Source organism: Euleptes europaea, chromosome 6 (assembly GCF_029931775.1).
Source record: "Euleptes europaea isolate rEulEur1 chromosome 6, rEulEur1.hap1, whole genome shotgun sequence".
Lineage (NCBI taxonomy): Eukaryota > Metazoa > Chordata > Lepidosauria > Squamata > Sphaerodactylidae > Euleptes > Euleptes europaea.
The window spans coordinates 38,954,601-39,242,958 of NC_079317.1; the positions used below are offsets into that span (position 1 = coordinate 38,954,601).

The 288,358-nt window shown below is 41.6% G+C and overlaps 3 protein-coding genes across 6 annotated transcripts; 1 reads left to right on the plus strand and 2 right to left on the minus strand.

Annotated features, from left to right (window-relative positions):
• Window positions 1–44,907: 44,907 nt before the first annotated feature.
• Window positions 44,908–67,452, minus strand: BRMS1L (BRMS1 like transcriptional repressor). The gene is made up of 10 exons (XM_056851786.1): window positions 67,284–67,452; window positions 59,720–59,810; window positions 57,656–57,783; window positions 53,380–53,459; window positions 52,294–52,390; window positions 51,398–51,481; window positions 49,626–49,690; window positions 47,969–48,008; window positions 47,017–47,143; window positions 44,908–45,276 (listed from the first exon to the last, which is right to left on the minus strand). Exons 1-10 carry the CDS (start codon window positions 67,417–67,419, stop codon window positions 45,153–45,155), a joined length of 972 nt encoding a protein of 323 aa, XP_056707764.1. The 5' UTR covers window positions 67,420–67,452; the 3' UTR covers window positions 44,908–45,152.
• Window positions 67,453–72,585: 5,133 nt separating this feature from the next.
• RALGAPA1 (Ral GTPase activating protein catalytic subunit alpha 1) lies at window positions 72,586–222,601 on the plus strand. Of its 4 annotated transcripts, XM_056851781.1 has the most exons (42): window positions 72,586–72,706; window positions 83,076–83,186; window positions 84,106–84,155; window positions 85,910–85,967; window positions 87,281–87,324; window positions 88,576–88,753; window positions 90,039–90,154; window positions 91,483–91,621; window positions 93,662–93,870; window positions 95,162–95,401; window positions 98,272–98,463; window positions 99,627–99,764; window positions 102,553–102,701; window positions 103,567–103,696; window positions 105,211–105,448; window positions 107,214–107,375; window positions 117,401–117,541; window positions 124,563–126,101; window positions 127,856–127,980; window positions 132,293–132,509; window positions 140,601–140,777; window positions 144,479–144,631; window positions 146,158–146,351; window positions 146,471–146,569; window positions 146,665–146,820; window positions 149,879–150,007; window positions 150,518–150,643; window positions 151,006–151,064; window positions 151,266–151,374; window positions 158,603–158,713; window positions 161,868–161,936; window positions 164,431–164,565; window positions 165,308–165,491; window positions 171,520–172,381; window positions 173,925–173,996; window positions 174,963–175,086; window positions 178,234–178,389; window positions 192,148–192,306; window positions 194,695–194,822; window positions 209,721–209,845; window positions 220,178–220,292; window positions 222,444–222,601. In XM_056851781.1, the coding sequence occupies exons 1-42, from the start codon at window positions 72,601–72,603 to the stop codon at window positions 222,532–222,534; spliced, it is 7,815 nt and encodes a 2,604-aa protein (XP_056707759.1). In that variant the 5' UTR covers window positions 72,586–72,600; the 3' UTR covers window positions 222,535–222,601. The 4 variants fall into 4 exon arrangements, with proteins under 4 accessions (XP_056707759.1, XP_056707760.1, XP_056707761.1 ...); XM_056851782.1 differs by lacking the exon at window positions 220,178–220,292; XM_056851783.1 differs by lacking the exon at window positions 220,178–220,292 and having other exon boundaries at window positions 124,563–124,730.
• A 3,331-nt stretch (window positions 222,602–225,932) lies between these two features.
• On the minus strand, window positions 225,933–233,113 carry INSM2 (INSM transcriptional repressor 2). Its single transcript, XM_056851860.1, has 2 exons — window positions 233,023–233,113; window positions 225,933–227,146 (listed from the first exon to the last, which is right to left on the minus strand). The coding sequence occupies exons 1-2, from the start codon at window positions 233,111–233,113 to the stop codon at window positions 225,933–225,935; spliced, it is 1,305 nt and encodes a 434-aa protein (XP_056707838.1).
• Window positions 233,114–288,358: the final 55,245 nt, after the last annotated feature.

The following is a 288,358-nucleotide window of genomic DNA, read 5'->3' on the forward strand; positions in this document are numbered from 1 at the left end:
ATTGACTCACTCTGGGTAATCCACCTTGAGTTCCAGTGAGAAAGGCAGACTATAAATAACATAAATAAATAATTTTGGATTTAGCCAGAAAAGTTGTTCCTATGGTTCTTTTGTTCTTTTTTCTTTTTAGCTTCTCTTTTGTGGCCCAAAACACACAAAGCCCCAGAGACCAATTTAAACCTGAGATTATACAAAGTTGTTGATTGCACTGTAGATGAAGACATTTCTTTATTGAAAATTAAATACTTTGTTTAGGAAATCATGTTAGAACATGCAAAGATGAAAGCTGAAATAAAAACAGTATTCATTTCTTTTCAGTGATGTACCAATGCCAGCTCAGTGTAAACAAAATACTGGCTTTAATTTTTTTTTCAAATAAAAATCAATGCAAGGGATATATTACAGAGGGCAATTCTGTGAGCATGCAGGTAAACGCTGCAGTATGGCAGGCAGCACTACAAAGGGATGTAGCCATAGCTCTCCCCATATTCATAGGTGTCCCACTTTTTCATTCAGTAATCAAATAGCTGTGACTGGTTTAATGTCTGCCTTTGTCCAGTTGTGACCTACATGTTCCTGTGAGGGACATCTTTGTCTCACTTTTCTTTGGTCACCGAGTTCATGTACATCAATAGGCTGAGACTCGCAGTCCATTAATAAGAGATTTCCCCCCCCTCCCCAGTTCAGCCCTAGGCCACCCAGAAGCCCTGGAGCATATTCTCACTGAATGGCTTCACTGGTGGCCCATTCAAATGTGCTAATGTCAGGGGGGAGGAAGGCTTGAATGGAGGAGCCAATGTACACCATTGCTTCAGCAAAGTGACTGCAGCTCCCGACAAAGCCTCCCCTATGGTGATGTTAAGCAGAGTTACCAATAGTGCTGAGGCCAAGCTAGAACTAATGCTCCAATCATGCCGTCAACAGGTGGCCCAGATGCAGCCATTTCAATGCAGAAACCACAGGGCAACATTGACTGGTAATTCTATCCTCTTTCCAGTTCCAGTGTGAAGATAAATGTGCAGATGTCATTTCTCTCTCTCTCTCTCTCCCCCGCCACCCCTCCCCCTTTGCCTTGCACTAAGTCAGACCTCCTTGAACTGAGTCCTTAAAGACTTTTTGTTTGTCTTGCTATTCACGTAGAGTGTTGAGAAAGTCTCCTCTAGTATAAGGCAAGGCAAGGTTTTTGTTTTTTAAGGAAGAAGGAAGATGACATTTAAAACCATTAAAAATTCAAGTTTTCAGATATCCTTCTGGTATTTGAAGGAGCTGAGCAATTTTTTTTTGGGGGGGGGTTAATTCCAGAGGTTGGTTCTGTTCCTGTGTTGGTCTGCTGCAGCAAAATAACACAGAATTCCAGCAGCCTTTAAAGCATGGGGTCTCAACAAGGGGGGAATTCCCCCGGGGGGGGGAATTTTAGGGTTCCAGGGGGGGAATCGGGACCACTATTCAGCAAAGTGTGATGTGCTGTAGATTATGTACAATCTGTAAAATTGTAGTTTGTTTTTAATTTAATCTACGACATGCAATAAAGTGTATGACTATCTTGGGAAGGGGGGAATTATATTCTGAACAATGGTGAAAGGGGGGGAATGGGGCAAAAAAGTTTGAGAACCACTGGTTTAAAGACTAACAACATTTTATTCCCACATATACTTTCCCGAGTCAGTGCTCACGTCATCAGGTGCATAGGAGAGTTAATCCAATCCCGCTAAATTTATATTTAGAGCTACAAGTATTGGTTATTGTTTCAAACTGGCTTCTCTTTCTAACATTTTGCCTCACCCATCCATCTGCTGCCAGTAGTTTTAAGTATAAATTTAGCTGACTTGGATGGACATTCTATGCATCTGATGAAGAGAGCTTTGAAATTTTGTTAGTCTTTAAGCTGCCACTGGAATTCTGCTTTACTTGGTTACACAAAATAAGAGTTGCCACAACAACATTTTAAAAACAATGTCTGGATTTGTGGGTTTCTGAAAAAAGACTGAGATTTGGAAAACAGACAACATCTTTTCGCATCATTCAGAAACTTCTGGGTATTTTTCGCTGGAAGAACATACTTATAAGGGATGGGAACATGAAAGTAAGCAAGGGTGAAATGCCTGTTATATTGTATCAATCCCAATGACAATAAAACAGGAGGTTGAAGATTTCAAAGCAGTTTGTTTATTGGCCCAATACACAAATGGGTGAAAATTGCCCCAAGGCGCAGGACAATTCACACAGATATCAAAGGATTGCAAGCACGATTATAGTCTTTGGTAATGGGTGGTACAAAGACACAATACATAAGGTAGAGACCCAAATACCCAATACTAGGGACCCCAGGATTAGCATATCCTATTAGAGAATCGGAGGCGTTGCAGAGAAAGTGGTGATCTAATGCTCTCTAATGAGCAGAGAAGACCCACCAGTGTCAGGTGCTTCTCTGTTTGATCATAAATCATGGCTCTCCTTATCTTGGACCTTGGTGCCTGCCAAGGCTAACTAACGAGGTCTCTAGCTGGTTCTTATCTCTGGAAAACCAGCTTATGCAAGCATACTAAGACCATCTATGAATTCTTTAATTAGCTTCTAACTAAGGAGCAACAGTGGGCCTCTTATACTTGAGACCTGTAACATATGCAAGTGCTTGGTGTAACTATACAAGCCACCTCTAATATGCTGAGTGTGGCATGTTCATGAGTGCAGATATACTTTATTGAGTACAAAGAATATATTTCAAATCAAAGAATACATTTCCAATACATTTCCCATAGCATATAATAATTTCAGGTATTACAAGGGGAGTTCTTATAGAATTTTCCATGAATATAGCAGCGCAGATGAACCTGTAAGCACAATCTTGGCCTTCAGGCATTTCAGTTTCCTGAATCTGATTCCCATAATTTCAAAACAATGAGGAAGAAAAGGCTTCTTTACACTGCCTTTATTTATTTATTTCTCATGTATGCGTCCTACCCTTTCTGCAAAAATGTCAAAGCCAATGTCAGCCTCACAAGAGTTCTGCGAGGAAGGTTGTTGAGGGACACGCATGATTCCCACCTTCCTGTGGAGCAGGGCCTAGTGGGGTCATGAGCCAGATTAGCTACCTTGTACAGCTCAGCTCATCAGAGTAGCAACTGGAGGAGGCTATTTAAGTCTGTCCTGCTTCTTGATACCAGCCATTTGCCAGCAAAGTTGCCTGTCCTACTCCCCTTTCATTGATCAGTGTGAGATTAGGTTGGGTTGCCAAGTGCCTGGTGGTGGCGGGTAAAATCCTGCCAATCCACTGGGCTGCCCACCGGTGATGTGGACACTCTGGGAATCTCTGAGAAAACTCTATGGAAACCATAGAGTTTTGCCCGAGATCGCTAAATGACGTGGGTGCGCGCACACCGCACGCTACAGCCACGACCCCAGAAAGCTCCCGCCGGTGGAGCTACAGGGCCTGGCAAGCCTAGATTATGCAGCTGTGGTGGGGCCAAGCAGATACTGTTTGAATTTCTTCTAAAATAACCCAGACAATTCACTGTTTACTTGTTTAACATTGTTCTTGTGGGATGTGGTAATTAAATAGGTTTGATGCAAGGAGGACTGGTTAGGCCCTAACTAAGGTGTCTGCATAGGGTTGCCAACCTCTACGTACTAGCTGGAGATCTCTGGCTATTACAAGTGATCTCCAGCCGATAGAGATCAGTTCCCCTGGAGGAAATGGCTGCTTTGGCAATTGGACTCCATGGCATTGAAGTCCCTCATCTCCCCAAACCCCACCCTCCTCAGGCTCTGCCCCAAAAATCTCCAGGTATTTCCCAACCCAGAGCTGGCAACCCTGTCACCCATCTGGCTTCATGCGTAGGAGTGGGGAAACCAACCCAGTTAGGCTAATCTCCCTCTGGTGGCGAAGAGGGACCTGGCATCCCTACGTCTGCAGGATTAGTGCGGGCTATGTTTGATGGTAGGGATGCCACGGACTTCATGATGACAGGCGAATATATACTATATTCAACAGCCAAGACCACTCATGATCACCTCAGTCTTCTGATCAGCCTGCCATCCTTGGCAACCCTAGCCATCCTCCTTGAGTGGCTGTTGAATAGTAGCTGTGGTGGTGAAGTTTCATTTCCCCGCCTTGCAGGGCTTTTCCATCTGTGCAGAAGGTGAGATTGATTCTACCAAGAGTCATGAATGGTCAGGTTGGGTAATTAAACAATGTAAGAGGGAAGTTGTGCATTCCATAAGGCTGTGCCATAATGTACATGTGCAAAATAACATCAATAGCACAGACTTGAACATCAGAGGGTAAGACATTTTTAAAAATGCAGCTGGCTGACTGATCTATTGACTGTTTACTTATACAACTGACTGCCTAGCAGTGCACAGTGGCAACAGATCTGTGGCGGAGGGGGGAAATAAAGACTCCCATTGGACTGAGAACGTGCGATCAGCAGTGTTTCACACATGCACTCTACTGTAGTGTACTGTTTGAATGCATGAAAAGTAACCATCCAAAAGGTGAGGCTGAACTGTTTGCAAACAGCAAAGAGACAGTGAGTCAAACCTGCAGATGTTCTAGCATCCCTAGTTTAAGGTAGATTGGTGAGCACCCTGAGACACATAAAGATGGGGAAGAGTACCCAATCCTGCTTGGTCGACCGGAACCAGGGGGGTTGGGAAAGGAGCTTCTTCAGTGTTGGAAATCATCATTTAAGCCCTTCTGCTGACCAGCATGAAGAGAAGGTGATGATCAGCATCTCTTGGCACTGGTTTGTGTGCTGGCAATTAAAAGCACAGCCAGCCACCATGGGTATGCCAGGTCTGGAGCCAGAGTGGGATTGTCCAGATGTTGGCAACCCTTTGAGAAAGCCTTATAGGGAACCCACACTGACGGGATAGTAAGATTTCATTTGCACACTTCAGTTATTAATTAATAAGCCCTAGGTTAACCAATTGACAAAGGCAGGTGTTTTCATTTCATGTTGTCAAGAGCAATGACTTGTCCAAGGCAACTCAGCAATTTGTTTATTTAAACAATTCTAGGTTACTTTCCTCAGTACAAAACGAGGACTTGGTTTACAAATATACTGCAAAACCTCTCAGCAAAAACCAATATATACTTATCTGAAGTATCTGAATAAGTGAAATGTGACTCATGAAATTTCATACCCTGCCATAAATTTTATTAGTCTTTAAGGTGTTACTGGACTCTGGCTCTTTTCTACTGCTACAGACAGACTAACACGGCTACCCATTGCAATATATATTTCGATACCTATATTCGAGTGACAACAACTTAAAAGGAGGACATAAATAACTGGGCCTAATATCCTATTCCAAGGAGTTTAGAAGAAGAGTTGGTTTTTATATGCTGACTTTCTCCACCACTTAAGGAAGAATCAAACCGGCTTACAATCACCTTCCCTTCCCCTCCCCACAACAGACACCCTGTGAGGTAGTTGGGTAGGGTTTCCAGCTCTGGGTTGGGAAATATTTGGATATTTTTGGAGTGGAGCCTGAGGTGGGTGAGGTTTAGGGAGGGGAGGGACTTCAGTGGGGTGTAATGCCATAGAGTCCACCTTCCAAAGTGGCCATTTGCTCCAGATGATCTCATCTTTGTCTCCTGGAGATCAATGGTAACAGCAGGCGATCTCCAGCCACCACCTGGAGGTTGGCAACCATATAGGTGGGGCTGAGAGAGCAATAAGAGAGCTGTGACTAGCCCAAGGTCACTCAGTAGGGTTGCCAACCTCCAGGTACTAGCTGGAGATCTCCTGCTGTTACAACTTATCTCCAGCCAATCGAGATCAGTTCACCTAGAGAAAATGGCCACTTTGGCCATTGGACTCTATGGCATTGAAGTCCCACCCCTCCCCAAACCCCGCCCTCCTCAGGCTCTGCCCAAAAAATCTCCAGGTATTTCCCAACCCAGAGCTGGCAACCCTGTCACCCAGCTGGTTTCATGTGTAGGAGTGGGGAAACCAACCCAGTTCACCAGATTAGAGTCCACTGCTCCTAACCACTGCTCTTAACAGATGGCCCTTCTAAATAAAACAGTTTTACGCAGCCTGCTTATGGGCATTCGGGCACAAAAGATGACTTATAATAAGTACACGTAACTGAAATGAATGTGTATTCATCACCTATTTATCCGCAGCTCAAGCTCCTTCCCTCATTGGATGACTTCCTAAGGTCAGATTTTAGATGGTGAACACTTTGGAGCAGAAGCCTCTGCCATCTTGTATTCTGTAACGCACAGTGTACACTGATAATGTTACATAAATAATTAATTAAAGGGACTGTTTTTATAACTAATTGAAGGGAAGGTAACCACTGGAAAATCCTAGAGTTAACTTCTAGTCCTTTACCCTTTACCTGCCAGAACAACATGAAATATTGTTTTTGTTTTGTTTTAATTTAACGTTATTTATTTACAGAATTCGATTTTTATTTATTGGAAGTCCTAACTGAGATTTTAAATTGTGGTCTTTTAGGTGTTTTCTTATCATTGTTGTTTTATTTACATTGTAAGCTGCCTTGCGTTCCACAAGGTAGAAAGGCGGCTAATAAATATTTTAAATTACATTAATAAATGAATGAATGAATAAAATGGGAAGCTGAAACTTTTCATGGCATGGAAGTAAATAACACCACCTGACAAATAATATTCCGTTAACCCTCTAAGAAAGGAACAGGTTCAGACGGTTGACGGCCCTACATACAGATAAATTATGGGTCTATGCGAGATAAATTATGAGGTCTCTATCACAAATTAATTTGGTTTCCTAGGGTAATTCTTCTGTTGGGATGGTTACCCTGGGTCTTTTGTCATCCTTGGTTTCCCTGTGCAATACCCAGAGGGTCACCGTTCATACTTAATTACTGCAAACAACTGTAGAATCAAACTGCACTGCAAACAAGCTGTCTTGCAGACTGGATTAGACTTCCTTCAGGAAACAACTAGTAATTTACAGTGCAATCCAAAATAGAGTTAAACGCCTCTAAAGCCATTGAAGTCAATGGGTTTATAAGAATGCTCTTCTCTTTAGGATTGCACTGTTAAATACTGCTGACAATATATCAAAAATGTATCCTATGCTGAACAGTTGGGGATGTGAAAGGGGAGAGGACAGATGCTTGCATTTGGATATGCTTTGATCTGTGTGGCTCTGCAAACATAGGCTACTTATGTGTGTGTTTAAAGTGCCATCAGGTCGCAGCCAGCAACCCCAACAGGGGGCTTTCATGCCAAGTGAAAAGCAGAAGAAGTTTGCCACTGCAGAGTCTTCTTTGATGGTCTCCCTTCCAAGAACTACCCTGCTTAGCTTCCGAGATCTGGTGAAATGGGGCTATAGGATTAAGCAGTAGTAGGGTTAATTTGACATGATTATATTTTTTACTGTCTTACATAATAAAGAGAAGGATTTCTTTTCTCAATAAAAGATAAGTCTCTACAGGTTTTCCGTCTGGTTTGCTAGTTATAATTCAAAGAACTCAACACACTCCTTACTCATTTGTATTATCAGATTTAAAGGTTGATAATCATCCTTTAATAGATAAATCCTGGAGAACTCTGCTGTTTAACGGTTTGCATAGGCAAAGGCTTTTTAAATTGTTTAGTCCAGATTCTCTAATTGCATGCAGGAGGGGAACCTTTCATTACAAGCACAACTACTTGGAACCATCCCCTGTTGGGTTAATCACATGTCTTCATTTTGTTAATCCATAGCTCAATTTTTTTTTTTAAAGCAGCATAATGAAAGCTATAATTTGACCTTTGTGGGTTATTTTTTCTTCAGGAATATCTTTTTTTTTTACATATGTATGATAGCCTTACTGTATCTAGTCAGAGGGGAACAACACAGTTAATTGTCTGCGTGGCATGGTACCATTGGTTTGTTTCTTGTGGAGCTTAAAAATGTACCTTCTATGCCTGTGTTAAGCTCTAGCACTGGCACTTTCAGAGATGTGATTTGAAGGGCGAAAATGCATGGTCGCTTTAGCTTCCTTTATTCCCTGATTCAGCCAGGATCAAACACACGTTCGGCGAAACGCATGCGTTTGATCCTGGCTGAATCCTGGCTGAAACAGGGAATAAAGGAGGCTAAAGCGACCATGCGTTTTCGCCCGAAGTTAGCCTTTGTGATATCACCTCTGTCCTCATCTTATGTTGATCACCATGACCTGCTTTATTCCTTTCATGTCTTAGACCACCATGATTCTGTCCTTAGCTGGGGATATTTTTTTAACTAATTGATGGTTGGAAGTGCTGTCCAGTTGCAGCTGACTTACAGCAACCACATAGGGTTTTCAAGGCAAGAGACGAACAGAGATGGGTTGCCATTGCCTGCCTCTGCGTAGCAGCCCTGGACTTCCTTGGTGGTTTCCCATCCAGGTACCAAGCATGGCCAACCCAGCTTAGCTTCTTAGATCTGACAAGATTGGGCAAATCTGGGCCATTCAGGTCAGGGTAAGGAGAGAAGAAATAGTGCAGCAGATCCTAGAAGGGCATCACTTGGAGGTGCTTGAGGATGCCTAGAGTTGATGTTGATCAGGGTTATGTAATAGTACTGCAGACCCAGGAACCAGAGAAGTGGTACTAGAGGACGAATTTAAAATCTAGAGGATGAAGAGGAACTAGAGGATGAATTTAAAATCTCCATATTACCTTTTCTTCATCAGGTGTTGTAAGAATGTTTCATGTTGCAAGTAATATATAAATGCAAAGTTGTTGTTTTTTTCATTTTGAGTTTCCATTTCAGAAAGACTGGGTCTTTAGAAAGCTACTTATTATTTCTAAGGCCCATTGAAATTGCATTTGTGACATCAAAATGGATTTATTTTTAAAGGGGGGAAAAGTAGTACAGTGGATTGACAGCTGCACTGCAACAAATGAGAGTGAAAATTAATAAGGGACCAAGGCAAAAGAAAGACTATTGGTTTTACACAACCACAGCAAATTGGCTGGATTTAGAAGAGCACACTTTGATCTTTCCTCAACTAATTACTGCTCCATGATGGAAGGTTTTGTGCATTCATTGCCCTTCATAGAAAAATGAAACTACTCTAAAGCACGGCTGCAATACAAATGAAAAGGTGACACGCAACAAATAAAGTGTGGCAGAGGTCACCCAGCACAATAGCTGGATAATGCAACTTTAAAATACCCTTTATATACAAACAATGGCATATTTGCAGCACTTTTCAATAAGAAATTGACATTCAATGATGTGAGAGTGTTCCAAGATAATGCACATAAGGCAGCTGAATGAAGAACTGGGAGCCAAATATTTCAAAGACAACATTGGTAAGACAAATTTCTAAAAATGTATGATTTTTTTAAAGACTTTTTATGTCCCCTGTAGGTACAGAGTACTTTATCCTGCTTTAATTTACAAAGAGGAAGTCCTTTGGAGAAAATCCAAACTTGCTACAAGCAAACTGTGAATAGCTGTTTACATGCCTGATAAAAGGTTTTCCACCTCCCCATATCTCTGGAAGAGAGACTGTTTAACTCTTTCTTCCCATGCCTCTTCCCCAATGGCTCTTGCAGGAAAATGTGCAGATTCAGGTATCAAAACCCATATTTCACCCTACAAAAGCCTGCTGCAGCTTCAGAGAAGCATTTAAAATAATGAAATAGACATGGAAGGAAAGGGCTAAACACCCACTCTCCCAGTTACTCTTCCTTGTTCATCAAGCCACTTCCTGGAGCTACAGACACATGAGTCTTCTGCATCAAGTGTAGCTTGGTGCTTAATGAATGGGTATGCTGCCTTTCTAAACACGGCTCACTCAAAATGCTGCTGATAGACCAAAAGGCTCCCCTGGTTGGAGAGCACACTTTAGGGTTGCCAACCTCCAGGTACTTTAATTATCACAAAATTCCCCTTATGGTGCTGGTATAGTTATTTAGGAGATAATACAGCACACTTGCTCAATTCTTATTCTAAAAATAAAATAAAATTTTTTAACCACAACCTTTGTCTGTTAGTTATCAAAAAGTTCAAAACGCAGCAGTGTTCATATTATACTTCCAATAATATATATATATGTAGACCAAACAAAGCAAAACATAACACACACAAAAACCTTTTTGGTTGCTCTGTTATTTTTCAATGAGTTCAAAATGAGTTCAATGAGTTCAGTGTTAATGTCACACTTCCAATAACATATACATGTAAACCAAACAAGCAAAATATAACCCAAAATAAACTTTTTGTTGTTCCAATCTGTCCATTATAATTCTTATGGTTAAAGTTCCAGTCTGGAGATTCCACAACAATAATGACTTGTCAGTTTCATTCATTCATGAATTGCAAGCAGAGTGTGTCAATTTCCTTTGTGAATTGAAAACAATGTGTACCAGTGCTAAGGGCACTTTATACCCCCAAGCACAAGGATGCAACAAGGTTGCTAACTCTTGACTAATTCCTCAAAATGATGAAAAAAAATAAACCTTAACCCGAAGGATACCAGGTGCGATAAGGACGTGTCCTCCGGATATCGAACACGTTTCATTTTGCTTTCCTCAGCTTATTACCCGGTAGTAGAATTCTATAAATATAAATTATAACAATGTTAGGACAGAATTTTCCTTCCATGCATTATGCCATTTATACATACAATACAAAAATATAGTAGTTATTTAAGCTCATATCTTATTTTTAAGGTGTAAAAACACCTCTCCTTAAGACCTCACCCAGACTCTACCCTCACTACTTCAGACCTCTACAACTATGTTGAGTTTTCTGGATCAGGCATCATCTCAAACTCTCTGGTTTTTAAAATCTGCTCTACCTTCTTTCCTAACCTCCTTTCCTGTCACTAGTCTTCCCTGCTTCCCACATAGGGTTGCCAGCTCTGGGTTGGGAAATACTTGGGTTGGGAGATTTTGGGGGTGGAGTCTGAGGAGGGCATTGTTTGGAGAGGGGAGGGACTTCAATGCCATAGAGTCCAATTGCCAAAGCGGCCATTTTCTCCAGGGAAACTGATCTCTGTCGCCTGGAAATCCGTTGTAATAGCAGGAGATCTCTAGCCACCACCTGGAGATTGGCAACCCTATCCCCACACCTATCCTTTCCCTCCACTCCAAGCCCCAATCAAAGAGAATCATCAATCTTTGCACCTCAATCTCCCCCCCTCAGGATACTGTACTTTGATAACAACACAGAGGGGGTGTTCCAGTTTGCTGGACTACTCTGAGGGATGACACATTTACATTAAGTAGGCAGGTTTCCACCAGGAAGTGTTAGATTTGCTGGTTGAAAGCTTATTCCCCAAGTGTTCATGTGACTTTATATTTCATCTAATTAGTTGTGTTCCCCAAATTCTGTATATTGCATTGCCTTTTTCAATCTGCATATTTTTCCACCCTTACTGTTATTTTTATATGCTCAATAAAGATTAAAGAAACAGTACTGTCTCCTCTATCTCCTACCTCAAGTCTTTCCCAAGATATTGCCCCAGGTTTGCACCCATGTAAGGTTTACACCCATGTAAACACAGACTCAAAGGCCTCCTTATCCTAGGCCTTGTGAAAGAACGCACATGTGAAGCCCTTTCAGTTCCCCTACTAACAGTGCCTCACAAACAATACTACAAGAAAATTGCAAAAATTGCTAAAAAACAAACTCTAAAACCATAAAAGCTAACAAACAACCAGTAAAACAATAATCAACAGAGCATAGCCAAAGGATAACGCCTCCCTAAATAACTAGGTTTTCAGTTGTCTCTGGAAGGTCTGTGCCAGCTAGGGGGGAGACCTGCTGGCAACCCTGTTTTTCCACCACCACTTGTAGCAGTGGTGGGAGAAAAATGAACCAAAATATCACTGTCAGGCTGACAGTACGTCATTACCAGGGGAAATGTGGGTGTGAAATCAGTCTTCAGTTGGAATCACTAGAAACTCCATGGTTTTACCACAGAGTTTCCAGTGATTCCTAGAGTGGCATAATGTCACTTTCAGATTCTCCCTGGAAGTGATGTCACACTGTTGCTGATAGTACCGCCCATGTTCCTGACCCCCTGTATTCCTACTGATGTCCAGGCTATGCCTGGCTACCCAAGTGCTGGAGGGAGTTCTAAAGCTTAGTTGTGACAACCAAAAGAAGCACTTTGCATGGAAAGAAGTGCAATCTCCTCTAGAAGAGGCTGAACACTTATTACCATGTCGGTTTTAAACCAGTCCATAGTACTTCTGTTTGTCCAGATTAAGTGTTATGAAATAAACGTATTGCCAACCTCCCGGACTGGTCATGGCAACCCTAACAGAGCAGTGCAGCCGCTGTTCCAAGGCGGACGCCTAGCCCCAAGCCACACGGGGAAGGCTCCCATGCCCCGCCAGTGAAACTGACATGCATCCGCGAGACAGGGAGACGAGGACCGAGGTCAGGTCAACCCCTCCAGTGAGCCAGAGAGACTGCATTTCCTGAGCACATCGTTCCTGCAAACACCATCTCGTAGCAAGCGGCAGCACACGTAGCATCCATCAGCATTCCCCCACCCACCCCTCGCTTCATCAGCATGAATGATAGGATCGGAAGAGTTTGAGATAGCACCAGAGAACTGCTCCCTCCAGCTATGCAGAGTGTGGCGCTCCTAACGCAGCAATTAGCGCCTTTACGCAAGATCGTTAATCCAATCTTCCAGAGATTCTCGGCCATCCCAAAGTTGCACAATTCCATGGCAATAGTCTAGTTTTACTAAATTGACCATTGCCCAACCCCGGTAGCCAGTCATTAATCCTTTTGTCACCTTTTGTCTTAGCTTGGGAACCACCGGGGTTATCTCATCACCCCGCCCCTCAGAAACAGTATATCTGGGGTCCCCACAGCCCATAATGTTACCTTAGGTCTTTCCATGGCATATTTGCCATCACTCTGTTGGTCTGGGTTTTGCGCAGCCTAGCCACGATCCCTCCCGCCTCGCTGGTCGAGCCCACGGGAACCCCTGTCCCTCGACCCTCTCTATATTTCTCTGTATCTTAGTCTACCGGAACTCAGGACAACTCCTCTACAGGAAAGGTATCATATAGCCCGTCAACGAACTCCTGCCACATTGGCAAATGTTCCTATCTCTCCTCCCTTTTTATTCTTAGATTCTCTGTGTATGAATGTGTTGCACCAGTCGAATGCTTGAACAACATAAACTCTCTTAATTTGGAATCCTTTTGCCTCTGTCATTATTCTAAGGTCACTGAAATGGGCTGTGGTATACATTGGCTGCACCTCGCTATTTAATAAATATTGTAATTGGCCACTTGCTTGCTAATTTCCCCTTTTAAAGAGCATTTTGGCTAACGTAAGTTTCAGTTGATTTACCTTCATTCAGTTCTTTACTGCCTCTACTTATTAAGCACATTTACTGGAGATACAGAGGGAGGGAGGGAGGGAGGGAGGGAGGGCCATGTATCATCCACATATAGGTAACAATTCACTGAGATATCTTCTGTTTCATATTGATGTTATAGATGTTAAAAACAAACAAACTCTAAAACCATAAACGCTAACAAACAGGGGACAAAATAGAATCTTGTGGCAGCTCTTAGGCCCAACAGGCAAAGCTGAACTCTCCAGAACCACTTTCTAGGACCTATCTTCAGGAAAGACTGGAGCCATTGGAGAGCAATTTTGCCAAGGTCCATCACCTCCAGGCCTGCCAGAAAGATAGCATGGTTGATGAAATCAAAAGCCACTGAGACATCCAGAGAAACAACAGCAACACACTACTTGTGTCAGAAGACTAGCTTGGATCATTGTCATTCAGGGTGACCACGGCAGTTTCAGTGCCTCCAGGAGGGCAGCAGCCAGATTGAAAAGGATCTCAATAATCAGACTCATTAAAGAATTGAGAAACCTTTCAAGAATCCTACTTTGTAATTTTGATATGGGTTAGAAATTGTTCTGGTCAGCTCTTTCCAAAGGTGGCTTTTTCAAGAGTGATCTTATCCTGCCTCTTTCAAAGCCAGAAGAATATACATTCCCTGTAAACATAATAATCACTATCCATTGGGATTACCCTCTTCGGGCAGATTTTATTAGCCCAATTGGACATGGATCCAGTTAAGAAGAGGTGGGCCTCAGATCTCTGTCCACATTGTCAGGTTGCTTTAACTGAAATCCATAGAAACGTGACTAATGGAAGCCTCAGAAACACTCAGAGTCTCTGTAATTAATGTGGAGCTTGTTGAATCTGATATAACTGATTTTATCTGCAAAGGAGTCGAGGCAGCTTCCAATAAAAGTCATACTAAACAGATATAGCAGAACTATAACAAATCTCTCATGTAACATCACCGGTGGGATAGGTCACAGTCCTTTCCGCCATGCAGTGATTCCTCTGGTACCTCAGGTAAAGAGGAGGGTGGGGCTGAGAAGATGGCCTTCCTCCACTCTGGCTGGAACTCTCTGTCCTCTGGCAGTGGACAGTGATTGTTCTGTTGCTGTCAGATAGGGTTGCCAGCTCTGGCTTGGGAAATGCCTGGAGATTGAGGGGGGGTGGTACCTGCGTTTGGGGAGGAATCTCAATGAAGATGCGATGCCACAGAATCTGCCCTCTAAAGCTGCCTTTATTTCCTTTATTCCAGTTCTTCATGCTCGCAAAACAAATTCAATAAATTCAGTAATATAGAAATAACTAAATACACAGAAATACAAAATCTAAGCTGAAGCTGCCATTTCCTCCAGGGGAACTGTAGTGTAATTCCTGGAAAACTCCAAGCCCCACCCGAAGATTAACAATGCTACTCCCAGAAGATCAGAGGCATACAGGCAAAGTTATATTTATTCTTGGAGCAATGTCTATAAGACTATTCACAATTTCAAAAAGCACATTTACAGCCACGGCAACCCCCCCCCCCCCCGCTACAATCCCAATCTGGGATGGGAAGCCCACTGCGAGCTCACCAGCTGAGGCAGCCACCCTCCCAGTCCTGATCTGGGCTCATGAGCCTGCTGCAAGCTCGCCAGCTGAGGTAGCCCCCCCCCCCAGCTCCTGATCTGGGCTCGCGAAGCATGGTCCAGCCTGACCAAGGGATATTTATGTCATATCTGGCCCAAACCAATTAGTTTAATACCCCTGGTCTAATGAGTGCTCACCAAGAAGAGCAAAACTCAAGAACAATGAACTTGAAGGAATTCTTTAGATAATCCGCTCCAGCTCATTAACGTTAGCAAGTTTTTCTTTGGCTGCAACATGGGGGAAAGTAGCCACATAAGTGTGTGTGGAAACTTCCTGCTAGTCCCAGTGGCAGGCACTAGTTTGGGATTTCCTGGCACAGAAACAGATTTAGCCAGCCTTCTCATGATGGAGGAAAGTCAACACTGGCACTTTTCCAACCACACAGTTTCTCTAACTGAAGGACATTTCTATACATGGACAAGTTGTGGCACTTTTTGCCAATTCCCTTCTCCCACTGCAGACTCCCACTTTGCTCTCAATGCTGTCCTTGAGAGGCTACTGACTCTCAGCAACAAAATATCAGGGCGGGGGGGGGGAGCTATGTAGGCTGCAGCACAATGGGAAAGCAGGATAGTCACTCTCTGTCAAGCTCTCTCAAGTCTGCAGATTCTGAGGTACCTGCCACTATATACAAGTGAGGTCACCAGTTCTGAACTGGTGATGGTTGCAGCCAAAGTCCATCTCCTGGCCTCATACACTGCCATGACTGCTGGCAAGGGCTATAGATCCATCAAGCTAGAAGTGTCACTAAAGGGGGATGGGGCCCTTTGGGGATATACCAAAGTCCTTCTGTGAATTCTCCGCTTTCCTGAAGCAGATCCAGGCCAGCGGAAGATGGTGCGCGAGCACTACCCGTGTGCGACAAAATCTCCGAAGTTGGCAACCTTACTTGGAGGAAGAGTGGGTTAAAATTTACTGGATAGGCTAATTAGTCTAATTTATTTGCTAGAGGGTTTGCACAGCCAATGAAAAGTATATCAAAGGAATGTATTATTGCCGCATTTGATATGTGAATTTGTCTACCACTATCATTTTCTTTAAAACGATGCCTATTAGGAGCCAGGACTTTTGATAAAAGATGGTTAACATGCTTTAACGGCTGTGCATGTTTTCTCAATAGGAGCTAATTGTTAGGAAATGGTCTCCTGAAAGCTCTTTTCTTGACTGAGAGTTTAGAGAAGGTGACCTCTCCAGCTAAGGTGAGAAAGAAAGTGGGTTTTTAAAAAAGAAAAGAAAAGAAAAGAAATAGCAGTTATCTAGTTGGAACAGAGAGAGCGAGAAAGAGAGAGAATGTTACCATTGGGCTTAAAGTGAAGCATCTTGAGGCAAAGGCTTTCTCTCTCCTCTCTGGATTTGATCTACTGCCTTACAGGGGTCTCTTTGCCTCCACCTGTGCTTTTATTTGTACAATGATTTTTTTTTAAAACAGATATCACAAGGCCCTCTTCCATCAGTGATTTCAAATCCAAAGAAAGCACAGTGTGGGAAGTTCTGCCCCTGGAACCTCTCACCACTTGGGAAAGTGGAGTACTGATAACTGTGCTAACTTGCATTTTCATTGTACCATTAAATTTAGCATCCTGAACATTGAACAGTACAAATAAATATCACAACATAAATCTCCAGTCAAAATCTTCAAAGGTTCACAGTCTAACCTCTTGCTAGATAACATAAACTGCAACCAAAAAGCCTATTGGAACACAGTCCAACTGCTGTATCTTCTCCAAAATAAGCACAACTTGAAGGCTGCAGGTAGAAGCCTGTAGCCCAATCCGGCGCTGTGAGAGTTGCAACCTTGATTGGGTACCAACTTTGGGACGGGACTCCAGATATCTTTTTCACTGTTTCGTCTATACTTCATCAGCCCGTACTTCAGCCAACAATATATCTTTATCGCATAGCTTATGTCCACACTTCATTTGATTTAATGCTTGTATGATAACAGGAGACACAGATCAGTTCACCTGGAGAAAATGGCTTCTTTGGACGGTGGACTCTATGGTATTATACCCCATTGAAGTCCCTCTCCTTCCCAAACCCTGCTCTCCTCAGGCTCCACCCACAAAATATCCAGGTATTTGCCAACCCAGAGCTGGCAACCCTACATATATGTGATGAGGAGAAGTGTGTGGCAAAAATAGGGGAAACAGGAGGGACAGTGAGGTCCCCAGGTCAAGGGGGAAGGAAATATGCAGAGTTCAGGGGAGGGGGGAGACAACAGAGGGAAAGGGGGGAAGAAAACATTTAGGCTATTTATGCATGGCAATTTGCTGCGCGGTCCATGCTGAAGTACCCCGCAGTTTTTTTAGAGTTTTGCATGGGAAATCAATGAATCAGACGCCACTGCGCAGCCAGTGCTCTCAAACCGCACATTCTGGAAAAGCACTTCTAACACGACTTTTTGGGACTGCCCCTCTGTGACTGCGAAGAATCCGAGCTAGGTTGCATGAATAATTAAAGCCGCGAATGATCTTGTCCCCGCCTCTCCTCCGCCCACCCAGGTCTTCCCCCGCCTTTGTACCGCCTACCTGCTCTTCCCAACCCCATCCCCTTACCAAACCTGCCAACAAGGGAGGAAGCCATTTCCCTGTTCATTTTTTGCACGCAGAGTGCGGCGTGAATGCAAGCAACTCGCCGTTATTTTTTAAAAATTATTTCATTTCCTTTATTGATATATCACTATTTTGCTATCTTGCCACTGCCATGCAGCATATTCTTCTCCTGTTTCACTCTTTCTCAGATCCTGGTAACTTTTTTCCGCCGTCTCATAACACACACATCCCTTCTATCTGTAGATGCATCTTCCCCGCGTGAGTTCTCAAAGCAAGTAAGGGTGCTTGTTTTTTACTTCTGAACATTCTTTGGATAAAATGTGCACCTAGAGAGCGGCAAATCCATGGCAAAACCTCCCATGTTCCTCTTCATGACATCTGAGGTTTGACTTAAATTAGCAGCTTTATAAATGCATATTTTCTCGTGAATTTTCTAAGCAGGCAGGGGTGCTTGTTTTTGAGAGTTCAACATTCTGTTGGGATAAATGTGCACCCGGAGAGCGGCAAATCCAAGGCAAGACCTCCCATGAGTGAGGTACTACTTTATTGGAATATCACTATTTTAGGAGGGAGAAAAAAACCTGAACGACATAGTCCTTAGCAAGATCTCCACCGACGGAAAACAGGTTTATTCGAGGGGGCCCACTGCAACACAGCATATTCCCCTCATGCTTCACTCCTCTGACCCTGGCAACTTTTTTCCATGGTTCCATGACCCCCCCCCAAAAAAAAATCCTATAGGCCAGGAGCCTTCTGCATTTTCGCAACCAGTCTTTCCTGTCGAATTTCTGTGATTTTCTTGGGAATCAAGATACTTCTTCATGGGAGGTTTTGACTTGAATTTGCCGCTCTGTAGATTCCATTGCCGTGAATGCTGAGACCTCTTGTTTTTCAGTTTTGAGAATTCGGGTGGGGAAGATGTGCATCCGTAGAGCGGCAAATCCAAGGCAAGACCTCCCATATGGAAGGTACCAATTTATTGGTATATCGCTATTTTATCGGGGAGAATTTTTTTTTAAAAAGGATGACATAGTCCTTAGTGAGAGCTCCACCAACGGAAAACAGGCATTTTCTAGGGTGGCTGCCGCGCTGCGCGCATGTGTGGGATGACAGAGGGCGGGGAAAGAGGTGGGTAAATAGCTGTGAGAGGAACACCATTGAGATAACCCAGCCCTATTGGAGAAAAGTTCTGCACGTTGGGATACCATTGCATAATTCGCGGCTCCAATCAACATTGGACTTTCTCATTTGATTCAGTGCCATGAATAAGCGTTTTAAAAGGTGGATTTAAAAAAAGAGCTTTGAGGAAGCAGCAAATTCATCTGTGCATAAATGGCCTTAGAGAGGTGACAAAGGGGGAACACAGTTAAAGCAAGTCTCAGTTGCTGCCTAACCATTCTATACTGCAGCTGACATCTAGGCTGAATTAAAGGAGAAGCAAGCTAAAAACAATCTGAAACATTTTGTTTTGGGTCCCCACTTGTAAAACCGAACTGCAGTGTTAATAATTACAATCCTAACTCTTAGTTATTACAATCCTTAATTATTCACATGGACACCCACACACATTAAAAGAAAAACCCACACCTATCATGCCTTATTCTAAGCAAGCTCATCCTTAATTAAGACAATGATGCTATTGTAGGCAAAATCCTGGTAAAACGAGGAAATCATATGCATAGCTGTTTAGAGTGAATCCAGTGCATTAGAGTACATTGGTATAAATTACATAGTGGCAACACAACATAATTGCCAGAAGAACCAGGCTCTTACTAGAACATATATATTTAACCTTGGCATTATAAACCATTCAAATCCTGAACACAAAGGCAACAGACTTATGTTTGAATTTTCATTGTTGGAGTATCTTAAACCTCTTCATTTTACAACTGACAGTGAAAACATCAAGCTGCAGCCCTTTTACCATTAACTCATTCATATGACTTTGCATACTCTGCCGAGCTGAAATTCTACATTTGTGATTCAAATTTCCTACATGGTGTATAATTGGCAATGCCACTTGATCCTTCTGGCACTGCCTTGCATTTCGTTCATCAGGCAATTAATTTCAAACAATTTTAGAAACAGACTTTGAACAGAGAAGTCATTCTTTTACACACACAAAACCCCCACACAACTGCAAAAAGGCTGGCATTTAAAAATAACTACTGTTAGAAACAAGATTTTTTAAAAAACACCTAAATTTCACTATAATTTCCAGTGAAATCACAAAGAAGAATATAGCACCTGAAATACAAAACTAGTATGGAAGATTGAAACACTTCTGCTTAGCAGTTGACACTTTTTGGGGGTGGGGAGGGAGAAAACATGGACATATTTTAAAAGTAGTTTGGGGAAAGTGAACTGGGGTGTATGGTTTTTTGCATAATACTGGAACTTTAAAGGACTCTGCCCCACCATATGTGGGCTATTGCCATAATATCCAGTTACTGATGGAGGAAGTAGATGTTAGAGACCAAGCTCAAAATAATCTACAACACTTTCTTTCAGAGGCAATTCCACGTCTCCTCCTCCCCTCTCCCTGGGTAAAAAGGTAAAGGTAAAGGTCCCCTGTGCAAGCACCAGGTCATTCCTGACCCATGGGGTGACGTCACATCCCGGCGTTTCCTAGGCAAACTTTGTTTTACGGGGTGGTTTGCCAGTGCCTTCCCCAGTCATCTTCCCTTTACCCCCAGCAAGCTGGGTACTCATTTTTCCGACCTCGGAAGGATGGAAGGCTGAGTCAACCTTGAGCCGGCTACCTGAAACTGACTTCCATTGGGATCGAACTCAGGTCGTGAGCAGAGCTTGGACTGCAGTACTGCAGCTTACCACTCTGTGCCACGGGGCTCTTTCTCCCTGGGTAGCATCTAGTAAAAGAATGATGTGATGTCATATACAGTTTCCTTGCCCCCTCCTTCTGCTTCATTGGCTGAATGCACTGGGAAGTATGGGAGGGACATAAGAAACCAAAGACATGGGGAAGTAAAGGTCCTAGTCCTGCATTTTGTTTCCCATAGCAGCAACTAGGGTTGCCAACCTCCAGGTAGTAGCTGGAGATTTCCTGCTATTACAACTGATCTCCAGCCAATAGAGATCAGTTCACCTGGAGAAAATGACCCCTTTGGCAATCAGACTCTATGGCATTGAAGTCGTTCCTCGGGCTCCACCCCAAAAACCTCCCACCAGTGGCAAAAAGGGACCTGGCAATCCTAGCAATAACTCAGGAGCCCTAGAAGGCCTAGAACCTACCTGGACCAGTGGAAGCTCCCATGTGGGCATTGCAGGCCCTGCCGATAGCTGGAACAACTACAGGAACCCGCCCCCAGTGGAAGCACTGCCCTATTGAGGGTTAGGAAGGGCTGGGCGGGTCACAACATAGAAAGGCTTGGATGGGAGCCTCCTGGGCCAGCCACTGCACCTGCAGGTGATCCCACGGATGAGGCCGCCAGCATCACTGTTACCCAAACGGCCCAAATGAGCATATACCATGACCCAAGGAGCATCCTCCCTCTAAGGGGTCAGAAGCCTATACGCACCTGTATCAAGGGCAAATATTATTGGGGCCCTATTGCCTGATGTATACCATGGTCCCCCCTATCAAATCTATTCCAGCTCTTTGCAACTTCAATTGCAATCTAGTTAAAACTAAGTATCCCTTTTAGAAACAGAATATAGAAGTTAAGAGAAATGCAAGCAATCCAAGACTGAATTGTTTGTCTGGCATAAAGTTTAAAGGCATGACAGAAAGAGAAAATATAGATTTTCATTTCTTTGCAGATGAGAAAATGCCTTTCTGTTGAAGTAGATAACCAGTTTGCCTGAAAGACTACAGTTTCTTTTTAAAATTATCTGGAAAGTTTGATTGTTTTAAGCCTAAAATCTTCTTTCTCCCCTTCTACCATACACATGAGAAAATCAAGCAGCTTCTCCCTCATTTTCTGAAATCTTCAAGCAGGAGCTTCAAGGTGTTAACCTTTCCTTCCTTTAATGGTACAGCTCCTAGCCAATAGGCTGTGATCTAACCACACTAAACTGCTGGGTAGAATTTTTTTTAATTATTTTATTTTATATAATTTTAAAATTGTATACATGTTATTTAAATTATCTTTGTGTCTCTTAAATTCAAATAAACCCAAAATAAATTTCACTACTGGGATAGCTGGTTCACAATCACCAAGCAGAATTGTAGCTTATTAGCTACAGGCATGTCTATATCAGGAATTAATGGATTGATCAGCTGTGTTCTTAAGTGCTTATATCTTCTACACTAAAATAAGACATGCTCCATGGTTTCGATAGAACCAGTTCCACATCCACATAAATGCTCAGAGTAGGGCTTTTTAGAATAGCACCCACTCAAAACAGCCACGGGTAATACACTGACTCTTGCTAAAAAGAAAGCTCTTCTGTAAACTGGGATGGTTAAGAAATCAATATACAGACAATGAGAATTTGAATATGTAAACCCCCCAAAAGCAGGAGAACACACAGCGTGCACGGAGATTCAGGGTGTTAAAAAAATGGAACACGCAGGCTCTACCTGAGTTCCTGCCTCTCCCCAGGCTCTGCCTTCCCCAGGTGCCATTCACAAATCTCCAGATATATGCCAAGCCAGAGTTGGCAACCCTAGCACCATGGCCTTTATCATAGCAGACAACATATAAAATGATGGATCTGATCTCCTGCATATGAATGTTGGTGCTCCCAATTTCCACTACAAGCATTTCTGTAATTATTAATGTCAGAGAATGTTTCTCTTTAGATTACAGCTACAGCAGTCTAGTAATTGGTGGGGGAGATTGTTTGCATATCTCTGAACATCATGTCACTTGTTCTTTTAAATCACAAGATGATTTATAGCTTGTATACTCTACAGTGTAATCTATCAAATGCAGTGCCTAAAAGGGCAAAGCCATAACAATATTTTTTTAAACCATGTACTTATGAGAAGACCATGTACTTAAGAGCAGAGCCATAACAATATTAAAAAGACTATGTACTTAAGAGAGGAGCTATAACAATATGTCATTTCTTTTTTTCACACTAAGACTTCTTACAAACTCCTATGTAACCTACCATGCACCCTTCCCCCACTCTCTTCCCCATCATAGATCATCAACAAGAGAAGAGGATAAGAGAAAAGGAGAAAGAGAAAGAATACTGCACATACAGGCAGTTTAAAGTAGAGGTTTTTTAAAAGGAGAGTGAGAATGTCATTTCTGATTTAGCAGGTACCAGACATCAAAAATTCTACCATAGTATGCCCCTTTTCAGTTTTTTCGTTTCACCCATTTTTGTTTCTAGTGTTCCTGATTTGTTAATGGAATCTAACAGCATTTAATGCCATTTACGTGTTATATACCATGTTACACCATTAGCATTCAATTAAACTGAAAACAGGTGTCAGTTTTACCAGTATATTTGCTATCAAGTTTCATCAGTATCATCAGTAGGGTTGCCAGGTCCCTCTTCGTCACTGGCGGGAGGTTTTTGGGGAGGAGCCTGAGGAGGGTGGAGTTTGGAGAGGGGAGGGAGTTCCATGCCATAGAGTCCAATTGCCAAAACAGCCAGTTTCTCCAGGTGAACTGATCTCTATTGGCTGGAGATTGTAATAGCAGGAGATCGCCAGCTAGTACCTAATGATCAGGAAAAGAAATGACTACAGTGTCATCCCAGAAGAAAGTGGCATTTTTGAGCTGAAATACTATGGCTACAAAATTTAGTTGCATCCCTAATTATTTCTTAATAGAGACATTTGCTGTTGTATCATCTCTCCTCCCTGCCCTCATTGTATTCCCAATGCCCAGATGGCAGATTATGCTTAAGGACAATAATCACACCCCATGCATGTAGCAGAGTAAGAGAATTCCTATGGATGGCCCTTCTTAAAGGGGCCATAGCTCTTTATAGCCCTTTACAGAAGTAAAAGAAAAGTCACATCTATTGTGCTTGACACACAACACAAAAGCAGTTGCATGCATGTGCAGTATTCTTTTTCTCCCATCCCTGAATTCATAGGGAGCACATGAAGGGCAGCATCCATAAAATATTCCCCTGGACTACTCCTTCAAGCTTTATTTGCAATATTAAGAACAGTCTGCACATGAAATTTCCTGTACATTAGGAACAAGCACAACAATTATGGATGTAGATAGCAAGCGTTAAAAAAGCACACACTGTTCCAGCCAGTTAAACTGTCTTTATGAATGGGAGGCAAAGGCTGGAACATTCCCCATGAATAAAACATGAATTATAACTGTGAAGGCTAGCCTAATGGGCTGTGTAAACCCCTGATTGTTTTTTATTAGGGTTTAGATGGAATTAGCGTCCAAGGAGGGCACGGGCAACAGAGATATGGGAAGCTGAGAGAGTGGGTCAAACCTCCCTGCCTCCCTGGACTTCCCCAGCATGCCGCCCCTGCACTCACCGAGCGTGAAGCCGTGGCACAAAGGGCTTCTGGGAAGGCTGGAGCGGCAGAGGGAAAAGGTAGAGCCGCAGAAGCCATCAAAAGCTGCCATCAAAAGCTGCCCCCAAAGCTACCCCGCCACCACCCGGGAGAGGAACAGGCTGCCCAGGACCCAGGGAAGCCTTGGAGCTGGGCCCTGGTCCCGGGCCAGCAGAGGCACCAACACCTGAACCAGCAGGAGATGTGGCTTGGTCAATGTGGTTTGAGGAAGCTGCTGGATGGGCCTCCTCGCTGGCAACAACGTCAGAAGAGAGGGGGAGAAAGGGGTGGGACCTGGCCCCAGGGAAAGGGGGAAGGGCAAGAGAAAGGGAAAAGGGGTGGTGGGGAAGATACGGGGGGGGGGGCTTGATTGACTGGGCTTGGGGCCAGTGAGGAGCCTGCAGAGCCGCATGCAATATTGATCCACCATCTCCTCTGCTGATGCCCCCTCTTTTCCCTCACCCGGGGCAGGTGCTCCTGCCAGACCACCACCCCCCACACAATATCAGGCCCTGCAGAATTGCACATTAGGTTTGTGCAAAGTAACTCTAGTGATATAATTGTTTGCCCTTTTATTCCTTTTTCATATGGATTCCTCATTTTCTAGTCTATGTCTTGTTTAGGGTAATAAAGCTACTTGCCGGTAATGTGCTTGTCTACCTTCCTTCTTTACTTTATTTGAGATGTATTCTGTCAAACTGGGAGTTGTGTATGCAGCAGACTAAAAGATTCTTTTTCACTCCTTATACATGTACATGTATAGGGGACATTCTTGCATGAGAGGCCTAACACAGGGACTGATCTGGATAACAGCTGTCTTGGGGGGGAGGAAAGACATCATCAGTATATAACATGACCATATTTCTATTTCATGCTATTTTAACATTGTTTATAAGACCTCTCCATAAAAGCCAATATCTCTGTGAAAACTGGTACTGTATTTCCTATAGAGGAATGCTAAATTAATGACCTGGCCAAGAAAGTTCAAAACACTGGCATTGAAAAAGTGAATGCTTTCATCTTTTCAGCAAGATGAATCAATGCTGAGTTCTCCCCAGCTTCTTGAATGTATGAGAAGAATAGGTTCTATTGAAACTTTTTCTTGCAGCATAAAGATGTATGTGAGTACAGAAATGGAAACACGGGAATATATGTAGCTAAACAGCATGAAACATTAACTTCTTTTTGTTATTAACCTTTTAGTCCCAATGAATGCATTTGTGGTATTTGAAGCATGTATTTTAAAGCAACTTACAATACTGCACAGGTTCAAAACCATGTCCTTTGATAAGTGCACAGGCCCATACGGTTTTTTTTATTCTTATATAGGTTGGATCCATGAGCAAAGGTCTGCTCGTGGAATAGGGCTCTCCTGCCCTCTCCTCCCTCTGAAACCCTCTATGCGCCCCAAAAACTGCCCCTGACAGGTTGTAGCAAAACAAATGGGACTGAATGTATTCAATTGTACTCATGTTAGCGTATGGTTGTTTGAGTGTCGTGGGCACCTATTGGACAATGTACACAATGGATAATTGTGACAGTGTAATCCTCTAAGTGCTGTTACTCTATTCTAAGACAATTGATGTCAATGGGACTTAGAAGGGTGTGACTCTGGCTAGCATTACTCTGTGAGTGACCCCACCAACACTCTTGCCCAGTCAGTGTTATTGGGAAGCTTTATAGCAGTTGCATTTTATTTTTTGCAATGCTTTAGAGCCCTGACCTGGATGGCCCAGGCTAGCCTGATCTCATCAGATCTCAGAAGCTAAGCAGAGTCGGCCCTGGTTAGTATTTGGATGGGAGACCACCAAGGAATACCAGGGTTGCTATGCAGAGGAAGACACTGGCAAACCACCTCTGTTAGTCTCCTGCCATGAAAACCCCAAAAGGGGTCGCCATAAGTCAGCTGCGACTTGAAGGCACTTTACACACACACACACAATGCTTTAGAAGCTGAGCATTTCCATGTGTACCAGTTCAGTGCAAGAATGTAATCAACAGCAACTGTGGTAGCTTCATGATATAGGAAACTATAGAAAGTTTCCATCATGCATTCCATTATATGAAAGGTGGGGGGAAAAGACATCGAATAATGACTTAGGGATATGCAGGTAGATATTTACACATTGTGATCTGACCTCACATTATAGCTTGGAGACAACTGCTAAAAATCATGGGAGGTTAGGTCACCTTGCCTGCGTGCTCCATTTTTTAAATCACAACAAGTAAAAATAACAGGCAGACCGCCATAGAATCTACCCTCTGATGATGCCATTTCCTCCAGGGGATCTGATCTCTGTACTGGAGAGCAGTTATGATTCTGGAAGAACTCCAGGCACCACCTGGATAGGGTTGCCAAGCTGCACCTACATTTGCCTAGGAACTTTATTATGTTCTGGGATGGTTCTGGGCCATTCACAATTTTGCTGGTCTCAATAGAGGCTAGCACGCTACGTGGCATCTCACGGAGCAATATATGCAGAGTTGCTCCAGTTTAAGCCCATTGATTGCACTATTAAAAGATTCTGAAAATATTAATGAAAGTACTGGGAGAGGGAGGAATGGTGGTGGGACTCAGAATTAATCCAATTGAACAGGAGCTGTTAGAAAATAATTAGGCATTTAGACAATAGGGTAGAAATAAGATGGATATGTAAAGCAAAGTGGAAGGATAGAAACATTAAATACATAGAGGCTGAATTCTCTATAGAAATTAAAGGCTTGAAGGCTGACATCCGCCTAACTAATAAATAAAACGAAGCAAAATGCACGAGTGATTCAACTTAGAGCTGTAGAGGATGGGCATGATCGCTAGAGCAAAAATAAATGTTTGCCCAAATTAAATTCTCTTTTACCATAGTGACAAAGATACCTTAGAAAAAAGCATAATTTGGTCCAGTCTGTTAAAAATTTTATATGTGGAATGACAACAGAACGCTAAAGAAATGATGGGAAAGAGGGAATTATACCTGAAAAATTCTCAAAGCATTATTCTGTGGCCTTTTTTAGTTTTTTAAATCAGTGATGGGAATCAAATGATATCAATTTTATGTCTGAAATCAAGCATTTGGTTTCTCCTGTCTTTTAAAGAATAGATGATGACAAAAAATGAGAGTGTAAACCATCCAGCATTTCACAAGTAAAAATTCAGGACACTCCTGTGTATGACTGATAGACAACAGTGGGGCCAACACAAGCTAGACCAAAATGTGCTGCAACCAGAAAGTGCAAGATAAACATAGGTAGTAGGTAAAGGTCCCCTGTGCAAGCACTGGGTCATTCCTGACCCATGGTCGTCATCCTGACGTTTATTAGGCAGACTTTTGTTTACGGGGTGGTTTGCCAGTGCCTTCCCCAGTCATCTTCCCTTTACCCCCAGCAAGCTGGGTACTCATTTTACCGACCTCGGAAGGATGGAAGACTGAGTCAACCTTGAGCCGGCTACCTGAAACCAACTTCAGTTGGGATTGAACTCAGGTCATGAGCAGAGCTTGGACTGCAGTACTGCAGCTTACCACTCTGTGCCACGGGGCTCTAAGATAAACATACTGCCAAGCAAATTATTGAGAGGGGTGGTGGCAAGGTATAGCTCGATGTCATCAGATCTTGGAAGCTAAGCAGGGTTGGTTCTTGGAAGGGAGACCTCCAAGGAAGACTCTGCAGAGGAAGGCAATGGCAAACCACTCCTCACTTGCCTTGAAAGCCCCCTAATGGGGTCATAATCAGCCAGTTGTAACTTGAAGGCACATATGTAAGCAGATGATTGCACAAAAGCAAGTGTGGCAAGTCACAGAATACCAGGCAATACCTCTACTTTCTCTGATACTGTGCATTCATAAGATTTACACTTGAAGAATACTAGGACCCAGCAGAAAGCAGTTAGTTCAACATCCATCAGTGAACAGAATTCTTAGGTGAAAATAACAGGTAAATAACAATGAAGGCCGTGCTTCTGAGCACATGCAGAGTGCTTTCTCCTGCCCACTGACCAACTGCAGCCTTCTGCCACCACACACTTTTAAAATGAAGAAGCAGAGAGAAAGTAGCCTGGCATATCTCCCACACAAATTGAAACTGAAGACCTTGCACCTATCACTTCAGCAATTAAACACTGACACACACACACCCTTCAACTGCCAGAGATCTACCACCAAAGAACACATCCATTTTGCCCTTTTCTTCACAGAAGCTGGTTCTGTTTTCCACAACTCTCTCTTCCCCAACCTTCTGGAAAGTTCTCTACCCTTCCCACCCTCCAATAATTTAATGTAAGCCCAAACTCACCAGGGTTCAGCCCAGGAAGCAGTGTGTAAAGTATATAGTGTGTAAAGAATATAGGAAGCAGTGTGTAAAGTATCATGAAGAGGCCACCAAATACACACACACACACACACACACACACACACACAACCACCATGTAACTTTACTGTAAGCAAATTGGTGACTCAAGTCAGCCCCATTACCATATGCAGAAACATCACACGTACGAATCAGTGGCTTTTGGGCAGCGATCATATTGATCATAATTGATCAATACACTCTCAGATGCCAACAGGTGCTGCACAGCACCAAAAGCTTTTTATCGTGTTGGGCTATCCTCTGCCAAGTAAATCTTCAGTCTACCTGTTTTGTTTTCCTACTTGCTAAACATGCAGGTTTAAATTATTCAAGATTACTACAGTGACCTGAAGTGCTCTTATTTTTGTGAAATCCAGGACATTTCTTAGAGAAGCCAGTGTGATGTTGTGATTAGAGTGTTGGACTAGGATATGGGAGAGCCAGGTTCTAATCCCCACTCTGCCAAGAAAGCTTGCTGGATGACTTTGGGTCAGTCACATTCTCTCAGCCTGTGAGGATAAAATGGAGGTAAGGAGGAAGAAAAAGAATAGTTGGTTTTTATCTCTAACTTTAAGCCATCTCAAACTGGCTTACAATCAACTGCCCTTCCTCTCCCCACAACAGACAACTTGTGATGTCGGTGGGGCTGAGAGAGTTTGGAGAGAACTGTGACTAGCCCAAGGTCACCCAGCAGGCGTAATGTGTAGGAGTGGGGAATCAAACCCGGTTCTCCAGATTAGTGTCCATCACTCTTAACCACTACACCATGCAAGGCACGGGAAATGATGTAAGCTACTCTGGGGCCCCATTGGGGAGAAAGGTGAGGTATAAATGACGTGAAACAATTAGCGTTTTATGCTGCTTTGGGTATCCATCAGAGAGAAGAGTACAAATATCTAAATAAATTTTTAAATCCCTTTTGCTAGTCCACAAAGAATCTTGCTGTGTGCCTCAGAAGAATCCCATCTTCCTCTCCAGACTTGAAAAGGAGGCCACACAGAGCATACAAAACCCAGTGACAACCTTATTGTTGCTACCGAAAGAGAATACTGGCTCATCGCAAGAACCAAAGTAGAAGTGTAAAGTGAAACTTCTCTTTCTAAGAAGTTGAAATCCAGCACTTCCTAGTATGGAATGCCAGCAGGGCCAATAAGAGTTCCTCTAAGCATGCCTTCCTTCAACACCGCACAACTGTCTTCTCCCACCACCAAACACACTTTCAACTACTTGCCTTAGTCCAGCATTTTCAATGCTGTAAGACCTAATTCCACCATCCTTTTCCTTTACAACATCTTTTCACTTTCCTTTACAACTGTCTTCTCACAGCCCAGTTCATAAGACAACTCTTCACAGTTCCACTTCTAAAAAAACTAAATTTATCAGCATAGTGGAAGAATACGCTTTCCCCATTTTTAGTGTTATAATCACTGATTGATGTAGTTCACCATTAAACTAAAGGGGTGAACTGTACCAAGCCTTTCCTTTGGTCAAGTACATTTCATCTGCAGTCCCCCAACCCAAGAGAAAGTGACATGAGCAGGGCCGAAAATAAAGTACTTCTCCCCTGGGGGATGCTACTACCCTACAGGGAAAGCTGCCTGTGCTGTAAATGTTTTGAAAGTAGTTAAAATATAAACTCTCCAGAATATGGGGGAACTGGGAAATCCCTTGTGGAAAGAAAAGGGACAGTGATATGAGCAACAGCCTCTGTTGCTGGATTGGGAAAAGGGAGATGGCCCTATCTTCTTTTCTTTTAAATCTAAGTTGGGAAGGACATCAGATGAAATACAGACAAGGAAAGGGTCTGTGGTTCAGTGGCAGAATATCGGCTTTGCATTCAGAAGATTCCAGTTTCAATCTGCAGGATCTCCAGATAAAAGTATCAGAAAGCAGGTCATATGAAGGACCTCTATCTGAACCCTGGAGTCAGAGTAGACAATACTGACCTTGATAGATCAATGACCTGACTCAGTAAAGTAGCTTCATGTATTCACTACCCACTTTGCAATAACAACGTGGCACCATTCTCCCCTGAATATCGGGGTTAAAGGGGGTCAAACTGCATTGTAGTCAGCCCTGAAAGTACATTTCATCTGCAGTCCCCCAACCCAAGAGAAAGTGACATGAGCAGGGCCAAAAATAAAGTATGGGCAGAGAGGGCTATTTGATAGCCACCTGATGCTTGGTCGAACATAGATCTCAGAAGACTTATGCATGACAGCCTGGAATAAGACTGGGAAATTAGCAAGGTCGCCATCTTTATATGATCCTGGACTCAGTAACTTTCTCTTTTTAGAAGCAAGAGTCATTGAAGAAGACCTCTGCTATGGTATCAGCAAGGATACCAGCATGGCTGTTCTTCCCATCATTTGGAAAGAGAAGAAACCTTCACTTCTCCATTCTGCAAGTTCATAAGCAAGCAAAGTTGTAAACACTGCCACTGCCACTGGTGTAATTAAAATCTCCTAATTAATATATCTTCAGGACTAGCTATTATCATAGCTATCTTCAATTATTTACATTGTTAAATGATATTATTTACATTTCCATGCATTACTTGTTGATCTAAATAATGGTAGTAGTATTCAAGTATTATTTTAACATTATATTGTTTAGTAGTATTATTCAGGCATTATTTTAAATGTGCATGAGGTATCAGGTGCTGACCTGGATAGCCCAGGCTAGCCTGATCTCGTTAGAACTCAGAAGCTAAGCAGCGTCAACCCTGGCAAATATTTGGATGGGAGACCTCCACGGAATACCAGGCAGCAATGGCAAACCACCTCTGAATGTCTCTTGCCTTGAAAACCGCACCAGAGGTCACCCTAAGTCAGATGCAACTTGACGGCCAAAAAAACAAAACAAAACCACAATGAGGTATACTAGTGAAAATGAGGTATACTAGTGAAAATTCCTATGAGGTATACTAGTGAAAATTCCTATGGAGATGAAGCAACTGAATTTAACAATGAAACACAATGATCATGTATGTATGTATTTCATTTATACCCCATCTTTCTTGCCAAGGGGGACCCAAAGTGACTCACATAATTCTCCTCTCCTCCATTTTATCCTTACAACAACTCTAAGAGGAAGCTTAAGCTGAGTGTAACTGGCCCCAAGGTCACCCAGCAAGCTTCCATGGTGGTATGGAGACTTGAACCTAGGACTCACAGATCCTACTCTGACACCCTAACCTCTACACCACACTGACTTTCATAGCATTTAGAGTAACATAATTAGTTCCATGTATTTTCATTCAGGCATTTCACTGGAGTGGAAGGTGCTTCCCAGGGGCACCATCTTTGTGTATCAGAGAGCACTCATTTGGGAACCATGGCCTCCACCATATCATGGAACCTCTTAATAGTTGATTATTGGCCCCACCCCATGGCAGCCATTTTGTTGTGGTGCTCACTACCTGTTCTCAAAAATCCAAAGGTGCCCACAGATTCAGCAAGGTTAAGGACCCTGGGTATAGTGGTTAGAATGTTAAACTTCAAACTGGGAGACTCACATTCCAAGACATACTCAACCATGCAAACTTGCTAGGTGACCTTGAGCCAGTCTCTCTCTTACTTAACAGTAACCTACCTCACAGGGTTGTTGTGAAAATAAATCGAGGATGTGGGAACTATGTGCTGCCGTATCTTGAAGGATGGGTGAAATTTTTAAAAATGATATATAATTGCTTTATTAGAGTAATTGTTCTATATTGCTCTATTCCAAATCAAGTGATGGCTGTCTTGAGTGACATAGGCAAGCTTCTGAAATAATGCTTATGGGTTTTGGCATCAGCTCTGTGATGTTCTCTGATGCTCTGATTCAAGAACTGCCAAGATTGCTGTCCAATTGCATATCCATGTTTCAATAACCTTGGTTACCAAAACCCATAGATCTACATATATATATTCATACTGTTGTGTGTGTAGAATTTATCAGAAAAAAACATTTTAAAAAGCACAAAAAAACCTATAAAAATATATGCCCAAGAATATCCACACTTTTACCTCTGCATAATGTAAGTTGCTATCCATCTGCTTCTCAAATTTTTGTCAAAGCAAAGGTTTAATTTTTAATGTTCTAATTCCCTTTGGGTAGTTTGAAAAGTGGGTGGTATTTTTTTTAATTATCTCTGTACATTAAGGGGAAATGTAAGCTGAGGAGGAGACAGAAACTAAAGCAGTCAAAAACATTTTAAGTGAATTGGTACTTGGCTAGATGGAAAACTCAAAGCGCCCTCTTCTGGCAGCTGATCATAATTACTGCCAGTAAATATGATTTCATTGTTAAAATCTGAACCTGGTTTAAATGTATGAATGGAAATCTCTACCCCATTCCATCACATATGGGTCTGAACTTCTTCTTTGCTTAAGCAATGGCTGCTATCATAAGGCAGACCATCATCAAGGCTCTTAAGTGAAAAATTCAATTGTCCCATTTTCAATATTTTAAAAAAACCATTATAATCTTGGGAAACTTGTGTTCCAAATTTTAGTTTTCTACTTGAAACAATGTCTTTAAAACAAGTTAGTGATACACACACAAAACATACAAGAAAGGGGGCATCAAAATGTATATATCTTTCTCTTTTTTCAAATAACACAGGCACTTAAAACTTAATTGCAAAAAACCAAACATCAAAGATTAGAATAATAAAACAATATTTCACATCTACAAAATTAAATCATCAATAGGATTGACTTTGTATCAATTCTATTTTGGTATTACTGTAATTAGGATTCCACATTTTTAATACATTTTAGATTACTCCCCCCTCCCATAATAACCATAAAATATTTAGTTTCATTACACTCCAAGATCATCTTCAGAATGTCTTACTACTCTTGATGCTTTTAAAATATAAATTCCAGAAAATAAAACTGCAATTTTTCTTATCCAAAAACCAAAATGTCATTTTATTTTAATTAAAGTTTGCGATTGCCTATTGAATCTCAGAGAGCCGCCACAGGGGTTCTATGGATTGGGGAGAAAGTATCTCAAATCTAAAAGAAATGTGCTGTGTACTCTTTTCTTAGTTCATCAATATAACCATTGCACTATGTTTCTTTTAATTACATGCTTGTTGCTATAGCAACTAAAAACATAATCATTTTCAGTTCTTAAGTCTTGGGCTTAGTGATTTTCTTTCAGCAAAGTAGTAAAAATAATCCTCCTTTAGAACTCTGGACTTCCCCCCATAAATATCCCTTAATTAGTATGCTATAGGATTAAATCCAGTTATAAACCTACTGCAACTCCAAGAAACTGAATAACTAATGTTGTATACAAATGAAGGGGGGGGGGAAGAATGAACAAGATATCCAAATATGCTGCTCCACCAGGTCAGCAGGAATTTACTGCCATCTTCAGGCTTTCAACAAAATGCATCCTTGATACTGTACCAGATTCTTCTCAATTCCTTTAAAGATGATGGTAAAATTTAAGTTTTGTGTATATATGTTTTGAAGCCACAATAAAAAGATGTTATCCTACAAGAAGAAAGAGCATACTAATGGGTCTCATTTCCCATACTGCAAAAATAATTTATTTCCTCATATATTGGCAGTTTTCTTTTTCAGACATTTTAATTTGCCAAGTACTTCTGCGGTATAACTTCCATTGAAGCCTAGAAGCCTCATTTGGTGGATCAAGACCATTGATGGTGTTGAAATTATTACTTGTTTAATGAATACTGGCTTTAAGAGATCTAATGTAGACCTAGCAGGAACAATTCTTATACGCACATCGAACAGAAAATATAACACCCATTAAAGCAAGAGACACCTTCCTCAGTCTTCAGTTCAAGGAACATTAATGGAATCTGAATCAGCACAAAACTCAGTTGATTATTCATTTCACTTTCCAAATTGTTCATATAAGTCTCTCTCTCACACACACACACACTTGAATATGTCCTCGTTTTTACAGGTGTTTTTGAAAGTATTTTGAAGGGCCACCTTTGACAACATCAGCCTGATATAGCAAGGCTCCGTGGTCACATCATCAAAAATTCAAGGGGTGATGACACACAACGAGGCTGTCTTGGTGGTTCACCAAGACTATAAAATTCTTCTCATGATTGTTTGGGAGGACACTTGAACAACAGGCATTTGATGTAGTTTACTAATTATAGATTGGATCCAAGCCTAGCTTTCTGCTGGTGGTGGTGGTGAGAAATTGTTACCAATCCCCCACTCCCACTGAAAACCCACATATCACGCCCAGCAGTGCCGGATTTATGTATAAGCTAAACAAGCTATCCAAAAAAATTTAAAAGAAAAAAAACCTGGATGTACATTTCCAAAATATAAGATAAAAAACAAATAAAATAAAACCTACATACAGCAACAGTGTTTTGTGTTGTGTAGGCTCCTATGATGTAAGTAATGGGCCCCGCTTAATAATTATTTCACTATTAATTTACTTCTTCTTAATTGTATTTCAGTTCAACAATTACTTTGATAAAATACATATTCTGTTATGTGCAAATGGCTTTAGAGGCCTATTAGGTCCATAAATTACCATATAGCATATATTCAACACAAAAAACAGCAACAATTTGTTGTTGACAAAGGACAGCTGGACACATAAAGGGCCCCCTTACCTTCAATAGCTTAGGGCCTCATCAAACCTAAATCCGTCCCTGCCCAGCTCCTGAGGGGAAGGCTAGGGTTGCCAGGTCCCTCTTTGCCACCAGGGGGAGGTTATTGGGGTGAAAACTGAGGAGGGACTTCAAAGCCATAGAGTCCAATTGCCAAAGCGGCCATTTTCTCCAGGGGAACTGATCTCTATTGGCTGGAGATCAGTTGTAATAGCAGGAGATCTCCAGCTAGTACCTGGAGGTTGACAACCCTAGGGAAGGCTGTCCCACAGAGGGCAGTGTTTGGGGCAAAGGGGCTGCAGCAGAAAGGGGGAGATGGGAAAGTCCCATTCTGCAAGTTCCACTCCATTCACACTACTTACAATTTTAGTAAATGTATAGTTTAATATTTTCACTGTTTTGTAACTAGATTTTATAATAATATAAGTCACTTCAAGGTATTTTATTCCAAAACGTAAGGTAAAAAAAATACTGTAAACAAATAAAGATGCATGTCTACATGGAAAACAAATTTGTTAAGACAATTTATAAAAAAAATGTAATGGTACAACTTCACTAAATAGTGCCATCTGGTATTTCTGCATATGTATGCACAGCAAGCAGTACCAGCTGAGACTATTTAGTGAAGTTTTGTACATATACAGACACTACCAGCATATTCAATTAATGGCTAAACTAACTCATTGCTTTAGGGGCGCATCTCCTAATTAAAAATCGATATCCACAGTGAATAATTGAGTTTTTTTAAAAAAATATTTATTAATGCTTATATTTATAGTCTGCCCCTCCCCCTGCACAGTAGGGCTCAGGGCAGGAAACAGCAATTTAGAATACACTAAATAAATACATAGCTTAAAAACTAAATTTAAAACAGTACAATATAGATCATAATTGTACCAGCTTCGTCCATTGAAAGGTCTTTAAGTCAGTGCTTTTTAAATTTTTCTTCACATATGAATAGGGTTGCCAACCTCCAGGTACTAGCTGGGGATCTTCTGCTATTACAACTGATCTCCAGCCGATAGAAATCAGTTCACCTGGAGAAAATGGCCGCTTTGGCAATTGGACTCTATGGCATTGAAGTCTCTCCCCTCCCCAAACCCCACCCTCCTCAGGCTCTGCTCCAGAAACATCTCGCCGATAGTGAAGAGGGACCTGGCAACCCTACATATGAACTCATACTGAACTTCCAACATGTGCCCGCATCACATGCTCATCATAGCCACCATCCTCTAGGAGCCCCCCCAGGTTGCCTCTTAGATAGGGTTGCCAGGTCCCTCTTTGCCACCGGCGGGAGGTTTTTGGGGCGGAGCCTGAGGAGGGCGGGGTTTGGGGAGGGGAGGGACTTCAATACCATAGATTCCAATTGCCAAAGCGGTCCTTTTCTCCAAGTGAACCGATCTGTACCGGCTGGAGATCTGTTGTAATAGCAGGAGATCTCCTGCTACCACCTGGAGGTTGGCAACCCTACTCTTAGAGGGCACCGGAAGCGGGAACAAAGGGAGCTCATGCTGGAAGCCACTCTGCAGCCATTTGATTGAAGAGCTGAGGCAGGAACTTCCATGAAAAGAAGGTTTCAGCCAATCACTGGTGGCTCAATTCCCTACAACCACATTCCTTTCTCTCACCTTCTTGTCACACTTGGCCCAGAGAAAAGGGCGGCTGGCTCAACTTTAGAATACAACACAGAAGGAAACACAAAGGAGGCTGGTCTGAAGGCAAGAGCCCCCAAATTAATGAGCTGGAGGCTAATATTTCCCTTTTGATTTTCAACATGTTTAAGTATTCAGCAACTGCGTAATCATGACTCTCTCTGCAGGAACGAAGTATCATAACTGGACAATGAAGTCAATGAGTCTTTCGACTCAAGTGCATCTTTCAAGTAGACAGCTACATTTAATGAAATACAGAATCACAGCCTGCGTGCAGAAACCCAGAGTTTGGGTAGACCTCCTTTCTAACAGCAGCTCAAAGCTTGTGTATTTAGGTTAGCTGCAGCTGACCAGACAGCAGTTATCATAGTGGGGGGGGGGGGATAACCCCTTCTTATCAACCAGGCAGGCTATCCTCCTCTGATCATTTGGCTGCTAATATGCTGTGAGCAGTACTGTTAATAGCTGTGACTCCCTCTCCACCACGGTTGCTGCAGCACACGCATCTGTATGCAACACCAAAGCAGGCACCTGGGAGCTTTGGCAGCTTAGCAACGCAGATGGCTGCTGCTGTGTAGATACCCTAGTTGTGACCAGCTCCCACTGTTACTGCAACAACACAAATTGCGGTATTGCCACAGTTTAGGAGGCTAGCACATCATTCGAAGCAATGCTATGCTAATCCCGCAATATATATTATATTAAAAAGCCCATGAAATACTTTAATGCAGTATTTTAATGCAAAGTTATCACAATTATCCCATTTTAGAACAGCAGAAGCCAACAAATGTGGTAGCAGAAGCAGGTTCTGCATGTATTCATCTGTTTCAGGTCTTCCTAGGATTGCCATTATCCATGTGGGGCCTGGAAATCTCCTGGCATTACAAGTGATCTCCAGATTACAGAGATCAGTTCCCTTGGAGAAAATGGCTGCTTGGGAGGGTGGACTGTATGTCTCTCCCTCTCAAATCCCACCATCCCCAAGCTCCACCCCTAGATGCAAATATACTAATTTGCAATGAATATTCTCTATTAATGTCAAGAAATGCTCTGCTTAGTATTGGGAACTTGGAGCTGGGGTCGGTGGGGGAAGATTCAGTTTCAGGTAGTTTGTCTTTTTAAGAACCTGAGACTCTGGTTCTTTAATATCAGAACTAAAACTAGGCCTGTGAAGAAATTCTCAGGACCTGCACCTCTCACCTTAAGGGTCCCCCCTGCCAAATTTCAGGCAGCTGGGAGAAAGCATTCCTATTCTATGGACAACTGACATTCCCACTTACACTAATACATATTTCTCAGCACCTGCTATGCAGGAATGAGCTTCTTCCTCCTTTCCTAGGATCTTGCAGCAGCAGGAGAAGGAGGAGGAGGAGAGTTGGTTTTTATATGCCGACTTTCTCTACCACTTAAGGAAGAATCAAAGCGGCTTACAAGCATCTTCCCTTCCCCTCCCCACAACAGACACCCTGTGAATTAGGTGGGGCTGAGAGTGTGTGACTGTCCCAAGGTCACCCAGCTGGCTTCAGGTGTAGGAGTAGGGAATCAAATCAAGTTCACCAGATTAGCCTCCGCCGCTCATGTGGAGTGGGGAATCAAACCCGGTTCTCCAGATCAGACTCCACCACTCCAGAGGAAGTCTTCTCCCCCACTCCTCCTTGTTTTACAAAATGAAGCACACAAGTAAGGATGTAGCCCTATGTGACAATCCCAGCCTTAAAATGGGAGTGGCATCTTCATGACGGACTGGGGACTACATCGTAGCTAGTTGCTCTGAGTCTGGGCAGAAGCGAGCAGAGTGCATAATACATGATGTGCATGTATTCTGAGATTTGGTTTCAATGTTTTTATATCTATTGTTTTTAATGTTTGATTACCAAAATTGTTTTTACCCTGCTGTTACCTGCCTAGGGTCCTGGGATGCTCAGAAGGCAGGCATATAAATATTTTAAATAAATAAATGTGTATGTAAAGCCATGCTATTTTGTATAATTTAAACCAAAAAAACCAACAACCCCTCATCTCTACTGAGAACAGACTTCAATGCTTCTCAGAAACTACAGCTCCATATTTCAGTTTTTAGATCCCTAGAACAACAGGCAAAGTTGCCCCTTTGTCGTGATAGCTGTCCACTATCATGTTAAGATGTGTAAATATTATAATGTAGATGTTCAGTTGGTTTCAGACTTCCACTATGTTTTTAATATTGATTTAAGGCAAATGTTATGGGGGCTAAGAAAAGGAATACTGTAGGATTTTATAAGCAACCCCTATAAGAATCAAACCAAAGCCCATCCAAAGTAGTTTTTAACTTGACACATACCACTTATCTTTCTTGCCTGTGATGTGCATGTAAGGTAATTCTTCAGTTTCTGCAGTTAACTTTATGGAACCCATTCCCTCATGATGTTATAGCTAATTATAGCAACATTTTAGGAGTGCTAGATACTGGGGGGCGGTGTGCTAACCATGGCAGACAAATGCAAACTTCTACACTCAGAGTATACGTTTGATTGCTATACAATGTATAGAAGATACCTATCGATAAGCTTGTTTAATCATTCAGAGACACTACCGGTATACCTACAAGTACCCTTATGCCCTGCTTGTGACCTTTCAGAGGCTTCTGGTTAGCCACTGCTGCCAAACAAACACTAGAAAGGAACTTGGTTTTATCCGGTCAGGAAGTCCTCTCCTTACTAGATCCCTGAGATTTACAGAAGAGGCAAAAATCATTAGACCTTCCAGCATCTCTGCTCACTGTGTACGGCCCATATTGAAAAAGCTCAGGTTGGATCCCACCAACTTTCTGCTGGTGGAAGATGATCAGTTCACACTCTCACCTCATCCCAACAGCACTCTGTGACATTTTTTTAAAAGGATGCTGGGAGAGGGGGTGTTGCAGGACCCATTTGGAGAGAACAGCCACAGATGTCGGAAGCTGCAGTGGAGATTCAGGAGGCATCAAACCTCCCACCTCTTCCAAGATCAGCTGGATCAACACATTCCATTTTTACTCAACATGTCAAATCTTAAGATGGCTTTAGGAACATGTAACTTCTTCTGTACCTTTTTAATACCTGCAGATTCTCTATCCTCCCCTCACTGTAGGACAACAGAATATCTGAATTAATAGAGTTCAAAGACAAGTAGCTTCTTACCCCTTGCCAAGTTGTTTTCTAGTAGAAGCCAGAGCAATCCTGGCAGTGTGTGTTAGCAATATCACAGAACATTTTTTCAAAATGCTTCCCCCCCTCAAAGAGTCCATTTTTCAAGAGACTCCATTTAAAAAAAAATAATAATGCAGAAGAGATATAAAGAACATAATTCCAGAAAAAATGAAACACTTAGGCAATGTGTTAGACAATACATGACATGAATTCCTAGTCCTACTTACATTTCTTGTCCCAAGGGAAAAGGAGAGTTTGTTGCACCTCCACAACTGACTTCGAAAAACACCATTTTTCTTTTAAGGTGTTTCAGAAAAAAGAGAGGGAGACAGGCTAAACCAACTGACAGAGGGTGAAACGGGATTTGCCCTTGGTGTGCTGGAGCAGTAAGAAAAGCTCTAAACTTATCAGGACCAACAATATTCTGGTTAGACCTTCTGTCACCCACTAAGATTGCGTGAAGAAAGGCAGGACATCTCCCCAGGCTCCATGCAACGAGTGAGCTGAGCAGGGCAAGTTTTTGGCCTCTTACACTGCTTTCCTAAGCACAGCTGGTGTTCATGGGCTTGGAAAGGTGTAAATCTTAGCATAGTGCTGTGAGGCCAACAAACCAGAAGTAAAACAAGGGGAGCAACAGCTTGCATCATCCCTCAGCAATGTATACTAGCTGAACTAATCTGAATGTTGTGGCCAATATGCTTTATCACTGGTCAATGGTATACACATCCGTAAAACGTTAGAAATACATTACAAGGTATGTTTTGAATTGGATTTTAAAATATTGGCCTCAGAAAAATTGTTTTCTGTGGGGGGATAAGTTTATATCTTTGGAATTTCAATTGAAAACTTACTCATGGACATTTTTGGTATTCAGACTTCTGTGTGAGCCAATCCCAATGGTAAAATATCCATGGTATACAACAATAAGGGACAATGGGCCACACAATAGATAAGGTAAAAAAAAACATTTTGGGTATAAAGTGGTGGATTGAAAACCTTTCTAATTATAGTAATAACAAAGGTGATATGAATACGTTTTATATTTTCTTTTTTCTTCTTCCCCCCCGCCGTGCCCCCACTTAGGTTACTGTATTACAGCTCACCTTGTATATGTATTTCTGGATGTGTTTTTATAATATTTGTAATTGTATATATGACCACTGAAGAAGGCCATGCAGGCTGAAACACGTCTGGTTAATTACTGGTCATTAACAATGGTTTTTATCATCAACAATGTTGGAAAGTTAGTGACTGTACATATCTATTCTTTTTAATGATTAGGCTTTATATAAGGCCATATGTTTTTATTTCTGTGTACACCATATAATAAATACTATAATTTTGTTATGATTTTTAGCTCAACTTTTAAGGTTTTTAGTTTATGCTTATAGCAAAGCAAGGTTTAGGCACATATCCAGAAATTAGTCAGTTTAATGTTTAAAAGGGCAATGTATAGGCAAAACATCACAGCACTTCTGTAATTGAAAAAGACGCACTGATCATCGGCCAACCAAGTGATAGTTCCCTCACTACTGAGCCTGTCTTAAAGCATTCACATGGCTATAGCAGCAGCCCGTGGTGTTTTGCTGTGTAAATATTTTGTTTTATCTCTGCGAATTAATGTGGGATTTTATATGTACGTTTGCGGTGCTTCAAAATGCAGGCCTCTAAGGTAAAAAAGAGCGGGGCTGGATGGGTGAGTGAAGTGTGTTGTGATTGGATGGTAGCTATACCATAGTGGGGTGGAGTTGACTGGCTTTGTTCAGACGGTTGTGAGAGAAAGGAGAGAAGGGAGAGTCTGAGAGATTGAGTGAGGTGCTGCGAACTGAAAGAAGTCTGTTTTCTGTGTGGAAGGTATTAGCCGAAGTGGTAAATGGTAAAAATAAGTATTTGTGACTGTTTCTATTTAGGGACTTGAAGAAAGGAAGAAGACCTGCACCTATCTTGTAACCAAGAAGCTAGTACTATAAAGGAAACCATTACACTTTTTAACCACACTGAAACCATTAAGCATTTATACTTCTTAATAATCTACATTTCTGTTTAAGTAAAAACAGCTGTTTTATTTAGGATAATGGATCTCACATATGAACACATGAAGCTGCCTTATACCAAATCAGACACTGGGTCCATCAAAGTCAGTATTGTCTACTCAGACCAGCAGCGGCTCTCCAGGGTCTCAGGCAGGGGTAAGGAGGTGAATAGGCATGTTGCAGCAGCCAGCCAGGGTTACAAGGCAATCTTATGCGGAGTTACCCCAGTCTGAACCCATTTCATTGGCTTGCACTGTTAGATCTGACGTTTGCTACGTTCTAACAGCTGCTATAGCCTGCCCAGGCCAGGCCGATTCACAACCTCTTGCAGAGGCCAGCTCTAACATGATATAGAAACCAATGATTTGACAGCGACAACTGCTCCATTTTATTTTGGTATTGGAGATGTATTTTTGTATTGGAGCAGGACTACAACTGAACATCAAGAAGACAAAAGTAATGACCAGGAGAATTACACAACTTTAAGGTTGACGATGAGGAAATTGAAATTGCTGAAGACTTTTTATTCCTTGGCTCCATCAGCAACCAAAAGGGAGACTGAGGCTGGGAAGGGCAGCCATGAAGGAGCTAGAAAAGATTCTGAAGTGTAAGGATGTGTCACCGGCCACCAAGATTAAGTTAATTCATGCCATTGCATTCCCTATTACTTTGTATGGGTGTGAAAGCTGGACATTGAGGAAGCTGATAGGAAGAAAGTAGATTCCTTTGAAATGTGGTTTCGGAGGAGAGTGTTACGGATACCGTGGAAGGCCAAAAAAAACAAATTGGTTATAGATCAAATCAAGCATGAACTGACCCTAGAAGCTAAAATGACTAAACTGAAGCTATCGTATTTTGGTCACGTTATGAGAAGACAAGAGTCACTGGAAAAGACAGTCATGCTAGGAAAAGTTGAGGGCAGCAGGAAAAGAGGATGACCCAACAAGAGATGGATTGACTCAATAAAGGAAGCCACAGCCCTCAATTTGCAAGATCTGAACAAGACTGCTAAGGACAGGACATTTTGGAGGACATTGATTCATAGGGTTGCCATGAGTTGGAAGCGACTTGACAGCACTTAACACACACATTGGAGATGTTGAGGCCTATTACTTGCACTTTTGGAGCCACCAAATAAGGTTTAATTTAAAGATTGTGCCACAGAAACCACAAACACTACACACAGCTGTTTAGATTCTCCATGACAGGTCATTTATTTATACACTAGGTTAAAAAATACAAATATTTCATTACAAAAAAAGGCTTTATCAAACTGTATACATACAATAGGTTTTGTCAAAAGCCCACCTGTCAGGATTACTTTATGTACAATTTGGCTATTGTGAGTGACATGCAGAGTAACAAGAAAGAGTGCTGCTCTAGATGGATTATAGACTTGGGCAATGGTTACTTGGTTTTCCCCATACCAGCAAATACGGTCACACAAACATAAATGCAGTATATTGGGTTGGATAGATTTTATCCTGAGCGACAATAACTGGGATCAGTGACTTTGGCTAAAAAGACACCACAGTTCCTTGACGCACAGATCTGTCATGTTCGCCACCACTCTGAAGTGGGGTAACACAAGCGTGTAAATTGTTCTAGAGGAGTGGGCTGCTACTTAATGGCAGCAACACTGCTCTTGTGCCCATCTCTGCACTTCAATGCAGAACATGCGCAGCACATACGGACAGTACAGGTCAGCTGCACATCTGTGCAAGGCCAAACACCTTGAAATCCTTCATTCAAAAATCCCAATGCATTACAAAGCCTTCTCTGAGCTCCTGCCGCTAAGCACTGGTGAAAAGGTTCAAGCTTGCAAAGAACAAGACAGAAAATTGTTAGGATCAAATCCCTTTTTAATGCTGCTCACCTTCAATATGATTTTAAACTCAGCTTGAAGATGAGCCAATAAACCGCATCGCCTGCGGGTGGAGCAGCATATCCCGATACACCTCTACTGTATCTAAACCAAACTGAACTGTTCCAAAGAGAGCCACGTTCAAATGCAACCGTCTTCTTTACAATGGACCCATTTCCACCCACTGCAGTAGTTTGCTGAGTATGGGATTAGGATTAACACACTGAGATTCCAATCCAAAATTTGTGACAGCATGAGGATGCACGCTGGGATTCCAGACTTAGCACCAATCCAATCTAGAACGTAAACACTCTTTTGGCAGTCTGTTCCATCAGGTGCAGGCTTTCTTCAAAGATGCATCTTAATGGATAGTAAAGTGCACGTAAACCTCTAAGTAATGTTCCCCCCCGCCCCCAAATCCTTTCTACACAACTCAAATATGTAAGGAAAAACCAGAGGTCCTTCTCCTGAAGCTTAGCTTTTGAACTGCAACACTGTTGGGGTAGCAGAGGCAAAAGATTTTGGGGTATGTAGTGAATACCATTATTTCTTCCCTATACATAATTTCAAAGAATTACACTTCTTTTGGCTACGGAGTGTATAGAACGTCTAGCAACACTTTTGGTTATTGTTTTGCCAGTTACAGAACAGGCACAACTGGGGATGAGGAGGGAGGAGGCTTAATATTAGTTGAAAGAACATCATCTACTTTCCATCAATTTGCAAACTCCTAGCTTAAAGCTAGAAAAGGAGGAAGTAGACACAATGGTCTTATCAGGTGCCAGCCTAGGTAAGAACCATCCCTACACATTAAATGATGGCCTTTTTGTTATTAACCAATATTAGCAATGGTTTACTTAGGCAATAGCGCTACAACAACTGTTTTGGGACTATTTTTTTTAGTTGTGCACCTAAGAACACCCATTAGACTACATTAAAGTAACATTTGTGCAATCTAACACGTTTACAAGACAAGCATGGCGAGTTCTATAAAATACAAGATGAGTTTTTAACATGTAGTGATAAACCTCATATTCACTACATCATTTTAAAAAATGATATAACATCACTTTTTTCATGGTATACAAATACTTATAGCCAGCAGTCCTAGAAACCAGTGTGTATATGCAATGAAGAACTACAACACACATCTGGGAGAAGACTTTCTACTGAAGCTTTCCATTCAGCCCAACAAGAAAGTTTAAAATTAGCTCTCCCATTCAACTGTGTGAACAGCTACAGGAGAAGTGTCAAAGACACCCACAGCTGTGCATATCCCCCACCCCAATCCCACATGTGCAGCATAACTTGTAAGGACTGCAGCCACCGATATTCTCAGACTTTCCCAAGGTTAACGTTTCCTATCTCAGGCACTGGACCCAAATGACAGATCAACATGATTATATGTCACTTATTTCAAGACATCTGTATGAAGATTACTTACACTACTACAAATACACAGATACTGCCACAAAAAATAGATGAGAACATACAGTAAATACATCTGTCATCTCATGGCACATCAAGCAGGATAACACTGTCTGGTTTGTTTAATGGTCAGTTGTGATTATGTTTGATTGAATATTTTCCTTTCTGTAGCTGAGAAATATACAGTTTGGATTTGCTTCCATCAGGCCTCTTAAACCACACTTCATCATGGTTAATTGTTGTAATTATGGCACTGAAAAGAGTAGGGATAAAAATCAGGAGCACATTAGTGTCCATATGAAACTAAAGGATCACCCTAAACCGCATTGCCATTTCTAAACAGTACAGTAATTATTGGTAATAGAACACACTAACATTATAACAAGTACCTCATTAAATTAAGGATAGTTAATAGAATACTGGAACACTGATACTGGGAAATGTCCTAAACATTACTGCAGTTGTTTACAAAGCATTCACATCTCTTAACAGCTCCCTTTTTGTTAAGGAAATAAAAAAAGACTTGTATTTGCACTGGTTCAGCAACAGAGCGAGTGGCTGGCAACGAGGTAACCACAGCAGTATTCTTAGAGGAAAGTTTAGCCTCTAATAAAAACTAAATTACTAACTATTTCAATCTCATGGGGTTTTACACACATCGCAATTAACTCCATGTTAACTGAAACTGTCCACACGACACTCGGGGAAGCTCCCCCAACCTTGTTTGGACTTTCCAATCTCTTCAGTGTTCTTTTTAAGTCATTTATATTCAAAGATTTCATAAAAATATGTATTACGTGCTTTTCTACTTCACTTGCAACTGAATAGTTCTCATCGTATTAATACCCAGACTCTACTGAATCATTGTATCATTTCATCGGCTTAAATTAAATGCAAATACATGCTCTTGTCATCTTGACCCAAGTCCATTATGCTCTTATAATTGTCAACTGGAGTTTCAGGGAAGCTGTCCGTCCTTTTTTCTAGATCAGAGTATTTCTATGCCGTTAGTTTTGGCACTTTAAGGATCTCCCTCATACCTTGCTGAAGCACTCGTGCTTACTGGGAAGAGTCCTTGGCTTCCAGCATCTTGCATATACAATCCTTGTCATTACTAAAAAATTCAACACTGTCAGCATCTTATTGCTGACATACATTCCCTTACCTCATCAACTGACAAATTAATGGAACACAATCAATTTTCAGCTATGAAATGGCTGAGCGCAGGCCTGCTATACAGCTTAGGGGAGGGCAGCAACTGCAGGAGCTGCAACATCAGCCCACACTGCTGCACTGAAGCAACACCTTTCTATAACCTTCCTATGCACCTTGTCAACAGTACACATCCAAATTGTATCTATAACAGTTTAAGCACTTTCAGGGTAATCCTAAGAGAGTTTAACCCTTCTAAGTCCATGGACCTTAGGAGGGTGTAACTTCGCTTAGGATGTTAAGTGAAAATAATTCCTGGAGGAAGAGACATGGAGTCTGCACGAAAAAGATTGAAACATGAAGAATGACTACTTGAGAAATGTGTGTCTGTGTAGGCATCCCATGATCCTACACCAGCCTAGACATAAAAATGAGGACTGCTGTTTAAAGATGTTTTTAGAAAGGGGTCAGAGAGATCTTCGAATGCCAGCATTGCATAGATTCTTCAATGAACAGCAAGTGGCCATGCCGTAGCCCTGACTTACATGCAGCTATACATGAGGTTATCACTCAGTGCTCAAAACAGGCGGTGATGCTGGGTGTGCATAAGAAGGAGCCCTTCTTCCCCCAGTTCAAGAAGCTTGAGATACAGTGATGTACCACCAACAACTAGAGGGAACAGTGAGAACATCGGACACAACCCCTGTGGCTTCTCAACCCTTTTCTCACCAACAGTCCTCATGCACAAGTCTGGTACAATCATTACCTACACATATAAGAGTCAGAATCTAGTTTAAATTATATCCTACTAGTCAAGAAACCCATACATGCTAACCTTTACCTTGTAGGGCATTCATCTTTCCTATCAATACATATAGTTTGTCCACGCCCATACCACTCCCCATTATAATAGAGTCTTCCTTCTTCAGATCTTGCACTGTAGAGGTGTTTTTCCAGCTTGACAGGAGCTGAATTAGTATAAATAATGCCGACAAAGAAGAAAATAATTTAAGATTTCAATACTGGCCTCCCTCAAGTAGCAAAGAGTTCATCTTTTTCAAGATATTCATATTTATCAATACGGAACTGACCTTAGTTCTGGCCTGAGAACTATTGGCAATGATGCTTCTATAATTTCTTTAACGTATTTATCACACTTTTCAGCCAGACTGACTCCCAAAATGACTTCAAATTAAAGTCTATCACTTTTCAAAATTCAATGTTGCGAAAAAGCCCAGTTCCACTAGGATTTCTCCCTAAACACTAAACACAGCTTCATGAAATAGTGCAGCATCTGTAGGGACCTGGCAGAATACTCCGACTATTAGTTAGTAGAGATAATAGTGGTGGGAGCATCCCAGATGTTAGACTTCCACCTTCAGCTTCTAGATGCTGTGGCTCAAAGCTGGAACCTATTGTGCCCTTGCTCAGTGGTAAAGGCTTCTCTCTAGGAAGAATATTCCAACAGAAGCAACACAGGTAAAACAGTAGCTGTTAAGGCCAGGTAGAACACTAAAGTTTCTACCTTGTAAGTGCCAGTTCGTGATCTAAATAGCACATATTCTGAGATTTTATTGAATTTGTTATAGTTAATTTAAAGCTTGCTTGTTAAGTATCCCTCCATTTCTATAAGATCTCCTGTGAGGCTCTCCAAAGTGGGAAAAATTATTTCTAAACTACAGAGGGCAAAAAATAGTGCCTCATCACCCACTGGAATGTGCATAGTTAAGAACTTCCCAGGGCTGTCATATGCAGCACATGAGTAAATCAAGTGTTCAGAAAGTTGCCCTTACGTTCTGTTTTCACTCTGTGTGGTCCCAAGGTAGCCATTGCCTGAAAGGCAAAGAAGAAAAGTTATCCTTCGAGCAAATCAACTAGCTTTGTTCAAAAGAACAGCTTCATGATAACTCCTGTTCCAGCACAAATGGAAGTTCACATGTGTATAGATAAGGTCTTATCGACACATTGTGAAGTCCTCATGTTCATTGGGGAAGAACATGATGACTTTGCATCAGACATGCATTGGGAATTTTTTGTCTCCCACATACACGCCGGCTCTTTTCTACTTGCGACCGAAACAGGCAGGTGGAAAGCAGCTGTCACCTCCCCACTTCCCTTACCATTTTTGCATTTGCAAACCATCCAATGGAGCTGCTACTGGATCAACTGTGAAACGTATGCATAGCCACGTAGGTAACATGATTTTAACAGTGGAGCCAACAACAGTTCCACCAGGTGGTTTGTAAGCCGCCTTGGGGGCCTTGATGAGGGTAGAAAGGCAGGGTATAAATTCTGTAAATAAAATAAAAATAAATATGAAAACCACAGGAGGGGATGTCTGCAGCAGCTTTATTCTCGCCTGTTTCCAACACAAGCAGAAAAGAGTTGGGGTGTGGGAGAGGGGAAGGCATAAAACTCCCAACGCACTTCTGATGCAAAGTCCTTATGTTTTTCCTAGGACTTTGTAATATAGGTAAGGCTAACACACTGACGTGTTAATCCACTGCTGAAAAACGAAATGGAAGTCCACTGGCACCTTAAAGATGATTGGCAAAGATTATTCCAGCATAAGCTTTCATGGGTCAAGACTCAAAGATCATGCGACAAAGTGAGCTCTGACTCCGGAAAGCTTTTGGAATAAACTTTGTTAGTCTCTCAGGTGCCACAGGACTTCTGTTTCATTTTCTCCAAGGTATTGGCAAGTAGCTCAACAAATAGACATTGCCCACTTCAAACTTTGAGTTTGAAAACCGGAAAAATGTTGCCCAGAGAATTTTGAATCAGGTTTTGTCTCTGCAGAGTTCTGAGCAAACCAAAAATTAACTACGGAGTTCTAATTAAGCCCAATACCAGCACCCAGAAGATTTTAAATAGTCTTCAGATATATGCTTTGAGACAACATTCTATATTAAGCTGTCTCTTATTCATAATCCTTTGTTGAGTTTATGCCTGCATGTACCTGATTGTCTCTACTACTCCAGGTAAAGTTTTCCTATCAGCCAAGGATATATTCACTGAGAATGTGGGAAACAGTTTAGACCTAGCCAGAGTAAGAAGGTAAGGAAACAACTGAACCACCAGAACTGTCCATTCTCACTGTATTTTACACCACTTTGATGCCGTGCATTGTTACAAATTGCTGCTTTTTCCATGCAACTAAGTATGTTGAACAGGCTCGTTAAAAATTAAGCTATGAATCACATTGCAAACAATTTAATCTGTATTCTTATGTGCTGTATACAACTATGGCATCAGTTGCTCCATCCAGCTAGCCCCCAGCATCAATGGTATATTCTAGCTCACACCCTCCCATCATCCAATAAAGCCACCTGGCTACCATCCCTGTTCAATGCATACTGCCACACCCAGACTAGTCTTCTCCCTAACAACAAACAGCTTAAACCCTAAATCACCCACATGCACATCAGAGATAAGGACATTCAATCATACCTTTCTTATTGTTGTCCAGTCTTCAAGTATGTCAAGATCTTGTAGCATATACACTATATAGGGTCGTTCATATGTTAAAGAACTTGTATTCTGACCAGATGTAGAACTTGCATATTTCTAGCAGACCACGGTGATGCATGCTTGGTATAAAACAACCAAGTCTAAAGTTATGCTAAGTCAGTTCCCAAATACATTTGCAAATGTAAGGGATTCCTTTGAAGCACTGATGCATATGTTTATTTATTGAAGTAATGTCTAAGCCACCTTTTTAGAGAAAGTTACCCAAAGCTGCTTAATGAATCCTGTAATTATTTAATAACCCCATCCAAATTAAATTACTAGGAGGACAAACATTATGGGGAAAGGGTACCTTCTGAATCAGCGTGCCATAGGCGTGGATAAGGGTCATAAGCATGGATTTTGTATGTTTAATATATGTTATCCCACTTTTGACATAAGAGCCATTAAAGCAGGTTTGAGCCATGAAACATTAAAAAAGCATTCGTTCACACATGGTAAAAAACAAACAAATTGGTGACTCCAGAACAAAAATAAAACAGAATAGTGAGATTAGCATTGAAGATGGTGAATTCTCAGGCTGCAAACACCCTTCCAGAGGACAGGAAAGTCTGTTTTCACATTTCATTGAGCCCTGCAAAATTAACATTGAAGTTCCAAGAAGAGTTGTGCCACTGGGTCTTAGAAGGGTGTCACTCTGCTTAGGATTGCATTATAAGAGCAACATTACAGGACAAGAGCATAAATTATCACTTCAGTCAGTCATTAATTCACCCGAGGTGCTGTTCAAACTCAAGCTCAACCACAGGAGCCAATTTTTTTCTGAGTTTCAGTATTTTTTATCAATGAGTTAATATAGATGGGGCTGAAAAAGAAAAGGCTGAATTAAAATAGAAATAAAAATATTTTCCCCTCAATTTTTTTAAAGAAGCTAAATACAGGGAAGGGAAAGCATAATTCTACACATAAAACAAACTGGAGTTTTCTTCCAAAACCAAATCGGCATGCAGTTACAACTACAGCCAACAGAGACAGAAACAGGTATATCTTAGGAAGGAAGGAAGGAAGGAAGGAAGGAAGGAAGGAAGGAAGGAAGGAAGGAAGGAAGGAAGGAAGGAAGGAAGGAAGGAAGGAAGGAAGGAAGGAAGGAAGGAAGGAAGGAAGGAAGGAAGGAAGGAAGGAAGGAAGGAAGACCACTGATCAAGAAGACAGAACACCAGGTCCAAGTTCTCTTCCTTGCAGTACTATCCCACATGACAATCCTGCAAGATTATAATGACAGTCATCCCAGCAGTTAAGCACACTAGTTGGGTTGCAAGCTCTGGGTTGGGAAGTACCTGGAGATTTTGGGGGTGCAGCCTGGGGAAGGCAGGGTTTGAGAAGGGGAGAGACTTCAATGGGGTATAATGCCATAGAGTCCACCTTCCAAGCAGCCATTTTCTCCAGAACTGATCTCTATCACCTGGAGATCAGTTGTAGCGGGAGATCTCCAGCCACCACCTGGAGGCTGGCAACGCTACACACCAGACATCAGTTAAAAATCTTCACCAGATAATCACAGCAAGTAAACTACCTCTAAGGTCCCAGTAAAAAGGCTGCTAACGATTCTCAGACATTGTCTTCAGATTCATTCTGTTTCAAACCACCCCTTTAGTTACTTAATTCATGTTTTTATGGAGAGCCATTGAGCAGCTACATTGTTTAATTCAATGACTATCACAACCAGTTAGCAACAGACAAAAAGAAAAGGATATCTGATACAACAACAGGTTTTTTCTTGTCTGGACTAAATGGATCCTTCCTTTTCTTCCTAGACTGAAGTTCATCATTCCATAACTCTGTGAAAACATAAGAATGCTGCAGTTAAACTATTTTCCTGTACAAAATCCAAATAAGTAAGTTCTGCCCTGTCGGGAGAAACAAGCTGTACATTTTATGCAAACTATTTATGCCATATGCTCATTTAGGAACAGTAATGGCTGTTGGCAGGTGTTATTAATTTTTAGAGATGTTATGTGATTTTGCCAGCAGTCTACTGACTTCCTGAATTTGATGGCTATAAATTATGCTTCTGATATTAATAAAATAATGAGAATTCCTTTGAATATGTTAGAAGCAGGAAACCAACTGGAGAGACAGGTGGGGGACTTTGACAACAAAGAGGTGAAAGGATTACTAAAGAAAGAAAGGGAGATTGCACAGAAACAGAATTAATTCTTTGTGAGTTTCCATTGTGGAAAATGCTGGATAGTTGACCATGCTGGATAGTTGACCATGCTATCTTCAGAAAGGGTGGCTGAAGAACTGGGTCAAACAGAATTTATGAGAGATGTTCTAAGGCTAATTGACAAATTATAAACAAAACAAGTTGCTGGGTTTGGGTACACACAGCCAAGGATTCCTAAGGAATTTAACTTGGAAATTGTTGATCTATAAAATATTCACCTTGTCACTAATTGTCCAGCAAACACAATATTGTCAAATATTGGCCACAATCACATTATTTTTTGGTTTGATCATCTTGTGTTGAAAAGAAGGATCTCAAATAAGATCAACAGCATGCTGCTGTTCATTAAAACATTTTACAAACACCCCACCTACAGGTAATTTATTCACCAGACAGCTGACTGGCTCTTCAGCTTTAAGTTACCTGAGGTAATGTCAATGCTATGCCTGTCTTCTTCAAGTCGTCTGATTTTTTCTTCCAGTTCACTTTGAACTGTGTCATACAGCAAGAGCTTTTCACTCTGAAAGGAAAAGCTGCTAGAGATAAGTTAATAATGTAGTCAAACATTAGCCACTAAAAGCACACAATACATCTCCTACTGAATCAGACACTCAAGATCAATGTAAGGCAACAATAGCTTTCTACATGGAGACTTGACTTATAAGCTACATTCCTTCACTGGGTTCAAAGTAGAAGAGGCAAGCTGGAAAAAGAAAACGGTCATGCTTTCAGATACTTGAAGATGATACAACATGTGCAAATAAAGGGTTTGTTTCTTTGTAAGGTTTATGTCTTTCAAGTAGGTGTATGGTTTACAAGAGAGCTGGATCAAAAGTGGCTTTATTCCCCCTTCCAAGAAGATTTTTCAATCTGCATCAACCAGCCTGATTAATAAGATTTGGCCAATCCCAACAATTTCGGAAGACTGGAAAGGTATACAGTACAAGAAGCAACACTGCATATGTCATTGCCACACACTTCTTAATCCTACAATCTTGCAGCATGCCTAAAATAACTCTGGTATTTTGTATGCATCCTGAGTAATTGTATTAAAGATGATTGCACATCTACTTTGCTACATTCTTCAGATCACTGACCTGCTACATGCTCTGCCATTAGAAATGTGTCTAAAGGGTGGCATCATAACAGTGAATCACATCACATAGAAGTGACCTAACCTACCACAACTTGTATAAGCTTCATGCAGATGGTGCTAGCTCTAGTTAACTTAGCAGTTATCCAGCTGCGAGTTATTCAGCTCATTATGTGTTTCCACTCTAGGCAAAAAAAGGTGCCAAATTTTTCTTCATCTTAAAATCTTTACAAGGCTTCATCTTAAAAACTTTACAAGGCTGTAAAGCATGTCTACATTTTAAAAAATAAACAATTGCTGTGTTATTTTTGTGGGTATTCTGTGTCCACAAATACTCGTCAGAACTATGCATGCTTCCCAACAGTAAATCCCATTGGTTACAGGTAGATGAAAACTCTCCGAAACTAAAACAGTACCTCACAATGTTGACGGGAAGCTTGAATTTCACATTCATATTTGTTTTTCACAGACTCTAAACAGAGCTCTCTGTAGATACCTACAAACAAACAGTTTTGTGTAACTTTTTAAAGGATAGGTACCATATGGCATACCAACCACATGTCAACACACCACAGCATTCCCCATTTATTTTTATTTAAAATCTTAATATCCCACAATTTTTAAAAAAGCAATTCTGAAACGGAAAAAAAAAAAATTCTGAGGCAGTTTATGCCATCCATTAAATAAAACAAGGAAGCTAAAAATAAACTAACAGCAGTGAGATAATCTAAACTAAAGCCAACAGTAACAATAACAAATGAACCAGCAAGAATAAAACTGGGCAGAGATTTGTATCCGATCAACTACAAGCATAGTGGCACTCATGGTTCTTTTTCCTGCCTCCCCCCTGACCCAGCAGTGCCCTGAGAGCTTTCAAAAACTGGTTGTGGGACCCACAAAAGCCTCATAGACAAAATGACATGGGGCAGGGGCGGATGCAGTGAGGAAGCGCAAGTGGGCAACACAGCCCCTCCTCACTCATCCACCAGTGAAATTTCTACTGGCCCAGAGGGGGGAAGTGAGGGTGATATCACTCAAATCACTCTGGTCACTACACTCCCCACCCCCACCCCCACCAATGCTTCATGCTGTTCTGCCAACAAAGCTCTTGCAAGTCTCAGCAACAGTTTTTCAGACCTCCCAGAGGGCTGCTGAGGAAAGCAGGAGGCGGGAAAGAGCATCCTTCTGCTGCTTGCATTGCATAGCATATAGCCCAAAATGAGTTAAGTCAGCAAAAGGCTTAGAAAGTGTGATTTTTTGCTTGAGGCATAGAAGGAATTTGGCCCAGCACTAGCATCTGATCATCCACAACTTACTAAAAACGGAAAAGAATAATGATTCTGAAAAGTCACCAAAAACTGGTTTTAAAAAAATTATAATAAAATTTGCCTCCCATTTTCCTTTGTGCAATGCCTTAACAAGTTTTCATCCAAACTCAATGAAAGGGCTCCACTAGTTTTAACAGGCACTGTACCTTGTTTGAGAACTGCTTACCGTATATACTCGCGTATAAGCCGAGTTTTTCAGCCCCAAAAATGGGCTGAAAAAGCCGGCCTCGGCTTATACGCGAGTCAATACGGGGGAGGGAGGGAGGAGGGAGGAAGGAGGGGGGAAACTTACCGCCGCCGCCGGGCCCGTGCCGCTTTCTGCCGCCGGGTGCGGCCTGGGGCAGCCTTCCTGCAGCTGCAGGATGGCTGCCCCGGCCCCCCCGGCCCCCGCCGCCATTTTTCCCGGGCGGGAGGGGCCATGGGCAGCCATCCTGCGGCTGCAGGAAGGCTGCCCCGGCCCTTCCCGCCCCCCCCGCCGCCATTTTTCCCGGGCGGGAGGGGCCTTGGGCAGCCTCCTGCAGCCGCAGGAAGGCTGCTCCGGGTTCCCCTGGGCCTCGCCGCCGCTTCCTCCCGCCGGGAGCGGCCTGGGCAGACTCCTGCAGCCGCAGGAAGGCTGCCCCGGCCCTTCCCGCCCCCCCCCCCGCCATTTTTTTCGGGCGGGAGGGGCCTTGGGCAGCCATCCTGTGGCTGCAGGAAGGCTGCCCCGGCCCTTCCCGCCCCCCCCCCGCCATTTTTTTCGGGCGGGAGGGGCCTTGGGCAGCCATCCTGTGGCTGCAGGAAGGCTGCCCCGGCCCTTCCCGCCCCCCCCCGCCATTTTTTTCGGGCAGGAGGGGCCTTGGGCAGCCATCCTGCGGCTGCAGGAAGGCTGCCCCGGCCCTTCCCGCCCCCCCGCCGCCATTTTTCCCGGGCGGGAGGGGCCTTGGGCAGCCTCCTGCAGCCGCAGGAAGGCTGCTCCGGGTCCCCCTGGGCCTCGCCGCCGCTTCCTCCCGCCGGGAGCGGCCTGGCCAGACTCCTGCAGCCGCAGGAAGGCTGCCCAGGCCCCCCCGGGCCGCGCCGCCGCCGGACCCTCGCCGCTGGAGAGCCCTGTCAGGTAAGCCTGCGGGGGGGGGGGAGGGGTTATAAGCCGACCCTCGGCTTATACGCGGGTGCCTAATTTTTCCCCATTTTGGGGGAGAAATTAGGCACCTCGGCTTATACGCGGGTCGGCTTATACATGGGGATATACGGTACATTGCTATAGATGCTACCAATAAAATGTATGAAAAGTGCTTGCTATCTTTACAAATTTGGCAAAGTCAAATTCTTATACAACCCCAGAACTGGAAACATTCAAAACAATGTAATTTCCAATAATGCCACATGCCAACATGCAGTAGGCTAAAGGAATATAAGACTTGGTCCACCAAAGAGCTGCATTCATTAAGATTATTTTAAGGATTACTGCTTTATAGCCATAGTCCACATGGATATGAGACACGGGATCACACAGTTTGCTACTTATCTTCAAATCCCCTCTCAAAAGCAGCCCCTTGCCTTGTCTGTACCCAAAGTTGTAAACGTCCAGCTTTCCTGTGACGAACGGGAGGCTGCAGTGCCTCTGAGGGGAAGAAATGCCACTAAGGTGAGCCCATAGGAGGGCCGCTCCAGCATCAAATCACCTTTGGGAAGAGGGATGGAATGATGGAGGGAACACAGGAGAAGGGGGAGTTGAGATCTGCCTCAGGGAGAAAGCAGGAACAGCTCAGGTCTGCTTGCATTGCAGACAGAGAGCAGACAGAGTGAAGGGTAGCTCTGCCCGGTAGCGTGGCAGAGTGGTTTAGCTCTATCTCTGGGAGAGAATACTCAGTTGCCAGGCTTGTCTCTGGGGATGAGAAGACCTTGTACCATTTAGTCTGATTCTTGGGAAAGGGCAGGCTGGTGTGAGTGGAATCCTATGTGAGAGGATCCAACCTGGTGGCTAGTCAGTAAAAGTCTGTTTGTGTCTGAAAGCATTACAGAAAAGTCTAACTACTCTCTGAAATCATAACCAGTTTAAATTTATGTGCCTCAGCCAGGTTTCTCATTGTCTACCTGGAGACCTGTGCTGCTGGTTTGTTCCTTTAACCTGTAAATAAATATATCTTCTTAGTTATTTACATATTCAAATCCTGCCTCAGTGATCTCCTTGTGCACCACAAATCTTACCTCACGGCAACAAACCCAAAGCCTACACACTTGCTACCTTTAGAACACCTGCTAACTGAGGGGAAGGTTTATAGTTCAAAACTAACCTAGATCCCAAAAATCTTAGGAGGCTGTGTGCATCCCCTCAGTAGGGAAAAAAGGCTTGTCACAGTAAATCATAAAGCCAAGAAAGAAAGAACTACCGGGGGTGGGGGGAGGGGTGAACATACACAAGTTGCTGCAGTTGTCATGCTTGTTGGCTTCGTAGAGGGTTGGCCACTATGTGAACAGACTGCTGGACCTAATGGGACTTGGTCTGATCCAGCATGGATTTTCTTATGTTCTAAGCAAGACATCTGCCTTGAGAGAAACTATGAGCTGCAGTCCCACACCCTGGGCACAGTCCAGTACTGGCATTTACAGTCCATTTCCCCTTCAAAGGTTCCTCCTCCCCCTGGCCTCTGGAACTTGTATGTTTTTTTTAAAGGGGTTGGGAAAATATTGATGAATATTGATGGAAACGAACCTACATGGAACAGTACACAAGTTATCTTACTAGGTAGATTGACTGCGACAGTTATGGAGCAGTGGTTAGAATAGTGGGTTGGAGACCCAAGTTTGAATCCCTACTCTGTTATGGAAGCTCACCAGGTGACCTTGGACCAGTTACTCACTTTCAGCTCAGTCATGCCTCACATTGTTATTGTTCTAAGGATAAAATGGAGGAGGGGAGAAAAATGGGTAGAAATGCCTAAATAAATAAATGTTTTTATTTAAAAAGCTAATCTCAGTCAAGACTGAAGACAAAGTCGATTTCAGTTGTCCACAGACGATCACAAGTTATTTTCTAGTAATACTGGATACAGGCATATTCTATAAAACTCCTCCCAACTTTAGTAACAAAATTGCTTATTGCATCAGGACTGAGGCTGCTGCAAGACTAAGAGGGGTGGTGTAGTGGCTTTATGGGGAACAGGAAAGATTCACACTATATTAGGCAAATAACAAGGCTCCGGGGCCCCATTGCAGGGCTCCAAACATTACTGCCATCCAGCTATAGGGCTGAGAACTCCTTATTGGGAGTTAAACATTCAAGAGTTAAAGACAAGCATATTTCAGTATTTTCCTTAACATTTTACTTTTACCCAGACCCTGCAGGATATATCTAAATGAGTCAACAGCAACCACTTCATGCTCTTACCTGCCACTTTTGTTCGGATTTGCATGTTTTCTTGCAGAGCTGCCAGCGGTTCTAAGTACTCCGGTGCCTTTCCTGCTATGACCTCCTGCAGTTTTGCATCCACTTGGCTTAATCTCTCTTTGTAAAGCCTTAACATAATGAAGACGGAGTGCATTATATTAAAAACATGCAGAGAACATTGTATATTAACATTTCTAAGAATCCTTTCACCCAGTCATCAGTGGTCACAACCCAACAAACCATTAAGCCTGTCAACTCCAATGAAACAAGACTTAAAACATATTAACCTGTATACCAAATTATGGCCAATTTGTCATTTAAATGTTATTTGTCTTCTCTGCATGCTTCCCAATTTTAGCTTTTACAGCTGACGACGCAGGATTCATCTAGGAGTTTCCTCTAATAGCCAAAAGTGTTGTGTGACACAAATCTACTTAATAACAATTCATTTACATGATTTATTACAGGCATGGTAGTTGTAGAATTGGCAATTTGGAACAGAACAGGGGCAACAGTAACTCTATCAGGGGATGTGTAAGACTCAGATGGACAGCAAAGGAGCAGCAGAGAAACGCAAGAGTCCGGTCTTCTGACCTTAAACTTATCCAATTGATCCTTTAAATATTTCTCTGTCAGCAAAACTAAGCACTTCAGACTTTGCACTGGAATGTATGTTGTGCCATGTATAGTTGAAGTTCTTGTCTCCACCATTCCTGCCTCTACCATACCCAAATGTCAAACTGGTGTTCTCCTCAACCTCCAGCCCTTAGCTTAGTGACAGAGTACATGCTTTGCATGAATATGGGTTCTAGTTTCAATCTCCAGCATCTCCCACTAAAGGATCTGAAATAGCTGGTGATAGGAAAGATCATTCTTTGCCCAAGAACCTGGAGAGCCACAGCTTGTCACAGCAACCAACACTGAAGTGGATGTAGTATATGGAAGTTTCATATGTCCACCCTAGGCCCAAGTAACCACACTGTCAAGGAAAGGCCTGCTTTTTCTGTACAGTTTTAAAAGACAGCAAGGAATTAATAAGTTTCATATCTGTTTCCATGGAATTTTATACCTACAATCTTGGAGAAGTTAAGAAATACCTAAAGATGCTTCCATAACTGAGCTTTGTATGAGCTTTACTATATACCCATTTGTCTCAAGACAATTAAAACACTGAGGACTGGAATGGCATCGTGGTTAGTATCAGACTAGCTCCTGGGAGAACAGGGTACAAATCCCTGCTGTAATATGGAAGCCCATCAGGTGACCTTGGGCCTGTCACAGTCTCTCAGCCTATCCCACCCTCACAAGGTTGTGGTTGTGAAGATTAAGTTTGAGGAGGAATGAACAGAGAGAATGCTTTGGGTCCTGATCAGGGAGAAAAGTGGGGCATAACTAAATAAGCATTGTTTTCAGAGTTCTTTAGATGGTGCAAATGCCTAGAATTACCTAAAACTGGACCTCAAATGTAATTCTGTAGGTAAATTTACATATGAATTTCATTCAGAGGCTTCACATGGCGCCTCTACAATGTAACTACCAGAAACAAAGGGACTTTTCTGTGATGGCATTCCAATTATAGAACTCCCTCCACAGTTAAATGTGACTGGTGCCATCTTCACCACCTTTCAGGTGCCAGGCAAAGTTCATCACGTAAGCCTGTGCTTTTAATAATATCAAATTCTTGATATAATCTGCTTCTTATAATTATTTATTGTGCTTTTACTGTTGGGCATATTTATAGTTTCTTACTTGGTTGTTGTTGGTATTTTTGCCTTGACCTGGAATGCTCAGGCTAGCCCAATTTCATCAGACCTCAGAAGCTGAGCAGGGTCAGCCCTGGCTACCAAGGAAGTCCAGGGTCATGACGCAGAGGCAAGCAACAGCAAACCACCTGTGAATGTTTCTTGCCTTGAAAACCCTACAAGGTTGCCATAAATCAGCTGCAATTTGATGGCACTTTCTACTACCACTGGATTTTTTTACTATTTTACACACTTTTATAAGTTGCCTTGAGAGCTATTTCAGTGGAAAGATGTGATAAAAGAGGCCTAAATAAATACTTACTGATCTCTGAGGTCTGTAAACTGTTTTTCAAGATTGGACATCTCATCTAAACACTCCATTCTTCTCCTTTCGCAGTCTTCATCATCCATTTCTGATAAGAGAATTAAGAATGTATCAGAACTGGTTCTTCTCATCCAGTCTGTTTCACAGAACTTAGCATCAAGAGAAGGAAATTGTTCATCAAAATGAAGCCATGTTAGTGCTCTGAATGCAGAAGTTTAATCACTATTTTTAAGCTGCTGGAAACCATACACAACCAAAATGAAAGCTTTCTTTTTATTCCACCTTTGGCTTGGATCCATTATGAGATTGCTCAAATTTATTCTGCATCAGACAATTGTGTTAATATTTTAAGGTATTGTCCAACAAGGATTACAAGTGTGGTATAGGGGTTAAAGTGTTGGGCCAAAGACCTGGGAGCACAGATTCAAGTCTCCACTCAGCCCTGAAGTTCATGGGGTAGCCTTGGGCTAGTCATTTTTTCTCAGCCTAAAACCTGCCTCATAGATTTGCTGTGAGGACGAGAATTGTGTATGCTATTCTGAACTCACTAAAGGAAAAGTGGGATAAAAAAAATGAGCTTGATACAAGATCTGAAACAATAAACATAAAGCTGAAAACACAACACAACTTTCATTTACTAGAATAGCCTCTTCTTGAAACTTGGCAAACAGCTTAGTTAGCATGCTAGAGGTCTGTAACCCCTATGCACCGTATTCTGTCCCTTTCTCTACTTTGGTGCACAGTACATCCACACATGGAATATTCAGTTTTAAAAGGGGCCTGATACTTAAATCATTTGGAGACAAGCTATTACTCAGTCCATCAGCTTTGTATGCAGAAGTCCCAGCATCTCAAGTTAAAATGATCAACTAGTCGGCCATATGAAAAGTCTCTAAAACCCTGGAGAGCCACTGCTCTTCTGAGTAGACAATGCTGACCTTGATGGACCAATGATCTAATTCACTCCACATAAGGCAACTCATTTATATAGTACTGTTTTGGCAGTTAACTCATAGCATCTCTGTAATCTTCGCAACATTCAAATATACATTTCTATTATTCCCCCCATGGGGCATGCGGGCCTGAGAATGACAGATGGTAGCCTTGGGCAACATTTTCAGTGCACTTACTGACTGGTACAAACCTCATGTCAGTTTAAGACTTTCTGTCTCACGACTCACACTCTTAGCCACTCAACTATGCTCGCACTTGTGAAATACCCACCCCACCATGAAGCACATTCCAGAAAACCCTCCAGAATCTACTTTGAAAGTTAGCAACGTCTTTCGTGTTTGGGAACTAGCAATTGAGCACTGACTTGCAAGAACGCATTCCCAGGAGTCAATGAACTGCTGTCAAAACTTATCCGTTAACACATATTAGGGATGAACAAAAGCTTAACTGTTTACTTAGTTCAGAAACAAAAAAAAGCCATTTAGTGGGAAAAGAAGAGAATTTGAACAGTGCCAGGAAAGTACTCTAGAACTCTGAAATGAAAGCTTCTCCCCACAAGTACCGTTTACCTTGTTATTTGAAAACTCGACCAGTTCTATGCTTCTTTAAAATCCCATATGAACTAGACAGAAAAAACATCTCCACATACACTCGTTTTGCACTCTTGCTTGTCATAGTAATGAAAGAACACAGGTATGAGTGTGTAATAAAAGTACCCTCTTTAAGTACTGAATAGGCCTAAAAAAGAATAGCTTTGAACAAGGTAACTGAAGAAGCCATTCCTCAGCTTTCAACTCACAGAGATAGTAGCACCATTACCCGGCCCAAAGGCAACAACAGACCAAGTTTGGATTTAAAAAAACCAGGTCAGAACTGTGCCACAAGTCAGACAGGCTTCTGGTATTAGAGGCTTCTGGCTTGGCTACACCTTAATCAAGACTGCCAGTGATGCCCTCGCTGCGCTGTTGCCTTGAGTTATTTAAAGTAATCATGCCCCCATCCTTCAACCAAAAAGTTCTTGGGGCAGCTTACATTTAAATCCATATCAAAAAGGCTATCAAAAAAATCAACAAGCCAAACAAACTATAAAAGCAGCATAGGTTAAAATATGTGCAGGGTCAGCTGAAAGAAGCACTTATAGCAGGGGTGTTACAACTCAATTAATTACAGGAGCCATAATGGATCCTGACTGGAGCTAAGTGGGGTGCCCTGTTGTATCTCCCAGCTTCATTAAAGCTCACATAACTGTTGAGGCAAGGTCAGAATGCTGCCTTTCAGCTGTTCTTTGGGCTGCTCTGGGATAAATTTCAGCTGAGAAGTGGCATTCTGACCTCTCCCGGAGTCTTCTATACTGCATGCCAGAACAGCAGCACATCAGGAAGCTGAGGGGCATACAACATGGGTCTGTTGGATGGTAAGAAAATATAACAGCAGACATTTCTTAAAGTAATCTGGTTACAAGATGTCTAAAGCTTAAAAGGTAATAACCAGCACTTTGAATTGGGCCCAAGTTTAGAAATGTGAAGGCACTGAAAGCAACCAGAAAATTATGGGGGGAGAACCGTCCCCCTGCCTGCCTGAGGATTTTTTAAAAATATGCCAATTTATTTTTTATTCTAATTGGAAAACTAGAAATTTGAGGAGCACGGAAAAGAACCCCCCCCCTTCTCCATTTTATTCTCACAATAACCACCCTGTGATATAGGTTAGGCTGAAAGAGTGACTGGCCCCACGTCACCTCTAAGCTTTTATAGAAGAGTAGGGCTTGAAACTTAGGTCTCCATGACCCTAGTCCAACACTCTAACCACTAAGTTATAAAACAATGAATTTTATGTTGTTAAGACTATAACGTAAGTTTAGGTTTGATAAAGTAAGTAGTGTGCATATCTAAGTTCTTCCCTAGAAATTCTGTTTTGGTTTTTTGAAGTGGAAAAGAGTTCAGAAATGGGAACAGTATAAATTGGCAGTCAGTGCTTTTTACACCACAGAAATATGCTCTGTGCAGCAAACACCAACTGGCAATACCATTAGCATGTTCTGGACCAGCTGAGGTTTCTCAGCAGTTTTCAGAGTCAGCCCCAAGTAAAGTGCATTTCAGTAATTTAACCTAGATATGCAGCTTCATTTAATCAGATATGCAGCTTCAGGTTTAATTGCAACCCCAAAGTGTGAAGCTTCACTTTTAGAGGGCATTCAAAACCATCCAGAATAAACTGACTCCCCAGTTCCCAATTAGCTTTATTACTGACCAACAGCATCTCCATCTTATCCCAGACTAAACTTCGGGGGGGGGGTTTGCCCCATATTCAGTCTACTGACAGCTGCAAATAATAGCTCAGAACTTCTATCACCTCACCTGAATCTGATGAAAAGAAAACAGAAGAGAGCGTCAGTCACCATAAGTAGGAAGCGACTTGACTTAACACACAATCTTTAAGGTGCCACTAGATTCCAGTACATATATTATTATCCTTAGACATTCAGATAAGGAAGAATCATTTTGAAAAGTAGGGAAGAACATATTCCTCCCTGTCCCCAAAAAACACAACCCTGACCCAAAGTTCTTCTAATTCAGAAATAGCATTTCATTCTGCATAGGCAAACACTGCCTCCTTCATATTTCTGCCAGGCTCTAGCTTGATCTTCAAATTTCATCAGCCAAGAGCACAGCTAATAAGAGCCAGTGCTTAGTTAATGAGTGATTCTCCAAAGAAAGCACCAGGCCAAAAAATCAAAACTGCAAAGCAGACTTCAGAGCTGTATGTTTGCCCTAGCACTAGGACAGTGTTCATCATTTAGCACTTTTAACAAATGGCAAGTGTTCTTCTCAAGAATTCACTCCTTGGATAAAAGGGAAAGAAACTCTCTTTATTGCTTTTGTAACAGTCAGGGAAGAGAGGGACGAGACACAGACAAATACTCCACATCATAGGAGGTAAAACGGCACTTATGGCAGAGGATACAAATTCTACTCCATCGGGGAAAGTGTCTAAGTGGATGCAGAAGCGCAAATATTCTGCTTCGGAGTTTACTGACCAATTCAGAGCTGGTCACATGGCTCTCAAAAATATTTTATTTTATTCTGTGCTTCCTACCTTCTTTAAACTTAAATTCAGTTGGGTAGAAGAACCAGACATTATCAGAAAGAGGTGCTTCACTCACTCGTCTATCAAACACTAAAGCCATTTCAGACAAGACCATTATTATTCATTGCTTCATAACTGAAGAATGGTACACCCTCCAAAGTTACTTTTTTCAGCTAGAGAAGTTCTATCATAAGACATTAAAGATGAATAGTTAAGAGACAATTCAGCAATGCACAGTATTAGCGCAGTACATTGAACAAAATGAGAAAGCTGGAGAGTTCAATGTAGAACAAGACAACTTTTAGACTTTAGCTGAACATCAGCACTAGATTAGCTGAGTAAGATATGGCAGACAGAAATGCAGCTGTTCACAGCAGTGGAATATCATAATTAGTAAAATCCAGTAGGGAATACACGTGGGGGGAGGTTTCTATGAACTTTGAATGGAAAGGGTAAACTGCATTCCCTTAGGACCAAAAGCAGGTCCAGGATATCCCCCCCAAAAAAGGAATTCTAAAAGGGCGACTATGTTAGCCTGTTGCAGCAAAAACAGGGAGACTTGTGGCACTTTGAAGACTAATAAATGTTATTTCAGCACAACCTTTCATGAACTGGAGCCCACTTCTTCAGATGCAATAATAAGATCCTCACCAGGCAGATCTTTTTATGGACTGATATGGAAGAAGCAAATAATAGGGTCAAGAGGTCACAAAACGCAGGAAGCACAGAATAAAATGTAACTATCTAAAATTCAAATCTAATCAAGAAAAATACTGAGACCATCCCGTAAAGTATCTGGTGACAGCGGTATACCTGGAGGGAGACATAAACCCCAAGTCCCTGTGGAACTTGGGACACTGGAAGATAGTGTGCAACTTCTTAATAAATTCCAGCTCAGACGTTTCACACTGGAGTCATCCTCTGAAGTTCCTTTGCAGGAAAACTGTAACTTTTTAGATCAGCAATAAAAAATGTCCAGGAAGGCTGAAATGTTTTCCCACTGGTTTATGAATATTGCCAATTTTGTCAGATTTCTGTCCATTTATTCTTTTGCATAGAGACCGAGCAGTTTGTCCTGTGAAGAGAGAAGGGTGCTGCTCACCCACAATGGCATATATCACATTGCAGAATGAGCAAGAGGATATATTTGACGTTACCAGGTACTACCTAGTGAGGATCCATTCATTGCATCTGAAGAAGTGGACTCTAGTGGTTCTCAACCAGTGGGACTCATACCACCAATGGAAGACAGGGTTTTTATAACAATTAAGAACTCACTAGCTCTCAATCCCCACATCTACCCGCAATGATAAATACAATGTCAGAATGCCTATTTAACATATCAATGTCCTTCTTGGAAAAAGCGGGCTTTTTGTTTCTATCATGGTGTGACTCTGGTTCTTGGACAGAGTTATTCATGGGACATACGATACTAGAAGCTGAGAACCACTGCTCTCATCCATGGAACTTTACAATGGAAATCTGGTAAATCCTTAAGGCGCCACAAGACTCCTAGCGAAAAGCAATGTTCATACAAATGTAAATATCCTATAGAATTCATTGTCACAAAATGGGGTAATGCCCACTAATTTGTGTGTGTTAAGTGCCGTCAAGTTGCTTCCGACTCATGGCGACCCTATGAATGAAAATCCTCCAAAATGTCCTATCTTTGACAGCCTTGCTCAGATCTTGCAAATTGAAGGCTGTGGCTTCCTTTATTGAGTCAATCCATCTCTTGTTGGGTCTTCCTCTTTTCCTGCTGCCCTCAACTTTTCCTAGCATGACTGTCTTTTCCAGCCCACTAATTTAGATGGCTCTTAAAAAGCATTAGACTTGCTTCTATGATTTTTGCCTATATTAACCAAGATAGTTAAAAAATGGAACCTCTGTGTTCAAATGCAGTATACCAGTTATTGGATGATGAGAGGAACCAACAGCAGATGGCCATCATGCTCTGCTTTTGTGTTTCCCAGAGGCATCTGATCAGCCACAACTAGAGAAAGAGCACTGGGGTAGATGGATCATTAATCTGATCCAACTTGTCAACTCTTTATGTCCTCGCTCACTTCACCTATGATACCGGCAAGAGATAATCTGATACAATACTATGTTGCATGTTTGCTAACAGGGCAATCCACACAAACCATAGGTTAAAGTCATTGCTCGAGATATACACCGGCTTATCTTCTTTGCAATTTGCATAGTAAGGCAAATGAAAGTTTTAAGCTATTACTCTGGACAGCTACTCCAACTGCAAGACTGCCATTTCTACTGCAATTGACTAATTTTTTATATAAGGAATGGGACATGTCAGCAATTTGTCAGGGAGGGCAGAGGGTAGGAACATGACAGACAGATACATGGAAGAAGAGCAAATGTAGAACACTCCCTATATCTGGGGCTGGAAGAAGAAAAAGTAAAACAAACTGTGCCAAGTAGATACGGAAGAAAATACAAGGCAAACCTTGCACAGTTATGGGAGAAAACCATGGTACTGTCTACTAATCTACAAGAGGAAGGGATTACATGCACCAACACACTGGCAGCCCAACTTTCTTGCACTTACAAGATTCTCCGCCTGCAGGCAATATTTACCACAGTTGACCAAGTATATAGTCCCTCATAATCCCACCCTATTGAGGACAAACGTATGGGGAGAGAAGTTATTATGCCTGCACTCCATTAAAAGCTCTGGCAAAGTAGCCCTGCAGTGCCTCCTAAAAGCATCTAAGGATAGCAGCCCCCTCAGGGAGCCCATTCCAAGCATGAGTGGCAATGGTCATTAAAACCAGGATCACATCCCTACGCTCCATAGAACTAGAGGGCAACAAGCCACCGAAATCTACTTCATGGGCAATGAAAAGGGGGGGGGGTCCCATACTGACAAGATAAGAGTTCTTAAGGCAACAATTTTTTATTAAGTAACCTCAGGTAGCTACCTGGAGATAACAGAGCAAGTCCCAGAGGAGGGGAGCTGATCTGCCTTCCCCTCTACCCATGATATTCTCAGTGCAATCCTATGCAGTCACTCCAGTCTAAACCCGTTGAAATGACTGACTTAACTCAGCAAAGGGTTGAGGACCCTAGGACAACTCTGTGAAGGATTGCACATTCTGCCTCCTTGGCCCAGAAGTGACTCTATTCCAGGCTGGACAGAGGAAGAAAAGCTTCTGCGCCCTACTTTCCTGGTAAGCATGCAAGCAAGGGGGCGGGGACCTCGGCGGCGAGAAGAGGGCGGGGAAGCTGTGCGGGCAGGAGGAGCTTCCTCAGCAGCCCCTGTGACCATATTTTAGGATGGGTTTGGAAAGGCGCTCTCGTGCTTCTCTCTCCCCCCCCCTTTTCTTGTCATGGTCACTCACCCCCAAGGTGGGAGTAAATGCTGAAAGGGGGGGGGGAAGCAGAAAGGGACGAGCAGGGCTGGCAGGAAGGAGCAGGGCAGGGCTGGTCCGCGTGCGCCTTTCTCCCCACGCGACCCACCCCGGACCCCGCTTCGCCCGCCTCTGCCCCGCCCGAGCAGCACCTGAGCTGTCCCCCTCCTCGGACACGGACGAGCTCTCGGACTCCTCTTCCTCGGAGCTGCTGCCCTCGTTCTCCCCGTAGTCCACCTCCATCTCATCGTGGTGGTTCTCTTTCTTCTCCCGGGAATGGACCGGCATGGCTCCCTCGCGGACGCCGGCCACAGCCGCTGGGGACCAGGACGGCCACCGACGCGAGCCAACACGCCCAAGGCTCCGCCTCAACGGAACCCCGCCATCCTCCCGAACCCCGCACAACCTAACCCCCCCCCCTCTTGGCCGCTCATTGGTGGAGGCCACGCCGACTGGGTGGGCTCACCAGCCGGGGCTCTGCGCGGCGGGACTCTCTGCCGCGCGAAGCGTCTCGGGACATGTAGTTTTTTAGGACGAGGGCGGCATGAAGTGGGCGAAGGGAAACTGGGAGGGGACCGGAAAGAAGAAGCTATTGACTCTTATCGAATGGCGGGAACCTCTCCTTACCAAGACTTATAATAAAATCTTTTTTTAATAAATTTTTTGTTCATTTAATACAAAAAAGGGAAAAAAGATATAATTGAAAAATATTACGACTTCCCCCTACGTCTCTTCCATCCAATAATTAATTGTATATACTTTTGATTACACATTTTAATCCCTAAAGTATTATAATTAATATAATTGATATGATTATCTTATCTTAACTATGAATAATGCTTTTAAAACTTTAAGCAATCACTCTACCAAATCTATAATAGAGATTAAATCAAAGAATATCCCTTAAACGATCCCATTAAGAAATAATCTTCACAGTAAATTCTCCACGCCTCCCATTCCCCCCAAAATTGGACTTACAATAAAATCTTGAGTACAATCTCCTCACATTCTAAGGCTGGCTTCTAATGGTAACCATTGAAATGATTTTAAGAAAAGACCAAGGGTCCATTTAGACTGTTTTCAACTGCTGCAAGCCAGATGCTTCAATAGGCAGGGACGGCGGCAACAGTATTTCCTCTATGCTTGCCATCATCCCACCCCCAGCAATTAGTATTCAGCACAATACTGCCTGTGAACATAGGAGATTCCATTAAGCTATCATGGTTGATAGCCACTGATAACCTTAATGACTCTGTTAAATCCTCCTTTAAAGCCTTCTAAGCCACGGGCCATTAGCACATCTTATGGCAACAAATCCCATGTGAAAATTATGTTTTGTGTTAAGTACTTTCCTTTTGCTTTTCCTGATTCTACTGCCAGTTTAATTGGGTCACCACCACTCCCCACCAACATTACAAACTTGGGAGAAAAAGGTTCTAGTAGGTCCTTATCAAACAAAGGAATACCCCCTTAATCATCTTATTTCTAAATTATAAATCCCCAAGGGCTTTAGCCTTTCTTCATAGGGAAGGTGCTCCAACCCTTTGATCATTGTGTCTGCCCTTTTCAGCACTTGCCATTTTGCAATATCATTTTTCTGGTAAGACAGCTAGAACTGTGCACAGTGTACCAAATGCAGCCTTGCACAAATAAAAGCTCTACAATGCTGTCAGTTTTGTTCTTAGCCCTAATATTCCCAGACACAGAATTTGCCTTTTTTTGTTGCTGCTGCATATTGAATCAACATTTTCATTAACCTGTTCATCATGACCTTTTTTCTAGTTAATCCCCATCACTTTAGTTTCCATCAGTGTATGTGTGGGAACCAGTGTGGTATAGTGGTTAAGAGCGGTGGTTTGGAGCAGTGGAGTCTCATCTGGAGAATCGGGTTTGATTCCCCACTCCTCCACATGAGTGGTGGAGGCTAATCTGGTGAAACTGGATTTGTTTCCCCTCTCCTACACATGAAGCCAGCTGGGCAAGTTACAGCTCTGTTAGAGCTCTCTCAGCCCCACCTACCTCACAGGGTGTCTATTGAGGGGAAGGGAAGGTGATTGTAAGCCGGTTTGAGTCTCCCTTAAGGGGTAGAGAAAGTCGGCATATAAAACCAACTCTTCTTCTTCTGGAGGGGGGGCAATGTAAATCGCATTACATTTTTTACACTGAAAACTATTTGCCTTTATGTTGCCCATTCACCTAGTTTAGACAGGCATATTTGCTACTTTAATATACCACAATATTTCCATCATAGAACTCAAGGCTGTTTAGAAGAAAGGGCCAAAGCTTGGTGATACAGCACATGCTTTGCATGCAGAAGTTTCTGTCCCAGGCATCTCCATTAAAGAATGAAGTAAGACTAAGCTATGACTCAGTGGTAAAGCACCTGCTTTTCATGCAGAAGTTACCCAGGCTCAATCCCTGCATGTCCAGTTAAAAGGGTCAGGAAGTAGGTTACGTGAAAGACCTCCACCTGAAGAGCTGCTGCCAGTCTGAGTAGACAATACTGACTTTGTTGGACCACTGGTCTGATTTAGTTTAAGGCATCTTCATGTGAGGAAGAACTCAGTCTGAGACTCTGGAGAATCCCTACCAGTTAGAGCATGCTAGCCTAGAGCTGACTAGGGCAGTTTTCTATGTTCAGATTGCTCACAGGAGATCTCCCTTTAAGCTACTGACCAGATCCACATTTCTTCCAAAAGGCTGCTGAACCATATGCCTTCCAATCATACCCTGGGACAATTAATTTTAAAAATATCACATTTAAACCTTTTGCACTCTACTTGGGTTTTCACCATCTTAAATCATTTACAGTGATTCACCATCTATAATAATGTATTTCTATGTTGTGCTCTTTGTTAAACTTTGTTTTAAATAATAATTTTATTCGTTTTTGTAAGGGGTACAGAAAGAAAAAAAGGAAGGAGAAAGACAGATAGGGAAATTTGACATTTCATTTTGTGTCCGTGCCCAGAATAACCCATCTACGTTTCCATACCCCACTCACTGCCAGTTATTACCATAGTCATTCTAATATTTTGCCACATGGGTTTCTCTTGCAGCAGGGGCCTGGGCTTCATTGGCGAGTGTAGCTTCTTTGTGCATCTACACTTGGGGTGCCATAGCATGATGTTTTGGGCCATGAAATCTGGGAGCACCTCAGCCTAGCAATATGGGATGTGGGAGTTCCTCACCCTTCAGCTGCTCCAATACTTCTCCTCCAAAAAACACCTTCACCCTCACCACCACCCATTGGTTGAAGTACTGATGGATATATACAATGCTCGTAATGTGGACAACAGGCACCTCAACTGCTACTAACTGTGTACATACTGTGCTGCCAGAATCTAACATAGCTGTCAACTGCTGCTATCTCAACAGAGCCTGAGGTGTCATTGGGAATGGATGAGCCCCTTGAGATCCACTCAACTGGACACACATAGGAAGAATGGGCAATGCTGCTGAAAAGCGAAGTCCTGCCTCACCAGTCTTTCAGAATTCTTTGAGAGTATCAGCAAACATGTAGACAGGAGTGATCTAATATTATATTTTTGGACTTTCCAAAATCCCTCACAAAAGACTCCTGAATAAACTTAGCAGATATGGGATAAGCAGATGGTTGTTTTTATAAATCAAAAACGGCTTAACAATCAGGGTTGTTATTTTAAACAGGTGGGATTATTACTGAAGAAAAAGAAGCATACAACACCAGATCAGGGATTCCATGCCTCCAGTGGTTTCTTTGGTGAGAGAACAGTTGACAGATCACCAGGCTCACTAGACAAAACCCTCCTAACAGAATTCCAGTTACTGTTCTCAAAGTGTCCAGGGAAGACTACCCTAATACAATGTAACATAAAGACACCTGCTGGGGTCATGATCTGGGAAGCATGGCGTCCTATGCCCCGGAAGCAGTGGAACACAGTAGAAAGGGAAAGGCATGAGATGCTGGGTGTGGTGCAGACCAATTGTATTTGCATGGGAGGGGCTGCCATTTTGTAGAGCATCTACTTGGCATGCAGAAAGTCCCAGGTTCAATGCTTGGCATCTCCAGTTAAAGGGTCTAGGCAAGTAGGTGATGTGAAAAGGAAACAAAAAGTGGAATTTGGCAGTGTGCTATCTATTATTCCATTCAGGGCTCATGGCAGGAGAGGACAAAGATTCCCTGCCTCCCTAGGAAGTCTCACTTAACATTTTGACGATTTTTGACAGGCAGCGTAGAGATTCAAATTTGAAGCAAAATAAAACAGGATCCAGTGGCCCATTAAAGACTTACAACAATTATTGAAACATTAGCTTTCAAGAGTTAGAGTTCATCTGATTCATGAAGTTGCCGTGGTAGAAGCCGTCTATGCTGCATTTGGGGTTGTATTCCTTACTTTACCCTCTGTACTTTATACTGTATAATCTTAAGAACTATATTATGTACATTTAGACCTCTGCAGAGTATTCAGGTAGAAAGCAGTAGTAAGAAGGAATTCAGGGACAGAAAGAAGCAAAGGGGACAACAAACTATAAAAAGAGAACAAGTGAAGATTGTACTGCTGGTCAGCTGTAAAAAGGCATAAGAGGTTAGAAAAGAAATGTACCTACAGACATATTTTATTGTAAACCTGCCTGCAGTTTTAGATCATCTGGGGTTGTCCTACTTTGTGTGCCTGCTACAAGCAAGATGAGACTGGGAGGCATGTGAGAGACACTCTGACATCCTTTGTGCACTCAGGTCTGAAATTTCTTCCCAAAATCTTTATAGCTCTAATTGTTGTAGGATTCTATCATTATTCACAATTATCTTATTTGCACGGCTGCCAGAGGCTGCGTTTTTAAGACAGCTTGCACACTTCTAAATCCGAGTAGTAAAACAGACTCTTTCGTCACGCTCGCTACTCAATGAATATCACAGATTAAATAAAACCAGGAAAGGGAAACAAAAACAAAAAATCATTCCTTGCGACGTCCCTCCTCCTTCAAAGAGGCCACGCAGAGCGAGCATAACACAACCGGCGCCAGAGCCCCTCTTTCCTTCTCAAGCCGTAAAGTTTTGCGCCCAAAAGGCCCTCCCTCCGTCTCCCTTTTGCGTCCCCGGGCTATGACGTCAGAGCGCAGGCGGTTGCCCCGGCGACGATGGAGTTCGCACCTGACGGCTGTCGTGAAGCAGTGGGAAGCGAGTAGGGAAGAGGAGGAGTGAGACGGTGTCGCGCGGGAGGAGGACGGGGGGGGAAAGCCCAAAGCCAGCCCTGCCTCCCCACCCTCTCTCCCCCAGCCTGAGAGCGCGCTGGCCGCACCCGTGGTTTCGGAGCGGCACCGTTTGCTATGTAGGAGGCTTTAGGTGGGGGGCGCGGATCCAGAGGCCGCTGCGCGCCTCCTCCCGAGTTCGGGGGGGGTGGTGGTGGTAGTGGTGGTCCCGGAGGCTGTAGCTGCGGAGGGAGGACCTAGCCCGAGCCACCGACGGGGGGCCCCCTCGCGGGCGGGATGTTCTCCAAGAAGCCGCACGGCGATGTGCGGAAATCTACGCAGAAGGTGCTGGACACCCGCAAGGACCCGCTCACCCGCCTCAAGCACCTGCGCGTCGTTATCGGTGAGGAGTGGGGGGGAAGTGGCCCGAGGCCCACCTGGGGCGGAGGGGGAAAGGAAGGCTCGGCTTCCGCGGCGGCCGAAGGGGTAGCTTCCGTCTGCAGGGAGTCTTCTGTAAACATGTCCCTTTCCTCCCAGCTGCCCACCTCACGGGGGGGGGGAGGGGAGGAGGGAGGTGTCGGTCGATCGGTGTGTGGTGAGAGGAGCTGCGTTTCTAGAGAGAATGGAAGAAGCTGCATCCCAACTCTCCGTTGGCATGACAACCAGGACACTGAAGGCCGTGTGGGGATGAGCGGCAAGGGGTCTCTGGGGGAGCGTCAAAATATCTCCCCTTTTAAAATGCGCATCCTCTCCACTTCGAGCTGGTATCTCGAGGCCTGTTTGCATAGCACCACGTTGTTGTAAAGTTTTTAGGAGTTGTTGACTCTTGGATGAAATTGACCTACGGTTTTATAGGCATGATCGGTCAGGTGGCCCTCCTTGGGTTTGTGGGTGACCAGAAGATCCTAATTTTGAGGACCACTCTAGTAGCCATTAGCCAGGGGGTATTTGTTCCAGTGCTGTTCTCCAGCAGGCTGTAGGACTGCACTGTCTGGCTTCCTGTGGAAAGCCCATAGGGCGTTTCAGGAGAAAATCTTTCCCTGGAAAACTTCTTGCATATTCCAATACCCACCCAAGAGTGTAGCAATTTGCTCCCCCATTGTCATTATATTGAGTTTTGTGCCTTCTTCCCCTTTGTGGTCCAGTTTGATGATGCAAGCATGTGCCAGGATTCATATTTCTCACTTGTGACACTTGTTTGAATAAGCACTGCATGGAGTGAAGTTACAGAGTTTGTTCATGTGCCATCCAGTTCTATTTAGATTTTGTGCCTAAGGCATCCCCAGTAGATATTACAAGCAGGAACCCGCAAGAACTTGTGGGAGTCATCTCATTTCCCTCTCCATCACTCTTTCCCTTTCTGGAAAGCCCCCATAGCTTCTCTCCTTTCCTTGCTTCCTTCTCTCCTTTTAGCATTGACGATTTCCAGGTGGAGCCTGGAGATCTCCTGGAATCACAACAGATTTCCCAATGCCCTTAGGGTTGCCATCTCCGGGTTGGGAAATACCTGGAAATTTGGGGGTGGAGCCTTGGGAGGGTGAGGTTTGGCGAGGGAAGCAACCTCAGCAGGATATAATGCCACAGAGTCCACCCTGCAAAGCAGCCATTTTCTCTAGAGGAACTGATCTATGTCACCTGAACAGCAGTTGAAATTCTGGATGATCTCCAGACCAGACCTGGAGGTTGAGGTTGGCAACCCTAATTTCCCTTGAGGAAATGACTACTTTGGAGGGTGGGGGTCTATGGCATTATATCCCCTCCTCAAACCTCACCCTGCCCAGGCTCTACCCCACCCCCCCAATCTCCAGGTATTTCCTAACCTGGAGCTGGCAACACTATCTCCTTCCCATCCAACAGCCAGCCTACCTTTATCTGCCCTTCTGTCTTCAGCTTTCCCTCTTCCCCCCTCCCCCGGCAGCCTCTACCTAGGAAAACTATCCCAGTTGTGTAGTGCCAGCTAATGGGCCAGGCCCACCTGCATAGTAGAGACCCCTCAAGGACTTGTGGGGTGGCACCTCACTTTCCCATGTATTCCTTTCCCCACACTATTTCCTCTTTCTGTCCTCTTAGCAACGCCACCCCATATCTGCTCCCCTTTCCCTGCCTCATTCTCTCCTCAGCCATTCACCAACCTACCTTTAATCTGCCTCCTATCTTCAGCTATATTTATGATTTACTTCATCTATACCCCACCTTTCTTCACAGTTGGGACTAAATCAGCTTACAATATTTCCCTCTCCTCCTTTTTATCCGCACAAGAACTCTGTGAGATAGGTTAGACTGAAAGTATGTGACTATCTCAAAATACCCAGTGATTTTCCAAAGTAAAATGGGGATTTGAAACCTGGGGATTTGAACCCTCTGAAGCTCTAACTGCTACACCACACTGATTTTCATAGGGTAGCTGCTGTTGAACAGTAGCAAGCAGGCGGACAAAACAGAGGGGGAAAATGACCCAACCTAAAAGCAAAGTTGGGTACCCAAAAGGTTGGGTGAAATAAAATTCAATTAAACAATGAAATATGTTTATTACAAAGCCCTTGTGCATATATTAAAACAAGTTTCTGCTTGGTTGTTACTGGTACACGCACTTTGAATGTAATGTCAGCCGATTCCAGAAAGAAATATTTAGACTGCATTCCTCGGATGTGTGCTTTTATAATTCAAAACATATTTTAGTAACAATTTGATATAGGCATGAAGTCCATTTGGAATACATCTTAAAATACATACAAAATTGTTCTGTTTGTTTACATTTATGTGTACATGATATGTTTTACTAGACCACTGAAGAAGGCCTAGGGGCCGAAACGCATTTGGCATGTGGCTTTAGATTATCAACCCTGTATTTGCTACCATAAGGGGTTTTTAATATATGCATGAGCTCTTTGTAATAACTATATTTCATTGTTTAATTGAATTTCATTTCACCCAACCTTTTGGGAACTGAACAGTAGCAAGCAGCCAGGCCTAATTGAGTCATGCAAGTCGAATGGTATCAAGTCACCCAGACGTTGCTTCCAGACCTAAGGTTGCCAAACTCCAGGTGGGACCTGCAGATCCCCCAGAATTACAACTGAATTCCAGATGACAGAGATCTGTCCCCTGGAGAAAATAATTGCTTTGTAGTTTGGACTCTATAGCATTATATCTGGCTGAGGCCTCTCCTCTCCCCTCCCCAAACTCTGCCCTTCTCAGGCTCCACCATAAAATCTCCATGAATTTCCCAACCAGGAGCTAGCAACCCTGGTCAGGCCTTGCCCAAGGTGCCCTCCCTGAAAGGCCTCCCCCTTGCTTTTACTTACAGAACCAGTGGAATGCTGTGGTTGCCTAAAACATCCACTGAGGGAATCCATTGCTTAAAGTTACAGGCCCTCCTTTTATTATTTCCAGGTTTTTTAACCCCCCCCCCCCAATGTATTCTTTTAAGATTTCAGATTTTTCTGCAAACCTGGGGCCCTTTCAGATATGTTGAAAGATCTGTCTTGCCTGTTCCCAGTGCCATTCACTGCATTTAAGTATTCTTAGATTTGGCCGACTTGGAGATTAGTAGATAGATATTTTCTTTAAAATCTTTATAAAAGGCATCTTTGCTCTGTTGGCAGCTTTGCTCATACTATGTGGTTAAAAATGAGGTATTTCTAAACCCGCTTCCCTAAAACATCGCTGCTTGCCCTGTCCTTGGTAAAGAGAGTGAAATGTGGTCTTCCATTATTTTGAGGACTTAATATTTAAAGTCTTTCAGCATATTCTTCCCCGTTCCTTAAACTAGCTTTAATGGACATCTGGATCCCCATTTCTTGTACTTTGTGATAAAATTGCTAAAGTCTCACATAAACATTTATTTGAGAACACACTTGTGTTTTTTCAGTGGCTTCTGAGTTTCCTAAAATGCTTTGATTAGAAGTACTGAGTTAGAGAACAAAATATGCCAAGATGTTTTGTTTGACAGCTAGTTAGTCTGAGCTTGTGTCATTGAAATCAGTGGTAATTTTATGATTATTTACAAGTGAACCTGGATTAAAGGCTGAAAAAACTGTCTGGCCTGAATTGTTTAGTTCTTAGATTTGATCATAAAAGCATACCTGTTTTGACTGTAAGAGCCAAAGGACTGATAACATCTAGCTGCCTTTTTCTGCAGCCTTGGTAATCACTCATTCTTGATTGAAGTGCATTCTTCCACATGTTTGCATGCTGAGTTTAATGTGCTATATCTGTGAATGTCAGCTTCCATTAGATGAGTATTTTATGACAAGTGTATGATAAAAGGCAAAATCCAATATATCACAAATACTCCGCTCTTCCTTACAGTGAAATCAGTCGTGTGGGGGAAATCAAGTTGAGTGCATAAACTAGTTTACAGTGAGAAATGTGTACTTTGTTTCCTTCATGCAATTTTCAATGATATATGTAATTTTTAAAAATTGAGTATCTGTTGGAAAGAACCATGAATTAATGAAAAAATCCTTTGGATGAGTCAGTGGACATTATTTCTGCATGGTAGATGAACAAATGAGTTGGAGAGCCATTCAGTGATTCTTGGGCTGATATGGAATCCAGCCTTCCTGCACTCTGTGCACTCGGTATTTCTGCCATGTAAATACTAAGAAAGGACTAGTTGTCTACCCTTTCCCCATATGCTCTATACCAGGGGTGGGGAACTTTTTCCCCGCCAAGGGCCATTTGGATATTTATAACATCATTTGCGGGCCATACAAAATTATGAACTTAAAAATTAGCCAACCAAGTCCCAAGCAGGCAGCTTCCCCAGATGACCAACCCCAGATTCCCCAAACTCACATCCGCCTTGAATAGAGGCTATTCCTGTCCGTGGGAGGGGGCGGATCGCCAGTCTTAGATCCTTCTGAGCTAGAGATCTGCCAGGACCCACGAAGGGCCAGACCAAATGATTTTGAGGGCCTTAAATGCCCCCCGGGCCTGACGTTCCCCACCCCTGCTCTAAATTCTGAGCATGTTTATTAACCTTATTATTGTTCCCTTTTTCTCCTTGGAATGCATTTTTAATTTTTTTTCCATCAGGAGGTGAATAAGGGAGGGTATCACAATCAGCTGTGTGTAGTCTCCATGGCTAAATTCTGTTTTAGTAAATGCAAAGGTGGCTGCAGATATTCATGTTCTCACTAGCCTTAGTGTAAATACAAGATTGGGTGGGGGGAGAGTCCTTTAATTTCCATACTAAACAAGACACCATGCTGCAGCATCTTCACTGTTGGCTCTTGCTATAGCAGAAGCAGTTTGCTACCCAGGTGCAATTCCCGGCAGGCACATTACAGTCCTGGATTATTAGGGCACAGTTACATGGTTGAATTTTTTTTGGCCTTGATTTTGATGCAAACTGTGAAGCCATGCAGATGTTCTCTTCTACCTACCCATGTGTTCGAGAAACAAAGGACCAGTTTGAATGCTCTTCCAATGATCTCTAACACATTGTTTGCACAATTAGAAGGTATTGTTGTACACATACACATGTGTGCACAAATGCACATTTTAGAAAATGTATTTAACCTGGTAGAGTGTTTCCCATTCTTCAGAATGGTACATTTATAAAATATGTTCTATGGAGGTATTCATAATGTTCCATAATATGAAATCTCTGAGGGCAGCTAGCAAGTTACATATATGCCTAGAACTGCCCCTCAGCCTGAATTAATTGTCACATCTTCCTGTTTATCAAATTCTGAACCTACTTCATTAGAGTATAATCACGGGCACATTGCCATATACTCCAGGGAAGAGAAGCCAACCACACTAGCAACAGACTCTGGAAAAAGCATTTTCCTAAACTCATTTCATGTTTGCTTCACCTCATTATACAGCGAGACCTTTTGTAGCTATCATGTCATTTCCTCCCCGGGAGATCCAGCAGACCAGAAATTACAGCAAATGGGGGCAATCAGCTGTATGATCCGCATACAGGAGTGAAAACAGGAGTCTAGTCCTGTTTCATGCATTTTAAATCCTTTCAAGAGAAGTGTAGATATACTTCTAGAAAGGCATATCTGCTATCTCACTTGCTGTTGGATAACTATGGGCGCAGCCATGTGCCCTTAACAATGTCATTGTTGTTGATAACGAGACAGGTTTGTGAACACTAAGGTGACTTTGTAGTTTGGTTGATTAGTAAGTGCCAGTGGGATTTGGTTTTCAGGTAGGAGATATGGAAGTGATTTGTGCACAGGTTTGAAGTTCCCAAATGTCATGCTGCATTAGGCTAGACTGTTGTGCCAAAGGAGTGGCATTGCTTTCATACCAGTGTGTACCAAACTATTTCAGAAGGGCACTTGAATGGAAAATTGAAGGCTATTGGTAGTAGTGGCCTCTGTGCATCAACAAGCTTTGACATTTACATACACGTTTTGACATTTACATATACTTTCAAAAAGAACAGCTAGTATGTTCCTTTCTTGCCCTAAGTTGTTTAATATTCTCTTAACAAACGCAATGAATTGAGGAATGTCGCACCCTGTTTTTTCAGTCCAAAAATTGGTTTATAACCTTTCATTGCATAATCGTCGCACGGTATAATTCTCAACCCAATGAGGAGCTGTAGGCGCAAGGGGAACGGACGGGCAGGTGAAGCTGCCATGAGTAAGTCACGTTGTCCCAGGTCTCGAGAGCTCCGCAGCGATCTGGGACTCTCCCTGGAGCCTCCATTGTCCATGGCCGCTCTAGCCCCTCCCACACTGCAAATGCCAAGGACTTATCTTCGTCGCCCGGCACAGGGCAGCTGGGCAGCAGAATGCTGGAGGAGGAAGCGGCTCGTTGGGGCACGTGAGAGGCACGCCCTGGGCGGGCAGGAGGGGAGCAACACAAGCTGGGAGGCGCGGGGGGGGGGGGAAGCCAGCTACTGCAGCCCGGCACCTGGGCATTGCAGCCATGTTTCCCATGCGGCAGGCCGGATGCCGGAAGGAGGGAGAGGCAGCAAACGGGAGCCATGCTCAGGGGGCTCTGTTCAACTGTATGGGGGGGGGGCGAAGCCGGGAGGGATTTGGGAGAAACTTCCCCCATAAAAGGAGGGTGGGAGAGGCAGCCCCCACATAATGGTTGCAACCCACTCTTTTGCAAAATAAATTGGCATAAAATCTGCGACAGTTATGCGGTGAAAGATGGTAAAAACCAACTCTTCTACTTCGCAGGTTCAACTGGAAGAAGGGAGAACAATGTATACACTGAGTTGGAGGGAGGGATAAAAATTTCTGATTTCATACACTTTTTTCTGCAGCACTGAGTAGGAGTGTTTTTGCTGTATAGATGTTTGACATTTTGCTGTGACACCCTCCCCCCAACCCACACTGGTTAAGGCTGCACTAGTTAAGGCTGCACTGCTGTGGCAAGCAGGCCTCAAAGTGATGTGCAACAAGGAACTGTAGTTTTGTTTTTATAATGTGGATTGCCATGTATACAGATTCCATTGTATAAAAATAGCATTGGTGTGAGTATTCTTACAGAACTAGAATAGAGAAAAGAATCAAGGGGAGGAGTGACTTGAAACTATATTCAAAATAAAGCCAACTCACAATACAAAATGGTATGAAATCAGCCTTCAGCTACTATACCATTTTAGCGAAACAAGTGTCTTAAAGAATCTGTTATGTTCTTCACAAAATTGCAAAAAAGTGAAAAATGTGTACAGAGAAGACAGTTTAGAAGACTCATACTTATCTAGTGTTGCCACACATAAAAGATTGCTGTACTCAGATACCAAAGTTTTAGTTTATTTGAGGTCCCTGTTTGTTTTGGTGGCCATTGGTGTTTATTTTTAAAAATGGACACAAACTTAGAATCTGTATTGGGCTTTAGTAACTCTGCCTTTTCATCCATTGGCTGCATGGAAATGCTTCTGAGTTTCCGAAGCAGTTATAAATATCCATGAGTGTCTCTGAATGTTAGTATAAACAAAAGCTCTTGCCAAGTGCATTGTGTGTGATATTGTTAAAGTTCCCTAATGCTGAAGGCTGGACCTTAATTTTGGTGATTTGTCTTACATTTTCTGTATCCTTTGAACTAATGCTGGACTCGTATTTTCAAAGTTTTTTTAATCTGTCCAAGTAGGACTGTTTGAAAGTTTTGTGAAAAGATAGATTGATTGTGTAATAGTAATAAAATCATATTTGTCTGTTCAAAAGATCACCTGCTGATTCTGTATTCACCATCCCTAATTGATTTCCAGTAGTAGAAGTGTATCCTCATTAGCTAACAATAGGAATCATCCCAAAAAAGTTGACTCACTGCTTTCTAAAGAATGTGGCAGGATGGTGTTCATTAGTGACTGTGGTGCAGTTTGGTTTCCAAACATTTACTTTAGCAATAGGTAATTTATGTGCAACAGAGTAGTAACCCCTATCAGAGACTGTCGGGAGGCTGGATTTTGTTTTCTTTTTTGATCCCCTCAGTGTTAGGTGGGATTTGCTCAAGAAGTAGGGCCTCTTTGGACTAGAGTAATTACTGCTCTGAAATGTAGGAATAAACCAAGCATTGGCCTAAAAAAAAACCCCAAAAAAACCCCAGTAGCATCCAAGAACTTGCGTCAAGACCAAATAAATAAAGTTATAAATATCCTACATAAAGATGCTGAATCATAGACTAGAGAATCTCTTGCCTTCAGGAGCTGTGGCTCTTCCCACCTTATTTCTTTCCTAGTTCCCCCAAGAGGTTGCGTGTATGTGTGCTGTTTGTGGCAGGCAAACACTGCAGCTAGGACAGGAACTTGGGAGAAGCTGTTGTATCTTTCACAGCTGCAAGGCCATTATAGTGAAATCTCGCTTTACCTAGAACCCCCCCCCCAAAAAAGGAATAAAAGTAACACAGAGATGGTAATATATAATTGGGTTTGTGTTTTTGATATCAACTGACTGCAAACATGTCTGTATAAGCACTCCAAATCTCATGGTAGTTTGTGGTAATATCCTTATTCATAGGTAGCTATGAATCTTCTGTTCCTCAGTGTAGGATGGAGAATACTTGCTTTTCCAAGAATACAGTGTCAGACATTTGGCCACAATTAGAGTTCACAAGATCCAACGTCTGTACTCAGTTGTAAATATCCCAGCAGTTTGGAATGTTACATCTGAAATTCTTATATCCATTTCAGCTACTAAGTTTATTGTTGACTGGACTATTCCATATCATATGCAACAGTTAACTGAGCAACCTATGATACCATGTGCTGCCATCCTGTCTACTTAGAAGTGTATTTTTAATCTGCAGGAAATTGTCATCTGGTCCAATTAACTTATCCAATATAATTTTTTCTGCCCATTTTTCCGTATAAAAGATATACCTCCTGTCTTAAAATCTGGATTAAACCACAGTGTCTGCTTGCATGTGGAAATTGCTGTCCCGTTGTTCATCATATCTCTCACTGTGACTGGCACAAATCATATATGCTTTCTTATTAATTAAGCTCTGTGTTACCCAGTTTGTTGGTATGGGGAGGGGGAGTAGTGGGCTTCAGTTTTGGACCGTGGTGTCTGCATGTTGTCTATATCTTTACATTCCTGTGTGCAAGTTGAAGGAAAGGTTCTATGGTAATGGTTTCAGTCCAAGTTGACTTTCCTAGAAACCATTTTTGTCTTGGAGTATTTTTTTTTTAACCTGTCTTCCCCTTTGATTTAATTTCCTGTCGTTCTCTATTTGTCTTCACTGCTGCAAAAATATCTTGGGTAGCATCTACCCTTGTGCTTCAAAAACTGTCTTCTTCGAGGGTAATACATTTTGGTTGACTTCTGTTGTAACATAAATCACAGTTTACTAGACAAATCCATTGCATTGCAAGGGTAAAAACAGACACCAAATTTAAGTGATTTCTTTAGGACTTACATGCTCTTTTATATAGGCATGCATGAAATACCTGTATATTGAAGTTACTTACATATTTACTGCCCTTTTAAAAACTGATACTGCTTCAGTGTCTTGTTCATGCTAACAAAGAGTAGTTTGACTTGTTTGGAACACAAAAGTTGTGATGGTATGTGGAATAGAACATAATTGAAGAGATTATGGTTAGACAACAATATAGGTTGATAATTCATGGGGACTTCATTAAAAGATTTAAAATATAAGATGCATATTAACCTATAAAGTGGTGTTCATCAAACACAAACAGATGCACAAATAGAATGTATTCCCTATTTTTCTCTCTATAAAGTTGGCATTGCTACTGCTGAGCTAGGCTTGCCAGGTGATTGTTAATGGTGGGCAATTGTCCAATTAGCAGATCTGCCTGCTGCACTTCAGCTGGCTGGCGGAGGAAAGCAGGCCAGCTGAAGGTGTGTGTGTGATCTGCCTGCACAGTGGTGTGAGGCGAAATAACGTCCCTTCCTGGTTTACCCCGGAAGTGATGGGGATGATCCAGCATGTCCCCAAAAAACTATGGAAACCATAATGTTTTTTGGAGGAATGTGCTAGAGCGTTTCCGTCACTTCCAGGGTAAACCAGGAAGCGATGGGGACACTGTAGAACATTCCTCACGCCAGTGACAAGGGGGGACCTGGCAACCCTATGCTGAGCCATAAATTCCCCAATCTATCTCTATAAAATTATAAGTATAAACAATATTTCACTTCTAAAAATGAAATCATATCATTTCAAATAGAAATGCTTCTCTTGTACAAGCAGAATAGGTTGCCTGAAATTTTAGAATTGTTTGTTTGCGTTACTACACTGACATTTGCTTATGTTTTGCCATTCAGTAGTGTTTAATATTTTGCAGTGCTTTATAATAATGAAATGATCTTCTGTTTGTTTTTCAGAAAATGCAGAGTCTATAGATCTTAAGCAGTTTTTTGATCTGCACTTTTCACACATATATTATGTGTTCTTTGAAAATTTTGTGACTATTGAAATAAGTCTAAAGCAGAAAGGTAAGGGGGGAAAAACAAAATGCATGGTTTGCAGTTTCAGTTCTTGAGCATAATGTTTATTAAAATTATTACCTAATACTTTGATTCCTTTTGCATTGTCCTGATTTTGAAAACTTATATAATTTTTTAACCTATGGGTACTGACCTGATTGGTCCCATTAGTTCTGGTATTGCTCTTTACTGTAGTAAGATGTAACCCTCTTGCTGCAGTACAAGGGATTTGCCCACTAGAGATGGATTTTCTGAGTACTTTTCAGAAGCTGTCTCCAATAGGTGGCACAATGTCTTTGTAAACATTCCTTCAGCTTTTAAGAAAATGCAGTGTAAAGTGGTGCTCTGTAATTTCATGTGAGGCTCAGTTTTCAGTAGTTGTTTGGGCTGACTTGTCCTTTTTTGGCACTCTGGATTTACAGCTTAATCTTTCAAAGTATAAAGTTAATGTCTTCCAGAGAGCTAGTAATTTGGGGGAGTGGATTAAATGGTGAGAGATCACCAGTTCCTAATGGTAGGAATTTATGATAGGCATCTTTACCCCTTTCTACTGCACTGTCTGTGCCAAGAAGCTACTCCTTGAGTCCTGAGGGTGGAGGAGCAGCATGAGATGTTATGTGAGAGCTGCATTGGGAAGGAGGAAATGACAGATATACTCCCTTCTCTTGCATGAGCTCTTGATATGTTGGTCCAAGAAAAGGGAAGGGCACATGCCAATTTTTACAATCTGCTGTATCCCATAAGCCTCAGGAGTGTCTTTTCAGAAGCAGAGGGGGCTGCTGGGTGGCGAGGAGGGAAGCAAACATCACTTCTGCTAACTTGCTTTGTTCATGACAGTAGGATGACTTTTTATGCATGGTTATTTTGAATGTAAACTTGGTCTCTAATCGTGTTATTGTTGAAAAGTGTCCTCTTTTTTTAATTGTAGGACACAAGTCACAGAGAGAAGAACTAGATGCTATACTTTTTATTTTTGAGGTAAGATTTTTCTAAATGTTGAACTTTATATTCAAATTTAGTGTGTATTCTGATGACCTCGTGTATATTCTTGCAGGTCAAGTAATAGTTTTGAAAAGTCAAAGGTTAAATTCCAGCGATTCAATAATTTTGTTCTGTTTTTCAGTTGAAGTCATACTGTTGGGATTTTTTTTAAGTGCGAGGAATCAAACTATATGAGATAAAATAGAGGATTGTAGAATTTTTTTCATGGTTCACAGAACAGCGAGCTATTTTAGATGTGCTAGATTTTGTTCCCACATTTGAGAAGTGAGTTATGAGAGGATGGATGTTAGGGCATAAGGGGAGTTGCACACTATTGGGCACACAGAGGTGGTCATGTATTTTTCTGAATTTTTTTCATGGTCTGAGTTTGAAGTGTTTGATCCCAAATTTTTGACATGAAGAGTTTTGAAAAAAGTTAGACTTAGAATTATCTCTATCACTTGCATCTTGATCTGTGTAGTTAGAATTTTCAAATAATGTTCCATCTACTACAAACATCAGCCAAATAATTTAATGGGCATCCTTAAGTTCAACAACTGAAGAAAATTTGAATGGGTAATGATCTGAAATGCAAATTCACATACAGTTGTGAGGCAAACTCTAATGTCCTGTTATAAATTCTCATAAGCATGGTAGGGAATTGCAGTCACAGCTGTTTGTAAGGGTGGATTTCTTGCTGTTTCTTTCTTTCTTGCATGTTTCTTTTATTTCATTGCATTTACCGTATATACTCGCGTATAAGCCGGGTTTTTCAGCCCCAAAAAAGGGCTGAAAAAGCCAAACTCGGCTTATACGCGGGTCAATACGGTAGGGTAGGGGAGGGGGGAGGAGGGAGGAGGGAACTTACTGCCGCCGCCGCCGGGCCCACGCCGCTTCCTGCTGCCAAGAGCGGCCTGGGGCGGCCTCCTGCAGCTGCAGGGAGGCTGCCCCGGCCCTCGCCCGGCCGCGCCGCGCCGCCGCTTTTCGCGGCCGAGAGCGGCCTGGGGCAGCCTGGGGGGGCTGCCCCGGCCCTCGCCCGGCCGCGCCGCAGCTTCTCGCGGCCTGGGGCGGCTGCCCCGGCCCTCGCCCGGCCGCGCCGCCGCGGCTTGTGGCCGAGGGCGGCCTGGGGCGGCTGCCCCGGCCCTCGCCCGGCGGCGCCGCCGCTTCTTGCGGCCTGGGGCGGCTGCCCCGGCCCTCGCCCGGCGGCGGCGCCGCTGCTCGTGGCCGAGGGCGGCCTGGGTCGCCTGCCCCGGCCCTCACCTGGCCGCACTGCCGCTTCTCGCGGCCGAGGGCGGCCTGGGGCGGCCTTCTGCAGCTGCAGGGAGGCTGCCCCGGCCCTTGCCTGGTTGTGCCGCCGCCGCCGCCAGGCCTGCACCGCTTGCTGCCGGGAGCCCAGGTAAGCCTGCGGGGGGGGAGAGGGGTTATAAGCCGACCCTCGGCTTATACGCGGGTGCCTAATTTTTCCCCATTTTTGGGGAGAAATTAGGCACGTCGGCTTATACGCGGGTCGGCTTATACACGGGTATATACGGTACTTAAATTTTCAAGCAATTCACCTGGTCTAGAAGGCTGCCCTGGAAAATTTTATCTAAATGACCAAAAGTGGTTGGAAGACTTGTGAGAGTCTGAGAGCAGGGTCTTGCAATCAAAGTAAGGCTACCTTGAGTTATTTTAAAGATAAGCAGGGGTTCAATAATGGAGATTTCTGACTGTAACTGCATTGTATCTTTGTTGGCTTTTGATTTTTGTAGAAAATTTTACAACTTCTTCCAGAAAGAATTCATCAAAGATGGCAATTTCACAGTATTGGTAGGTGTTGGAATAGTATTTTTTCTAATGTAGTTTGAAGTAATTAATAGTTTTAATCAGCAGCCAAATTGTAAACTGGGAAGATTCTTTATAAAGTATTAGCAATTCTCATATCAAATATTCTGGATGGGAAGCTCCAGATGTTGTGTATTAAAGTGCAGATGGTTAGTTGGTGGCACATTGGTGGGTCCTGGTTCCAGAGTAATTGTATTTTACCTACAAAATTTTAATCAGATTGTGTTAAAACAGTTGACCAAAGTTTCAGTTATAAAGGAACCTCAGAAATGGCATTGGAGCAAAGTGGGGATCTGTGGTTGCCACAGACAATTTATGTCTTCTGAAGACGCAGATACCATTAAGTCTTCAGAACTGTATGGAAGGATACGTGCCTGTTAAGCGGGTGGCTTTGGGTGGGGTGCTGGCTCCCGACTCTTGACAGTGTGCAATTAATACCTATGCCCACTGTCAGGAGTCTGAGTATGATCCTTGCTGCCTCCTTACCAGTGGAGGCTCAGGTCACAGCTGTGGCCAAGGAAGCCTTTTTCCATCTCCGCCAGGCCTGGCAGTTGGTGCTCGACCTCTCCTGCCCCGACCTAGCCACAGTGATCCATGCAACGGTCACCTCCAGATTAGATTACTGCAACTCACTCTACATAGGGCTGCCCTCAAGACTGATCCAGAAACTCCCTTTCTAATGAGACCAGGGCTCTGTGGGATCTTAAAGAATTCCTCAGGGCCTGTAAAATGGAGTGATTCCACCAGGCCTATGGTTGAGAGCAGCTATGGTTTTCCATCAGTGCTGGCCTCCCTTCACCTGCTGTAAATTGTTTCAGCGAAAAGGTGGAGAACCTGACTGTCCTTTTCAGGCCCTACAGTGGTCTCTACACCTCAACAATGAGAACCATCTCTTTATTCTCTTTAATGTCTTAATTCAATGATTTTATGGGGCTGTCAAATTACTTTTATTTCTATATTGTGATTTTATTGTATCTTATTGTATTTTTATTGTACTAAACATCATGTTAACCTGCCCTGAGCCAGGCTGTGGCCGGAGATTGAGAATGGGATAGAATCAAAACACACACAAAAGTGTTAAACAACAACGCAGGGTTAATCTAGTTCAAAAGTATCAAGAAGGTGATCTTTTCTCACTTCTGGCTCTGAGTTTAATGTCAGAGGATATAAAGTTCACCAAGAATAATCCTGAGATTGCCAAGGGCTTGCTAGAAGATTTTAGCAAGTTTGACCGAGGTCTCTCACACCTTGAGTTAACCACAAAGCAACAAATATTGAATGTATTTTTTCTTTTCCAGGCTTAATTTTAAAGAAGTTACTTCACACAGGGAATTCTTTAAAGGTATGGCTGATGGTCTTAAAAAATTAAATTTTTTGAGGACAAGCTCCATAGTATTTCTAATACTGGGTCCAGTCTTTATGAAGCTTTTCAAGATGTCATGTTTTATCAGGAGTTGTTTTACTACTCGACTCATACAGCTGTTGAAATATTCTTATGTGCAATTTTTTCCCTTTCCCTAGATTTAACAGCCACTGGCTATTCACCTACCATTTCGACTTTAAAAAAGGGGAAATGAAATTTAATTTTTCCTTGAAACTATAAAGAGAAAAGTTGCCACATCTCTCACACAATTGACCAATTTACTTGACAGCAGATAATGCAGTATCCGCTTCTCAGAAAGTTTCTTTAGCTGTTTTATCCACGGAATGATATATTTATTTCATGTAGTATTATTTTGTGGACATGCTAAAACAGTGTGGGCTAGGGAGTCTACTTGATCCAGACAAAATGGGTATTTTCGTTCTTCTGTGAATATTGTATCACCCTTGTTTCTTGGCTGAGTCTAAGGCATTACATCTTGCCAATAAGAAAGCTTGTCTAAACTTAAGGATTTCTAACCTGTGGAAATATTCTGGCAAGGAGAAAGTTCTATTAAAGGGTATCTGGAAGAAGTGAGGTGAACATTTATGACTTGCATCCTTAAACATTAAGGACCGATCCTCATTTAAGATCTTATTTTGTAATTGTTTACAGCTTGCTTTCTGAGTATGATTCCTTTCAGCTTCCAGTTGCTCTATTGGAAGGGAAAATATTTTGTCTAGTCCAGGTGGACACAGAGATATCTGAGATTAACAACTGCAGGGAAATTCTATAGAGATAGTAAGAAATTTTAAGTACCTCGGGGTCATGTTTACACACAATCCTTCATGGGACTTGCATATCCATATGTTAATGCAAAAGTTAAATTCCTTGTTTATCTCTGTTAAAAAAATCCTACTTTTGCAAACTAGGGCAATTTGTACTGGCCCTTACGATCCTATATAGAGCAATCATATATTTGATTGTTAGATCTGCTGCTCCAGTTTGGTTCACCAGCCATATAGAACATCTTGATAGTCTTCAAGTTAAATTTTGTAGAAACTTGCTGGGTATTCCGCAATGTATCTCCTCCATTATATGGTTCAAACTGGGGCTCCCAAACTTATCATCTATTATATATCAATCATTAAATTTGGGTATTCCCTCTTTGAGCCATCAACAGCTCCTTATGTGCAAATAAAAGTAGAATTAAAATGTGTTATTCTTTTACAGATTCGTCGTGAAGGTGTTCGTCTCTTCCTCTTATGGTTGCAAGCCCTTCAGAATAATTGTAGTAAAGAGCAACTGTGTATGTTTTCTTGTTTAATTCCTGGATTTCCACCACCACAGTCTGAATATGGACCTCGAACTCTAGATAATCTAATAAATCCTGTACTAAATGTCCAAGAAAGTAAGTATTTAGTAGTTTTGTATAAACTGTGTATTTTAGCTATTGACTTGTGTCATCAGATTATCTTGAGCGTTCTAAGTATATTTATGATGAGATGACAAAGAGAGTCCGTGCGCTTGTGAAAAGTAATGAATGTTATCCTATTTCCTTTTCCATATCCCCCCATTTTTTCTTTCTTTTTCTGTATCCTAAAAATACCAATAATTAAAAAAAAAGATTATCTTGGGCAATATCAGTGAAGAATACCTGAACTATTTGAACTTGTTGGGCCAGAATGCTTCTTAACAAGCATCCAGTAAGAACCTTTGCCCACAAATTGTTATATCAGTCAGTGATGGATTGATGTCCCCTGGTGCATTTCAGAATTGAATTTAGCAAACTGAACTGTTTTCCAGAGCACGCTGGAAAATAGTTAATAACTTCTTTGTGGTCTCTGTGCATCACACAGATGTAAAGTGTAAAGAGGCCTGAGAAATGTAGTTCCTTGGGTATGTGTTGTCTGCTCTACAGATTCAAGCCCAAAAAAACTACATTACCCATGATCCTTGTAGTTTGGGATGCTGCTGTTGCAATTTTCCATCAGATAGCAATGAGTCCTCTTCTCCAGCCGCTCCCCTTTAGGGTGTTCACAGATTGCAGAATTCCTGATATTATGTAAAAGGAAAAATCAGTTTGACTGTTTTCCCTCTCCTTCCTAGGGCCTTGGTTCTAGCCTAAAGCCCTGAAGAAGAGAGGGAGGGCATGTATATTTTTCACAAGAAACAGTTCTCATGGTGCAATCCATTGCATGTCCAAGAAGGCAACAGGAGATGGGGATGAGGCTTTGCTGAATGCTATGATGATCTGTCATGTATAGTTGTGGCATTGGGCCCTGAATATTTTAACGTCTAGGCTGGTACATGACTGAGCACAGCATTGGAATGAGCACAGCATCATTTTATTTATATATACATACACACACACATACAGTGTATATACTGATTTATGGAGACCCCATAGGGTTTTCAAGGCAAGAAATGTTCAGAGGGGGGTTGCCATTGCCTACCTCTGCACAGCAACCCTGGTATTCCTTCGTGGTCTGTCATCCAAATACTGACCAAGGCCAACCCTGCTTAGCTTCTGAGATCTGGTGAGTTCGGCCTAGCCTAACCTGTCCAGGTCAGGGCCTTTTGGGCTTATTGATTAGGGGGCGGGGGAATCCCTAAGTAATGAAAGCTATATAGTTTATTACCTTTCTTAATGAAACTTACAAAACTTGACAGCTTCTGTTTCTTTTATTGAACAGCACAAGTGACAGTAGAAGAAATTACTCCACTTGTCCCTCCACAATCAGGAGATAAAGGACAGGATGATCTAACAAGCTATTTTTTAGAAGCACTTTTGAAATATTTGGTGATTCAGGTATGTAGAGTTGTCTGTGTTTTCTCAAGTAACTGATTTCTATCTGCTATCATTTTGCATTTAGCCACACTGAAATGTGTGTTATGTCATCAAGATGCTTCCGACATGGCTACCATATGAATTAATGTCCTCAAATGTCCTATCATTATACTGAAATGGATAGAACTGCTATTTTGGTTCAGGTTTCTTGCAATAAATCAGAACTTTGAAAACATCCTAGTGGTAATTTAGAAACTGTTCAGGAATTAGTTACAATGCTTCCTTCCATCAGAGTATTTTGTTATTACTTGGTGAGCTTTGTAAAATTCTTCTTGCTCTTCATATTTAGCAAAATTGGATATATGTCCCTCCAGTCAAATATCAGAATATGGTAAAAATCTGTTTTAAGTTTCCTTCAGTTTGGTAGTGATATAAATCATAGTTCTTGGAAATCCCATATCTTTGCCCACAGACAGGTTCACGTAGTTAAAAACAAGTCCCTTAAATAGCTGTTCAGCTTTAAAAGAACTAATAGTGTTCCATAACTGGGAGGAGTGACTGACACATATGCCTCTATAAAGTTTCTTTGCTGATCTCAAAGACAGAATGTGTACCATATCTTACATTGTTATCATAAATAAGGAACAATTCAAAAATAATATATCATGTCATAGATACTATGATAATATTTTATTAAATCCCAAAGCTATCTATTGTATTAAGTGTAGAGTGACCAGTAGATTCAGGGATGGAAAAGAATCCCCATGGATATATTGAGCATAGAACTAACTCTCCTGTCTTAATTTTCTCCTTCTCTTTTGTATCCAAGAAATAACAGTAAGGTGTAATTTTCTGTCCCTTCTTGGTTCATGTCTCTTCCAGGGAGCAAGCCTGTGCAGGTTTACTCAGAAGTAAGCCCCATGTTATTCAAAGGGGATTAATCCCAGGAAATTGCCTTTAGAATTGCAGCCTTATTTTTCTGGCAGCAGGCAAGAGATATCTTTGTGACGCACAGAAACTGCTCTTTTGTTAGATGTCACATCCATAGTTCTTCTGTTCTGGGAAAAAGGAGTGACAGCACAGCCCAAATTTCTGTGATCGGTTTTACAGAGAAAACACAATGTATGGCTCTTTATGCTGAATGTTGTGTGCTGATGTTGAACAGAAATGAAATTACAATCTTCGCATTATATATGTATACACTAAAGGTGCAGAGAAAACAAATAGAACTTGTAAGTAAATGAAAGTAAATGTATTAATGGTATGCCAAGGTTCTTATACTGGGAACATATTGCTGCATTGTATTTACCTACAAAATGAGTGGAAATTATCTAGTATTCTTATTTCAGGTAAAGAGTCTGGAATGGAAGAACAAAGAAAACCAAGAAAAGGGATTTTCATTCTTATTTTCACATTTTAAGAAATATTACTTGCCTTATATTTTCCCAAACATGTGTAAGGAAAGCAGCTTGTATAACCCTGTACTTGGTAAGCATTGCTTCATTACCTTTGAGAAGCATTCATAATTTTGTAATGTAACTTTTAGCTGTGGATATGGTATTTTGTTCGTTTAGCTGCTTCTAGGCTTTAGGTCTTCTCCTATGATTGTAACACTGCTGGTAGTATTATGTTAAGTTTTTAGAATCATAGAGTTGGAAGGGAGCACCAGGGTCATCTAGTCCAACTCCCTGCACAATGCAGGAAATTAACAACTACCTCCCACCCACATGCCCAGTGACCCAAACCCTTCCCCTTCCATGCTGGATCCCACAATCAAAGCACTCCCGACTCTCTTATGTGCAGATCTGACCCTGTCCTCATGTTTTATCTGGGAGTGGAATTAAATGGAGACTGGTCAGAGCACATCCATAATTTTAAGTGTAATTATGGTCCTTCATATTAAAATAGATTGACTTTAATCATGAGTAAATTTAAAGTTGCGTTCTTACAACCTGAATTTCAGGACATTTACTTAGGAATGAATCCTGTTGATTTGAATTAACTTCTGAGTAAATGTAGATAGCAATCGCAGCCTTACTTTGAATTGCTACACTTTTTACCTATGGTCTTAAAGACCTTTCTGTGTATTAGTATGGGGCAGCCTTTAATTGACATTAGTAGAATATCTTCTTTACTTTTTGGTGAAATATTTATAGCCACACTTTCCAACTTTGTATTTTGGAATATAAGCATAAAAAGAACAAAAAAGATTTACTCATGTGGTGGTGGTGGATACTTTCGTGTGGATATACAGCTTGAGCTGTACATTAGCTCACTATTGTTGCTAGTTAACAGTGTGGGTCTGTTTCAAAATGCATGTCATTAGTATCCAGTGCGAAGCATATTTAGCTACTCTATGTTTTATGCTTTGCGTTCAATTGAGAATAAGTTTTATGACATCATTTTATTATCCTATACATTTCAAATAGACCCATAAACAATACAGTAAAGTATTGTCAGTTAATGATTCACTGTTGTCATTATTGTGATGGGTAGAGTCATGTATCAGCCTCTCCATCCAACACAACCCTCAGTGGCTGGCTAAAATAAATTTGTGTTGATGAGTGGTCAGTAAAGCAGAATGTTGATATAAAGAAAGCTGGAAAACTTGCTGCAGTTACTGTGTGAACCTATGGAAGGTAGCCCAGGCTTCAGAGGATGATTTATGCTCCCCCCCACTCCTTTTTTGACTCACTCAGACCTTTGATTTTAGCAACACAACAGTGAGTTTGTCTCTTCTGTAGAGGGTTACACACCTTATTTTGGTTAACAACTAAAATATTGTAAAGAGTAAAAAATGATTTTCACCATTAAGCTGGGCCACAGTTCTCTTTAGAGCCATTACAGTGTCACATGCACTCCCCAGTTACAAAACTGGAGTGAGATGGAGTGATTTGATCTAGGAAGCGCTCACTAAACACAAGAATCTCTTATGCTTTCACTACTGCCTTCACTGCGCTGATAGTGATACTGGAAATGTAGACCTTATCTGTTTAGTCCCTACACTTCCCCAAGCTGGTCACCCCTTTTCTCAGACCCTGAAGATAAGGTTGGCTGGTGTCTCGGGATTCTCCCTTGATCCTTTTACCCATCCCTAACCTACTGCTTCTCTAAGATAGACCAACCTGTCTAACACAGAATGCTGAATCCTATCCGATCCCTACTTTTCTGTATATCTGGCTGGCAACTTGACTCGGCTCCTCCTCTTCTACGCCCCTCCCTTAGTACCTACCCCCTCTCTCCTACTGTAGCCTCGCGCTTGCCGAAAACTCTAGGAATTTACATACACCTCAGGGATTGGCTGTGACACTTGGAGGGCAGAACTGGAAACTGTCCATCACAATTATGTTTTGTTAGGTAACTGCATTTTACTCTTACTGAGAAACTGTCTCCACTGTACCAAGTAAGAGAGAATGAAGATTCGGAAAGTTTAATAATTTCAAGTATCCAGCAGTCTCAATGTGTGTTTGAGCTTTGATCTGTTTGTTTGTTTTTTATCCTATCACTTGGACATTTTCTTCCCTACAGAGATGCCACAAATGAGACCAAAGCCACATTATATAATGATAAAGAAAGATGCTGAAACCAATGAAACAATATATTGCACAAAGGAACCTTTCCTTAAAGCTCGCGTAATTGTCATCCGGTGGTTGGTGTCTTTCTGGCTTGAGCCAAAACCTCATGCAGGACCTCAGATTCCTGGCATGGAGGGTGAAATCGTGCCAAAGAATATTCAGGTAGAGCCAAGAAGGCGATAAGGGGTGGGGGAGTAAGTATGGAAGAAGCATATTTTGCACTCTGTGTGTGTGAATTTCAGTTTTAGGGTTGCCAACTCCAGGATGGGAAATTCCTCAAGATTTTTTGGGTGGGGGGGGAGCCTAGGGAGGGGACGGAGCTTAGCAGGGTATAATGCCATAGAGTTGGGCCTCCAAAGCAGCCATTTTCTCCAGGGGAACGGATTGTTGTAGTCTGGAGATCAATTGTAATTCCTGGAGATCTCTAAGCCCCACCTGAAGGCTGACAATCCTAATAATCATACCCTTTCTCGGAGGAACTCCGGGCAATATACATGGTTCTTCTCTCCCTCACCCTTTATCCTCACAAGAACCCTGTGAGGTAGATTAAATTGATAGTTACGGACCAAGGTTCTCTGGTGAATTCTGAGTGGGAATTTGAACCTAGATTTTCTAGTACTTTGTCCATTATACTTATTATTTAAAAGCCTTCCCTCCAGTGTAACAGAAGTCCACTGGTTTCCTTGCTATAGCAAGGGTTCCTCCCTCCTTTAGTGACTATGATGAGCCCTTGGAGGAGAGGAGTGGAGAGGGTTGGAGTGTCCCTGACCCTCAGGCTGCATCTTGAAAGCACTGAGTGCTTCTGAAGCGCAGTGCAGATATGGGAAGAAACTTCTGCCCTCTTCCTGAGCTTGATAGTAGGTAGGGATGCAGAGTAATTAACTCTGACCTTTCTTTGTCCATCAGAAGCACTCCAAATATCTTTGAATTCAGTATGATGTCAAACTTCTCTGAGGCAGGGTGAGAAGCAGGTCATGTTTTAGTTTGACTTACAAGGACAGCCAACATTTATGGACCACTGCACTTATATGTGTTTGGAGGGAGAGTTCCATTGTCAGAAGAATAAGGCCCCTGATTCTGTAAGCACAAAGAGAGACTTTAGGTGAAGTGGTATAATAATCTTAGTATTTGTTTTAGGATCTTCAAAGTGCCTCACTTGCACTATCTCTGTAATTCTTACAACAGCCCTGAAAGGAGTTCCAGTGTATATTTTTCCCCTGTTGCAAATTAGGGGTGAGATGTGGGGTAAACATGCTGAGGCTGAAATAATTCACTTCTGAGGTGAGATTTGGAGATTTCTTGGCTCACAATCGTACTTTTAGCCACTGCTGTACAGTAGATGCTTAAGGGACTTAACGCTCATACTGTGCTCCAACTCTGTGCTTTGTGTTGTTTTACCATCACAATAAAAGCCAACCTGGAGAATTATTTGTCTTATCCTATCTGGTTTCAGAGAGCAGCTGCTAGCCTGGTTTCTAGAGAAGACAGCAAAAATGACAGTACTGATAAACCTGATAGAAATGCCGAGCCTGAACAATCTCATTCTAACACAAGCACTCTAACGGAGAGAGAACCTAGTTCCTCCAGCCTTTGCAGTATTGATGAAGAGCATCTCACAGATATTGAAATAGTCCGCAGAGTTTTTTCTTCGAAGAGAAGTAACGTTAACTTTCTTACAGAAATCTTTCGTCAGGTAAATTCTGTTTGTGAAAAATGAGCATGTGTAGGTCTATATGTTAACATTTTCCTTAATGTTTTCTTGATCTTAGCATTTGCTTTAGAAAGTCTGAAGTGCCGCACTTGCAGTAATTCTTACAGCAGCATGATGTTCATGAATTCATATTCAATTACTAGTTAAGTCAGAGGTAAAACTGCAGAATGTAATCATCTATGTAATGTGTAAAGAGCTATGGGGAAAGGCGTGGTATAAGTGTATTAATTAATAAGTAAGATAACATCAAAAAGACAGAAAGTAATTACTGGAGAATTACTCAACTTTAAGGTGGACGATGAGGAAATTGAAATTGTTCAAGACTTTCTATTTATTGGCTTCTTCATCAACCAAAAGGGAAACTGCAACCAAGAAATCAGAAGGAGATTTAGACTGGGAAGGGCAGCCATGAAGGAGTTAGAAAAGATTCTTAAATGTAAGGATGTGTCACTGACAACCAAGATCAAGTTAATCCATTCCATAGTATTCCTTATTACTGTGTATGGGTGTGAAAGCTGGACAATGCTGACAGGAAGAAAGTTGATTCCTTTGAAATATGTTGGAAGAGAGTGTTACGGAATACCATGTACTGCCAAAAAAAAAAAAAAAAAAAGTCAGTGGGTTCTAGATCAAATCAAGCCTGAATTGTCCCTAGAAGTTAAAATGACTAAACTGAGGCTATTGACTTCGGTCACATTATGAAAACACAAGAGTCACTGCAAAAGACAATAATGCTAGGAAAAGTTGAAGGCAGCAGTTGAAGAGGAAGACCCAACATAAGATGAATTTACTGTGTAAAGGAAGCTACGGCCCTCAGTTTGCAAGACTTAATCAGGGCTGTTAATGATAAGACGTTTTCCTTTCCTTTATCCCTTAGAAGTTCCTTGATCCATTGATCTTGAGCAGCGTAATTTTAGATCTAATGTTTGAGGGATATAAAGACTGAAATAAATCTTGCCACTGACAATGTAGCCTTGGGAACCCTGTTACTTAATAAAAAAGCCATTACGTCAGACACAGTCTTTAGATTTATATGTTAAAAGGGGAAAGATACAACGTAATCTAAGTTCCTCATAAAAGCAGCATTCCAAAAGGGCATGAGCTAAGAATTAATAGAGCCAGAAGAGCAAGGACAGGTCCTGTCTGGGTATGGTATATTCAGAATTCTGCCTTGCATGACCATAGAGGGGTTAGCATGCTGTCTAGCTAAACAGAAGGCTCTAGAAAGATGAGGAGTTGTCAAATATTAAGTATAAGTGGGCAGACTGCGTAGTGGTGGTATTCCGAAAAACTGAGATGAACAAACTTGGCGAGCACAAAAAGTAGTGCTGTTATAATCAAGCTCTTTAATGCGCTTTTTAATTTTGGCGAAGGCTGATAAGACGTTTTGGAGGACATTAATTCTTAGGGTCATCATGAGTCAGAAGTGACTTGATGGCACTTAACACACACAAGAGATTTTGTGGTGGATGCATATGATGGTTGCCTTTGGTGGTAGCAATGAAGCCTTGGTTGAGCCGATGGAAGTGTTGTTGAATCTTCATAAATATTTTATCGCTGTAGTCTGTTGTCAGTCTCGAATGTTAATGGCAGTATAAAATTTGCAAATTGAAATGAATAACAGTGGCTGAAAGGAAAATCCTTTCAGAAGGATAGAAGGAGCTATGTGGATGAGAGCAAGGAGGCTTGAGGATTGGAAAACTTGTGGGATGAGTTCGAAGCTGAAGTATGGGGTCACAGTTTCCATAGAAATAGGAATTTGATGTATGAGCCAAAAGTCTGAGGAGACAGAGAATTAATGAATGGCTGGGAAAAGATGTAAGGATAAGAGAATGTTATGTTATTGAGGTAAAAGTAGTCAGTAAAACAGGAGTGATGATAAGGCAGGGCAGCTGCCTGAGAGTCAAATAGACAGGTGAAGGAAATGGAAAAGCAGAGGCCTGATGAAACATGGTGGGCCATGAAGAAAAAACGGTCAGGAAGAAAATGAGGCTGCGGTATAACCTGCAAAGTAGGGATTTGAGTAGATAGCAAAAAATAAGGGATCATCAAAGTCAGTACAGTTCTGTCGGGGGAGCCATGCGAACCTCCCTGAGGTCCAAGGAACATGTGAACCTCTCTGAGAGGTTCCTATACAGGTATTACAGCAAAGGGAGAATTCTGTCACCATATGGCAGGGGTCCCCAAAGTGGTGTCCTTGGGCATCCTGGTGCCTGCCAACACCTTTCCTAGTGCCCACCAAGTGTTTTTAGAAAGTGGGCAAGGCCAGGGGGCTTTTATCCAGCAGGGCTTCTGATTGGCCATTGGAGATCTGATTGGCTGTGCAGATGTTAAAAAACTTATTTGTCAGCAGTTGCCACCACACCACACTGCATGACTGAAGGTAAGCTGTGTATTTGCAAGACATATTTTAAACAATATGTTAATGATAAGAGACATGTTAATCAAAGATTCTCCCTGAAATGTTGAGGAGTTACCGTTAGATTTATGCTCCCTGACGTAGTTGTCCATTTTTTTTATCATTCAGGGCCTTTCCCTTGAACCAGGTTTCTGACGGGCTTCTACAGCCTAAGCACCAAGTCAGACCCTCTCGCAAACTACTCTGCCCTTTCCCCAAGAGTCAGACTAAACTATTACAGGTCTGTTCATCACCAACCACAGGCCTAAAATGGTCCTCTGTCCTCTTCCTGTGGTAGAGCCCCACTGTGCACTCGTTCTGAGGCAGAGCTACATTCTTTGTGCCTGCCACCTTGCTGAGTTAACCAGTTGAGTAGGGTGAAATGCACAAACCTATAATCGTAGCAGGGAGCGTCTGTTCTGTATTAAATGCTACGATTTTTTTTCCCTACTAGGCATTTTTATTACCGATATGTGAAGCAGCAGCTATGAGGAAAGTGGTGAAAGTATATCAGGAGTGGATTCAACAAGAGGAGAAGCCCTTATTTATGAAAGATCCAGAAGAAATAGTGTCCTCTTCAAACACAGATTGTGATGAAAACATGGTGGAACATAATTCATTGGAAAAGGGGAATGAAAGGGAGGAGGTAAAATATTAAAATTAATTGAACTTAATTAACCTGGTTGGTTGTTTTCCAAAGTAATAAATGTATTTACCTTATTTCCATATAGCAGCTACTTTTAATGTGTGTGGGGGGGTGTTAAGAATACTGAGATGTAGGATTGCAGCTACCTGTTATGATCTGTTGGCGTACATCAAATGATATTCCACCGAAGCACTTGAACACTTCTTAGATATGTCTTTCAAAACAGATGCCGCTTTTAATATTTATCTGTATTAAGTGTACCACTACCACCTTCTCCCTTCTTAAAATGAATTGGCACCAGTGCTGCCTGTTTATGTCCTGTTTAAAGCACTCTTCATGATCTGGTTCTGGAGAAAAGGCCAGTAGCTTTTCTGTATCCTTGATTGGGACAGGCTCTTCAAATGGCCCCACCTAGTGCCTAAGCAGCAGCTTGTCAAATGCTTGGAGCTCTCAAGTCAATTCATTTTCAGTTTGGCCAGGCTTCTCATTGAGAGCGCCCACTGGAAATTGTAAATGCAATGCTTCCTTTTGTTACCACAGAGCTCCATCTTCCCTGCTGTGTGGCCCTTCTTTCAGGGTCAAGGCAGGGCAAAGTGAATTTCCTAAGTCTTCACCATTGATGTGCAGGAGTCAGCTTCACAAGTCTTGGGGAGATCAGTTGTACATCCTCCTCTGTTTAACCGCGTAGGGAAGGGTGATGTCTCCCACAGACCAAAGTCTTTCAGCTGGTGATAACTTAAGGTAATTGGAGAAGGGGATCAGACTTTCAGTTCAGAGGCAGCCCTTCTACCAACTGGCTGCTTGATTGCTTCTTAAACCAAACAACCAATTGGTAGGATTTCAACTTTGTTTCCACGGCTGCATACATTCAGTCATAGCCCCTAGTTTGGGAGAGGAACCATTCAGGCAGGGCCCATTTACAGCTGTCCAGCTAAAGAAATGCATTGAACCTTAGATGCCTAAGCATGTGTATGTTGCTTTCTTTGGGAGCATTGTGGTCTTTTATACTGCAGTTTTATACTATCTTCATTTTATTGCTTGTTCTGGGGCTGTATTTATGTGCTGCCTTGGGCACAGTTGGAAAGGCAGGATAGAAATATTTTAAATAAATAATTGGAAAGAAAAAATGTTCCTCTATCTTTTTGTATGTGTGTGTGTGTTAGGAAACTATGAATAACTCTGGTCCTATTCGAAATTCAAGTTGGCCCAGAAATGACTGCTACCAGGACACTCTCCATAAAGTATCTGACTTGGATGCCATAGAGCAAGGTATACGAGCAGGAGTACAAGCAGTACTGCAAGTAAGAGACACATTTCCCCTTTTGTTTTTCTGTTTCATAGCAAATATTTTTCAAGTAAAATTGTTGCTACACAGCCCCTGAGCTTTGCTCATTCATTATGTGTTGTTCTGGATTTAAATGGCTGCTGGAGATGGCAGGCCAGTGTCATCGCAGAGCCGCAGTAGAGGGCATGAGGTGCAAGGAACCTCATCCAGAGGAAACCTGGCAATCTCGTTGGATTCTGAGTATTACCTCTACATTAAGAAGATACAAGGAAAGCTATAGCTGAAAAATGTGCTAAATGATAGGAAACAAAGTGTTTTAAATTGTCTGAACAGGGCCAAAGTCCAGAGTTATCAAGTGTCTGTCTGCACAATATTGGATGGCACTTTCAGTAGGTTTTTTGAGCATTAGCATGGGGCTGCACAGCACATTGTTTAATGTGATGGGGAATTTTCCAGATAATGGAGGAGGAGAACTTCTTTTCAGAGGTAAAATTTCAATAATCTCACAGGCCATGTCCTTGGTAAGATCTCAGTTACAGTCCAACATATTGTGCAGGTCATAACCACCATCATATGAAGATAGGTTGGACCATCACCTACTGTGAGATTTGCCTATTTACTAATACTGGAATCAGGTGGGCATGATAACCCAACATGGCAGGTAAACAGCTGTAAAGAAAAAACAGCAAACATACTACTAAGGATAACAATGCAGAAGCCATTCAAAGCCACATAGAATACTCCATAAGTTCTTCATATATATAAGCAGTCTGTAGGAGCCGGGGGTTCGGGGTCCCGGGTCCTCCGCTCCTCTGCCGCCCGCACTGGTTGAGCCCAAGGAGCCTCCTCGGCCTCAGACCAGTCGGAGGGAGAGTCCGAGTCAACTTCTCCCTCCGACGTAGCCAGAGTCCCGCTGCTGTTAACCTTCAGCAAGGAGCTCTCTGACTGCTCTCCTCCCTGGCCTCTGCTCCAGTGGCCTTTATAAAGGCCAGGCTCCGCCCTTTCCTTCTCCTGGCCCCGCCCCCTTGAGCCCTAATGAGGGCTGATGAGCTCCTCCCCCGGAAGTAGGCCGTGCACCTTTGGCCCCGCCTCTCTGCAGGGGCCAAGCAGCCTAGCCCGCGCCTCCTCCCAGCCTGCTTCTCGGGGGGCGGGAGAACAACCGCCGGAGCCGGGCGGCGTAGGACCTCCGCGTCCTCGCCCGGGACGCACCCGCCCGCCTGTCAGCTGGGCCGCGGGGAGGCCTGTAAGGCCGGCAGCCGGGGAGGCGGCCGGGCGGCCGAGTCTGCCGTGGCTGCCCGCCACGGGGACGCTGTCTCCGGACCCTCGGCCCCGCCCTCCCTCTCTGAGGGGCCGGCCGTCTTCCCCTTCCCCGCCTGAAGCCCTGACCCCGTCCTCCTCCCCGGCCGCTCCGTCTCCTGCTGCAGCGTCTGTGGGGAAGAGAAGAGAGGCAGGTAAGGGTTCGGCATCTTGATTCCCCTTGGTTCCCTCCCGGGGTCGCCCCTTTTTCTGTGCTCCCCTGGGGCCGGTAGGGTCCTGTAGTCCCAGACGGGCTGACTCTGGGCCCGTCTCGGGACACAGTCTATTTCAAGTCTAATGTTCGTGATAGAACACTGGTAGAAACAACACTGATTGAAGATTGAAGATGGAGTTGAAGGCTGCAAGCTGAAGATGACACCCCGGTATTCAGTCGTTTAGTCTACCCTGGCATTCACAGCATAAACTAACAGCTTTAGAAAGGCTACAACAGCTGAACAACTGATGAGCTTCAAAACAAAGGCCCAAGGCCCAAGCTGCTTGTGCTTTCTTAGGCAGCATTACTGACTGAATTGTGAATGCTTCTGTATCCATCAAGTTCAGTGGTTCTCATTTATTTTTTCAAAAGGTTTGTAGTCTGTGCTGTTAATCAGTAATTCTCAAGGAGGGCTTACAAATCGCTGTCTATGTAAATACCATAACTATATAAAAAAAGTTAGAATGTACTATGTTAAATATAAGTAACAGTTTAAAAGCCGATCTATAATACTGGCATCAAAAAGCAGTAAAAGCATGAAACAGATAGTTATTAAAACGTTGGCATCATCAACAAAAAACACTTAAAATGAACTGCAGTAATGATAAAAGATGCTAGGGTGTACCATGCAGGCAACCATACAGCAACATGCATCAGCCACAAGCATAAATCTTCCTTGCTGGAGTCAGCACATATGGTTGGAATCATTCACAATTTTTCAGTTAACTGAAGCCAACAGTGTGTTCTTTGTTGTGGGATTTCAGATCTATAGTTATTTTCAACTGTTGCTAATGCATTTGGCAGCTATGTGGCTAAAGCATGATGGGGGGTGGGTCGGGGAGAGGGGAAAGAGGGAAATTGCCATGGAAGGGAAGGGCAATGGGTAAGGAAGTGTGCCGGTTCATGAATTCTTAACAAGGAGTCATTGTTGCATTTGCTTTTGTTTACTGTACATCAGCCCTAACACATTTAGAACTTTCCAGAACATGATGTAGTATTAGGAGAACTTGGCATGTTCACTTGTACTCTGCTAATTCTAGTTTCTCTGTATAGTAATCCAATTTTGAATACCCAGTAAGTCTATATGAGTGTCAAAGTCCAATTTTAATTCCAGTTTATTTCAACTGTGGCAACAAGCAGGGGTTCTAATTTACTGATACGTCGACACATAAGGGTGCCAAGTTAAACTTTGTTCAACTATAGCACTGTTTATTCTGTAGTACTGATATTATTAATGTATGACAAAGTGTAGATGGATTCTCAGGGCTAATCGTTCTGATTTTTTTAATCACAGGTTTTTATAATAAATTCCTCAAATATATTTCTGCTTGAGCCAGCAAATGAGATTAAAACTCTGTTGGATGAACATACTGATATGTGTAAGCGCATTCTGAATATCTACCGGTATATGGTGGTACAAGTAACCATGGACAAGAAGACTTGGTAAAGTGTTTATATTTTAATAGTGTCTGAGATTTGTGTGCCACCCTCCTGCAAGAAGTCAGGATGATGTATGTGGGCTGTCTCTGCTAGCCGTAAAACTCCATTGCATGGTCTTGAGCATTCTGAATTGCAAACAAGAAGAACTGAATGCCAATATTGATTTAGCTATTCACCATATTTCACCAATTTAGCTATTCAGTAATGCCTACTAAATTCCTGGCATGTACATTATTTGAGTAAAGTTTTCCCAGTGTGGAAAATAAGACAATCTGTGAATAGTTATACACTTAACTACCCAGTGACCTTAAAGATAATATGTTCCATACAATTAAGAGTTTTCAGCTAAATTGGCCCCAGTTGAAACAGTTATTAAAGAATTAGCAAATACTTCTAAAAATATTCAGCATCAGTTATCTATGTACCTCCATGATTAATGTAAGTTCAAGAACAATAATATTGATTTTACTATTGTTTGCAATGAAGAATCTCTCTGTTGTGTTGTGTGGCAGAGGTAGAGTTTATAAGTTACCTGGAAGTAAGCTTTGAACTGATTTGGGTACATGATTAAATTTATGGACATATTTTCCCTTCCCGACATATTCCAGCCTCTGTCGTTTTGTGTAGTGCGTGGTGCTTGTCAAGTTCTTCCATTCTGTTGGACAATAGATATCCTCATTAGGGGGGTTAGAGTGAAATGGATCCTCAGAATTCTCTTCAACTTTTCTTTTACTGTTTCTACATGGAAAATAATTCAGAGGAAAAGTAGCAACAACCCATAATCTTCAAAAACGGAAATTACAGAGTCTGCAGAAGCTGTTAAATGTCTGTAAGCCTCGAACTAATATTATTTAATGTTGCTTTGCAGGGAACAGATGCTGCTTGTGTTGCTCAGGGTCACAGAATCGGTTTTGAAAATACCATCTCACATTTTTCTGCAATATCAAGGAAGAAAGAATTCAACTTTAGCAGGAAGGCTTGCTGGTCCTCTTTTCCAGGCAAATAAATACATATTATTGTGATAATAGTTTTAAATTTGGTTGTGCTCCATTCAGCTGAGGTGACTTTCATTCAGCACCAGATTTGAGGATGCATGTTAAGCCCAGTTGCATGTAAGAATAGCAGCAGTAAAACATCCAGTTCTGATCAGCTTGCTGTAGAGTAGTTTTTTATAGCATTGTTAAAGTAATTGTTGATGGTCTCTAATGTTGCCCAAACCTAAGCAATGTTATAAATAGGATCTTTCATGGGCTGTGCCACTTCCAGCTTCAAGTGTTGATGTGGGAAAGTTTTTGAAAGGGGCATGTTTGCGTTTGTTGTAGGCACACTTAACTTTGTTGGCTAAATGGATCCTCCATGTACAGAGGTATTATGCATCTTAGTACAAGGTACAGGGAACAAACAGAAGATGGCCATCAGTTTCTGCTAGTGAATGCTTAGCCAGCTGTTAGTCTGGATGATCAACCACCCATCAGCCCTTGGCCTGATCTAGCAAGGCAATTCTTGCATTCTTTAATTTTTTAATTTAAAGAATGCAAGAATTGCCTTGCTAGATCAGGGAAACCATCAGCATTCTTGCCTGATAAGAAGGTGTATTGATGTTTTTAAGTAAGGGAACATTCAGAAATGGATCTCCTTCATCTATAACCTTACAGTTCCAGGCAGATTCCACAATTTGATTCTAATAAATGTGTAATGTGGTGTAGTGGCTAAGAGTGATGGACTCTAATCTGGAGAAACAAGTTGGTTTCCCCACTCCTCCAGATGAAGTCTGCTGGGTGACCTTGGGCTATTCACAGTTCTTTCAGAACTCTCTCAGCCCCATCTACCTCACAAGGTGTCTTTTGTGGGGAGGGGAAGGAGATTATAAATTGGTTTGATTCTTCGTAAAAGGAAGAGAAAGTCGGCATATAAAAACCAACTCTTCTAAGGTGGGCATCTTATTTCAATGAACAAGTAGCATGTTAGCATGCTTCGTATTCTGTACCACCTTTTTGTTATAAAGGGAGGATTTCATGTAGCAGAGTCTTCATTTGCCCCAGCTAGCTTGACACCATAGCAAAATATGTATCTGACATAATACACACACAGAATGCTTTCAGAATACAAACATTGTACCAGTTGGGGTACACAGTCTATGTAAGTGAATAGGATAGTGATGCAATGCAACATTACTGTACCTTTGATAGTGGGACTTAAAACCTGCTTCTAGAATGGTAAAAAATGTCAGACTTCCATATCAAAATGTTGTATTTTTATAGTGGGGCAGGACTTCATTGAAATGCATTTAACATACCCTGAATAGCCAGTTTTGTTCAGGAGAAACAGGGTTAAATAGAAAATGCGGAGTTAATATTGCACCAGAATATTTGTTCTGAAGTTAACATGGCAACAAGTCCTTCTTGAGTTAGGAAAAAAATCAGCGGCCCTGTGAATGAGTCAAGTTGTGCACTCCTGTTCTATTGATATGAGACAACTTTTTATTGTAACTAACAACATGTTTGTTTTTTAGACTCTTATAGTAGCTTGGATCAAGGCAAATTTAAATGTGTACATCTCCCGAGAACTTTGGGATGACCTGTTGTCAGTATTGTCATCATTGACTTATTGGGAAGAGCTGGCCACTGAGTGGTCCCTTACCATGGAGACTCTAACAAAAGTATTAGCTAGAAACTTATACAGCTTGGATCTCAGTGATTTACCACTGGATAAATTAAGTGAGCAGAAACAAAAGAAGCATAAAGGCAAAGGTAAGGCATATAGAATTTGGCATCTTCAAATCATTAGCTCCGAAAAGGGTGTTTTCTTTAAATGCCTCTCCAAAGCTGCATTCCCCCTCCCCACACACACAGACATAGACTGAATTGCAGCTTTGGGGGAGCATTATACCTTTTAGACCAGACATGGGAAGGAAGGGATAAACACCTTTTAATCTTATATTTCTTGGTCTTGAGTGGTCTTCATAGTATTTAATATTTAAATATAAAACTGTATTAACATATATTTGTATTTTGATAGCCAGCCTTGTCATCCATGTTTACAAATCTCAATAAATCACCCTTATGACGATTTAAGTGCATTTGTACTGTATGTTAATTCTGGGGTGGTAGCAGGAAATTTTTAAAAAGGAACATGCCTACAATGTCTAAACCAAAAGTGGGATACATTTCATTGTGTGTACCTTGTGCTCCCCTGGTCTCTCCTTTCCTCACATGTGGCTATTCATTTGCTGTTACATCCATACTGGAGAAATGTGGTTTGTGCTTCCCCTCCAGGCCAACTTGGATGCTGCAGTCAATCCTTTAAATGAGTGGTTAGCAGTAATGATGTTAAGATACAGTTTAAAAAATCTTGTTAGTTTATACCAGAAGATTATGTCAGAGCACTGTGAGATAGTGAGCATGGCTTAATAGAACACTGCAGCCAGGATGTTGACTGGAGTGGGTCATAGGGACTATATCACCCCAGTCATGGCCCATCTACACTGGTTTCCAATCTGCTTCCAGGAACAATTCAAGGAGCTTGTCTTGACCTTCAAAGCCCTATACAGTTTAGGACCAACATATCTGAAGGACATCTAATCCCTTATAAACCCACCCAACCATTACGGTCATCTTTAGAGGCCCTTCTTTGGGTACCCCTGCTTTCTGAGATTAGGTGGGTGGCAACCTGGGAGAGGGCTTTCTTTGGTCATGGCACCAAAACTCTAGAAATCTCTCCCCAGGGTGATTTGTCTGTCCCCTTCTGTTGCTCTATGGACCACAAATTCCATTTTTAATTAAATAATACTTTTGAAGTAATTCTATCCTACCATTCTGCTCAGCAAAGCTAGAAGCTCTCCTCCAATAGCTTTTCTGGTAGGGAAGAGCCAGTGCTACTGAAGGAAGGCCCTTAGGCTGGAAGAAAGCTCTTCAAACTTTGCTGAGCAGCGTGGTGGAATATAGCAACCACTATCTTTGCCATTGGCTGACTTCATTAAGTTAAAGTGGCATCAGAAATACACAGACACACACAAGTGGGGACCTGCTGAGGCCTCTGCCCTCCTCAGACTCTACCACAAAATCTCCAGGAATTTCCCAAACTGGAGCTGGCAACCCTAGTTAGGCCTGGCCCCAGCAAGTCTTCCCTCAAAGGCCAAAGTAGGCCTGGAAAGGGCCCTGCCCCTTCCCCCTGACTTTTACTGGCAGAACCAAGCCTAGAATTAGTGGATGCCTGGCAACAGTCACTAATGGAATCCGTTGCTTAAAGCTACTGGCACTCGTTTTATAATTTTTGGCTTTTTAAAACTCCCTAATGTGTTTTTTTCTGAGATTTCAGGTTTTTTGGCAAACCTGGGACCCTTTTTAGGTTTGCAGAAAGATCTTTCTTGCCCATTCACAGTTCCAGTCATCTGATTTAAGAATCCAAAGATTTGCTGACTTCACTATTAGAATATATGAGAGAGAGAAATTTAAAAAAATGGTCCTGCTGGAGGGACTGATTCATAATTGTCTGGTTTTTTTCCCCCTCCTTCAGGTGTTGGACATGAATTTCAAAAGTCATCTGTTGATAAGTCATTTTCAAGAGGCTGGAGCCGTGATCAGCCAGGCCAGGCCCCAATGAGGCAGCGCAGCGCTACGACAACGGGATCTCCAGGAACGGAAAAGGCTAGAAGCATAGTACGACAAAAAACAGTTGGTATGTACCAAGGAATTTGCATGATGTTTTTTGTTAGGCATATTGACACGTCAGTGTGATTTAATTGGCATCTCTGCTGCAAACCCAGCATCCACAATTACTGCAATGTTTGTAGCTAACCCTTGTCAGGGCAAGTTCATGTCTTTCTATGAGTGGGATTTTCTATAATTAGCTGCTTTATCTGCTAAATTGGACAAAGAGGATCTGATTCTTAGAAATGCTTACCTTAGATATGTTTCCATCAAAACCTGTAACTTGTCTGATAGTATGTAGTTTTATTTCATTCTAGTTTTCCTTGTTATCATTTAGAAATGTTAAATTTCCAGAAACTTAGAAGCCACTGGGAATTATTTTTAAAGACTGAAATATAGGCAATATCTTTCTATCAAAACTATCAAAACTAAACCAATTTGGCTGCTTTAACAATATAAACTGAAGTCTTAGTTTTCTACAAACAAAAATTGCAAATATACCCAATACTAAATCAAGAGATAACTGCACTCTATTCTGTCTAAGCGCATTTCAGTGATTCGAAAAGGAATATATTTCATAGCAGGTTTTTCAGTGTTCTTTGAATTTTTCCAATGGAAAAATTGGATTGTATCCATTTTGGGTGAGTTAAACCTTATTTTATAAAGCATTTCACTCATTCCAAATGAGAATTTTATAAAAATATTCGTTCTTTGCAGTGCTCCCCCAAATTTCCCATTGGACAACTTGAAATAAAGTCCTAAGAGGGAAAAAAGTGTTTTTTTCTTCCAGGCCTTCACATATCTATTTTCATGGGTCAGAGCTGATCTCACTACTTAACTGCAGAAATGAAAATATGTCAAGACTAATTAACTCATGTATATATTATTAAAATCAGCCACCATATGTCAGTCTTTAAGAAGATCTGGTATTCATTGCTCAAGCTTTTGAATGCCCATGATGTTGGAGAAACCGCGAAGAATACCTGTATGCCTCTGTTGGCTGATTATGATAAAAGAGTTGAAGGTCCTTTTGCTTGATCATAAGAACCGCAGCGAGTCAGGGAATATAATGCTACTAATTTTATGTTTAGAGCTCAATATAAGAACAGCCCTCTTAAATCAGACAAGTCAGGGAAGGTAACGTTACTAATTTTAGGTTTAAAGCTCAATATAAAAATATAAGAGGCCTTTTAGATCAGACCAGTGATCCATCTAGTCCAGCATTGTGTCTCACACAGTGGCACACCAGCTGCCCCAGAGGGCCAACAAACAACATATAGAGGTCAAGGCGTTCCCTTGATGCTGCCTCCTGGTGTTGGTATTCAGAGGTTTGCTGCTTCTGACTATAGAGGCTTCCTTTACTGTCCATGGCTAGTAGCCAGTGGACCTCTCCTTCACGAATCTCTATGCCCTCTTTTAAAACCATCTATGCTTGTGGCCATCACTACACCCTCTAGCAGTGAATTCTACAATTTTAATTCTAATTGAGTAAAGAAGTATTTCCATGTGTTTGTCCTGAGCCTACTACCCATTAATCTCATTGGTTTCCCCTAAGTTCTATTATTATGGGAGAGGAATAAGAAGCTCTGTCTATCCACTTTCTCTACCCCATGTATAATTTTATAAATCTCTATCATGTCCCCCCCTTAATCTTTTTTCTAGACTGAAAAATCCAAGACTCTTCAGTCTTTCCTCATATAAAAGGTGATCTAACCCTTAATCATCTTAGTTGCCTTCTTCTGTACTTTTTCCAGCTTTGCAATATCCTTTTTGAGATATAGCAACCAGAACTGTACACAGTATTCCAAATGAGAATACTATGCAAGGCCATTACAATATTTGCTGTTTTATTTTCAATCCCTTTCCTAATAGTTCCCAAATGGAATCTGCCTTTTCCACTGCTGTTATATACGGAGTTGACATTTTCCTCAAGCTATCCACAACAGCCCCAAGATCTCCTTCAGTCCTGGTCTCAGCCAGTTCAGACGCCATCAGCATATATTTAAAGTTAGGATTGTGCATAACCTTATACTTACTAACATGGAGCTTCATTTGCCACTGGTTCTTGTAGGTTATCCAGGCTGTGTAACTGTGGTCTTGGTATTTTCTTTCGTAATGTTTCGCCAGCAGCTGTGGCAGGCATCTTCAGAGGAGTAACACTGAAGGACAGTGTCTCTCAGTGACAAGTGTGTAGGAAGAGAAATATATAGTCAGAAAGGAGTTGGGTTGAGCTGAATCATTGTTCTGCAAAAAGTATCAAAGGTAATGTGCTAATCATTGTCCTGTAAGTATCAAGATAATGTGCTAATGAGGGTGTGGTATGTTAATATGGAAGCATTGTATCCTGAAGTGATCTGTTAATGTGTGAAATCCAAAGCTAATCTGCATGGCTATTGTTGACTGTAGTCTTTGTTAGTCTGGAGGTTTTCGAAAACCTCCAGACTAACAAAGACTACAGTCAACAATAGCCATGCAGATTAGCTTTGGATTTCACACATTAACAGATCCCTTCAGGATACAATGCTTCCATATTAACATACCACACCCTCATTAGCACATTATCTTGATACTTACAGGACAATAATTAGCACATTACCTTTGATACTTTTTGCAGGATAATGATTCAGCTCAACCCAACCCCTTTCTGACTATATATTACTCTTCCTACACATTTGAGACTGAGAGACACTTTCCTTCAGTGTTACTCCTCTGAAGATGCCTGCCACAGCTGCTGGCGAAACGTCAGGAAAGAAAATACCAAGACCACGGTTACACAGCCCGGATAACCCACAAGAACCAATGAACTCTGACCGTGAAAGCCTTCGACAATATTTTCATTTGCCACGTTGCCCACTCACCCAATTTAGAGAGATCCTCCTGTTGCAAGAATAAACACAATCCAATGGAGAGGCTCTGCTCTAAAACTCCAGTGAACAGTATAACAGCTCATTATAGATTCAGGCTCTCAGTGCTCTCCCTCTGTCTTCAGTTTAAAAGCACTGTAGCTCTTCACAGTCTTCCTTTATTTCACCAACCTGAATACTTTTGTGTCAACCACACACTTGGCCACGTTACTGCTCATGCCCAATTCCAAATTTATGAACAAATTAAATAGCACCGACCCCACTGCTCACTTCCTTCTAGTTTGTCAGTGGTTTTGATAGCTGTATTTGTTACTCTTTGGTATATCTTATGCAAATTTATTTTTACCATTCAGATAACATTAGAGAGGTGAGGATATTCTGTGCTATGTAGAAGTACTGTCCTAAAATATTTAACAGGAAGAACTGGGTACCGTATATACTCGGGTATAAGCCGACCCGAGTATAAGCCGAGGTGCCTAATTTCACCCCAAAAATGGGGGAAAATTAGGCACCCGTGTATAAACAGAGGGGGAAATGCAGCCCCTCTCCCCCCCCCCCGCAGGCTTACCTTAAGGTGGGGCGGGCAGGCGGCGGCGGCCCCTTCCCTGTGGGCCAGGACCGGCCCACGGGCCTCCTGCGCGCAGGGAGGGGGCTGCCGCCAGGGAAGGCATGCGGGCAGGCTGCGGCCTCCTCCTGGCCCGCAGAGAAGGCGTGCGGGCAGGCAGGCGGCGGCCCCCTCCCTGTGCCCAGGAGGCCGTGCGGGCCGCTCCTGGCCCGCAGAGAAGGCGCGCGGGCAGGTGGCGGTGGTAGCCCCCTCCCTGCGCCCAGGAGGCCGCGCGGGCCGCTCCTGGCCTGCAGAGAAGGCGCGCGGGCAGGCAGCTGCCCCCTCTTGGCCCGCAGAGAAGGCGTGCTGGCAGCTGCGGCGGTAAGTTTCCCCCTCCCTCCCCTTACCGTATTGACCCGCGTATAAGCCGAGTTGGGCTTTTTCAGCACTTTTTTTGGGCTGAAAAACTCGGCTTATACGCGAGTATATACGGTAATTAATGCCTTTTTGAAAGCCTTAATGCCATTTTGAAAGCCTTCATAAGGTATTTGCATACTTTGTCTTTTGGACTAAGCTGTCTTTTGTTAGGCTTTGTATTCTTTATTATCATGCATAATATATAGCATAACTGATCTTTGTTTGAAGTTATGGCTAGATAGTAAACTCCCCCCCCACTTTCCCCCCCACAAAGCATGAAACATCATATCATTGGTTTATCAGTAGTTAGTGTTCTGCTGATTGATATTTGAAAGAAGGATCTATTGTTTGCATTAAATACTCAAATCACTCACTTATGTGTTGACAGTTACTTGACTTGTTCTAAAACCTGATATAAGTCTTGAGATTTGCCACTTTTTTGTTCACCTGTGCTGTCCCTAGGGAGCACTAAAAGTGGCAAAGTGGCCTGCCTCATGGAAAGCAAGTTCATTGCATAGATAATGACTACCTGCATGGTATGTGTTCTCTTTTGAATCCTTTACTGGCTACTAGCACAGAAGCTCAAGTGCAGCGGGGGTGGGGGGTGTCTCTCCTCTCTTTGCTTCTGTCTTATAGCCACAAAAGATTACAAACAGAGCTATAGCACAGTGCCAAGGTGTCATTAGGAGGTGGGAAAGGAAGAGAAGCAATAATTATTTGTAAGGCTGGCTTAGCATTGCATGTTTATGCTCAAGATATTAAGAAAACAAACGGCTAAAAATTGCTAGATCAGGTTCTTGCCAAGTCATGTAGGTGATGTCCAGAGAGCAGCAATCTAAACAACCTTTCTGCTTAGACATGACATTGTCCTCACCCGGAACCTCTTATCAAATGATCTGTTCTGCCCTACTGGTGTTAAAGCTTTTTGTAGAAATGTAGTTATTCTCTCCTTTCACCATTCTAATGGTGACACAGAGATGATGTCCTTATCCCAGAACTTCCAGGCCTCATATTTAAAGACCCCTCGCAGCTCACATTCCGAAGAAACGCCCAAACAAATTGTGCAGGTATACAATAGCGCTAGGAAGTTTTACATGTAATTGAATTATTCTTCCATATCAGTCATCTCCCAGATTTTGAAGAAATCAGTGTTTCAGATTCCTAATAGGAATTTCATCACATACAGTGACAGATATATTAGCTGGCATAAATTTTCCCGTCGCTTAAAAAAAATCTGTAGTGCTGATAACTCCGGCAGTTTCTTAATGTTCTTATCAAGATGTACTGAAGCTTAAAACTAAAATTTCTGTAGTATATTTCTTCATCTCTCTTTGTCACTGGGAATCGGCTGTGTTAGGAATTTAAAGGCAGTCAGTATTGATCTCACAAGTTTAATATTAACATTTATCTTGCCATTTCTAACCTGCCTTTACTACGTGAGCCAAGGCCTGATGTCAAAGCCACATGGGTTCATCTCCTACTAATTATACCACACTCAATAGTGGTAAGCTAATTATACTGCACTCACTAGAGCCAAGTTAAAAATCCTGGTTCATCTTAATTTTGTTTCATTTTCTTCTCTGATCATAGTCTTGATCTTAGGAAGGAAGAGCCCTGTGTCTTTGTAGTTTCAGTAGGCATTGTTTGTCTTCCTGTTGGGGGTATGCTTGGTCATACATTGTTTGCTTATGACTTCAGTAGTAAATACAGGACTGTGGTGCTGCAGTGTAGAATAAATATGGTATTTAAACAGTGTTATTGGCACTAACAGATGCACAATTTTGGAATGAAATAAGATCATCCAATACTTGCATTGCATTGGGTGTGCGTGCGTGTATGGAGGCTTTGCTGACTTTTCACTGTTAACTGCAAGTCCTCGTGGTTCCTGTTCCAAACCTTCACAATGACTCAAAGGACTGTAGGGGGCAGGGGATGGAACAAAGTCTTGGTGCCTGTGCAGAACCCAGTGTGTTGCTTCTGGATGCAAACATAGTATAAAATAGAGTATGGGTTTTAAAATTTCTAAACTAGTTCTCAATCTAAAGATGAGCGAGGCTGTTTGCAGCCATCAATTTACATTCTGTTTTCTGGTTGCGTTTGTGCATGAGTGTAGAAACAAAAGAGCACATGTTGATTATTTTGAGGTAAAGGAAGCTATCTCATCAACATTTGTGGAAACTTGGTGAGCATCATCTCATATCCAGTCACAAGTTGCACACTTAAGTCTGTGTGTGTGTGTGTGTGTGTGTGTGTCTCAGAACTGCATTTTTCATCTTCTGTCGCATGCAGCTTGTATAATCTGTCTGATTTTATGAAAGTTTTTTTTAATTGCCTCCTAACTTGATATGCACATGGGTTGAAAAATCTTTACTAATCAGTTTTCCTAGCAAAGGCAAAAATAAGTTTTTGGGCCCTTATATAAGTATTTCATGTAGTTGTTGTGGGATTGGTTGATTTAACAGGTATGATGTAAAATTATTTAGAAGGTGCCAATCCCAGAGGTATATCATTACATGCTTGTTTATTTTACTTAGATCTGTTAAAGTTGAAAATATATTTTGAAGTATTTTGTGTTACCTTACCTGGTGAGAATTTATCTTAAAATATTTCCCTGATCTGAAAAATAGGAATAATAAGTTATTAATTCACATTATTTTCCTCCAGAGAGGAATAAAATGCATGAGAGGTTTTGCCCTTGTGCTTGTTCACTGCTTCTTCAAGTCATTAGCACCTGTGAAGCTAAGCTTAATTACAACATTTATCATACAGTTGAAACATAAATGCTGACTTAGTTGTAGAGACTTACTCATGTACGTGCAATCTTACTATTAGATGGTACCAGTGATGGGAGAAAGCTTTGGGTGCATTGTTACTTAATTGCTGATTCTGTGAATTTTCATGGCCTCTAGTTCCATTATGTGAACCTAAGAACAAGCACCAAACTTTCACTTCCATCATTTAGAACAAGTTTGAGGAGGAACAGTCATTGCCATGTTAGAATTTGGACTATGTTTCCATTCTTGTTCTGTCATCAAGATATAGCTGGGTTGGTCACACAGAATGAGATATAAAGAATAGGTCATAATTATATTTCATTGGATTGTACTGTTTAAAATTTGTAAGCTTTCAAGTCCTTTGAACATGTTCTTCAGGCATAATTGTTACAATAAAGTACAAGATGAAGGCCTTATGTGTTGAGACAGTGCAGTTCAATCACTTGAACACCAGAGAATAGAGGAGATTGCTTGACATGCTGGAACGAATATTAAATTACCTGCTGCTGATTTAAGACCACAAATCCTTTATTACATAGGCAAACTTGCCACAGGCTGGAAGAGGTCTGGATTTTGAAGGTGTTCTCCCAAAACTATCACATGCCCAGTAGCTGAATGAATTGGCCCTGCTATACAAATCTTTAGACTGATTGTTTTCGAAGCATCCAGATGATCACAAAGTTATCCTAGTGTAGGATGCCATCCTGTTTTATTTGGGCTCTTGAGCATCTTCATCTTACAGAATAACTGTAGACATTTAGAAAACTTGAAACATTTAAAGGAGTTATAGTTTTGTCCTGTCTGTAATTCTTTCTCTCTGCAGAAAGTTTAAAATTGAATGATTTATCTACTGTTTTGTGCAGACTTAGCTGTTCCAGCTTATTGTAATCATTCTATATTTTCATAAAATGCATTTTCCCCTCCTTACCAAGGCACTTACAGGATTGATTAAGGCCAAATTAGCAGTGCAGTCATAATTGTTGGTCATACCGCTGCCCCCTTCACATATAAACTTAGATATATGTACACAAGTTCCTTACTCCCTGCCATACCTCCACTTGTAGTGCAGTCCTATCCAGAGTTAGACCAGTATAAATACATTTATTTCAGCTGGCTTAAACTGGAGTACTCTGCATAGGATTGTACATTTGATCTGCTTGCCAACCCAGGTCCCCCTTTTTCCTTCTCTGTCTGTTTCCAGTCCTGGAAATGGACCTGTCAGGAGAAATACTCTTGGGGACATGTCTTGCAAGGAGGTAAAAAGAGAGTTCAGCTCCCTTCAATTATCCTTTTGATGTAAAATGCTTCATTTTACATGTGAACAAGGCACACATGTGAATAAAAAATGTGGCAGTCTTTATCACACCAAATTTAGTAATTCAATAGTTTCTTGCTCAACACACACCGGCTTACAAAATTCTTTGTTTGTTGCTATTTTACTAATATCTCTACTCGTCTGTCACTGTCTCTGTAGTTCATAACCAGAACGAGTATAAAATAAGTACGCTGAGAAGGCATGTTTTCTGTCTAATGGAGTAAAATATCTTAGCATTTCACTTTGCCATTTCTGAAAGAAAAGTGCTGAAATTTCCAGAAAAAATGGTCTCTCTTATGAATCACTAAAGAATATCACCAGGCTGTCCAAGGAAGAAGTGGAAGATCTTTTGTTTGTGCTGTGTGATTTTTAAAAATTATTTCCTGATTGCTATACTTCAAAATCAGAACTAGTGTTACACTTATTCTCCACACAAAAAAGCTCATATTGTGAAGGGCAGATACATGTTGCAAATCACATGTGCCAAGAAGGCCTGATTTGCCGTGGCATTTAATGTAGGGAACACTCATGAGTGTGCAGCATGTATGATTGTTGCAATGATCTGTTTCTGTAGAATGTGTACAAACTTTTACGAAGAACTGTTATATATTGTATCAGATGTCAATTTAATAGCTGCCCTAATCTGATACCTTAAGTTTGATTCAAGCTAAATTGGCTATGTCACTGGCACTTATAGTTAATTATCCAGTCTAACTTTAGATTATTAAACGGTGCTATAATTAGGAGTATTTATTTTAATTATTTCCGTCATTGATACCCTGCCTTTCTCCCCAGTGGAGGACCCAAAGTGGATTACATCATTCTCCTCTCCTTCATTTTATTCTCACAACAGCCCTGTGAGGTAGGTTAGGCTGAAAGTGTGTGACTGGTCCAAGGTCACCCAGCTAGTTTCCATGGCAGAGTTGTGGACTCGACCTGGGTCTTCCAGATCCTAGAGACCAACACTAACCACTACACAACAATGGCTCTTTCCTCTATAGGAGTACTCAACTGTGATAATATATTGGGAGCAATTTTAAACAGGTCTACTCAGAATCAAGACCCATTTTTTTCAGTGGGGTTATTCTCTGGACAGTATGTTTAGGATTGCAGCCAATGTTTAGTTTTGCTGATGGTGGAGTATTGTTCAGTACAAGAAACCTTCTGCTGGTGAAAGGTACCTCTTCTTCCAGAGCAAGACTCCTTCCACTGGAGGAAAGTTTCACAGCTAGACGAATGGAACTCCTTGCTTAAAATAGATATTTTAATAGATGCAGCTCCTTGCTTAAAATAGATATTTGGGGGACACACACACACACCTAAAACAGTAATTTAAATCCAAGTAGGTCATGTGTTAGCGTACTTCCTAGACAGAATGTCAATTCAGTTTTCAACTTACGTTTGAGAGTACTCCTACAACTAATCCAGACAGACTAGCAGCTACTGTACATCAATTTCCGTGATCAAACTAGCTGAAGAGCATGCTGCCTATGATAACAAAAATGACCAGCAGGAAGTTGTAGCTCCATATGTGGACGATCCAGGTTATGCATTACATTCTTAGCGCAATTGTGACCCCAAAGACAGTTGAAGCACATTGTGCTGTAAAGTCTGAACACCCACTAAAACTCACAAGGTCCTGCATGAATTAAATTGTTTTTCATGCTGAATATTTGCCTAGAAGCTCTTAAGGTCTTGTCTAAAAGACAGTTCTTTTTTAAAAAAAACTTTGAACGCAAACTTAAGGCACGTGCCTTATCAGAGTAGAATTTCACACATTTTGAGTGTCCATAGAATGGCTTTCAATTTGTTGATTTTTTTTCAACCCCTGATGCAGTGAAAAAAATATCACATCTTAGGGGTTTTTTTCCTTTGAATACCGAACAATTGTAATTGTGAAAATATAGGCTTTATGGCTGTCTTACATTAAAGAGTTCTTTAAAAAAATGTTTGTTGTGCCCACTGATTATTTTTCCCTTACAGCTCTGCCAATATCTGCTGTGCTGAAATGTTTTAATTTAAATTTTCTTCCTTTTTATCTTTGTTTTCTCTGTTGCTGCTTTTTCTGTGACACAAGCCTTTCATTATAGTCACTCTTCTTTTTTTCCTTCCCCACTTCTTTCTTTTCCTTTTTTGAAGCCATGAGAAGCCGATCCATTGGTGAATGTGCTCTGCCATCGGCCTATATACGCAGTGCTAAAAGTGCTCCTGTTCTGATCCATACTTCCAAACCCTTCTTGCCTGATATTGTTCTCACTCCCCTTTCTGATGAGCTTTCAGGTAGTGCCACCTCTGCTAATTTCTGCACCCCCTTTCACTTTTTTAATCCTTCTGCTTTCAAAAAAAAATTCTGCATAATCGATACATTTTTCAAAGTAAAATATTTAGTGGTGGGGAGGAAATGCGGAAGGGCTTAAAAATGAATTTATTGAGTTATGCAATGTGCTATATTTACAGCTCATTCTGGAACTGTGAGAAGCTAGTGCTGTGCCAATTAATATGAAAACAATGTTACTTTCTGCTTTTGCAACAGACTTTTCAAAAGCCTAACAGTTACCTGGGAAATATTTTGAAATAAATGTTCTTCATGGGGTGGCAAGACAGGAGAAGGAAGAAGGAAAGATGTTTTATCATACCGATCTTCAACACAGAACTGTTGAGGATGTTTTGCACACCCCTTTATGGTCAACGTCATAGCTGCTGTGTTGTTGTTTTTTTAATTTACCAACATTACGAGCTTTTGCTTTTGACTGCTTATTATGATCAGTATTTTTGGGAAACATGTCCGTAACTGCAAAATATTTACTAAAAATCAGGATTACATTAGTGAACACTGCGCAAGTATAGAACACAGATTATGGAAGAGTAGTCTGATAAATAGGGTTGCCAACCTCCAGGTGGTGGCTGGAGATCTCCCTCTATTACAATTTCCAGGCGACAGATCAATTCACCTGGAGAAAATGGCCGCTTTGGAAGGTGGACTGAATGGCATTATACCCCACTGAAATCCCTCCCCAAACCCGCCCTCCTCAGGCTCCACCCCCAAAATCTCCAGGTATTGACCAACCCAGAGCTGGCAACCCTACTTATAAATACTACTAATATAAATACCCTACAAAAACAAGAGTCTTTTGTCTGACTTATAAACCAAATAATGTTTACATGTGTATACACTGCTTTAGACAACCAGCTGACCTGCTAGTGAAACCTCTTTGCTATCCCCCGAACAACACATTTTTGAAGCGCACGTATTGTAACAATTCCAGTATGATATTGTAATACTCCTTTTGAATCTGCAATCCTGCATAGTATTAGATGGCATGACACCATGCTTCTATATTATGTTGGATTTTCTTGTGAAGCAACTGAATTTTTCTCAACACGTGTATTTCTGAATTTCAAGCCAGAAAAAGTATTTTTATTCACAATTAATATGCTGTCCTTGGTAATCCCAGTCACTTCTAATACTTTGTTAACAGAAAATTTGTAATCATTACTTTAGATTAGAATGAAAATTAATGCAGTCACGAAACTCACCATACACACCCACACTCAAGCATTGTTTCGTACTTGGAAAACTATCCATAAAACATTCTCTTCACAAACACAATCACCATAGGCTGAGTGAACAAGCAGGCTCATGCTATGGCAATACAGATAGTAGCCCATAAGTATACAAGTCACATTTTAGTCTTAGCTTTTTTAACAATTGAAAGAGAAATCTGCCTCTTGCATTCAGCAAAACTAAGTAGTCCATTTACCAAGCTGCTTTGAAATTGAGATGCAGAAGGGCAATTTCCATTACATCTGAAGTATGCAAAAAAAAAAAAAAAAGATCCTCCAAGTTAATAAATGAGGCTGACAACAAAGGCTCTTGGATTTTGGATTTTTAAACAGTACCTTGGTGAGATGTGCAAGCCCCCTCTTTACCATGTATAAAATACAGTGGAAAAGAGACTTGCTATGGGGTTTTTCTCAACATTTTAACCAAAGTTAGTACATATTTTCACTGGAATGGCAGTGCTACAAGTATTTCCTTCTAATATTAAAAATCACAGGAAGCTGAAAGAGGCAATGTCCAGTTGAGATCAGTTTGATACGATTTTAAAGCTGATGTTGTAAATTCTGTTCTTAAGGACAACTGCCCCTTTCATTCTGGATCCTTAATAGAGGCCCCTTGTAATTGTGTTTGTGTTAGATAGAAAAAACAATTTAGCTCTGATCCAAGTGATTACAGTCACCAGGGCCATAGCTGGGCGGGGTGAGGAGGGCAGCTGCCGTCCCTGTAGCATGCAGAGAGGGTGGCAGAACTGCCTCTCCTAAGGAGAAGCAGGCCGAGTAGGAGAGGCAGTTCTGCCGCCCTCTCTGCATGCCACAGGGGCAGCAACTGCCCTCCTCACCTCCTCACCCCAGTTACAGCCTCAACAGTCACAGAACTTGTGTTCAGGTGTGGACACAACTAACCATTTTCTGTCACTATACTTGGCGCTCTTTACTACCGTCATCCCATAGTTTCACTTCATCCAGCAAACTATTTTAATAGGCTGCTGAAAATCATTGTTATAAGGATAGAGTCTCTGTTTTAGATAGGACAGGTTGGGTACAACAAGATTCTATTGTTCATTTCTTAGAAGTTCATTTTCTTGGCATTTCTAGCCAGTTATCGGAGCAGGTCTATTTACTAGGATTAGCTCTCTTCAGTCCAAAGCATTAGTTTTAAGGGAAATGATTATCTTAAGCATCTGTTAATGTGACATTAAATCTGTTCTTCAGATAGAAAAAGACAGATTTTTTAAACAAAGTAGAAATGAAATACTGTAGAAAACTTCGCATATAACCATTATGTTGGTGAGCCCTTGTTAAATCTCAGTGTCCTACACAGCAGTTTTGAAATCCTATTATTGCCAAATTTGCAGATGCTTTGAGAAGCTTAAACTTTGTTCCTTTTCCAGCATGTGCATCAGCTGAGTATAGACTTATGTAAACTACAGTTATCCAGGTATGGTTCCTCCCTTGGGGGGGCTGATTCTTTTTTCTTTTCCCTCCAGAGGATTGGCAGCCTTCTTCAGCATAGCACCACTCTCTCCCCAGTCCCCCCAGTCAATATGAAAGGTTCCTTTTGTTTGCACATGAGATCAAAGCGATAGTTTGTGTAGGAAAGGAAAGCCCAAATTGTTTAACAAATTAATCTGGGTGAAAAACTGAGGCAAGGGACAAGTCAAACCATATTTTAAGACCAGATTGTTTGGTTGGTTTAGCTTGTATTGTTGCCAACACTGTGAGAGTAAATTGTATATGGTGTTGCCTCTGGACCTGCCATGGCTTTGTCTGCTAGACAGCACTGATCTGAATATAATTATCAACAAAGAGTTAACTACAATGATGGATTGTTCTTGGCTGTGAATCTGTTGTTTGTGTTCTCAGCTTGCTCATAGCCTCTCCCAGTCCTCCACCATCTCTTATGATAGTTTCTGCTTGCTTCGAGTTCTGGTCATCACACTCCGCATACCTTGTGGGATTTCCTGTGTACAAAATAGCAATTCCTGTTCTTGGTTAAGCTCCAGTTTCGTACTTTTGTTAGTTTCCTCTATTGTAGCAAAGATTCTATATTCTTTTAAAATGTTGAGTTCTGAGCTTTTACTTCCCAAACCAAGGAAAAAAGAAAGGATCTGCTCTTGTTATGTGCAAACGATTGTCTGTTGATTGCATAATCTGCTGTACAGGGTCCACATTTAGTCCTACAGTCTTGTTTTCTGTCTGAAGCCATTTGTTATTCATAGGTACCAAGAATGGCTTTCATGGCAAGGACTGGGTCCACAAATTGATTGTCAGAGTGATATTAACACAGGCATCCCTTTGTTTGGGCTGCTGCTATCTTATGTGCTAGAAGCCATGGACGTTTCAGGGCTCTAAAACAAAGATCCACTTCAGAGTTGTCCATCTTCATCATTCTCCCTTTCATGCCCAGCTACATATACAAATCTGGAGATTTATTTTCCCCCTCAAGTCACAGCTGACTTATGGTGACCTTGTAGGGTTTTCAAGGCAAGAGATGTTCAGAGCTGGTTTTGCCATTGCCTGCCTCCACATCACACATTTCTTGGAGGTCTTGCCAGAGTCAAGGCTGAGAGTATGTGACTGGCCCAAGGTCACCTAGGACGTTTCCATGGCATTGTGAGAATTTGAACCTGGATTTCTCAGATTCTAGTCTGATACCTTAACCACTACACCATCCTGGCTCTCTCTGGAGATGGTAGCCTTTGAAAAATCAGATTCAGTAGCCTGGACCTTCTGTAGAGTAATAATACCTTGCCAGTTGCCTGGCTGCTCTTCTTTCCCAACTAACCTTGGCTCAAGACCCATTTACCATTTGGCCTGTTGAACTTGCTGTTAGTTTCTTGTCCCTTTAATTTTCTAGGTAAAAGGTCACCAAATTGTTCAGGTAGGAGTCATTCTATTGTACCCCCCAACAGTTTCTTACAAGAGGGACATCTGTCCCAAAATCAGTCTCAAAGAATTCTTACTGCTTCTGAAATGTTTTCTCAATCACCAGCTGATTAATAATAAACTATCTGTTGAGAAGGACTTCTTAGAAATGTATAAAAACAAAAAATGACTGATGGATTGTCCCAGATGATCCCCTTAAACATTAGATTTCTACTAATGCATAATGTGCCGTGTAGTTAATTTATTGTTGCTTAGCAAAAGATATGGACTCTTATTATTTTAAAAGAAAAATCTCTGTTGTACCACTGCAATAACTTTTGTTTTCTTTCTTGTCTGTCTTTTGCACTTTTCCGTTTAGGGTATATTGTGACAAAGTGACTGGAATTTTGAAACTGTTTGCTCTTTTCTCCATGTCTAAAAAGAGATTTCATATTGAAGCAAATGTTGCTTTTCAGAATACTGATTGTATTACAGGAATAGTTCATGGTAGTCCATGAAAGCTGAATTGTAAATATTGCTTTCACTGTATGGTTTTTTGGATAAATGCTCTTTGCTACTTATAAACAAAGTTTATAAGACTAAACTACATATGCTCCACAGTAATCCAGCAACTCTGCCCAGAGCTTTATGTTGAAGATAAGGAATAAATATCTTTATTCATAAGGTCTAGTTTGTTTAGGGTGGACTCTGCTCATTAATTATGGAAGGGTGAAGAAGAAGCGTTGGTTTTTGTATGCCGACTTTCTCTACAACTTAAGGGAAAATCAAACCGGCTTACAATCACCTTCCGTAACTGCATAACAGCCTCCAGTTCAGAATTCACTAAAACTTGTATCCTGAAAGCTTAATTACTACAGGGATGATTCACTAGATGTATGTAAAAATTTCACTTTAATTGATTTCCATGGACTACAATCCAGACCCTCCTGGAAATTGGTGTGCAAGTCAGCTGCAAGGGCTTCTATGAACTTGTCTGGGCATTATAGATATCTACCATATTTTTCCCTCCATAAGACGCACCTGACCATAAGACGCACCTAGTTTTTAGAGGAGGAAAACAGGTTTTTAGAGGAGGCTTTAAAGCAGAGTCCCTGGCAGCCGGGCGGGGGGTCTTGAAAGTTCTTCTCGCTGCCATCCCAGGCAGCACAGAGCACTTTCAAGACCCCACCCCCGCCCGGCTTCTAGGGACTCCCTGGAAGCCCGGGGGGGCTTTAAACTCCTCCGTGCTGCCATCCCAGGCAGCATAGAGAACTTTCAAGGTCCCCCCCCCCTGCCCGACTTCCAGGGACTCCCAGGAAGCCGGCCGGGGGGTATTTAAACTGCTCTGTGCTGCCTGCCCAGGCAGCACAGAGCAGTTAAACCTCCCCCCGCGCTTTCTGGTCCGAGGCTCAGTTGTTGGGCGGGGACCCGCCCAACAGCTGAGCCTCGGGACCGGGAAGCGCGGGGGTGTGTGCGGAGGTTAAACTGCTCTGCGCTGCCTGGGCAGGCAGCGCAGAGCAGTTTAAACCCCCACCGCTCCCCTTCCCGGGAGTCCCGGGAAGTGGGGCACTGGGTCTTTAACTGCTCTGCTGAGCCTCGGGACCGGGAAGCGCGGGGGGAGGGGGGAGGTTAAACTGCTCTGCGCTGCCTAGGCAGCTTTGCCCTTCTCCCCGGGGCCAGATTCACACACATTCGCTCCATAAGACGCACAGACATTTCCCCTCACTTTTGAGGAGGAAAAAAGTGCGTCTTATGGAACGAAAAATACGGTAAGTGGAGGCAGCCTTTGCCAAAAAAAATTCAGGAAATATGATAGTTTTTCTTAAGGGGTGGACACTATGACCAGATGTGTAAATTTGAAACTAGCTAGTTTTTCTTAGGGGGTGGACACTATGACCAGATGTGTAAATTTGAAACTGGCTGGTGGTTATCTCCAGCTACAGAAGGCATGGTTCTTGGCCTAGCATTTAGACTAGCAGAGAGAAAGGTGCTAGATCAGCCCACTCTAATGAAACTAGGGGATGTTCTGAAAAGATCCATATATAATTTTGCACTTTAAAAAAACCCACAAAGTAAATATGTTCTGTAATTATAAGCTGCTGGTTCAGTCTTTATTAGCCTTCCTCTCAAGCATTGCTAACTCATTTCCTCCTTATTACAAGAAATGAATTTCTGGTGTTTAGTGATACTAGCTGCTTTGAAAGATCCCAGTTGGTGGGTGGACAGGGGGAACAAAATTCCTTACCTAACCACTTAGAATTTTGAGAGAAGGCCGCCTTCATTCAGTTGAAGGAGGGGCAGTTATCCTAGTGCCTAGAAAAACAGGAGAAAAATGTAGGTGAAAATTCAGTCCTCGATCATAGTATCTGTTTTAGAATTTTCCCTATACCTGTGTAAGAGTCTACTGAATGATGAAAGATAATATAGCTAACTCTGCACAATGAATCGTCTTAATTGTGTCTAAATTTGAGTTGCATTATTTAATGAAATTCTGAATTTCTAGGGCGTTCTTTTATAGGGAACATGTTACATGAACTTTGTGAGTTTATCAATTAAGTAAATATTTGATAAGTTATTGGCACAGCTCTAGTTTTAAACAGCATTTCCAAATCTCCAATAATCCTGCTGTCTGTTCCTATGCATGTTAGTATTTTAAGACTGTGTTCTCATGTTCTAACTCAGTTATATCTCACTTTGTACTTGATAGTGTGTGTTGTGCATTTTTAACACTGAGTTTATGATACAAAATATTTCATTGTAAAGGAAGTACTTTAGGCTTCTTTTAAAGACCATTACTATTTTGTTGCAATGAATAAATAAAAGTATAAGAATATATATTATGCAGATAAATACTAAGGCCAGACTTTTTCTACAGACATGGATGATGCTCAAATCCTCCCACGTCCACCTCGAGTCAGACATTTTTCACAGAGTGAGGAAACACCCAGTGAAGTCTTTGATGTGCTGAATGAAGAACAGCCACTACCACGAAGTAGCAGCACATCTGACATCCTGGAACCATTCACAGTTGAACGAGTCAAAGGTGCAGTTCCTGTCATTGACGGTTCATCCCATCATGCTCCAAGCTTACAGAGTTCTACTGAGGCCTCTTCAATATGTAGATCTACTGAAAGTCACGTTACTGATTCAAATAGCAGAGAGTCTTCTCTGGAAGTTGGGGATAGTATTTATGACCATCTCTGTCATTTGGTAGGCCCGGTAGAACTTGAATTTACAGCCTTTGAACAAAACCAGTATATTGACCTTGAAGGTGAAGATGATCTTCTTTCCTCTCTGAGAGAATATCTTAAGGAAAAAGAAGAACTTTGCAGTAGCGTTGAGATAGATAAACAAGAGCCTTTTCCTCTTGAAGTTGAAGGAATAATTAAGAGTGATAAATTACCAATGGATGAAGTAGAGTACACAGACCAAACTGTTATATGCTCAAGTAGTACCACGGTTGCACAAAGTATCAATAATGCAGAGCTGCAATTGGAGCAAAACCAAAGTGGCTTTATAAGTAATATTGCACCTACACAAGTAGACGATTCTACAAGAAACCACACTGACAAAGCTAAACAGTTAAATGTTGATAAGCACTCCCAAAACCTGCCTGAATATGGGTTAAGTAGCCCTACTAACCAAGAAAGGAAGAAATTTTTGAACAGACAATTTGCCACAGATGCAGATGTGTCTGTGGAAACAGTATTAGCTGAAAAGCATAAAAGTGCCCTTTTTAATGAAAAAATAATCAACACAAGTGCTATGCATGCAAAGAAAATGCCACCTAAAGCCTTAGTTAACCCTGAAATGCTTCACGTGACAGGCATGAGCAAAGTCTCACCAACCAAGAGAAGCATATCTGAAACGGTAACTCACAAGGCTAAAATCATGAAAATAGCAGCTAGGAAGCGAAACAGTGTTCATGTTACGTTTAGACCATCTACCGAATCAGTTCAGTTTTATAATCCTCTAGAGAACAAAGAGGCCCCATGGAAAGCAAGGCTTCGTAAACTAAGTGGTTTCAGTAGCGGTAGCAGCAGCAGCACAAGCACCAGCTCATCTGCTGTGGCCGTGCTGGTCAGACCTGGAATATATAGGCCTCTAGATGCAATCAGTACAACTTCTGCCAATAGTAAACAGATTAAAGATTCGGGAGAAGTTCCAGCTTTCACATTGCAGAAGGAAAGTATTGGAGTAAATCAGATGTCTAATCGTAGCCCACCTAAAGCAACGAGTCAGGAGTCGGGACAACCACAGGGCTCCCTGGGTGGTGTTTATAAAACTGTTGTACATGCTCTTTCGAAGCCGAAGGCAAATGTTTCCCCACAGAGGCAGAACAGAGTGCCAGCAGAGGCTCCACTGAGGGATCTGTACAGTCATGTAATGGGCTATTTTGGAAAGAAAGCTGCAGGTGAGCACTAACAGTGTGCAGAGTGCAAAAGGAGAGAGACAGCACCAGTTTGGCTTAATGCACCGGAAGCAAGCTCTTATAAAGCAATCAAAATGCTTTGGGATGATCAGTGCTTTTCCTGTTTGGTTTTGCATGCGCGTATGGCCAGCTGAATTTTTTTTTTCTCTCTCCCAAGCATAAGTTACATTTATAAACTTTAAATTACTAATTATCCTTTGAAAGACATTGAGTGAACCACTTTGCTGCTGAACACTTGAGATAGGGAAGAGGAAGAGACAGTAAATGACCTACCAAGGGATCCTGTCTATACCCTTCCTTTCCTGGTAGGTCTTGAAATTCATAATTGGCACACACATGCTTTCCAATAGAAAAAGTAGTTTGGATATTAATAGTTCATCTTCCTAGTTACCAATTATTGCAGTCAAGCCAATTCTAGGTTCAATTAGTTTTTCTTCTTCCTCCTCCTGAAAAACACAGATGTTGAAATTTAAAGTTTTGGATTTTTGATCATAAAAATCCAGTATGGATTTAGCCATTTTTGTTTTGAGACATTTCAAAATGTGCTTTGGTGCTTTCTGTGTGCATTCACTGGAACGGATACACCGTTTTTCTAACAACATCTCATTGCTTTTGTTTTACTGGGATTTTGGAAGTGCATAAAGGTACTGAGATAGTGCTCCTTGAGCTAACTATGAAGCCTCTATGTGCTTACCAAAACGGGGAAAGCTTGCTGTCACTCTAATATCACCATCATAGTTCACATATTAATTAACCTTAAAAGAACAATCAATTAACTTTCAGCAGTGAGGTAGGTTTGTTTGGTTTGGTTTTCTTTATATTGTATGCAAGCATGATTAACAGTATGTTATGTAATGCATCCTGCATTGAGATGTTAATGCCATCTGAGGGCAGTCTTTGTAAGCATATCACAACAAACTGGGCAGCAATTCCCTAGATTCTTTCAGACTGACTTTATTTTAATGTGCTGTTCAGTAAATTTCTTAGAAAATACATGCAGACTGGATTCTAAGAATATTTAGATAACAGCATTTGAAATTTAATATTTCATGATTTAGAATATAAAAATTGATCACATGTTTAACAGCATAGTTGCTGTACATTCCCTTGAAGGAACAATTGTTGGTTTTACAGACAAATATAAATCAGGAAATCAAATTGGAGTCTTCAAGATCAAAACACCCAAAATGTAACAGAATTCACAGTATCACTAGTGTAATTCTGTGCTGATGTAGTAACTGATCATAAACAATTGATCCTTTTGAAACTCTTGTTTGCTTTCATACCACGTCATTTTATCATTGTGCTATCATTTTATATAGTTGTACTCTGTGTATACAGTACTGCATTGAAGTGGTACTTTCTACCTACATATTCCTCATTCGCATACACTGGCAGAGTTCAGTGGCATATTATTATGTGTTTGGTGATATGGAGGAATGAAGAATGTATGCTGAAGCAAGCATTAACAACTTTAAGTAGTGCTTATCTGTAAGCTTTCTTGCTCTTTTCAAGGTCACACCAGAAATTGACTAACACTTGCTCAGTGGTGATGGTGGGATGGGTAGGAGTGGCTAGATCTACTAATTCTTATAACTAAATCTGTTTAAGAGAAAAGAGGTTTTAAGTGCATGTTTGAAAATTAATTTTTGCATTTGCTAGTTTTTCAATACTTTTTAAAATGATTTGTTGTTGAAATTGTTCTTTACTATATACAGTCATTCATTTGCTTTTAGCCAATAGAGAGGATATGAGCCAAAAGCAGAACCCTCTGGGTAGTGATAATGGCAATAGTAATACAAATATTCCTGATCTCATGGATGAGTTTATAGCAGAAAGACTGCGCAGTGGTAGTACTTTGGTAAGCTTTTGAAATTTTCTTTTTATCTTAAAATATCAAATGTAACAATGATGTTAATTAAGTTATAGAGTCAACAATTTTTTTTTGAAAGTGAATATTTTATTACATTCAATAAGCCAATTATATCCATCATTCTTGACCAGCCAGAACCTGCAATAGTATAATCTTTTTTTTTTTTTAATAATTTTATTTATATAATTGAAGGGGTACAGGAAAAAAAAAGAAGGGATTGAATATTATAAGTATAAAAACAATACAATAATAAAAAATAAGCTCGATTGTATATTAAGAGACATTCTCTATACTAAAAAAACTGTTACATTGTGTCATTCTGTTATTACTTATATTAGTATTCTATTGTATAAGAGTCTAAGATTACATTACTATTGTGTATAACAAATTGAATATTACATAACCGTCATGTTACATTCAATTAACTAGAATTCATATAGGTGTAGAATGACATCCACTTATGAAATTGCTCTGTAGATTCAGTAGATTTTGAATTAATCTCGAAAGTCATTTTAGCCATGCTAGCATATTCCAATAGTTTTTCTTTCCAGTCTTCTATTTCGGGTATGTGGGTTTGTTTCCAGGTTCTTGCAAGAACCGTTCTAGCTGCAGTAGTAGCATATTTAAGAACGTCCTGAAATTTCGCAGGTAAATTCAGTGGCACTATACTGAGTAGATAGAATTTGGGGTCAAAAGTTAGCTTAATATTAACATTAACTGAATTTCTTGATGAAGTCTTTTCCAATATGTTTGTATCTTTGAGCATGTCCACCAGACATGAAAATAAGAACCATCAGTATCTTGGCATTTCCAACAGGCACCTTTTTTTCCAGGGGTAGTCATCTGAGAAAGCATATTAGGAGTCAAATACCATCTATAAAATGTTTTGTACCAGTTTTCTCTCACTTCTTGAGAGACGGTGTATTTCATTTCGGAAGTACAAAGTTTTTCCCATAAATCCATATTAATCATTTCTCCAAAATTTTGCATCCATTTTATCATATTGATTTTCACTTGTTCCTCTTCTGTTTCGTATTTCAGAAGAAGCTTATAGATTTTTCCTAATAAGTGTGAGTCATTTTTGGATGTTATCTGCTCGAATTCTGTTAGCTCACGAAATGGTTGGGGATAATTAGACCTCAGTTGTAAATAAGTCAGCCAATTCAATTTTTGAAAATCTTCTTGAAGATTGGTCAGGGTCTTAATTTCTCCTGTGGGCTTGATCATACAATTATAAGTAAAATGAACGCCCGGTTTTAATTTAACATCATCGTGATAAGCTTCAACTGGAGACATAATGGATGGTGGAGAGGGACTTATTCTCTTTTTGTATTTCTTCCATACTCTTAGTAACGCTATTTTCACATCGCCTTCTTCTGGTATTTTATCCTTTCGGATTTTCGTTGTAGAGTCCCACAGAACTTTGTGGAAACCTTGTCCAAGGTCCGCTCGTTCTAAAATAACATGTCTGGCGTTAGGGCGCTTTATCCATTCTGTAATCCAAGTCAAACAGGCGGCATGATAGTATAATTTAAAATTAGGTAATGCTAAACCTCCTCTTTTCTTTTCGTCTTGTAACACTTTCAATCTGATTCTTGGTTTTTTCCCGTTCCAAACAAATCGGTTAATCTGTTTTTGCCAACTTTCTATTGTTCTATCTGGAATTTCAATCGGCAAAAATTGAAATAAAAAGTTCAATCTAGGAAGTACATTCATCTTAATCGCCGATATCCTACCCAACCAAGAAATATTCATCTTTGACCATTGACTTAAGTCCTTTTCTATTTTTCCCCAAATTTTCAAATAGTTTGACCTTAAAAGTGTCTTATTCTGTGGAGATATATTGACACCCAGATATTTAACTGGTTCCTTGGCAATCTGACAACCAGTAACTTCTTTGATATGTTTATCTTCATCAGTTGTAGTGTTAAAGGTCATAATTTTCGTCTTTGTCTTGTTCAATTTGTAACCGGAATGCTTTGCATATTCCATAATATGGTTATAAACCTGTGGAAGTGTTTGTCCGGGGTTCTGACAGATTAAAACAACGTCGTCTGCATAGCTTTTAATTTTGTGTTCTTCGTTTCCTATTGTAAGACCTTTAATCTTTGAATCATTTCTTATATAGTTCGAAAATATTTCCAGTGATAAATCAAAAAGAAGTGGAGATAATGGACAGCCTTGTCTTGTACCTTTTGTGATGGCAAATTCTGTTGAGAGTGAGCCGTTTATCAGAAGACGAGCTTTCTGCACGGAATATATGGCATTAAAAATGGTTAAAAGAGTATCTCCACAGTCTATTTGTTGTAAAGTCTTAGAAATGAAATGCCAAGAGACGTTGTCGAAAGCTTTCTCCGCGTCTAAAAAAATAATTGCAGTTTTTAATGATTTAGACTTTATGTGTTTAATTGCACTGAGGATCAGTCGTACATTGTCTCTCATAAGTCTCTTCGGGATAAAGCCAGTTTGATCTGGATGTACCAATTTACCAACATATTTTTGAAATCTTTTAGTAATTATAGAAACAAAAATTTTGTAGTCAGTGTTCAGCAATGAAATCGGGTCTGTAAGCTTGGGGAAGATATTGATCTGTACCTTCTTTTGGAATCAGAGAAATATGTGCTTCCTGCCAGGACGAAGGAATCTTGCCTTCTTCAATTACTTCATTATAGAGAGAAAGTAAAGTTATTAATGAGTAGTGATGCAGCAAACTGAATTTCCCCCCACCAGCAAAGTAGCCTAAGGGACACTGAATTTCCCCCCACCAGCTAATTTCAAGTTGTCCTATTTTATGAGCCCTTTTCTCTGTCTTCCAGAAAGAGGAAGGGCTCATTAGAGTCTTAGCCCTTAGTCCTTAGGTAACACCATTGTCAAGAGCCCCGTGGCGCAGAGTGGTAAGCTGCAGTACTGCAGTTCCAAGCTCTGCTCACGACCTGAGTTCGATCCCAACAGAAGTTGGTTTCAGGTAGCTGGCTCAAGGTTGACTCAGCCTTCCATCCTTCTGAGGTCGGTAAAATGAGTACCCAGCTTGCTGGGGGTAAAGGGAAGATGACTGGGGAAGGCACTGGCAAACCACCCCGTAAACAAAGTCTGCCTAGAAAATGTCAGGATGTGACATCACCCCATGGGTCAAGAATGACCCGGTGCTTGCACAGGGGACCTTTACCTTTTTAACACCATTGTCACATACCTTCTTATCATATCCTGACAGAGAGCTATCTTCAGTCTCCTCAAGTCTCTTTCTCAGTTGATATTCTAACTATACACTTCCATGTTTCACTCAAGTGTGAACCAGCCTTTACCTAACCTGGGAACTTTTACTTCAGGTGGACATGCTCAGAACTTTCATTTGCATATATGAATATAGTAAAGGTAGAGGACATTAGATGAAAACTTTGTGCCTTTATTAGACTAGAGGCATGTTATGTTTATTATAAGCAAACTGGTAATATCTTAACATTACATCTAGACAAAACATGGCAGTTCAATATTAGTATATAGGTTTCTATTTGTTGCAAATTTCAGGTTACTATTTCAGCAATCTTAGGTGGGTCTACACAAAAGTAAGTCCCATGTAATTCAATAGGGCTTACTTCCAGGAAAGTTTCCTCAAGATTGCAACCTATATCATTAAATAATTAGTCTAACTAGTATCTATTTTAAAATTGATCAGTGAAATGGTGACAGAGACAAAGGCACTCCTCTACCCATATAGGCCCACTGTTGGAATGGAATAGATTGGCCAGTGACATCAAGAAAAATAAGACAGGAAGGGTGGATAAAAGCTGTAACAAAAAAGTGAGGGAAAAGATAATGCAGAACTATCAGGAAAGAGGCTCAGTAGCACTTGTGGGCCGTTGTACTGACAGCCTTTTGCTAGCAAGTGCAGAAGTATTAGAATTTATTTATTTTAAATATTTTGCTAATGTTTTGTAGCTGTCTAGTTTTGTTTTATTCCTGATCCATATTGAGTATCATAGGTTCCACTTAAATGTGTGTGTGTTTTGTTTGTAAAAAAAAAATTCATTTGTTTATTAGGTGTAATTAGACTGAAGCTGTATTATTTAGTGTGGGGGGAGCTAAACAAAGGAAATAACCCAATTAAAATGATCACTGTTATTATATAGTATATACGTTTGGGAAAATATGTCATTGCTTGAAAAAAGCAGATTTCAACTTAAAATTGCTTGATACGTTTTAGTGTTTGTTTCTTGTCATCTTTGAATCTGAAATAGGAGTATGAAAATGTTTTTGGATTGTAAAAGACATTTTTCTTAAATTATTTTAAATGTTCAATTAGAATGTGACGAGAAGAGGGAGCAGTCCAGGAAGCCTAGAAGTTCCGAAAGACCTTCCTGACATACTAAACAAACAGAGCCAGATGCGGCCTGTGGATGACCCAGGAGTGCCTTCTGAGTGGACGTCTCCAGCCAGTGCAGGCAGCAGTGACCTTGTCAGTTCGGACAGCCATTCTGACTCCTTCAGTGCCTTCCAGTATGATGGCCACAAGTTTGAAAGCAAGTATTTCCACATGCAGTCACTCCTGAATCTCTAACATCTTCTGCAGGGCTGTCAAACTCAATTGTTATGAGGGCCGGATATAACATAAATGTCACTTGGTTGGGCCGAGCCATGCCTTGCCAGTCCAGATTGTGAGGGGGGGGGGGCTGCCTCAGCTGGCTTGCAGGCCGGATAAGAGCTCTCAAGAGCTGGCCCGCGGGCCTTATGTTTGACACCCCTGATCTACTGCATATTTCTTTGTTTGTTTAATCAGTTTTGTTCAACAAATGTCATTGTGAAGATTGAATGTCCCACTAGCAGGTTTGTTAAAGAAGTGTGAGCCACAGTGAAATGCTTTTTGTCCTCATCTCACTGAAATCACAGCTGTGTAAAACGTATGTGGTTTAAAGAGTGGAGGCATTTATGGAAACTGTGCTCTGGCTACATGACCTCTAAGATGTCTGAAATTGACGCCTAAGCACTTAATGCTTTAATTGCATTTAATATTGATGCTGTTTTAGAAAACAGTGCCAAGGCCATCCCTTGCACTGGTTAAGGAGCACACAGCCTGTTCATCTTCGTGGCTTCTGTGCAGTCCCACATGGGAACTGCGCTTGCGCAGGCCAGCTGCAGAGATTTTTAACAAGCTTCTTAGCGAGGTATATCTCTTTAAGAGCATTCTTCCCCTCGCCCCGTGCCTGAGCCTAACGGCTCTTCCCGCCCAAATGGACATGTGACGAGGGGGAGGGGGAGCGCTCTTCCCTCAGTTCTTTCTCTGCCGCCGTGGAGTTAGGACGAATATTATTGAGCTTCGTGAGTTTTTCCTCAGATAACTCGGTGAGGTAAAATATTTCCTTCTTTGGCGAGACGGTCTTCAGAGGCATGGCCCTCTTTAAGAAATGCCGCGCCTGCGATTCCAAGATGGCTCAGGGCGATGAGCACGAAGACTGCCTCTTTTGCCTGGGCGAGGACCATATCCCCTCGTCATGTAAGGCGCGCAGTCTATTTACCCCCTAGGCCAGGCAGGAGAGAGAGGCCCGTTTGAAAGCCTCCCTAGGGGAAAAGACTTTGAAGGCTCTGGATAAATCGACCCAACTGGCCAAACCTAAAGCCCCATCCGTGGTCTCCATTCCAACCGAGCCGGGTCCCTCTCAGGACAAGCCCTCTGAAAAACAGGCGACGTCTGAGCCTTCTGGAAAAAAGGCAAAGAAAAAAACTAAGAAAGAAAAATCGGCACCAAAAAGGGACAAGAGCGACAAGACGCCGGTGGGCCGATCCGGTGACGTCATGAAGGACGCAGGTCCAAGCTCCATTTCACATCGGAGCCAAGCCCCCTCCAGATTGCCTCCGAAGGGGCAACGACGACAGTCGAGGGAGACTCGACTCCAGCCACCTTGCCTTGACGTCGATCGTTGGAGCCAAGGGGCAGGTCACCTCCAAGATCTCCTCGGCGCCATGCTTCGGATCTGGCCGCACTCCACTCGCCTCAGCTGGAGGACACCCGTTTTTCATCTGAAGACGAGGACTTTGACGTCCCAGTTAGGGATGTGGGTCTGGCTTCGGGTGACCCTTCAGGTGCGACCCCGTATGGCCTATGGGCCCACCTTCACCAGTTCTGGCCATGTTGTCCTCAACAACTGGGGCTACGACTACGGACTATGGTCCCCCTCTGCCAAGACGTCCCGTCACCGGAGGGATCGTGACTCTTCGCCGGGACCATCCACTTCGGCCCCTCAGAGGTCAGCTCTGGACATTGGTCAGGGGTACCCTTCAAACGGGGATGATGGGGATTATAAAGACCCGGACTCTGACAAGGACTCAGAATCCACTTCGATGCCCTCTCCTGATGAGGCAGTGGAAGACCCTTCTCCAGTGTCACCCACGGAAGACCTCAAATCATATAACAACCAGATGGTCTGCATGGCAAGGTCCCTGGGGGTTGAGGTGGGGGCAGCAGAGCCCAAGCCCTCTGACCCCATTATAGATGTGCTGTATGCAGCTGAGTCCGCCCCAATCCACCTACCCATGGTAAAGAGGTTGTTAGACATCGCCCAAGCAATCTGAGAAAGGCCTGCTTCGGTCGCTCCTTACATTTAAAAAATTGAGAATTTATACAGGGTAAAGGAGGCAGGGGCTGAGTTTTTATACCATCACCCCCCCGGCAAGCTCTTTAGTTACTGAGGCATGTGCCTCCAAAAATAGATCTGGATCCCAATCCTCCCCCTCTGATAATGGGGGAAGGAAGCTGGAAACCCTGGGGAGAAAGGTGTATTCCTCAGGTGCACTGGCTTTGAGAGTGGCCAGTTTCTTCACCATGATGGGCAGATACCAAATGTTCCTGTGGAAGGGGTTCCAACAGCTTATTGACCTTCTGTCCGAAGAAAAAAGGTCTGTGGGAAAGCCCTGCAGGGTGAAGGCTACAGGCTGGGGAGGCACCAGCTTAATGCCGCAAGACATGTGGCAGATGCGGTCACTAGATCCATGGCATCTGCAGTTGCACTAAGGTGCCACTCTTGGCTGCGTTCATCTAATCTGGCACAAGACGCCAAGGCCAAAGTGGAGGATATGCCTTTTGATAAGCAAGGTCTCTTCCATGAGCAAACGGATGAGACTCTAGATAAAATGAGGAAGAACAGGGTTAACGCCAGGTACTTAGGTATTACCCAGCAGAACTTCCAACCTAGTTATAAGCAAAAATACTACCCCAGGCAGGGGCAGCCTCCCTACGCGGGTAGGCAGCCTAGATATCATCCATATAACTATGGCCAACAGGGTTCTTCCAGGCCTTACTATCCTTCAACCCATAATAAAAGATTTCAGAATAGACCCAGGGGCAGGAAGGGGCCCCAGTCTCCCCCTGACAGATCCTCTGGAAAAAAGTCTGCTCCCTGACTTGCTCAGGTGACTCAGGCCTCGATTTTGCAGTTCCTGGACAGGTTGTCTGTTTTTTGGCATAGTTGGTGTTCTGTTACTTCTGACTCTTGGGTTTTATCGTTAATAAAGTTTAGATATTATCTAGACTTTCGTTCATTCCTGCCCTGCGGTCCACCGCATGGCCTGCCTTCCCAGGCCCATGACCTGCTGAGCCAAGAGGTCAGCCAGTTGTTGCAGAAGGGCGCGATTACTGAAGTCCCCCCTTCTGACCTTCATTCAGGTTTTTACTCCAGGTATTTCCTGATAGATAAGAAGGACGGAGGGAAACATCCTATTTTGGACCTGAGGCAACTCAATAAAGACCTCAGAGTTTGCTCCTTCAGGATGCTGTCTTTGCACGAGATCCTACCCCTTCTCCACTTGGGGGCTTGGTTTGGGGTGCTCGATTTAAAAGATGCCTACTTCCATGTGGCCATACATAGGGCCTGCAGGAAGTACCTCACATTTCAGTGTGATGGGAAGTTTTATCAATACACTGTGCTCCCTTTTGGGTTGGTCACTGCTCCGAGGGTCTTCACCAAATGCATGGCAGTGGTGGTGGCTTACTTGGCAGAAAGGGGTTGCACCATATTCCCCTATCTGGACTATTGGCTGCTGGTAGCAGACTCCCCTGAGTCCCTTAAAGACACGGTAGTGACGGTATTGCACACATTGGCATGTCTGGGTCTGGTCATCAGTCTCCAAAAATCTAGATTGACACCCGTGCAGAGAATTGATTTTATTGGAGTGGAATTAGACGCCTCCCTAGGGAGTGCCTACCTTGAGCAACTGTCCTATGGGGAGTGGTTAAGACGTTTAGGGCTGTTTAGCTTGGAAAGAAGGCGGATGAGGGGAGACATGGTAGAGGTTTATAAAATTATGCGTGGTTTGGAGAGTGTGGACAGGGACAAGTTTTTCTCCCTCTCCCATAATACTAGAACACGGGGTCATCTGCTAAAGCTGGAGGGTGAGAGATTCAAAACAGATAAAAGGAAGTATTTTTTCACACAACGCATAGTTAAATTGTGGAACTCCCTGCCCCAGGAAGTGGTGATGGCTGCCAGCTTGGAGGGCTTTAAGAGGGGAGTGGACATATTCATGGAGAAGAGGGGTATTCATGGCTGTTAGTTAGAATGGATACTAGTCATGCTGCATACCTATTCTCTCTAGTATCAGAGGAGCATGCCTATTATTTTGGGTGCATTGGAACACAGGCAGGATGGTGCTGCTGCACTCGTCTTGTTAGTGGTTTCCTAGAGGCACCCGGTTGGCCACTGTGTGAACAGACTGCTGGACTTGATAGGCCTTGGTCTGATCCAGCAGGGCCTTTCTTATGTTCCACTCTCCAGAATCACCTCCATTAGATGGTTGCTTAACGCTTTTACGAGATGTAGGCACCAGAAGGCGGTTAAAATTCAAAAACTGCTAGGCTTAATGGCATCAACGACATCAATGGTGGCTCATGCTAGGCTACGCATGAGACCCTTACAGTCTTGGTTCCTGTGGAAGTTCACACCTAATGTGGACCCTCAGTACAAGAAACTCTATCCCAAGGATGGTCCTCCGCTCCTTAACCTGGTGGGGGGTGGAAGCCAACCTTAGAGAAGGTGTCCCGTTTGGAGTATTCCCACATGACATCCAATTGTTCTCTGACGCGTCACTCACGGGATGGGGGGGCTCATTGTGCGGGAGAGAGGGTCAGTGGTTTTTGGTCTGCTCATGAGTCCATGCAGCTTCGTGCCATCAAGTTTACCCTTGCTTCTTTTACAGAACTCGTGTCAGGGAAGAGGATACTGGTCGCCACCGACAACACTTCAGAAAAATATTACATAAACAAACAAGGGGGCACAGGTTCTTCAACCCTCTGCCTCGAGTCTACGGCCATGTGGGAATGGGTGATCGCTCACAGGGCCTCTGTCACAGCCATCCATATTGCGGGCACTTCCAACATAGAAGCGGATGCCCTCAGCAGGGAATTATCTTCACAGCACAAATGGTCCCTCAAGGACCGCTACCTGTCACCAATTTTCCAAGTCTGGGGTTGGCCTCAGATCTGTTTGCTTCTCAGCAAAACAGGAAATGCCAGTCTTTCTGCTCAAGGGCAGGAAGGGACAGGGGCTCACTTGGGGATGCATTCCAAATGTTCTGGCGGGGCCTGAAGATATATGCATTCCCTCCTTTTCCCCTGCTCAACAGGGTAGTAGGGAAATTGAAAGGGAAATAGGCCTCGGCTATTCTCAGAGCCCCTTGCTGGCCTGCCAGGCCGTGGTTCCCAGTGCTGTGGAAACTGGCGAGGGGTCGGTTCATCCACCTCCCCTGCTGGGCAGACCTGATCTCAATGGGTCACATATTACACCATGATGTGGCCTCTCTGCACCTGACAGCATGGTTGGTGGGTCCCTGAATCTTTGGCCCCAACAAGTAGCAGAGGTTCGGTGGCCTCCCGTAAACTATCCACGAGGAACTCTTATGGCTATAAGTGGAGTAGATTTTCAAACTGGGCAAAAGACAGGGGCCTATGCCCTGTCTTGCCCATTTCCACAGGTCTTGCAATATTTGGTTTCTCTAAATCAAGGGGGACTGGCCAATTCCTCTGTGAAAGTTCATATGGCTGCGATATCAGCTTTTCACAGGGGCATAAATCAAGGGTCCCTTTTCTCTAATGTACACTGTAAAAATTTCTGAGGGGTTTGAACAATCTGCACACCCCCCCCCGTCAGGCCCCCAGTTCCTCAATGGAACCTACAGGTGGTTCTTAAGGGCTTGATGTGCCGCCCCTTTGAACCCATGGCTTTGAACCTGCAGCTTGGCCACCCTCTCAGCTAAGACTGCATTCCTAGTCGCTATTACATCAGCCCGTAGGGTGAGTGAACTTAGGGTGCTGAGGCACGACCCTCCGTTCCTCAATTTTCATGACAACAGGGTGGTATTAAGACCCTGTGTTGATTTCCTACCCAAGATAGTTTCGGATTTTCATCTGAGGCAGGATTTGGTACTGCCAGTGTTTTTTCCCACTCCCCAATCGGACGTGGAGAGGACCTGGCATACGCTAGATGTCAGACGAGCCCTTCTGTTCTATTTAAACAGGACACAAGAGTTTAGAAAGGATAAAAACCTCTATTTGTTTTAGAGGAGTCAACCAAGGTAAGGTAGTGTCCACTCAGTCACTGTCCAGGTGGGTAGTAAATGCCATTAAAATGGCTTATTTGGCCACAGGGAGAGACTGCCCTCTCTCGATCAAGGCACACTCCACCAGGGCGCAGGCAGCTTCTGCAGCAGTGAGAGCCCGTGTTGACATCAGGGATGTCTGTAGAGCAGCCACCTGGTCCTCTGCTTCCACATTCCTCAAACATTATTCGATGGATGTTGTGTCAGCAGCAGAGTCATCTGTGGGAAGAGCTGTATTGCAGTTAGCGGTACAGTAGACAGCCTCACACCCGCCTCCATGGTAAGTAAGCTTGCTGTTCTTCCCATGTGGGACAGCACAGAAGCCAAGAAGATGAAAACAGAGTTGCACTTACCTGTAACAGCTGTTCATCTAGTGGTCTTCTGTGCAGGCACACATCCCCTCCATCCCCGCTGTGGGCTGTTGGATGCTTGCATTTGAGCTTCTCCACGGCGGCGAGAGGAGAACTGAGGGAAGAGCGCTCCCCCTCCCCCTTGTCACATGTCCATTTGGGCGGGAAGAGCCGTTAGGCTCGGGCATGGGGTGAGGGGAGGGGGGAAGAACGCTCTTAAAGAGATATACCTCGCTAAGAAGCTTGTTAAAAATCTCCTCAACTGGCCTGCACAAGCGCAGTTCCCATGTGTGCCTGCACAGAAGACCACTAGTTGAACAGCAGTTACAGGTAAGTGCAACTCTGTTTTCCTAGCACTAGCTATTCAGTTGTTTTGGCGGTACCCTTAGCTAGTCCATGTCTCTATTTTTTTTTTATTTTGTCTCTCCGGGGTAAACTGCTACCAGAGAATCTTCACATTGGCCACAGCTTCTGCAGTCTGCTTGTTGAATATTTTCACTACTCAATTTGGGAACAGCTTGTTGTCCTATCGTCTCCTAGCAGGTGGCCAAGCAGTATTTATACTGGAAGGACCACATTATTTCCTCTGCTTTTGCAATTAGATCTGTATGACTGCAGGAAGAAGGAACAAGAAGGAAGCCAATTGCATGGTGTACTGGCTACATAAAATGGGTTTGCTTAGGATTCCCAAGTATGCTCCAGACTTCTTCCGTCTAGGAAGGAGGAGAATTATAGGAAACTGAAAGTTTGTTTTCTGCTGGAACAGTTAGAGATTAACACATGAAGCTGACTTATACTGAATCAGACTCTTGGTCCATCAAAGTCAGTATTGTGTGCTCAGACCGGCAGCGGCTCTCCAGGGTCTCAGGCAGAGGTCTTTCACATCACCTACTTGCCTAGTCCCTTTAACTGGAGATGCCAGGGATTGAACCTGGGACCTTCTGCATGCCAAGCAGATGCTCTACCACTGAGCCACGGCCCCTCCCCATTTCTTGCAACTTCCCTGGGTAGAAATAAAAGAAGAGAGGTGGTAGAAATAAGCAAGTTACTTCCCTGAATGTGAGGAGATGGAGGGACTGAAGAGGAGCTAGCCCTTTGCCACCCGCTTTTCAACCTGTATAGTGTTTACTTAGGGTTACCTTTGAGTTGTGCAAGCAGGGCACAAGCAAGCTGTAAAAAGCCTCACCTTGAGTTGGTGGTAATTTTAATTCCTTTTTAGGGGTTGAGGGCAGAGAGAGAGAGAGAGGAAAGAGTGCATTTCCTTTGTAGAGTAAGAAAACAAATCTAGGATTGGCCCTCCTTTAGACATGCAATATATTTCTGCTTTACATAATAAGGCAGGGTAAAGTACCCACTTCTGCCTCTACAAAAGCAGAGAACTATGGGGGTTACTTCACTTTGTATTCCCAGCAATGTATTAGGAGTTTGAAAATGTTATAAAAAACATCGCTTTAAAACGGTTTTTGGATACCACGGCTTATAAATGGTTGGAAGATGTCTTCACAGCTAAAGGGGCCAAACAAAGTGTGAACAGTATTTTTTATAACGTTTTCAAACTCTTAATACATCGCTGGGAATAAAAGTGCGGTAACAGCCTATGTTTCTGAAGTGAGTAAAAGCTATACATTTGATCTGGATCTGAGCATTGGACATTTAACCTTTTATTCTTTGTTGTAGATTTCAGTTTTGCTCCTGAGGGTGGCACAGCAGCTTCTGTGGAGTCTGATGTAGGTTCAGGACCTCAGCAAAGCGCTGACGAACAGGAGGTGGCTAGTCTGACTACGCTTCACATTGATTCTGAAACCAGCAGTCTCAATCAACAACCATTGTCTGCTGAAGTAGCAACCATTACTGGTAAGGTTGTGCATTGAAAACAAACCCAGTGTAGATATTTCTGCTGTCCAGTACTAAAAAGCAAAGGTGTGCAATTTCTGTATATGTTTCTATGTAGTTTAACTAACACAGATTTGTGCTGATTTGCTAACATTACAATTTCAGGTTTCTAAGATTTGTATCATACACTTACATGAGAGACTGTTTCCATGTAAAATATTGTCTTTTAGAAACTTTGTTCATTAACTCAGCCACATTTAACTCTTCACAGAAGTGATCATTTAAGCAGTGTAACATTGGAGGTGGTCAGTAGGTGGCAGATGTGTCTGAACCTAGGGCTGCTGTACAGTTGATTACATGCGGAATGTTGCAGTCCTTCTCTTAGAAGCATTGTAAAGTGAATTGATAGAAATGTGGTGTATCACGAAAGTAGGTTGGTGCAAAGCAAGGTGTTTATGAATGCTGATTTGCTACTGGTTTCATTGAACTTAAATTATATGTAGTGTAGAATACAAGTAGAATATTATATTTTTCACATTAAAAAATAAAGTTAGTCATGATCCAGATGCACATGTATGATATGGCTGCACACATATTAGTTCTTTTCCTGTTTAGCAGCTTCCCTCTCCAAACCCTAAAGATACTTCAAGTTCTCTGAAGTTCAAACACAGTTCAAGAATTTGATGCACAATGTTTGATTCTTGTGAAATAAATATTGATACGCATAAGGAATTGCCTTGCTGCATCGGACCATGATCCCTGTAGTCCAGCATTCTTGTTTCCAGGTGTATCCAATCAAATGCTTATAACTACAGCATTTACTCCATTGCAGGATTGTTGGGGGGGGGAGGCTGCCATAAAAAAAAGAGGGGGTTGCCTCTTTGCATACAAGTTAGGTACGGTAAAAACGTTAATTCATAATATTTTAAGCTAGGCATCTTAACATTCAACATCATCTTCCATTCAGGTAAATACAATAGGATATGAAGGGTGATGCCTTCCCCTATGTTTTCCTTCAACACTTGTTCTTCAGAAGTATACAGGCACTAAAGAAGGAGGTTCAGTTCAGCTATCATTGCTTTTATATTTTGTGCCTTCAGTATTAGACAGGCAATATGTAAAAAATCTTCCTGGGGTTAAGTGTTAGTGGGGATGCTGTTGATAAGTTTCACTGAGGTGATTTGGGGCACACAGGCTCTTTGATTTTGAAACAGGAACAGAAACAGCTATCATTGCTTTAGCTGCCGATAGTGCTATATTCCGCAAATTTTTCTGTATCCCTATTAAAGTTTCCTTAGCCGGTAGTTATCATCACATCATATGCCAGCAAATTCTGTAAGTGCTTCCTTTTGTCTGTCCCAGATGTATTGCCAATCAATGTATTTGGGTGAGCCTGTGTTCTAGTAAACAAAGGGAAAGATCTCTCTGCCATTCATAATCTGATAATACTTCTGTCATGTCCCATCTTCATTGTTTTTTCAGTTAAGGAAGGTGTGTATTTGTAAAGAAGATTTATGCTAGGCACTCCCCATAAAACATACTGAAGTTATTTCAACCCTTGGATTGTTTTAGCTGCCCTTTTGTGTAGCTTTTTGATGCTCTCTGCAATGCTGTTTTTGAGATGGAGAAACTAGAAAACATTTTTTTAAGTGTGACTATACCAACGGTAAATGAGACTTCCACCACATCCATGGGCTCTTTCCAAGGTAGTTATAGCAGGTTACAGTTCTGGTAGCATGTATTCAGGATTAGGATTTTTTCCCTAATGTGAGTCATTTGCAGTTATACTGGATCACATCTGCTATTTTGTTTTCCGTACACCCAACTTAAGAGGTCCTTTTGGAGTACTTCATTCTTCTTGGGATTTCACCATTCTGAATACTTTTGTGCTATCATAAACTTGGTTCACAACTAATTACATATAATTTATGAATCACATTAAATATCACCAGTCCCAGTACAATCCCCAGTCATTTCTGTTTACTTCCTTTTCTTACGAAAAATGTCTATTTATGCCTACCTTTTGCTGCTTAATTATTTAACCTGTTACTGAGCCATAGGAGAACCAGTCCTCTATTTTCCTTGGCATTTGTGGTGAGGGAGTTTGTAAAATGTTTTTTGGGAAGTCCAGTTATATAATGTATACTAGACCTCAGGACTATTAAGTAGCAACCCTGTCCTGACTTAATTTTGCTTCTGCTGCTCTTTCAAGCTGGGACTTAGATGAAATAATTATGGATTAATATTATGTGTGTATGTTAAGTGCCATCAAGTTGCTTCTGATTTATGGTGTGCCTATGAATTAATTACCTCCAAAACTTCCTGTCATTAACAGCCGTACTCAGGTCTGGCAAATTGAGGGCCGTGGCTTCATTGATTTTGTTAATCCATCTCATGTCGGGTCTTCCTCTTTTCCTACTGCCTTCAACTTTTCCTAGCATTATTGTCTTTTCCATAATGTGAACAAAGTACGATAGCCTCAGTTAACTCATTGTAGTTTCTAGGGAGAGTTCAGGCTTGATTTGATAAGAAGAAGAAGAAGAGTTGGTTTTTATATGCCGACTTTCTCTACCACTTAAGGAAGAATCAAACCGGCTTACAATCACCTTCCCCTCCCCTCCCCTCAACAGACACCCTGTGAGGTAGGTGGGGCTGAGAGAGCTCTAAGAGAGCTGTAACTTGCCCAGGGTCACCCAGCTGGCTTTGTGTGTAGCCTCTTGTTTGGAGTACAGGTTGCACATCAAAACAGTCAGATGTTGTGGCAAATCCATTTCTTTTAAAACCAACCAAAACTTTTCATGATTCACACAGTCAAAAGCTTTGCTGTAATCTATGAAACACAAGCTGATTTTCTTCTAAAATTCTTCCCAATGCTCCAGTAACCAGTGTAAATTTGCAAAATGATCTCTAGCATCTCTTCCTTTTCTGAATCCAGCTTGAACATCCCGCGTTTCTTATTCCATATATTGCAACAGTATTTGTTGTAAGATTTTGAGCGACACTTAACTTGCATGAGAAACTAATGTGATGGTCCAATAGTTGCTGCAGTCTTTGACATCTCCTTTTTTTGGAATTGGGATGTAGATTGGGCATTTTCAGTCTGTGGACCATTGTTGTTTTCCATATTTGTTGACATATTCTTATTAAGATTTTGATGTACTCAATTTCTGTGGTTTAGAGTGGCTCTATTGATATCCACACCATCTACTCCTGGTAATTTGTGTCTCCTAGTTGCTCTCAGTGCTGCTTTCACTTTACTTTCTAAAACTGTAGACTCTTCTTCAAAAGATTCTTTTCAGACGTCATCCTTTCATCTCTTTGGTATAGTTCTTCAGTGTATTCCACCCATCTTTTCTTTATTTTGTCCTGTTCAGTTGATGTATTTCTATGTTGAGCTTTTAGCAAGTCTAACCATGCTTTAAATTTCCCTTTGATTTCTTGGATCTTGTGGAACAGATTAATATTATAGTTAACATCAATGTCAAAGAATATAATACACTAAAAAGAAGGTTTGGGGGAAGCAATTTCTTTCATAAATAATATTTGGTTATCTCAGTATCAATAACAAAGTTGGCTAGATCAGAGTGCAGACTCCCATCTCAAGGTTTCATTTTCCTTTTTGCCATAATTGAGTATTCAAAGTAAGTAGTAATGTGCTTTGACAATCAGAGTAAAGGTTAAATAAATACAATTTATTCTAATAGTTAAAATGTTACTTGTAGGTTCTGAAAGTGCTTCACCTATCCAGTCTGCTCTTGGATCACGGTCCCAGACACCATCGCCTGCCACTCTGAGTGCAGATCACAATGAACAGAAAGATCTACAGCTAGATGAGAAGCTCCATCACTCCGTTTTACAGACTCCAGATGACCTAGGCAATATCTAACATACAGAATTTAAGATTAGCCTTTCTTTTCTTTCCTGTGCCATGCTTTCAGTTTTGGATGCTCTCAGAGGAAACTGTTTAGCATTCTGTGTGTCATGTTTTTAACATGTGTGTTGCAACTTGTGCTTTGAGAAATAATCCTCTTTATTTCTTAAACACATGATTGATTAAGCACAAGAGCTACTGGGTAAACTCAATGCTGCGTGGGGCAGAGGAGATCACACTGTGGCCCGTGTGCCTGTCTTAGTGTGATCCCCAAGTATTTGATATAATGATGCATATCTACACCCATAATGAATAATCCTTATCCTTCAAAACTGGTGGGAAAGTGAAGATTGTACATACTGAGAGTTTTCACCCCATACTATATGCTTATGCATACTGTTTAACATTATGTAGTGCTGGTGTGCAAAGCTAGGGGTGGGGCAGGTGGATCCAGATATGGTGTGGGCTGCTGCAGTCCTTTTTCCTTGCATTGGTTTTACTCAGGCTCTCTGATGTGTGAATAGGCTTACACTGTGTAAACATGCAGGTCATGATTCTCCATTATTTTGCTGGAGGCCAAGCTGGCGTCTGAGGGCTGCTCTGCCACTGCAGTCCAGGGGGACCGGGCCTAAGTGCCCTAATGCCGGTGTCTGTGCCAGTTTAGATGGTGCAAGTGCCACGGACACAGCGTAGGGGTCATGCCACCTCCTAATCCAATTCGGCCCGCAACCTCAGGAATGGGGTGCCAGTGTTTAAAATTAGCATTTCTTTGCCACTTCAGTTGAACTTACATGAATGTGTCATATTTGCCCAACAGACTAATGAATGCATTATTTCAGGGGGTGGGTACTGTCTGTTAATTCTTGTTTTCAAACGCTAGAATATAAATCAGCAGTTCAAAAGGAATGTAAAATTACAGTTAGCAAATAACAGTGATTTACACTCTTTAGTTGTGCATCCCAAAATCTACAAATAGTGCCAGGCCTGTGAGGTGCCGAACAACCATCTTGTTTCAGAATGATAAATAAATGTCTTTATACAACATCTGTGTTTCAAAGGGAACACATAAATTTCACTTTCTCTCCTGAATGTCACTGACTTGCCATCCACAAATGCCCCATAGAAACCCAACTCCCTCAACTTCTTAAAGCTTTTTTGGAGCTTCAGTTATGAGAGCATGCTGAAAGGGAAATTATCACGTGTGCACGTGAACCCTATTTTTTTCTCGCTAAATTCATTTTTAAATGGCTCTCCTTCCAAATCCAGACAGTGATTCTTGACGTTAAAAGGGATTTTTAAAAGTACTTAGCACTATTTGAGGAAAGCTTTGGAGAGGAATACTCTTAGAAAACACTGTGTGCAAATTTCTCACTGTGAATTTTGATCTATTGATTCAGCATTATGCAAATCTGATATAAATGTCAAAAATTTACAGGGATTACATTGTAATGTAGAAGCGCTACTTCCACTTAATGTTTTTTGCTTTTAAGTAGCGTTGACCTTGATGGCGTGTTTTTTCTCTTGTTACAGAAACTAGTGATTTTCCATCTGAATGTTGTAGTGTGATGGCAGGAGGAACCCTGACTGGATGGCATGCAGATGTCGCTACTGTAATGTGGAGGCGAATGCTAGGCATTTTAGGCGATGTCAATTCCATTATGGATCCTGAAATACATGCCCAAGTTTTTGATTATCTTTGTGAACTCTGGCAGAATCTTGCTAAGGTATTTGAAAAGTTAAATACTCTTGTTCTCCAGCCATGAAAGACTATAATTTTTATTTAAAGTCAAAACTGTTTATCTACCTCAATATACATTTCTGTTGTGTTTCTGAATAATTCCAGATTAGGGATAATCTTGGCATTTCAGCTGATAACATGATGTCTCCTTCTCCACCTGTTTTAATTCCTCCTTTGAGAATTCTTACTCCGTGGCTTTTCAAGGTAAATACCGCATAGACCAATCAGTAAGAAAACAAAAGAAAGTTGTCATAATATTTAGAAATATTAATATTCTGGTTTCATTTTTTTAATACTAGGCAACCATGTTGAGTGATAAATACAAACAAGGCAAATTACATGCTTATAAGCTCATTTGTAATACAATGAAGCGAAGACAAGATGTTTCCCCAAACAGGGACTTTTTAACTCATTTCTACAATATAATGCACTGTGGACTACTTCATATTGATCAGGTAAGAGTTGTTCCCCCATTTTTAAAATAATCACGAAGGAATGGCTATTACACTGAGGAGATTATTTAAACATTACATTACATTATTCTCATCAGGAGTAGTAAAAGCCATTTTGACTTTAAGAATCCATCCTAAATTAAATTGGCTTCCACATGTTGCATTTAAACTTTCTTCCCTTAGGGAACTGTTTCTGTATGGATCCACCTAGTGAAGAAAGTCTCCATGTTGTAGGAAATCCTAGGAAATATTCTAGGTGCATAGTCGGTTTGTGTGGAGTGCTGACTAGATCTATTGGAGTTCTTGGTTGCCCTGAGAAAACTGAGAATGCACCCTAAACCCCTGGGGGGGGGAGTCTTCAAATGACTAAATAATTACAGCCTGGTGGCAGGGACCAAATTCACACAAGAAGAAGTGATAAATCACTATCTGGAGTATATCTTTTTAAGATGCATACGAGGCTCTCATTACTGGATGTTCCTCTATACAAAAATGAAATCCCTGCACATAGTAAACCAGATGTCAGGGAGAAAGGTTCTAAACTAGCCTTCTCCCTGAGACATTAATTTTCTTTGTGAAGTGAATTATTTCGCTTAGAGGAGCCTTTAATCGGAGTCCATCTGCAGTCAAAGGTGCTGTGGTCCAGACGCAGGTTTGTTACTTTGTCTTTTGTCTCTGAAAGCTACCCCAGGATCTGGGTTTGTAATTGTTATATGAGGCTTCTAGGCAGTCTATCAAAATTTGAATGAACAATAATTTAGGGTAATGCACTAAAACTTTTGTCTCATGTATAGTTTCTACTCCTTGCTAAACCGTCTAATTACCAATTTATAACAGTTCTGGTAAGGCAGTGCCTTTTCAGCAGAATTGCCAAGAACCTGTCATACTGCTGAATAAAATACCTTCCCAGAAATCTAAGGTTCATTGGCAAATGAAGAGACTATGGTTCCAGTAATCCTGTTCAGATTTCCTCTTGTTTTAGAGAGTTAGCAGCACGCTTACATTTTAGAAGAAAACTCTACTCCCTTTTCCTGTTCGGCACTGCATTTGCTTTTTGCCATTTTTCTCTCATTGCTGTGTTTAGCTTGGAAGCATTTCTGACTAGACAGTTTGCATTCATGAAATAAGTTCTCGATTTGTTCCCATCATGCATGTATGTGAGAATGTTGCCTTAGAATGGATAATCTGCAGCCTAACAAAGATTTTCCTGTGAGCAGAAATTCCTATAAGATCCTGTTCATGGGATAGTTTTTGAACATTTATGAAATACTTCTGGAAAATATTTTAATGTGTATACACAAGTAATCCTGTGGTGCAAGACAATGCTGTGAAACTGGCCCTTAGAGCAAGACATTTAGAAAAGACTGAAGCTCTGTGCCAGTCTCCCCTTCTATAATTGGTAGTAAAATTTACCCATGTCCTGATGCCATCATACTGTGAATTTCTACACCCATCCACAACCCTGTTCATTGTGGAAAGCAAGGAAATACAGGACACAATAGCCCTGTATAGACCAAGGGATCCAATTTTACAGGCACCTGAAGAACATGCCCCCATCCATCCTATTTGCAGGGGGAGCACACTGGGAGGAAAAAACCACCCCGGAATATGTCATATGTACAGGGCTAATGACATCACAGACATAAATAAGTTTTATTATGTATTTAAGAGGAGGGTAACCACCAATCAGTTGAAAAATTTCCTTTATTACACCTGGCACATTCAAGTTTTTGGCACAGATTAGTGGAGGCATCACAATATTCAGGAACCTTAAACTGGAAGACAAAGCAAATGTAAGGAATCTCCTTCGACATCTCATGCTGAACTGCAGATCTATAAGTTGACAGACAGCCTTGGTACTCAACATGTCATTTGTGAGATTATTTTCAAAGGAATGTAATTACATTTTTTTTCTTTGTGTACAAGTTTAGGCTTGTTTACAAAACATTCTGTTCTTTGGTTCTTGTAGGTTATCCGGGCTGTGTAACCGTGGTCTTGGTATTTTCTTTCCTGACGTTTCGCCAGCAGCTGTGGCAGGCATCTTCAGAGGAGTAACACTGAAGGACAGTGTCTCTGTCCTTCAGTGTTACTCCTCTGTAGATGCCTGCCACAGTGTTACTGCCTCTGAAGATGCCTGCCAAGACCACGGTCACACAGCCCGGATAACCTACAAGAACCAATGAACTCTGACCGTGAAAGCCTTCGACAATATTCTGTTCTTTAGTTAGCGTTCATGATATATCCTACTGGCTAAAGAGAATATGGCTTTGGAATCTGTATATATTTAATACACTGACAATTAAAGTCTCCTAAAAGAATTTTTGCTGATTTAATATAACATGTTTAATAAAGAATGAGTCTCTCTCTCTACACATATGTTCTATAAAATGTAAATTTTGTTAAGTATTTTAACAGAATATTTTAATTTGACAAGTCAATAAAATCCCTGAATTTCATGTTTGATTTTAGCTGTGATTTAAGTTTTCTCCAGTTTAATAAAGGTTCAGTATCTTGATAGATAGAATTAAATTGTTGACATTATGATGCTTACTTTTATATGTGATATGGTGCCTTGACCTAGATGGCCCAGGCTAGCCCGATCTCATCAGATCTTGGGAACTAAGCAGGGTCAGCCCTGGTTAGTATTTGGATGGGAGACCCCCAAAGAATACCAGGATTGCTAAGCAGAGGCAGGCAATGGCAAACCACCTCTGTTAGTCTCTTGCCTGGAAAACCCCTTAAGGGGTCGCCATGAGTTGGCTGCGACTTGATAGCACCTTACACACATACATATGGCTGTTAGTATCATTGTGATATAGTGCATTAACCTTATATTCTATTTTGTGAAAAGAAACTTGGAAGCTGGAACAGTTTACAGAAAAGCAACGTAGGAAGATTATTGATACTGAAAGCGTAATATGATGTGGAATAAGTTTGATGCTCTTAAAACAGGCTTTCAAGTAGTTATTTTGTCATTTTGGTTTTTTCCTTTAGCAAACTGTGTTTTATGGACACTAAGAAACTTGTCTAATAAGTAGTCGTATACTTCTTTTCTTTCAAGGATATTGTAAATACGATCATCAAGCACTGTTCTCCTCAGTTTTTTTCACTTGGCTTGCCTGGTGCTACCACACTGATCATGGACTTCATTATAGCAGCTGGTAGAGTGGCAGCATCATCTTTTCTTAATGTAAGTAATCGTTCAGTTTCAGGTGTTTCTGTTGATTTGTAGACTTGTTTATGATTGTATATACCTATGATATATGTTAAGAGCATGCCACATACAAGGTTTACTTGTGAAGTCCATCTTAGTGTCATGTCATCTGTTCTCTAATCAAACATACACGACATGCTAAATAAATATAGAATATTATTATATAGCTATACATTTGATGTGTGCACACATGTCACACTCTCACGAGTTGGATTTTTGATACATGGTGTTAAGGTTCATTTCTTTACAGATTTTCTGTATATTCATGTGTTTGGTAGCATCAGTGATATTTAGGTCTACAAAGTCCAATCTAAGCAAAAGAAATAGGTCCCTGCTACAATCGAAATTTCAGTAGTTTTGGGGAGATGGAAGAGGAGGAGAGGCCAGAATAACATGAGATGCTTACAAAAATGCAGTTATGCATATTTAATTTTCATTTAATTTTGGGCTGAAGATTGAATGTTTATATCTCTGTCTTTTAACTAGGCACCACGAGTAGAAGCGCAAGTTCTCTTAGGCTCTCTGGTTTGCTTTCCCAATTTATATTGTGAACTCCCAGCTTTACACCCAAACACTCCTGACATTGTCATGTCTCAGTTCACAGATGTTAAGGTATGTGCTGAATTGTTTTAAGCAGATGGTTAAATAGTTTAAATAGTCTGAGCAGATATCTTTCATCTGAGTAGTAGTTCGGCTATCTCCCTTCTGAATAGGAAAGAATATTAAGTTTAATATAGTGTTTGTTTTTGTGGGAGGAGGAAGCACCAATTCAGGCCTCCTCTCTGTAAGGGGATGTGATGGCTGTGCAGGAAGGCAGTGATTACAGGGCCCAATGATGGATGGCCCAAGATAATCAGCAAAGGTGTGTGGCTAAAACACCCCCAAGGGAGCAACTCTTTATCTGGATGATATAAAAAGAACATTTGCTGTCCTTTCACCCATTCTTGACTGGTTTTTAAACATTCTTATTTTAGGAACTCATCATCAAAACAGTATTAAATTCTGCAAGAGAGGAGCCATCTGGGCCTGCAAGGTACAGATAAGGAAACATCATTGGCAAATATGTGTTGGCAAATGTATTCAATTAATGTCTAAAGTGGTATATTTTGACATAAAGAGGCCCTTATTATTCTGCTGACAATACCAACTGTAGGATAAATTTAATGAAGTTAAACAGTAAAGCTTAGCCAGGTTGAAGTCAGTCTCTGACCTGCCATCCACTGTTGTTTTGCAGATGTGTTGCTCTTTGTAGCCTTGGCATATGGATCTGTGAAGAGCTGGTGCATGAATCCCATCATCCCCAGATCAAGGAAGCCCTGAACGTGATCTGTGCCTCATTAAAAGTAAGCCCATAATAAATAGGGCTTGGCGGTCAAATGGCTGCTCATGGTGTTCTGCACGTTTGTTAGGGCTTTTCTGAACCAGCACATGCGCACACCTCTCCCATAAGTTGTACTTGAGGGCTAGAGTGGGGGTCCTCCTGCGTGGTGATTGATGTGATGATGAAAACCTGTAGGTAGATGCAAGTGTAGTATACCATATTTTCTGTGTTCCTAAAGCGATTATATTTTAGTCCATACAATAATATCTAGAAGTTTGCATGAATCAGAGCTCACAATATCTTCATTCTTGGCTATGCTTATTGACAGTAATCATCCCTTCTTCATTTCACTCCTGTTGAAGTTACAGTTTGGGGCAGAGTGACAGTTGAAGAGAATCACGGAGTCCACAGCAGTACTTGCTAAGGCAGTCTCTCGTCTTCAGCTGTTACAGCCTTCCTAGCAAAGATTAGGAGGGAGGGGTTGTCCGATAAGGTAGCAAGTGACTTCAATATTGTTGTGATTTATTCTCATATGCACAGCGTCTTATAGCCCTTACCATTGTCACAAGGTGCAGAGGGTGGCTCAAGCCCTGGGATGGAAATTAAAGGGCTCTGGAGTATTGCTTTATCACCAAAAATCCTTCATCCTATGTTAGCAGGTACAAATGAGTCTTCTATCAGGCTTTACTGAGACAAGCTAGGTCTGATTCCTGTTGCAAAGAACAGGGGTCAGTGTTTGAGGCTTCCTGCTCCTCACATCTTAGAGCTTATTTTTCAAGGATCTGAATTTAGGTCCTAACCCTCAATCCTATAGATAAGCTGTGACATTCAACAGTATGCTTAACTATGCATATTGGATGGTCTCTGGCCTCCAAATACATCTTGGGGAGCAAATTCAGTGGTACATATTTTTCACATAGAAATTAACAGATTATTGAGATTTTGGACTCTGGTTCCTTGTATTTCATTGCTTGTAGGATGGATTTATTAATGGAATCACTGCCCAGTAACAAAGGAGAGAAAATGAAAAAAATTACCTTTCTTCACTTTGCTCAATAAGCAGTGATCCAGAACCTACCATAAACTGGAGTAATCCATTTGCAGTTCTTGATGGTGGAGGTGTGGTCTCATAGCCCTTCTAAAAATGACTAGGGGTAAACACTCTGCTACCTTCTCTTGTCCAGAGCCTCCTTTGTTTGAACTCTGCCTCCTATTGGGGCAGAGATGCTGTACAGTGAGCCCAAGGGCTTCTCCTCAGGGAGCATGATTTTCTCCCTTCCTGCAGCAGCCCGAAATGGCCCCTGAAATCCTATTATTTGAGGAGGGGGGACCTGCAGAAATAAAAATTGGGAGGGCATTTTAGGCTGCCACCAGAGTGGAAATTGTTGCATCTATGGAAACATTAGTCCGGATCCAACCATTGTCTGCTGTGTCCTTCACAAAAGTAGGAGAAAAAATAATAGGAAACTAGATCTTGTTCATAGGTACTGAAGCTGAAGTGATATGCATGCTTATGAAAAGATACTCCCAGTGGAACACAGTGTGACTAAGCTATAGGATCTAGCTATAAGTCTCATTTGAATTACTTCAGGGAAAGAGAAAAACTGAAGATGAGAAGCAAAGTTCTATAGCAGCCTCCTATTCCACTATCCAAAACTTTATTCAACAAAAGTACTTTTGAGTCTCGTTATCTACATGTTTTGAGTTTCCATTGTTTTTCTTTACTAGTTATTGTAAAGTAGTGATTTGAACTGAAGCATACTTGAAATACTAATGTTTGGTGCAAAAAATTGTAGCACTTAATATACCATATTCCTTTTCAGTTCTTCAGAATGAAAGAAAACAACTGAACCATGTCCTCTCCCCTCTTTTTTTTTTTAAGCTGAAATTTTAAAAGTTGATAAATGTGTCCAGAAGAAATAAATCTTGGGGGTTCTTATTTAGAAGCTAGAGCCCACATTATTCAAAGACCCTCTGAGTAGGCAATTTTTCTTGCAGAGAGATGTGAATGAGTATAGATACCAGATACGATGTTCCTTGTCAGTCTTATTGACAAGTGCAGAACGCACACTATTGAACTGGAATGGTAGCTGACAAAAGCAAATTGCAGGCTTATAACACAGATGTAGCAACACGTTTCGAGCTCCAACCAAGCTGCTCTGTCAAAGGATAGGCAGTGTTTATTTCCTCTAGACAGTGTGAAGTCACAACTTTTGTGTCTCAGCCATATTGAAAGCTTCAGCACAAAGATCCTAATCGCTTCTCTCAACCCCTGCCGTTAGAGGCTATGTTATGTGCCACTCCAAAATAGCTTGGGTTTGAAGTGACTACAAAACCTTGTCCATGCTACAGAAAAGCTCTTATTGCTCAACCCATCTTTTAAGCAACGGGTGAAGCCAAACCATCATTGAAAGTTTTAGGCCAGATAAACACATGCTGACAACATGGAGTGACTTCAATGAACAAACCCGGTGTTTGAATTGCAGTCTAGCATAAAAAAGCACACACACACAAACTTATAATAGAACAGAACACAGCATTTAGCCTTAGACTCCATTTGAAAGGCAGTTGACAAAAAATAATTTATACCCAGGGTAATCTGGAAAGTGATTAAACTTCTTGCGGCTGAATCTTCCAGATGGGTCTGAAGAAAATACAAAGGCCCATATGTGCAAGAGTAAAAAATTATAGTTCTTATATAGGTACCCTTCAAAGAACAATGCAAGGATATACATTAATAATGAATTTGCTAGACAATGAACATTCAAGGAACTAGACATTCCAGGCACGCTCACCAAGATGGCGGACGGAGGGTGTAGGCTGCTCCATCTTCAGAGGTGGTAGCTGATTTGTGTGATTTTATATAATTCATGATTCAGGCACGCTGTCCATGTCTTCAAGAAAGCTCTTTGTCATTTAGATTTATAGAAAAATAAGTGTAAATAAATGGTATGTTTGCTCCCTGAAGAAAACTCCCCAGACTAGTGGGTGACTTGACATGAAACCGCAATAAACTGAATGTGGCCAGCTTCATGTTCCAACACCAGGAACTAAGTAGAGCCATACCAACAGTCTGAGAGTTTTAATAACCCGTGATGCTGAATAGGCAAGCAGCGCATACCCATGTGCCCAGTGTCTCATTTAAACCAGGTAGCTTTCCATGCTGTGCAGTATTATCCCACCAGAGATCTATCGCCTGTGTATGTGCTTTGCTGGCATGCTAACATTGCGCACAAAGTGTAACTTGAGCCTGAATATGTCTGGTACCATATGATATGCTTGCCTGCCCAGCATCACATTTAAATCTGACCCAAGAGAAGACGAGCAGCTCCCAAGAAGACTAGCTATAGAGCAACCTTCCCAGTAGGGTCTTCCCAAAAGTTAACAGTTTTCACACAAGCTGATCTGTCATAAGAAAGATTCCCAGATATTGGCTGATCACTGCAAGTTAGACAACATTCTCAAAAACAGAAGAGAATGTTCACGGTCTGCCATGCCTGGTTGAAAAAGTTGGTTTGTTCCTCTCCAAAATATTTACACAAATGCTCTGCGTGAGAGGGAGAGTTGGTTGCAGTGTGTTATGTGGCTATATGTGAGAAGATTAAAGCCATTCCATGAAATTTTACAGGTTTCCACTTTGGACATTACTCAGACTTTAATTTAGAACAAAGGTAGAAGAAATTGTCCATAATCTAGATGAAGTAAAGCACCTTTAATAAAATTTGAATGGGAAAGAAAAGCGCATGCTTTTGCTGGTTTGTACCCACCATATTTAAAATGATTTTTATATGCTGTTGTATAAATGAGATATTTTATATGTTACATGCAGTGCATAAAATCAAGCTCAGCAATATGTTAAGCTACTTGTAATCTCTAAACCCTGGTTCTCACAAACATCAGGCATGTGTAAACCTGTGTCTGGGTTGTATCACAGATTTCAATTGGGAGCTCACATGATTGAATGCTTCGCTGTATAGCTTAGCTTAACTAGAAAGACAATTGCTTCCTCATTTTGGCAGTAGTTCAAAAATTATATTTTAATTAATATTTTTTAATATTAAGGTAATGCTTTTCCATGATGCTCAAAGCAGTTGCCAAATACCATACAAGTTCAGACAAATTTTAAAACTCTAATTACTCATTAAAAATGAAATTAAAACCAATATAAAAAAAATCTGGTAACAGTTAAAACCAATTCAAGTATAAGTCTGCATAAATACCACTGCTGCCTAAATGGTAAGTAGAAAGAGGCAGTGCTTTCATCAACTGGCAACCTGTTCAACAAAGACTGGACTGCCATTAAAAACATTCTTGCTGAGGTACTCACAGTTCTCCTCTGTTAGGCTCTTGCCATGAAAACCCCAAAAGGGGTCGGCTGCAACTTGAAGGCACTTTACACACACACACACAAGTGGTTATAAGGAGAAACACCTTAATTTTGGCATATAACCATTCCCTGTCCACAAATAACGGGTCTATAAATTGAGAATGACCCCTAGCATAAAACGGACAGTTAAGTAGGACAGTTAAGTAGAACAGTTAATTCTATTTTGCCCTCCCCACATGGGCAGGCCCTATCCGTATACGAGACCTTATTAAATCTTCCATAGAGCAGGGCAGAAGGAAGGGCATAGGTCTGTCCAGGCTTAAATGGGAAGAGGCGGTCCCACAAGAATGTGGAACCCACACTATCAAGGGATTATAATTTCAAAACTAGATCCTTGAATTCTGAAAACAACCTGGTAACCAGTGCAGGTGATTTAATATTGCTTTCCTATGAGTCGCCTGACAGCCCCACATAGAGCACCTTACAATAATCTACCCTCAAGGTTACAGTAACGTGAATCAGTGTTGCCAGACCAGCTATGTCCAAAAAAGGGCAACATTTCTCGGCCTAATGTAAGAGAATGGAAGCTTACCCACTCTTCTTAATATTTTTCCATTTTATGACTATTTCAAATGACCCTTATTTTGTGTGAAGAACTGTTAAATTGGTAACCATGTAACTGACCTACTAAGGACAGCGCGGCAAGCTTACTTAGTATTTGCGTTGAACGTTCTGGGCTGATTTTGGATAAAGAATAGCTATGCATGACAGGGCTGATAAATAACTTGCTAAATTTCTTTTCCACTTGAAACAAAACATTTTCCAGTGGGTTTTTCTTTCAGCTGGAAAAGACATTTGCTTCTGATAGCTGCTTGAGCTTCCTGTGTCAATAAAATGTTCTCCTCCTGTCTTCAAATTGGTGGCATTGAATTGCTGGCAGACTGGGTACCTAATGCTGCTTGCCAAGTTCATATTTGTGGTATTTACCCTTAAACCCAACAATAGGCCATTGTCAGATGAACATTTCCAGCTTCCTCATCTATTGTCTGTCTCATGTAGAGCCTGTTTTCTTAAGAGCCAGTTTTCGAAGGACACCTCTAGCTATCTGCATTTGATTTATGGGTCCTGCAGTCATGTTGTTTGAGTGTCTGAATTTTTCTTTGATGTTCATCATAATATGTTGGATGCTACCCAAGCTCTTAAGCAGACAACATGCATTCTGCCTGCTGTATTTATCTCTTACAACTTCCTCAGCATCTTTTGGCAGATCGTAAAAAGCTTTGTTGTTAGGACAGGAGCTTCAGTCTTAGGCTCACAATACCAATTACGGTTTTTCTGTCAGAAAGAGTTAGTTTACACTTTTGTTTCATTAAAAATTTCTCCAATGTTAAACCACTAGTCAATATTACCATGTACTAAATAAAAATTTTAGAATGCAGCACTTTTGTAAATAAAAACGTGTTGGAGTAAATCTCTGCTTCAGTTGTTCCGCAGCTTTCAGTGAACCGTGGAAGAACCAGGGCTTTCTTTCAGTGATGCTGCAAACATATATATCAGATATTTAGTTCATATTGTATGAACTGGCCCCTAGAGCTATTGGGTTGGATCTAATGGCTCTCTTCCACTGAGGGAGGTCTTCTCCCAATCCAATGCCATGTGTTTTCTGGATTGAGATTTCTACACATAAGATGTGTTAGCTCTTGCTAATTTAATATTTTAAGTTTATTGTTAGACCAGATCTTATGTTAAACATTTTGCTTTTCAGCATTTGCTCTTGTGGTGGTAGCTAAAGCTTGGATTGCAACATTTACCTTTATATTAAAAATGTATTCTTTATAGGGGTGCTATTTGCATTTACTGGCTAAAAATCAGAGCTCATGGCAAAAATTAGTTGAGGATAGACTGCAGAGAATGAATTTGCCCCTTGAGGTTTTAAAGCAAATGGAATATCCTTCTTTGTGTAAACTGATCACATCTAGAGTGTTGCATCTTGACAAATGGAGCACTGGCTGTAGAGCGCAGGGTATGCTTCTTGTACTACCTGGGCTTCCCCATTCCAAGGACCCTACCTGCTTATTGTAAATTTTTAACTGTCACCAAATATAGAGTGCTTTTCTAAGGCCAGATTGAGGGAGTTAGCAGGCAGGTATTCAGGGGTTCCCTTTTCCGGGCAATTTTGTGATTGTGGATCAGAGAGTTTGGACACTGTTTGGCGTTTTTTTTGTTGACTGTGAAAAGTATGATCTCGCCAGAAAAGTATGATCTCGCCAGAGATAAATGAATCACACTATACATTCAAAAGTGGGGACCTGCCCTAAAGCAAGAGATAGCAAAGCTATTGGCTGATACTGATCCAAATGTAACGCTCACTGTGGCAAAAACTTTATCTATGGCTTTTAACGATATTTCTTTTTAACTATACATCTCAGATTCTGTATTTCTGTATGTTTGGTTATTTCTGTATCATTGAATTTAATGATTTTGTTTTGCTCATGACCTGTTGATCTGCGAACATAAAGAACAGAAATAAAGGAAAGGACATCTGTGGTATACACCTAATCGCATATACAATGGTGTTTTGGGGGAACTGTTAATAGTGGTGAATTGAATGCAAATAAGTCATGTTCATCCAGATAAATATGTTTGTCTTTTGCTACTGGACAGTTGTTTCCCTCCTCAGATAACAGACTGTTCTTCTGTGCTTGGATGTTTCTCAGTGTAGTTCTTAGGCCTAAATGAAATAATCAATTTCAAAGCTGTTCAAATTAGAGCACTAGTCTTGTACTTGACTGCTTTACACTTTGAGTGTCTAATTTCTCTCTGAATATGTAATACTAATGAGTTGCTTGTTTGCTGTATAAAGTGTCTCATAATATTGAAATTGTTGTATTACTTTTAATATTATTTCTGTTTTCTTTTTCAGTTTCCAAATAAAACAGTTGCACATGTTGCCTGCAATATGCTTAACATGCTGATTCATTATGTACACAGGCTACAAAAGTACCAAGCTGATTCACCATTAAAAATTATTCAGGTAAGTGAAAAGATAAAGGAATGTTTTGATTTAAATTTTATAAATCCCTCATTAAAATATGAACAAAATATTATTTTTCCAATCAGCAAGGTGTGTTCCTTACAGATTTTGAGATATAGGGTTGACCCTAGGCAAAATCTCTGTTAACAGAATGAATTTCTCTCAGTGCAGTAGGATTTTCCCCCTCCCCTTTCCTGCACATGAACCCGGTTTGAATCCCCACTTCTCCACATGAGCACCAGATGCTAATCTGGTGAACTGGGTTGGTTTCCCCGCTCGTACACATGAAGCCAGCTGGGTGACTTTGGGCTAGTTAGAGCTCTCTCAGCCCCACCTACTTCACAGGATGTCTGTTGTGGAGAGAGGAAAGGAAGGTGATTTTAAACCGATTTGATTCTTAAATCATAGAGAAAGTTGGCATATAAAAACCAACTCTTCTTCTTTTACTGCTGCAGCCCAAAGTGCTCCCCAAAATGCTGTATGCTGCTCCTCAGGGTCAGGAGACACCACCACCCCAAACAGCATATGGCAGGAGTCCAAGGTTTGCCATGGGATGGAGAAAATCAGTGAAAATCCCCCCTCTCATGTATGGAAATTTCCTCTGGATCTATCTGGATCTATCTCAAGATTAACTGTGACGTGTGCATTGATTATAATTTTTCAACTGTAAGGGGTCGCCATAAGTCGGCTGCAGCTTGAAGGCATTTCACACAAACACACAAGGCACACATGGATCATGCTAGCTACAGTAAACATCAATGAAATTTGAGAGAAGGAAATGAAACTGGGATTGACATCAATCTTAAATTGTAAAAAATCTACATTAACTGATTTCATGGAGTAGCATGTTTCTATTATCAGGGAAGCAGATCTGATATGCATGATCTGATATGCATTAGTCAATAAGGTAGGTGGGATGTGAAAGATCCTCAGCACATAATATTGTACTCCAAAAGTTAAAGTAACAGCCCATTCCTGAGCTTGGGGGCCAAATGGGCTTCGGAGGTGCTGTGACCCCTACTTGTGCCGTGCAAACTGGCACGGGCGCCGGCATATTGCCACTTGTGCCAGCCCCCCAGGACTGCTGCAGCAAGCGGCCCTCAGACACCGGTGTCACAAGAGCAGTTCCCAAGGTGTTCCCAGGGGTGGAGCTGCTGGTAGGCAGGTTCCTAACCCCTTTCAGCCCGGAAACGGCACCTTTAGCAACAGCGGTGCTGCACTCGCTTTTTGTTGGCACAGCATCGCTGTTTCAGTGGGGCTTTTCCCTTTTCTTATTCTTCTTTTTTTAAACGCTCTTCCCACACACCCCACCCCCGCCCCCCACTGCAGTGGCCAAGCCTCTTTGGAGGCACTGCAGCGCTGCCGCAGCGCCACCATCCCCAGCTGTTGCAGCTCTCAGGAATGGGTTGTCAGAATTTATAAAGCAGAAAACATCTAAAAATTGTAAATAGTATAAAGGCTATAATACTAGATCAAAAGCTTTTTCTTTCACTGTCTGGCTTGAGAGGTAGTCTTCAGGTAGTCTTTGGCCAGGCTACTTCAAGCTGGAGTCAGCTGTGTGTTCTAAAAGGAAAAACACCAGCAAGCAACAGGAACTTAAATTCCACTTGGCCAGCACCCAACTCAAGGGCACGCTTAGGAACTGAATTTCTGCAGGCAATAGAATCAATTATTATGTCTAAAAAATATAAAAGTAGCCAGTCAGGATAGTCAAAAAAATATTTTTAGCCAATGATACAGAGGATTGAAAAATTAGCTAAACACCTAAGACCTCAGCTAGAACACACATTTCCAGCAGAAAACTGTCCATACATCTACTCAGTCCTCAAGATACAGGTTGCTGGTAGGGGAGAGGTCTTGGACAAGTTTGATAACCAGACTTTAAAAATTCAGCTGATAAAGACTGTTTCTGTGACAGCCCTAAGTCCTTTTTGACATACAACAACTCACTGTACCCCCTTTCCTGTCTCTTTTATAGAATTCATATTCAGGGATAATCAATTCTTGCTATCCTGAAATTTCACCACATCAGTTTTATGTTCCTGTACAAGCACTGCAATTCTGTTTAGTCTTTGAGGCTTCTGGTATTAGCATATTAACTCAGAAACTTTGCATTTCTCCTCAGTTTTTCTTATAACTGATTTCTTTAAATGGCTGTTTTGTGTTTTTTCCTGTATGCTCTCTGCAAATTCACCACTTTGACTCCTAATAATGTAAATCTCATTCTGAGGAAATTTGAATAGATTCTGAGTAATATGGCCTGAAACAAAGTACTCTGCTCCACTTAACAATAAAATATTTGCACACTGATCCCACATAAAGAGTATAACTGAGATAGGGTACATGATGGCTTGTGGTAATTTAACTGCTGTGAGGGGCAGTTGTACCTGTTACATTGCAACTGCATTATAAACAGATCATTGTGTAATATCCAATGTATTGGTTTCCAGTACACAGAACTCCGCAATGGCTGAAATTTTTTGTCTGCTCTGCATAATAGCCTTATACAGGAATGCCTTTGGTCATGGTAGCTCTAATATTTTTCAGTGGAACCAAGCAGAATTTGCTACAGGCAGTGGAGGCAACTAAAATAAGGTCTGGAATAAGTTCAGTTTTGAAAGAAGTTCAACTGAAATCAAGAGGACTGTTCTGAGTACATGTATAGGATCAGAAGGTTAAGTAGGATCAACAGTTATTTAAAGACTATGATCCTAAATTCTAATCCGCTTCAGAATTGCATCAAAAGACTTCTGGGGGTTTACCGTTGTTGAAATTACTTGATAAGTAGTGCTGGATTGGTCAGCAGATAGAATAGCAAAGAAATAACTGTTTTGTCCACTCTAACCATGCTAAGTAATTGCTGCATTGACAAAATAACACATTTATATATTAATTAATTAACCTCTAAGGGATGAATAAAAAGAACTAATTTCACTGGTGGTTGTCATAGATACTTCAATTGACGGTATTTTCTTTGGCCCTATCAAATCTAAAGGAAAGATAGGTAAGAGAGCACAGTTTCTGTCAAACAGTATATAAATGTATTTATACTGTATTGGTTAAAAGGCAAGTAAACTAAAATACAGTCAGCTAACTAATTTTTTTAAACTTCAAAACCTAGTAGAAATTTAGAGAAAATGTTTGTTGTCCACAGATCCTGGTAGCAACCATCACTCATCTTTTGCCTAGTACCGAAGCTTCTTCCTATGAACAGGACAAGAGGGTAAGGCAATATTTTGATTATATAAAAAATTGTTACCATGTTTATATATGTTTGTAATGGAATGTTAAAGAGGGCCAGAGTGGTGGTGTAATGAACGTCGATATTTAAATTTCTCTTACCGATTAATAGTGCAGTTTACACTTCTGCTTAACACTCATTCCAGTGTTGTGATAAAGTTTTTGTTTCTTAACATCCTATGGCAATTTGTGAGTTTCTACCTAAGGTGAATATTTTAATCACAACTATTCACTGGTATTTTCAAGCTACAAATAATGTCTAGTAGGTTTTTAAGCATTTTCATCTTTGTTTTGAGTGGTATACTGCCATTGCTGTTAAGCCACTAAGGGCTTCTGCAAACTGTCTGTTGTGTAATGGTCTTGTTTGGGAACAGAATAGGGTTGCCAGGTACTCCCTGGCAACCAGTGGGGGTGGGGTGAGGACTTACTGGGAAGTGCATAGGAAACCTAAATAATACAATGAAAACAAAGAAAGAAAAACAGAAATAGAAGATCACGAGAAAAATAAGCACTTTGAGGCTTATCTCAGATGGAAGCCTTCTCCCTCCTTGCCCCTCATTTCCTATGACCTATTCTGTCAGGGAGAGGGCATGGAGCACACAAGTGAGGTGGCCATTTGTCAGATCCACCTGTGCTAATGCTATGATAACAAAGGCCCTTCAAGGGAAAGGTACCCAGAAGGGTTCAGCCCATAATGCCCCATTAGATAAAGAAAGCAGAAAGGTTGATGTTTTGGTCTGTAAGCTATATGCCTCCTCTGCTCTGTCCTTTAGAATTGCCAAAATGGGAAGATGCCAACACTTCCTTTGGGAGAACATACGCTCTTAGCTGCAACTTATCCCTGATGAAAACAGATGATTTGGTCAGAGTGCTGCATGGAGAAGCCGTTAGTCTAAGCAACAGATCAGTATGGCTTGTCATGTTGCAGACTCTTCCACTAGGTCCCTGGTTTCTGCCATCACCTTAAGGAAACGAGACATGCCTAGCTAAGGTCTGAAGTACTCTGTCCTCCTCAAAGAGCAAGGGTAGAGGAGTTACCTTTTGAAGGCACATTGGAAGTCCACTTGCACCTTAAAGACCAATGATATTTCCAGGGTATAAGCTTTCAAGAGTCAAGGCTTCTCTGCTTTCCATAGTGGCTCTTCTTTGCAAGACAACCACCTGGTCTTCACAGTCTGTGTTCATCAAACACTCAGAAAACTGAGGGAGGTACTCTCCCATCCTTTATATAGGCGCCATTGGCAAGAACTCCTCTAAAGGGTGGGAAAGTATCTCAATCTGTCAGGAACTTTTAGAATGTCTGCAGCAGGCCTGACATGATTCAGCTACAGGTAAGTGCAACCATGTTTGGTACTATCATCTTAGTCCCAGGGGCAGGACTTTCCCTATGTTGAATGCCCTCCTGTCTATAAGACACAGAAATTTGCTATGTAGATATTTCCATTTATATGGGTAGACTGTCTTTTTCTTAATGTGTAGATGAGACCATTCATATTTACAGACCCTCCAAAATTTACTACTGCAGTGTTCTTAAACTGCCCTTGAATATCCTTTAAAAACTTCATTCTAGTATTCTCTTACTGGAACATTGATGCCTTCATCCACAACAGTGAGACTTGGAGTACAATTCTTTGCTCGGTTATTAGTACAAATTAATTCAGTGGAGCTTACCTCCTATGAAGTCTTAGAGCCACTCAAACTGGAAACTTTTCTGTATATGTACCTGAAAAATGTTCTGAGTGTTAGGTAGGATGGCACTACACATACCTGTTTATATACCTGTGCTTATATGTAACAAAGTAAATGAATGCAATGGCTGTTAATCTTTCTGCTGCTGTTCACAACAGATACAATCTGTGCATATTGGTCCTGCTGAGTTTAACTCCTCCATTGAACTCAGTCAAACTCAAATGTGCTTAACTTTTAGGGGGATTGTGTCCTATATATTTAGTGTTCATATTTCTACTATCAGAAACATCGGGTACTTAGCCATTGAGGCAAAAGAAAGGAAGTTGGGCATTTGAAGATGATCCTCCTAGTGGTCGGATAGGTTAATATGGGAAGACTGCCTACCCAACCATTAGGATCATCCTCAGAAGCCCTACTCTGGGTGCTCCCTCTGTCTGTTGCTAGACAGACAGGTGGCAACCCCAGAAAGACACTTCTCAGTCACAAAGAAAGGCCTGAGAACTATGGAATTCCCTCCCAGGAAGATTCATCTATTGCCCTCAATAATTGTCCTATGCCAGCAGATGAAAACGTTTCTGTTTCATTTAGTGTACCCTTAATGGCATTCCTTGTTTGTTTTTAATTGTCAGGTTTACCTATATGTACTGTTCTTGAAAGTTGATTTTTATTCACTGTTAATTGTTCACCACTCGGAGGGCTGAAATTAGGCGGAAAGGCAGCATGAAAATGTTTTACATAAATGTTCTTTTCTTTGTAGTTACCTATAATTATAAATGCTTGCATTTCAGCTGGTGGTTGCTTTACTTCTCTGCTTGTTGGACTGGATAATGGCCTTGCCTTTAAAGACACTGTTTCAACCTGTTTGCACTGCAGGATCCGAAAATGATAAAACAGAAAAATCTGTTCTCAATTCCATATATAAGGTACTTACTTTTTTAACGTATTTCTCTCTCCCTCTTTGTTTTTAAATCTAGAGTTGATGTTACAGAGAATGAATGAACAATACTTCACTTTAGGCTTTTTCAACATTGGAAGTTTACTTTTTATGTCAGCTGTTTTGCCCTCACTGTTTTCCTAAATTGTTTTTCCTCACAGTTTTGATGTTTTGTGTGAGCTTTGAAAACAATTTAGCTGTACTGTGCAATCATTGTTGATGGCCACCAGTACACCAGGTTGCCTAAAGCATTCAAAGTGCTCTGAAATACAAAGAAATAACTGGAAATTAAAACCTTGTTTGCATGCTATTTAACATCTCTGTGTAGAGAGGACTGAGGGAAAGCCATTGATTTTGCTACTTGAGATGCATTGGCTACTGCCAAACCGGAGACCCAAAGGAAAAGATCATATAAGTAAGGCTTTAAGTATAAAACGTAAAATAATTGGAGGATTTGTTTTTTCAGGACTTGTCTACTCTGCTAGTTTATTGCAAGCCGCTGCTGTGCTAAAACTAACTTAACCAACAGCTGATTTGCAGCATCTACATAGAAAATATTTCCTATATGGAAATACTTTGGGGAGGGGGTCTTAAGGATGACATATTGTTGGGCGTACACATGTAGCACTCTATGCATATATGTGTTATGTCCATTTTATGGCTCCACCTTCAGTTTTCCCATACTTTAACGCGTGTTCATAGGCTTTAGCCAATTTTGTGTTTGTTCATAGGTTCTTCATGGATGTGTCTATGGATCTCAGTGCTTTAGCAACCCGAAATATTTTCCTATGAACCTTTCTGATTTGGCATCTTCGGATTATGATCCTTTTATGCATTTAGAAAGTTTGAAGGAACCAGAGCCATTACATTCACCTGATTCAGAACGGTCTTCAAAACTCCAGCCAGTCACTGAAGGTCAGTTGGCCTTGATGAACTCCTCCTTAAGACCAAATAATGTAACGCTTTCCAATACTAAATTGTTTGTCTAAAGTGTGAATTTTAAATTACATCTAATACCATTATAGGCTACAGATAGTGTTAATCAATGTGGAATAATTCAGTGCAATTTTGAGCAATTACAACTCGATTTACTAAACTAAGTATCCCCTCAACAACATAAAAATCAATTTAATATGGATCCTTCTGCCCTTCTGTGCATCTTAATATAGATCTGCCCTCTTGTGCATGAGTAAACAAGTATCACAATACATAGTTTTTGTTTTTGGCTACATTATCTTATCCCTTCAGCACTGAAATGAAACTATAATGGTTATTTAAGCAACCAGTTAAGGAATACTTGAGTCATAACATTTTAAAAAAAATATTTAAACTTTGTAATACTTTTGAACAATTTAAAAACCCCATGGGATTTACAAGAGGGTTTACTGGTCATTTAACATTGCTTCATGTTTATTTCTCACAGAAATTTACCTGAATCTCAAAAGGCAACATTTCTCAAAGAGCTCTCCACATTGGGAATATTTTTTCCTCTGAAAATAAACATTGTGAAATAAAGGTTGAAGATGTTCTAAGCTGCATTTCTCTTTTAGCAAATATCAAATGGCCCTGGTGGAAAGAAATTTGGAAAAGATGGGCTTTAATACTGATACCAAATATTCTGTGTAGTGTCATTCTCCTCCTGTATTAAGCTGTTCCCCTTAGGCTTCCTTAAAGGTATTAAGGACTAGATAAATGCAGAACCTTTTTGTAGCAGCTGTGTGCTAACAGCAGGTGATTTTGTGGTCTGTAGTGACTCCGTGCTGTTTTTTTTTATGTGGAGAAAATGGCTAATCATTGTGCCCTTGTCTAAGGCATGCTTCATCATCTTCAAGTACTTTTTTGGCCAAAGAATTCTGAACACAGAGCTATCCTCTAATAAGCTCAGTATTGGATTGAACAAATCTGATTTGAGAACTATTGGCAGGAGGAGCGGTAATTATTAAATTTACTGAAGAATGAAGCAAGGTACTGTAGTTGGCTTTTTGTCAAATGGCTGTGGTCTTATTAGCAAAGAGTAATCATCTGCAGGGTCAGAATGAAAGAAGCATCGAAGGATTCATTCTGCCCTAATTACAGTTTCACCTACACATATTATGCAAAGCTAATATTTAAAGTATTTGCCAAAATTAACTTCCCCTACATGTTCCATTGCAAGTGTAGAGAATTGCAGCAGCTTTTTGTGCCTTGGCGCTTTTGTATGCTATAATAATGTGTAATTATGGGTTTGCAGCAAATGCTGTGTGATTTGTTTAATCTGACAGTTTGAAAAGACATCCTTGAAAAGGTGGGGATTTTTTTTCCTTTTTAAATGAATGTCTGTTGCACAAAACCCTGAGCACTGCTGTTCTTCATTTTGCATTTCCCCACAGGACTGGTTTTCATGGTTTCTCGCAAAAAAAATCCTAAAAGACATTTTATCAATGCTGTATGTTATTTTGGCTTAGATGAGTTAAGCACCCAATTCCTCCCCCCCCCCCTTTAAAAATTACGGTCAAGAGACATTCCTGTAACTCTTGAATAGTCTCGGTGAGACATTAATGAAAAGTCTTAGATTAATTATAGTATTTACAACTCTGCTGGCTTCGTAGTTGTTGTACTATCAGGAAGAGTACAGTGCTATTATTGCTGGCACTGTGGATAGCAATTAAGGGAAAGAAGTTGTTGCTTAGGTGGTTGGGTGAGAAATGAGATCCAGCATTGGGACACTCATAATGGGGCTCTGGCGCCTCATCCTCCCCCCCCCCCATCTGCATGTCCTTCTTGCCCCTTGTTTTTTAAGGCGCTTGATGTCCAGCTGTTTTAGTCCAAGAGAAGTATGATTTCGGTTGCCCAGTAATGGCCATCCTGTAGTCGACCCTTGGAACTCTGGCAAGAATATCTAGACACAAAGACTCTCACCAGTTCAACCCCCCCCAGTCCTCAGGGCAGACATTTCATTGGTCATATGGGTGGATTCCAAGTTTGTGTTAGTGGACTAGGTTTGCCAGGACTTAATATGAAAAAAAGCTTCTTGAAAGAGATGGTTTCTTAGTCTTCCTTGTAAGAAGCTGGCTTTATGCCTCTACGAAAAGGAGCTTTAAAATAAGGAGTGGAGAGAAACTAGTTCAAGGCATTTCCATTTAATTGAATAGCTCATAGGATACATAAACCAAGGAGCTAGACAGTGGCATTTTCTTTTTGTTTTGTCATCTAAGGTCCTATTGCTTCATCTTCCTGTATCTGGTTTTCTTCCTGCCTCTTTTTTCCCGTCTTGTCTTATACAATGGTTTTCAGAACAAGAAAACGCGTTCTTGTGTATACTTGTAGTGCTGTGAAATATTTGAAGCTATATAGACCAGGATGGTAAAAAAAAATTTTTTTGTTTTATTCTGCTTTGAGATTTCAGATACTATGTTGTCTTTCTGCAAAGTGGCCGCCTGACAAAGTGGCAAATAAAAGAGAGGGGGTTTGGGTGGCTCTACTGAGTGAAGCTTGTTTGAAGCTTCATGTTGCTTCTTCCAGCTGGGTACTCCTTGAAACCCCCGTAGCAAGCATAATGTCTAATCCCCTGGCGCTATCTGCATGTGAGGCTCTCAGAGTTAATATTAGTGAGAAAGAAAGAGCAGCAGCAGCTGGGCTACTCCTGCCCTAGCAGTAAAAGGCAACAAATTATCAATTACTTAATTTTACAGATGCATTTTATAAATTGAACTGGGGGGAGAGAGAGCAACTACATTGTCCAGCTTAGGTGCCAAAATGTCTTGGACCATCCCTGAGCAGTAACGTTCTGGGTTTTCCTTTGCCTCTGTGCAGTCCTCTCTGTGGGTTCTGCACCTGTGTAGAAGCAGCTTGCAAACATTCTTGACCCCCAGTCAAATAAGTGGCACTATGATCCTCTTTTAAGAAAGAAGAGGGTTGTGACAGTTTATGCGTGCATTGAGTGGAGGGGCAATGCCATGTATGCAGAAATCCTTTTTAACGGAATGGCTTGCGCATATCCAAGCCAGTTTGGGTAGGGATCCTGGAGGTTGTTTTTGTTTTTTTGTTTTTTTGCCATCTTCTGGGCATGGAACAGGGGTCACTGGGGGAATAGGGGGGGAGCTGGTTCTGGTTTCCCTGCGTTGTGCAGGGGGTTGGACTAGATAACCCTGGAGGTCCCTTCCAACTCTATGATTCTATATGTGCTTTCTGTTTTTAAGTATATACATGGTACAGTAATGTATGCATATCATATCTGGATACCATTCTAACTTATCCTTCCCAAGGTAAATGAAAACATACAATTTATGTAAAAAATTGTGAATGTCAAAGAAGCTCATGCTTTAATTTGTCTAAGTTTTCAAGTAGATATTGTACACTTTGATTTCCCCCCCCCCCCAAAAAAATGTGACGGAGTCCCTTAACAAAGTCTTTTGGACAAACTTGGGAAAGAGGATAGGTTCTCTCCCATATTAGTAACAGATTAAATGACAGGAAGCAGAAAGGAGGAATAAAATTAAGCCTTTTTGCAATGGAGAGGAATAAACAGTGCAGTCCCCCAGGGATCTGTATTGGAACTGGTGCATAAATAAATTATCTGGAATGAAGTGGCCAATTTATCACTGATAGCAGATTTTTGCAAGATGATGAGAATTAGCAGGATTGTGAAGAGCTCCAAAAAAACTCCCCACATTGGATGAGTGGGCAACAGTAATGTAAATGAGGTCCAGTGTAAGTAAGTAAATATAAAGTGATGCACTGCAGATCTCCAGTTAACCTATCATGCTGTTTCTGAGGGTCCCCTTGCTCCAGAGCAGTATTTCTGGATGAAAGAGGTGAAGTGTTGTTTTGCTGACAAAAATGCCTTCTGTTAGCGGAGATATACTGTGGGATCCACACCAAGAGATAGGGGGAGAGGGGCCTTCAAGTTAAGAGCAAGGTATTGAGGAATTTCTAGCTGTCTCCCAAGGAGCAGAAAGGTTTTTCTCCCCTCAGAACAACATTTCTGGAGAGCGCTGCAGATGCAAAGGTAGTGAAAAAGTACGCTTTCTTTGCCATTGTTATCATGATGCAGTAGACTATAGGCCTATGTTCTTTTCGCTTCAACCCAGGATTTCCTCTACCATTGCCCCTGCTTTTACATCATCCTAGGGAGCCAAGTTAATGAACAGTCTCTTACATATAGAAAAGAGCATTTAGGGATACTTGGGTCCCCAGCCCGTGCCATTTTCCCATTCTGGAAGGTGCCAGCCGTTACATCTCCAACATTTGCTAGAAAGTGAATCGAACATTTCTGCCAATCTAAGAGGGGTATAATACCACCCTTCTGTTTAATTCACACTTTTTCATAGTAGTTGTATACATTACTTTATGCAGCTTGCACTATTCCTATGCTGACATAGTGACAAACAAGTCTTTTTCCCATTTTTCCTTAAGTGGTAATATTGGCATGGCCGGCTCCATAACTCTACCCAGATCCTGTATGAAATTCTTTAATTGCATATATTGGTGTGTAGAGACCTCTTCTGGGTTACATTTTTCTTTTGCTGCATCAAAGGGTATAGTTAATTGGGTACTTTTGAAATCTGTTAACTTGGACAAACTATGTCTTATGCACGCATGGAAATTGCCAATTCACCTGGCTATTTCAAAATCATGATGATGAATAATTGATTTCATTGAGGATATTAAAGGTGTGATTTGTGGTTCTAGGTTTATCCTAAAATGTAATCACTTCAACAGTTATCAGATTAGTCGTAGATTCCCATTTTTCCCATCACATATGATACAACGGTATCAATACTAATCTGTTCTGTGTTCCAGGCTATGCACAGGAAAGTATATTTCCTTCGTTGTAGCAGTATTCTTACTGTTTTATAGTATGTCTGAATTTTGAATTGAAGTGCCTTATTTCCTATTCCTGGACTTCATAATTCCAAATAAAGTTATTAATTACTACCTGAATTGTATTGAGAAATTTAAGAGTGCCATTATGTGGGATACAAACAAATGTAAATACAATCCTGAGCAAGATTTACATCTTTACTAATGCTGCTTTTCTAAGACATGAGATTTTAAACTTTGCCCATTTCTTGAGATCAGATTTTACTTTCAGTAATATAGTTTGCAAAGTATCTAATAGTATATTCTTTATAGAGATGTAGCTCCTCAGATTTTTGCTACATGCGGGTTGTTACAGAAGTAATATTTGCTGTTATAAGTATTCTATAAACTTTCTTGTATCATATCAACAGTTTAATAACTGCTTAGATTAATTTAACAAATAGGTCTCTAAATAGGTTTTGCATACAATCTTATGAGTGCAATCTGTATGAGCAATTAAAAACTTTTAGTTGATTTGAGATTGTATTCATTGTGTGAATTTTCTGAGTTCTGATGGTTGTGATCTTAAGCAGTGCATTGGCATAGTTGCCTGTTCTGCTAGACTTGGTTGCAACACAAGAATTAGAATCAGTTTTGTAGTGATGTCCTGCATCAGTTTTGATACCTCGTCAGGGAAAATTAGTCTTCAGAATGATAGCATTGTGCCCTGAAATATCCTTTCTCCCTTTAAAATGGAGATATTACTTTTCTTTTCTCTGTTTCCTTATGAGAGTGTGCATTATATCTAGTAAAGCAGCATTTTTCATTATATTATTTATTTCTTTAGTACATTTTTATCCCACCCTTCCTCCAAGGAGCTCGGGGTAGTAGATGTGGTTTGCCCCTCATCCATTTCATCCTTACAACGAATAGTTTAGGCTGAGAAAGGTAGGACTGGTCCAGAGTCACCCGTCAAGCTTCCATGGCAGAATGGGGATTTGAACCAGGGCCCCCCAGATCCTAGTCCAACACTCTAACCACTATAATGTGTTGTCTGTAAGTCTGTGTACAGGTCATGCTGTTTCTTCAGAACATTTCAAAAGCAAACTTGAAATTTTTGCTTTCATTTTTATAATATAAATTGTTCCCCTTTGTTTTACAGTGAAATCCCATATTCAGCAAGGATTGATCTCTGTGGCAGCTCGTACTGTTATAACACATCTGGTAAACCATTTGGGCCATTATCCAATGTGTGGGGGTCCTGCTATGCTTACAAGTCAAGTATGTGAGAACAATGACAATCCTTACAGTGAAAGCCCTGAACTTTCTCCAGAACTTTTTGAGAATCCCAACCTCCAGTTTTTCGTGCTAAATAATACAACATTAGTTTCATGTATACAAATCCGAGCAGAAGAAGACATGCCTGGAGGGGGATTGTCTGCTGGACTTGTATCAGCCAATTCAAATGTTAGAATTATAGTGCGTGATCTGTCTGGCAAATATTCGTGGGATTCAGCCATTCTGTATGGACCTCCACCTCTCTGTAGCTTATCTGAGCCAACTTCTTTTGCCCTCTCATTACCCCATCAAGAGAAATCAGAAGATACTTCAGAACCTACCACATATGTAGAAGAACTATGTGTAAAGGATGGAAATGCACTCCAGGTGAAGAGATTTAGAGAGACTGTGCCAACATGGGACACAATTAGGGATGAAGAAGATGCCCTTGATGAGCTCTTGCAGTATATAGGCATCACTAGCCCTGAGTGCTTGCAGAGGACAGGAGTATCACTCAATGTTCCTGCTCCTCAGCCTATCTGCGTCTCAGAGAAGCAGGAAAATGATGTAATCAATGCAATCCTTAAACAACACACAGAAGAAAGAGATTTTGTTGAAAAGCATTTCAACGACTTAAATACAAAAGCTATGGAGCAGGATGAGCCAACCCCACAAAAACCCTATTCGCCATTTTACTATTGTAGATTACTTCTCAGTATTCTGGGAATGAATTCTTGGGATAAAAGGTAATAAGACACTATTACTTTGCTATTAAATACATGCTATTTTTTTGTCTTCTATCAATCAGGACAAAGCTAGACATTGGTTTTCAGTGGCACATGGTTGCCACTTAAACAGGAACCCTGCATCTGTATTAGTGTCAGCTAATACAAAACATGTAACACTACTGCCATACATATTTCCACACACACACAACAGGAATACTGAATATCACTATATGCTGACTCCTGTCAAGCATTTTGCATTATGGGGCCTTACTGGGGAGGGAAGGTAATGGAGACACTGGGCTGCTGTTCTTGGCAGCAGCCACAACCCTCCCCATAATGTCTTGCTCTGGCCAATGTTTATTATAAAACACTTTTTAATGTCATTATATGTTGTTTACATGTCATTACATGTCATTAAATTGGGCCAGTGAGGCCTTATGATCAATTTACATCAGATAAAATGTTGACTAGTTGGTGCATTCCAGAAAGAGTGAAGGATGACTTCCTGGCCAGCCTCATTGTTCTTTGTCCATATAGATGCATCCCTTTCCCCTAGCTGACCTGAATGCAGAAATACCATCAGTTTGCACAGTTTCTTGTGGACAGTATTTTTCTGTGATTGTGGTGTGTACTTTTCACTCTGTGAAAGATGTGAACATTAGGCAAATCAGAGACCCTGAGTACTATCATACCACAGAATAAGTATATCCAAAGATGCTATTTTTTCTGTTGTAATCTCTTCAATGAAACCATTTTACAATGGGAATTATGATCCCAGTTTACAATTATTTACTTATATTTATAGTATCCAGAACGAAAATAGGTTTCTTAATACCAGTACAGGATACTTAATTAACCAACCTTTCATCAAATGCATTGGTGGTTTAATGAAAGAATTAGATCTCAACTTTTGTAAAATGTCTGCTCTTTTACTTATGTACTGAAATTTTGTTTCGTTAAAGTAGCTTGTTCTTCTGTGTGTATACTGTCCTCCTCTAACATGTTTTTTGAACAGTGCCATATGTACAAATAATATGGAAGATAGCTATTTTAGCATAATTTAGGCTTTCAAAATTCTGTTGCGAATTTTGAGGTATATCTCGGTGTTCCTTTACTCTGTTACATTGCAGCCCACAGTTCAGAGGGGTTTTTTGTTTGTTTGTTCACCCCCCCACCCCCTTTTTTGCATTTGCTCTTTTGGCTGGTGTGGCAGTACCTTTTTATCACTAAGCAGTTATCGCCTGGCCTACTAAAGAGCAGGTTTTATGTGCTCCGAAGGGAGTCCTGTTTAGCCCACCAGATTAAATGGGAAGAAGTGGAATGAAGTGGGGATTAGGTTCAAGGCGCTAACAAGGATGCAGAAGACCACCTGGGATAAAAAATAACTATATGTGTATATTATTTTAAAAAGATCTATTCATTTTTGATATAGAAAAAGGTCTTACAAAAGGCAAGAAAACTGTAGGAGATTGCATGAATGGAATTGAAAATGTGTTGTTGTGCTGTCCTATATCTGTCACTGCACATGTGATGAAAATGTTTGTTAAATTTCCTTATTTAGGAGAAGCTTTCATCTCCTGAAAAAAAATGAAAAGCTACTTCGAGAACTGAGAAATTTGGACTCGAGACAATGGCAAGTTATGTGTTTATAATCAAGCTTTTAAAGCAGTGTTGGTCATTTTAATTTTGATGGAAGAATGTCTGTTTTGCCACATCTGTTTATAACAAAGGTGTTTGTGATGAGGGTGGAATTTTTGCCCATCTCAGTTGAAATGACTGGGATTTGCTCTGAATAATTGCCTCTAGAAGTGAGATACCAATGCCTTTAGCTAATTTTAATTACTGGTTTTGTATGCAACAGGACTGTAAAAACCAATTATTCCTTAGCTAAAGATAAAAATCATTGCTCAAGCCATCAGTGCTTTAAGAATGAGGCTGGCTGCAGGTGAGATTTACTGAGAGAAAATATGACTATATTCCTGAAGACTGAAAAATCAGAAAAAATAGGCTTCCCCTAGAAGACTTTTTTTTTCAAGTCAAAAAAGTGGTCTGTTTCTTTATAGATTAAGAGCCTGCTTTTGTTAGTTAACCAATTGTCACACGAGCCATTCTGGGCATACTACATTTAATACAAATTATCAAAAGAGATAAGCTATTTGTTTCTTATTTCCATTTATACTATGTGGATTCGTATCTGCAAACTAGATTCAGAGATGAGTAAGAACAAATTCAGAAATAGGACTCATCTGTTTCAGCATTTTCCCCATGTGTGTCTGTTAGGAGGAGTCCTAATAATATTTGCACGTAATTTATTGCTACTTTGTTAATCTGACTTTTAACCCATAGTCATAGCGAGGCAATTATTTTGAACGGAGGGTGTAAGACACGTAGATGGGCAACTGCCCAAAACATTTGTTTCTCCAGCAAAAAGTACAAAGAAAAGAGAACAAGCAAATAAAACTGTACAAACACCAAACAAGAAAAAATCTTTGAGATGTATTTGCACTGTCAATGTTATAGCCCCTTTTCTGTTTGTATATTTCATTCTTTAATGACTTCAGAGTACATTCTTATGTAATTGCAGTCATGTGTCTTACAGCCGAGAGACGCACAAAATTGCTGTATTTTATGTTGCTGAGGGACAAGAGGATAAACACTCCATCCTCACTAATACCGGAGGAAGTGAAGCCTACGAGGATTTTGTGGCAGGCCTTGGTTGGGAGGTATCTTTAAGTTTGCTTTGTATTACCATAATAGTATCAGTTACTAAGTAATTTAATGACCATTGTGTCCTACAGTCTAGATTTTAAGGTATTTCTCTCTGTGAGCTGGTGGTATGCTTCTTTCACAGACTGTAGAGTTAGAACATAAGAAAGGCCATGGTGGATCAGACCAAGGCCCGTCAAGTCCAGCAGTCTGCTCACACAGTGGCCAACTAGCTGCCTCTAGAAAGTCCACAAATAAGACAACTGCAGCAGCAGCATCCTGCCTGTGTTCCACAGCACCTAATATTATAGTTCAGGGCAGGCAAGAAGTTACAGGTTCCAGCCACTTGCATGAAGTAGGCTTCCTCCTCGCCACCTATGAGATGCAATAGGAGAAATGCATAGACCTCAGTGTTTTCTTCTCTAGCCCATCATTTCTCTTAAGACCCTGTGTTTTGCTTGATTTATGGGAAGTTTCTTAAATGTGGGGTGGAATCTTTCACAACCATTACCTTTGAGAAATACGTTCATGTGTCCGGTAGACATGTTTGTGAACTTTGCCCGTTCTTGTTCAGAAGCAGTAGTTTATTAATTTTATTTGTACCCTGCCTTTCTCCCCAGTGGGAACCAAAAGTGGCTTGCGCTGTTCTCCTCTCCTTCATTTTATCATCATGACAACCCACTGAAGTAGGTTAGGCTGTGTAAATGTGACTGGCCCAAGGTCACTCAGCAAGTTTTTATGGTGAGGTGGGGATTCAAACCTCGTTCTCCCAGATCCTAGTCCAGCATTCTAACCACTACACCACACTGGTGTACACTACAAGTGGATGGGTTTCTTTTTCTCCCCTAATCCCTAGTTTAAAGACCAAATTATATTGCTATTCTTCAGTTGTGAGCCTGTTATCAGTTTGGAGCCTAGAAGGAGCAGAGTCTGTGAGAATGCCTGAGGTGGCATAAAGCACACCATGGATTAAAGGAATAGAGGAATAGCCAGAGAGAGAACCTGTTGATATGAAAGGAAGACTAGGGGTTGTTTTTTAACATATGCCTGTCAAGAAAAAGAGGGGCATCTTAAATTTGCATACAAGTTACAGTTATGTACAGTAATTTAAATATTTTGTGTACAAACTTGAGGGCAGTTGTCTTACATTCAGAGTTGTCTTCCTTTATGGACACTGCCTTTAGAGCACTATCTTTTTATCTTCAAAAAAGCACACGGTACCTTCCAGCCGCAAGTCAAGATGGCCCTAGATTCAGTGCATAAAAGTAGAGTATAATATATAAAAAAACAAACAAAAGTATAACCAGTATGAAGCAGGAGTAATAAAAACAGCAGTAAAAGGTGAGAGGGGAAGACAGAACAGGTAAACAGGATGGACTTTACCTGGTACCTAACAGTTTACAAATATCGTACCCCATGACCATCCTGTGAAAGGGAGTACCACTCATGGTACCCACAGAGAAGCCTGTCTCTACTGCACAGCCAGTAGATACCTACCTAGTTCATATGTAGAAGGTGGGTTTACTAAACTATACTTGAAGAGGATTTCAACATGGACCAAGTGCTGAGTTATCCAGCAGATTCCTTAGAAGTGAGTAGCTATATCCCGAGTAGTCTGCCAGATCATCAACCAGAAGTCTTATACCTTAATCAGATGGACCTAGAACTACACTAAACATCTTGGTTATGGTTCTTTGGCTGTTCACAATTCCAAATATTGGAGGGGATGATTTGAATATTGGAGGCATTCTGTCGCTTCTTTGCCTGAAACCCCCTCAAATCTCAAAAAGCTGCTGTTTTGCTACTGTTCTTTTACCTTGAGAACAGTTCATCTCTGGACCTCAGCAAATCTCTCAAGACTTTTTGCCTGCAAACTCTAAAGTTCATACTGAAAGCCATTTGTTGCTGGGGAACACATAGCTTCAGTGGATTCCATGAAACTTTACCTAGACATCCCATTCCAGTCAGTGCATGGGAGTTTTTTCCAGTTTGGAGGATGTGGTAGCTAAAATCAACTGCAGGGGTTCTGAAAGGCTTGGGAGAATAAAAACCTCTTTTACCTGCACCTGAAAGAATACAGGAGAGCCTCTGTGGGGAGGGAGCTCCAAAGTACAGGCATCACCACTGAAAAGGCCTTATCTATGGCGCTTACCCACCTAGCTTCTCAATGTGTGGGCCCATTGACCTCTGATAATGGCCTCAGTCAATGGGCATGTAGTATGTGCTAGAAAAGGTGTTCCTCCTTCCTGTGTTCTATTCAGTACATAGATAAACTGAATACTACAAGAAGACAACTTACTCTTCAGTTGGAGTGAGCTTTCAGAATGCCCTGTTATTCGCACATGTTTCCGAGACTACAGTCATCTTTGCTCTTGCTTGCTTTCCTAGTGGGAAAGGCGGACTAGCTCCTCACACTAGAGATAATACAATAAAATTTGATTTGTTTTTGTTTGAGGCATTAAAATATGCACAGAAACAAATAACATTCATCTGACACTACAGAAATGAGTTAAAATACTGTATTGTCAAATGACAATAACATTTACATCTATATTGTAGCATTCTCACTTTTTCCACTTAGAATTTCAATCCTCTGGTTGCTAACTGCCACTTAAAATAATGTTGTTACAAGTATTTGGGGCTGCTGCCTACAGTTGGTTGGTTTTTCTAGTTAGTTCAAATTAATTAGAAAACTCAGGCATTTTAACTTAGCAAACGTGGTTTCAATGGAACTGACTCACATCTGAGTACTGAGGCAACGTTGGTGTAGGGGTTAAGAACCGTGGTTTGGAGTGGTGGACTTTGGAGAATTGTATTTGATTCCCCTCTCCTCCACATGAGTGGCAGAGGCTAATCTGGTGAACTGGATTTGTTTCCCCACTTCTAAACATGAAGACAACTGGGTGACCTTGGGCTAGTCACAGTTAGAGCTCTCTCAGCCCCACCTAGCTCACAGGGTGACTGTTGTGGGGAGAGGGAGGTGATTATAAGCCGATTTGATTCTTCCTTAAGTGGTAGATAAAGTCAGCATATAAAAACTAACTCTCTTCCTCCTCCTCCTCCTCCTCTGTCGCCTGAATAAATAGTTGTTGTTTTTTCCATAGGAAAACGAGTTAGCATGTATTACACTTTTTAAAAGCATGATGTTGGCTTCTGTGTTTTAGGTGAACCTGACAAACCATTGTGGTTTTATGGGAGGATTGCAAAAAAATAAAAGTACTGGATTGACTACTCCGTATTTTGCTACCTCTACTGTGGAAGTAATGTTTCATGTATCAACCAGAATGCCATCTGATTCAGATGACTCCTTGACAAAAAAGGTAAGTGCTTTGAAATAACTGTCCTTTAGGGTGGTAATAAATCCAGGGAGTAAAGAACAAATAATTCAGTTAAACATTTGAGATTTTATTAAGCCTTTGAACTGATTATACCTTTGAGCTGATCTTGCCTCAAATGTTTGCCACAGAAAAAATCTTTTCATTGCTCTGAATTTCTTGGGAAGAACAACTGTGGTAGTCTGACAATGAATTATAAGGAAGCGTAATGCCAAGCAGAAACTGTGTTATGGAGATTCTAAATGTTTTGCCAAGTCTGCTTATGTAGGCACTATAGTGATTATGCTAAATCTGTTTGCTTGGCTTTCCACTCACTTTTTCTGTGCCCTATGCATGCATACACGTGCACATAAATGCATCTCTCCTTCCACATATGAATTCATAATTTAGGTATATTGACTTCTTTACCACACTTATAGACTCAGCAGTATACACCCTTTCCATAATTATTGGCAAGGGAAAAAGGAGAAAGAATACTGTTCCCTTTACTTCCCCAGTGGCTCTTGCAGATAGTCAAGGTGGGCCATCTTCTGCTGAGTCCCATCCAAGGGCCTCCACTCAGCCATTCTGCCCGTTATAGCAGTGGGCACTTATTAGACAAAGGGCAGTGGCTGAGTCAGACCAAGCTCATAACATATACTTACAGCAGACCCTTGCCATTCAGAGATTGATTATTTGGAATTTCATTTGTCTGTGGTGTGATCATGAGAGGTCATGAGAGCCAGTGTAGTGTAGTGGTTAAGAGCGGCGGACTCTAATCTGGAGAACCGGGTTTGATTCCCTGCTCCTCCACATGAGTGGTGGACTCTAATCTGGAGAACAGATTATTTTCCCCACTCCTCCTCATGCAGCCTGCTGGACGACCTTGAGCTAGTTACAGTTCTTTCAGAACTGTCTCAGCCTCACCTACCTTACAAGGTGCCTGTTGTTGTGGGGGAGTGAAGGTGATTGTAAACCTTTCGGTAGAGAAAAGCGGGATATAAAAACCAACTCTTCTTCTCCAGCCTGTTTTTATACAGTGTCATCTTTGTAATCATTAAATATTACAATATTGCTTCCCAGTATTTGCAGATTTCACCATTCATGGTGATCCCAGGAACAGATCACCTGACAAATGGTGAGGTTTGCACTGTACCTTGAAATCCATAGCAATGCACAATCTCCGTTGTGAACTCAGTTCAGCAGGTTAACCATGTTTGTTGGCATAGGTAAACACTCTGCCTATCATTAAGCATAATGTACATGCAGCCCCAGATGTACCTGCTTCCAAACTGTCCATATCAACCTTCAAACTCACCAGTACTGGAACACTGACCTCCTACAGAGTATCCAGTGAGTGTACGCCTCACATAGTATTCACTTAATTTTTACTTTCCAAACGTCTAAAATGTAATGTGAAACATTTAAATGTATTAGTTTTTGATAATTACGTGTATTTCTAGCCAATATGTCATCAGTAATAGCTTTCTTACAGCCACTTTAAGAATAAACTGTTTGCACCATTGGTATTTTTTTTCTTTTTAAAATTTAATAAATTCCACATTAGTGATAATAAGTTGAGGCCTGGAACATTTGCCCTATTACGAATGAACAATTGGCTATCATTAGACGGTTCTCCCCTCTATTCTGTACATATATCTCCAGACGTGCTAATCCATTGAGCAGACATTAATGAGCGCTGGTTGAAGTGTAATATTGGAGGAAGTGAGGCCGGTTGACCTCAGCATGGAGTTTAATACTTGTAATTACATTAGATCGCCGACAGTTAGTACAGAGAAATAGCTATGCCTCTGGCAAGCTTCAATTATTGATGACTTTTTGGTCTATGTTCAACCTGTAGATGATTATCTGTATTATTATTGAAGACTTTGACTGCAATCCTTAGAACACCGTCCTGAGAATAAGCCCTATTGGAATAAAATGGGATTTGGGTCTGAGGATACCAGTTTAGGAATGATCCATTTTTTCCTTTAAAATTTCGCACCAGCAACCTGAAAACTCTGTAAAACTCCTAAGTATTTCAGTCTATCCAACCTAGGCATCATTTCATCAAGTACACTTAGTGGCAGTAATCAAAGACTTAAGAATATAGTACAAGACTGTATGCATTCCATTCTTCGAGTGGTTGTTTCTTGGTGTGTAGGCTATCATAGGTGGCACTGGATTTCTTGATCTTTTCTTCACATAGTAGACTTTTAGATAGGCTCTTTTGTACATATTATAGCTCATCTGTGCCCAGTAGTTTGAATCTGCATAAATATCACAATTTCTATGTCAGCTTTTGGTTGCAGTAGCCTGAACTACAAAAAAACTGAATCATAATTAAGTGACTTGGTGTGCTTAAATCTCATTGGAATAAACAGAATTTAAGCCATTAAGGCTGTGATCCTGAGTACGCTTTCTGGGATTACATCCCACTGAAGTCAGTGGTATTTACTTCTGGGTATACATGTTTAGGATTGTACTGTAACTTCCAGTGGGGGGGATTTTTCCATGTTTGCAGAAATGTCTGAAAGGTGGGGGGTCAAAAATCCAGATTGCTGAAGCAATGTATGCACTTGAACTAACATTGTAAGCTAAAGAAAAAACAAGATCTCACAAATCTATGTTGCATCCTAGCCAGTATTTGGGTGTTGCCACCATTTGGGGATTCCCCATCCTCCATGAGTTTCTGAAGTGTCTTCTGCTTGTTAGGTACTAAAATTAATTCTGGAATATGGCCTCTGGCATCCTACCAGCAAAGTGAGCCCTATCTTTTAAATAAAAGTACCGATTTAGTATTGTTCTACATAATTTTAATGAACATACATCTGGTATCATTCTGTTTTCTAGGTATGTCCTGATTTCTGTGAGGTTGGGGATGCAGTTTCTTTTAAAATATGAACTTGCAAACTTTGAGAGTTGAATAAGAATGTATATTGGCTCTTTCCTTCTGCGCCCTTCCTCTATTTCCCTTAGTCTGTAGGAGGGCTTTGGTTTAAATCTATATTTAAACAGTGGCTCCTGTTTGTTTGCTTTTCTGTTCTCTCTGGTGTTGTGCCTGCTAGGCAGAGTACATAGGATAGAGTACACAGGATAGGGGAGCTAAACCCTACCCCCCACCCTGTGCCTTCCTCTGCTGCCCTCCATTTCATTTTGCATTTTTCTTACCACCCAGTTCACTTGCAGTACAGGAACTTGGCTGGGAGAAAAAGCAGTGGAGCACAGTGAAGTATGGGACAGAACAAGTTTTTCCCTTGTCCATATGTATGTTTTGATTTTTAAAAAAAGTCTCAATTTTTAAAATGCAGATAGGGGCAGGCCTATGTAAATATCTGCTTGCTTGGGTTGCCAACCGCCTCCCTGTACCTGCTCTGCAAATAAGAATTTTAAATACTCTATAAAGAGAGATCTTTCTCCTAGCAGCCAGAAATGTTGAAGAAAGGGTCCTTTGTGTATGGGGGGGAGGGGAAATTCATCCAAGTTGGATGGGTGGAGAATTACAGTCAGAAAAATATTTTCCCCTGGAAATGAATAGAATAAAGAAAATGCATGTAATAACCAACCTTTTTAAAAATGAACACTAAAAGTGACACCAAGCATTTTTTTTTTTGTGCGCATCCATATTTAACAGTGCTAAGCTGGGTTTGTCAATAGAGTGAGAAGTCAGGTGCCCTCTAGATCAAAGCTTCTTAAACTCTGGGTCACAACCCCATATGTGGTCGCGTAACTGAATGTGGGGGTCGCGAAAAATTTGGCAACAGTAAATGGTAAAATTATATGTATACCAAAGAATTGTTTTAAAATAAATTTCTTTGTGATTTATTATCAGTAAATGTTTGATTTGTTTACCTATTTTACATACCGCGTAAAAAATTCTCAGGCGAAAAGGGGTCATCAGTGGAAAATTTTTAAGACGCCCTGCTATAGATGACAGCTGCTGAAACAAATAATAGCCCAGAGAAATGATGAATGTACTTTATAATAGTCTGAAACTTTCTCCAGAAGTATTGAGTCAGTTCAGAAGGCTTGTTTCTTTTTCTCTCCCCCCTCCTTTTAACCAAGAAGATAATTTGCAATGTCTAGTTGAAGGCTTTTTATGTCAGTGTGCCCAAAGGTGAATGATAATTATCTTAGAAATGGAAATAAAATTAAATAAAATACAAATGTCATCCTGCTTGTCCTGTCATTGCACCATCAAGATTCTCATTTTCAGACACCATACTAATTCAGTAATTTATTTTCTGCCAGTTCCCATGAAAGAATGGAGTTTTAATACAGCAGTGAAATAGCAAATAATGTGATTAAGCTAGAAGAAGAAAAAAATATCCAAAAGAGCTTTTTTTAATAACTGACAAGTGAAAGGCAGAATATATGAATTATGTTTCTTTTCTTCCTAAGAAAAGTCAACTACCTTTTGGAAATTTTTTATTTTGTATGCTTCAGTTAAAGGAAACTTTCAGCAATATATAAAATGCATTTAAAATTAAGGAATAAAAATATTAATATTGGGAGCAAGAATTCAAATTTCTTAGTTATATCTTTAGATGATAGTGAGAAGAATGAGCAGGACCAGAACAGTGTCTTATCAGTTTAGCATTAATATGTATGTATTGAGATATGCTGATGACACTACATTGTTGGCAGAAAATAGTGAAGATTTGAAACAACTACTGCTGAAAGTTAAAAGAGAAAGCGCCAAAGCAGGACTACAGCTGAACATCAAGAAAACAAAAGTAATGACTACAGGAGAATTACACAACTTTAAGGCTGACAATGAGAAAATTGAAATGGTTCTAGACTTTCTATTCCTTGGCTCCACCATCAACCAAAAGGGAGACTGCAGCCAAGAAATCAGAAGGAGATTGAGACTGGGAAGGGCAGCCATGAAGGAGCTAGAAAATATGTTGAAGTGTTAGGATGTGTCACTGGCCACCAAGACTAGATTAATTCATGCCATCGTATTCCCTATTACCATGTATGGGTGTGAAAGCTGGACAGTGAAGAAAGCTGATAGGAAGAAAATAGATTCCTTGGAAATGTGGTGTTGGAGGAGAGTGTTACGGATACCACGGACTGCCAAAAAAACAAATCAGTGGGTTATAGATCAAGTCAAGCCTGAACTGACCCTAGAAGCTAAAATGACTAAACTGAAGCTATCATATTTTGGTCACGTCATGAGACTACAAGAGTCACTGGAAAAGACAGTTTTGCTAGGAAAAGTTGAGGGCAGCAGGAAAGAGGAAAACCCAACAAGAGATGGATTGACTCAATAAAGGAAGCCACAGCCTTCAATTTGCAAACTCTGAGCAAGGCTGTCAAAGATAGGACATTTTGGAGGACTTTCATTCATAGGGTCACCATGAGTCGGAAGCGACTTGACGGCACTTAACACACACATTATGGTTTTAAAAGAAATGAGTGTGCTATAGCATCTGATGTTTTTATGCACAACCTATACTCTGGACAAGAGACTACTGTTAGGACAGAATATGGTGAAACAGAATGGTTTCCAATTGGCAAAGATGTCATACGAGGATTATTTTGTCGAAGGCTTTCACAGTCAGAGTTCATTGGTTCTTGTAGGTTATCCGGGCTGTGTGACCGTGGTCACACAGACCCTCGGTCACAGAGCCCGGATAACCTACAAGAACCGAGGATTATTTTATTTCCCCGTGTGTTCAATGCAGAACATATAAGGAAAGCTGTATTAGATTTAGATGAAGGTGGAGTGCAAATTGGTGAAGGGAACATTAACAATTTGAGATATGCAGATGACACCACATTAACTGGCAGAAAATAGTGAAGACTTGAAATGACTGCCGATGAAGGTTAAAACAGAAAATGCCAAAGCAGGATTACAGCTGAACATCAAGAAGACAAAAGTAATGACTACTGAGGAACTACACAACTTTAAGGTTGACGATGAAGAAATTGAAATTGTTCACAATTTTCTGTTCCTTGGCTCCATCATCAGCCAAAAGGTAGATGGCAACCAAGAAATCAGAAGAAGATTGAGACTGGGAAGGGCAGCTTTGAAAGAGCTAAAAAAAGATTCTTAAGTGTAAGGATGTATTGCTGGCAACCAAGATCAAGTTAATCCATGCAGTAGTATTTCCCATTACTATGTTTGGGTGTGAAAGTTGTACAATGAAGAAACTGACAGGAAGAAAATAGATTCCTTTGAAATACATTGGAGGAGAGTTTTACTGATACCGTAAACCACCAAAAAGACATATCATGGGTTCTAGATCAAATCAAGCCTGACCTCTCCGTAAAAGCTAAAATGACTGAACTGAGGCTATCATACTTTGATCACATTATGAGAAAACAAAAGTCACTGGAAGAGACAATAATGCTAGGAAAAGTTGAAGGCAGCAAGAAAGGAGGAAGACCCAATATGGGATGGATTGACTCTATAAAGGAAGCCACGGCTCTCAGTCTGCAAGATCTGAACAAAACTGTAAAAAGAGTAGAAGTCCAGTAGTACCTTAAAGACTGACAAAATTTCTGGCAGGGTATGGGCTTTCGTGAGCCACAGCCCACTTCTTCAGCAACGACATTTTGGAGGACATTAATTTATAGGATTGTGACTTGATGGCACTTAGCACACACACACATTATGCTTCATTAAATACTTAATTTTAGGATAAGCTGATTCCACACAAGAGTTTTTTTCTCCCCTGTGGTGATCCTTTTGCCAGAGTAATGGCTGCTCAGTTTACACTTGCAACAGAGATTCCACATGCACAATTTAATCCATTTTTTACCTTTGTTAGCTGGGAACACACATGTACGCACTGTTGTCATGCTGTCCTTCTGAGTCTACACCTGTCTTTTTATTTTTGGGTGCACACATAGCACTGGTCACCTTTTAAAAAAATGTGTATTTGCATAGTGCTGTTCTGCAGTACCTGAATCTTTGGTAATGCTAATTACTATAAGGTACTCATCTACATTGAAAGGACTAATTGGCCCCCTACTGCTTGGGGGAAGAGCACTTCAGGAAGTTTTCAAATGTTAATTGAAAAAGCAGAGAAACACTTGCCACTTTTGTTTTTGTAGTAACAGCATTATTATGTTGCCCTGCCCCCACCCCCACCCCCGCCGTCAGCAAGGATACCAAGACGGGTCACTGTGAAATGTGGGACTGTGGGCATTCCTTCCATGTAAACCGAAGGCTTACCTTCTCTTGCAGACACATGAAAAAGATTGTCCCAACAACATGCTGGGAAAGATCTCCCGCCGATTTTTTTAAAAACAGAGTGGATGAAACAGTGAGTTCACAATTGGAACAGCAATGGATGATGCCATTGAGCAGAAACAACAAAAACCAAACCTGAGCCTGACTAGAGTTGCTGAAAAGGAGAAAAACCTCTGTATGGAATCAGCCATTGCCGCTTCAAATGGATTCTGCCCCTTTGTTTATAGTTAATTGTACAATTTATTGAACATTTATACATGGATTACATGTCTCTATTATGCACACTGTAACACATATATATGAATCTTAAAATGTGAATTACATTACAGCCCTAAGCAGAGTTACAACCTTCCTAGATTATTGTCTTCAATGGACTTAGAAGGGTGTAATTATGCATAGGATTGCACTGTTAAAGAACCATTGAAACTATTTTGCAATTATGGACTGGGATTCCAAGAGCTACTTGGGAAATGCCAAAGGTCTTGAGCATGCCCTGTGGGTTTATCTTTTCCTTTCCATTGTAGACATGTGCACACCACAGACTGAATTGCAAACTGTTTGGAAGTTGCCATCAATTTCAAAGGCAGTTTGCTATGAAATGTTATTGGGGCAAAGGGATCCTACACAAGTATGCGTGTAGAATCTCTGGTCTGTTCTTTTGTATCTCAGCTGTGAATATTGGCTTGTTATCCTTTATTTTATGTTATTGTGAAGATTTCTTTTAGACCCAAGAACTTCACCACATCCAGCTTTGTTTTCCTAGTTTCCATTTCATGAGCCAGCCTCCCTCTCTCCCGTGCTGCCAAATCATACCAGTGCTTTTCCCCACTTAGCCCTGATTTTAAAATCTGTTTGGTACCTTAGTAGGGAATGGGACTGCAGAAATAGTAACTGGCTCATGAACTTGAAGAAGTAAGATTGTCATTTCTCATCCGCTCTTTAGATCAGGAGATTCTACTCGTTACTGAGAATTCTGGCAAGAGTTCAAGGGTTAATGTAATAGATAAATGAAAGGAACTTTCTGTAAATTGAGTCCTGCATCATTTCAGTTGTCTTGCCTTTCCAAAACTAACTTATTTAATTTTTTTTAAGTAAATACTTGAATTCTTCCTTCCAGCGTGCTTTGCTTTTACTATCGTTTATTACTTCAATTATACTTGGTATCACTTAGGACAATCTGCCATTTGGAAATCTCAGTGTAGCCTGCAGCTTAGTATTAACTCTGGCTGGTATTGTAACATGTACAGCATATGACATTAATGTATCAAAATTAGATTTGATCATCCCTTCTGGTAATATTTATTTCACATTTCTTTTGTATTCAGTTAACATAAACTTATTAGGAAAGCTGACACATGGTCGATGGCTGTAAAGTAAGAATGTTTTAAAGTATTTCAGTTTTTTAAAATGAAATTTCAGATATCTTTGCTTTTCCCAGTGGTTATTAGTTTGTTCAGTGGTTAGGTAGAAATTCTAACCCTGTGCTGTAACTGTGGAACTAGTTTAAGTAAACCTTTGGTATTTGTTTTCTGACTATTTTACTAGTGCTCATCAAGATTAGATGCTTTCTATGTTAGCTGCTGTTCCCGCAATGGGAACTGTGAAGGGTGGAATGGACTGGTTACAAAAAATGGAGAAGAGCTGTAATCCTATTTTCTGCTGCAGAATTTTGTCCCCAATTTCTGCTTGGTTGGGGCAAATCATAATAAGCAATACTCTGAACTGAAATTAGATAGCACCTAGGCCTTGTACATTAGGATAATGAGACCGTCTTCCTCTGTGCAACATCTCAAACGTTTATAACTGATTGTATATTCTTTTGGTGATGTTGAACTCTGTAACAAGGCTGTCTGCTTTACAGTACAAACTAACAAAATAACATAGAACAAATAATAATTTTAAAATATCACCAATATGTTTAATTTTCAATGTGGCCACATCTCTGGATACATAAATCTAGAGATTGGCACCATAGAAAGGCAATATATCTTTCTACAAACCAGAGAAAGGCCCCAGATTGCAAAAAACAAACAAACCAAAACTCTGATATCTTTAAAAAGAATTACATTGGGGGGTTAACCCCCCAAATTTAATGGAAGCAGAACCTGTAGCTTTAAGAAACAAATGGCTGTTGCTAAGCCGCAACACAGTATTGCCGGCCTTGGTTTCTGTCAGTAAAAAGCAGGTGAAATGGCAGGGCCCTTTCCAGAGTTAGTTTGGTCTTTGAGGGAGGACCTATGGGTCTATGTCCAGCAGTAACCACTGGGTGATTTTATCTCATCTGACTTGCATGATTCATCTAGGCCTGGCTGCTTGCTAACAAACACTTCACCAAAGCCAGTGTGGTATAGTGTTGAGAGTTTCAGGCTAGGATCTGGGAGACCCAGCTTCAAATCCACATTCTGCCATGGAAACTCACTGGGTGACCTTGGGCCATTTACTCATTCCCAGCCTGACCTACCTCACGGGGCTGTGGTGAGGATACAATGGAGGAGGGGAGAATTCTCTATGTTGCATTGAGCCTCCATTGGGGAGAAATATAGGGTATAAATGGAGTAAACAAATAATAAATATAGCTGAAGATGGGAGGATATGGAGGTTGCTAGTAGGAGGAAAAGAGAAACAGTTTGAGGAGGGGTACACAGAAGGATGTCATTGTGGGTTCCCGACCACACAGCTGGGCCCCGCTTGGTACACAGCACTCCACAACTGGGTCTGCACAGATTTTTCCCAGGGAGAGCCTGCCTAGGTAGAGAAAGCTGAAGACCAGGCAGATAACAGTAGGTTGGCTGGTGGGAAGGCAGAAGGAAGTAGGAAAAGGGAAGAAATTTCCCGAAGCAGGAAAAGGGGAAGGGCTATGAGGACTGCCAGGGAAGATAAAAAGGGAATAGTGAAGGAGGGGGAAATGAGGACACACACCCCCACTTGTCATCATGAAAACCAAACAAGGTAAGAGTAAAATTAAAAGCTCCAGGAAAAAATCCACATCCAGTAAAACCTGGTTTAAATTTTATGAAAGTATTAACTGCTTTTCTTTTTTTTAAAAATGTTGAAGCAAACCTCTCTGAGCAGAGAGTTCCACAACTGCCGCCCAGCCATTAAGGAGGCTCTAGATCTTACAGTGACACCGCATACCCCAGGCAGCAGAAGCTCTTCTTCTCACAGCCTCTGTGGCTGATCTTAGAATTTGGGGGGAAAGAGAGATGTGGGTAGTCATTCCTTCAGATAACAGGGGCTTCCACTGTGTGAGCTTTAAAGGTCAACATCAACTGTTTGCACTGGGCTCCGGGGGAGAAAAATATTAATTATTTTACGACTGTGTTGTGGTCTATGATGCCTGTCTGACTGCTGCATTCTGTTAACACTCGCGGTTTCTGAATGGTCTGCAAGAGCAGCCTCATGTACAGTATTGTAGCTCGGAGGTGACTCAGGCATGGATGATGATCATGAAGGAGAGAATACAGGAGCTCACCAAGCAAAGATTTAAAAGGGCACTCCTGGCTGCTGCTGCCATGTGAGTGTCTAGAAACAAAGGCTGATCTCGGCGACTCACCAGGCTGCAAAATGCTTCCATCACTTTTATATTATCTGAACCAAGTTTAAGATTATTGGCCCTCTTCCAGGCCATTACAGATTCCAGACGTTATTTGGGGGGTTCTGCAGCCTCACTGGGATTAGAGAAGGAGAGAGAGTCAGATGTATCATCCGATACTGATGACACTGAACCAGAAAATATCGAACATCTCCCAGTTGTCTCATGTAGGTATGAAAAAGCATGGAGAATAGAAACCTGTGAAACCCCTACATAATAACTCCCATGGGAGAAAACTACTTTCCCAGCACTGGAATTTGCCAGACAGGGGACCACCACAAGTGATGCTTTCCATTCTCAACATTTTGTACCCCACTAAGAAAATAAGCCCTAGAACCTTGTGTATGGTGAAGGTGACACCCACAAAGGGACGTATCAATGATGAAGGGGCAGGCATTTTCAGAAAGACAAGCAACATTATGTCTGGCCACCAGAGGGAGCAGAGGGAGGAACCTAGAACTATTGGAAGGGATTCCAAGGGGGAAAATGTGCAGATGAATAGGTTGCAGTATATACTTTATGAACAGACTATCTTCCTTTCAGAAATAGGCATTTTTAGCTATTGTAAGGGGTGCTTATAGTTTATAGGGTGTTGTTTCATATTCTATAAGAATTCCCAAGAACTTTAAAAATGCAGAGTGCTTTTCTTTCTGTTTGAGTTCAGGTAAAGAGCTGATTCATACATGTAAGCACACTGCTTAATTTGCTGTCACAATTATGGAATGCTTAATAATTTGCAGCTGAAAGCTTGAAGTGATTCCATTGATGCAAGATTGTACGAACATTCTATCTGTGGTATTAGTGTCATCTTTCGTTCACATATAGCAGCCCTAATAGCCCAGAGCAGCCTGATCTCATCAGAGCTTGGAAGTCTAGCAGGGTTGACATGGGCAGTACTTGCATGGGAGGCCATCAAGAAAGACTAGAGCTGCTAAACAGAGGAAAGCAATGGCAAACCACCTCTGCTCATCACTGACCTTGAAAACCAATCATACAGTCTCCATGAACCCGCTGCAACTTGAAGGCACTCTTTATCTTCATTCACATATGCAAGTCACCATCTGATGCCGTATTCATCAAGTAGCAAACATGTGAATTAGACTGAGGCTGCAGTCTTAAGCACGCAAATGCGTTAATGAAAATTGGAGGCACATGAGTAAAAGCAAATTTGTTTTAAGGTTGAAATGTCAGAGACATACTGTAATCCTTGTGCTAGAAATGAATTTTAACTCTCTACAAATTGTCATTTAAAATGGTAGCAGAGTCCTACACTTTAGACAAGGCTGTCTATTGCAAACCTGTTGTCTCTAGCAAATATATTGTTGCCAAGGGAAAATTGTGTTTTGTTTCAGTCATGTGGAGACCATGGAAAATCCATTGTTACAAATGGGTTTTTAAAAAGTGAATGTCAATCAAGTGTTGTTGTTTTTTATAAGACAATTAAATGGCAATATACTTAAACATCTTCAAATATCATAACAACTTTACAGAGTTAGGCTTCATTCAGCTCTCATGAGCAAACCTCAGTTTATTTGTGATTAGCATAAGCCTAGTTAATAATTGCTTTCTTCTGCTCTCTTCCATCTTTTCTTTGTCTGGTGCATGGAGATCAAAGAAAAAGGTCGTTAACTAGTTGCAGTTAGTCACAAAATCGAACAGGCAGGTCTCATTACAGTTAGGTTTATTTTCAATAATTAGGATTTTTTTTAAATCATGGTTGAATACAAGTTGCCAATCCCATGGAAGGAAGAAAACTAACCCTAGTTAGTCCATGTGTTTGCGTTTTGATGTCTTGAGTAATTGACATTAGTTGAAAATATTTACCTTCAGCCTTAATGCACTATATAAGGAGAGGAGGAAGAGAAGCCACAAGCAAGCACAACCAGGGTTTTTTATTTATTAAGGCCTAGGTATGCCTCATACTGTAACAGTGACCCTGTCATTATGGTTATGAGCCTGCAGAACCCCTGAATTCATGCACTTCACCCTGCCACTCCCCCTGTGCATCATTAGAAAACCGTAAACATTTTTGCTACAACCGTAGCCAGTTAATTAACGTGAATCATAAACTGTGGGTTGTATTCAGCCAACTGCTGGTGGGATTCACATGGATACCCCACCCAGAAGCCACTTTTGACTCCATATAATCATTCATGGAATCACCAGATTCACCTGGATAAACAGGTATATGAGACAGGGGGTTGCAGAGAGGAGGGTGAAGGGGACTAATTGCCCCCTCTTCTGTTAGCAGAATTACAGCCCTCAACTTCAGCAATAATATTTTCAGGGCCGTAAAGGACTGCCAAGGGAAGTGAAAACACAGGAACTTTCCATTGGTATTTGGCTGGACTCATCATTTATTCTTTGTCTTGTACACCACAGTTCAATTGCCATTTGGAATCCTGGTTCAGAGGTCAAAGAACAAACCATGACTTATTATTTGAGCAAAACAAACTATGGATTGCTGATGATTTTTTGTAGCTGAATGCAAGGGAAAGAAGAGTGGGGGTGGTAGCACTCAAACCTGAGAATTTCCAAGGCTCATTCCTATAAAAACAAGCTACATTTTGTCATTACATTTGAAACTTGGCTTTATGTTGAAAGGTTTTGTCTTTAGAAGTGCATTCTCCGTTAGCTTGTGATACGCAATACCCAAAGACTGAAAGCTGGCAAATTAAATTAAAGAGCCTAAACTGAATCAGTAGCACTTTTAGAAAGCAGCTGCAGCTTTTGTGTGAAAGAAGTCTGTTCTAGATCTGGCCAAAGTGTCATTTTTAAATGTATCTTGCAGACATGGAATACTATAACCCAGTCTCTTTAAAAGAGTCTTGTTTAAACCTAAAATCGATTCAGGGTATTTTATAGTTATTTTCTACAGCTGTTACTATTGGTTGCACAAAAATTTAATTTTCATCCAGAGTTTAGAGAATTATATATTTATAAAAATTAAAAATTTATGTTGTTTCAGCTAAGACATTTAGGAAATGATGAAGTTCACATTGTCTGGTCAGAGCATACACGGGACTACAGAAGAGGAATAATTCCTACAGAATTTGGAGATGTGCTCATTGTCATATATCCAATGAAGAATTACATGTTCAGTATCCAGATTATGAAAAAACCTGAGGTAAAGGTTTATTTTCCTCATACAATCTCTACGTTCTAGATTGTTCATGATGCAACCTGTTGTGGTTCCCAGCATGGCAAATTCCTCCATCCACTCAATTAGATGTTAACATTACCAGAAGCAGCCCTCTTGAGATAGAATTCATCTAAACTCTGAGCAGGACAAGGAAACGAAAGCAGTTTAAGGCTCCAAAGGTAAATGTTTACAAACTTGACATTCTACAAAATTGCCCCTTTGCATGCTGCTAAGAGGGCTAGCTGCAGGTGGGTAGGCATTACGCAACACTGCAATTTAAAATGCCACCTTCCTTTGTTCCAGAGGTACCATTGTGTCTCTGTGTTCTCTGTAACTGAATTTCAGCATCTGAAGTCTGAGAGAGGCAAGATGACATTACAAGAGAGATTGACTTCAGCTGTCTTCCCCTATCCACCTCAGTATTGTCATACTTTATCACTATGGGCTGGATACAAGTTTCTGCAAACAGCACAAGTTCACAGAAGCAATTTTTACTGCCTTCCACTTTGCCCTTCACCTGCCTGTGCTAATACAAGAGTATGTGTGTGGCAGGGTGGGGAGAGATACCGGTCAATTTTCCTTCCTGTTGCAGCTCCATGGGCTGCTTGGCGTATTTTCCTGGAGGATCCTTCAGCTCTCAGCAATAGCTTCTCAGATGTAGGGGGCTGCTGGAAGAACAGGAAGGTGGTAGGAATTGCTTCCATGAACTTGTCTCCATTCACAGAAGCCTTGAATCCAACATAGTCTATGCTATTGCCTCAAAACAGGGAAAGACTGTATCTTGTCTTGGAGCTGGTAAGTTTAGAAACTCTCAGTTAGCCAAAGGAAAATGTGAAATAAGGCTTGTAACAAAATATATTTTTCTCTCATTAATATCAGAAATAAAGCTAAAATTATTAAGAAATTAATCTGATACCCATTTCTGCTGCTTTCAATTGGAAATATATTTTCCAATGTACTTATCTTCCTCCAGTTCGCATGGAATTCTTATAGATAGAACCCATTGCCCAGTGGAGCCTCCTTGCCAAAATTCAGGTAGATAGAAGAAAGCATTCCCATTCTACAAGCTATTAAGGTTCTCACAGAGAGGGTATTAGGAAGCATGAATTGGTGTGGAAGCCAGCTTATACCTCCTTTCTAGGATTCTCATGTCAGGACCATCTGGCTATGTCTGTGCAGTATATAAAATGAAATAGTTTGAGTATTCTCTCCAGTTTGTTTGCAGGGCAGGCTGTTGCCTTTGGAGGGGGCTCGACATCTGCTGGGGGGCAGCCTAGACATCTGCCTTTATCCCCCCCCCCAACGCACCCTGCTAGTATAAATTTAGAGTTTCCCACTCTCTCTCTCTCTCTCTAGACATCTATAGTGTTTGTTTACGGAGTTCAGAATGAATTAGAGCATGTGAAATTAGAGCATTTTCACAGGATCAGCAAGGAACGATCCAGAGCTAATGTTCTGACGACTGAAAAGCACCATGTTATGTGAAGATGTCAGTCAGAAAAGGTGCAAGAAAGCAAAGAGCTGGGACAGTTGCCCGTATCCATTCTTTCCACCGCTAGTCTTCGTATTTACCATCATCTGACCCCTGAAAAGGAGAGTTATGTGTAGAGCAGGTAGCTTTCTCATTGACTGATTAGCAGCTGAATTTGCAACATGGCACTGCATGCATAAAAGCCCTTGCTGGATATCCCCAACAGCCTTTCATTTTGGCCACAGTGCACATCACTAGAGGATGAATGCAGCACTCCATGAATGGTTTCAGCTGTGAAATAGTAACTAATAGCAGCAACCACCATTGGAGTGGCTAGACACATCCAGTCCATTGCAGTGCATGTGAATCTTCGGATCAGAACATATGCTGTTAACACATAGCACACATGTCCCATATTATCCTATTCCTTGGCTTCCTTCAGTGATGTGGCAGTATCTTAATAGTGATTGTGATTACTTGTCCATTAACTGCATGTTAAGATTGCTCTATCCATATGCATTAATAGGAACTCTTACCAGTCGTCTTTTTAAAATTGATCATGTCCCTTCACAAATTTGTCCCTACTCTAGTCTTACTCATAGTTTGACCTCCAGGACTATAATATACATGACTGTTCTTAGCCTTAAACTAAGCCTGAATAAGATAAATTATTCAAATACTTCTTAAAGTGAAATAAAGAGAAAAATTGAATATCAAGTGATCTTATTGGCATACTTTCATAAGATAAACTATCTCATAGAATATTTTGAATAACTGTTGTGATTGACTAACCAGAGGTGAGAGAAGAATGATCTGTTTGAACAATCCTTTGTTAATGTTGATTACTAATTGTTAGAGAAGAGAATGATTTAACAGCTGAATTTCCCAATTTTCTGATTCAGGTCCCATTCTTTGGTCCATTGTTCGATGGTGCTATTGTGAATGGAAAAATTCTTCCTATTATGGTTCGGGCAACAGCTATAAACGCAAGCAGAGCACTGAAGTCACTCATCCCATTATACCAAAACTTGTATCCTTTTCCAACCCCAAACTTTCCTCTTTGTTTATATATGCTAATTCTTTCATTGAAATTGATTGTTTTTATTAGTACATTTCTTTTTTTAAGGAAAAGATCTTTAAAGCAAGGAGTATATTCAATATAAATAGTTGTAAAAATTCAGCTAGACTAGTGCAGTAATTGCACGATTCACAGTGTAATCCTAAATGCACTTTTCTGAGATTAAGCCCCCACTGAATAGACTTGTGTTTGTATGTATTTAGATTTTATATCCCGCTGATTAGGGTTCTGCTTAGGACTGCTGTCTTCAAGGAGTATTTTTTATTATGTTAGCAGAAGTGCTCTAATAGTACTGTCATGATAGCTTATTACTTTAAAATTAAAGCATGCAGTAGATCAGTTCATTTAAAGTCAGTGCTATATAGCTTGATTATTTATATAGTGCGATTTAAAAAAAAATTATCTTTCCCTCAATCCCTGGCCAATGTATTTTATCTACATTTTCATCTATGTAGTTTCACCTACATTTTCTAAACATGATAAACTTTGTTTAGTGCATCAGTACAGCAACATATCATAATGATTGGGATTGGGGGTATAAGTGAGGGACCGTGTATCATTATTGAAGAATGAGAAGGGTGTAAGGAATTGAAGCCATGATACTTCCACTTGTTTAGGGAAAATTGAAATGCAATTTGCTTAGAAATAGCCAATTTATGCTACAAAATCTGTACATGTATCAACTTCTATGTAGATTTTTGTGTATGCGGTTCATACTGCAGACATCATTCATTTGCATTCCCTAGAGGTGCCTTTATAAAGATGCCTTATAAGACCATTCAGCAAATGTTCACCAGACGTTAATCACATTTAAAACTCAAGATCTGTTGTGGTAAAGGTCCCGTTTTCTATTGGAAAGCAGTTATCATTAAGCTGCAGAGACCTAGGAAGGAGGCAGCCACTTAGGACTTCCAAATATTATAAAATCCAAAGGAAAGAAATGATTAATTACACATACATTTTTAAACATTGACATCTAAGTAATATTTTTGCAGAGACTTCAACCAGAAATAGAAGCAGTTTGGAAAAACATATATCATAGGTAGAACAGTAAACTCCTGAATAATGAAAATGACAAAATAATTTAAACACATTTTATGCCAATAATTGTGTAAGCTATTTTCTATCCACAGACCTGAGATTCCAAAGCATAAATTGTGTAATTTATGTTCATTAAAAATAGTCTGGGGCTTATCTTGGGCACGGCTAAGTATGTATCTAATGCTGTTCAGTAAATTACAAGAGTATTGATTGGCATATGCTGTTTAAATTGATCGTCCTGACAGCCAGAATTACAGTAATCTGTCAGTATTGATGACTGTCTTTCAGGCTTTGATACCTCTCCTTCATTTGTCTTGTCTTGCCTTACTTGTGTCTAAAGTGCATTTTCTTACAGCCTCCAGTTTTGTCATGGTAGGCACTTTATAGTCCTTTTTTTGTCCCTCAAAACCAATTTATTGGCTTGATCATACAATTAGAGAGAAAAAACAGCACTGGGGAGCACGGGTAGGCAGTGGTCTGCTTGACTGCGGGAGCTTAGGTGTAGCATAGGCTTGTTCTGAGTCATTTATTACTTACCTGTTGAAAGACTAGGATTTTTTTTGTAATGACTAATTCCAAAGCATCACTTTAAATGCCTTTGAATGTAGCCGGTAGAGACCACTGATTGAGTAGGTATTCATGATTGGTTTTTAAACTCTTGTCTGTGTTTGCCGTATAGATTGTTCACCTACACTTCTGAAAGTTATTTCAGGATTTGTACATTGATTATCTGTATGTGTCTGCTTGCTGTGCTGTTGAGTAAGGGTCGTGTAAATATATTATGTTTCTCCCCACCATCACAATACCCTTTGGCTTTTCTTCAGTAGGAAATATTTTTAGATGGGTAAAAATAAATAATGACGTCACAAAATATATTTCTTTCCATCTTGCAAGCAGAAATCCTTCTTTTTCCTCTCTGAGCAGCTAAATATGTTGGAACAATATGAAAGAGCCAAGCATTAATGAAGTAACATTGATTGATCATACTAATCTGTCATTTCTGAACTCTAGTGGTAATTTGCATTTTTTTCCTGCATTGCTCGTCATTGTTTTATTTTTTTAAAAGCATTTCTTAGGTATTTCCATGCAATTCAGACTGTGGTTCTAAGTTTCCAATTCAATAGTTCTCAAACCATGGGGCAGTTCTCTAATGGGAGGAAGAGAGCACAAGATACTTTGCAGCACTCAGATTCCAGAAAAGAAGTGGATATTGAAACAGATTGATCCTAAAACATTTCTCCCCCCGAAGCAGAGATGTGACATTCTGTGCAAGTCATGGAAGCTGAAGAGAGGCCAGGATAATGTGGGAGCTTCTAACCCCACCAGCTCCTGGCAGTCTGGGTTTTAGGAGGTGCTGGAGGCCCTGTTGTAGTCCTATTGTAATGCTTGTATTCTGGTAATGGCCTAGGCCATATATCCCTATGTGCACAGCAGTGGACTGCGTACATGCAGCTGTGTGTGAAATTATTCTGGATTCCATGGAGGATTGCTGCGATGGAATGGGGTAATTTTTGTCAGTTCCCCCCACCCATTGTAGACCTCTGACTTCCCCCAGTGTTGTTCCTGGTGGTCCCCTGGGCCCCAAGAGCAGCAGAAGTTACTTCTGTTTACTTCTTTTATACTTCATTTTTCTTAACAATGGAGACCCAAAGTGGCTTACAACATTTTCCCCTTCCCTATTTTATCCTCACACAGTAACTGTATGAAGTAAGGGAAGCTGGCTTTGTGTGACTGGCTCAAGGTCACCCAGCAAGCTTCCATTGCAGAGTGGGGATTTGAACTTGGGTCTTCCAGACCTTAGTCTGACATTCTAACCACTACAGTACACTGTCTGCAGTGTGCACTTTGGGCTGCAGTGGAAGGGGGGAAACAAATCATGCTTTCCTGATGGAAATTTTTCTGTCAGTGGAAATGTTATTGTTTGGCTGCATCCGAGCCTCTGTTTGCTTGCTTCCTGAAAATATGGGTGCAGACTGGGGGCTCAGAAAAGTAGAGTAAGTTTGAGGGAGAAGTTAAAAGGATTGGGAAACCTTATTCTGATTTGAAGTTCATTCTGTTGAAGTATTTGGGGCATATTTCCATTTTTAGAATCTGAGTTAATCTTATAGATAACTGTCATTAATGTTTAATTGTCCGTTTTCATATGGTTAACCACTTTTTTTACACAGAATTTTTACCTTTTTAAGAAGTATGTCAAGAAAAAAATAGTTTACTTTCAGCAGAATATATGCAATCCTGTGAAGAGCTGCTCCAGTCTAAGCCTGCTAAGCTAATTATACAAATTTTATTCCAGTCCATAATAAGTTTAATGTCCACCTTTTTTTATAGTCCTTGCGTGTATTATGTGCTGTTAAGTCCCTTACATATACCCTATGAATTAATGACCTCCAAAACATCTTATCATTAACAACCATGGTCATCTGAAGAAGTGAGCCATGACTCACGCAGTTCATACTCTGCCAGAAATTTTGTTAGTCTTTAAGGTGCTACTGGACTCTTGCTCTTTTCTACTGCTAGTGACGGCCTTGCTCAGGTCTTGCAAACTGAAGGCCATGGTTTCCTTTATTGAGTGAATCCATCTCATATTGGGTCTTCCTATTTTCCTACTGCCTTCAACTTTTCCTAGCATCATTGTCTTTCCCAGTGAGCCTTGTCTTCTCGTAATGTGACCAAAGTATGATAGGCTCCCTTTGGTCATTTTAGCTTCTAAGGAGAATTCAGGTTTATATTCCTTATCTCAGTCATTAGCATCCTTAGCATCTTTGTACAGAAGGAGGGAACTGAGGGTGAGAGACTCACAGTGCAAATAGTGACACAACCTGAATTTAACTACAAATGATCTTATGGCAAATGGAGATTTTGAGGCTAAGTCTCCAGCAAGCTGCCTGATCACAATCATGCTATAAAATTCCCTTTGATCTATGGTTTATATTTTGGTTATTTTATGCAATGCAACATATGCTTCAAATAGGAGAAGATGCTTGACTAAGGTAGCATTCGTTATTAATCCTATGCTTATCAACCTGCGGGTTGTGTTTGTTTAAAAACATAATCAAGGTAGTCCTATCATTGGCCTTAATATATTTTGCACTGCCTTTGTAAGACCAAACACATGTCTATACTCTGCTTAAATAAATAATTGTACTTTGCGAGTATAGCTCACATTAAGTAGCAAAAGAATTTTGTCTATTTGAATTAATTTAGTAGTTGAGTTACTCGAAATATTTTTAAAGCCTTTCACAAGTTGCCATCTTATAATTTTCACAGTTACGATCACCAGCAGGTTTTCTAAAATGAACTGTGCAAGGCTTGAGATTTTGTGAGATTGATTGTAAAATATTTATTTTTTTATTTGGAAAGAGTGGTTATATATAAAAAATAGTTAAACATGCTTTGCCAGGCTGCTACTTAAATTAACCAGAAAAGAACACTTCATTAAAAGTATTCTGCGTGTGCTGTATTTGACCACAAAAAAAAGTTTTTAACCTATTCTGCTCATATAAAAAGAGCATTAGAGCTGATTTAAGTTTTCACATGGAAGCAAGCTCCATTAAAGTACAGGAAGTTCTAATACTGTGAGTGCCGACTATTCTTGTTGAAATGGAGGTTGTTTTAGTAAGAGCTTTTCTCTTAGCAATTAATTAAAATAAAAAGATTTATTTAAATTCACAAATTTATCCATTTGGTTTGGAGTACTTCTACTTATTATCAGTATGAGCTTTAAAAAATCTTTTAATTCCTGTTGCCAAGCCCCATTTACCATCCATCTGTTCTTGCCAATTGTGAAAAGGTTCAATTTTCAGCAAAGCCATGTATTTCACAGAAGGTATGTGAGGTGAAATTTCACAGGGGACACTATGGATCCTGATTCTCAGCGATAAACCTTTGGGGCCAGCAGGGTTGGCATATGGTTCAGCATGATATGAAAGCTTGGGTTCCCTGGCTTCACTTTTTTTGGCGTGGAGCTGATAAAACCTGGCTGCGTATTGTTTCACTGGACACCAATCACGGACAACAGGAACTGCCCATTTTAACTCTCTGTGGGAAGGAAGCCCAGACACGGTTCACAATAGTACTATTGTGGTGTTACAAACTACTCTGAACAGCTTGACAGCTTTGGGGAGGAGGGGGGAAGGGGTTGTTTTGCTAATTGGTGTTCAAAAGGAGGATGCGGGGAAAATGAAGTCAGGATTTATATGTTTATTTTGTTTTTTGCATAAAGACTACCAGTTTTTAGTAATGGACAAAAATAAAATACTTAAGACTGTTGCCTGCAAGGGCCTTTTTAAAGAACATGATCTCCATGTAACAGCATAACACTATAAAAGGGCATGCAGTGTAAGGGATCTGTGAGGGGATTCAAGTTTCATTTATGAATCCCTAACCAAATTCAGATTAATTTATTAATGTTTACAGTCTCCTCTGGCAATAAAAAAGAACTACAGAAGCATTCATAGCTGGTAAATGGAGCACTATTGTGAAGTCTTCAATCTATAGCTGCACAGTTTAGATTATTTTCACTCATCACGACCAAGGATTTGCTAGTGAGGTACATTGTGCTTTATACTGATTAACATTACTTCTTGTGGGATAGCGGAAGATTTATACACCATGTTCCCCCTACCTCTGTACCATGTGAAGTCTGGCTATGTTCCTTGAGTCTGAGCTTGCTTACTATTTCAGAAAATACTGTAGTTGTAGAATAGGTCTCTACCACCTGCACCCGTGAGCCACTCCTGGCATTCCAACCATATATTGTAGACTTCCAGGGATATGAAAAATTGCACACACTGGCAGGCAATAAAATTGTTAGCATACTGCGGCTGCATGTTCTGTAGGTGTGTTTTACAGAACGCTGCATAAAAATATGGTTTAGTTTTTGGAGTAAATAAAATTGCTCAGTTTATTCAAATGGGCTCACCATTTTAAATATTTGGAGTTAACACTGGGACTCTTGTTGACCTGGTAGTTAACTGACAATATTGACATTGTTGCTCCTTGGCAAATTGCAAAATATTTCTCATTCAAATTTTTTAATATTCTGCTAAAGACCTTTAAAAATGTAGCTTTTTGAATGCAACAGGTACTTAAGACAGTGGTCTTAGAACGACAGTAATGCAAGTTGGTTTGTATACTGTACAGAGCAGCAGACTTTATTTTCTTTATCAATTTGCTGAAATAGAGAAACAGGTTCACTCTACATGCCATTTGCATAGGTAGCACTTTGAAACAGACATGCACATGTGTTAATTCTTCAGCTGTCTGCTCAGTAATCAGGTTGTTCGAGCAAGTGGCTTTTGTTCTTCTGTGACATAAGATCGCTCTTATTCCCCTTTCCTCCTATTCACACCAGAGCAACAGAGCGTGGGATAGCATTTGACAACTTTGGGGTAGGGGCATAGCTGAAACTGATGGAGGATTGTTTTTTTCAAGGAAAGAGTTGCATGGACAGAGTGCTGTGGTATTGCCGAAGGGTATAGCATGCACTTGATTTACTAGTTGTAATGTCTGATGTGAACAAACCTCATTTTTGCTTGGTTTAGGGGATTAGAAAGCGTATGTAGTGGTCATAGTCAAGATTCTACATAAATTATTGATAAAATATATTAACGCTGTATTTCATAATGGTAATTCATTGAATACCCATTCTTCCTCTCTTACAGCAAAGTAGATTATATTTAAGTCAAGATTAATGGATAGATTTTGATGTTAAAATCCAGTCTCTGAATCTGCTGTTCCCTAGGGGCATATAATGCATTAGTTTAAACCAATATGCAGCTTATCATAGATACTATGACACAGTCTTAAATGTCAGTTTGCTGTGTATTGTTAGTACTCTCTCTGGTAATAAAATCACTATTTTGTGTTCTTGATCATTACAATATTAAATAGAAATGTAATCAAATTATTGCACATTTAGATACAGATAGCTCTTAAGTAATTGCCCGCTGTAAAATTTCTGATTCCCCCCCCCCCCCGTTCTTGTAAGGTCTTCCATCAGCGTGCATGTTCAATACTTAATACAGGATGTCTGCTTAGCTTTGATTAGTTAACGTAAAATCTATTTAACATTTCATTTCTAACCCAGAAACTTTGGAGCAGTAGACTCTGATCTAGAGAACCAGGTTCGATTCCCCACTCCTCCACATGAGCAGCGGACGCTAATCTGGTAAACCAGGTTGGTTTCCCCACTCCTCCACATGAAGCCAGCTGGGTGACCTTGGGCTAGTCACACTCTCTCAGCCCCACCTACCTCACAGGGAGTCTGTTGTGGGGAGGGGAAGGGAAGGTGATTGTAAGCCAGTTTGATTCTTTCTTAAGTGGTAGAGAAAGTCGGCATATAAAAACCAATTCTTCATCATCAGCTTGTGACAACTGTACCTCCATCATCTGTACCATCATTCTACCCATTGTATAGGCTGGTGAGCAGCAATGTCAGCTTGCCTCATTTCCAGGCTGAGGACTGGAAAGGGAGAAGCAGATTGCCCAAGTTGTTTCCATCTAGAACAGCTTTCTTTTCTTCCCTCAGCTTCAAATGATGGCACATTCAGACTCAATGGTGATGAGAAGAAAGAAAGGCTCTTTCCCTACCTAAAGAAATCAGCCATGCGTGCCAGAAGTTCAGGTGTGCCCAAGCTCCAGGTTGGCATCATTTATAAGATGCTTAATGCCTAAACTGATCTCTCCCTCTCTCTCCCTCCTTCCCTCTCTCTGTCTCTCTCTCCCCGTCTGCCCCTCTCCCCCCTTTCTCTCTCTGAGAGCTGAAGTCTGTTCTGGAAGCTAGTTCCAGGTGGTTGCAGGCAAGGGCTTGCTGCCCTGGAGATCACCTATTCCCTGAGGAGACTGCAACCCAGTAAGATATGTGGAGACCAAAGCAGCTCTGTGATCACATTGCATATTTCGTTTTGCAAGTCTCCAGAAGATATATGTGTGCAGGACTTCAGCATGGGCAGAACACAAATGCTTGAAACTAGTGTGTGTGTCTGGCTTTATGTATTTGTGACATTGGAGTGAATTAATAGTTTTTTTCAAAGACAAGGGCTACACAAAGCTGCAGTCCAGTCTTGCAATTCTGAAACAGTTTATTATGAACTAATTCCGTTAAAACCACTTGAGATACTTTGAACAAAATAGTCTAATCTGCCATTTTAGCAGTGCTCTAAAGTGTGTCTTTCAGAAAGCTAAGCTTTAAAAATCACATAAATCACCTTATCCATGCAATTCATACATATGATCACATGAAGCTGCCTCATGCAGAATCAGACCTTTGGTCCATCAAAGTCAGTATTGTCTACTCAGATGGGCAGCAGCTCTCCAGGGTCTCAGGCAGAGGTCTTTCACATGACCTACTGCCAGATCCTTTATCTAGGATGCTGGGGATTGAACCTGGGGCCTTCTGCATGCTGAGCAAATGCTACACCACTAAGCCACAGCTCCATACCCCCTAAATGTAGGCTTTTGTTTTTCAAAAGTTCATAATGCAATACTTCAATTGGTCAACATTTCTCTTAAGACATTAAGGAAGCAATCCTAAACCAGTCTGCTAAAAAGTAAGTCCTATTTTATTCAATGGGACTTACTTCCAGGAAAGTGCTCTTAAGATTGCACTACTAATCACGTTTGATGTATTATGAGTAATAGTATAATATTTCAATGTTTTTAATTTGCTTACTCAAGTAGCCCTGTTTAATTGTTGCAGAGCTGCTTGGTAGTTAATCGTTTTCAGATTACAGCCACAATTGTTTTATTACCATGAGTTTAAGGCCCAGGGTCAGTTTTGCAGTTCTAAACTGTAACAATAAAGACATCATTTTTAAAATGAACAGTGAAGGGGGGATGGAGCCAGTTCACTTTCTTTCCACTAGTCAGCAATTGTGTGTTAAGTGGCTAAGTCTGTAATATGGTCTATATTTTATCTGACTCTGGCTTCTCTTAATGGAGCTCCACGTGCACTGCCATAGCACCTGTTATGGATTTTGAATCATCTGGCAGCCCATGGGAGTAAGCGAAAGAAGTACCAGGTGTTAGGCTTGTTTCTTAATAGAGACTCAATGTAAACAATATAGAGTTGGCAATATGGTTGTAGGAATGGATTAAAGCCCAGCATTGACTCCTCTGAAAAATCACAGCTTTCTTTCACAGGTAAAAATATAAACTGTACTGAAGAATGTAGTTAAAATATAGCCTGACGGACCAATGAAAATAACTCTCCTGTTGTTGCTGTATGATGTCAGAGTGGCCATAGCAGAATTCATCGTGAAAATTCAGCATACTACTACAATAGACCATTTTCTGATAAATTTTGGGTTTTATGGAAAAGAGTTTAAAATGAATTAAGGAGCAATATCTCTGAACATACACACCAGTCCTATGCTTGCTTATTCAAAAGTAAGCCCTGTTAATTTCAATTGGACTTGCTCCCAAGAAACTATGCATAGAATTGCAACCTTAGTAAATCAATTAAAGCAACCCTATAATATTTAATATGTGGTAAAACCAGTGATAAAATTGTTTTGATTTTCTAAATTTGGTCTCTGACATTTCAACATCTATTTGGCCAGTAAGAATCTGAAGCTGAGAGAGAAGTAAGCACTAAACAAGGAACAAAAATAACTGTCATACTTTCAAGTTTAAGGTTGTAATCCTGAAGGGATTACTGGCATAAGTTCCCATTCAACCCAGGATAAGAGGCATGCATGCCGTCACGGGTGGCATCCCCACCGGCACAGGGATGCCATGCAGCAGTGCAGGGCTCGGGCACCAGCATTGCCTCCTGGCAGCGTTCCAGCAGTGCAAGTCCCTGCGCCAATGTCCTGGCAGGCGTTCCTGGGGGCGGAGCTGCCTTTAGGCAGCTTCCTAACCCCTTTCACCCCAGGAACGCCCCCTAGTGCTACAACATTGCTATGCCACCTTTTTGGGTAGTGCAGCCTCGCTGCAGTCAATGGGGACATTTTTTTAATTTTAAAAACGTTTTAGATTTCTTTTTGGTGGCCGGGAAGCCTCTGTGGAGGTGGCGTGGCTGTGCTGCTCCCGGCCTCTGCCTAACAGCCCCCTCTTCAGGAATGGGCTGTAAGTCTACATAATTTTTTTTTGAAGGAAACAGTGCCAAAATGGTTTTGTCTTCCCTTATGCAACAAAGATTTAGCTCATATTTTTTAATGCAAAGTCAGATGATTGTGGTAATTGACACACAGGATATTTAGAAAGTAGACCACTGGAATAGAAAATAGAATTGAATGATGACAATGTTTCTTGGAAAATAAGCATTAAAAACAGGACCCATAGAAGTCTTGCATTGAGAAATCCTCAGAGATTTTTTTTCTTGAGAATCCCCATATTTCAATGCTTTTTAATATTTTAAGTATGTATGGTATTGTTGACAGAGTTTATAAGCTACCAGTTTGTGTGTGTGCTTTAAGTGCCGTCGAGTCGCTTCCGACTCATGGCGACCCTATGAATGAAAGTCCCAGTTTAGAAGCTTGTAGTAGATAAGAAAAAAGAGAGACTCAAAAGCAAGACGACACTGTTCTGTGAACCTAATTGACAACCTCATCTGGAAATAAGGGCATTCCTAAGTAGGGCAAAGCACTGAACTTAAGGTGATATGACAGATGCTTTTTGGAAATCTGTGTTCTACCTTCCATTCATGTTCATGTATGTGAAGAATATGGAGTGAGGGCAACATTGACCGGCTGCTATGATATAAAATAAAGTACAAAGCGTTTATGAAGCTAAAATCGAGCTTTTTCAGTGTGAGTAGCAAGATTTTGTTGGATTAGTACACAGGAGCTTGCTGATATGAGGATCCAACATGCAGAATGCATGAAATGAAGATATGTGTTCAGTCTTGTTTTGGTTAAGGCTAACTATCCATTCTCTTTGTGTAACAAAACCTACCCTTCAGAATCAACAAAAGGGTGAATACTTTCTGTCTTTGAAAGTTATCCACCCTAACCTCAAATGTAGTCATATTGAAAGCATTATCTTTCCTTCTGTTCTGTCCTATTTGTGTATAAGCATTATATATAATAAAATAAACCTAAAAGGTTTCATTTAGAGACCTCTGAAACAGGAGTATTTTTAAAAGCAGGTAGGTGTCTCCACCCTGCTTTTCATACAGCATTTTACCCATTCAAACAGACTTTTAAAAACAGCTTGTTTTGATAGCAGGCTGTTCTCCTGTGGGCCTTCAGCCTTTGCTTCCTGGCAGCACCTTTGGTGCGAAAAGAGAGTGCTCAATTGGGAGACTATCAGTGCCAGCATGCATAGAGTGATAAGTTAACACACCACTGGGAATTTCTGGGGCCCACCAAGATACTTCACTTCTAATGTGCTAACAAGCTCATTTTTCTACCTCTTGCCTCTTCAGTTATTTTTTTCCCTCAGAAGAGCTTAGAAGTTGAGTGCATCAGGCATAATGAAAAGCTCTGTAGGAGGGAGAAGCAATAACCCAATTTTTCCCTTTTCAGCCAAATAGAAAATTAGTTTCTGGTAATACACAAAGGCCAGTATTTTTTGTGCAAGGGGCACTGCTGTGAATCAAAGGACTCTATTAACTGCAGAAAATTCAGCAGCTGTGAATCTCCCCCAATGGAAAAAAGTGCTTTTCAACAAGTTGTGAGATATGTAGTATTATTTAGACTTCAACCATCAGTTTCATCCTCTACCACTTATATACAGCCTCTTAAAAACTGTGCTATATTACTCTCCTGTGTTAAGGCTCAATCTTGTGTATGTTCCACAACCTAAGAACCTTCACAATATAGAGGTTTTATATTCTCCTAATCCTAATGTCGCAATTTTTAGACTGCATCTCTGTTTTAAGGGGGCAGATCTATTATAAACGACTCTGACCTTATTATAGTTTGGTTTGGGTTATGTATTCAAAGCACTTTTCTGCATACTTGTTTCCTATGGTAAAATTATTACTGTACATTCTACAGTCACTGAAATATAGTGAAGAAGCGTGAAAGACTGATCTGTGTTCTGTTATTTACAACAGCCTTAGTTAATCCTAATACGTGACTCTTTTGTTAGCATTTAAAGTGTGTACTATTTATCACATAGGGATACCACACATTAGTGACAGGAGGATAAATAAAGGGAAGTGATGACTGAAGGAATTGCTACTTCCCCTCCTCCAGTGATAAGTCACCAGGAGGTGTGCACCTTTCTAATTTGGGAGAAGAAAGGCTAGCCAGCGTGGTGTAGTGGTTAAGAGCGGTGGTTTGGAGTGGTGGACTCTGATCTGAAGAAATAGGTTTGATTCCCTACTCCTCCACATGAGTGGCGGACGCTGATCTGGTAACCTGGATTTGTTTCTCCACTCCTACACACAAAGCCAGCTGGGTAACCTTGTGCTGGTCACAATTCTCTTAGAGCTCTCTCAGCCCCACCTATGTCACAGGGTGAGGAGGGAAAGGGGAGGGAAGGTGATTGTAAACTGGTTTGATTCTTCCTTAAGTGGTAGAGAAAATTGGCATATAAAAACCAACTCTTCTTCTTCTCTTAAGTTTTTTGTAAGGAGGGGGGTGGGTGGAATTGTTCATCTGGATGCAAGACATCCATCTTTGATGCTTAGAAACGGTTGGGATATAGGGAGTGGTTGCCCTTAAGTATTGGAGATTGGAAGGCAGAAGCCAATGCACATAGCCCTGGGCTTGGAGGATGAGCTGATGAATCTCTGTATCTTATTTTCAAAATCAGATTCCATCTGCAGACACTGTCAGTAAGAACCAGGGATGAGGACAGCCCTATAGGAGAGAGTCCCTACCCTGCTTCAAAAAACTACTCCCTCCCCCCCCAAAAAAAAACACCTAGCAGAGTTGAGGATTGTACATGTACAGTTCCCTCATGGCAGCAGGAAATAGCAGTGGAAGATAGTATGGGGATGCTAGCCGTCACCTGCTGAGTCACCAAGTGGGAAGAGGAAATGGGCGGACATTCTTACAGACCAATTGGCAGCTCCCCTTCACTGCTGAAAGGCTATTACTCCTTCATTACTGAAAGGGTGCTGACCCTTTGCTGCCGAAAGGTTGGAACAAGAGTCCTCTGAGCCCAGTTCCACTGCACCTGAAATCACAAACAAACTTCATCTTGCCATAAAGATCACAAAGGGAAGTAAAAAAATTTTTGTTGTAAGGTTCACGGGCCCGAGTCCTCTCCTAAAAATAGTTGAAGCTGTGTAAGAGAGTTTAGTCCTACTCCTTTTGATTGAATGAGGATTGTGAAGGGAGAAATCTGTGAATTTTTATAGGTTCCTGCTTATACATTTAATCTGCAAAGTAATTCCTTTCGTTAAAGCAAGACTACAAACCGAAATTACACATGAAAGCATACATTTGTGTACGAAATAAGAACTAGTATAAAATAATACATGAATAACCCACTGAGTTCAGCAGGACAAGTTTTATAAGTTCTGTAAGAAAGGTAACTGATTTCCCAGCCCACAATCAGCCTATGACACTAAGTCAGCGGGGTATTTTTTTCTTGATAATTGTATGTTGCTACCTGCTGCTCTGCATTTTGACAGCCGTTTCCATAGATGCTTTTATGAACAGCAGAAATATTCTCTCTTCGTCACTCTCTATGCTAACAGCACAATCAGGGCTGCTGAAACAAGAAGCCTGGAGAGGGTTCTTCAAAAGCAACAACTCTTCAAGATACCCGTCTCTTGTCAATAATACCAGCAAGAGAGGATGCAGGGGAAGGGGAAGAAGTACAATGTTTCGCTGGCGGAGTCCTGCAGACACTTCCTTTGCTTAGGGATCCGATGGCCTTTTTGCAAATATACCTAATTGTCACAGTGACCTGATTGAGTAGCTGTTTTTCGCTATACATTTATTTTAACTACTTTAAAGGGAGCTAGTTTTTTAAAGTCAAAGCCAGTCTGGGATTTTTGTTTTGAATTGGTCCTTTCATACTTTACCTTGTAGAGATTAAAATCAAATTTTGGAGTATGCAGCTTTTTTGGCGGGGAGAAAACTTGGTTTCCAGAATAACACGGAATTGTTTGGGATAGTACATTAGTCCGTCTGTACTGATATTATTAAAATTGTTTTCCTTATTAGAATCACATAGAAATACTTACATATTTCTCTTGAGCTGCTTTCAGACCATAAGTAATTGAGAGTAGGGGGAATAGACATTTATTTACTTATTTATTTACTTATTAAAACATTTATATCCCTCTTTTCCTCTCAGTTCAAGGCACAGTAGTCAACATTAATACAGAGATTTCAATCCCATCACTTCACTCAGACAAGGGCATATGTTCCTTCAGTGCAAAACACAACAGGCTGACTAAGAGGCTTCACCACAAAAATGTGCTTTGTGCCAACAAAATGCACTGTATGTAGCTAAGCAGAGCGGTAGGATAAAACCCATATAAAAATTGTCACTATACAGGTCAGAAACTTAAGACTCCATGGTGTTCAGGGATTCAATCTTCAAGTTTCCGTTCAGTATATCCCAAATTGGTATGATGGGGTCCATTTCAATGTTATAGTTCTGTCAGATGATGCTTGAAAATTAACAGACTACTTTAAACCTGAATGCCGTATTCTTCCTTTCCATTGGAAATGATGTTCTGTGAGTTTGAAACGAAGAGATGCATTACCAGCCCATCGTTATGGTTCCTGCTCTGGTTACCAACCGCTCTGAACAATGGATGTCACTTAATCCTCCCAGAATCTAACCAAGGGTAGCAGCTTTAGGAGGGTTTTATAACATAGCGGTATCATTGATCGGGACATAATCTGTTATCTTCTGATGTTTGTAAATTGATCCTTAACTTGTGAGTAAAACTAGCTATGAAGAAAGAGCTCGGTATCTACATACCATTGTTGAGCACCATCTAGATCCTTCAAGTTTTGAAGACTTTGCAGCTCAGGTTTTCTGTCCAGCACCCTGCCATCATATGCCCTCTGAAACTGGTAAGAATATAATAAAGAATTATCCTTCTGTTTACTGATACTTAAAATGCAGTATTTCTAGGTAGTCAAAACATTAATTCTACCATACGATATGAGTGAGACTTTCATAATGAAGAATCTGAGTTTCAGGAAATATAATTTGATTCTATGTTTACCAAATCAAAATCATCCAATACAGCTAGCTAGTCAGCTGCTTTTCTACAATACACCATCACATTATTTGTTAACGTCCTCAATGCATACGATACTTAAGAATCATCTTATAGCACAGTTTATGTATCTTCAAGGAAAGTTTACATTCTTGCTCTGGGAAACATGTAAGCTTTTCTGTCATCACTGTATTTATAGTGTAAAAAATACGCACAGATGCACAGTTGTTTCACAACAGAAGCCACATTTTCAAAAGCTGTTGCATAAGATACTGCATTTTCAGTTAACTAATAAAAGACTCACTAAGAATACAAGTAACTCAAGGCCTACCTGTACAAATAACTTCTTGAACTCCTGATGATTATTTCATTTATTTTATTTCCCCTCTTTAGATCATTAAATATCAGTTCTCTTTATCAGAAGGTAAGACAAAGTGTCCCAAAAAAACCCTTCTGTTCTTATTAATCTTATTACTAGAGCACTAAGCTTGTAACCATGTTGTATGCAAACTTTCCTGATAGCTCTTGTTTATACTAAAAGAGAGAGAGGGGAATTCACACTATTGAGAAATTACCACTACATGTTCAAGTTTTAGTCTTTACTAACCCCAGGTCTGCATGAAACACTAACACTGTGGTTCTGGGATTAAGGTAACTAATGGGAGAGACATCTGTTGAGCTAGTAAGACTTGATTGTGTTTGACCTTTTGTTTCTCAGCATGAACAAGTGGTACTGGATGGCAGTGGTGTGCTTTGTGCCCTGTACTGTCTTTTTTTGATGTTAGCAGATAAACTTTATAAATTCAATATGAGAGAGAAGGGAAGGAAAACATAATTATTTTGCTGATCAACTTTTTTACTGTCTTGAAATAAAGTAAACTAAAATGCTGATGATGATGCTACTCACCTACTTGCAATAAAGGAAAGTCTCAGAGCAGTTTTCTTCTGAAAACAATAGATGGAAATCTAGACGGGCGAAAGGGCCAGAATCTGTACATATGATTTAAAGGACATAAGCTAAAAAGGCTTGTGGTTTAAAGAATACATTCTTTTAGTCTTTCAGTGTTTTTTGCTTTTACTTTAAAAATGAGTGGTAAATTAGAAATAAAATTAGCATGCAACGTAGTGAATGCCAGAATGCACTGCAATAGGAGCATTTTAGATAAAGATAAAAATAAGACAGATGTAAAGCCACATTTAAAGTACAATCAATATCATGAATATTGTCCTTAAACCCTTATTAACACTGTTGTCTTGCTTAATTAATACCACCAATTGATTATAAATGTTTAAAATTATATGCCTGCATTTATATAACAGCCGCATAATCTTCTAGGTTTGTATTTTATATAACCGAGTAATGCTTAATAGAGATACCCCAAGACTGGGAAGGGCTGTTTTGCAGTATAGAAGTTGTAGCAGTATGTTTTCATCAACCTGTGTAGTATTCTTTTGGATAATGCAGAAAAGCACAATTTTCTTTTGGTACATATTTCTGAGATGGATAGAAATCACTTTTCAATAATATGCATTGTGAAGTGTTGAGTTAAACATAATATGCATTATGAAGTGTTGAGTTAAATAAGTTATCCTCTCTTTTCCCTTCAACAAGTATCTTTAACAACTATTTGAAATTAATTTTTAAAAATAGATGTCTGATCAATAATTATGATCCATATTTACATTCGTAAAAGCTATATAAAAATAAGGTAGTCCCCTGTGCAAGCACCAGGTCATTACTGACCCATGGGGTGACATCACATCCCGACGTTTACTAGGCAGACTATGTTTACGGGGTGGTTTGCCATTGCCTTCCCCAGAAAAGCTATATACCTATAAGTATATTAAAATAACACTGTCATCCCCAGCAATAGAATTTTCTGTTTGTATCCTACTGTTTTTTTCAGTTATGTGGGTAAAAAAACTGGAATGAAAAAAATCAGTAGTTAAATATTAGTAGAATAAGATCTCTGACTTGTACTGAGCCAGACCAATGGCTTTCGACCCCAGTCTGCTGTCTGGAAGCAGCTCTGCAAAGTCTCCAGCAGAGGTTTTTCCAGCCCTGCTACTTAATATCTGTTAGCCTGAGATTTTAAGTGGGACCTTCTACATGGAAAAAAAAAGTGTGGATTCTGTTTCATTTTCCCCCTGTTGACATATCAGGGAACAAAGACTTCCAGAGGCAGTAAGTTTTGTACATGGTTATATGTTTTAAAAATTACATTGTAAGAGAAGATAAATCTGTTTTATTCTGAGTTGTGTTAATGTTCTAAGTAAATGCTTTCCTAGACTAAGGCCACAATCCTAAATATACATACCTAGAAGTAATTCCTACTGGACTCAGTGGCATTTACTTTTGAGCAGACCTTCTTAGGATTGCACTGTAAATGTACTGTAATTTGCTTTGGTTATGGGACTTGCGTATTACACATGATAGGCCTTATTCAGATAGGCCTTTCTCTTGCATTTTAACCAATAATAAAACAAAATGTCTCATTAAATAACTTGCCCAACCTGTGGAACCTACACAATGCAACTCTCTGGAGGTCTGTGATGCAGATCGAGATCTACAAAAGCCCTGGGTTCTTGGAAGGGCTCACAGATCAGTGTTAAGCTTGTGTCCATCTCTTTCAGTTTTCCTTCCCCTATATAATATGCCTGAGTTTTTACTGTTTGTGGAAATTAGTCCCAACAGTAACTATGCCAGTCTGTTCTAGAAGTTCTCTGAATATTCTCCCTCAGATAGGTGCCCAAACCTCATTATCTAAGAGGGGGGGAGAATAAATTGGAGTCATTTGATGATAAATGCAAAGAGGATGGTGCCAAGCAGCCAGATGGATTATAACCCAAAGTGAGAATGTTGAGACTCTATTATCAAGAAATTGCTGGAGCAAAAGATTTTTTTTAACTTCACTGGTCACATCCTTAAGTTAACTTCAGCAGGGAAAGATGCTAGTCAATGTTGGCACTGGTTGATGTAGAGACCCAGTTAATAATAGAAAGTGGTAAAACATTTTGGGGAGGCTTTTAATTCTAGTGCTAATTAACCAGTAGGGCATGTTTCAACATACAAATTCCTAGATTTGGGAGGCACAGGCCACTGAGCACTAGCACTGTTCTGCTTGGAAGCTAAAAGATTAGTTCAGTTTATCCATTGTGTATTTTTTTTTAAAAAAAACAAGCCTATCATTATGCCCTTTTAATTATTTCAAGATTACGCTACAGGGTGGGATTCCCTGTTTGTAAAATCAGTGTGGTGTAGAGGTGAGATTGTTGGACTAGAATCTGGGAAACCTGGGTTTGAATCCCCACTCTGCCATGGAAGCTTGCTTGGCGACCCTGGGCCCACACTCTTAGCCTAACCCACAGGATTGTAGTGAGGACGAAAAAACATTCCCAAAAAATGAGTATAATTAGACCCAACTTTAAAATGGGTACAAAGATGTTTCCAGAAATGATTGCTCCATAAATTGTATGCCCAGATACATGTGGAACACGTAGGAAGGCTGGGCCACAGTTCATGAGATTATAATGGAAGAACCAACTGGGTTGAGCAAAAGGCACAATTGATCAAAACTTTGTCTTATCATTAACAAATATGTGCAAGAGCCAAAGAGACATATGTATGAAGCTTTTGTAGAATTGCTGCTTCTTTAAATAAAATTAATTAAAGTTTCCTTGTAACCACAAGTGCTGATATTATCAGAAAGCTCTTTTTTTTAATTAAAATTCTGTATAGTGACACATTTACAAAAGTTTAAAGTAGAAACAGTATAAAGTAGAAAGATTAGTCAAGTCAGACTAATCTTATCTCCTTTTTTGAGAAAATTACTACCTTGCTGGATCAGGGGAATGCTGTAGACATAGTTTATCTAGATTTCAGTAAAGCTTTTGATAAGGTTCCACATAGTATTCTAGTTGACAAATTGGGAAAATGTGGTTTAGATCCTATTATTGTTAGGTGGATCTGCAACCGGTTGACAGATCGTACCCAAAGAGTGCTAGTTAATGGTTCCTCATCCACTTGGAGAGAAGTGACTAGTGGAGTTCCTCAGGGATCTGTGCTAGGCCCTGTGTTGTTCAACATCTTTATAAATTATTTGGATGAAGGAATAGAGGGGATGCTTATTAAATTTGCAGATGATACTAAATTGGGAGGGGTAGCAAATACGTTAGAAGACAGAGCCAAGATGCAGGATGATCTTGACAGGCTGGAGAAGTGGGCTAGAATTAATAAAATGCACTTCAAAAAAGACAAATGTAAAGTTCTGCATTTAGGTAGGAAAAATCAAATGCATAAATTTAGGATGGGGGAGACTTGTCTGAGCAGTAGTGAGTGTGAAAAGGATCTTGGGGTCTTAGTAGACCAAACACTGAACATGAGTCAGCAGTGTGATGTGGTAGCTAAAAGGGCAAATGCAGTCTTGGGCTGCATCAACAGAAGTATAGTGTCCAGATCACACGAAGTGATGGTATCGCTTTACTCCGCTCTGGTTAGACCTCAACTAGAGTACTGTGTTCAGTTTTGGGCACCACAATTTAAAAAAGATGTAGACAAGCTGGAACATGTCCAGAGGAGGGCAACAAAGATGGTGAGGGGTCTGGAGACCAAGTCCTATGAGGAAAGGTTGAAGGAGCTGGGTATGTTTAGCCTGAAAAGGAGAAGACTGAGAGGGGATAAGATAACCATGTTCAAGTACTTGAGGGGCTGTCATATTGAGGATGGTGCCGAGTTGTTTTCTGTTGCCCAAGAAGGTTGGACCAGAACCAACAGGTTGAAATTAAATCAAAAGAGTTTCCAACTAGACATTAGGAAGAATTTTCTAACAGAGTGGTTCCTCCGTGGAACAGGCTTCCTCGGGAGGTGGTAAGCTCTCCTTCCCTGGAGGTTTTTAAGAAGAGGTTAGATGGCCATCTGTCAGCAATGCTGATTCTGTGACCTTAGGCAGATGATGAGAGGGAGGGCATCTTGGCCATCTTCTGGTCACTAGGTGTGGGGGGGAGGTAGTTGTAAATTTCCTGCATTGTGCAGGGGGTTGGACTTGATGACCCGGGTGGTCCCTTCCAACTCTATGATTTTATGAAACTGGTGAATAACATACTGCTGTCATTCCTGTCACAAGGTGGGAAGAGAGAAGGGTGCTTTACTAAGGTGTTTGCCCTGTGTTTTATTTGGCTTCTGAATTTCAGTCACCGGTATATTCTTAGTTTCCTTATGGGAAATTTGTCTCAGTGGTGAAATAATATTGAATTGTCCATTACTGTATGCTAATGATATGGTACTATTATGTGCACCGAATTTGGACTGAAATGCCTACTCAAGCAATGTAGAACCTTAGTCAAAGTGAGCATTTAAATACAAATTATGAAAAGACTACAACTATAGTCTTGGAGAAAATATGTATGGCAAGGAGGATAGGTTACTAAGGACATAGAACAAATAATATTTTTAACAGTTTGAGGGTTTGGTTTTCAGAAAAATGTTCATGGAAGTACCATCTGGCTGCAGCCAAGTGGAAAGCTGCTATCCAGCCAAGACAGTATTGAATTTTTCATACACTGAAGGAGGAAACCTAATTTTACTTAAGGATTTTCCTGGGAAAAGTCGTTCTGCAGATAACATATGTTGCTGAAGTAGGGGGAATGGTGGACATTCAGCTATTGGAAGTTCCCAAAAATACAATTTTAAGTCTTTGTTAGGAGTACCTACATGAATCACTGTAGCATTATCTACAATATATTGTTTTAAGCTTGACTGTTTGACCCAGAGAATGCCTTTTAGAGAAGGTGACATTAGGACATACACAAATTTAGATCTTTAAGATTTACGGTTCTTGACTTCAGCCCAGATTCAATGTTAAATTAAAAAGCTTGATGGTATTATATGGAGGAATCCTCCAATTTTTATCTTTTTACATTTTATAAGAAATAACTCATGGTCTGGAGAGTTATTTACATACCTTTTTCTTCTCGCTCCCTTTGATGGTCCTGTTTTGCCCTGAGTTTGCAAAACCACATCTGGAGGAATAGAATAAAAAGATTCCTGTATCTTCATAACTCTGTATAGATGTGGTGCACATTGTGTGGGAAGTTTCAACCATTACTTGTTGTATTGTACAATATACAATATAAGGGGAAACTGTTCGGATTTTTGAAACATATTCAAAATGAAGATGATAAGTTTAAGCTGATCCTTCTGTGTAATTTAAATATGTTACAGGATAGCTAAATTTGCAGTAACATTGCAGTGGAGAGGGTAAAAAGTTAACTGCTCTTGCTCTTGAGATTTTGATTACCATATCTTCCTTTCGAAAAGTTTTGATTTGATTTTCTTTTGTTTTAGGATGCTATTGACAAAAGTATTTGTGTGACCAGTTCTTGTATGTTTTTACGTTATTGCCATTGTTATGACCTGTATGGTTAAATAATAAACTGTGGATTGGAATTCATTACAAATAAGTATTGCCTCATTACAAATAGAGAGGTACCAGTTGTGACATTTGGTGCCCTGGTACATGCGTATGTCTTTTGACTGAATCTCTTTGTGTGGTGATAAGCAAAAGTGTCACCTCATTCTTTTGCTTCCATATCAATAAACTATATCTGTTTTTAATATTAAAAATAATCAGCACACATTGTAGCATAGTTTGTGCTTTCTAACTGTAGCATTGGGGCTTGGATGACCCCAATGGGAAGGTCTTCCCATGGCAAACCTAGATCAGCCCTGTCTGGTTGTGGGCTTTGCGCATCTGAAAATGAAAATAGCTCCAGTCTCCACAGCCATTTGGGAGGGGCTCTTAGGCTATGGCCAGCAGCTCTGGGGTTGAGAGTTGTACTTATTGTAGTTGTAATGCTGCAATGTAAGCATATTCAATAGGTATGACTCATCATGTTACCCATACAGTTTGATTTTCTGATCACATGATGAATTGACATTTCTGGCATATATATGGATATTTTCTCCTTCCCCTGCATGACTAAGTAAATAAAAATCACAAAAAAGGGAGAAGGGGAGAATGTTGTAAGCCTGCTTTGGGTCTCCATTGGGGAGAAGTAAGTAAAATAAATAAAATGTGGGCATGTATTTGGCAGCAAAATTGTATTGTAGGAAAGGTAAGAAACAAAATCACTAGGGCAGACCAGTGGTCCTATAGATCAGTAGTTCCCAGCCTTTTTGATATGGTGATGCACTAGTCCAAATTTCCTTGGCATGGTGACCCAGCCAGGGCTGGCCCAAGATTTTTTTTGGCACCCTAAGCAAACTATAACCTTGGTACCCATCTAGTTCAGCATTCCATTTTCTACAGTGGCTAACCAGATGTTTTTGAGAAACCAACAAACATCACACAATAGACACAGCAGCCCCCACTATTAACCCCAAGCAAGCAGCATTCCGATATACACAGTCTTTGCATGGGGAGGTTGCATTGCAGCCTGTGACCGCCCTCTCCTTCTCCATTACTCCCTCCGATCTCCCCTAAGATTCTAAGAAACTCATTCTAGGACATGTTTTACTTGATCAACATGTATATGCCATCAAGAAAAAATACCAACTAATGTATGACATGGAAGGTATTGTTTCTTGGGTCAGATCTTAGTTTCCAAAATACAAAAGAGAGCAATGGAAAGGGTAGAGGTGGCCATTAGGGAGGGCTGGCCCGCGACCCACTTTCAGAGGCTTCGCAACCCAAATTTGGGTCCCGACCCACAGGTTAGGAAACACTGCTCTAGATCAGTATTCAGTCTTCTGATAGTAACCACAGATACTGTTCCCAAAATGTCACAGTACAAGTAAAGATGCAAAAAAATAGCTCAAATTAGGAGAAAGGGTTCCTCTGTTAATGAGACTTCAGAGCAAAATGGGCTGGTGGACCTAATACCTATTCCAGAAACATCTGAGTAATAAAATCATGCAGAGCTGTCAGATTTACATGTTCCAGTCATTTTCACAATTAGTGATTTGCCCCAAAATGAATGGAGGACAGGCACTGGATTTGTGGGTTCTGTGTCCATTTTAGATGAGTCTAAGAATACTCTACCCTGATCTGGATATCCAGGCTAGCCTGGACTCACCAGATCTTGAAAGCTAAGCAGGGTTAGTATGTGGATAGGAGACCACCCTGGTTAGTATTTGGATGGAAGCCATCAAGAAATATTTGGGTCACTAAGCAGAGACAGGCAATGGCAAACCACCTCAGAACATCTCTTGCCTTGGAAACTCTATGGGATCACCATAAGTCCACTATAACTTGAAGGCAACAACAACAAAGAATACTCCAGAATCTTGGCCTTATCTTAAGTGGATCTGTTTCAGGACATCTTCACTGCCACCAACACCCTTATCTGGACATAGTAGGGAGAGTTCCCACTAGCACATAGAATCCTTTACCCTTAGTATATTGTGTTAATAATGAATTTCCCTTGAATGGGAATTATCAACAGCTTAATTTTAACATATCAGGGCTTGACATCACTTCGATGGAAGACAACATGTATGGAAGATAACATACGAGCTCTTTGAAAGATTGGTGGAATATAGATTTCATAGGTCTGTCACTCTTGATTAAGACAAAGGGTTTTCATTGTAAAAATCTTTTTAAACACATAGCCAAAATAGGTGATTATTAAAGAATATTTTAAAGATGGTGAGAAACTCAAGCATTTTTAGTTCATATTGCTTTCATTAATGATATTTGCAGAAAGAATCTTGTGTATATACTGGCTTGAAATTAATAAAATAACATTCGTTTTTCAAGATGTCCACATTTTCTAGAGTTTTTGTTATCTCGTGTTTCTAAATAAAAATAAATGTAACTAGTTAGCCGTTTTATTGTGCCCACTTCTATAACCCATCATATTAACAAAATACCTAAATCTGTATCAGCCATCTGACAGAAAAGCTGTGGCTTTCTAAGCTAATCAGTATTGCTACCATTTTTAGGTTCGGGTTCCATATGTTTATCAGGGGCTTGGTTTTAAATTTTGGTGGTATTCTAGAGGAGTAGCAATGTTATCTGCAGCTTTAACAGATACTTTTTTCGTGAACTTTGGCTCATAAATGCTTATGACACAATAACATTGTTAACATTTTTAAAGGAGCCCCAAGACTTAGTGAATACATTATTACATGGAAATACCAAACCCAAAAATAGCACACATGAAAGACATAAAATCCTAGTGGGAAAACTATTAGGGGCTACGTTAAATATTAACATACCCATCCATTGTTATCAGACAAAAACTCGTAAATGGTACTGCTGTGATATACAAAATTTTCTGCCTCATATTTTTACTGAAGCTGAAGGGATTTTGTTTATTAATATAAAGAAATTATTTTGCATATAGAAATCGTACCCAATGTTGTTTGCCATTTCCTACGGTCAACTGGAACATTACAAAGTAGTGAGCAGAACCCTTCTTTAGGCTGACTGGCAAAGCAACAAAGGAGAGAAAGAGGGAGAAAAATATTGTCACCCAATCATGCTCTGGAAAATATCCCCGATCATTTTTCTTTATGGGGTGTGTGTGTGTGGTCTTATTTTTCTTAACATCCATCCTGATGAAAACTTCTGATACACTGAAAATATGCTCACTACTTCGTCTTGTTTAAATTGTCCTAATAAAGATGTTAGCCTGCGCTTTTGGTTTTAGCATTTGTATTTCTTTTGCAAGTTGGTGAGGTCTGAGGTTGAAGTCTCTCTACAGAAATTTAATTTGTTTTTCTCATGAGATGAGAAAACTGCTTGTTAGCAGGCTCCAACTCTTGTCGTGAACAATAACAACTTTTGGAAGTAATGTGTCATTTCTGAAACATTGAAATGTGTTTATAACATAATGGATGTGTCATATTTGTAGCAACAAGGCTGCTGGATGAGAACTATTTTTATAGAACTCTTTTCTTTTTTCTTTTCTTTTTTCTTGTAACCTGTAGACGGTGAGTATTCTTCCTGATCGTCAAGCTGTTGGCTCATTTTGGCATACTAACGCATCCCTCTTTAAACCTTTAGCATGCACAGTAGCAACATAACAAATTCTAATTTTCTCTTTTCTGTACTCATCTGTAAATGCCCTCCAACCTCTGCCGTTCGTCTCACGACTCACACCTGTTATCTTTTTTTATCTTTCTTCCCTCTTCCTCACTTCTGTCCACCTCTCCTTCATCACTTCTTCATTCTCAACAAAGAAAGAAATGGTGTGATATTTCTTCTCCTTCCCAAGCCACCACTAGAAAGCATTGGCCACTTCAAGGTAAAGGGCAAAGGCTTGAAACGGAAGGTCTTTCACGCTAGCTGTGAATGGTATGCTGTGCGGAGCACCATCAGTTACTTTTTCGCTCTTCCCCACCATTTGTAAATGCTTTGGCTCCTTGTAAAACTAGAACAAGAGAGAATGTCTGAACATTGGAGTGGGGTATTCAAAGGGTGAATTCTTTTCTCTTTGTGTGTGTGTGTGTGTGTGTGTGTGTGTGTGTGTGTTCTAAAAGGCACAATAAAATTTCCACTTTCATGCCTTTGTTGATTGTTTGAAGATGCAGTGCCTGGGTCATAAAGAGAAACATCCCCATTTGAAGAGTAAACGGAAGGATTTTGCCAGTTTCAGAAAGTGTTGGGGCAAAGCAGACACAGTATCATCTGAGTTATTAGATCAGGCTTGTGGCAATGCGCTTTTAAAAACAGTGTTAGACTTCTGACCCGGCCATCATGGCTTGCAGTAACCTCTTTAGGAAACCTAGCAGAATGAAAGCAAGAAATGTGTCCTGAGATTTATCTCCCTTCAGCAAAAACCCAGATGCATGGGTTTTCTTTACTATAGAATTAGTGCACACATTTATTTAGAGTGGTTTTCTAATATCAACACATTTGTCCCAAAGTCATAACAATATTAAATATCCAAATTATTTCAACATTGATTTAAAAGCAGCATCCTAATTAATTTCCAATGTGTTTTCTCCTAAACCCTTTCAACATTTCTACTCAGATATCACTGTGAGCATCTTACATGAACTGAAGCTTTTTCTGACCCCCTTTCTGCTGCTGCCCCCTCATATCCCTTGAACAGTCAGGGTATCCTTTTGAGCATGATTTGATGGGGTTGGCAGAAAGGCAGCTGGAAGGGAAAAATCAGTGACCGCTCCCACCTCACTGTGTTTTCACTTGAGCATTGAGGTTCTTTTGGAGCCCAGACTGTGAATAAATTCTGTTAAATAACTTTGGGGCATAGATGTCCTAAATTATTTATTATGGCAACACCCTTGAAAAAGTATTAGTTATTTTAAAATCTAAAATATGCATTGTATATATTATGATATACCATTAAAATTAGTGTAAAGGTGTATTAGCATAACTTTTGGGGGGGGGCACTGATTTCAGAAGGACTACTGTGCAGCCCTTGGCGGCAGATTCCTTATCTGTGTGCATGGGTGGGAATGTCTGTATAAGACTTTCTAAAATAAATTGACTTTATGTCCATGTGTGTTTGGGATCAAAACTTGCCTTTTTTCTTCCTGGAAGAACTGTGCTTAGCTAACTATAGTATCACCTCATGTTTGGATCATTGTTGAAAAGCAGAAACCAGGCAAACATTAGATGTAGTTGTGACTATGGATATCTGTCCTGCCAGAGGAATTAGGATTCCTGCATTTGCAGTAGTTAACAATAGAACTTATAGCTCTTAATGTGTGGCTGAGAGTGTCTGAACTTAGGGATGGATTGTACATGTTATGGGCAGGTGGTACCTATTTTGTAAGCTTCAGGTGCAGTCAGTTGGTGCCCTTTCGGTTCTTTAAAAAAATAAGGAACTACAGCAATATCTTTACAGGTATGTGCAAGTAATCTATACCATGCAGTGGGCAAAGAATAAAAAAAAGACCAATTGTGATTAAACGAAAAGGTTGTGCACTTTATGGAAGTTTGCCCCATAAAACATGGCCCTTTTTCAGAAGCTTGTCACTGCTATAACTATCAAATTTGTGTTCCTGTTTTTGGCTTTCTCCTTTGTAGTCCTGTCTAAAGGAAATGGCTGCTTTGGAATCTTAACCAGGCTACCTCTCAAATTCATCTTGTTCTTTTTACAAAGATAGTGAACCATGTAGTGTATCCAACTAGCATGATCCGTTCACGCTTTTGACCTTTAGGGATTTATGTATTGAGAATGTAGAGCAGAAAATAGACGCGAGCCTGAATCGTTTCAGTACCCCACCAGCCTAGCCCCCACTTGATTTTGTTGTCACAGACTTTGGAGCTTAAGCTACCCCTCAGCCTTCCTCACACAGGCTTTGCTTGACTACTTGGGTTGGAATGGCCTTGTTGAGATGGTTCTGGCCAGCTGAGTTAATGTTCTCCTGCCTGTGCTAAACAAGGGGCCGATTATATGCTGGGGGATTCGTCCATCCTGATTCTCTGCTGAAGCAAGTTTGCTCTAACATGTGGGGTCCCTCTTGTTCCCTGTAGGTTCCTACCCAGAGACTCAGGCGTCCGAAGTTCCAGCAGCAGCGCAGATGGACGGGCCCGATCTAGCCTTCCCCATGTCTCCCCGGACTAGCAAGAGCCGCATGTCTATGAAGCTGCGGCGCTCCTCTGGTTCCGCCAACAAGACCTAAGAAGGAATGACACCTTGCAGAAACTGCTCATGCTATTCCCGTGCCTAAAGGAAATATTTTCCCCACAGTCCTCCACTCTTAGGCTTATTTTAGAAAAACCATATTGGAATTTTATTTCAAACTGAAAATATTTTAGCTTTTGTTAGAATATTTTTTTATCAGACTTCCTGCTGCCATAGTTTGTCAGTGCAGTCCTTTTGCTGCATCTTTTACTTTTTCTTGTGAGATGTTCAACAGCAGCCAATCTGTTTTAACCTCTGGGCTTGTTTGCTAGCCGCCCCTGGAGCCGGAGACTGCAGGCATGTTCTGCTCTATTTATTGTGCAACCCCCTGATAATTAAAAAAAATGTACCATTTGCAAATGAATGTACTACTTTTCCAATGAAGATGTGACTGTGAAGTCCTCTTCAAAGGTGATGTTCAGAATTGCATAAAATTATGTACAGAGTATGTGTATGATATGAATAAACACTTTGAAGTAAACAGGCCCAACACCAGCTCTGTTACTGTCATTCACTACTGGACAGGCACAATAACAGGATCCTGGTGCTGAACGGCAAACTTTCTACTTTATCTTGCTAGTATTTGCTTTCCAGTTTGGAGTTATGGCCACAGACAGCAATTCCCCCTCCCCCTCCCCCCAAAATGAGGTGATTCCTAACTCTAAAATACATATACACTCACACATCTTCAAGCACTTTGCTGTGTCAGTCATTGCTCTGAGCTATGTACCGTTACTGAAGAAAAAGGGACTGTGCCCTTATAGCTGCAGATGTCTGCTCAAACACATTCCACCCCACACACCCACTGTCCCCAGAGGTATTTTCCTACCGAAAAAGGCATATAACTGTGTTGTTTGCCATATTCTGCTCTTAATAAAATGTAGCATGGCACCGGTACTAACTGCATGTGTAAATACCTGTCCCTCACTCGGGCAACTATAGAAAAAATATATTGATGTATTTGTTCACCGTGTAGTATATACAAATTTGTAATGGTTGAAGAAAAAGACATGCTATTTAATAATAAAATAAAATTATTCTTACCATCTTCTGTATACTCTGTATTCCGCTTACAAACATTAGGAAATACTTAAATCAATAGCAATTTGCCTAGCTCTGTCAGGAGAGGGAAGAGCGGTCGTGGAATGGCTTGTCACTTGGATAAGGGATTGCTGAGATTTTTACAGCAAGCTTCTTGACAGCTAACAATCTAATTCACAGGTTAGTGGTTCCATTCCCATCTAAAACCTTTTAGCTCAATACATTTGATAGGCTGTGCACCAAGTAAAGTATATAGCAGTGATCACATTGGAATTAATTTTTCCTAAAACCTCCTTTAGCATTTGCAAGAAATATCTTTCTACAGAAGTTTCTGTTTCCCAGCCCTTTTGGGGTTCTCCTGGGCGAAGTGAGGTTGGCTTAAATTTTCACAGCTGAATGGTCTTAAACTGTTTTCACAATTCAGCAGTGTTTACTTGCTGCCTTGTGTAAATACCAGCCCCTGCACTTCACAAGGCAATTCAAAATCCTGCAAAAATATGAAAAATTACCCAAGTACCCATTTGGAAAGAAGGGGGTTATTTTATTTTACGGTATTCAAATATTTAAGGAGATAGCTACTTTAAGACAGCACTTGTCAGCTGATTTGCAGGAAAAATTATTTGCAGGAAAAATTATGTAGGTGGTCTTTCTTAAATGAGTCGGGGAGTTTTTTTGGGGGGGGGGGCTCAAAGCCAAATTAATCTTGAATCATCCTTCATTTTGCATGTTGTATTTTCCACCTGATAAGAGACTAGTGGGAAATTATCCCAGAAAGCAGACTGAAAGAGAAGCAGTTTTTTGCCACTTCTTATCTGCCATTAAACATCACAGCAATAGAACGGTTGCCTTCTCTGGCTAAAAAGAAGCAGTGATGTAAAAAGATTGCGCAAAATTGATTCTTTTTTAAAAAGCTCAAAATATAGAAGCAGCTATGAAAGACTGAAGTTTGGGGGGGGCTTTCAGTGCATTTTGAGGGGAGAAGGTGCGTGGCTTCATTTCTGGCAGCCAGAATTTCCGAAGTGTCAAAGGCAATCAAATGTGAATTGTACACTGGGATCAGAAGACCACATCAGGCTCATGCAAGAGGCTTGCACTATCCCAGCCAAAAATGTGCCTTCTCGAAGGGGCTGGCCTCTGTGCCATGTTGCAAACTATTTTGAGGGACACCTTCAGTTTCAAAAACAGCTGGTAAGGCATTGAGGGGGGGCTTCTATTCAAGAACTTCTCTAAACCCCCTTGAGCTCACTGAACTAGTCTGATGATTGTGTGGATCCCTGCTGAGTCTAAAAGTACCTGGGGGGGGGGGGAGACATGACACCCCTTCCATTACCAGTTTAGGTTTCCGTAAACTTCGAGTACTGCCCAAGGTACTCAGAAAAGAGGCGCATCACTACAAAAGATCACCAATCCAGATTTTTAATAGCCAGTAATGAGCAAGAGGAGGCAGAACGGCCCTCCCGCAAGTATTTAATATGTCAATATATAGGACGGGACTTTGACTTTGCTACGAATATCCAGCCATCTTTTAATACAGGAGACCACGAATAAAACACTTCACAACGAATTAAAAGGTTTTAAAACCTCCGAGGGTGCAAAAGCAGATTCAGCGAATGGAAACGAATACACCTTCGTCAACGACAGGGTCGGAAATCGCTTTGACCCGAGGGGGATCAAAGTCGCTCCCCCGTCCTGTCCTCCCCAGAAAGCTTACGCGCACAAGGAGGCACGCAGATGGCGCTAGGTTTGGCGACAAGAGTGTTTTGGCGGACACGGAGAAGTTTGGCGGCGCGCGAGGTCCCCCCGGTCACTTCCTAGCCGCAGCAGGCGCCGGGCGCTTCCTTTCCCAAAACGTCGCCGAAAACGGTGCGATTTCCGTCCTGTGGGGCGCGCGGGGGGTGGGGGGTGGGGGTGGGTCGGAGAGGCTTGACCCCCAGAACATACCGTGCGCTCTAACCCCGCGATAAGGCAGCGAGGAGGATTCGTGCTCAGACGGCGGTCCTTTGGGCGCGACGGACGTGGGCAGGCTTTGGCCAGGCGCCGCCACTTTCCCTAGGAATGACAGGTCGGGCAGGATCCGTGCGGGTCCCCGGCAGGAGTCGGGCGGGGGTGGAGCGGGGGAAGAGATCCCGTCGCCGCCGGATCCAGCGGGTCCAAGCCGAGGGCCTGGGCAAGGAGGCGATGGGAGGGACCCTGGAGAGCCGCTGCCGGCCCGAGTAGCCGATGCGGACTTGGCTGGGCGGCGGGTGCGATTCAGCAGCGGGCAGCTTCCCGTGCCGGCCGTGGCCGCCCCGCCGAGCCTAGCAGCCCGGGCGGACGGGCATCTGCAGGAGGAGGACCTGCCTGCTCTCCGACGGGTGGCACTTGTTGATGTGGCGGGCGAGGCCGGGCGAGCTGAAGAAGGTGGCGGGGCAGTGCTTGCACGCCCAGATCTGCTGCGGGCCCGGGCCGCCGCCGCCGCCGCCGCCGTCGGGCGGGCCGAGGGGCAGGAGCAGCTCCTCCCGCACGGCGTGCCACAGGCGGTGCTTGTCGCGCAGGTCGGCGGAGGGGAAGGGCGCGCCGCACAGGTGGCAGGGGAAGGCCAGGGGCGGCGGGGGCGGCGGGGGCGGCGGGGGGGCGGGGGCGGCGGGGCGGTAGGCGTCCGGGGCGGGCCCCTGGTGGGTGGCCAGGTGCTTGCGCAGGTAGGCCTGGCGTCGGAAGGCCTTGCGGCAGTAGGGGCAGAGGAAGAGCTCTGCGGCGGGCAGGGGCGGCCCGGGTCCGGGTCCGGGTCCGGGTCGGGCGTCGGGCGGGCGTCGGGCGTCGCTGTCCGGGTCGTGGCGGTGCTGGCCGTGTCGGCTGTTCTCCTTGTCGCCGCGGTCGGGCGGGGCGGGCGGGCGCGGCTTGTGCCAGCGTCGGTGCGAGGCGAGGTTGGCGGGGCAGCTGAAGCTCTTGTGGCACTCGGGGCAGCGGTACTCGACGCGCACGATGCGCGAGCAGCGGTGCTGGGCCAGGGCCAGCGGGTCGGCGTAGGGCTCCCGGCACAGCTGGCACACGAACTCGCCCAGCAGGCCCGGGCGGGCGGCGGCGCCCCCCCCGCCCTCCGACGCCGCCTTGATGCGCAGCCCCAGCACGGGCGACGTGGTCACCTCGTCGGCGAAGCTCAGACGGCGCGCCGCCTTGGCCTTCTTGGCGCGGGGCGCCCGCCTCAGCGCGGCGGGGGCGGCGGGCGAGGGCGGCGGGGCCGGGGGCGTGCGGGGGCGCAGCCTGCTGTCCTCGTCGGGCGGGCCGGGCGGGGGCTCCGGGGCGCGGGGGGGGCGGCGGGGGCCCGGGGGGCAGGGGCGCGGGGCGGCCGGGCGCGTCCTCCGGGAGGGCGGCCGGGGGCCGGAGGCGGTAGGAGCCGCCGGCCCTCCGGCTCCGCTTGACCAGGAAGCCCCGCGGCATCTCCCCGGCAGGGCGGCGAGGGGCACCCCGGACGGCCGCGCTCCGCCGGCACCGGCGGCTCGGCGGGCCCGACGGGCATTTATACCTGGGGCACCTGCGGGGAGGCCGCGCGTCACGCCCGCAGCGGCCAATGAGGAGCCGGGGAGGGGGGGCGGGCGGCCCAAGGCGGGAGAGCGCGCGTGGGAAGGGGCGGGGGGGCGGGGGGGCGGGGGGGGTCTGTCCCCCCGCCGGGACGAGCCTCTCGCGCCAGGGCCAGGCGGCGGGAGCGGGAGGCTTGGGCCGCGGAGCCGCTGGGCGCCTGCCAACGGGGCTCGGGGCTGTGCGCGGAGAGGAGCCGGCAAGCGGGGAGCTGTCCAGCACCTGCAGCCGCCGCCTCGCCTTCGGGACGGGACCCAGGCTGGGCTCGCCCGGGAGGCCCTCGCCGTCCCTGCCGCCTCTCCTCTCCGGCCCCCCGCTGCCCCCCAGCTGCACCCACCCTTGTCCAGCTGGAGAAAAGAAAGGCTGCAAAGGAGGGTTGGGGGGGGGGCGTGTAGACTTTCTTTTCTCCACCAAGGAAGTGAGAGGGAGGGGCCCTGGCCGGGTGGCAGAGCCTCTGCTTGGCGTGCAGAAGGTCCCAGGTTCCATCCCCGGCCTCTCCGGTTCAAGGGACCGGGCAAGTCGGTGATGGGAAAGACCCCCGCCTGAGGCAATACTGGCTTCGGTGGACCAAGGGTCTGATTCGGGACGAGGTTCGTGTGAGAGCTTGTGTGAGTCGCCCAGTGACTGAGGCTAACGTGTTTTGGTCACGCTATGGGAAGACAAGAGAGTCACTGGAAAAGACAGCCATGCTAGGAAAAGTGGAGGGCAGCAGGAAAAGAGGAAGACCCAACAAGAGATGGACGGACTCAATAAAGGAAGCCACAGCCCTCAATTTCCAAGACCTGGGCAAGGCTGTCAAAGATAGGACATTTTGGAGGGCTTTCATTCATAGGGTCACCATGAGTCCGAAGCGACTTGATGGCACTTAACACACACACACACACACCCAAACCAGGGGGGAAGGTGTTGGAGCCACTGACCTGAGTGGCCGTCCTCCCTCAGGCCCAAGATCTGCCTTCAGTGCCAGGCCTCCCTTGAATGTTCCTGCCTTTTCTCCCTGGCTGTCCCTGGCACCCTCTCTTAGGACACCCTTGAAGTGCTCCCCCCAGCCCTTCTAAAAGGGATTCTGCTGTAGAGCATCTGACTGGTGTGAAGAAAGTCTGGAGCACCTTTGAAATACCTTTCCTATGAGGAAAAGCTGAAGAGTCTAGGACTTTTCAGGTTAGAAAAGAGATGGCTAAGAGGAAACATGACAGAGTTTATACAATTATGCATGGGGTAGAGAGAGTAAACGGGGTTAGCTTTTTGCCCTCTCGCAAACTGCTAGAACTCAAAGGCATCCAATGAAGCTGATGGGGAGTAGATTCAGGATGGACAAAAGGAAATTCTTCTTTATGAAGTGGGTGATTAAAATGTGGAATCCACTGGCAGAGGATATAGTGATAGCCACAGGCATAGACAACTTTAAAAGATTAGACAGATTCATGGGGCAGAGTTCTACCAGCAACTACTAGTCATGGTGACTAAAGAGAACTAAAAGCTGGTTTTCCCCCGCTTTCCCCCGTTTTTCAACGAAAGAGAACCTCCACATTCAAAAGCAGTAAATTTCTGAATAACAGTACCAGCAGGTAATATCAGGGGAAGGCCTCAGATGCTGTGCCCTGTTGTTGGCCTGTCAGAGTAACTGGTTGGTCACGGAGACTCTAGAGAGCTACTGCCAGTCTGAGTAGACAATAATGACCTTATGGGCCAATAGTCTGAATCAGTAAAAGGCAACTTCATGTGGCCTATTCATCTATATTTGTTGCCTATTTACTCTTGCATCTCCTTCTTTATCCTACCTCAAACTTATATATATATGCTATTTGGAATCCCCTACTCCACACACACACACACACACACACACACACACACACAGAGGGGGCAGAATTATGTGTCTGTTCCTTTTATCAATCTTGTATCAGTGCTGGTGGAAAAGAGCGGAAAGCTGGATTGACCTGTATGGCCAATAAAGATACAAAGAAATAGCTAATCGAAGGGGGAAGTTGGTGAGTTTGGGGGACAAAAAGGGACTTTGGTCTAACACCCATGGATCACTGCATTTATTTATTTTAAAATATTTTTATTCCACCTCTCCAAAACTTTGCGCCTAACAAAACAAATGATACATAATATAAACATTGTCATCAAATTTGATTCAAACTATCGAAAACTATTTTTAAATGTCCAGTAGAATAATTCTCAGCAGTAAAACCATCTCATTGATAAAACAGCAGTCAATAAAATCAACAGGAAATGCCTTATGAATGAAAGAGAGAATAGCACCCTTCTGGCACATTAGAAGGTAGCCACAACATCTTTTGACCAGGAATCAACTGGGTGCCACAAACTGCACTTAAATGTTGGTCTGCTGCGCAAACCCTCTTAGACTGTTCAATTGTTCTTCCCCATCCTAGAGTTAAGCTACTTAGGAACACTCGTTTTTGAAAGCAGCAGTCTTGTTTCTAATTACACCATTGGTTGCTGACCAGGTGGGAAAGACCCCTGCAATAAGCCCCACCCCACACCAGAGAAGTGATGACGGTACAGCTTGCTTCCATCTCAGAACAACTGGTATCAGTTTTGTGGTGCCTGCGAGATGACAAGCGGGATTGGACCAGAACCTGGAGTACCAGAGAGGTGCACATAGCACATCACAGCTTTAGTTAAAACAAAGATCCAGCTGGAGAGCCAGCATAGTGTAGTGGTTAAGAGAGGTGGACTCTAATCTGGAGAACTGGGTTAGTTTCCCTACGACTACACTTAAAGCCGGCTGGGTAACCTTGGGCTAGTCACAGTTCTCTCGGAACTCTCTCATGCTCACCTACCTCACAAGATGCCTGTTGTGGAGAGGGGAAGGGAAGGTGATTGTAAGCTGCTTTGAGACTCCTTAAAAGTAGAGAAAAGCGGGGTATAAAAACAGCTCTTCTTCTTTTTTTATGCTGCATATAACATTTTCAGAGAAACCACCTTGTTACTTTATGCAAGTATTATAGCCATTTCAGAATTTACTTATATCCTGGGGTCCAGGGAGGGTTAGCCTGTTTTTATTACTGAAACAACAAAATGCTTCTACATAAATATGCAAAGAAGGATCTAACACAAGTTGGCAAGGATATATACTAAAGTGCATTTGCTGGAAATCTTTACAGTGTTCTCCCTCTAAAATCTATAATGTCTCCAGCAATAATCCAGCTCCGTTGTCAACTGGAAATGTAGTGGACTGGTTGCTGGTGTAATATTATTAGGCAGTATGGAACATTCCACTTTCTAAAAATCCCCCGAGGCTTTGAAAATATTCCACACTTGTTGCAGTCCACACTATTCAAGATATTTTTATGAACCTCAAGAATAAATAATCTTTGGTCATGGTGATTTTGTATTAACAGACAAATACAATTAACAGATCGTACAATTAACAGATGAATTGTATGATTAACATTATAACCAGGGGATTTACAATACCTCAATATTCTTTTTCAATTTGTAAGATGCATTTTAACTAGGAGACTTTGGGGTGATATGGTTTCCAAAGAAGCCATTTCTAGCTCAATGTAGCTTTTTATATTTTATGTAAATTCCTTTTTTTTGGTAAAAACACTTTTTAAGAGGGACTGGTTCCTTTGGGGCACAGTCCACAAACTACCAGTGCATCCACAAAGCTAGGATTGTCCTGCCAATTAACTAGCGTTGCCAACTTGGGGAAATCCCTAGAGATTTGGGGTGGAGCCTGAGGAGGGTGGGGTTTGGGGGGGGGGAAAGAGGTCTAAGCAAGGTATAATGCCATAGAGTCCACCTTCCAAAGCAGCCATTGTCTCCCAGGGATCTGATCTCTGCAGTCTAGAGGTCAGTTGTAATTCTGGGAGATCTCCAGGATCCACCTGTAAGTTGCCAACCCTTCAATCAACTCATGTTTAGTGTACTAGGTCTGCAGGAAGGCAAGCTGATTTCCATATATTCCTGACTATACTGGTGCCAAACACTGCAGTTTTATCTATCAACTCCAGGGTATGCCCTGCTCTGAAATTGAAAGGCAGTGCATCTTTTGACTAGTAAAAGATATGTCTACCATCCATCTACGTAAGATGAATTTAAGTTGCAGCATCCTTTTGGGTAGCTTGGATTCATTGAGGTTATCTCTCCTCTTGTTGCTGAAGAGCAGATCCTGGATTGCCAGATTCTGCAGTTGTCACACCAGCAAGAAGTTCATGGCTGTTGTGGTGCTTCTTATAATATAGAGCTGCAGGATTAATTTCTTATCAATTTTTGTGTTTCAGCCCTGTCTATGACCCAGATTTTCCTATTAGTTGCAACTTGCCAGTGTTACGGGTGCCTTAAGAGGTTCTCTGTTGGAAAAGAGAATGGAAGGGCTACTGCACTGGAGACAACAAGAAAGATGGAATAAAAAACATTTTAAGTAAGTAAACTAAATAAATGAAAATACCTAACTAATGATCCCTTCTTTCCAAGGCTTCTCCTGCCTTGGCCAATTTTCTGATGAGTGGAGACACTCTCCAAGGACCAGAAATATGGGGAAAGGCAAAATGCAGGTAATGACTTTGAGAACTCTCCATCTGCTTTGCTTGTAAAGATGGCCTTGGGAAGAAAGTTTTCAAATATGCAGAGGGAGATTGCCTTGCATGTGGTCACTCATAAAGAATTTGAAATTATATTACCAAGCAGCTGGATTAGTCTGGATTGCACATTGGATTAAAGAACCAGATTCAGATATTTTGAAAGTGGAAAAGGGAGAGTGGAAACAAGGCTTCCATTATTACTTATGGAAGGCCAAAAAGCAAGACTTAAAAAAACAACAGCATGTAATTAAAGATGGATTAATGACAATTTGGCTAAGAAATAAGAAGAGGTTGTTTCCAAACAAACTTACATAGGTTTATGGTGCATGAGTGTAATGTGTGAACCTGTCCAAGACACTCTAAAGACTTGTAAGGGGTGTTGTATCTATTGTTTCTAGTAATTTAAGAATATTTGGTAATATGCTTTGATTTACTAGTATTACACTGTTTTGCTGTAAAGAGTAAAAAATCCCCCCTTGCCAGTACGAATTTTGCCAAAAGACTTAAGGAGTGATCTGGGTTAAAAAAAAATTCTATTTATCATAGCCAATCACGCACTTTAATTGTACCTTGATCAAACACCTTCCCATTTCTTTCCTTTGTATATACTTTATTCTGCTCTTTCATATTGAGTTACTACTTCTCTATCCCACCACCCCACCTTTGTAAACTGCACTTTGTAAACTGTTAGCAGTCATTTTCGGCATTTGGGAATGTGCCCCTGCAGCTGCTTCCCTTTGATTTTTTTAAAGCTTTTCGATACCAGCAGCTTTGTTTTCCCAGTGTTTCAATCATCTGTCACTCGATGGAAGCTCTTGAGGATTGGCCAGTTCAAAAAGCATCAAAACTACTTAGCAATGATTTGCTGTGTGACTGTTATTTAGCTCAGGAGAGGAAGCCCACAGCATCACGGCTGTTGTTTCCTTCCTCTCTTTCATCTTAGCCGTAACTAGGTCTTTATTGACCCAGAAAGTACTAAAGATGAAGAAGATTATCTTCCTCCCATTCTAGAAAAGTGGAAAACAATGTGCCTTTCAACCATTAGGTAACACTACCCAATTTGACTTCTATTGATTCTTTACTCAGGCCACCATATCAAATTAACCTAGTAGTTTGCTAATATTAGGACAGAACTATGTATAGCATGATGAAGTTCCATAGTTATTTTTGCTGTAATGGCAGCTGTGTGGGCTGTGATTTAAAGAGATGGACTACGGGTAGGAGAAGGTGAACTTCCGGGAGGACTGAGCACTCACAGTGTATGAGAGTTTTTTACCTGAGTATTTTTTTAACCTGAAAGTAAAGGATACCATCAGGTTATCCAACGTGGATGTTTTGTTCTTCTTAGCAAGGATTGTTGATTTCATCTCTGGATAATGGGAGTATCTTTAAATGTCCAAAAATTCTCAAGAGGAAAGGCAAACTGGGAAGCTTTTAAGTAAGTACCACAGAAAGCAAAGATGCCTGAGCAAGTGGTGGCTGTGCAGTTCTAGGCTTTCTTGGATGAAACTGCTTATTTGGATCCACGTGAATCTGATTTTGGTCCAGTTTTGGAACCACAACTGCATTAGTCACCCTGATTATAACTTTTGCTGAGAGATGGTCAGGAGGACTATTACCTTACTGATTCTATTGGTTCCCTCAGTGACCTTTGATACTAACCATGGTATATTTTCAGAATACTTGGCTAAGATGGGTATCAGCAACACCATACTCTGGTAGTTCTAGAAGGTGGTGCTCGAAGACAGCTGTTTGGCCCCATAGGATTTATGTTCTGAGGTTCTGCAGGGCTCCATCCTCTCTGTGGTGGAGGAACAAGAGTTTTCATGTTCCTATTGATAGTAAATTAACACAGCAGTTTTGTTTTGTTTTTTCTTCTTATAGTGTAAGCGAACTTTACTGATTATGTTAGTTAAAACTAGCTTTGGCATAATGCAAGTGGAAAGGGATTTTCATACCTCATGATATGAAGGGATCTTGAGTTTGGGATTTCCTGTGAAGGTCTAGATGTTCTGGAGAAAATGTAAATCTGGAACTGCTTAGTAAATTCTAAAATATGGCTGGTTACATTTTGTCAGACATATGAATTTACAGCCTAGCTTAACTAGGTTTTTGACCTTATATGGCTATAAAACATGGATGGTGGAATAACAGCCATTTTTTTCTCTAAAAACCAGGACTTTCAACTTAGTAGCTGCAAAATTCAATGTATGTACTATTCGCTATGAATGTGATAAGTCATGCTATGAAAGGTAAGTAAGTGCTGATGGACTTGGAAATATTGCTGACACATAGATTTCCTGGAAGGAATGGAGGATGGTAAACAATGATTGAAATAATTCCTTGTCATGGGGCTACAGCCCCAAATTTCATTCCTGAAGATGAATGGACACAATGGCAAGCACACAGTTTGAAGGGTATGAAAGATCAATAAATGGGGGAGCCACCCAGCTAAAAGTCTTATTTCTCTGATGTCACCTCAATACTTGGATACAGCCAACTACATAGGAGGATCTTTTTCCATATAAGAAACATGTTATTACAAATAGACATACTGGGAACATCAATGTGAGCATAATCACCAATTAAACTTCCCATGATTTATTTATTTACTTACTTCATTTATACCCTGCCTTTCTCTCCAATGGGGATCCAAAGCAGCTTACATTTTTCTCCTGTCCTCCATTTTATCATCACAACAACCCTGTGAAGTAGGTTAGGCTGAGTGTGTGTGACTGGCCCAAGACCACTACACCACACTGGGTATCCTTGACTGAATTCCTTGTTTACATGCATTCAGTCCTTTCACCAAACCATCTCAAAATATTTACTTAAAGTCTGCTTGAATGCCATACCAAGCAGCTTTGAGCTTGCACAGCAGCTTCTTGTCTTATGGTTACATCATGCCTTGGTAAATAAGAGAAGCTATAGTAAATGTATATATCATAGTCACTGTTGTACTTGCACAGTCAGCACACAAAACCTTCTGGATCACCTATGAAGACACATAACCCATGAGTATCCCCATTTTTTCTTCCTACTACTCCACAGAGCAAGGGCAAGAGCTGGAGCACAGGGGCAGCAGGTCACCCACCCCAGCAGGCAACCTTGAATGACCTAAAGGGCTTTTTCACTCATCGCCTCAGCTTACAGCTGGTGCCCTGAAAGAGCCAGTCATGGAATCCCAGGCAGCCCAAAGTCTATTTTTTGATAGTGTAATTGTGAGAAGGTGATGAGCTAGGGCTCCCCTCTGGCTTGAGATCTAGAGTGGTGTAGTGGTTAAGAGCGGTGGACTCTGATCTGGAGAACTGGGTTTGATTCCCCGCTCCTCCACATGAGCTGTGGACTCCAACCTGAAGAACCAGGTTCAATTCCCTATTCCTCCACATAAAGCCTACTGGGTGACCTTGGGTCAGTCACAGTTCTCTCTGAAGATAGAGAAAAGTGGGGTATAAAACCCTTGTGGCACTGCAGCGCCCTCCAGAGTTCCATTCTCCTGGGAAAACCAGCCTCAGTGTACAAATGAACACATGAAGCCTCCTTATACTGAATTAGACCCTTGGTCCATCAAAGTAAGTATTGTCTACTCAGACCGGCAGCGGCTCTCCAGGTTCTCAGGTAGAGGTCTTTCACATCACCTACTTGCCTAGTGTAGGCAGAGCAAGTCTGAGGGAAGAGTTTCAGTAACTCCCAGTTACCCTCTTTTTTGCTCTCTTCTTGGCTGGTGCCTCTTAGCTCAAGATGCTGACCAGCCACCTCCTTCTTGTTGTCTGAGCTCCCTTTTAAGAGCCCACCATATAATGGTGGAGGCCCTGGGTTCACAGCAAGCAACATCACCTGAGAAACTCCCTGGGAGGGAAATCCCCACCTCTCTCCCAAGGCAATGAGACCCAGCTGGCCTCTTCAGAGGTTATCATGCCTCCAATTTCCTTCCCCTTGTCAGCTTGATGGGAGCAGCTTCTTGGGGATGAAGGTGGGGCCAAGCTTCTCTGCTAACTCTGTGCTCATCCCACAAGTCCACAATCCCTTGGGTCTCCCCTAATAGGAAGTGGACCCTCATCACCCAAATATTTCTTGGGTAAATCTGGGAGAGTGGAGGCAGACTCCAGACAGTAATTTTGTTGCTGTTCTGGGCCTCTGGTCTATTGGGGGGGGGGGACTAGAATATATATGTGTGTGTAATTAATAAATTAGATTGCGTTTGCTTCTTTGAGAGCCAGCGTGGTGTAGTGGGTAAGAGCGGTGGTTTGGAGTGGTGGACTCTGATCTGGAGAACCGGGTTTGATTCCCTACTCCTCCACATGAGTGGCGGAGGCTAATCTGGTGAACTGGATTTGTTTCCCCACTCCTACACAGGAAGCCAGCTGGGTGACCATGGGCTAGTCACACTCTCTCCGTCCCACCTATCTCACAGGGTATCTGTTGTGGGGAGGGGAGGGGAGGGGAAGGGAAGGTGATTGTTAGCCGGTTTGATTCTTCCTTAAGTGGTAGAGAAAGTCAGCATATAAAAACCAACTCTTCTTCTTCCATGTTGTGTTACAAGTTTTTTTTTTTTTTAATGTCTAGTTCTTAAAGTGTTTGGAAGAGAGACCCAAATTTGATTCATCACAACCAACTTCATTGGCCCTGTCCTCCATCTACAACTATGTTTTGCTGTAAATTACTGGCACTGTTTCTGTTGATAGTCGACATAATCAAACATTTGTAAGCAGGCAGTCTCTTCAATCTGTTCAGTTGATGCACTTTACCTGATCTTTCATTAAAGCAATCAAAACACTTGCTGTGCTGCATCTAATGAATGTTGCATGTATGATTAAGTACTTTCATTCATATTGCAAGTTTGGTTTAATGTAAACTGTCTTTCAGACAGCCATTAGCTTAGCTCCTGTGTGAATTCGATTAATTGGCTGAATTCTTCCAGATGTCCATTAAGTATTACAGGAATTTCTATGTAAAAAACAGCAGGGACTGTCTAGCAAAGAACTAAACAATGATATGTTATATTACTGCCATGACTTTCAAAAAGCTGGATTCATTTTCATTAATAAAACATCTGTACTCCTGCACAGCTATGCATCACGATGCATTTATTTTATGTTTATGCCTCTTATGACTATAAATAGATGGTTAAACTGAAGCACAGTGAGTTCTACAACATCACACACCAACCAAACTGCATTTGAAATGGAACCAGAAACCAAAAGGTAGCACAGCCAATATTGTCAATCAGCTTCTAAGTGCTGTAGCGGGAGATGCAGGTTGCTTCCAACTTAAGACTGTTTCACATAAGGCCTATTTTCAGGCCATCGTGATGTTGCAAAACATTCACCTCTCAGAAATACATATTGAAATCTTTCCCTTACTTAATTTGTTTGTGATGCTTGAATGACACTGACAGCAAACCTAAGCAGGTCCAAGCAGAATCCTACTCAAATGTATTCAATGGGCCTTTCTCCCAGGAAATTGGTTTTAGGATTGCACTGAATGTCATTTAAAAAGAGGAAGAGAGAGAGATGTTATAAAACCAGTTAATTGGAACTGATTCATTTGGGCTTGTTTCCTAATAAAATGACCGTCTTGACCCTCCCTACAAGGGTTGGAAAAGAGGGAAGGGATTGCCGGTGGCCTGTAGAAGACAGTAATGTAGCACCAATGTTGGTTGGTGCAACCAATGTATAGCAATACTCAGTAGGTAGGGTTGCCAGGTCCCTCTTCACCACCGGTGGGAGGTTTTGGGGGCGCAGCCTCAGGAGGGCGGGGTTTGGGGAGGGGAGGGACTTCAATGCCATAGAGTCCAATTGCCAAAGCGGCCATTTTCTCCAGGTGAACTGATCTCTATCAGCTGGAGATCAGTTGTAATAGCGGGAGATCTCCTGCCACCATCTGGAGGTTACAATAATAAATACTTGGACAACAATACTGGTTTCCTCATTTCAGTATACCCCAATGGTTGGGGAAATAAAAAGGATTTTACATAGACATTGGCACGTCATCTCATCCATTCCAGATTGTGTTGAATTTCCCCTCATAGGTTATAGGAGAACCACGTCACTTAAGGATTATCTGGTGCACACAGATCGCATCGATCCTCCCAACCCATCGAGCAGATGAGGTCACTTTAAGTGTGGTTCCTGTGTAATGTGCCCATATGCTTTACCTGTTAAAAAATTTACATGTGTGCAAACAGGGTTCACTTTTGAAATTAAATCATGCACAGATTGCACTTCAGATAACGTGATTTACGCCGTCCTTTGCCCGTGCCAACTTTTATATGTAGGCAAAACCAATCGCGCCCTGAAATTAAGGATCGGGGAGCACCGATTGAGGATCAGGAATTTTGTAATGGAGGCTCCAGTCGTTCAGCATTTCACGCAATTTAAACACAAGGATACAGACCTTAGGTTTTTTGCTCTGTGGCAATACAAAAAGAATAAATCTTACTCCAGGGAGAACGTAGATAAAATTCTTAGCCAGCAGGAGGCTCGGTTCATCACTATGATGAACACAGTAACCCCGAACGGGTTAAACGCCATGTGTGACTTTTCAGGCTTTTTGTAATACTACCCCTAGAGTTAATGAGCAAAAATCCCATTTAACCTGCAAGCCTCAGACTGCAATTACCCAGCACAATGTTCTTGAAACAGTGATTGTATGCATTGGCTAGGAGTAACAGACGTGAAAAAGTTGTCGGTGAGTAATACTATGTACATAGATTTGTTTATTTTCATGCATGTTATTAAGAAAATTTAGCCAATAACCATGTATCAATTGATTTTTGATGAATTGTAATAGAACTGCAAATGAAATGGAATCTATAAGAATACTTCCATCAACTTTATAGCACAACAGGAATTGCTTGCAACGTGGGACAATAACCTGCAAAATAAGAAACAGAGATTAGACATTCTTATGATTTATGGGACACTATTGACATTCTATTATTATACACCAACTGAGGAAGAAGGACTTTGAAACAGGATACTTACCGGGTTCCTGTCTTGGTTGTATATAGAATGGTTATATGAAATTGATTATTTCTGTAAAAAAAACTATTTTATTTTGAGTATTCCTGCAAAAGAAAGTGGTCTGTATGATTTTATACATTATGATTCATGTGAAGTAACATAATCAAATTGAAATACTTACCATACATTTGTGAAAAAGAATATTTGTGTTATTGGTTTTTATTTAAGAGATATAAGTTTTGCCATAGTGACTACATCCTCTTGACTAACCATCTGGAGGTTGGCAACCCTATCAGTAGGGGTGGCAACTACTTGACTTATACAGCTTACCTGTGGCCTTGCCTCCTCTGCCATGCATCATAGATGAGGAAGCCAGAAAAGACACATGCATCAGACCAGGGCCATGCTAAGGCCAGACAGCTCTGGATAAGTATCACATCAACACTAGCCCTGGGTGCTGTGCTGAGGGGGCAACTTTGCAGGCAAATATCATGATCCATTAATATGCCACCATAAATCTATTAGATTCTAAGGTGCTACAAGCCTTATTTTTGTTTTTGCTTTTCCCCAATAATATTTAGAATACGTTTTGTTCCACACACTGTGGCTTTTCTGTCATTGTATGTAGCTCATGAGACAAACTGAGCAGTTACTGCTGAAGAATGCATGTAGTAGTTGCTAGAGGAGGACCCTATACCCTGCTCCCAATCCTGGCTATGTTTGTTAGACATGTCCACCACTGCTGGTATGGCTTGCAGTGATGTGATTGTTGCTCAAGAAAAGAAAGTATGTACGTAAGTGCTATCAAGTCCACCAAGGAGCTTTCTAGGCAAGTGAGGCACAGAGGTGGTTTGCCACTGCCTTCCTCTACAGAGTCTTCTTTGGTGGTCTCCCATAGAAGTACCAACCCTGCTTAGCTTCCGAGATCTGAAGCTACTATGCCACCTCCTCCACACACAAAAAGATGGTAGGGACAAATTAATAGGGCAGGGAAGGAGGCAGAAATTATATTTAAATAGCCAGTCAAGATTTTGAAAAGATCTTAGGGTTGTTATTCTGAAATAACACCATATGTACACAAGAACAAATGTAATATAAGGACTTGTCAACACAGGAAGTGCATACTCTCATTCACCATGAACCACATGGCACCTCACCTATCCAAGTAGCAGAAAAGCTAGATCACAAACCACATGGGTAGTACAATATACACAAGACATGCATTATTGTTGGTGTGCGAATCCACCACTCCAGCACTACCTTATGACTCGGTTTGCAAATTCTGTACCCAGCACTTGAAGTTAAATAATTGAATGAAAAGTACAGGAACCTTACCTTCTTAAAAAATGGAATGTCATTCTGAATTAGCACTGCTTCTCACAGTAGAGTCATCAGGTGGAGGTGGCCCAAGACTACCCCTATTTTGTGGCAGTTTTAAGGCAGATTGGAATAGACAGATGAGTCCTAATAAGAACAGGGGACTCAGAGGGTCCTGCATGAACCCCATTAAAATAGACAGGAACTGGGTACCAGTGCAGTAGTTAAAAAAAAATCTTCACACAACTCATAGTTTGATAGATCATGGGGAAATATTAACTCCCCCCTTCTGTTCATAATATTAACAAAGTAGTAAAAGCATGCTTGCCTCCTTTATATGCACAATAATAAATGTTTATCTGCCTCAGTGGTAACAAATGAGGAACAGAAGTGAGAACTTATTTATTTATATCCCAAAGGGGAGCCCAAAAAGGCTTACATTGTTCTTCTCTTCTTCTTTTTATCCTCGAAACAACCCTGTGAGGTAGGTTAGGCTGAGAGTGTGACAGGCCAAACGTCACCCAGCAAGCTTCCATGGCAGAGTAGGGATTCAAACCTGGGTTTCCCAGATCCGAGTCCAACATTTTAACCACTACACAAGCTTAGCTTCCATTGCGAATAGCATGGGGGGAGGTCTGGAGACAACCCTGGCCAGGATATTCTGATCCATTTCATTTTTGGAACTTCATCCTGAAGCTGGTGGCCAATTTTGAGATTACTAGTTTTATTTTCTGATGAGTCATGCCTGCCACAAATGAACAGACAGATGGGCATGCGGATCCTTTTATTATTATAGATATGTGGTAGCAGCCAGCCAAGTGAGTTGTTTTGCTATGGTATATGGTTTAGATCAGGGTCATATGGGGGGGGGGGCAGATGGAATCTTTGTCCGGGGCCCCATGGTGGCTCTCAGCAGCCCTGCACTCTTAAGCTGCAAACCTGATTTTTCAAAGGGAGTATAACCCCATCCTAGACAGGCAAGATCTCAAGTCCCAGGTCTGCGTTTCTACTAACCCAGAGAACCTCTGTCTTGTCAGGATTAAGTTTCACCTTGTTCACCTTCATCCAGGCCATTAGTGACTCCAAGCACAAGTTCCGAACATCAACGGCATCCTCAGAATTGGGGGGGGGGGAGGAAGAGCCGGATATCATCCACAGATTAGTGACACCACAGCCCAAACCTCCAGAGGGTCTCTCCCAGTGGCTTCACATAGATATTAAATAGCATGGGGGATAGGAATGAACCCTGTAGAACCCCATGCCCATTGGCCTGTGGAGCAGGAATCCCCCAGCATCACCTTCTGGGGCTGACCCCCTCAGACAGTACTCAAACCACTGTAATACAGTGTCCCTCAGTCCCAGTGCCAAGAGGCTGCTCAGTAGGATATTATAGCTGATTAGTATTGAATGCCACTGAGAGATCCAGCCGAACTAGTAGGGTCACATCCCCCTGTCATCAACCAAGTCAATCAGAGCACTCTCTGTTCCAAACCCCAGCCTGAACTGCGAGAGGAGAAACAAACATACATGAAGCTGCCTTTGCTGTGTCAGACCATTGATGAGCATTTCCTGCTTTGACTGGCAGCAGTTCTCCAGGGTCTCGTGTAAAGGTCTTTCATATAAGATGCTACCTTTTAATTGAAGATGTCAAGGATTGAACCTGGGACCTTCTGCATACAAAGCAGATGCTTTGCCACTGAGCCACACCCCTTCCCTTAAACAGACATGAAACGCTACAATATATACACTGTGAATTTTAAAAAAATAAATGGAACACAACAACGCTAGCAATCAAGGGCAGGGTAATATGGGGAGGAAAAAGGAAACTTGACAATCAGTCAGGCCAACCTGGTCTGTGTCTCACACATGTTACTGTCAATTATGTACATGCAGCTCAGTCACTAACAACTGTGCTAATCAAAAGTTTTGGGGAGGGGAGGTGGTATGATAGAGCTTGAGCTTGTCAACTCTTAGAAACTAAGCAGGGTTGGTACTTGGATGGAAGACCACCAAGGAAGACTGCGCAGAGGAAGGCAATTGCAAACCACCTCTGCTTCTTACTTGGCTTGAAAGCCCCTTGCTAGGGTCGCCATAAGTTGGCTTCAACTTGACAGCATTTTACACACACACACACACACACACTTTGACCCTGCACACCCAAAACTTTGTAGAAGCCAAGCAATTATTTTGTTACTGCTCTGCTATTGTTGTTATTGCAACAACTACAACAGCTCCTGGTGACATTAGGTTTTCTTTCAAAGAAATCTCCATTGCAAAAAATAAGAGCGCATGTTGCATGGGGCACCTAGGAAAATCAGAGGCACCTCAAGGATCTTTCTTGCTTCTGATGAGTCCGTCTCTGGCCATCCCACATGAAGTAAGTGAGCATAACCTTCCCCAAATTTCTCTGTGCATTGCAGGACATCACTGGCATAATCACATTTCACTTAGAGCTCCTAGGAAGGGAATTCCATTGCTTCTACACTCCTGGGTGCCCAACATGAAGCCAGGGATTGGGCTTTGGAAAGAGCCAAATGAGCACCAGAAGGGGGGGTGAAGGAGCCCCTCTGAAGTTGTTCCAAAATGTCCTGAAATTAAGAACTGGGAAATAGGGATGGGGACTAAGAGAAAAACAATATCAGGATAAGAAGGAAGCTAAATAAGCAGTGCTAGATATGAATCTGTTTATTTTTCATAGTCAGATGAAAGGCAGGGATTTCAAAACATTTCTGCAATGGGAAAAAGCATCTATAACAAAGCCTGCTAATTTAATTGTTCAGTAACTCAGGCTTCAAAAGAAATTGACTATATTTGCTAAATGAAAAAAGGTTATAAATTACAAATTACTAGTGGCTTTTTTTGTCTTGTTTAATTTAAAAAATTCATTATAGGACAATTGTTTGCATTTTCTATGTTCTAAAATTCTAAGAAATCCAAGATTACTTTTCATTTTAGTGTCTGACTGAATACAGCAGATCATAATACTGTGATATGAAGCAGAAGTATATTATACTTCCTCCTGATTCAATGCTCATCTTTTCACATACAGAAACATTCTCGGCTCCTCCAGATGCTTTTCAGACCAAAGCTTTGACACACAATAAAACACCGTCTCCTTGCAAAGATGGAGTGAAGCCATTCAAAACACATAAACTCAAAAGCAGCTGACGCTGTACACTAAGACAACCAGGTTTTTCCTTTCAGTGAATAATTGCATAGATTTTTGTTATGTATGCATTGAAATGCATTCGTTTACAGGTTTGGTCTTTTACTGAGCAAGAAAATTTATTGTAATGGCTCATAGCACATTGTCATATTATTACTCTGTCGCTTTGAACACTATTGTTTCATAGTTTTATGGAGGGTTGTTTTTTTTTTTGCATCTAATGGAAATAACATTGAACTCTACCCAACAATACACACGCCACAATATTTATACATCAATGGGAGCAACAGGCGTGCGATAGAGAATAAAACAAAAGTAAGAGAGAGGGAAGAATATACAAATGGAAGGAGAAAAATGAAGCGCAGAAAAATTATGTAGGGCAGTTTCAGTGTCAGAGGAAAACAGAGCTTGCAGCATAAGCAAAACTGCGTCAAAATTTTGCTACAGAGTGAGTGATAGGCACATTGTGCCTGGAGTGAGAAGGATGACACAGACATGCCATGCTGGGAGGAATCAGGCCACAACTTTATTGATTACAGGTTCTTCAGGTCTTGGCACAGCATAGGCTGGGGACAATGGGTGTAGTTGACAGCCCGACTGCTGTCAGCACCTTCCCCAACCTGCCTGTTTGAAGTAACTGAGGGCAGGGGATTTGTATTAAAGCTGGAAGCGGTGGGAACCGCTATTCCTAGCCATCACCATCCTCCTGGAGGCGTAGTCAGCCCCGAGGTTGGCTGACCCATGCCCTGCCCACCAAAGCCTCTTAAGGAGACTCCCCTTTAGGTAATGCAGGGAGCCCACCCTGCACAACCGGCCCTATGCTCCTCAGCCAATGCCTAAACACCACAGGAGGCAAGCAGCTTAGCTCACCGGACTCCACCCCCAAACCATCAAAATCTGTAATACCTGCACCAGTCCAGATCAGGGATCCACAAGCCATATGTTGTTGGGGTGGTGTACTCCATCCAGTCTGTAAAGACCACTTTACTCTTCCCCACACATCAATGGACAGCAGCAGACTTTGTTACTAGGCAACATACCCAAATCCCTCCCAGCCCATCTACATTTGCCCCCTCACAGGATACTTAACCTTGTGGTGCCTTGTGCTCTGGGCCTCCTCTCCTCCAGGGGTATGGTGGGGGGTGCTATCAGCCAGGAGCAGCAGACAGAAGAGATGCCGGCAGGCTGCACCTTCTTCCTCTGTTTTGGCAATGTGTGCCAATGAGATCCCCTCTTTGCCAAGAGAGAGTGGCTGAATGCCAGGCACCTCTTCAGCCTGCTCCTTTCAATCTGAGCTGTGTGCCAGGACAAGCCTGCAGCCTGCAGGTCTGGGTTCCCCATCCGTTTCGTGATGGGCCAACCTTTGGGGCGGGCTGCAGGAAGTTGCTTGAAAGCCAGTTGGGCCCAATCTTCCTTGCTTCCACTCTTCCACCCAGGCACAATGCTTCCCACCCCCACACCCAGCCCATGGCTGGGAGCCTGTCTTTAGTGCATGTTACTCAGCTTCGATGTGTTAACAGAGTCTCAAAGTAGGAAGTTTTGATACGCAAGCTTCATTGAAATCCTTTATGTTTTGCCCCACTGTTCCTTTAAGGAGCTCAGGGCAGCATACATGTTCCCTGCTTTCATCATTAAAATAACCTCATGTGTGTGTGTAAAGTGCCGTCAAGTCGCAGCCAACTTATGGCGACCCCTTTTGGGGGTTTTCATGGCAAGAGACTAACAGAGGGGGTTTGCCAGTGCCTTCCTCTGCACAGCAACCCTGGTATTCCTTGGTGGTCTCCCATCCAAATACTAACCAGGGCCGACCCTGCTTTGCTTCTGAGATCTGACGAGATCAGCTAGCCTGGGCCATCCAGGTCAGGGCAAAATAACCTCATAAAGTTGGTTAATCTGAGAGACATCCAAAAATGAGGGGGAAACCATGGAATACCTTTTTTTGGACTGCTCAAAATAGCATAAAAATCTGCAAAAGCTTTCAAGCTCATCAGGCTTGATGTAAAAAACTGAAAAAGATTAAGTATGCACATAGTTTTGTGCTAATTTGGTTGGTCCAGTAAAGAGTATTACATGGATTTTGTTGTTAGTTTTGGATTTTGAATGGACCCATATGGCCATACAACCTTTCCTGCTTGAGAAGCATCAGTTGTCCAAGGTTAGTGACTTCACAGTTCTGTTGGAACCTGATCCAGATCTCCCCACTCTAAGTCCAATATTCCATTGATGATACCACATTAGAACATAAGAACAAAAACCTTTTTTACAAAGGTTTGCTGCCATACTACTATTTACATTCTAAGTTGCCAACCAGGATGGACAAGAAGGAGTTGAGACTGAAAAATAAGGGGGGGAGAGAGCAAAAATTAGAAGGGGGAATACGTAGATGAATAGCAGATCATGAAAGGAAGAGAGCAAAACAAATGAGGAGAAAAGTGTGGGGAACAGTAAGAGAAATATAGGAAAAGACAACAAAAGGGTTTTTAAAATTGTTTTGCTACCACATACTAACAGAGTTCCCCGTTTACAAGATCTGGCTATGCAGGAGCTGGTGGAATTAAAGGAAGCATAGACTGACAGAGATAATGACTTGTTAGGAGGCTGCATCTTGGCATAGACTGTAGCTTGTCCTGGCTGGTCTTGCCTTGCTCGGGTGCTGGCTTGGCTGATGGGTTTAGCAGGATCTGAGAAGCAAGTGTAACCCTCAGCTTCGTATTAAACTTTGCAGAAAGGCCTAGTTTGCAGAATCAGATCCGACTCTTTACTGCGCTCTGCCTTCCCTGCGCCCCTAGTGGCTGCAGTCAGAACTGTATTAGAAAAAAATTAATTGCATTCCGTGCATAGAGCATGAATCTGCTTTCAGGGGCCCTCCAGCTGACTTGGGCCCTCCTGATTTCTGTCTCGCTAGTCCCTCCTTCTGAGTGGCCCTATGGGAGTGCTACTCAACACAGCAGTCACCTTAGAAAACCAGGTGGCTGCAGTGGTTCTGAGTGTTTTTGCCTAACTTTGGTTTGTACAACAGCCGCATATGTTCCCGATGCACACACAACATCCTAATCAATAAACACTTTCCCTCTCTCTATCCTTCACTGTAGGATCCATACACTGTAAATGATTTTCCAGTCAAGTGTACTAGTGTTCATTATGCACCAGGCACTCACACTCATTAATCAATGAGCAAGATACAGAAAGAATAACAATATTCAAAGTATTCCCTAGCCTTTGCCCTCTGCGCCCTTCCGCCTGTTCTCTGGTGGGTGCAATTAGCAATATAGCTGCCTCCACCCAACACTGCCTCCCCTGCATGGTGATGCCCAAATGGCAAGTCTGTTGGGTGTCAGTTTCTTCCATGGGGTGTTAGCAAATCCTGTGCCTCTTCTTTGTACCTTTTGCTTGCCAGTCTTAGGGCAGGCACTCAGTCTACTCAGCTATGGTGGCTACTTTCTGGGATGAACAAATATTTCCCTCTGCTGTTCCTCTCTCTCTGCAAACATGTGTGTTAATAGCCTGTAGGACACCGATGCTTTCTCCCATCCACATGGAATTTGGCAGAGTAAATTGCTTGGAAGACAATACAGCTCTGTCCCACAAACCTGGCAAAGTGTTTTGTCTTTAATGGCCTGCAGCAACAGTTTACAGGGTGGGTTGCAAGGACAAAGCTGAGCAGGTGCAGAAGAGGGCGATGAGGATGACCAGGGGCTTGGAGACCAACCCCTATGAGGAAAGGCTAAGGGAGTTGGGAATGTTTAGTCTAGAGAAGAGGAGGTGGAGGGGGGACATGATTGCTCTCTTTGAGTATTTGAAGGGCTGTCACTTAGAGGAGGGCAGGAAGCCATTCCTGTTGGTAGCAGAGGACAGGACTCGCAAGAATGGGTTTAAATTGAGGGCAAAAAGGTACCGGCTGGATATTAGAAAAAAAATTCTTACAGTAAGAGTTGTTCGACGGTGGAATCAGCTACCCAGGGAGATGGTGAGCTCCCCCTCACTGGCAGTCTTTAAGCAGAGTCTGGACAAATATTTGTAAGGGATGCTCTAGGCTGATCCTGCATTGAGCAGGGGGTTGGACTAGATGGCCTAAGCATTGCTGAAGGCACCCTTACTGAAAGGCAACAATGGAATCACATTCTGACTCCTTAAATGTAAACAAGAAGCTCTTAGTCGAATTTGAAGATACAATTGAGAAAGATCTGTCGGAATATACAAGCCTGACATATTAGCTGTGCCATAGCAGGTGTTAGATTTAGGGGATCTAACTGTCATCCTGGAATGATGCAATAGCATGGAAAGCCCCTAGGAGGCCTGATTACACTGGCCAGAACCAGTTGAGGCCAGAGGCTGAGGTGATGTTTGCACCTGGAGGGTGACTCAACCTGACTCACTAATTAATGCCTAGTGGTGGCATTGTGTATATATATCCTAGACTCCATGAGTCTGTGTCGGGAGATTATGGTGGATAGAGTGTATGTATTGAGCACTGTAAATAAACAACTGCATTTCTATTAGCTCTGGTGGTTACTGGTGGTCATTCCTGGACGTTGGCATAATCGGCCAGCTCCCGCGACAAGATCCGTCTTTCTCACCAGTCTCGCCCAATACCAGCAGCCAAGAAAACTCCCCAAAGACTATTATGGTAACACAAACAAATGAACCTATTGATTAAACATGTTTTATTGCCCAAAGTAGTTATAGGGACTGGATTGGACTGAATTGGATGGCTGTAAGGAACTGTTCCAAATAGTGAAAGACAGTAGAATCACATCAGAGTTTATGTGCTAGTTGCTGATCCAATCATGTGTCTCCCCATCCCCACCCCCTGTCCCCCCGCAGATAGGACATGAAGTATGAAGGCCAGGCATGCATTCCTAAACAATCAGGGACACATGGCATGCAGTCTTGATCAGCCATGGCTCATCAGCACTGGTCACCAAATCTTTTGAAACATGCATTTGCCATTCATACTTCATTTGATGACTGCAGGGAATGCTGGTATAGCTACAGCAAACACAACTGCCATGTCAAATAAAAAGTAGACCTTAGACCACAGGAATGTTCACCTTTATAAGTTAGTAATGCATGGAACCCTTCTCCGCTCCCTTCAGAACGGTGCTCACTTGTCCCAGATCTTCTGGCCCATTTTCAGCTGCTGTTCACATGTTACAGTTCTACACTCACTTCAAAGTTGGTCCTCACCTACCAATTAGGACCAATAGCCCATGTTCAGCTGCTCTTCACATGGAAGCATAATAATGTTATGAAATAATTATGAACAGCCTTGGCACATACTTTAACAATAGATCCCTTTTTATCAAGAGTTCTAAATTGTCTTTAATTGGTGTGTGTTTTCCCATTACCATGCAAGAATGGTAATGGAGGTGTCGAAGGAGGCAGTGTATTACCTAGGCAATCATGTAATGCTCTCATGTATCCCATGCATGCCATGTGTGTCCATGATGACTTGCCCATGTGCCACATGTACTGATACTGACCTCCTCATGGGGAATGCAATAGTAGCTCTGGTGACTTTTACAATTACGTTTTTAATGTAACCAGGACACTTCCCTTGAGACCACTTCAGGGGTCAAAGTAATGAATTTCTGTGCAGGCTCCAACCAGCCTCAGATACTTAGACTGATTAATGCTGCCAATGAAAGCAAAAAAGTGGTACAGAAGTTCAAGATCTTGGGTAGGATCCTCTGTAGTGCACTGGGTGGTAAGAACAGTGGATTTTTACCTGCCTTTTCCTTCCCCTGCAGCATATTGTGAGTATCAAAATGATGACTGGGAGGGACTGGGAGACCCACATGGACAAAACCAAGTGTGCAATACAGGCAGCTACAGTGAGGAAGGGGAAGCAAGGAAAATTGCCTGCTGTGCTTCTGCTGATACAAGAGGCTTTGCAAGAGACAAAAAGGGACAGTTTTGCCTGCTTTCCCTTCTTCACTGCAGTTACCCATGTTGTATGGCTTTTCGTCCTCATGGATTCCCCCAGTCTACAATATCATCTTTTTGCTATCTGATGGAGCTGCTGGGGGAAGCTGAAGGGTGAGAGATTGAAAATAGACAAAACAACACAAAACAAACACACAACACATAGATAAATTGTGAAACTCCCTACCCCAAGATGTGGTGATGGCTGCCAACTTGGAAGGCTTTAAGAAGGGCGAGGACATGTTCATGAACAGACTGCTGGATCTGATGGGCCTTGATCTGATCCAGCATGGCTTTTCTTAAAGATCCATATTTGCCATTGCCTTCCACTGGTGCCAAATGCGATCTAGCCACTTCTAAAAATTGCAAACAATATTAATTTCAGGGCATGAGAGTTCAACTTTAAATAAAAATGAATCATTATAAGCTGGTTTTTATTTTATTTTTAAACTTGTCAGGTTGCTACATTAGACAGTTGAGCCTGAAAACTCTTATGGATGTAGTCTGACTCTGAGTCCTGAAAGATTAGTACATTGTAAGTATTGGTGCACAATCTGGCTCCCAAGGAAACCTTCTAAAATTACACTGAATCCCTTAATACCTCCAGTGTGACATGCCTTTAAACTTAAAAGGTCACGATCAGAATGTATGAAAAGTAGGTTATTATTATAAATGTAAGGTGATGGGACTTAAATGCAACAAAAAACATACACACACACAAAAACAAAAAACAGAAAGGTCATTTTTTTAAGCACGGGATTTGCAAATAAGAAAAGATCAAAGGTTTGGATAGTTGAAAAAACAACAAAGCAATTCAGGGTGGAATTGCAGAAGGGAAAGGTTTTAAAATAAGAATGATGGGCTGGTGGAAAATATTATATGGTTTACCAAAAAAATATATCTATAATTATCTACAATAGATATCCATAGAAATACACAATATATCCAAAGACAGCCAAGCCATTAAACAGTAGCATATATCTATAAGAAGCACTGAGACCAAGTTTTATAAAGTGGTTAGAGTGTCAGACCCAGATTCAAATCCTTACTCTATGGAGGCTTGCTGGGTCATGTTGGGCTAGTCATACAATCTCAAATTACGCTACCTCACAGGGTTGTTGTGAGGATAAAATGGAGGAAAGGATAACTATGTAAGTTGCTCTGGGTCCCGACTGTGGAGAAATGTGGGGTATAAATGAAGTTTTAAAAATAAAAATAAAATAAAAAATAAGTGAAACAAAGGGATTTTGCTGAAGTAAATGGAAATGAATGACATCAGTACAAAAAATATAAGGCCTGAAAGTCTTGTCCACCTTCACCTGAAGATGAAGTGTGTTGTTTAGGTGCAATAGGGTTGCCAACCTCCAGGTGCTGGTGGATCAAGGACATTTGATCCCACCCAACGGAGGAGCGTGTTACTATACAGCCCGAGTTGGCAGCTGAAGAAGACTCCCTAGTGGTCGAAACAGGGAACATCAGCCCCTGTATATTACGTGATCTACTATTGCCCCTCATCTTACCTATGAGTTATTATACTCTAAACAGCAGCAACAGAAGGCAACTGCTATCTATACCACCAAGCTTGGACGCTATTGTGACTACATCCACGTCTCCTTGGTGCAAGTTTGGCGATATATTCGCATAAGACTTTTTGACTTTATTTCAGATGCTTGTGACTACATAACGTGTTTAACAAGTTGTTTATGATTTATTTTGCATAGTATTGCACAGACAATGATTGTATAATTGTATGCTTACTATATGCCTAAATTGAACAAAGTCCTATTCTGCGTTTATATTAATGCTTGATTTTCTGCTATTTTGGGTTTGCTAACCTCCAGGTGCTAGCTGGAAATCTCCTGCTATTACAACTGATCTCCAGCCAGTAGAGGTCAGTTCCCCTGGAGAAAATGGCTGCTTTGGCAATTAGACTCTATGGCATTGAAGTCCCTCCCCTCCCCAAACCTTGCCTTCCTCAGGTTCTGCCCCAAAAACCTCCCGCCGGTGGGGAAGGGGGACCTGAAAACCCTAAAAAAGCTAAAGGTCCCCTGTGCAAGCACTGGGTCATTCCTGACCCATGGGGTGACGTCACATCCCGACGTTTCCAAGGCAGACTTTGTTTGCGGGGTGGTTTGCCAGTGCCTTCCCCAGTCATCTTCCCTTTACCCCCAGCAAGCTGGGTACTCATTTCACCGACCTCGGAAGGATAGAAGGCTGAGTCAACCTTGAGCCGGCTACCTGAAACCAACTTCCTATGGTGCAATAATTTTGACTGCATGCACTCAATATTTTGGAGCCTGTAGCTTTGCTTGGATTTAGGCTCACTTTGGTTTGTGTCCACAGAATATGAAAGCATTCACAACACTGTAGGAATTACAAATAAATGTTGAAAGGCAGCGTTAAAAAATGTGCCCTGTTGTGCATTGTGTTTTTAAAAGGACCAGGCAGGAGGCAAAGACGCTAGTCTCAGGTCTGAAATATCTTCATATGATGCAGTTCCAGGGCAATTATGACAATTTCTGTTAGTTATACATCTATTGATTGCCACTGAGGTTGAGTGGGTGAGCTTTCCTCTCTCTTTGAGCCCCAGTTTCAATCATATCGGCAGTGGGGGGAAATCTGCAAAAAAAGGGGGGGTGCCCTTGAGAACTTTAACTTGCAGGTGTTAATAGCATAAACTAGGCAGAAAATGGGAAGGCCTGTCCTGTGCTTCAGATACACTCATTGGTACATTAATTCCAAAAAACAGGAAAGATAAAATAGATGTTGCTGCTGCTGCTGCTGGAACAATTTTGTACATTGGAACAGTAAAAAAGATTGCATACTCCAGATCACAGATAACACCCTTCTGTGTTCTCAGGGAGCAATCCATTCTACAAACAATGGCTCAAGGACCAGAAGAACATTCTTGTACACTGATGGATTTTGTGGCTTTAAATTGTTCCTGTTATGTTTTATTGCAAAGTGTCTAGAGTACATTGAAACTCTAAAATATTCAAATGTATTATGCTGCACAATCTGGCTCTCTTCACACATGCACTCAGGATATATAATGACAACTCTAGCAGTCAGGGCATCACAGTTGTGGAACACGTGAGCTTGGGCATAGCTAGGGCATTACTTACCATGATATAAATCTTTGTTTATAGTTACTGAAAACAATTTTGTTTGCTTTCCAAGTAAAATTGTAGGAAAGCCTTTTACCACAGCTGGATTAAAGCTTACTAGGGCTGCTAGAGATCAGATAAAAATTGCTTCATAGGTTAGATCCAACCAACTGACTTCAAGTTTCCATCTTCTCTAAATCAATGGACTCTTAGCCTTTGTGATTAGTTAATGGCATTATTCTATCAGCTAGTGCAATGACTAGGATAGAGTTCATTACAAAATCATGATCTACACTAGGTATAAGGCAGTCTCTAAAATTGTTGCATAGTAGCATCACACAAAGATTTTATGTAGCACAACACTTATTGAACATGATGTAGTCAAGACAAGATATAGACAATATACTATTCTATAGTTTTCTATCTGCCTAAGACTTCTACTGTCATTAGTGCAAAATGTTCAGTGGAGATACATTGGCAAAACTGTAAGTTCTCAATGGGAGACACATGACAGGATTGAGCATTTCCATCATAATGAATCTCTCCATAGTGATCTTGATGCTTGACAGTCCATACTTGATACAACTACCTGTGTCTATGGGATGATTATGCCTGCAAATAAAATTCTTCACAATCCCTCCCTCATTTATTTTCATAGCAGCCGTGCTATTGTGGAGCAGTAGTGATTTGCCCAAGGTGAGTTTATGAAGAAAGTGGGACTTGAACCTACATTTCCACACCAATGCAGAGTTCACTGATCATCTTGCCTAATGAAATAGAGTTAGTTGTTCCTTTCTTGAAATATGACATAATTGTAGGTGCCACACCTCTGGACTGAGAGCAAAAATTCAGGTGTTTTTTTTTCCTGCCTCTCAGGAGTTAATAAAGACCTAAAGTGCTAAAGAGTATATTATCTGTGATCACTCAAACCAATGTAGAGGAAATCTTACTAGCACTAAGTGCTATGTGAATTGCACTATTATCTGGCACAAAGACCTTAAACACCATAAATCACACCAGGGTGCATCCCCCTTTGGCTGCTGATCCATAATCCTCTGATGCCCTAAGCTTTCAGAAGGTAATCTTTCAACAAAGGGATGAGCTGAGAATCGAGTTCTCTTAGGCTTTGTGGCACAATTTAATGTGTATGGCCTTGGTGAGGACAAGAACCACTTGTATCCCAAGATGAAATTTGTAAGATTTTTTTAAATGCCTTTTGTAGCAAAGAAAACCATCTATCAAAACAAAGAATGCCGTATATGTGTAAGTCACACACACACTAAAAACTGGTTAATTTTTAGAAAAAGAAGTTCTATATTCTGAAGTAGCTCAATTTAAAATCTTTCCAAATAATGGCAGAATTGGTTGAGTTCCTCCTGTGCTAGCATTTGACTGTGGTCCAAAATGAATCAAACAATAGAACTGTTAGAAAATTGCTACAACAAGTAATGGCAAAGCCTGAGTGCATCAAACCAACCTGTTGTTAAACCACCACCTAATTACAAAATATTGCTTTCCAGTCAGAGGATGAAACTCAGAATGACCAATAAAATGTGTTTGCATTTTGAACTTCATTTTAGCGTCTTCAGGTTTTATTTATATTGGGGTTTTTTTTTAAGGTTAGTTTCAATCCTAGGCTTCTCCAAGCTGTAATTACAAGACTTTCTCATAAGTGAGAAATGGGCAAATAAAAAGGATCCTGCTGAATATTGTTTCCCACAATAGCCAACCAAATGTCCCCAAAGTCCTACAAGCAGGGTCTCCCAGCAGTTTGTGCTGAGAGGTATACTACCTCTGAATACAGAGATCCCATTCAGCCATCATGGTTTATAGACATCGATAGGTCTGTCCTCCATTGATGTGTCTAAATCTCCTTTAAAGCCATTTACTCTAATGGCCATCATCACCTCTCAAGCAGTGCCGGATTTACGTATAAGCTAAACAAGCTATAGCTTAGGGCCCCACTCTCTTGGGCCCCCTGAAAAATTTAAAGGAAGAAACACCTGGATGTACGTTTCCAAAAAACAAAAAACAGCGACAATTTGTTGTTGACAAAGAACAGCTGGACATATAAAGGGCCCCATTATCTTCAGTAGCTTAGGGCCTCATCAAACCTAAATCCGGCCCTGCTCCCAAGGCAGCAAGTTCCTCAAGTTAATTACATTTTGAGTGAAGAAGTATTTTCGTTTGTCTGTCCAGAATTCATCAGTGTCATTGAGTACCCATGAGTTCGAGTATTCTGGGAGTGGGAGAGAAAGTTCTCTATTCATGTTCTCCACACCATGCACAAACATCTTGTGTGTCTGTTCCCCTCCCCCCTGTCATATTTTTTTCTAAACTGAAAACCCCAAACTCTTTAGCCTTTCCTTGTAAGGAGAGCGTTGCTGAGATCCTCAATTAGTTTTTTTGCCCTTTTCTGCAGCTTTTCTATCTAAGTGGGATCAGTTTTGAGGTGGGATGACCAGAATTGTATGCCATATTTCAAACATTGCTGCATTATAAATCTGTACAAAATATTACAATACTATTTTATTTTCAGACCCTCTCCTAATAATTCATAGCATAGAATTTTATCAGTCACACCCTGTTCAGGCATTTTCTTTGAGCTATCCACCATGGCTCAACAAGGAGACTGGGAAATAAGGAGATTGTAGTTCAGTACTTATGCTCAGGCAATTCCATGTGATAAATTTAATTGGGCAGGGATGGGACTGGTACAGGAGCAGAAAACAGAAAGGGGCAGTCAAGTCTGACAGGAAACAGACCTGGGGTCTTACAAAGAAGAGCAAAATCTGGAAGCAACTCACAGGGGCTTCAATCTGCAGAAGGAAGTTACATACAGCCCAATTTCAATTGTGTACAAATCATGCAGAGAATGGCAGGCAAGTTATGGAGATGCTGAGGCTTATTTAACCCAGGAAAGATAGAGGGTAACTGATCAGGGTCCTGCCAGCAATGAGCAGAAGGCCTGTTTTGACTATTCCTGAAGCTCTTTTCCAACAGAGAACTTGCAACAATGAAGCTATACCCAGGGTGAATTTCATGTTCTGAACCATTACCACTTGCATGAATAGGAATTAAATTGAGTGTTCCCAGTCTGTGGGCCATTGTTTTGTTTTCCATTTTTGTTGGCATGTTCTTGTTAAGATTTTGATGGACTCTGTTTCTGTGGCTTGGAATAGTTGATATCCCGTCTAGTCCTGGTGATTTGTTATTCCCAGTTGCTCTCAGTGCAGCTTTCTCTTCAGTTTCTAAAACTGTAGGTTCTTTTTCAAAAGTTTCTTCTTTGAAGGAATCTGTCATCCTCTCATCTCTTCTGTGTAGTTCCTCAGTGTATTGTTCCTATCTTTTCTTTATTTTGTCATGTTGTTCAGTTAATGTTTTTCCATGTTATTCTGATTTTCAATATTAACAATTCATGGTCTATACCACAATCACCTCCTGGTCTTGTTTTAGCAGAAAGAATAGAGCTTCTCCGTTTTCTTCTTCCGATTATGTAATCTATTTGATTTCTATATTGGCCATCTGGTGATGTCCACGTATATAATCGTCTGTTTGGTTGTCTGAAACATGTGTTCTTAATGAACAAATTGTTACCTTCAGAGAATTCTATGTGTCTCTCTACTGCTTCATTTTGTGCTCCTAGCCCAAATCTTCCAACAAGATTTAATTCTGCTATGTTTCCTACTTTTGCATTCCCGTCACCTATTATTATAGGTGCGTGAGCAGTTTGTTCCTAGACACTTGCATAAAAATATTGTCGAAGGCTTTCACGGTCAGAGTTCTTTGGTTCTTGTAGGTTATCCGGGCTGTGTAACCGTGGTCTTGGTATTTTCTTTCCTGACGTTTCGCCAGCAGCTGTGGCAGGCATCTTCAGAGGAGTAACACTGAAGGACAGTGTCTCTCATGAATAATGAGTTTCTCTCAGAGAGACACTGTCCTTCAGTGTTACTCCTCTGAAGATGCCTGCCACAGCTGCTGGCGAAACATCAGGAAAGAAAATACCAAGACCACAGTTACACAGCCCAGATAACCTACAAGAACTTGCATAAAAGCTTTCAATTTCTTCCTCATCCACATCTGTAGTTGGGGCATAAAATTGAATGATGGTTATGTACATTATTCAGTCACACTTAGCATTATAGCCCCTGACTGCTTGTGCTTCATCTCGCCTCACTATTAGAACAACTACATTTCTTATGTGTATGTCATTTCCCAAGTAAAACACTTCTGACTGAAAATGTCCTAATCTAGTTCACTTTAGTTCACTTAAGTGGCACTGCCATTGTCCATGATAGATCCTCGACCAGTGTCACCTTCCACTACTGCTGCTTCCCAGTAGCTAGCCTTCAAGGATTCTTCCACCCCCATCACCAATTGAAGGTCAATTATTCACTCAAAAAATTGCTGCTCTCTTGAGACAGAGCAAAAAAAAAAAACCCAGAACTTAAAAGGTTATTCATGGAATCAAATCCAATTCATAAAGCCAGATGTAGCTTGGATTACTCATGAGAAAAAGGCCGCAGCATTTGACAGCGGTTGTGTCTGCCCCTGACCTTTCAGCCCTCCTCATGCCGACAAGCTCACTGTTGAGACCCGCCCCCACCTCCGTCACAACTCCGCCCATCGCAGCTCCGTAGAGGGGAGTCATTCGAAGGAGAGGGGGAAGGAGAAGTCCTATCGGGCTCCAAACCGCTTGACTCCACTTTCATGCAACCGAATGCATGGGGAGTTCTGCCTTGGATTTGCTGCTCTCTGGATGCACATTTTCCCCATCCAAATTCTCAAAACTCAACAATAAGCCCCCAGTGCAGAGTTTTGAGACTTTGGATGGGGAAAATGTGCATCTAGAGAGAGCAGCAAATCCAAGGCAAAACCTCCCCTGCGTAAATGGCCCTTGTCTCCCTTTCTGCTTTGACTTGGCACGGTTTCCCCCCCCCTTCCCTTTCAGCTTTGGATTCGTTTTCCCGTTGACTTCTGTTTTCTGCTTCTGTCCGCTTTCCTTTTTTCTCTTTTAGTTTCCCCCCCCCTTTTTGATGGTGTGTCCTGACTTGTTGCTTCGTCCCCCTTTGGAATAGTTCTTTTTACTGCTCCCCTCGTGATTTACCCTCACACACCTTTTTTTCTTCACCCCCACCTCTTTGTTCCCCCCCCCTTTTTTTCCCTTCATTAGTGCAGCAGCCAAAGCGCCCAGGGCCATTTATGCATGGGAGGCCACACATCTCTTGTAATCTTGCCGTAGAGATTTGGATTTGGTATGGCACTCAAGCGCAGATCTAGTGGCCGTGCAAAGCGCACGAAAAGGGGTGGGCTTCTGGTCAAAACAAAAAAAGAACCCTTGGCCGATAGCCGCCCCTGTGGGTGGGGAGACGTAGGAGAGGGAGGAGACATTTGCCAGGATGGGCGGGGAGAAGAAATCCAACTCCAGGAGTTTTTCATGGGACCCTCCGGCAGAAAGGACGAGGCAAAGGGAAAGTTCATAGCAACACAGGTTTGAGTTGCTGCTGGGATGCTGCAAATGTTATGGGCTACCTTGCGGCAGCTGTGAAAAGGCGAAAATAAGGTCCGAAGCAACAAAGCATCGAAACCGCAGCAAACAGCCAAGAATAAATGACCAAACTGTCCGTTCTTTTCTGCTGATGTGGCCATTGATCACTGAAGGGGGTGGATGCATCTTAGTCTGGTGTCTTAGCTGTGACCACTCTGCCTTGAGTGACTCTGTGAGAAGTTTAGCCTCCTTATGGTATTGCTCTCAGCTTCATTGACACATGCAAACCCCCTCACTATGTTAAGGTGTGTGTCCAAGAGGGGACTAAGAAAAGTTACACCCTTCTAAACCTGTTGACTGTGATAAGCAATTAGCTGGGAAGATCACATAATATTATGTTATGCTGAGCATACCTCTAAATCTCTAACTGGTGGACCTTAAGTATGAAGACAGCAAAATGATCACCATTTACTTGCCCCATGCATTCCTCTAAAGCACCCAATATGGGCCTTCAATATCAGAAGTTTTCAATAGCATTGCTACCAGTTCAGCATTTTTATTGTGTCTCTCCTGATCCTATGCAGAGTTAGGCACTGAAACCAAAGGGAACTGATACCCCCAAGCATCCCCTTAAGCAGGAAACCTGCATTGAGACCCCACTGACTTCTCAGACCCCCCCCCCCCCCACAATGTCTGAGCTTTAGAAGAGAGCCATGTTTTCATATTAAGGCCAAGGAGCAAGAATGGGCTGCATTCAGTTGAGGCTCTTGTAAGAGGAAGTAGCCTGGTTCCCATGTGAACTCGAATAGACCGGAATCATCTATTTTGTGCCCCTCCCAGACTCATCATGTTTCTGGCGATTATTAACAGGTGGAGTCTTGTAGGAATACCAGTGCCAGGAGGCAATGTCGGGGAAGGTCTCAGTCTCTATACCCTGTTGTTGGACCTCCAGAGTAAGTGGTTGGCCACTGTGTGAGACAAAATGCTGGACTAGTTGGTTTCATCCAGCAGGGCTCTTCTTAAGTTCTTATGACAATAACCTACACTCCCAGAGCACTAGGGCATCTCCCTTACCCTACAGAGGCCTCTGGAAACCTAATCAAATGCATGGGCAGAACCATCTACCCATCTCCTGACCCACTGTTGCCAGGTATTAGTCATACCTGCTGCCCAGGTAATTCAATCATTTCAGGTAGATGGACCTCCTTCTCCCACTGTATCATCTAGGGACATTTTCCACAAAGATGAATCCAAATCTCCCAGTGACAGCTCTGATCCTAACATTTCCCCCAGTGATAGCATTGATCCTAATAATTCTCTAATCACAGGATAGATCAAAAACCCACCAGTAGCAAGAAGAATCCAAACACCCTGACCCAACCGCAGAATGGATTCAAATTTGCAGCCAGTGACATTTGGTCCCAATAGTATATGCCCAGGTAAAAACAGGATAAGAAGGGCACCCTTTGAGCTAGCAAATTAGGTTCAGTTTCCACCCAAGACTGTCCTTCCAGCACCAGTATGTGAGACAGGGCTTAGTGTTGTAAGGTTCAGACCTATCCCCAGGATGGCTCCTCCACCACGTCACCAGGGTCATTCTCACCCGGATCATCCCCTTGCTACTTTGGATCTCCAAGACTACATTCAAGCTGCAGAATCAGGTGACACATGCAACTCTGGGCCTTCTTTAATCTGCTCCCTCCTCCCCCCCCCACTTGTCCTCTGCTCCTTTCCTTTCCAAGAACCTCCATCTGGCACCCTTCTGCCTCCTCCACCCTTCTCTCTCTCTCTCTCTCTGGGGACACCAAACACTCATAACAAACACAAGGGAGAGTTTCCAGCTCTTGGATCAGATGTAAGAGGAAGCACCTAGTTTAAAAAGAAACTGGTTCGGATAGGAATTATTTCCTTTGCATTTTGATTCATTATTCCCAAAAATATTTTGTGATTTGGCTTTTATCTTGTTATTTTCAGCATCATTTATTCCCCAAATCAAGTGTATTACATTATCTTTTAATCTACCTTCTCTTCCTCACCTTTTTCTCTTTGTTATGCTATATGTTCAACACAGGTTAAAAGCATACTGTCTCCTTCTGTCTTCTCCCACCAGAGATCTCATTCTAAATTTGCACTTGTGTAAAAATAGACTCAAAGGTCCCTTAGCCTGGGATTTGAGGGGTTGCACATGTAAAAGCCCATGTGAAACCCCCCATTAACTATGTAAGCAGGACTAACTTTGCATAGGATCATCTTGCATAACTATGATCCTATGTGCAGTAACTCAGGAGTAAATTCCATTGAATGTAGTATGGGGGGGGGGGTATTTCTAAGTAAACATGATTAGAATTATGCTGCACAAAGTTCCTCTTATGGGATCTAATCAGTATTTGAGCTCAGCTACAGTCAAATGCTATTGTTTGTACAAAAGCTTTCCTTGAGTAACTAACAAAGAAAATGAAGGCTTGAGAGTGTTAAAATATAGTGACTCACCAGCAACCTGCCAACAGTGCCTTTTATGCAACCTTGGTGGGGGGTGAAAAGCCACAAACATCTGAAATGTAGCCCTTTAATCTGTAACACGGGAATGCATTTCGCCTTTCCCTCCGCTCCTCCACCCGCCCCGATTCATTTTATGTTCCCAATCCCATCAGAAGGTTAATTGTGTTAACAGGAGTTACTGCCACAGGGGAAAGATGTGATTGAATGCTGAGTGCAGTTTTAGTTGATAACCTCCGAGTGACTGAAAGGGCACAAAAAGGGGGCTGATCAGCTCTGAAGGGGCTGTCAGTCACTCGGGAGAAATGTGGCGATGGGAGAAACGGCCTTATCTCCCAGGACACAAGGAAGAAAAGCTATCAAAATAATCTCAAGGCTGCACTCCTTCCCGCTTGTGCGTCTGTGTCTGCGGGGCCTGACAGCTGTGCTATGGATATGACGATCTGGGGCTTGCTTTGTATGTGAATAAACAAACGAGCATGATGCTTGACATCTTCTTTGAGCACTGTTTAAACTGCATGAAAATGTGTGATTTGTGGGATGCTGGACATGCTATGCACCATGCTCGATAACAGGATTTTATTGCACCAAAGAACTGTTTCAATTAAAAACAACAACAGCAAATCCTGACACCTCATTCTGGAAAAGACAAGCTGTACACAAATGTTTTATTTGATGCACTGGTCGTCTGTCTGGCTAAGGTCCTCCATGTTCAAAACAGTGACACCAAAGACTCATTCTGGACTGTGTCTACACACACATTCACCAGTGCAGCCAGCGGTATCCAAGCTTCCTTCACTTCTCCAACAGGCAGCCCATTCAACATGTAGAAATCTGCGGATTAGGAAAATTAAGCTATAACCAGCAGCCACTTATGCCTTAGTAATTTGACCGAAGCTAACCAGCCTTCTTCAGGGTAATTAACCAAAGACCATAGGCCTGGTTCACATACACAGCAGATGTGATGGTAAAACTGTTCCCAGGCTGAACTGCTTTAGGCAGCAGGGGGAGGATCACACGAGAGAAAGCTCTTAGGTACAGAAAGCCCTTGCACACGGGAAAAATGAGTTAAATCCTCTCCCATTCCCATGCCGTAGCTCTTTTACTGTGGAGCATGAAGTATTTTTCTGCCAACCTGGCTGCGATATTCAAAGTATCAAGTGCAAAGAGGTGCGAGACGGGCGGGGGCAGAGTTTACTTTCCATTGCCCACACACACATTCATTTTGCTTCAGAATAGACAAGGATCCCTCCACCATGCCTAGTTTGGCCCTTAGTTTAATTAAACTAAAACAGATTGCTTGTCCTTTTCCTGATTAGGGCTAATAGCTGGCTGAGTGGTGATTTACATGGGGAAACAGCACAGGGAAAAGGGTTAATACCCCCACCAAGTTGCCCCCGTGGCTACTTTTAAGGAAAATGAAAGATGTCAAGGGCCTTGGACTGATCCAGCATGGCTATTCTTATGTTCTTATAACTCCCCCACCCTGTTGCCCCTAATGAGAAGCCAGCAGTGTGATTAGTGTAAACAACACTTTGAAAATATAGGTCTATCAGCACAATCCTTTTTGGTGGTAAGATCTGTGAGATATCCTGCTGACTGGAAAATGTTCCCATCTGCTGAGTCACTCCATGTTCAGAAGCAGTTACAATTTATTTATTTCATTTATACTCTGCCTTTCTTGCTGACCTTACATACCTTAATTTTTAATTTTTTTCCAGTTCAGATTACATATTTACTATATTAATGAAGGGGGGCACATTGAGTTGTGATTGATTTATATGTGAATGCACGTCCCCGGAGTGCTGGTTTTGTATGGATGCTTTCTGGCAGAGAGTAATGTCGCTGTCCATAATTTTCAGTTTCTGTTGTCCTATTTATTGGCTTGTCTGAATAAGTACATTAATATCTTCCTATAGTCTGAAACAACTTGCAAAACCACCTGCCCTGGCTTTATGCTGTTGGTACAATAACAATGCCCTAAACCTCTCTACTATTCTTTACTGTAATCTTTCTCTTAGATTTTTTGTTTGGGGGCGGGGGGATCCAAAATACCTCAATTTGACATGTCCAAATAAGAGTTCAGCCAGTACAAAAGGTTCTGCAGTGTTGACATTGACAGTACAACTTGAACAAAACAGCCCAAAATGCTTAATGACTTGATAGCAGGGAAAGCCAGTTTGAAGTATTTGATTCCTAACACCAGTTAAGCAAGTATGTGTAAAGCGTAAAGTCTGCACTTGTCAATTTTTGACATAAAAATCAATGAAACTGTCCATAACCACCCTCCCTTTGGTTTAACTCTCCATAGTAGATCAGAAGAGAGTAATTAGATTTCTGCCTGACTAGCGGGGGTAGAAAGCTGTTTCATTTTGGATCAAAAACTTCCCAGTGGATTACATCTCGCAACCACTGCTTATCAACACGTAACAATTGCTTCTGTATTTGACTTTGACAGAATGTTAGTATCTAATTTCCAGGGAGAGGTGATGAAAGGTTTTGAAGTTTTGAGTTTTGCTCTAGATTTCAATACACATTCACATGCTTCAAGGATATTCAGAGGCCTGCGATATCAAATCCGACTAATCACATCAATAATTAAAATAAAACATGATCAACCTTCATTTATTATTGAGCAGCCATTCCTTGGATTGAGATTTGGAGTTCCTGTCTGACCCTGAATTATCACTGTTTCATATTCCAGCAAGGCTAATAGGATTGCATATATTCTCATTGGATGGCATTTAAAATATCACCATGTGCCACTGCCTGCCATTGGAGGTAACTATTTCACATGCAGCCTATTCAAGCTACTAAACCAAACTATGTTAAGGGGCAAAGACAAGGTAATCCCTGGTCTTGAACTGCCTTTATAAATCATGTTCCAGTTTGGTACTTGCAATTGCTAACAGATCAGCAGTAATATCTCCTATAAGGCAAAGTATCACTCAAAGTACAAATAAGCTTGAAACTTTACTGGAGCATGAAGCAGCAAACAACAGAGAACACCAGCCATGTACTAGACAGAAAATAATCAGCTGGAAAATATGTGACAACTTAACATCAGTGATGGACAGATGCAGTGTAATCATGTGCAGAGGCCAAGGGAAGCTGCTCAGTAAATTCCAGACCACAAGAGCAAGCTTTGGAGGCAGATTCCCATCATGTTCACCATCTGGCAGCTCCCATTAGAACATGTGGGAATGCTGTGCATTGTTCTTCTGGAGGATTTTGTTTTCATTCACTTACAACAATGCAATTTACATTTAATTTCAATTTACAATAAAACACGCAGTTAAAGAGTCCGATTTTTTTAAAGATCCTGTGAGATAGGCAGTAATGATGTCTTTATGATCATAAAATGGTACATTCTTTCAGGTTCCTCCTGCAGAAGCCAACAGTGGGGCATTGCATGTGGGGCAACTATTATAGTGCTTCAGTTGTCCTACAAACTAGCTCCATGAATGTAACCTCAAGTGCTCACACAGGAAAATGTTGACAAACATGAACAGCTTGTCACCTGTGAGTAAGTATTTCATCCAATAAGGCTGCTCCTTCTCTGATCTCCCAGAGATCAGAGAAGGAGCAGCCTTACTGGAAACCCATATGGAATCTTTAAGAAGCCTGTAAAGCTCTCTTGGCCAATGTGTTTATAACATTTTGAAAAGAGCTAAGCCTATTCAGTCCAACCCCTGTACTTTGTTAGTGTCCTGTTAGTTTTGATGGGTTGGATCGTACCACCATGCAAGTAACAGGATCTTACATACACACCACATTTTTCTACATGCTCCAAAACCCCTTTATCTTCATGGTGTTGGGGGCTGCAGTGAAATTGGGAAAGTGGGGGAAATCATTTTCCTTTGCTCCTGTGCAGGCACAGCGAGTTCCATTTCAGGAACTCTGCACTGCAGCAAAGAAGGTTGGTTGTTTGCAATTCCCCATTTTTGTTGGAGTCCCCAATGCCACATGGGGCACTTTATCCACAAGGGACCCCTGACCCTCAGGTGAGGTTTTCGTGCCATTTGGGGGGAGCTGCTTAGGGAAGGGGGAAGCAGGGAAAATTCTGTTGTGTGGACTCCTTACTGTCATGCAACGGTTGGAGCCACCCCAATGGATTTAGAAGTGCCAAACAGCACAGGGATCAAGCTGTCTGTGATTAGATCTCCCTTCATACTTGTGTAGTGCCAGAAGAACAACACACATACATAATTGACCACAACTTGACAAGCCACTTTGTCTCTTTCACACACTGAAGCTTCCAGCTACACTATTCTACAGTCATCCTTTGGTCCAAAGCCCATTTACTAATGGGGGAGGGGAGAATCTTATTGATTTCATAATTGGAATATACTTCTTAATGCATGCTGAAGCAGTAGTTTATTCAGATGCTGTTCATAGGCTTATGTACCCATAAAGTGCACACACAAATGTTTGTTTAAGGTACTCCAAAACCAATGATGGCTTTTATAAAAGGGAAAAAAGCAATGTCTATTATGCCATTCTCACCTCTCATATTATATAAGTTTTTTATTCTTTTCAACAAATTTTGTTTATCCAGTTTTTGTACCAGGGAAACAGTACATCAGTTGAAGCAAGCTTAAACTGTAGCTGCTCAGTGTTGATTTGCCACATATTTGGATTTATTGCACATTCGATCCTACACCCTTTTTCTAGTTTTACACTAGACTCCATGGTGTGTTTTAATCTATTTGTCCATAGTATTGCTTTTCCCAGATCAATATTGCAAATCTAATCTGTAGCATTCACCTGATTCCTCTCAATGCAGCTCAAAACTGTTCAGTATTATAAATGGTGACTGGAGACATTTCTCTCATGGTGGTTTCTTTTGAGAGAGAGAATCGTGCAGGGTTGGGGAAAAACTGCTTAATTAAACAGTTCTGCTGACCGCACAGAGGTTTTTATTTATTTTATTTATTTACAAAATTTGTATCCTGCCTTTCTGTCCTAACCAGCCACCAAGGCAGCTAACAATTTAAAACACAGTGGATAGAACCAACTTAAACTGGTTGCCCCTCAGCCAAGCAAATGAATGTATGGATATATATTTTTCTGTGGCATTATGGCAAACTTCTCTGGACCTCACAACAGCAAAGTACATAAGAACATTAAGAAAAATCCTGCAGGATCAGACCGATGGTCCATCTAGTCCATCTAGTTCACACAGTGGCCAACTAATTGCCAACCAGTTGCTCTGGAGGGCCAAAAAACGGCATAGAGTACCAGTATATATGTATCTATGATAATTTCATTCATTTGCATACTGTCTTACAATCAAGGATAACAATCTATTTAGCAAACTTAGGAAGAAATGCTAAGCATGCCTACTCAGGAATCATTTCCATTTCATTCAATGGGGCAGACACCCAGGAAGTGTGCTTCAAACTATATCCTTAGGGTAAGGTTGTGTCATTGACTTCAGTGCTTAAATCCTTCCTGGTGAAGCATTTGCTTAATCCAGTCCTTCCCACTGAAATTAAAAGGACTTTTGGCCAGAGTGTGCCTTTCATGCCCTAAGTAGTGCAGTTAAATAAGAAACAAAGCAGATGATACATGGTGTTATCTGGCTTTTCTTGGTGCTCTCTGTGCTATTTCACATTGTTCATGGTTTTCTTTTTAATTTCCCTATTTGGGGTAGGTGTGTGCGTTTCCTTTTTTTCCTTTTCTCCTCTCGGTACAAGAGGCACCTTTCTGCCTTTGTGAAAGTCACACCAGTCAATAAGTGCTTCTTTGACATGTAAGGGGCTAGAACATAACAGACTTATGCAATTGTGCTTTGTTCTGCAGCTCTCCTTTCTTTAGTTTCCAGGCTGTATTTTCTCTCTCCTTTTTGATAGAGAGTAATTATGAAAAAAGATACATTGAGTTCTGCATCTGCGTCCGTCCCAGTCACACAGGCATAGGAATTGCACATAAGCTATTTCCAGGCAGGCAATGTTCTTAGACCTTTCTCTATAGATGCCAATTAGAAGATTAGCGTCTTTTCTCTCCCCCCCCTTTTCCCATTAAATAGTCACACAAAAGCCGAGCTGACAAATTGCTCTCTCCATGGCGTTGCACAAAGACAGACAATAGATGATCATCATTTACTATACTCATATCCTATTAATCAGAGATTAATGAGAACATGTCTAGTGGGGGGAGAAATTACCAGAATGGGGGCATATTGGCTTGTTACTCATGTAACATCTGCTCTAGCTTTACCTTCAATGTCATGTCATCTTTTATCATAGTGGAATAATGTTTGCTCCAGAAACATAATTAAGATAATGGGGACCTCCCTTTAACAATTACCAGGCTTCAGGGAGATCTATACTTCATGCGCAGTTAGTTAAAAAAATATATCTATGCTGTGTGTGTGTGTCCCCCCAATGTTTCATTATTAATTACTGGTGAATGTAGTAGTAACACTATACTTACTGTTTAGCTTGGGGGGGAATCATACTATTGTTACTTTTATTATTATAATCAATTTTTAGTTTTATTTCACTAATGAACTACTGATATGAAAAGGAGGTGGTTCATTGTGGGGAATGGAGAAATTTAAACTTTAAACACAAATGGTAAAGAGTGTTAAATTTTAGTCATACAGTTTTAGTGATTTATTCTGCTGACTCTGTTTTATTGTGTGACATTTCTACCTGTACCTGATGTGTAAAACCTTTTGTTCCTCAGAAATCATGTGTTTTTATTATCAGTGTCCTATTTTTAAATAAATGTATTTTCCTGCATATTCCAATGAGCAATATATCCAGTAATTTTATGAATCAGATCTTAAACTAAATGCCACTATATCTTATTTTTATATGAGGAAGATGAGCACTCGGGTTGTTAAACAGAAAAATACACATGTGCATGCACACACACACACCACTTTAATAGCCTTTCCCCCCTACACTAAGATTGTCTCTTCATAAGGAGAGGAGAGTAACATATGAAGTGGTCTTAAATCCCCGGCTCATCTTCAAGATCCACAAGTTGAAAATGTGAGTTTGAGTAATTAGTATTCTTTCTGAAACCTCCTAATGCCATTATCCCTCAGTATGAAAGAAGCTATTGCCAGGATAAACAATAAAGCAATTACTTCTGTAATCAGCCAGTAAATAAGGACGGATTGCAATCTATACATTTTTATCATGTGCTTTAAAAAAAATTGGCCCTGCTTCCTAATGGCCTGGGTGGTTGCTTGTCTCTGCTGGAGGGCTGCGGTGATTAGTGTGTGGGGCTGACATGCTGGATTAGCCGTGATCTAAGGATTTGTGATTAAGCCATGATTCAGCACCACAGGGATGAGAACAGCTCCCGCAACCCAGTGCTGCCAGCCGAGGGTGGGGAAAGGGGATTGCAGAGAGCTTCTTAATTAAATTTTAATTATTGCTAATTAGAAGTACTCTGCTTTTTTAACATCCTGATAAGGAGAAACAAGAGCAGATCCTGCCTTTTTTAATTATTCCGTTAATTAGTTTCCCAATGAGAGGTTTGAGAGAGCAAGGTCAGTATCTGGCAGATCTCAAGAAATTCGTGGTGCTCAGAGTCACAGAAGCCCCAGATTAAGGGTGAAACAGGAGCCTAAGCAGTGTTTTGGTTTATTGGCCTGATCCAAAACATGCCAGAATCCATGGCATGTCTTCTGTACATATCACCAAGCTTGAGGCATAACACTTCAAAGTCGCAAAACCAGTTTCTCTAACTCACCATTGCAGAACCTGGAGAGGAAGTAGGTTTTAAATCTAGTGTGCAGGGCTGGCATAGGGGACCACAAGAACCATAACATCACCCCAGTCTTGGCACATCTACAGGAGCTCTCAAATTGTTTCTAGGCCCAATTCAAAGTGCTAGTGCTGACCTTTAGAGACCTATATGACTTGGGATCAGCATAGCCAAAGGACTTCGTAAAGTAAAGGTCCCCTGTGCAAGCACCAGGTCATTCCTGACCCATGGGGTGACGTCACATCCCGACGTTTCCAAGGCAGACTTTGTTTGCGGGGTGGTTTGCCAGTGCCTTCCCCAGTCATCTTCCCTTTACCCCCAGCAAGCTGGGTACTCATTTTACCAACCTCGGAGGGACTGAAGGCTGAGTCAACCTTGAGCCGGCTACCTGAAACCAATTTCCGTTGGGATCGAACTCAGATCATGAGCAGAGCTTTTGACTGCAGTACTGCAGCTTAACACTCTGTGCCATGGGGCTCCTCAAAAGGACTTCCTACTCCCAGACAAAACTACTCAGGATCAGTCCCCCAAGCACTACTACTGTATAACCTCCATTCATCTGGCAAAGCAATGCTTCATGTAATGTCCTGCATGTCATTATTCTAGGAGAGTTTGTTTTTTTTCAAAAGCACCACCAGAAGCTAAAGCGATAACTGTATATGTGGGAGGGCAACATTCTCATGCAGATGTACACATATCCACCAAATGTATATTTAAGGTGTGACCATTTTGTTATACCAATGTCTACATATACAACACTCATATTTCCATGTTCCTTCTATGATTTTTCAGGGTAAAAGTTTAAGGAATCAGTCATACTTCAGTACGGCTGTATAAACATCCCTGAATCACACATTTCATTATGGACATTAGTGGGAACATGTGTACAAGATATCTCAATTACTACTGTGTGAACCAGCCCTTACTTGTACAAAAATATGTGGAAGATAGATATTTTCAGATGCACAAGTGCCATATCCAAGCTCCATGGCTATTATGGTCTGATCAATAACTTGACTGACAGCAAGTGTGGTGTAGTGGTTAGAGTGTCAGACTAGGATCTGGGAGATACATTAATGGCCCTGGATTGGCCAGTTACAGTCTCTATCTTTGAACAAAATTGATTTCAGACCCTTACTCTGTGTAGTTTGCCATCAGAAATTGTGACTTGCTGAGACTAGAGTGATCCAGCACCAAGTAATCATTGTGCGTTCCATGAGGAACACTGAAACACAAGTAGTTGTAAGCACTGAAAAGGCACCTCTTAATATTGAGAGAAAACTTTCATGGGAGGGGGCAGCTTTTCCAAATGGATTTTTACAACAGAAGACTCCCTCCCTTCAGACAATCTCAATTGTGTTTGATCTACATAAAATTAGGGATGAGGAGGAGCATGGATTGCTAGATTTTTTAAAAACTTACTGTGTGTCATTATTCCAATTGCTTTGGAATTCAACTGAAGGAGCCCAGAGATTGGTGTGTTGACTGGGATATTAACTTTTCCAACTGAGTTAAGATAAGCAGCTGCTGAGATGCCATGAGGACCAGACTGTATAGTACTGGGTTCCACATATAAGGGGAACCCACCTCCCTAAACTGTTTGCAATCACCATCATGCTATACAGGAGTACTTTTTCTTGAACCTCCAGCCTGAAATTCCTCATTGGAAATCTCCAGAATGCACTGCTGATTACTGAGAAAGAAAAAAAAAATCCCAGGACAACATGCAGGCCTGCAGCTCTGACAAACAAAAAGACCAGTCTCATGACCAATAAGAAGAGCCAGGACTGGCGTATTGTTATGGGATACTGGAAGGATGCTATGCGAAAGGGATATTTAGCCCCTGTTGCGGCAGGACCCCTGTATACCCAGCTTTCCTGGCAACCATGAATCAGTGCTCAGGACTGGAGCAGTACCATCCAGAAGGCACACTGCGCTGGAAAAGGACCCAGAGTTTCTGGCATACATGGACTGATGTACAGGACTGGACAGAAAGAAGTGTGCAGGACTGAAGTGGAACCTTTCCATAAGTCTCACCCCACTGGAGAAAAAAACCCTCTTCTCTTCACCTTGCCACCTCCAGAGCTGTGGAAGAACGACACCTACTCAAACAATAGAAGGACTTTGCTACGTTTTGCATAGCCATTAAATTGGCTCCTCTATCAAGATCTGCCTGACAACTGGAGAGAGAACAATGACTGCTCCTTTTTGCCACAGTAGGTGGCTGCCATTTACACAAGATGTGAGCCCTACACCTGGAGGGCAGTCCTTTTCCCCTTCTCCTATTATAGCTGCCATTCTGGAACCTTGTTCTGCAGGAGACTATAGCCCGCTTGGGAATCTCAAATCTTTACTTTCTTATCTCTGTGTGTGTTGGGAATTGTTTGTTTGTGTGTGTGTGTTTTTTACCTTATTTGGTTACTTTTAATAAAACCCTTAAAATTAATAAAAGCCTCCTCATTATCGGGTTGCTTGCCATCTGGCTAGCTCACCTAGGAGCAGAATTGGTTAAAAGGTCCCCTCGCCAGCCTCGTGCATGGCTCTATCTAGTCTCCAGCTAATTTCCCCCAATAAAGGAGATCCCCCTGTGTCTGAGGGGGGAATTAAGTCCACACCTTTTTCTCCACCTCTGAGGAGTGGGGTGCCGCCCTGCCCAAAGGAAATGTAGAAAAGTACAGGAGAAAGGCAGGCTTGGTAGCAGCCTTTCTTTTTGAGCAGTAGTAACCTTTCTGTTTAGGGTCTGCCTGCTTTGAAGATGTTGTGTCTCGAGGTCTCCAGAGACCTATCACCATCCTGCCCCCTCCAATTGTCAGGAGTCTGAGGGTTGAGAGACCCACAAGCCTGTGAGACTCCTGCCTCTTCAACTTTCCTAGATCCTTGCCTTAGTTTGCTTGCTGGGAAACTGAGCTATAAGTAAAAGGGCAGGAGGGTGGCAGGGTGGCAGTTAATGGTTTAAAATTTAGATTTAGATTGGATAACATGTGTTAGGCTTGCTGTCATGTTTGTAACCGTTTGTTTCAAGTGGATTTATGATGCCTGGTGGTTTACAGTTCATCTTTTCCTTACCTAGTATGTCCTCTACCAAGGATGGGTTTAGAACTATACTGTAGACTTCTGTTTTATTTACTCATGCTTCTGCACTGCCCATTTATGTATCCCATGTTATTTGCTGTACCCATATAGAACTTACTGATGGTTTTTCATCCATGCCTTTTCATATTTATTATGTATCATGCATCTGATTCAGTTTGCAATTTGTTTTTGTACTGTACTGTGCAGTAGTGCCTTCCAATAAACCACTGAATTCATATCAGTAACATTGATGCCTTCCTACTGGCAATCATGTAGCCACTGGGGTGATAAGAATCCATAGGAACAGAGGCCTCCCCCTTAAAGAGACCAAATTAACATGGAAGACCCAGGTTTGAATCCCCACTGTACCATGAAAGCTTGTTGGGTGAACATGGGGCAGTTATTCTCTCTAAGTCAAATCTACCTCACAGGGTAATTGTAGTGAGGATAACACTTACATTCAAATTTAAAATTTCCAGGGGGTAATGATGAAGTCAGCTTCTTTAGGTTTCCATTACAAATATGGGGACAGCTTCATCCATTTGCTATAGCTACAGTCTGGCCAAGGACACAAAATGGACCTCAGAATCATATTTGCAACTACTGAAAGATAGTAAATTTTGAGGTGTTTTGTGCAGAGTTTGGCAAAAGTCGACAATAGTGGATGAAGCCTGACATCAGCTTTGTGTGAGGCAGCAGGCCAGCCAGGAGGACAGCCATGCAGCTTCTCACTGGTAAAATGCATCCTGATACAGGAAAGAACATTCTCTGGAGAGAGGACAATGACCGTTCCTTTTTGCCACAGTAGGTGGCTGCCATTTACACAAGATGTGAGCCCTACACTTGGAGGGCAGTCCTTTTCCCCTTCCCCTATTGTAGCTGCCATTCTGGAACTTTGTTCTGCAGGAGACTATAGCCCGCTTTGGAATCTCAAATCTTTACTTTCTTAGCTCTGTGTGTGTTGGGAATTGTTTGTTTGTGTGTAAGAGAGAGAGGAGAGAGCTGGAGATGTGATTCTCACTCTCAAGGGTTAAGTGGAAAGTGGCAGACCACAGATCTTTGTACCATAGGTTCTCAGTTGACTCACTGTGGAGTCACAAAGAGCAGGAGCCAACTGCTTTCCACAGAAGTTAATCCAAGGATAAACTCCTGCTTTATACCTGTCTCGGGCAAAGAAATGTTGTACGATAGCCAGCATGTTGAGGCCTGCATGTGAAAACCCCAAGTTCTGCTCCTCATATGAAACTCACTAACTAGCCTCTCTCAACCAAGCCTACTAGGCAGAGCCATCAGAAAGACAGCAAAGTCCCTTCAAACTATGTAAACACAAAAACAAGCAAGGCTTTGAAACCAATAAAGATATCCAACAAAGGAAAAGGGCCCAAATGCTAAAATTCCCCATGAAATGCTGCTCCTGAAAGATGAGCCCCCAGGAACAGTATGAAAGAGGGAATCCAAGTTCTAACATGGGAGGGAGGAATGTTCCCACAGAAGAAATATTAGTTGCATCCAACCTATTAACTTAATTTTCTAAATATATTCCCATTGCAACATCTGGCTTTTTAAGAATCTGGGATTTTGGGGGGGAAGACTTGTCCAGATAATAGAAGGGGAAGTGGGAAATGCCACAGTGGGAGACAAAATACATTGTAAGACAGCCAGCATCACATAATGCTCTGCCATGACAAAGAAATGTGAATTTTCCCCAGATGGGAGAGGGCAACATCCTATGTGAGTTACTGTTGTGTGAAACAAACCTTATATCCTGGTTTTTAAATCTAAAGAAGTAATCTATATCCATTATAAGAAACTAGAACTGCTAATAAGGCACTCTCTTGGTTGGGCACTGAAATAGGAGGTTCTGCTTTCAGCTTTTTCTTTAATCATGATCTTGGATCAGTCAATTGGCCTCCATATGCTGCCACTCCTTTTGTCCTTATTCCCCAGAGTTTAATTTTGTTAAACTCTGTAAGGTGTTTAATAAGGTGATAAAGGTTAGATATGCAGAGCATTCCTTTGCATCCTGCATAGATTGGAATCTAAATTATGAAAAATTATGCAAGAAACAATAAGGAATAACCTATGGAAGAAACAAATAAACACAATTCATTGCACAGATTGACTTGGATCCCACAGGTGGTTTCCATGGATGGAACGGGAAGAATTTTTTACGATACCCCGTCCCACTGCAGACCTGCAAGTTTTCCATGCTGTTCCCCAGGATCAGTGTTTTACAGGTGCTTTGTGCCCCCAGTGCAAGGCAGGAAAGTCACTCTCCATGAATGGAAATCTCTTTCATCCATGGAAATCCTCTGTGGGATCCAATATGTAGTATACCAGCCATCTTTTTCCATGAGAGGTCACACAGGTTTCCCACTGTTCTGGATGACTTTGGTCATGTTACCCAAATTAAGCAGTCTCCACTTAGTGGGGGGAATTAGCTGAGGAGACAGAATAAGAGGTGGGTAACGGGGATCTGTAACCTGTGTATACCAGGATTAATCCTAGGGAAAACTCTCAAATAAAGAGGCAGTTGTTCAAATCAAAAAGATTTTATTGAAAATAATAAAATAAATAATTCACTTTCAAGCAATAAGTAAACACTCGCAAATCATTCAAGAACTGAGAAAGTAAGGGTGGAAAATAGGATGGATAGTGTAAGGGATGGGTGAAATTTACCATTCCAGCAGAAAGGACGGCCAGGGAAAGCAGCGCTGAGGAGAGAAATGGCCAGCATTTCCAGGAGCGAAAAGGAGGAGCACCCACACACAAGTGAGGGTGTATGTTCGGATCCAAGACACACACACACTATGAATGCCAAAGGACTAATATTTATACCCCAAAATGAGTCCTGAGGCGGCATGAGGTAACTGGCAGTGGAAATCTACCAGGGACAAAGAATTTTGATTGCTTCTCCGGGGTCAGAACAAATAAACAGAAGGTGCTTGATGTGTTGTCAGGATGCATGAAAATGTTTGTTCGATCCTCCTAAATGTGAATGGCCGGACAATGGGGATTGATGACCTAGGATGGGTGTAATCAAGATAGTTGATGGTTGTCTGCGAGTGCTCATTACATTACCTTATGGTGAGGCAAGGGGCAATTAGCCATCCCCATTGTCTTGGCCATTCACACTTTGCACCATGGGAAATGCAAAGCTGTCAACCATCTTCCCATCTAAGTAAAACACACGAGATGGATCCCAGACTTCTGTGAGAGGCTTTCCATCTTACATGGAGCAGTGTTCTGCCCTTTGCCAGCCTTGGTTCCTGTGCCATTTTGGCACACGTTAGCTGGAGAAGTCCAGCTGCTCACAGTCAGGCTAGTTTCAGATAAAGGTATGCACTTAAGAAACCCTAGGCATCTAGTTAGTTTTCCTATACCAAATCATTTAACTCCTAGCCAGAGATACACTTCAGTAACACTACAGGTTCATTCTGGGTATAGTACACAAATAAATATTATTAGAGAATCTCTGCTTCCATAATAAGCTTTTTGTTAAAGCATTACTATAGTGTTCTTAACACAGACTAAATCCCCAAAGTATTATACTATCCATCAATGTTACATAGATAATTAAAGGACAGCAGTTGCACGAGTCAATAAAAGTTTCTTACTCAAAAAGTAAGCAGGTTACAGCAGAGCTGACTGTGCAGCCAGCCTAGGCTGCGGCTTCCTAAATATTGGAGGGGCAGACCAGACTGAAACTCAGGCCTCCAGGCCCACACCTGGAAGCCTCCACACCTCCCTCAGCAGGCCTAGCAAAGTCTGGCCCATGCCCAGCCAAACTCTGCCCAGCAAAGTCTGCCCAAGCCCAGCCAATCATTACAGTACCAGCCCTCTGTGCCACACAGCTGAAGGGGAAATCCTTCCCCTTCGCTCACTCCTGAGCCCTGTGGCCGCAAAAGCAACCCCGGGTAAATTCCGGGGGCAGTCACTTCTGAGAAGAAGCTATTGATCAATACAATTTCCCATATTTATAGGATTTTAAAATCAACTCCTAACCATAGCTAACTGTCCCACTCAAGGAAGGCTTGAGGTTGACTCAGCCTTCCATCCTTCCAAGGTCGGTAAAATAAGTACCCAGCTTGCTGGGGGTAAAGGGGAGAGGACTGGGGAAGGCACTGGCAAACCACCCCGCAAACAAAGTCTGCCTTGGAAATGTCAGGATGTGATGTCACCCCATGGGTCAGGAATGACCCAGTGCTTGCACAGGGGTCCTTTACCTTTACCCACTTGATAAGGGCATATGATCTTGGCTAACTCATAATCTCATAACTTCAAACACCATACAAGGTTATCTATACTTAAAATGTCTTCTTAGAATATATAAAAGTTAGTTCATATATGCTACTTTTTATCTTATCAAAGTCTATTTAAAAACAATGATTACAAGTTTCTCATACATATGAAAATCTATTGACCCTCAACCAGTACTTCCATCCTTGAACCTGATTTTCACTTCTCTGAAGTTGGACATTCTTGCAGTCCTCAGACGCTTCTGCACCTAGGCTTCAACAAATTGTTTCTCTTGATAATTGGCTACAAAGCTTCTAATCTACACAAGGCCATATAGTTATGTTACTACTTTGTTTTCGTCTTATTGTTCTTCAAGGCTATTCTATTCTATTCTATTGTTCTTCAATGCTATTCTATTCTGGGTCTCTAAACTTCCTTCTTGAATGCTTTCCTGAGAGGCCAGGTTTGCTTTGTTTATGTGTGCCGCTACATCCTCTATGATCTTTCTTGTCTGTTCCCCTATATTTCTGGCCACATCTGTGATACCACGAATAGATCCCAGTAGCCCATTTCTCTGCAAGTCTTTTTCACAGATTGTTCATGCTTTGAGCATTAATTAACTCTGGGAGCTGCATGTGCATGAGGAATTGGATGTCCCCTAAATTAGGCAGTGTATGGCACTAGGTGAACATATAAAATGGATATAGTTCAAGTGTCATAGAGTTACACCTTTTTGTTCTGTGCATAAAATCCATAAGTTATGACTGCCACAGAGGCAGGGACTGGGGAGATTCTGTTGCTGAATTTCTGCCTGTCATACAACTTTTAAAGGCAGAGAGTTTCTGTCAGCAAATTAAGTAGCAATGCTGTAGTAACAGAACTCACCAAACGTGGAAGTCATGTGAGCCCATGTCTGTGAATTATAAATTCAGCAGGTATTTGCCGCATGAAAATACCTTAGCAATACTTAGAAGTATTAAAAAAAAACCTTCTCATATGTTTAGCTTACAATACCTATCAAGCGTAACATTTTTTGTTTCCTGAAAATATCTGGTATTCACCTGTTGATGTTAATCCCATAACATCTGCTTCATTTGAATATATGTGCCTGACTATCATCCAGTGTAGAAAGCAGAGAGAAAAATCATCCAATCAATGGAGCTGCACCACAATTAGGATTCAGCAAATTAACAAAATCAGTTAACACTAGTAAATATTTACAAAATTTAATCTACATGTCAAATGTAGCTTTAATTTTGTAATTTGTCTTCCTAGTTAATATTATTAAGAGTCATGCTGTTACCAATACCTGTGTTAATTACAGCAAAATCTATCAAATCAAATTACATGTCTGGAATCAATAGCAGTTATCCAGAGACCATTCCTAATGACAAATACAAGTTGTCTTTCAATGTACGCTCCCAATGTGCCACTGAGGTGGGCTCTTGTCCTCAAAAGCTTATGCTGGAATAAAATGCTGTTAGTCTTTAAGGTGCCACAAGACGACTGTTTGTTTTTGCAGCAAGAGACTAACATGGCTGCCCCTTTGGAATTATTACTTCTGTCACCTTCCCCCAACTTCCAGACTCTCTGTATGTTAATTCGCACCTGATAACAGTCGTTTTGTTCATGTACTAACCCTCTAAGCCTGATGATAAAATGTGTCAGCACCTATATCATCCGAGATACTCTTTTTAAAAAGCTGTTAAAACATTCTGCATTCAGCCATCTCGATTACAATACCTGACAATGGGAAACGCCAAACAAATAAAGTTGCATGACCACTCTAACCCCGCACTGACATTGATATGTTATGATGTGTGTTTTTCTTACAATCTATTCTTTTTAAAACTGTACGTTTTTGCTGGAAGGTGGCCATGTTTGTGCTCTGTAGGTGATGGTTCTGTGGCATATTTTCAGGACAACTGGCCATAGATATTTACCTCACAATTTTTCAAATTATGTGGCCGTGCCTCCTGGTTGGCTAAAAGTGGTGAGAATCTGGAAAGGATCCACTGTTGTTGGAAGACAAGCAGGATGTAGCAGCAGCCACTAGCAGAAAGGACTTAAAGGGGGATTAGACAGATTCGTGGAGGATCGGTACATCAATGGCTCCTAGCCCTGATGACTAAAGGGAACCTCCTTATCCAGAGACAACAAACCTTTGAACACCAGTGCTAGGAGATCATATCAGAGGGAGGCCTTGGCCTCTGTGCCCTGTATGTTGGCCATGGTGTGAAATAGGATGCTGGACTAGTGGTAAAAGGTAAAGGTCCCCTGTGCAAGCACTGGGTCATTCCTGACCCATGGGGTAATGTCACATCCCAACGTTTCCTAGGCAGACTTTGTTTACGGGGTTGTTTGCCACTGCCTTCCCCAGTCATCTTCCCTTTACCCCCAGCAACCTGGGTACTCATTTTACTGACGGAAGGCTGAGTCAACCTTGAGCCAGCTACCTGAAACCGACTTCTGTTGGGATCGAACTCAGGTCGTGAGCAGAGCTTGGACTGCAGTACTGCAGCTTACCACTCTGCACCTGGCCTAATCCTGCAAGGTCCTTCTTATGTTCTCACGTTCATTTAGACTTCTCCCTTTCTCTCCCTCTCTCTGACCATGATGAGAAAATCAGCAGGTGGGAGGAAATTCTTTTTCTGCTTGTAATGAAGACTCTCTTCTGTAAATATGGCTAATTGTTAGCATCCCTCTCCCATCCAAATGCCTTTGCAATTAATGTTTTATTCCTTTTATCACTGCCACTTTATCATACCCAGAAGGATGCTAGTTCATTCAAAAAGAACACTGAAAACAATTTGCTCCTGACTCACACAAGTTCATGCAATAAACCACTAATGTAATGTACTTTATCGTAATGCACACACAGAAAGAAGAGCAAAGTGTGCTGGCAAGAAAGAATCTTCCATTTTCTAATAGGAGGCAATTGATTAATTCATTAAACCACCCAAGAGCAGAGGGCCCAGTAGGCTCTCTCATGAGGTATGTTTCTAATTCAGAAGGTAGAAATGTTTTACAGGGACCTGAAATTAATGCCAGCAGACAAGCATTAATCTCTAGCCTCTAGGTTTCCTGGTGGCCTGATTACGGACTTATCTGCACCCCCTCCCCATATAAGGACAGCCCTCAGAACCTTCTTGCCTCACCCACAAGTTTGTGGATCCTTGTAAAGATTGTCTATTCTTACAGAAGCAGCAAATAATCAGCTCTCTACTTGGAATATAAAAATTCTTCCTCACCAAAATGCTCTGTTCAGATGGGCTGGGGAGGAATCATAACCCTGATGACCCCTCTCCCAAGTTCTCAGCAACCTATTGACAGGCAGGATCCATTTAAGAAGACATGAAAATATGGGAGGTGAATGGGGTGCCAGCAGAGATCCAGAAGATACCCAGGGCAAACACCAAGTTCTGAAGTCACTTAAGGCAACAACCCTGGGATATTGACTAGAAGTACTTACAACTAGTACTGACAGGAGTCAAAGCTAAGTTTACTCAAAGGTACAAGAGGGCAATTATTTCTCTAAGAAATATATTCTTTTCTTTTTAAAGCGTTGCTTGAAAGACTAGATAATTTGATGCAAACATATGAGCCTGAGTTCTTGATTCCTTAAATATTGTCTTGACTCCCCCATTTTGTCATATCCTTCCAACTGCAGCTGCAGGGCCCCACACCTGCCTTAAGTCTGGCACCACAGTTCGCGGGCCTGGAGCCTTTCTTGTCATCTGCCACTGCGGCAGCCAAGCCAGGAACCGCTCCAGGCATCCACTGCCACTGCGGCCAGGTCCAGAGCCACTCCAGGTGTCCGTTGCAGTGGTGGCTAGGCCCAGGGTAATCTCTTTAGCCTTAAGGTTGCCAACCTCCAGGTACTAGCTAGAGATCTCCTGCTATTACAACTGATCTCCAGCTGATAGAAATCAGTTCACCTGGAGAAAATGGCCGCTTTGGCAATTGGACTCTATGGCACTGAAGTCCCTCCCCTCCCCAAACTCCGCCCTCTTCAGGCTACACCCCAAAAATCTCCAGGTATTTCCCAACCCAGAGCTGGCAATCCTACTTTAACCTCTATGGGGTTTCCTGGCCATTTCAAAAGCTAAGTGTGTTCTCTGCACCTGCACAGATAATGGGTTATTTTATTTGGGGGGAAGAATTCAAAAACCCCATTTAAAAAAAAAATCAGATTTTTCTGCAGTCCTAGGGGTCCCCAAGTCTGCAGAAACATCTGTTTGGATTTAGGTATCTGCAGATGGGGGCCACATTTGGGAATTAGATATATAGATGATGAGTAGAATTCTTTATTCTGAGCAGTGTTTCCCATCTACTGAGAAACATCATGGGTGGGAACAAGAGAACTGATGACATCACAGGTTAATGCTACGTTACTTCAGCATTCTCCCATCAAAGATCATCATTTGCTTGGAAGTGAGTCTGCATTTTCAATGACTCTTCTTTCCAAGAAAGTATGCTTCGGATGAGATCATATCCTTGTGTGTTTAGGGTGGAGAGGCTTCAAAGTTGCATCAATTATTAGAATACCGATTAGTAAAGTAACTTCCAGCCAATGTCGACAAGGAAACAATGGCAACAGTGTGAGGGGAATTCAGATGAATCTGATAGCTATCTTTGGTGTGGGCGGGCTTGAAACTGCCGGGACAAGGGTTCCAGCTCCAGCCCACAGATACACAGCCTTGAATCAAGGGCAGTTGAATTTGTGTTGGTGAAATGTTTCGCATGGAGGAGCACAGAAGAAATGTTTACATTGAAATGGGCAATGATACCTGCTTTAAAAAATCCACGGTGTCACTTTTTGTTTATTTCCTAAGAGATACCAACAAAATATATCCAGACCAATATAATGTTGATTGGGAAAACTACAGCATGCTGAACAAAAGCAGAAGGTTGAAAGCAGCTGGCAAAACCTGCTCTTACACTGGATTCTTTAAAAAACCACAGCCTAATAGTATAGCAATTGCCACAGCAGGAGCATCTATACGGTGGCAGTCCTAAAACCATTTCCCCACATCAAGCTTGCTTTACAATAAACAACCTCAGGATTGTATCCCAACTGGAGGAGCATTACAAATTCCACAGACAATTCAGAAAAGCAAGAGCTGCTGGACACTAAAGACAGAGGGTTGGATCCTACGACTGCCTTCTGCCAAGTGACATGTCTTGCCTGTAGAAAGACCTCTTCCTCCAGAGGAAGAATCCAACCCATAGTGGATATGCCCCAAGCAATTACGGCTAGTCAGGGGTTCCTAGCTCATGCCCACTACATTTTTAGAAATGTGAGTTTAGCCTTCATGCTTCACATGTTCAGTGCAAGAAGAAACAGATCGTACCAACAGCTGTAAAAAGTTATACCCCCATTATCAACTTCATTCATGAGGTTGCTTTCAACATCAAATATAAAATAAATAAAAATTCTAAACAACAATATTGTCAAATAATAAGACTACAAAAGTATATAAAATCAGAGTATGGCAAGAACTGGTTCAAACTTTGTGAACAATAAACAGGGCCATCAGGGACAACGAATCAAAGGAAGGGAGGGGAACCAACAAATCAATAGAAGGCATGGGAAAGGAGAAATGTTACTGACTTACACCTATGGCTTCACAAGCTTGTTGTCATGCAAATCATCATGGAAAGGGAGTTCCACAGTTAAGGTGCCCCTGCTGAAAAGGCCCCATCTCTAGTGCATGCCCATCTTAATTCTGCAGGGCCACACAGAACCAGGTTTCAAAGGCAGATCATAACTGCCAGGCAAGCATCTAGGGGAGCAGGTACTTTTTCAGATATCTCGGACCAAAACTGATTAGGGCTTTTATGTAACAATAAAACTTTGGCTTGTTCCTGGAAGTGAAGTGGTAGCCAGAGCAATTCTTTCAATACTGTCATGATGTGTTCCCATAATTCATGCTGGCAAGTAATCTAGCATTTTCCACAATCTGAAGTTTCCAAGCAGTTTTCAGAGGAAGCCCCACATAAAACACATGGCAGTAATCCAACTGAGACATGATCACAGAGTATAGATAAGCATGGTTAGATTGTGCCTGTCAAGGAAGCGTTATAGCAGGAGAATGAGGCAAACTTGGATAAGGGTGCTATATTCCACGGAGGAGCTGAACAGCCATCTGTAGAGGTGACTCTATCTAGCTGCATCCCCAAGCTGTGAATCTGCTCTGTTAGATGGAGGCTGATTCCTCAATGCCTAATTGTCTACATTACCAACCAACAGCCTTTCAGTCACATCTGGACTAAATTACAGTACACTGGCCCTCATCCAGCCCACTACCACCTCCAGACACTTGTCGAGTACATCTCCCAACTCATCTGAGTAGGCAATGGCAATCCCATTTATTCCATAAGGTTAAAAGCAACACCCAAGTCTTTACCAAGCCAAATTCAACAAGGACTTGGCTTACAAAATATGTTTACATTGCAAATAAAATGATTATTGTCTTATGTTTTATTGTTTCTCTTAATATACATACTATAAGATGAGCTGCTTTCTCTTTCAGATATGGGTGTGTGTAACCTGGCTAACATTTTATTCATCTGAATAATTCGTTAGAAAAAATTGCTTAAGCCTTTCAGCTCAGAAAAAAGAGAGCTAACATGAGACATGATAGATGGATACATTATTATGAACAATGCAGAGAGTGATGAGAAACTATTCTCTCTCTCTTTCACACACACACACACACGCACACATACAGAAAACACAAGAACTCTAGATTTACTCGTAATAGGTTCATGACAAACAAAAGGAAATTCTTCATGTAACATATCATTCATTTAACAATTCAACTTGCATAGGTGACTTTCTAAAAGGATTACACAAAGACACAAATATCTATTGCCATTTCTGTGAAAAGACAGTAATGAAACCTCTGTAAGAAAAGACACTATACCTCCAATTACAAGATTAGCAGGCAGAAGTCTCACAGTCCTACTACGTGAAATCCTTTTAGGTATCAGGCGCTGACAGGAAGCTCTTTCCTTCATAGGAACACCTGAGCTGCTGTGCAAGATCAGACCAAAGAACCATGTAACTCAGCATCGTGTTTCTAACAGTGGCCATCCAAACATTTCCAGGCCATAAAAGCAACAGACTGCTCCCATTACTTGCCTCCCAGCAACTAGTATTCAGAAGTATATTGCCTCTGAACCTGGAGGTTCCATTTAGCTATCATGGCTATTCTTTGTTGACAGAGAATTTGGCCTTTGAAGCCACCTAGGTCAGAGGCCATTAAACCCATTGTGTGGCAATAAATTATGTAACTTCATTAAGTTCTGAAGCCATTGACAATACATTTTACTAGATGATCTCGAGTTTTGGTGCTATGAAAGGGGGTGGAAATTCTTTTTTCTCCATACCATCAAATGTTTGCATAGAGTACTACACATGGCAAAAAATGTGGCTTTCTAGCATGGCCTTGGGTATTTGTGAAGGAGCCCCAAGTCCCACAGACTCAGTGACATCCAAAGTCATCCAGAATGGTTTTGACATGAGCCACAAACTGATCTGCACATCTTTCACGTGTTTGTCATAAGACAGTCTATCACATCCCTAGTAAAAGTTTCACTTGCAGTCCTTGAAATGAATCATTCAGGAAAAGCAATTAGCAGTGGAAAGGCACTAGACACTTGTAATTATCTAAATGCTTTCCCATTAACCATGTGTGGGAATAAATCTCCACAATTAAATTTGTTGGTGAATGCTAATTGCAATCTAGTGAATAACATTTTCTTTCATTTGATTAGGTACGAGAATTCCACTCTGTCACAATTAGATTGCAGCAGATAGCTTACATTTGTTTTTGTTCCTTTTTAAAAAGATTTTGATCACAGAGAAAATGAATTGTGACACCGAGAGAAAGGAACGAGAGGATTTCTCTCTGAAAGGAGAGGGTTACGCTGGAAAGCCGCAGCAGCTCAGTTTGAGCGTGTATGCTACCACCATCTGCTGGGTCATGGTGGAACTACAACACGATCCTTCTAGTCAACCTGTTCTATTAAATAAATTAATGTCAGCAAATTACTAGCTCTGAAACATGACTGGTACAGCTCTAATAACAGGTCAGTGGCTTCTTAACTTTGAAAACTCAAAGTTTTTTGGGGGGAGGAGGAGGATTTTGTCTGCAAAATTCTGGTAATAATTAGCAAACTCTGGTGATATTTTTTTTTTGCTCCTTCTCCTTCCACTGGCTGCTTATATGAGGAATGCAGCACGGTGATAGAATTTTGCACAGATGTTACAGACATTTGTCTGTACATACTATTATGTTCTCAGCTTTCTGAGAACATAAATCCATGCCACATCATTTCCACACTGGGGGGCTGTTCACTGAAGCCAGATCACCACTTTTACAACAATTATTTTTTTAACCTTTATGATGAAAAATGGTAAACAAACAATACAATTATGTGTTGCACCTGTGTTGCACCCCTCACGCACAAAATTGTTCAAGAACATTAAAAACAAGTGTCAAACTTCGACAAGTCTGTTGTTCTGCCACTTCTATCTCCAACAATTCTTCACTATTTTATGAAACTTTTTCATTACTTTTCTTTCTTTTTATGATGCATTTCTTTGAAGCTGGGCTCTTTCCCTTCCTCTCTAGGGCATGGGAACACATCTTCTGTTTTAAAAGCATGCAGAAACCGATCCTTTGGAATCCATAGTACAGCGGGATGCCTCCCTGGAATTCCATCTGGGAATGCTGGACAAGGTTGTGGGACTCAAGTATGATTTTGTCTGGTAGTAAGGTGGGAGCCCAGCTGTTATACAATGCCCCAATTTGGATACCTGGTTGCCACAATCAGCTCAATACGTTTTCTGCCAGATTCTTTCGAAGAATCCCAGGAGCTCCATGTTGTGTGGCTGGAACTGTATTGAGAGTTGAATTAGGTGTGAACTCCCTAGAGGCAAGGGACTGGGCATCTGCTTTTAGATTTTGGCTCAAGCCTCCGCCTCCTCGGGAATGGGTGGGCTCTTTTTACTGAGGATGGATGCCTTTAGAACAACCTGGCAGAAACTGGTAACCTTTTGCCTGGATTGTTTGGGGTTCTCCCCTAATGATATTGATTGCCTCAGTTTGACCTCTGTTAGAAATCTGATTTTGAAATGCCTCTATGCCTTAGATGAGTTCAGTACCTGAATCCAGGCCCATAGAGTTTGTTCTCCTCTCTATTTGGGATTGGCATATCCAAACTCCAGCCCAGCCCTTCTTGATTCCTGATGGTTCCCAAATACTGACTAGCCTTTATGTTGGCTCGCCTTAATTCAATCCCAACGGCAGAACATTTTGGCAGCTTTGGTAGGAGTTAATTTGCCGATAGACTTTGTAGCTGTGACACAGAGACCCTTGCCCCATTGTCTATTGGACTGTCCAAAATTTCATAGGCATAGAACCCTATTTGTCTCTCCCTTTCCAAGGGATCTGGATAGCTTTCCAGTCCATTGTAAGCTACAGACCCTGAGTAACCTGGTGCTCTGGTTGTTATAGGGGTATTTATTGTTGTTATTACTCTCTTTTTACTGTTGTTTTGTTGTTAGTATTGTTAGTGCTCAAGACTGTAATAAGAGCAAAGAATAAAAGAGAAAACATGCAGAAAGTTGCACTTCCTCCAGCTAAACTATCCCCCCACTCGAGGACAGGATCTCATCCACCCCACATGCAGCACCTTAAGGCATCCATGTGAAATTAGAGAAGCTGCCCCACTCTCTGCTCTGTCTTTTACAATATCAGTGTAACCATAATTCTATGAAGGCTTTTTTCTGTGTGTGTGTGTGCGCGCGCGCGCACGCACGTGTGTGTGTGTGTGTTAGGTGCCATCAAGTCGCTTCAGACTCATGGCGACCCTATGAATCAATGTCCTCCAAAATGTCCTCTCTTTAACAGCCTTGCTCAGGTCTTGCAAACTGAGGGCTGTGGCTTCCTTTATAGAGTCAATCCATCTCTTGTTGGATCTTCCTCTTTTTCCTGCTGCCCTCAACTTTTCCTATCATGATTGTCTTCTCCAGTGACTCTTGTCTTCTCATAATGTGACCAAAATACAATAGCCTCAGTTTCTTTTACATACAACCTAATGAACCTAAAGTGGTTATAGTTTAATTAACACATACACACAACTGATTATAAGGAAGGAATCATCCAAAATGATTAATGGACATTTAGATAATTACAGCTGTCTAACAGTGCTCCTTAGTTAACAGGGTTTGAGTAAGTAATTTGCAAGAAGAAGGTGAAAGTTTATGTGGGAGATCAATTGCCCAGCCATATAATTCTGCCAATCAACTGAATTGATTTTGAATAGATTTGCAGAAGCGAGCCTGTCCTTTTACATGATCCTACTCTCCACACTAGGAACTCTGCCCATGCTCTGAGGAACCTGCTACAGTATAAGTAACGTGTTTGGCTTAGTTAGTTCAACTGTATTGCTTTTCATTTGAATGCTGTAGTTATTCCTGTGTGCTTTCCCCTGTATTTTGTTTTGCCTTTATCCACTCCTTTTTGAATCCAACCACCCTCTCTCCCTTTTTTTCTATCGTTTACAATAAACCTTTTTATAAAGACATTTTTTGTCTTCGCTTAGTACAATCTATTTCTCTGGGATATTTCTCATAATCTCTTCCCCATGTGCTAGACTGCACAGGTGCTACCAGGTTGTGTCAGGAGCAGGCCATGGGGATGGTATGCGCTAGTCTGATTGTGCTGCTTCCAGGAGCTGTTGTGCTATTCTGTCCAAGGCCAGTCTATGCCCCGTGTTTAGTCTTCATAGATTCCCATACTGTGGGAATCGCCAAGTACTCCTTCCTGCCTCTGGGAGGGGGGTTGCCTGGGTTACCAGTTATCTCCTTTTGCTCTTCCATATATGCTGTGTACCTTGCCTTTGCCCCTTACTAATGTCCTTTTGAATATGGCTTCTGAAACCTGTCGATTCTAACCAATAAAACTGCTTTCATGGATTTGCCGTCTGCTGAAATCTGTTTATGGGTTTGCTGAAGGCTAGAGCTTACATGTTGGTTATAAGTTATTTTGTTATTGCTCTAGTACTGCATTGGAAGACTACCTTCCCAGTGGGTCAGTCTAGAGGATCTCAGGAGGTTCTGAGCGATGGCAGCTGGTTACCAGGTACTTTCCAGGTAACCCTAGGGCTAAGGGAATTTCCCAGCAAGGAAAGGTACTTCCTACCATAACAATGAGTCCACCCATGCCAGCCCCACCACTGCATGTCACACAGCCCGGATAACCTACAAGAACCAATGAACTCTGACCATGAAAGCCTTCGACAATGATTAAGGTAATTTATTAAAATTGTGCAAGAATATTTCCAAAATAACATGAGACAGTGAGATAGGGTAAAACAAGAAAACTAGATTCAAAAGTCTAACTACTCGAGGACTTCCGGTGGTGCTGCTGGGGAGAGCACTCCATTTCCCCAGGCTGTCCTGGGAGAAATCCAAGTTTGCGTTATTTCTGGGGTACATAGATACCCCAATCCGACCCTTGCAAGTGGGTTGGAAAGCAGGAATTCCCTGCAGCCCGCAAACGCGGTTTGACCTCCTAGGTACTCTGAGGGGGCTTTTTAAGCCCCTCGGAGTCCTGGACGCCGGTCCTGCGAGGGCACTAGGGAAGGACATCGCCAAAACGCAACTTAGGCATCAAGCTCTACCCTCCACCACCTTAATACCAACATAAGGACTACATAAAGAAAAGAACCTCACCTCTTGACACCCAAGTGAGTACAAAAGAACTCTTCGTCTACTTACTGGAAACTTGAACAGACGGGGGGCTGATAAGAATATTTCTGGGACCCCCATTCCTCCTTAATCTGAACTGAAAAAGTTTGATCTGAGTTAGCCATCGGGATTAGCGACAGGAGCCTTATCAATCCGATCAGCCTAAACCATAATAAAGAGTCGGAAGGATACCTTTTGATTGACAAGAACTATCACCAATGGGTCCAAGGGAAGGGGAGGGTGATTTTTCTTCCTGATTTTCCGGCGAAGAATATCCTGCCACGTTTGCAGTAAGGGAGCGCCTGGAACGGAAGACCCTCTATAACAACCTATCTATCATCGGAACTAAAATAACAGGAAGTAGTTGTAGGACCGATTACGCGTCGCACTCGAGTTACTTGGAAATCATTCCTGAAGGAACAACCATCGAGAAGAGGCGGTAGAAGGTCCACGGCACTAGCAACTTCCTGTATACTTCCTGATCAGCCCGACCTAGAGCGACCGAAAAAAACTCACTGGTATTTCAAAACTTTAAAACGCAATTCTAGAGCCAATTTCGACTCTTTTCAACCCGAAAAAATTATAAGGCTGATGTTTGAATTATTATCTTTTAATTAGAACTTTAAAGGCCCTGTCTGTGGACATGTATTTTACCAGCTTCTTTTGGCTTAATACATAGCCCTGCTCCTATGAAATCAAAGGGAATTTTACAGAATTCAAACATGGAAAAAAAAATACAGGACATGCTTGCTAAACATTCTGAGGCGACAATTAAACAATTAAAACAGATTTCAACACAGATGGCTCAACTGATTTCAATGATGACGACTCTTGACCAATCATCACAGGTAGGCAATCAGAAGTTGGATCTGGTTATAGAAGACATAAAAGTCTTGAAAATTCAAACGATGACCACAAATACAGACATACAAGCAATGGACTCTTCTGCCCAAAAAGTCATGGAAGAATACAAGGATACAAAGAAGAAGACAGATGTTCAAGAAAGCAACCAGCCGGCGATAAAGAGATCAGACATACAAGAAATAGACTTTTCATTTAAAAAAGTCATGGAACGACGTGTGGATATAAGGAAGAAGAGAGCAGGTCAAGGAATACAGATTGAAGCCACGATGGAGATGAAGCCCAGAAAGAGTTATTTTTGGATACGTATCCTGTCTGAGGAAATGAGAGAGAACAAAGAAATCCTGTTCCCATACCTGACTGGCCTATTTCAGTTACAGAAGGAAGTATTAGACCATGGTTAAAGGATTGATTTAAACATGATTGCTGGATCCAAAGGCTTTGATAGTGTGGACGGGTGGCATGGCTATTAATGATGTAGTGG

Coding starts and splice junctions, on each gene's coding strand:
- RALGAPA1 (XM_056851781.1), top strand. CDS start 72,601: ATGTTCTCCAAGAAGCCGCACGGCGATGTGCGGAAATCTACGCAGAAG. Junction 175,087..178,233: donor TGGCAGGCCTTGGTTGGGAG/GTATCTTTAAGT, acceptor TCTGTGTTTTAG/GTGAACCTGACAAACCATTG. Junction 178,390..192,147: donor ATGACTCCTTGACAAAAAAG/GTAAGTGCTTTG, acceptor ATGTTGTTTCAG/CTAAGACATTTAGGAAATGA.
- BRMS1L (XM_056851786.1), bottom strand. CDS start 67,419: ATGCCGGTCCATTCCCGGGAGAAGAAAGAGAACCACCACGATGAGATG. Junction 49,691..51,397: donor AAAACCTGTTGTTGTATCAG/ATATCCTTTTCT, acceptor TAACATATGAAC/GACCCTATATAGTGTATATG. Junction 47,144..47,968: donor ACACAGAGTGAAAACAGAAC/GTAAGGGCAACT, acceptor ATACTAATTCAG/CTCCTGTCAAGCTGGAAAAA.
- INSM2 (XM_056851860.1), bottom strand. CDS start 233,113: ATGAAATCAACAATCCTTGCTAAGAAGAACAAAACATCCACGTTGGAT. Junction 227,147..233,022: donor CAGGTTAAAAAAATACTCAG/GTAAAAAACTCT, acceptor GCCTCCCCGCAG/GTGCCCCAGGTATAAATGCC.